The 279,751-nt window shown below is 60.1% G+C and overlaps 4 protein-coding genes and 2 long non-coding RNA genes across 12 annotated transcripts; 3 read left to right on the top strand and 3 right to left on the bottom strand.

Moving 5' to 3' along the window:
- Positions 1-55,765: 55,765 nt before the first annotated feature.
- Positions 55,766-76,575, bottom strand: PDGFA (platelet derived growth factor subunit A). Of its 4 annotated transcripts, none has more exons than XM_019422371.2 (8): positions 76,458-76,575; positions 74,889-75,018; positions 73,345-73,441; positions 68,569-68,673; positions 66,148-66,335; positions 59,667-59,793; positions 59,217-59,285; positions 55,766-57,391 (listed from the first exon to the last, which is right to left on the bottom strand). In XM_019422371.2, the coding sequence occupies exons 2-7, from the start codon at positions 74,949-74,951 to the stop codon at positions 59,230-59,232; spliced, it is 636 nt and encodes a 211-aa protein (XP_019277916.1). In that variant the 5' UTR covers positions 74,952-75,018; positions 76,458-76,575; the 3' UTR covers positions 55,766-57,391; positions 59,217-59,229. The 4 variants fall into 4 exon arrangements, with proteins under 4 accessions (XP_019277916.1, XP_019277920.1, XP_019277919.1 ...); XM_019422375.2 differs by lacking the exon at positions 76,458-76,575 and adding an exon at positions 75,965-76,085; XM_019422374.2 differs by lacking the exon at positions 76,458-76,575 and adding an exon at positions 75,414-75,698.
- A 186-nt stretch (positions 76,576-76,761) lies between these two features.
- LOC109251090 (uncharacterized) lies at positions 76,762-80,519 on the top strand. Of its 2 annotated transcripts, none has more exons than XR_002073346.2 (2): positions 76,762-79,364; positions 80,213-80,519. XR_002073346.2 is itself a non-coding variant. In XM_019422377.2 (2 exons), exons 1-2 carry the CDS (start codon positions 77,522-77,524, stop codon positions 80,486-80,488), a joined length of 1,002 nt encoding a protein of 333 aa, XP_019277922.2. In that variant the 5' UTR covers positions 76,819-77,521; the 3' UTR covers positions 80,489-80,519. The 2 variants fall into 2 exon arrangements, 1 of the variants encoding a protein (XP_019277922.2); XM_019422377.2 differs by having other exon boundaries at positions 76,819-78,247.
- Positions 80,520-96,513: 15,994 nt separating this feature from the next.
- PRKAR1B (protein kinase cAMP-dependent type I regulatory subunit beta) lies at positions 96,514-200,366 on the bottom strand. Of its 2 annotated transcripts, none has more exons than XM_053893839.1 (11): positions 200,239-200,366; positions 198,570-198,770; positions 181,740-181,898; positions 178,925-179,016; positions 130,327-130,388; positions 129,891-129,937; positions 121,531-121,689; positions 115,160-115,220; positions 109,871-109,992; positions 98,273-98,354; positions 96,514-97,929 (listed from the first exon to the last, which is right to left on the bottom strand). In XM_053893839.1, the coding sequence occupies exons 2-11, from the start codon at positions 198,747-198,749 to the stop codon at positions 97,757-97,759; spliced, it is 1,137 nt and encodes a 378-aa protein (XP_053749814.1). In that variant the 5' UTR covers positions 198,750-198,770; positions 200,239-200,366; the 3' UTR covers positions 96,514-97,756. The 2 variants fall into 2 exon arrangements, with proteins under 2 accessions (XP_053749814.1, XP_053749813.1); XM_053893838.1 differs by lacking the exon at positions 200,239-200,366 and adding an exon at positions 199,803-199,929.
- Positions 200,367-202,393: 2,027 nt separating this feature from the next.
- LOC109251101 (uncharacterized) lies at positions 202,394-213,020 on the bottom strand. Its single transcript, XR_002073350.2, has 3 exons — positions 212,775-213,020; positions 206,353-211,234; positions 202,394-205,785 (listed from the first exon to the last, which is right to left on the bottom strand). It is a non-coding gene; the product is annotated as an uncharacterized LOC109251101 (long non-coding RNA).
- DNAAF5 (dynein axonemal assembly factor 5) lies at positions 212,982-261,319 on the top strand. 2 transcript variants are annotated; one of them, XM_053893836.1, is made up of 13 exons: positions 212,982-213,641; positions 216,102-216,286; positions 224,306-224,430; positions 224,813-224,931; positions 236,162-236,394; positions 237,406-237,618; positions 242,661-242,804; positions 244,060-244,228; positions 246,197-246,344; positions 248,819-248,969; positions 250,396-250,552; positions 252,926-253,120; positions 260,311-261,319. In XM_053893836.1, the coding sequence occupies exons 1-13, from the start codon at positions 213,014-213,016 to the stop codon at positions 260,445-260,447; spliced, it is 2,604 nt and encodes an 867-aa protein (XP_053749811.1). In that variant the 5' UTR covers positions 212,982-213,013; the 3' UTR covers positions 260,448-261,319. The 2 variants fall into 2 exon arrangements, with proteins under 2 accessions (XP_053749811.1, XP_053749812.1); XM_053893837.1 differs by lacking the exon at positions 242,661-242,804.
- Positions 261,320-265,937: 4,618 nt separating this feature from the next.
- Positions 265,938-276,002, top strand: LOC109251099 (uncharacterized). The gene is made up of 2 exons (XR_008419101.1): positions 265,938-266,488; positions 274,382-276,002. It is a non-coding gene; the product is annotated as an uncharacterized LOC109251099 (long non-coding RNA).
- The last annotated feature ends 3,749 nt before the right edge of the window (positions 276,003-279,751 follow it).

Here is a 279,751-nt window from a genome sequence, read left to right as displayed (position 1 = left end):
CCGTCCTGAAGCACGGGTGCGGGAGGACAGCTGGAGCTCGCGTGGAGGCCAGCGCAGGCCGGAGGACCTCGGCCGGCGAGGAAGTGCAGGGAGGACATTGTCGCTGCAAAGCTGCCCCCCCCCCAGGGAGCCTGACGAGGTTCCTGCACCAAGAAACCCCCAGAGAGCTAGAGCCACTGGGCTCCCCTTCCACCCTCTACAACCCACGCAAGGTCCCTGTTGGGCCAACTCCATGTAGGGGCCACACGGAGAAGGGGTACAGTCCCAGCTCGGCCAAGTCCACACCCGTGCCCTCAACCTCCACCCCTGGCTCGGCAGGAGGCCGTGCTGGGCTGCTGACTTGCCCTAGGGTGTTGCACCCGTCCATTTCCCTGGTGTAAACCCTCCCTCCTCAGGGCACGTCCGGCAACCAGCAGTCTTAACAGCGGCTTGCAAAATTCCCAAGTATTGGACGGTCGGCCCTGGGAGCACGTGGGTTCAGAAGGACATACCCCCGGGAGGCAGTGCGCCTGGCTTTCCTTCTCTGCCAGGCAGCCCCACAGGCAGGCGGGCAGCTCCAGCCTCCACCAGCCGGTCCCCTGCTCCCCCCCCCCCGCCCCCACGGGCCCCAGCCCACAACGGCTCCACGGCCTCTGCCACGGTGTTGCTTCAACTGGAGACGGGCGCTACGCAGACGTTCGGAATGCTGGTTCCACAAACCCTTCCAGAGAAACTCCCGAGCTCAGTGCTGGGGATGCAGAGGTGGGCCGGGCAGGGAACCCCCAGGATGCCACATCCGTGCCCCGTGAGCACACGCTGTCTGCCAGGCTCAGTGTGCTTCCTTTCACCCGGGTACTTTATTTTAAGCCCAAACGTTAAGGAAATTTGCAAAAACGTAAAACAATGCTATTCTTCGTACTATTTTTGCAGATTATAGTAAATTTTCTTAACAAGTTCACTTATACTCACATCATGCCTTTATTATTGTTCATGATCATTTTCCTGGGAGTCGGGTTTTTATCCCTACCACAGAGATGAGCAAAGAGTGACTCCTTATGCCAAACTTGGTGTGACCTTGGCTGTCGGTCCAGCCTTGATCCTTGACCACAGGCCCACGTATCCTCTCTGCCCGTCGGCCACTCGTGCTCTTGGCAGGGAACCCCTCGCTGGCACCTCGCGCCCCAGCACCACTCCGAGGAGGCCGGGGCGCCGTCCAGCGAAGGTGGCGGGGAAAGCAGGATGTTTTGCTGGAATCCCAGCCCAGTTTGTGCAGAGGACCGTTGGCTCCATCTGCCTGGAATCCTGCCCCTCTCGGCAGCTCATGTCCAGGCTCGGAGGGGCAGCCAGCAGGGACAAGGAGAGCCATTCACCAGGCACACGGCCCAGGAGGCAGCAGAGGCTCTGGAAGCCTGGAGGCCCAGGGCTCTCCCTCTCTGCAAGTACCTCCCGGAGAGTCCCCAGCATCACCAGTCCTCAGACAGGACTGGGGTGTCCAAGCCCCAGGGCCAAAGGCCAGGGTGGGCCCTGGTCCCTGCCCAGGGTGGGCACGCCCTCCCGGGCCTCCCCGGCCATCCGGCTTCCGGCTGCTCCCGTCTGGCTGTTTGCTGTCAAAGCCAGAGGCCAGAGAGAGAGGGACCCACACCTGCACACCCCTGGAGGCCACCCCTGGAGCCTCCGTCTTGGATGAGGCGGGCAATGCCAACCTCGGTCAGTACCCAAGCACCCGCAGGCCCCCATGACCCAGCATGGACAGCACAAACAGACTGCCATGGCTGTCCAGGCCTGTGATTTATTTCCTCCTCGCTATGGGGCTGCCCTGTGTCCTCCCAGTGGCCCATGGCTGGTGGGGGAGGGGGTCACTATCTCAGCAGCTATATCTGAGCATAGGCCGGGCCCCCCCCCCATGTCAAAAACTAGTATTTCCCTGGCTCTCAGCTTTGAAAGGGCTGTCCGCTGTCCCTACAGCCCCGAGACAGAGAAGCCCAGAACACAAAGCCTCCAGCTGGCCTAGAAAGGGTGGAGGTGGAAATACCAGGTAAGACCTGGCACGTCCCCTTACCGTCCTCCCCCCTCACGCCAGTAGGGCCTCCGAACTTCTAAAAGAGAGAATCCACTTGGCCCAGCTCTTCTCCCAGCCCTGATACTGCAGAGAGAGACCCCTAGCCATCCCCACCCTGTGTGCTGTGGCAAGGAGGCCCCTGCCCGAGGCCCCACCCTCTGAACCACGAAGGGGCAGTTCAGGCTGGGGGTCCAGCTTTCCCACTCCTCCTCTGGTCCCTCACTGAGGACTTACAGGCGATGCCCGCAGGACCCAGGGCCACCTCTCCCTCCAGGCGATGCCCGCAGGACCCGGGGCCACCTCTCTCCCCAGACTTGCCCTGTCCTTACGGGCGTCTGTGCACAGCTGGGACAGGGTAGCAGCTGGGGGCACGCGGACAAGGCGGGTGGCAGAAAGGCTTGGAGGTGTGGAGCCATGGGCTGTTAGCCTGAGACACCAGAGAAGGACCCCGTGAGGAAGAGCCCAGGCCAGGCCCCAGGTTCCGGGCTGCGTCCCCTCTCTGGGCCTCCACGTGCCATCTGCCCACCTCTGTGGGCAGCGCTGTCCTATAGACTCTCTCACGGTAGCGGCTGTGTTCTGTGTCTGCACTGTCCAATACGGGGCCACCAGCCACACCGCGGACTGACTGCTTCCGGTCACTTGACTTTAATTACTTTAAGCAGGAACGGCTCCTGGTGGCTCGTGGGTCCACCCTGGAAAGAGCTGTGTGGCTGCTCCATGAGGTCACGTGGTGAGATGCCGGGCACAGAGCAGGGCCCCGAGGTGGAGCTGGTGGCAATCCTTCCTGTTTCTGCTGTCACCTGCCCCCAGAAGCAGGCCGGCTGTGGTGCGGAGGGTCTGACGGAAGGCCACGGAGCCAGGAGGGCTCACCATCCCACTGACCGATCGGGGGCCAGGGGTGGGGGTGTGACTTGCTCTTCCCCTATCGTGAGCCCCCCACCCCGGCCTGGCTGTCTGGAGCCTTGAACCACCGAGGTGTTTGGGGGCGGAGGACCAACCTCACAATTATTCCAGAATAAAACTGCCAATGCCAACAAGTCTGATGTAAACTCTCTGCCCGGCCAACCCCCAGCCAAACCCCACAGGCGCCTGGAGACCCACCCTGCCTGCCTGGCCTCTGCAGATGGGGCCCCGGTGGTCGTTAGGTCGTTCAGCTACGGCTCGAGGCGGGGAAGGAGCCCCGGGTGCCGTGTGTAGGTGCGTTGCTCTGCCTGGGGAGGGCCCAGCCTCCCCCCAGCAAAGCTCAGGGCTCCACGTTCCAGGAGAACAGACCCACAGCCACGAGGCAGGGGCAGTGGGGAGGCCCGTCTGAGCCGTAGGACAGGCACGTGGTCGCAAGGCACACAGGCCCAGGTGGCCTTTCTCCCACTCCTGCGGGACTGTGCTGGAGCCCGGAGAAGGCGGAAGGAGGGGTGAGGGCAGGCAGGCCATCGCGAAGCACTTTTCTAGAAGGCAGTTTTGCTCTGAAATCTCAGCAGCCCGGTGAGCAGAACCGTCTGCCTACGTCTGGAGGCCACGCACTGAGCACCACTGGACTTGGTTAACAAGCAAGGTCCTTCCTCGCGGGGGACCCAAGGTAAGGGTGGGGCGGGCACATCCCTCCGCAGCAGGAACGCCCCCCAGTGGCTGTCCTGCCTGCGGTCGGTGACTGGCTGGGGGGCAAGTGAGAGGCAGCACAGGCCCTGGGGAAGCTTCACAAAGGCCATGACATCCCAGGAGGGCCTGCCTGGGTCCCTGTGTGACAGAACCAGCCCGGAAGGATGGGGAAAGTGAGGCCTGGTGAGCAGCTGCCCTGGGCCCGCGAGGGAGCCAGGCCATCTGGGCCAGGACCAGCCCTGGGCCTCCTCCCTCCACTGCCCGTGACTCAGTGTCCCCCCGGAACAACCCCTCCCCAGGGCTGGGTCCAAAACCCCTTTCAACCCACACCCAGCCCTCAGCCAACAAGGGGCTCATTCAGCCGCCAGGAGAGCAGGGCTGGGAGCCTGGGAGAACAGTTTGTAAAAGTGTAAATTGTGCTTCCCTCCAAGGGCACGGAGAGGCCATCCCGGGGAAAAGAAACAGGGACCACCAACGCACGGGAAGAGGTGGCCAACCTCACTGGCAATCAAGGGCGTCCAAGCCAGACCCCACCAGACGGCAGGGGCCTCCCTGCCACTCCGTGCCCTCCTTCCCCACAGGGGCATATGGGTGCTGCCCCTCGGAGGGGGCCGGGCAGAGGCCACCGGACGTGAGCGCCCATTTCCTCCCGATTCTGGGAAACGCAGACCGGGAACCAGCAGACGGAGGGAGGGACGGCTGGAGGCGTGCGGTGCCCGTGGGCTGCAGACAACAGGCAGAGCTCGCGGATGTGTGTCCACCTGAGTGACCACAGGGTGGCTAGACTGGAAGCAGCACAGTAAGGTGCCAGAAAGCTGCTTTATCAAAGCCTGGTGTGTGTGAGGGTGTGAAAGCGAGAGGGCGTGTGCTGAATGTGTGCACACGCACGTGTGGATTTGTGTACACGCATGAGTGCGCACGTGTGTGTGAGTATGCACATGTGCGTGGGCACGCGTGTGTGAATGTGTGCACACGTGGGGGTGTGCACGTGCGTGTGTGAGCGCATCGTGCGCTCACATATGTGCGTGTGCTCACATGCATGTGTGTGCCACGCGTGTGTGTGGCCGTGCGCGTGCACAAGTGTGAAGAGTTGTGCTCATATGCACACAGACTCCCCTGGGCATCGACCGTGTCACCGACACGGGCCACCCTGGAAAGTGGCTGGAAGGAGGGCGATGCCCCCACTTCTGCGTCACCTTCACAGGGATGAGCTCACACTGGTTTCGGGGGGGAAAGCAGCCCCCCAGACTCGTAGTGAGAGCCGCTCCCACTGCAGAGACTGCTAACGAAGCCCGGGCGCTGGGTGGCCTTGGTTTCCTCGTCTGCAGAATGGGACGGGCAGCCCTTTCCTGCTTGATCCTCATGACGCAGGGGCAGCATGTGGGTCCTGGGTCCCAGGGAGTGGCGCTGTGGGCGGCCAGGCCACTAGCCTTAATGTCCAGACGATTCCCACCCTTGGCCGGGTCCACCCCCAGTAGCTCCCCACCCCCGTCCTGCACACACTCTGGGCTCCATCTGGGCAGGCTCAGAGAGGGGCCATGGGGTCAGAGAGAAGGGCCTGGCCTGGGATTAAGATGGGGACCAAGGGAGAGGCCACGGCACTGCCCTGGGGTCAGTCAGGTCAGGGGAAGACAGGAGCTGTCCTTCTCCAACACCCAGGAGAGACGCCTCACCCTTCCCCCAGGGAGGACCCCTCCTCCCCAGGGAGCACTATAGTGAGCACCCCTCTTCCCCAGGGAGTACTCCTCCCCAGGGAGCACCCCCTCCTTGTCATTGAGCATCCCTCCTCCCCAGAGAGCACCCCTCCTCCATAGGGAGCACGCTTTTTTGCCTGAGAGAACATCCCTCCTCCCCAGAGAGCACCCCCCTCCCCAGGGTGTACTCCTCCTCCCCAGGGAGCATCCCTCCCCCCAGGGAGCACTATAGTGACACCCCTCCTCCCCAGGGAGTACTCCTCCCCAACGAGCACCCCCTTCCTTGCCATTCAGCATTCCTCCTCCCCAGGGAGCACCCTTCTTGCCTGAGGGAACATTCCTCCTCCTCAGAGAGCATCCCCCCTCTCCAGGGTGTACTCCTCCTCCCCAGGGAGCATCCCTCCCCCCAGGGAGCACCCCTCCTCCCCAAGGAGCACCCTTCTTGCCTAAGGGGAATATCCTTCCTCCCCAGGAAATACCACTCCTCCCTGAAGGACTACTCCTCCCCAGGAAGCATCCACACTCAGGGAGTACTTCATAGGGAGCCAACCACCCTGGGAGGGGACAGACAAGCTCAAGGTGCCACAGGGGGCCCAGGGCTGGCATCTCCTGGACAGCAACAGGGCAGGGTGGGTTGTTCTGCAGGAGTCAGAAGGAGCAGGTTCTACCCTAACCGGGTGTCCTGTGACGCCCAAAACAGGCCCAGGCAGGCTTCCCTGGACCAGAAGGCCGTGGCTGTCAGGCAACCCTGAGCAGAGCTCCCCCCCTTCCAGCTCAGGTGAGGGGACGCTGGGGGGCACACCTGTGGCCCCAGAGAGTCAGAAGGGAAGGTGCTGTGGTGTCCAGACCCCCCAGGCTCCAACAAGCACCCTGGAGGCCACCCGGAGGGGATGGGCTGGGGGAGTGCCCCCTGCATCTGGATGCTCACCTCAGGCACCCTGGTCCCCAGGAGGAGACAAACTGTAGAGGGCAGTGACCTGCTTTGCAAATGGCTGTTGCTACAAAGCAGGGTGAGTGACAGTAGAGCAGAGGCCACTCACAGATACCCAAAGCCCTTTGGTGAATGACAGCCGTCCTCGCCCAACGGGGCTCATGCTCAGAAGCACAGATCAGGCCTGGGAAGTACACAGATCGGGCCTTCTGTGGAGGGTGGAGGGTGGGGTAGCCAGAAGAGAAGGGCAGTCGTGTTCTGGGAGTGTTTGGAATGGGGCCCCCCCTCCCCAGACACCGTGAGAGCCTCAGGCCATCCCTCCTCCCTCCCCTCTCCACACATCCTGTCCTGTCCCCGTCACGTCCACAGGCTGTCTGGGCACCGCGCTGCCCCCCGTGGGGCTGGGAGCCCGGCCCCATGGGGCAGGAGTCGGCACAGTCCCTGAGGAGTTCAGGAGACCGCGGGGTCTTCGCACATTTGGGGTTTTCGACATTTATTATGAAACCCTGCCCGCTACCTAGACTCCAGAATCAACCCTGGATGCTTGGCCTCTCCCACGCGTCTGTCTCCTTCCCACCCACCAGGCGCCCATCAGCCCATCGCGTTTTACTGGACGCGAGTAAGTTGCAGACATCAGTGGACGTCAGGCCCCAGGGTTGCACGCCGCACAGCACTAACTCGAGTCCGGTATCCGTCTGGGCTAAAACGTGCCCCCAGTGGGACTCACAAACCCCAAAGACACAGGAGGTGAATTCTGACAGAAGCACAGCGTAGTCCCGGCCCCTCGGGACTATCGTCACCCCCAGTGCCGCAGCTATGAGACACAGGTGGCTACTCTGGTGTGAACTTAAGTTAATTAAGATTAACTAAGATGTAACAGTCCCTCACTTGCCCCGGCCACACCTCAGGAGCTCCGTGGCCAGTGGCCCAGACCCAGGGCCCACCGTCACCACAGAAACTTCTATCAGACCTCGTTCTTAAACCTGTTTTGTCCAACACCTTCTTGGAAGGATCTTGGGGAAAACCGCATATGTTACCACGTGCCACGTGGGGCTGGAGGGGTCGCGGACCGCAGGCCAGACCAGACCCCTGGCTCCCTGTGCCCCTCGAGGGGCACAGACATGGCTCAGACACTTTCCACAAGCCAGGGTCGCTTGCCCCGCTGGCAGCGCGGGCGCTGGGCTGGGCTAGGGCGCGAAGCCCCGGCCGGCCGCGTGTGGAACGGTGCAGGGTGGCGGATGGGCCATCGGCCCACATCGCTATGCGTTTTTCATGGAAGCAAAACGGTTCTTTGCGCGTTTGCCTTCCTGTATTGGGGGCGGTCCTGACACCGCAGCCTTGGGCCTTTGAAGTATTTCAGGTCAATATTAATAAATCACCGGGCACAGACTGCGAGGAGACCATTAGCCGTCGGAAAGCCCGGGCTCGAGAACGGCATTCTGCAGAAATGAGGCTGCTGCCGGGCAGGGAGAGGGGGGACCGGGCTCCTCGGGCACAAGTGGGCCCTGTTCTCCTGCCTCACGCACGTGCTGTGTGGCCTCAGCCAAGCTGTCTGACTTCTCTAAGCACCAACCTTCCCAGACCCCTGGTCAGAGGGAGAGTCCCATCAGCCTCGGGGTGGGCGAGCCCAAACCTAGGAAAGGGCCCACAAAGCCCCACACGCTCTGGGCCGGCTGACCGCTGGGCCCACCCCCACGGCATCCCAGCCCTGGCCTGGACCTCAGGCAGAGAGGCCCAGACCGGCCTCGGCTGGACCAGGCGAGACTCCCTCCAGAACGGCTTTCACTGGTCTGCACCCCATTTTCGGGGCCCAGAGCGGGACTGCAGACGGGGCCTGTGGGCTCTGTGTGGACATTGAGTACAGCACGGCAAGCTGAAACCTGTTTAATAAAGTCGGTTCTGTCCCCCCCGCCCCCACCCCAGTGATCCTCCAAAGTGGCCCTGAACAGCAGATTCGAGGGTGGAACCGTCTGCCCCCTGGGGGCTCCCTGACAAAATGTGACCCAGCTCCCTCCCTTGTCGCGAGTATACCCCTGGGCATTCAGGAGTCTCCCCCCCCCCCCCCCCCCCCCCCCCCCCCCCCGGGCCCTCACACTCTCAGGACAGAGGAAGCAGCCAATCGTGAGCTGGCAATAATCACAGTTGTTACTAACTATCACATTACATTAAAAACAAAAGCGAGGAACTTTCAAAACCCCTCATTTTCCAAGTATCTGGACTGGCTGTGCCACTCTCTGTGCCGAAGGTAATCTACGAGTCTCATAGCCTCAGGGTGGGTGTGCCCCTGCCTGTCTCCTCCCAGAGCTGGTCCCTCGTTTCCGCAGTTTGGAATCAGCCACGTGGGAGGGAGTATTTACCACAGAAACTGGCAGGCCCTCCATCGGGGTTTTCTTCCCCAAAGAGCCAGGAGTCGGTTACCCAGCACGCCACTGAGCCATCCGGGCCTCGGGCCACACCCGTTGGGAGGCTGCCTTTCCGAAAACAGATGTTGTTCGTGAAAGGTAAACCCGAGGCACGGCCAAACCAAAAGTGGGTCGGCAGTCTCCCCTGGAGCCACAGCAGAGCAGGGGAACCACCAGACGGCTGTGGCCCCAGAAGCTGCCTGGCCAGCTGAGATCACTCGTCCTCCGGTTCGAGTGCAGGACCCTGGCTCCACCGGCTGCCTGCGGAGCACCGGGCCTCAGAGCCTCCAGTCTGGCGTCCTGGCTAAGTGACCGTCTCACTGCTCCTCAGGCTGAAGCAGGCTCCAGAGTCGCTCAGCCAGGGGAAGTGAAGCGCTCAGAGTGTTTGACTTCTGAAAGTTCCAACATCTAGGAAAGGCCAGAATCATCCCTTCAACGGCCCCACCGCCTCCAGGCTCCCTGTCCTCTGCCCCTGGGTCCACTCACGCCCAGCAGGAAGGCCACCAACCTGGGAAAAAGCTGGGCCTGACAAGGACCAGCGGGTGGAGGGGTTGGGCGGCCACAGGGACCTTCCTCCCTCTCAAACTGGTCAGCGCTCTGCCCAGCCAGGGCGGGGGGGCCTCCGACAAAAAGACCGGCAGGTGGGGTGGCCGTATCCCCCCTCCCCCACGGCCTCCAGACAGTCTCTGGCCCACAGAGGAGTTCTGTGTGGCCTCTGAGGGGGGGCCAGCGCCCACACCCTCAGAGTGGCAGCCTGACAGGCCCCGTGGTCCTTGGAAAGAGAGGCCGGGGCCAGGACAGAGCAGAGCTGAGGAACTGAAAGGGCACAGGCCGCCGTAGGCGGCGAACAGGGAGGCAGACAAGGGAGCCGGGCTGCTGGACACCGGGAGTCGGGACACAGGGACCTGGGCGCCAGGGCCAGTGGTCCGTGGGCTTGAGAGCCGGGGGCTGGGGCCAAGGACGGGGCCGACTGGAGGTCTGGGGGACACAGAATTAAGACCAAGGGCCACCAGTGGTGTGGTGGCCGGCAGGCCGCAGGAGCACCGGAGGACTGCGGCCAGGAAGCTCAGAGCTGGGGGGCTGCAGACCGAGGGACTGGGGGGCAGGGGGTGCCCGGGCCCAGAGCGGCCACCCACAGGCCGTGTGTGCAGGGTCAGGACGCTCAGCCTCCGAATGGAAGAGGCCAACAGCCCAAACCCTGTAAAGCCCTGCAAAAGCCACGAGCGGCTCACCCCCCAGCTAAGCAGGACCTGAGGGCTCTAGCCGTGCGACCTTGGGCAAATCACCCGACGGCTCACTGCAGAAGCAACCTCGCCGCGTAGACTTTCAGCGTGGAGCCTCACTGGTGTAATAACCCCGCCCGTGAGGCTGCTGAGGCGGCCGGGGAAGTGTGCAGGCCGCCCAGGCCCGGGGGCCCCTCCTGCCCGCTCTCCACGGGGCACTGTGCTCCCTTGGGCCCGTGGGTCAGCTCAGTCTGTCCCAGGCACAGTCTGCTGCCCCCTGCCTTCATGGGAACGACGGCTTGGCGGCCTCTCTTCTTCTGACTCTGTGAAGCCCACTACAGATCACTGGCCCCTGGTCCCCGCCCCTAACCCTGCTGTTTGATACTGAGCCGGGGAGTGAGGGTGAGGAAGGCGGGGAAGGAGGGGAAGGGGGGGCGGGCGGGAGACCCGGCAGGCCGGGAGGGGTCAGGCTCTAGAGCGCCGCAAGGGCAGCAGGTCGGGGCGCCCCTCCTGGGTCCAGCTTGCCGGGGGCAACCTGGGACTGCCACCTCAGCGAAACACTAGGCTCTCCTCCCTCCCCTGGGTCACCTGTACGGGCCCTTAAATATCCACCCCGGCGGCAGGTGGGCCAAAACCACCTGCCCAGGCGCAGCCACGGGTCAGCAGGCTCTGGTCTGGGGGGAGCGAGGGCAGCTGGCCCCTCTGTGGGCATGCCACCCTGAGTCTCGGAATCGGGGATTCTAGGAACTTCGGTGGTCCATCTCCCATATGGGCCGACTGAGTCTCAGAGAGACTAACCTGGGGCCCGACGTGGAGACGCCTGGGGCGCACAGTGGGGCCCGCCCCAAACCCACCTTCTCCACGTGCCCAGGGCCCGGCCTGGCCTGCAGGTCTCCCTGGGCACTTGTGCCACTTCTGCAGGGCCTGGGACAGAGGAGACGCCTGATGGAACTCAGACCTCAAGACGGCCAGAGGCACGGTTCCCCTGTTCTGGGAGTCCAGACCCCCGGACCTGGAGCCCTGAATCCCAGCCAAGTCTCAGGTTGTCGGGCCACAGAGTTGCCAGGTGACAGCCGCCCGCACAGGCCAGCGCAGGTCAGACAGAGCAACCAGACTCCACACTGGGCCGGGGGAGGCCCCTCAGATGCCCCTGGACCGCCCTGGACCCCTGGACCGCCCTCTTCTCCCGGCCCGAGTGTGAGGGGCAGAGAGCGTCCAGAATGCAACACGTTCCTTCCACAAAACCTCCAAGAGCATATGGGCCGTGCCAGGTGTGCAACGTGGGGACAGACAGACGATGGAGTCCCCCAGACCTCCCTGCTCCGTCTGTGAGACGGGGCCAGGTGTGTCTCCCTTGGCCAGTGCCCTCACAACGTTGGCCCAGGGCCCGCCCCCGCTTGCAGCTGGGAGCCCCCCCTCCCCGGTCCCACGGGGAGGCCCTTCTGTATGCTAGAGCAGGTGGGGCGCTGCCCCCAGAGGCCCCACACGAGGCACCCTTCCTCAGATCCAAATCTCCCTCCCACCTCCTCCCCCAAACACACGCCGTCTCTCACAAGCTGGATGAGGGACCAGTTTTCTGAACGGAGGTCGGGGTGGAGGGGAAGGGGCCCGGGCCACTGGCCAGTGGGGTCACCCCGGCAGGCTGCTCTCCTGGGGGACAGTAGCACCCACTTCTCGGGATGGAAAGAACGGAACTCGACAAGTCCGGTAAAATGTTCCATCCAGGGCCCTGACTCAGGAAAAGTCACCCATCACGCTGTCTGGTGACGATGACTCCTTGTCACCGGACCTCACGCCTGCTGCCTCCAGAGCTGGCGGGAACAGGCCGGACGGACGGGGAGCGGCCTTTGGTGTCGACAATAAACAGAGCACTGCTCGCCGGGCCGGGGTCTGAAAGCCGCACCGTGGCACCCTCCGGAAGAAAGCCCGGAGCAGGGCCGCACTCTCGTGGGGGAGCGTCACCCACCAGGGGAGGCGGACAGGCTGCAGGCAGAGACCTGGCGGAGCGGGAGCCGGGCCGGGAGGCTCACAGGCCTGAGGGGCCGATCCCAGGCTCAGCCCCGAGCTCCGGGGACGTGTTATTTATGTAAGCCGCAGTTTTCTAGGCGCATAGTAATTTTCACCTCCCTCCCTGTCAACCAGAAGACAAGTTTTCACCTTAAAGTCGTAGCTGATGAGCAACCGAAATAGTGGGAGAGGTGTCTGAATGAAAGTAATTTCGCAAAGGGGCTTGACTGACATGTGACGACAATAAAGTCGGGATGAGGTCCGGGCTATCAAAGCAGCCCCAGGCGGACCGGCGAGAACGGGCACGTCCCCAGGAAAGACCCGCTCACTCCTCACTTGTCTGTCTCTCAGGGTCCAAAAGCTCGAACCAACAGGCACAGTGCTCGCTGTTTCAGGGTGTTTCTCTGTAAACACTTTCTAAGTCCCAACAGAAGTTTGATTACAGTTTGGGTGAGACGGAAGACGAGAGGAAGAAACCATATTATTCAACAATTAGGGCCACTTTCCTCTCTGCACATGGCATTTCACTGCATTGCTTATGCTCTCCCCCCCGTGGGTCCTGACAAATCCCCTGGCCCACGTCCTGCAGTCCCCAGGCAAGATGCCCCTCCGTGGTGACAGCGTGCTTGCGTGGAAAGCGTGACCTCGGGGGTCGGGCCTGGTTTCAGCAGCTCTGTGGCTCAGTCACTGTGCTGCCTTTAGAGAAAGAGCCGACCTTCTCTGAAGCTCTGCTTCCTCGCCTGTGAGCGAGGGGAGGGAACCTACCTGCAGGGCTTCCGTGTGAATCCAACGAGGGCATTCAGGGCACGGGCACCAAGCGACAGCCGTGGGCGAACGTCGGGCACACACGTGGCGCTGTGTGGAATAGCAAGCAGTGCTCAGAGGCAGCCCCGTGGAGGAGCCGTCTCAGCTCAGAGGCCCCCACTGCCCCACAGACCCGGCCCCTCCGTTCTGGCCTTCAACAGACAAGGGGGCCTCCACCTCGCTCTCTGAATGCATTCCTGAGTCTGGGATCTCAAGGGGAAATCTGGAAGGGGTGGCTCACTGGGTGGCCCACTTGTAAATCTTGAACAATGACATGTGGCTCAGTTTCCCTCCTACAAGATGGACTGAGCCACCTCCCGAAGCCGTGGGAGGCTAATGAGTCAGTGTTTGTAAAACGCTTCGCGGATCAGATGAAAGGGGCTCCGGGAGGGGGAGCTGCCCGTCGGGGGTGATTATCGTGGGCGCACAGGCACGCTCACCCCTGCTCCCTGCGCCCCACACGCAGATCTCAGCACGGGGCCCAGGCGGTGGGAGCCCTCCCACCTCGCACCTGCTCCCGGTGGGGCCATGGGGCCTGGCCCGAGGGTGGCCAGGAGGGCCCTGCGCACAGCTGTGCGGTGGCTGCTGCCCCCAGAGCCGGGGGGTTGCAGGGAGGTTGGCCGCGGGGAGGTTGGCTGCAGGGAAAGAGCGGGAGGTGGCGGCTCCCCTAACCCCCTGTGTTGGGCCACGTAACCCCCCGCCTCGTTCACAAACCAGTGCACAGGGGCTCTCTCTGCACAGATCCGTGGGCAGGACACCCTCTCCACGGGCCGCCGGGGCCGGTGCTATTCCAGAAGCGTGTCTGAGAGCAGATAAAGGAAGCACGTCCCACTGCAGCCAGAGGGCCACCCGCCTTCCCACCAGACACACGCCCTGTGGTCGCGGCAGCAGGAAAGGCCTCAGGAGTGTGGCATGGGGTCACAGCGGTCCTCCAGCCGCCCAGACCTACACCCCCGCTCGGCTCCGAGGGGTCCGCCTGCCGCCCCGGACCTGCACCCCCGCTCGGCTCCGAGGGGTCCACTGGTCGCCCCGGACCTGCACCCCAGCTCAGCAACGAGGGCCCTGGGACAGTCGGACGGGTGGCCTGGGGGGAGGTGAGCGTGAGGGCCAGATACAGGAGCGGTGTCGAGTCTTGACCCTGAGAAGGTAAAAAAAAATACCTTCTGAGAGGGTTTTATTTGGGTCCCAAGCTGAAATGACAGCAGTCTGGATTACTGGGTTGAGGTTCAGGGTAGAAATTACATTTTATTGTTCCTTTTTAGGCGATCGAACGCAGACCCGGGCAATTTTAGAGTTACACCTGCAGTTCCCCTTGGGTCCGTACTGGACGCTCTGACCTCAAGAAACCACCCAGGCTAGTGTCAGGACTGGGCCTTGCCTCCTGGGTTCAGTAGGGAATGAATGAATGAATGAATGAATGAATGAATCCCCTTGGGGAGAACCAAGCTCAGAGAGCAGAGGACCCACGGGGCAGGTCACAGGTACCTGATGCATAAAGATAGCCCTGTCCTTTGGATTTTAAAACTTAAAAACTGCGCTATGGGCACGGACACTGCCCTAAACCAGACCATTTCCTGGAGAGCCGCTCCCGCCCCCTCAGCTCCCGCCCGGCAGAGGCTTGTCGTCCAGCAGGAAGGCCCCGGTGAGGTCAGAGGCTTGGGGCCACTTGCAAAAAGACCACAGAAACGCCAGATGCCTCAGAGAACCCACCTGCCCGGCTGCTTTCCGGAACTCCCTTCTCCAGCCCCGGGGCCGCGTCCTGCTCCTGCGGCCAGAGGGACTCGGGCTCACCACCCACGGCCAGTAACCCAGAACCTCCGGCCCATCCATCACTGTCAGGCCCCGAGACCGGCCTGGCTGCCGCTGCTTCTGTCGCGCACAAGGCGTGAGGAGAGGGGTCGCCTGGGGCCAGCGCTGGCAAGGGTGCCGTGGGTCCCACCGAAGGTGCCTTGCCAAACGCACACTGGCTTGCTCTGGCTGGAAGCCCAGCCTCCTCGGGGTCACACGGCCCGACCGGGCTGAGACAGGGGCTCCTCTCCCTGTGCGGCCCCAGCTGGACAGAAGCCCTGAAGTGGCGGGTGCTGGGACTCAGGCCTGCCTCCGCCTTCACCATGGTGACCAGCTGGCAGCCCGTCTCGGGAGCACTTGCTAAGGGCCAGAACTCCTCGGGGGCCATGAGGCGGGACCCCACTTCTAGACCACTGGAGTCCCTCTGCGAGCTGCCCTGTGGGCCGGCCTGGGGTCGTGGGAGGCCCCTGCCCCAAGGAGTAGTGCAGGATGGCTGTGGTCCCCATCAAAGACGAGGCCTCACTCTGCTTTGGGGCCATGGAGGCAGGAACAGCTTGAGGCCCACCCACCCTAGGTGGGGGAACAGCACAGTCCTCGAACTGCTATGGCTGTGGTCCTGCCCCAGGCAGGGGGACAGCCCTGTCCTCGAGCTGCTAGGACTGTGGTCCTGCCCCAGGCAGGGGGACAGCCCTGTCCTCGAACTGCTATGGCCGTTGTCCTGCCCCAGACAGGGGACAGCCCTGTCCTCGAGCTGCTATGGCCGTGGTCCAGCCCCAGGCTGAGGGACAGCCCTGTCCTCGAACTGCTAGGGCCGTTGTCCTGCCCCAGACAGGGGACAGCCCTGTCCTCGAGCTGCTATGGCCGTGGTCCTGCCCCAGGCAGGGGGACAGCCCTGTCCTCGAGCCGCTATGGCCGTGGTCCTACCCCAGGCAGGGGGACAGCCCTGTCCTCGAGTCGCTATGGCCATGGTCCTGCCCCTGTCCATGGGTGATAAACCCAGACCCTAAAGATCTACACCTACAGTGACCCTGACAATGGTCTGACCCGACTGCTGCCTCCATAGATGGAGAAACCAAGGCCCAAAGAGAGCTGGGCCTCTAGGCTTGCCCTGATTCCTGACCCTAAGCAGAAGCTGAGGGGTACAAGCATTTATCAGACTCCCTGTGGCTGAATTCCACGTCCCTAAGACACAGAAGGGAGATGTCATTCCAGCACAGGTGAGCGTGTTAAGGCCTCCCGCTGGGCTGGCTGGACGTGGGGGGTCCTGAGTCTCTCCCGCACCCGTCGGGCAATGCCCCCTCCCAGGAACAGCAGTCACTCAAGGACAACCCTTATCTGGGGGTCCCAGTATGTCCCCCCATGCCCCAGGAATGGAGAGGACCCAAGCTGCAGCACCCCGACTTGGAGTCCTGAGTGTGTACTGTTGCCCTTGCCAAGACCAAGCCCTCCCCAGCCTGCGCGTGGCCTCAGAGGAGCGGCAGCCAGTGTCAGGCGGGGAGGAGCCTCAGAGGTGATTCAGCACAACATTCCCATCCTGTGGTGGGAAACGGAGGCCCAGGAAACAACAGGGACTTGTCGGAGGTCACACAGGAGCCGGCGGCCCAGGTGGGTCCAGGACACCGAATCCAGGACCTGCCACACGGCTTCCTGTGCTTTCCCCTAATCATCGGCAGGACAGGGAGACGGGGCCATGTCGCCATGGGACTGGGCGAGTAGATGACTCTGCTGGGGCTCCCGTGACGAAACCCTGCAGACGGGGCCACTCAAACCACAATTCTTTTTCCCCCCAGTCCCAGAGGCTGGAGGCCGTGGGGCTGGTTTCTGATGAGACTCTCCTTCTCACAGGCCCTTCTCACTGCTGTGTGTTCACGTGGCCCGACCTCTGTGCACCCACACAGTGCAGTGGGGGTGCTCTGTGGGTCTTCGTCTGATAGGGACACTGGTCCTACTGGGTTGGAGCCCCACTCCATGACTGCATTTAACCTCAGTGACCCCCTAAAAGTCTATCTCCAAAGACAGCCACACTGGGGTCTGGGGTGGACTTAACTCAGTCCAAGGCAGAGCATCAGGTGCTGGAATGACTCCTTCCAGGAAAGATCCAGAGTGTTGGGCCCGCATTGTGAGAGTGGGAGGGCAGGAACAGTCGCCCGGCCTGCCCCCGGGAGCCACCCGTCTGCTTCCTGGATGGTTACGGGACTCGTGGGCACCCAGGAAATGGATGGGATGCCGCACGGGCTGACAGTGTCTCAGCAGAGGAGGAGCCGGGGGGCCCTGCATGGCTGCGGAGGTGAACACGGCGGGGTGGGGCAGGGGGGTGTCCATGCCGCTCGTGTGCGAGCCCTCTGTGCATGGCCTCAGGACGATCCCCATGTGGCCCCCCGCAGCCCGACGTCCAAGCAGGCACTGACACACAGAAAGCCACTGGTCCCCTGCGTCACCACCTCCCTCTGGGCAGGGGTCTGGTCCACAGTGGGGCCTCCCAACCCCGGGTCTACTGCCCCTCCCCAGCTTCACCCCCCCAATCCCAGGAGCAGCGGGTCCCGGGGGGAGGGATGAGCTCCCAGATCCAGCTGGGCGGCCCACCCGGGCTGTTCCTGGGCTGATACTTGAGCTCTGGACTGAGTTGTTTTTCCTCCACCAAGAAATCCTGGCAGAGGCCACAGAAAAGCCGAGACTCACCCCAGCCCAAAGCCAGGAGGCCCCGGGATAACAGGTCATGCTAGGGTGGCTTCCTGCCGTCCCCAGCCAGCTCCTGAATGAAATCAGGCTTGGAGAGACTCTCGGGTGTCCCAGCTGGGCCCTCAGCCACCACCAGCCCGGAGGGGCAGGTCCTCGTTGAGAAATACACACCAGAGACCAGCACCCGGGTTCAGACCAGGTTCTGGTCTTCTCTGCAAGACAGAGCCTCCCGTCCATCTTGAGTGTGGGTGAGTTCACCACCGAGTGAGGGGCACCCAGCAGGTACTCGGTAAAGGTGGTCCCCAGCCTGATGTCTGCCAAAGGCTTGTGGGGCCCTCAGTCAGTTCTGCGGAATGATCCCTGGTGCTGGGCACCCCTGACACCCGCACAGCAGAGAACCCCAAGCCCCCAGCTGGACAGAGCCCCCAAGGCTGAGGCAGGTGGGTGCCGGGCCTCTACTCCCTCATGCCCCTAGGGAGTGAGTGTGAGGGCAGGAGGAGGAGCCAGACAGACTGTCCATCTATCCCCACTCTCCCTGGGAACTAACCCTGCACAGCCACTCAGCCACATCGCAGAGGGGAGCCCCAAGGGCAACAGAGTCTGTGGCTTTTCCACCCGCTATTTGCCACCACGCTCTAAGGTGCTGGAGTGTTAGCTTTATGAGGACAGGACTGTCTTGTCCCTTCATCCCCTCATCCAAGGCCTGACACCGAGAAGGTAGTAACTATTGGGCGGGAGATTGGGGGAGCGGTGGGAAATGGGTGAGTGGTGGATGAACAGCCGCCAGGCACAGCCACGGTGCAGCGTTGTGTTTTGAGCCTCCCTGCCAACTTTTGAGACACATGCCCAAGCATTAAGAATATGCTGAGGACTTTCCAAGTTTCTTTCTTTTTCTTCTTTCAAAATGCGGTCTGCTGGCTTCCACATCAAGCAGCCTTTTCTGAATTACAGGGTATATTCCCCCAGGAAGCTCAGGCTGTGTTTCTTGGCCCTCAGAAATGGGACGTGTCTCAGTGCCTCTTCCCGAGGGCCCCCTGGAATCAAGGGGTGCAGCACCCAGGGTTCTGGCACCCTCCCACTGTGCACACACCCTTGGGGCAGGGAAACAAGGCCCACATGCCTCCTGGGCAGTAGCCACTTGTCGGGGAGAGCAGGGGGGTGCGGAAGGGCCTCCCCTCTCCAGCTGGAGTGCTGTCCCGAGAGCCAGGGTGCTGGACCTACAGGGGGCCGGGATGAGAACCTCCCGCGTACCGAAGAAAGACAAGACCCTACCGTGAGAGGGAGCAAGGCCACTGGAGCTGGCCCTCGCATCACCGGGGATGCCTGACGAGCGCCCCTCAGTGTCCACGCATCCGTGTATACAGGTGAGCTTTCGAATTTGCAAATGACCCCTTTCCACTTGGAAAAGACCTGCCCCGCTCTGCTCTCCACCCTGCTGCAGCCCCGTCCGGGCCCCGGTGCTCCTCACCCTCCAGGTCTCAGCTCAGATGCCCCCCAGGGAGGCTCGCTAATGCCCCTGGGTGAGCATCCCCAGCTGTCACTCCCCACAGCGGTTCATCTTCCTACCACACCCAGCCCGTCACTGCTGTAGCCCAGTGCCCAACAGGCCACATGGCGGGGGCTCAGTCTGTCCATGGGAGCAGCCTGTTTGGCCTGATGGTTTACGAGGTTTTAGAAGAGACCAAGAAGCCATCAAGCTGGTGCAGTCCACTCGGGCAGCCACTAGCCATATGTGGCTATTGGGCATGTGAAACGCAGCTAGGGCAAACGAGGAGCTGAATTTTTAATTGTAACGCATTTTAGTTCATTTTGAATCCAAATGTAAAATGCAAGAAGCCACGATCATCTGTGAACAAGCCCCGTATGAACATATAAAGATTTGTACACAATACTCACCAAAGCTTCATTTGTAATACTACAACCTTGAACCAGTACAAATGCCCACCAGCAGTTGGATGGATGAACAAGCATTGGACACCCATTCTCCAGATCCATCCATCTCCAGATCCATCCATCTCCACATCCATCCACCTCCCAGATCCATCCACCCCCCAGATCCATCCATCTCCACATCCATCCACCCCCCAGATCCATCCACCCCCCCAGATCCATCCATCTCCACATCCATCCAACCCCAGATCCATCCACCCCCCAGATCCATCCATCCCCAGACCCATACATTCTCCACATCCATCCACCCCCCAGATCCATCCATCCCCACATCCATCCACGCCCCAGATCCATCCATCTCCACGTCCATCCATCTCCAGATCCATCCATCTCCACATCCATCTACCCCCAGATCCATCCACCTCCACATCCATCCACCCCCCAGATCCATCCATCTCCACATCCATCCACCCCCCAGATCCATCCATCCCCAGACCCATCCATTCTCCACATCCATCCACCCCCAAATCCATCCATCTCCACATCCATCCACCCCCCAGATCCATCCATCTCCAGATCCACCCACCCCCCAGATCCATCCATCCCCAGACCCATCCATTCTCCACATCCATCCACCCCCAAATCCATCCATCTCCACATCCATCCACCCCCCAGATCCATCCATCTCCAGGTCCATCCATCTCCAGATCCATCCATCTCCACATCCATCCACCCCCCAGATCCATCCATCTCCAGGTCCATCCATCTCCAGATCCATCCATCTCCACATCCATCCACCCCCAGATCCATCCACCCCCCAGATCCATCCATCCCCACATCCATCCACCCCCCAGATCCATCCATCTCCACATCCATCCACCCCCCAGATCCATCCATCTCCAGGTCCATCCATCTCCAGATCCATCCATCTCCACATCCATCCACCCCCAGATCCATCCACCCCCCAGATCCATCCATCCCCACATCCATCCACCCCCCAGATCCATCCATCTCCACATCCATCCACCCCCCAGATCCATCCATCCCCACATCCATCCACCCCCCAGATCCATCCATCTCCACGTCCATCCATCTCCACATCCATCCATCCCCAGACCCATCCATTCTCCACATCCATCCACCCCCAAATCCATCCATCCCCACATCCATCCACCCCCCAGATCCATCCATCTCCACATCCATCCACCCCCAGATCCATCCATCTCCACATCCATCCACCCCCCAGATCCATCCATCTCCACATCCATCCACCCCCCAGATCCATCCATCTCCAGATCCACCCACCCCCCAGATCCATCCATCTCCACATCCATCCACCCCCCAGATCCATCCATCTCCAGATCCACCCACCCCCCAGATCCATCCATCTCCACATCCATCCACCCCCCAGATCCATCCATCTCCAGATCCACCCACCCCCCAGATCCATCCATCTCCAGATCCACCCACCCCCCAGATCCATCCATTCTCCACATCCATCCACCCCCAGATCCATCCATCTCCAGATCCATACATCTCCAGGTCCATCCATCTCCACATCCATCCATCTCCACATCCATCCATCTCCAGATCCATCCATTCTCCACATCCATCCACCCCCAGATCCATCCATCCCCAGATCCATCCATTCTCCACATCCATCCACCCCCCAGATCCATCCATCTCCACATCCATCCATCTCCACATCCATCCACCCCCAGATCCATCCACCCCCCAGATCCATCCATCTCCACATCCATCCACCCCCCAGATCCATCCATCTCCACATCCATCCACCCCCCAGATCCATCCATCCCCACATCCATCCACCCCCCAGATCCATCCATCTCCACGTCCATCCATCTCCAGATCCATCCATCTCCACATCCATCCACCCCCAGATCCATCCATCTCCACATCCATCCACCCCCCAGATCCATCCATCTCCACATCCATCCACCCCCCAGATCCATCCATCTCCAGGTCCATCCATCTCCAGATCCATCCATCTCCACATCCATCCACCCCCAGATCCATCCATCTCCAGATCCATCCATCTCCAGGTCCATCCATCTCCAGGTCCATCCATCTCCAGATCCATCCATCTCCAGATCCATCCATCCCCAGACCCATCCATTCTCCACATCCATCCACCCCCAAATCCATCCATCCCCACATCCATCCACCCCCCAGATCCATCCATCTCCACATCCATCCACCCCCAGATCCATCCATCTCCACATCCATCCACCCCCCAGATCCATCCATCTCCACATCCATCCACCCCCAGATCCATCCATCTCCACATCCATCCACCCCCCAGATCCATCCATCCCCACATCCATCCACCCCCCAGATCCATCCATCTCCACGTCCATCCATCTCCAGATCCATCCATCTCCACATCCATCCACCCCCCAGATCCATCCATCTCCAGATCCACCCACCCCCCAGATCCATCCATCTCCAGATCCACCCACCCCCCAGATCCATCCATCTCCACATCCATCCACCCCCCAGATCCATCCATCTCCAGATCCACCCACCCCCCAGATCCATCCATCTCCACATCCATCCACCCCCCAGATCCATCCATCTCCAGATCCACCCACCCCCCAGATCCATCCATCTCCAGATCCACCCACCCCCCAGATCCATCCATTCTCCACATCCATCCACCCCCAGATCCATCCATCTCCAGATCCATACATCTCCAGGTCCATCCATCTCCACATCCATCCATCTCCACATCCATCCATCTCCAGATCCATCCATTCTCCACATCCATCCACCCCCAGATCCATCCATCCCCAGATCCATCCATTCTCCACATCCATCCACCCCCCAGATCCATCCATCTCCACATCCATCCATCTCCACATCCATCCACCCCCAGATCCATCCACCCCCCAGATCCATCCATCTCCACATCCATCCACCCCCCAGATCCATCCATCTCCACATCCATCCACCCCCCAGATCCATCCATCCCCACATCCATCCACCCCCCAGATCCATCCATCTCCACGTCCATCCATCTCCAGATCCATCCATCTCCACATCCATCCACCCCCAGATCCATCCATCTCCACATCCATCCACCCCCCAGATCCATCCATCTCCACATCCATCCACCCCCCAGATCCATCCATCTCCAGGTCCATCCATCTCCAGATCCATCCATCTCCACATCCATCCACCCCCAGATCCATCCATCTCCAGATCCATCCATCTCCAGGTCCATCCATCTCCAGGTCCATCCATCTCCAGATCCATCCATCTCCAGATCCATCCATCCCCAGACCCATCCATTCTCCACATCCATCCACCCCCAAATCCATCCATCCCCACATCCATCCACCCCCCAGATCCATCCATCTCCACATCCATCCACCCCCAGATCCATCCATCTCCACATCCATCCACCCCCCAGATCCATCCATCTCCACATCCATCCACCCCCAGATCCATCCATCTCCACATCCATCCACCCCCCAGATCCATCCATCCCCACATCCATCCACCCCCCAGATCCATCCATCTCCACGTCCATCCATCTCCAGATCCATCCATCTCCACATCCATCCACCCCCCAGATCCATCCATCTCCAGATCCACCCACCCCCCAGATCCATCCATCTCCAGATCCACCCACCCCCCAGATCCATCCATTCTCCACATCCATCCACCCCCAGATCCATCCATCTCCAGATCCATCCATCTCCAGGTCCATCCATCTCCACATCCATCCATCTCCAGATCCATCCATTCTCCACATCCATCCACCCCCAGATCCATCCATCCCCAGATCCATCCATTCTCCACATCCATCCACCCCCCAGATCCATCCATCTCCAGATCCATCCACCCCCAGATCCATCCATCCCCAGACCCATCCATTCTCCACATCCATCCACCCCCCAGATCCATCCATCTCCACATCCATCCATCTCCACATCCATCCACCCCCAGATCCATCCACCCCCCAGATCCATCCATCTCCACATCCATCCACCCCCCAGATCCATCCATCTCCACATCCATCCACCCCCCAGATCCATCCATCCCCAGACCCATCCATTCTCCACATCCATCCACCCCCAAATCCATCCATCTCCACATCCATCCACCCCCCAGATCCATCCATCTCCAGATCCACCCACCCCCCAGATCCATCCATCCCCAGACCCATCCATTCTCCACATCCATCCACCCCCAAATCCATCCATCTCCACATCCATCCACCCCCCAGATCCATCCATCTCCAGGTCCATCCATCTCCAGATCCATCCATCTCCACATCCATCCACCCCCCAGATCCATCCATCTCCAGGTCCATCCATCTCCAGATCCATCCATCTCCACATCCATCCACCCCCAGATCCATCCACCCCCCAGATCCATCCATCCCCACATCCATCCACCCCCCAGATCCATCCATCTCCACATCCATCCACCCCCCAGATCCATCCATCTCCAGGTCCATCCATCTCCAGGTCCATCCATCTCCAGATCCATCCATCTCCACATCCATCCACCCCCAGATCCATCCACCCCCCAGATCCATCCATCCCCACATCCATCCACCCCCCAGATCCATCCATCTCCACATCCATCCACCCCCCAGATCCATCCATCCCCACATCCATCCACCCCCCAGATCCATCCATCTCCACGTCCATCCATCTCCAGATCCATCCATCTCCACATCCATCCACCCCCCAGATCCATCCATCCCCAGACCCATCCATTCTCCACATCCATCCACCCCCAAATCCATCTATCTCCACATCCATCCACCCCCCAGATCCATCCATCTCCAGGTCCATCCATCTCCAGATCCATCCATCTCCACATCCATCCACCCCCCAGATCCATCCATCTCCAGGTCCATCCATCTCCAGATCCATCCATCTCCACATCCATCCACCCCCAGATCCATCCACCCCCAGATCCATCCATCCCCACATCCATCCACCCCCCAGATCCATCCATCTCCACATCCATCCACCCCCAGATCCATCCATTCCAGATCCATCCATCTCCAGGTCCATCCATCTCCAGATCCATCCATCTCCACATCCATCCATCTCCAGATCCATCCATCTCCACATCCACCCACCCCCCAGATCCATCCATCTCCACATCCATCCACCCCCCAGATCCATCCATCTCCACATCCATCCACCCCCAGATCCATCCATCTCCAGATCCATCCATCTCCAGATCCATCCACCCCCAGATCCATCCATCTCCACGTCCATCCATCTCCAGATCCATCCATCTCCAGATCCATCCACCCCCAGATCCATCCATCTCCACATCCATCCATCTCCACATCCATCCACCCCCAGATCCACCCACCCCCCAGATCCATCCATCCCCAGACCCATCCATTCTCCACATCCATCCACCCCCAAATCCATCTATCTCCACATCCATCCACCCCCCAGATCCATCCATCTCCACATCCATCCACCCCCAGATCCATCCATCTCCACGTCCATCCATCTCCAGATCCATCCATCTCCAGATCCATCCACCCCCAGATCCATCCATCTCCACGTCCATCCATCTCCACGTCCATCCATCTCCACGTCCATCCATCTCCACGTCCATCCATCTCCACGTCCATCCATCTCCAGATCCATCCATCTCCACACCCATCCATCTCCACGTCCATCCATCTCCAGATCCATCCATCTCCAGATCCATCCATTCTCCACATCCATCCACCCCCAGATCCATCCATCTCCAGATCCATCCATCTCCAGGTCCATCCATCTCCAGATCCATCCATTCTCCACATCCATCCACCCCCAGATCCATCCACCTCCAGATCCATCCATCTCCAGGTCCATCCATCTCCAGATCCATCCATCTCCAGGTCCATCCATCTCCAGATCCATCCATCTCCAGATCCATCCATCTCCAGATCCATCCATCTCCACATCCATCCATCCCCAGATCCAACCGTTCTCTAGATCCATCCATCCCCAGAATCATCCACCCCCAGATCCATCCACCCCCGGATCCATCCATCCCGTGGATCCATCCATCCCCCGGATCCATCCATCCCCCGCATCCATCCATCCCAAGATCCATCCATTCTCCAGATCCATCCACCTCCCGGACCCATCCACCCCTGGATCCATGCATCCATCCCACGGATCCATCCACCCCCACATCCCTACTAAGGGCATGAGGAAGCTCTGGGGTGACAGGCTGTTCATTATCTTGATTTTAGTGAGGGTTTCACAGGTCCGTGCTTATGTCAGAATTTATCAGATTGTACACTCTAAATATGTGTAGCTTGTTGCACATCAATTATACCTGCATAAAGCTATTTTTAAAAGGAAAAACATGTGGTTTGGGGATAAAAAGATAGTCATATGAAAAAAGATTAGATTGGACCAATTCCTCGCACTTTACACCAGGGATAAACACCGATGGGTTAGACATGCATGTGAAATAAAACAACACAAAGCCATGATGAGAGAGATCTTGCTGGGGAAGCCTTAGCTCTGTGCCTTGAAGCATTGGTGGTCACGCAAAGCCACACGCGTGATAAAATGCCACTGAACTACACACACACTGTTCTGGCACTGATTTCCTCGCCTTGATACTGTGCTATCGTCGTATAAAATTCAACCACCAGGGGAAAGCGGTGAAAAGCACAAGGAGCCTCTCCAGACCATCTCTGCTGCTCCCTTCGAATCCACAATGTTTCACAGCAAGTATTTGAAATAAACAAATAGACCAACAATCCGTAAAGGCCTAGCAGAAAACATGGATAGGTTTTTCTACGATCTCTATGTTTAAAAATATTTTTGCTTTTTAGAAAATTAGGAACTAGATAAGCAGCAATCAGGGAAAACATCCTCGAACCATCAAAGACAGAGGGTGACTGGCAAACACAGAACGACGCAAACAGAGGACGTGTGGCCCGAAGAAGCGCGTGGGGAGCCCCAGCTCCTGAACTCCGTGAACATGGCAGGCGCAAGGTCAAACAGCTTGTCAGGGAAAATGCAGATGTTAGCGGAAAAGTGAATCTGGGGGGATGTTCTAGTCAAGTACAGTTCAGGCGACCCAGCCACGTAAATCTACTCTTCAACTGTAAATTTTATGAAATCTATACACAGAGCAAGCATTTCCAGTGGAAACGTGGTGTACAGATTGAGACGCACGGTAAGTGTAACACACGCGCCAGATCAATTTTTTAATGGATTACATGTTGAGACAATATTTTGTTAATCCAGATTTGATCACCCTTCTCTGGGTCCAAATACTCGCCCTCCGAGCATGGGGACGGGAGACCCTTCGCTTGCGCTCTTCTGCTGAATGTGGACACGGAGTTGTGCGTCTCGTGCTCCTGCCAGCAGCCTGTGTCCCCAGAGCGCCCCGAGGACGAGGACAGCTGCACGAGGGCGGCTGTGGGTCTCGGACAAGGTGCTGAGCGGCCGACCACCGTGGCCCCGTCCCATCTCCCGCTCCTCACTCCTTAAGTGTTGCCTATTTTGTGTCGGGTCGAGTGCAGGCAAAGCACTCCCCGATGCCCAGCAGCTCTCAAGTTTCGGGAAGGCTCCCACGGGGGTCGAGAGGTAATTTAGGAGGTACAAGGACAGGCTAGAGGAAGCTTGATACCCAGAGGGGGAAGTGCAGTTAGCATTCACGCTTAAAAGAAAGAAAAAGTGAGGTAATTGAAAGAAAAACGTTGGGTCAACACCAATGCAGCATAGGTCGGGGGACCAAAATTCAAGATGGCACTAAGCAAAGGCTGCCCAAGTGGGGCAGAATGCCTTGGTGGTGCAGGTGGGTAAGCTGAGGCCCAGCACACAGCAGCATCCCTCCCAAAGTCACTTGACCCCAACTCCCAGCCCAGGCCTGTCTCAGTCAAGCTCCTGCCTCTCCCTTGCCCCCGTCTCTCCCTTTCCCTCTGTCACTGCCTCTCTCTCTCTCCGTCTGTTTCTGCATCTGCCTCTGTGTCTCCCTCTGTCTGTCTCTGTCTCTCTTCTCTCTGTCTCTGCCTCTGTCTTTCTCTGTCTCTCTCTGTCTCTGTCCCCCTCCCCTCATCCCACTCTCCTCTGTCTTGGGAAGAAAGCTAGGGGACGCTGTGTCCCCTCTCTGTGCCCCCCTGGGCTGGGCTGCCCCCACGGGAGCTGAATGAGAGCCCAGCTGGGACCCCTCAGACCTGGTGCTTTGTTCAGCTTCAGGGAGGGTGTGGGGGTCTGGGGGCACAGCACTGGCAGGACGGGGCTCACTGGACTTCCCCCAGGCTGGCTAAGAGCTTGGATTACACAGGCTCCAGGACGGAACCTGCTAAGAGGCCAGGGCCTCCTGCGTGGTGGCGGCCCCACTCAAGCCCTCCCTTCTGGGCTCGGGCAGGCCGCCCTGGAAATGACAAAGGCCAGTTAGTCACTTCCCTGGAATTGTCACATCCAGCTTCCCGGTCCTAAATAAACAAGCCAGCATTTCACCCAGCGTTTTCAATTTTCCCAGGCACACACCGTACCCCGCGTGGCCATGTGGTCTCTCCGGGAGGGGGCTCTGGGCCTGCCCCCAGGTGGCAAGTCTGGAGTGGCCCGGCAGGAGGCAGTGGAGCGGGCCCCCCAGCAGGTGCCCAGGGTCACCCCCTTTGCCCTCCTCCGGCCCCACCAGCAGAGCCCTTGTAATTTGGGGTGACATCGCACTCATATTGGCCATGTTTGATGAGAATTCTCCATTGGCGGGAGGAGGGTGACATTTGTGGCAATCCCAAAATAGCCCCCAAAGCTGCCCGCCACCCCAGGGATACCCGGAAACCACGCCCAGCTAAGGGCAGAGGTCACCCAGCTCCCAGGCCTTTGATGTTCAAGGGGCCTTGAAGAAACTTCCAGAAGAGGAGCGGGGCCACAGCTCCGCCAGCGCCTGGTTCACAGGAGCCACGGCGAAATATCTACAGAGGGAACAGATGAACGATTGATTGGATGAAGGAACGAAGCTAGAAAAATGGAACGTGAAGAAACGAGTCTCCCTGGGGCCTCTGGCGGGGACGCCGGGCAAATGTGGTCAGAAGTGTGGCCTCCAGAACTGTGGGAGGTGGACCCCTGCTCTCAGCTGGTGCCTGCTCCCTGGTTAGGGCAGCTCCAGGACACTGAATCACAACAGCGCCTGGGCGTGTGATGCCCACCACCAGTGTCACCCTGCTCAGGGAAGGACTGGCGCCGCCCCATCTGAGAGACGGGAGCGGCTGCAGGAGGATGTGCCCAAGGTCACACGAGGTCTCACGCTGCCCTCTCAGCACTGGTCGCGGGGCCCTGGGCGTTACGCCTCAGCACCACATCCGCCACGGGACCATCCTGGGCCCTGCGCCCTCATGGTGGTGTAAGGGCTCCACGCATGTAGCCACGGACACGCGCCACGTGCAGACGTGGGCACAGTGAGCTCCAGGTGGATTGTCGCAGAACTGCAGTCCTCTACCTGGCCGCCGTGTCCCTCCCGGTTCCTTCCCCAGATGTGGATGAGCTTGGGGGCCCCGCATGTGGCCTTGGGGCCCAGGAGGCACGTCCCCACCCTCTCCATCAAGGGGCACAGTGGGGGTCGAGAGTCAGGACCCACCTCACAGCCTGGCGTGGGCGTGTTCTGGGCATGTCTTCCGCTCCCGGAAGACAGCGAGGGGGTGAGGACGACCCCGTCCTCTGGCCTGCCCAGAGGTCACAGCCAGGACCTTGCCCCACCTATGTCCCTTTCATCCAGCGGCCAGCCAGAGCTGTGGGGGCAGGGCCACAGAGGTGCCCAGACCCAGGCAGAGAAAATGCAGGTGCGTGTGGGAAACCCTAGAAACCCAGGAAAAAATGATGTTACGTTCAGCAAACATGTGTGTTGTGTGTTTTGTCCAAGATACATCTGTTTTTCGACTGGCCTGTGAGCCCCCATTTCACAGGCGAAGAAACCGAGGGCAGAGAGGGGTGAGCCACACCCCAAGGTCACACCATGGTCCCAAGGTCACACCATGGTAAGGAAAGACCCCCATGTCAGCCCCCAGTTGCTTAAGTCATACTTTCCTGCTATGGTCAGTGCTGTTTTAAGGGAGTTACTTATGGAAGATGAAGTCCACGTGGGGTCATGTCTCCCCGTGGCGGGCACCTCTGTCCTGCCTGGGGCTGCCTTTCCCCGGACCGCCTGGATGCCAGATGCCTGTCCTGCCAGCAAAGCCCGGTCTCCTCCCAACCCTTCCATGCACGGGGGCCGTGGCCATCCTGAGACTCGGGGAGGGGAGTAGATGACCCAGGTCTGAATTCCCGACCACCGAACCACACTCAGGAGCGTGCCATGCTCTGGGCAATGGGGGGGGGGGGGGATGGGGGGGGGACGGACCGGCAGGACGTCGATCCCCTCTCTGAGCCTCAGTTTCCCTGCCCCTCACTTGGGTTCCCGCTAGAGAGTTCCAAGGCTCCTGGCCCCAGCCGCCCACCCCAGACCAGCACAGCGGGTGCACAGACCCACGACAGGGCTAGATTTCCGTTGCCGGGGTGGGCTGGGGTCTAACGGGCAACCTTCCCTGTGCCTCCCAGGAAGGAGACTGTTCTGTGAGCTTCCTGCCCCTACACCCACAGGGCGGCTGGCGGGAGGGACACTTCCTGGCCGCCTGCCAGCTCCCCGGCATGCCTGCGGGTGACTTCTGGAGCCTGGCCAGATGCCGTCACACGTCCCAGGGGCCCCTCCGCATTCTTGGCTTTTGTTTCCGATGACGCGGGGTCCCCCGGAAGAGGGGAGTCATGGCGGGGAGGAGCCTCGGCGTGATTCCGGATCCTCACCGGGACATCAGGCCCTGAGCCCAGTGGCAGGAAGGGGCCGCACAGGCCCACGTGCAGAGCACAGGCCGGGGGGCTGAGGCCCTGAGGCCCGGGTGCAGGGAGAGCAGGACAGCCCAGGCCTCGGGGCACACGGGGGCCAGGGAACCCAGCTGGGTGGCTGTGGCCCCACAGTCCACTCCCCTGGCTGTGGGCGTCGGCAGGGCCCCTCCGGGTTACAGGCAGCAACAACTGTGCCCTATTTATACCATCGCTTGACTGTCCATGGGCTGCGGCCAGCAGATCCCGACCAGGATTCCACTGCGATCGGTTTACATTTAAAATAAATGTTTCCTTAACTCGAGTCTGATCCCCGGCAATGAATTTCGGGAAGCGGGGAGCCAGGTCCAGCCTGCGAGGGAGGCCTCGCTGCTGGGCACTCGGGGACAGCAGCGACGCGGCCAGCCAGAGTGGTCCCCCGACCCTCCTGTACCCCGGGGGCTCCGTGCACCCTGGAGCCTCACCCGCCAGGTGACCCCGAGGCAGTCCTGCCCAGCCAGCCTCCACGCCAGCCTCCCTTCTCCCCGCCAGAGTCCCGGCTTCCGCACGCCTCAGACACAGTTCCTCACCCGGCCCTGCCCACCTTACAGACGGCTCTGGAGCCTTCCCAAGGTGGGCTGTGAGAGAGACTAGCTTGAGGCACGTGGGGCCTTGTTTTCAGGGACCCCGACGGATGCCAGTGGGTCAGATTGAACTTCATGGCTCTTCCCGCAGACACCCCTGACCTCCTTGCTCTAAATGCAAAGGGACTCTCCGAGTTCGTTTGTGGAACACAAAATGCAGCCCCCTAACCATGATGGCAGCAGCCTGAGCTTGGCTGTGCCCCAGGATCCAGTCCTGTCGGTCCCGGCCCCAGCACGCCCCATGGAAGGCAGACGGGGAAGAGGCCGGGGGCAGATGAGGTGTGCTCACACCCACCTGCTCCTTTGAGCAAAGATCGGGGAGGGGACCACGAAGACGGCCCTGGCTGGGCTCCCAGTGAAGCCACCAAAGCCCCCAGACCGATGAGCAAAGCCTCCAAGGAGGCTCCCCAGTGCCCCTCTCTGTCAACCCAAGCTCTTGGAAAGGCTTCTTCTCGGCCGGATGAGGCCCCTGGGCCCGTGCTCTGAAGAGGGGCCGGGGTCATCAGCCCCTGCCTCAGGGGGTGGCACGCAAGGCCAGAGCTCGGTAAGACAAGGGCGCTTGTCTCGTGTGTGAGGAGCGTCTGAGCCCGACGACCCCAAAGGGGCTGGTCCAGCTCCAGCCGAGGAGCCAAGCCCTGACGCAGGCATCAGGGACCCCGGGAGGTCCAGGGAAGGGGAGGGCGATGGGGACCCCGCCTGCATCCCACCCCAGCCTCCAGCAGCCCTGCCCTGGGGACCCAACTCGCTTCCAGGCCTCACGGTTTTGAGGACACACGACACCCCCAGCCACCTGAGGGAAGCCTCTGACCAGGGGAGACGTGACAAGGTCATGGGCGGGGCTGGCAGGGGAGGCGGGAGGTCTTGGTCGGCCGAGGCAGTCGCTGGGCCAGGCTCCCCTTCCTTTGCAACCCTGTTGGGGCTGCAGTGCTCATTACCTCCCCTCCGCTAGGGCGAGGGACTCCAGCCTTGAAACCCACAACTACTGTGCCCCGCTTGGGGCCCCCTTCTCTCCAGACAAGGGGGTCTTGGCGGGGCGGGGGGGGGGGGGGCGGGTAGTAAAAGCAGCCCATGTGACTGAGCGCCCTCTGGGCACCAGCCTCTGTGCCTAGAGCCTCACCCTCTGAGGTGGGTGTGCAGTGATGCCCATCTGACAGAGGAGGAAACTGAGGCTCGCGGGGCCAGGGTCCAGATGCCGGCATGATGACTTCCGAGGCCCTGTGCTGGATCACGGTGATGTCGGGACGGTGGCGACATTGGGTGAGGACTGTGTCCCGAGAAAGGCAAAGACGTGGTCTGATCCCAAGGCCGCCTCTCAGGCAGCGGGAACCACAAGCGTTTCGTTTCCAAGCCCAGCAAACCCTGGAGGCCACTGTGTGTCCCACCAAGTGCTGCGGTGACCTGGAACTCTCGGCCTAGCGGAGGAGGCAGAGAGTGGGTCGGTGGCCCCGGTGCCTGGGGTCAGGGCTACAGAGCTGCAGGAGAGCAAGGGAGGGCCCAGTGTCTGTGGGCTGGGGTGCTTCGGGGACAGCTCGACCCAGGAAGTGCTACCAAAGCTGGGTTTTGAACGCTGAAGAGGAGGTTTTCTCCGAGGAGAAGCGTTCCAAGTGCAGAAGACAGTATGTGCGAAAGCGTGACGTCTGTGAGAGCCTGCTGAATGCCAAGTGCGTCGAGGGGCTCGTGCATCAGGAGGGGAAGTCGAGGGGGAGCCCCGTGTGTATGGCAGTGGCAGAGACAGGATCCACTGTCCCGGCCCCAGCTCCCCCGCCATCCTGGGGCCCCTCCCGTCTACTTGCAAACATCCCCTAGAGGCCTCTCACTGCGGACCGGAGGTGGTGCAGGACAGGCACCCACTCGGCGGGGGCCAGAACTCCCGAGGCCAAGACAGCAGGCACTTCCTGGCTCTGGGCTCAGATCCCGGGGGAGGCTGGGAGGGGCACCCAGGGTGGCATTCCAACTCCTACTACACAATTTGTCCATTTCCTGCCCTGGCTGCAAATTTCAACCGTTCCCTCACAGGCCATCTCCGGCCTCTGCCCACTGCCTGGCCCTGCATTGACCCTGGAACCGGCCAGGCCCTCAACCAGCATCCTGATGCGGGCACGGGTGCCAAGCCAGAGTGGTAGGGAGCCTGGGGTCTCACGCGGTCTGTGCCTCCCTGGGCCACGTGCCTGGCCACGGCGCCACCTGCTTTGAGGCCCTCTAAGGTAAGAGGCACCGGCCAGAGGAGGGACGTGGGCTCCTGCTACCTGCTGAGGGTGGGCCTCTACCTGTTAACCCTGAAAGCGTGGTCCCTCCTCTCGGGGAGGGGGGCCTTGAGGGGAGCCCAGGCCCGAGGCGTCAGCGTTCCAGGTCCAGCACTCAGATGCCCAGCACCCCACTCCCCGGCAGGCCGACCTAAACAGATCCCGGGAGATCTGGCAGGGATCCTTCTGGAAACTTGAGAGAGCAGACCACTACATCTCTGCGGGGACCCTCTCTAAGCTCAAAGATTGCCCCGCCCTTAAGAGCATTATCCTGGAGACCAGGTGAGGGCGTCCGGCCTCCCTTGCAGCTAGAACGCAGTCCTGCGAGCTGGGCCCTGCACGTCTGGGCCCCGAGCAAGTCTTCTGGGGAAGCTGGGAGCCCCGGGGACCCCCTCCTGAGGGCCTGTGGCCTGCCAGCAGCCCAAGGCCTTTGGGGTGTGTTCAAGTCCTGTCCACAGAGTCTGGGGGCTACCCTTAATGAGTGATCCTTAACAAGTGTCCTTGGGCATAAACTAGCTGAAATGAGGCCTGCTGCCGGCAGCCAAGAATTTAACCCAGGCTGACGCCGGTCGGGAAGCTAGGTGCCGGGGCCGACGGGCACTCTGTGGATGGTGGCAGCCGTGTATGGTGCCCACCCAGCCTGGAGACCCCCCCCCCCACTCAGCTCCCATTTCCTGGCCCCAGCCTGGGCCTGCCAGGAAGGACCCTTCCCCGATTCCCTAGTGGGGTCGATCTCTCTTCATCCCCAGAAGCAGGCACCCAGCTGAGCCCCTAGGGGTGGGAGCGGAAGACCCCTACCTCCCAAACCCCGTGTTGAGAACGGCAGGCTCTGGGAGGCCCCGGCGCCGTGAGAAACCCCAGGAGAACCCTCAGGGGTTCAGGCCCCCAAGCTGGGCCAGACCTCCAGCTCCCAGTTACTGCCCCGGAACATGCTCCCCGGGGCCTGAGGAAAGGCTGTCAGTGGACACGTCCCATCTGGGGACACCCGTGATCCGGCCGGGACGGCAGGGTCCCCGCGGTCACCTCATGCTGGAATTTGCACGGCAGGCCCAAAGGATCCGGCCATGTGTCTAATCGGGGGATATACCATGGCTCTCCGTGTGATGTGAACCCACTGACCACCAACCAGCGACCTCGTCCTGTGGTCTGGCTGTGCCCAAACAGCTCCATCCTGACCGTGGGGGAGGATTCGCTGAGAAGGTGCCCCGAGAGGGAGGGGAGAGTCCCAGCTCACCCAGCTCGCCGCTCCTGCTGCCATACCAGTGACCAGCCATCTGTGCGGCATGGGGGCTTCAGGAAGGGCAGAGAATGCCACACGGATGCAGACCCTGGGGGCCACCCCGCCAAGGGGGAGCCAGGAGAACACAGGGTGTGATGTGGGGCCAAGCTCACATAAAGGGTGTGTTCATCCAGGCCGCGTGGGGCTGGGCGCCCTCCAGCCCAAGCTGTGAACCCAGACAGATTTTCCATGCTGGGGCCCAGGGCCCCCGCCAGCCTGCTGTTAATAAAAAGTCACAAGGCTCAGCCAGAGCAGCTCAGAGAGACGGGACGGCCTTCCAACACATTCTAGCTTAGTGATTTAATGGCAGAGCCGGCGTGCACTATTTATGTAATAAATCCATCCATTTGGGGGTTTTAGTATGTCAGAGGAGGCTCCTCCCCAACCCCACCCCCCCCCCAAACACAGAATCCTGAGAAAATCTCATTTCACAGGTTCCCATGAAGCCAGGTGCAAAGCAGCCGTGGCCGGCGTGGAGCCCGACTCCGGGAACATCGCTGCTGGCAGCCAGAGAGAGAGCACGAAGCAGGGCTTTCTGGGTGTGGCCGCCCTCAGGCAGGCAGGTGGCTCTCTGCTTCCCGGGAGAGGCGCCCCCCCCCCCAACCGCCTGACCCCGCTCTGGGGGGGAGGGGGTCAGCCCCTCCGGGCAGGGGCTACATCCCAGCCGAGAGGGTCCTAATCCGACTTGCTCACCGGTGACTGCACTCCTACAGACTCAGGCACTGAGGCAGATGCTTCAGGCACAGGCTTGAAACCCGCCTCCGAGCTAGACATTCAACTAAGGTTCATGGACCGAATTTCAACTCCAACATCAGAGCAGACCCTGGTAATCTGACGGACGCAACTCAAACAGCCCGACTACACCCCAGTCTGCCCCAGGCAGCGAACCAAAGACCTCTTAGTACTTGGCTTGCAGGTGCAGGCAGAGGGCACGAGGAAACGCCCTCTCGCAAGTCACCAAAGCCCCCGGGGCGGGTTGAGCTCTGGGGCCGGGACTTCCAGGCCCCAGCGGGTGGGGACAGGCGACTGCCCCCGAGTCCGCCAAGCACCCCCCTCCTCCATCGGCCGCCGTGATAGGCGGTCGGTCTGCTGCGAGGCGGGAACCGGGAGTCCATGCACGGTGGCGGGCTGGTCACACACAGGGCCCCCCAGGCCCCACACCCACCCCGAGAGTGAGGTTATGGTTCCCCGGGGCGGACGAGGGCACACGAGAGCCTGGGGGTGTTGAGGGGTTTGCCAAGGCGCCCCAGCCGGAAAGGGAGAGACGGTGCTCAGGGCGGAGCCTCGCACAGCCCACCGCCCACCGGGGGAGCCCGCTGGGCCCTGCGTGCTCTCCTCTGCTCCCGCAGGGCCCTGGGCCCGGGGAGGGCGCGGGGGGCGGGCGCGGGCGTCTCAGCAGGCCCGCCCCGTGACCCCGCTGTGCAGAGGCGACAGGCAGACGTGGGCCCTGCCGATGACCGACGAGGGCCCTGACTTCATGCGTGCCCCGAGAGGCACGACCAAGCGGGCCAGCTCTGCCCCGAGCCCCGAGCCCACCGACCGGCACCCCGTACCTGGGTCAGCGCCGCGATCGGTCATCTGCCTCCCGGGGCCGCCAGCGCCGTCAGTCGGTAGCGAACACAACTCGCCTCTAATAAAACAAATCATCTGAGGCTGGGGAAGCCACAAGAGGAAACAGCTGTGTGCTCTTGGCTGCGAACACGTGTTTCTACGCCCATCTCCCCGCTCCCCGCTCTGCTTCTGCGGAATTCCGGATTCTTGGCCATTTTCTGACGGCAGAGCGTTCTGTGCTGTGGAGAGCGGTTCCGAGGCCTCGCACACATCACCTGGTCACACGCAGGCAGAAGCCGGATCCGCAGGCCACGCTCAGTGCCCGCTGTGTGGGTGCGTAAAAGTGAGCCGTGGACCCTGACCCCGACTGGACCCCCCACAAAGGCCGTCCCAGCCACAGATGCCGACAACGCCCAAGGTGAAATGTCTCCTGTGCACAAAGGCGTCGGCCAGGACATTCAGATCGGCCCTGTCCATAATTGTCACAAATCGGGACACATCAAATATCCACCAGTAGGCGAAAAGAAAAACAATCTGGGTGGGGCGCCTGGGTGGCTCAGTCGGTTGAGCGTCCGACTTCGGCTCAGGTCGTGATCTCGCTGTTTGTGGGCCCGAGCCCCGCGTCGGGCTCTGTGCTGACGGCTCGGAGCCTGGAGCCTGCTTCGGATTCTGTGTCTCCCTCTCTCTCTGACCCTCCCCCGTTCATGCTCTGTCTCTCTCTGTCTCAAAAGTAAATAAACGTTAAAAAAAAATTTTTAAAGACAAACAATCTGGGGAACGCAGCAGGACCCTCATGAGAACGACAGACTGACCTGCTGATAAATTCAACGACACAGGTGACTCTCAGGGAGCGAAAGCTGCGAACCAAAAGCACACGCAGCATCTGCACCCGTTGCTGGGAATTCTGGAGCAGGAGGCACCGGTCTGCGCTCGCTGGGGCCAGAAAAGCAGCTCTCCTGGCGGGGGACTGGTCCCGGGGTGCAAGGAAGTCTCCTGGGTGTCAGGGGATGCCCCGTACTTTGGGAGCTGGGTACCCAGGTGTGTACGTGTAAGAAGTCACGAAGCTACGCACACAGCTTTGTGCATTCCAACGGAGTCCCATGGAAAGACAGGTAAATGCTTGAGGAGCGTCAGTCCTCCCGCACCCTGACCTCCTTCAGCTGAGCTTTACATCCTAAAGGCAGGAGCCAGAGGCGGGGCCTGCAGAGGGAAAGTTGTCTCCACCCTCCCACCTGTGGCAGCAGAGAGGTTGTTAGGGGGCTGTGTCTTCGGACCAGGTGAACACGGGGGCCTACTTCGCCCCAGGACCACCGTGTTGTGGCGGGTCTTAGAAGTGGAGACGCCGAGATCTGAGCCCGCGGGCTCCAGCCTGATGTCCGGGTGGAAGGGTATCGGGCCCACGGCGCCAGGCAGGTTCCCTCGGGATTCGCCGACCCTGGGGAGAAGAGGCAGAGTCCAGAGCCTCCCCGAGGACTGCATCCCATCACCACACGCCTCCACCAACACCGGCACCACGGCTGCCGACCTCACCTCCGCCGTCACCTCGACCTCCACCACCTCCTCCGTCACCACCGTCACCGTCACCGCCATCGTCTCTGTCATCGCCGTAACTGTCGTACCACTACCCCCAACCCCTCATCACCATTACAACCCCTCTGAGCCTATTTCCTTCACCGCTAAGATCTGGGTGAGTATCTGGTATCCGGGCTCCCGAGGCAAGTGACGCGCCCTGCAGTCCAACAGGGGTCTTTGGGCTCTGACTACAGGGCTCTTGCCCCTCTGCCCTCGGTCCCACGGCCCCACCAGCTCCCTCCACAGCCTCGTCCCGAGATGCTGAGATGTGTCCCCTGGAATCCCAGCTAAAAGTCATCCTGAGATCCTGTTTTCAAAGCTCCGTGTAATCCACGCGTAATCTGGACATCCTCCCCTCTTCCTCACGCGCCCGAAAGCGTTAACTCGAAGGCAATCCCGTGAGTTGTGCCAAGTACCAGGGCTCTCCTCAGAACCAACATGGCGGCACCCGGTCTCAGCACCCTGAACTCAAGCCTCCCCCGTTGGAAGTCTGCCGAGGGGAACTGCCCCCCCCCCAAAGAATGGCCACCACCAACGGAACAGCCGTGCCCTCGGCAGGCACAGAGCAGAAACCTCCCCCAGGACTCGACAGCCATGCAGAGCTACTGTCCAACGTGGTAACACTCGTCACACGTGCTACTGACCTGTCAATTAAAGGTGAGTGACGCTTTGGGCACTCAGAACCTCGGTCACACGGGCCACACTTCTGGCGGCCGGTAGCTGACATATTGGACGGAGGCTCGGTCCATGGGATTGAGCACACCTGTCACCTCAGAAAGCCTGTTGGACTTTGTGGAGGTGTGGAGGTGACAAGCCCCAGTCAGGACTGCCTCAGGATCCAGAGCCGAGGGTCCGGAACGCGTGCAAGTGTCCTGGGGGCGGTGGGGCAGAACCAAGCACCCCAGACGGGGTGGCTGTGGACAGCACATATCTGCCCCCCGCGGCTCTGGAGGCTGGAAGTCCCAGAGGAAGGGGTCTGCCGGCCACTCCCTTCCGATGCCGTGCGGGACAGTCTGCTGGATGTCCCTCTCCAGCCTCGACTGGCTGCTGGCCGTCCTTGACGCTCCTTGGCCTGCAGGTGGCGATGCCGATCCCCACCGCCACTGCCACGTGGCCTCCTCCTGCGCGCGTGTCCGTGTCCCCTCTTCTGTGATGACACCAGCCCCTGCTCCAGCGTGGCCTCAACTTAACCATCGCGTCTGCAGAGTCCCTACTTCCAAGTAAAGCCACTTACACAGGTTCCAGGGGGACGTGAGTTCTGGGGGGGGGGGGGCCTGCCTGACCCAGCAGGCCCCCGCCCCTCCACCCTGCAGCTCCTCGTGCCCCCATCACCATCCTCACTCTTTCATGGAGACCCACCTGCTGACCGTCTGTCTCTACTCCTAGGGCACCAGCTCCTGCGTGGGCGCCTGGCCTTATCAACACCGCTCAGCAGGAACCCGGCCCACGGTACACGCTCAACAAACACCTGCTGAATGGACGGGCGAGTAACACAGGGGCCACAGTGGAGATCAGATTCCAGATTCTCTAGAAGGCCTAGGTCGTGTTGTGCACCCCAAACAAAGCATTCCAGATCCGGGCAGAGGATCAGGGAAAGATCAGCCTGGGTCAGAAGCCTGCATCTGCTGAGGGATGGAGTCAGCCGTTCACTGCCCTGAGCCCCCGTTTCCTCATCTGTACAAGCCGGGAGGCTCGCCTCTGCAGGCTGACCTGGGGGTGGGCAAAAGGATGGCCAGGGTCGGGCCTGATGGAGAATCACCCCGGTCTCCAAGATGGCCTTGGGCGAGGAAGGGTCTTGAGGAAGGGGCTGTCTTCGCTCAGAAGCCCGTGAGTGCCGCACCAAGTGATGGTGTGGCCGTGTCGACCAGTCCTGGGGAATCGGTTCCAGGGAGCCACTTGTCCGACGTGGTGGCCGGGAGCCACGGCACAGAGCTGAAGTCTGGGGACCTTGCCACTCCCACCTGCCCCCAGAGTCCCGGGGGGCTGGGGTGGGAGGGAACCGGGGAGAAGGCAGCTGGCGGCCCAGGGAGCTTCTGGAAGGGAGCCACTCCGGAGTGGCACTGGGCCTCTTTACACGGCCCGCCCAGGCCGGGGCGCGTACTCCTCCTCCCCCGGAGAGGAGGAAGGCCAGGGGGCTGGTGGCAAACTGTGTCCTGGCAGCTCCCCAGGGGCTCCTGGACAGGCTCGAGTTTCCAAGGAGCATAAACTGTCTTACAAATTAGATAGCAACTCCGATGACTGAGAACATTAAAAATAGCTCCGCTTGCTCAGCCCCTCCTCAGGGTTCTGTGGGAAAGAGTCCGTCAGCTGGACGGCTGACCCCACGGGCCTCGCGCTAACTGGGGGCCAGCCCAGCTCCTGGAGAAAGCGTGGGAGGAGCTGCAGGCCTGGGTGCCCTGTGAGCGGTGAGCGGCCATGCGGCCCACCCTGCAGCGTCCCTGGTGAGAGGAGGGGACATCGCTCAAAGAGCGTGTTGCCATGCCCCGTGGGACCGGTCACAGCCCCTCTGGCCCCTCTTTGTGTCACTTCCTCTCCTACAGCCGCCTTTTCCCAGCCTGCCGTGCACAAGAAGGAATCCTTTGGCCCCACTCGAACGTTAAGAAGGGACATGTTAATACACAAGTCCCAGCGTGTGCATAGCAAGGACGTAACCAAGTCAGGGTGCCTTTGGCTCAAGTACGGAAGAGCTGACTTGAAATGGCTTTAAAGCGTGCTGTGTCGCGTGACAGGAAGTCTGGGCTGGGGCACTAGCGATTATGTGACATCACAGGGCTTGGGATCCCTCCTCTTCTCTGTTCGGCCGTCCTCACTTGGCCTCAGTTCTCAGAATTGGTCTTCGTGTTTGTAAGATGACTGCCATGGCTCCGGGCATCACACCCCCATCCACCAACCTCCAAAGACGCCCCTGCCTTGTGCCTCTTTGTAAGAGCCAAGAATATATTCTCAGGGACCCTCTAAAGTCTCATTGCCAGAATAATTACAAGAAGTTCGTCTCTTTGTGCTAAAGGGAACATGTATTCCTTTTGTAGTACAAAGAAAGCTTAATAATATACTTTTCTAAAGAAACCCTCTTGTCAGCGGAGTGCAGGATGTGGACTCCAGAGCCGTGGGCTCGGTCCTCCCAGAGCAATCCCAGGCTTTGCCGGAAAGGTCCAGGACAAGGTGGGCCCGGGACAACAGCCAGCACCGCGTACGAGAACCCACCGAACCCCCGGATCCCAAGGATAGGAAGACTTTTCTCTCCTCAGTGCCCACCCCCCCCCCCCCCCCCCCCGGCTGGCGCTCCAGCATGGAGGGTTCCAGAGGGCGAGGCCTTTTCCCCTCACCGGCTGCAGGGTCCTTCCAAGGAACACAAACGGGCATCTTGCCCCACGAGGCCCGGCCCTGTGTCAGCTCACGGGCTCCGCTGTGCCTCGCCACTCTAGCGAATCCGGAACTCAGCGGCCTGACGTGACAGGAGTTTACTACGGATGGCTCACTCGAGGCCCCCGGACGCTCCGCGACCCGGGGATCACTCAGGACCCCAGACTCCAGAGGGAGGAGGGTTCCCCCCGCAGGCGCCTTCCTTCCCCACCCCTCCGTCCTTCGTGGGGTCCGTGACTCCACGCCGTAAAGCCACAAGCCGGCGTGCAGAGCGGCCCTGTCTCCTGATGGACCCTGGCGGTGGGCTTGGATCCGCGGGCCGTGATGGCAGCAGGAAGCATCCAGGCCCCCCTGTGAGGAGCGTCACTCCAGCGGCAAGGGGTTTGTAGGGAGGAGGCCGGCAGGGGGGCCCTGTCCGCGGAGCCCGTCCCGCTCTGTCCAGGCCCCCTGGTCCGGCCCGGCTGGACCAGCTCGCAGGACTGGGACAGAGACCGAAGCAGTGTGGCTGTTTCTGTCACGTTAAAGCACAACATTAATTCAGCCATGTCTCCTGACCTCGAAATGTCTGAGGAGCAGAGCTCTTAGAGATGACTTATTCATATCTGGGGGACCCATTCTCCCAACATGTGGGAAAATACACTGGGTTTTCCTCCTAAAATGGGGCTGTTCCACCTGAGGGGCTTGTGGAGAAAGAGGCTTTCCCGGCAGACCCCCCCCACCCCCCACCATGGTCTCCCCTGCGGGTCACGACCCCCGACGCAGGCCTGGCCCAACGGATGACTGATCGGGTCTGGATCGATCGCAGGCACGCGTGGATGGAAGTCTGCAGGAAGCTGTGCTGGGTCTTGTACCCCGGCCAGAGGCCAGCTGGGGGAGCGGGGACACGGGTGGCGAGGGAGCGCTCACGCCCAGCACCCCCGGGTGTCGGCCTGCTCTGTGGCCTCCTCACCACCCCCCCAACACCCGCATTCATAAGCTGTTTGCTGAGCCAGACGGTGACCAAAGGGCCCTGAGGCTCAGTGCCAATATTCTGTGGCTCGAAACCAGAACATTCCTGGAGATTTGCCTTAAATTCACCAGCACCGGGGCCGGGGTCTCTCTCCCAGGCTGGGAAGTCCCTGCGGCCCCTCGGGCTGCGGGAAGGACCAGGTCCTCCCAGAGCTTTGGTGAGGGAGGGGGGTCTGGGGGGCTTGGCCCCTCGGCGACTTTCTTGTGGTCACTCGTGTTTCCATCTCCCTGAGGGCTGATGGTGGACAACATCTTCCTCCAAGCCTGTTTGCCGGCCGTGGAGCTTCCTCGGTGGCGCGATATTCGCACGGCTGCTGTGTGTCCGTCCCTGGCTCCCAACACCCACCGCAAAGACCGGAGACACCGTCCTGTCCCTTTCCTGAGGGCCGCTGTCCAGTGAGCGAGGCCCGGGCGTGACGCTGTTTGGTAAAGTGAGCACAGGGCTTTGGCCGGGCTGGGCTGGGGGCCCCTCTGGATCCACATGAGGAGTCCCGCCCTGGGCTGCCACCCCCCGGGTTCCAAGACCTGGAGAGACAACCCCCCCCCCCCCCCACCGCCCCAGGTCCTCATCTATTAACCGAGGACAGGAAGTGTCCTGCCCCAGGCCCACCGCTTACTCACAGCACCAGGAGCACAACTTGAGCTTAACCCACACCTGCACATCCTGGCGACCGGCACTGTCTCCACCACTGCTGGGTGGAGAGTCAGGGAGGGCTCCCCGGAGGTGGAGCCAGAGCCAACCCCGGAGAACGAGCAGACAGGTGTGCGTCCCAGGGCTGGGCTCCAGAAGATGTCCTGCGTGAGCATCAGCACCAGGCACCATGTTCCAAAGCTGTCGGGCCCGCTTTGTTTTCCAGAACTCAGGTCCAGGGGAGAGGGCAGGTTGCTCGGCGTCCCGATAAGTGCGGGGAGCGTGACCCGGCCAGCCCCTCCTCCACCCTCCCCTGGCCAGCTGGGGCAGGAAGGCTGCCTGACCTCCCCTCCAGGGCCCAGTCTCAGCATGGCCTTGAAGGGGTGGGTCTGGCCGACCTGGGGGCTTGGCCCGGGGGTGCTGTGGGGTGGGGTCCCCCTACAAGCCTCTGCCCCCTGGCTTTCCCAGGGCCTTTTACTGCCACTGTGTGGGACCCTTTCAGATTCACTGATGGAAGGGCTACCTAGGGCTGGGGGCCGGCAGGAGGTCTGCTCACAGCTCCTACTCAGGTAAAGGTGGGCTGGGGGCCAAGGCCCAGAGGACCAAGTGGGGAAGTGGCCAGGCTGTGGGTCTCTCTATACTTGCAACATGCACCCTCCCTGGACGTGGGTGGGCACCAGGTGTAGATAATCCAGTCTGCGTGCCAGCGGGGCAAAGACATCCTCTCCTTCTAGACCCGGGAAGCAACACTTAGGGGGTGTTATCCAGCAGGCCACCAGAAAGAAGGGCCGGGGGGAGGTAACAGACTGTGTAGAGGGATGCCCCCGGGATGGTGGGACCCAGAAGAGAGGTGAGCAGCGGCAGGAGTCGAGGGCCTGTCCCGTGGCCCTGGTAGGAGCTGACCTCCACTGGGGCCTGGGGGCGGGGGGGGGGGGGCTCCCGACCCTTGTCCCGCAACTGCCCATGGTGACAGGGCACGGAGCCTCGGGGGAAGCCCTGGACCGAACTGCCTGGCTGCCCTCAGACCCCGGTCCGAGCCCCAGGCACTGCTGAGCGTGGACAGGAGGGCAGAGGGGGCACCAGGTGCCCGGCCTCACCCAAGGTCACTGCTTGAGCTCCGAGGAGGCCCGGAGGGCCAGCTGGAGGCCAGGAAGCAGTGAGACCAGCACGGGACCCCAGGACAGGAGGCCGCTGTGGCTTCTCGCAGAAGCCTACCCCAGGCCTCAGTTTCCCATGAGCCCCAGGGGAACGGGCCGAGCCAGAAAGCACGCCGGGGCAGGTCCCACGTCTGCCGGAGCTGGGCCAAGCCGCTCCCGCCCTGGATCAGGAGCGCCCCTGACAGAGGCCAGCCTCCAGTGTGCGCAGGAAGGCTGAGGGGAGGCTGAGTGGCGGCAGGGAGCCAGCACCTGATCCCGCTAATTAATGGCTTCGAACTGCCCCGAGGAGCAGCCCCAGCCCAGGAGCGTCTGGCCTCCAGACAGTGGCGTCTCCTCTGAAGAACCCCTTTGTCTAACTTTGTTTTAATGTTTGGAAACCAGAGGCCAACCTCGCCTAATCTCTCCATCTCGTCCTCACGGGCAGTCCCTCAGCAGAGCTCAGTAACAGGTGGTCCGGGGTGGCCGGCAGTCACCTCCCCCCTCCCGGGGCCCCCCTCCCCTCGCCCCCGCCAGCCCCCCTTCTGTTAGCGGCAGAGGCTTCCCCGAGTTGCCAGAGGGTCGTTCTCAGCCGCCCTTGCGGGAACGCTCTCCACCCCACTGCTTCAGCCTGGGCCCCGCCAGCCCTGGGGTCCCCACTCACACGGGGGTGTCTTCCCTGATCCCAGGAGGGCAGGGCGGGTGCCCTCGGCAGGCCCTCTCAAGCCCCGGAGAGGCCGAAGGCCCGAGGGAGTTGAACCCCAGGCTCAAGTTCCAAGTCTGAGTCCTCTGTGTATGAGACTTGGGGTCCGGTTCCTTTCTGAACCCGCACCCCACTTTTCCTCCTGCGAAACTGAGGTTGCTCATGGCTCCTGTCCCAAGGGGTGGCCGTGAGGGTCAGACACACAACGCGGCACTGGGATCCAAGCCACTCTAGCCATTTTCCTTGAAGCCTGCCTTTTCGTTTATTGTGTGCTGAATGCCTGACTTTCCCCGTCAACCAGTAGCTCCATGGAAGCAAAGAGTCCATGGTGCCAAGCACAGAGACAGACCCGTGGTAGGTGCTTAAGAGACGCTTGTTGGGGGGGCGCCTGGGTGGCTCAGTCGGTTGAGTGACTGACTTCGGCTCAGGTCATGAGCTCCCGGTTGGTGGGTTCGAGCCCCGCCTCGGGCTCTGTGCCGACCGCTCAGAGCCCGGAGCCTGCTTCCGATTCTGTGTCTCCCTCTGTCTCTGCCCCTCCCCTGCTCACACTCTGTCTCTCATTCTCTCAAAAATAAATAAATATTTTAAAAAATATATTAAAAAAAAAAAAGAAATATTTGCTGGATAGATAGACGAATGGCAAATGGATGGAAGGATGTGGGTGGGTAGATGGACGGATGGACGGACGGAAGGGTGGATGGGTGGGTGGGCTGATGGGAAGGTGGATGGGTGGAGGGACCAATGCAAGGGACGCTCCCGAGGCAGTCCCTTTCTGATGTCTAATTGCAGTGCAGTCAGGGGCACCCGGCCTGGCAGGAGGCACGTCTCTTCCCCCCCGACTATGAGTTTAGGTGCCCTGGAGCACAGCTGTGCAGAGAAGGGTGTTCAGCCTGGGTTCCTGAGGGCCGGGACGAACGGAGCTCTGCCACGCCCGGGCCCATCTCCCAGGCAAGGGGGAGGAGATACAGACGCTACTGGGGGCTGACGCTGGCCGAGTCCCCTGGGTGGGGACCGCCCTGCCTTAGGGAGGGGCATTTGCCTCTGCCGAGCCCCGGGTCGGGCCACGTTTGTGGGACTCAGGGTGAGTGCTGGCTGCTCTCTAAAAGCCAGAACGGAGATCACCACAGGGCATCCTCCCTCGGCCTACAACCTGGTGCGCCTTGTGCCCCCCCCACCCCCCGGGCCCTCCCTCCACAGCCCCCCCCCCCCACGATGCCCTTCACGCTGGAGTCACTCTTCACAGTTTTTGTGGAAAATCTGTCTATTGTCTTCACCGCTCCGAGAGCTATCATCTCGAGGCTGGGGCTTCCGAAGGCGTTGCCATGGAGACGAATTTTCTGTCATAAATAAAAGTATTCTGGGGTCAGGAGATCTCAAGCATAACTAGGACAGATTTTGAGGGGGAAAATGCCAGAATTCTTTAAGCACACGAGACGATGATTTGGGCTGCTTTTTTCCGGAGGGTGTTCTTTGGGCTGTTATGAATTGGCACGGGAGCCCAGCCTGCCTCGGAAAGTGGGGTCTGTCCCTCTGCTGTCCCCAGTCGGGCCCTCCCTCTTCCTACTGCTCGTGGACTGGAACCCCCACCCCGCCCCCGACCTGGTGTGAAACCCAGTTTACCTGTTCAGTGAGGCCTGGAGAAGCCAAGAATGGGAGGGTCCCTGGGGTCCCCCGGGCCTCCCTCTCGGGCCCTGAAGCTGTGACCGGCTCACCCTACGTTTCTTGGCACATTCCTCAGCCGCCCTGAGGGGCCGGAGTCTGCTCAGGTGTTTCCCTGTGAGCTTGGGGCCAGAGAAGACGTGAGCGGGCGTGCCTCCCGAGGCCCCACAGACGGGCCCCCAGCCCACCAGCCCCGTGGAAGTTAGCTTTAGGGATTTCCTGTGTTCAGGGTCGCCGAAGGTCGGTGTTTCAGGAGGCGGGGGAGGCGGGAGCAGAGCCTGGGCGGGGGGGAAGGTATGCAGGGCTGAGGGTGGTACAGACGCCACCCAGGCAGACGGACGGACGGTGCAGGCCCGCGGCCAAGGGCTGTTTGCCAACCCCCCCACAGCCCGTATTAGGTAAACAGAGTCTCCGCCCGGGCCCCAGCGCCATCCCTGCACAGGGCCCCCCATAATCTGGGAGCTGCGGCTGCTGCCCGAGGCTCCGGTTCCCAGGGTCTTCCCAAGGTAGCTCCAATCCCTAGGAAGGTGGCTTCCAAATAATGAAGGAGGAGGAAGGGAAAGGGGAGGAGGGTGAGAAGGAGGGAGGAGGGGGGAAAGAGGGAGAAAGAGAGTAGAGGGGAGGGGAGGAGGGAGGAGGGAGAAGAAGGAGAGAGGAAGGAGAGTGAGGAGGGAGAGGGAGAAGGGAGAGGGAGGAGGGAGGGGAGGAGGGAGGGGAGGAGGAAGAAGGGAGGAGGGAGAGGGGAGGAGGGAGGGGGCAGAGGGAGGAGGGGAGAGGGAGGAGGAAGGGGATGAGGGAGAAGGCGGAGAGAGGAGGAGAGAGGAGGAGGAGGGAGGAGAAAGGGGGAGGAGGGAGGAGGAAGAGGGAGAAGGGGGAGAGAGGAGGAAAGGGAAGAGGGAGGGGAGGAGGGAGGGGGCAGAGGGAGGAGGGAGAGGGAGAGGAGAGGGAGGAGGGAGAGGGAGTAGAGAGAGGGAGGAGGGAGGGGGCAGAGGGAGGGGGGAGAGGGAGGAGGAAGGGGATGAGGGAGGAGGCGGAGAGAGGAGGAGGAGGGAGGAGAAAGAGGGAGGAGGGAGGAGGAAGAGGGAGAAGGGGGGAGGGAGGAGGCAGGGGAGGAGGGGAGAGGGAGGAGGGAGGCAGCAGAGGGAGGAGGGAGAGGGAGGAGGGAGAGGGAGGAGGGAAGGGGCAGAGGGAGGAGGCGGAGAGAGGAGGAGGAGGGAGGAGGAAGGGGGAGGAGGGAGGAGGAAGAGGGAGAAGGGGGAGAGAGGAGGAAAGGGAAGAGGGAGGGGAGGAGGGAGGGGGCAGAGGGAGGAGGGAGAGGGAGAGGAGAGGGAGGAGGGAGAGGGAGTAGAGAGAGGGAGGAGGGAGGGGGCAGAGGGAGGGGGGAGAGGGAGGAGGAAGGGGATGAGGGAGGAGGTGGAGAGAGGAGGAGGAGGGAGGAGGAAGGGGGACGAGGGAGCAGGACGTGGGGAAGAGTCCTGTTCTGGTGGGTCATGTCCCCACTCCCCCAGCTGAGAGGGTCCGTGTCACAGGGGGATGCTTGGCTAAGATGTCTGAAGTGAAGTCCTGAAAAAAGTTCTCCTTAACCTGCAAATACTCTGTAAAGCACAGACCCAGATAATCACCAGGACAGTCCTCTCAGGGCCCAGGGGCTGAGATCCAGAGAGGGAGGACCTGCCCAGGGCCACACGGCCAGGCCTGTGCCCTGCACCTGTCCGGTGTCCCCAGACCTGCTTTCAGCCTGGGGTTCTGCCTCCCGATGAAGCGTGACACTTCATGCCTTCAAACGCAGCAGGCTTTCAGGGCCCTGAGCCGTCACAGGCAGGTCTGCTGAGGCTACTCCCTGCCCCTCGGGCCAAGCGGGACCACCCTAACGGCACTGCCCCCTCACTGCCACACGCACATGGCATTTCATTAGTGCGGGCCATGGGTCCTGGCACTTGCTTTCTGGTCAGGAGGGCTGTGCGTCCACGTGCTTGTGCAGGCCACAGTGTCATCCAGAGAAGGATGCCGGGGGGATGTGCTCCCACTCTGGAAAGACCGCGTGCCCAGGAACTCAGCTAGGTCCCACAGCAAATGGGAAACAGGGGGTCACCTACGTGGCCACAGAGGGACACCATCAGGTGGTGGTCGGAGCCCAGTGCCCACCCTGGAAGCCAGCAGAAATCACGGTTTTGAAGCATATTTAATAATCGGGAAGGGACTCTTTTCAGGAGTGGAAAGAAACATGAAGTACATACAAGGAGTACTCAAGGGAAACTAGAAAATTCTTTGAGGTGAATGAAAACTAAAACACACACACCAAAACTCATGGTGAGTGCTACAGCTGTGCGTGGAGAGAGATCCAGAACTTGGAAACTCCTAGTCTGTAAAAAAAAAAAAAAAAAAATCTCAAATCAGTAATTTAATCTTCTATCTTAAGAACCTGGAACTGAAAAAGCAAACTCAACCCAAAACAAGCAGGGAAATGAAATAACAAAAATTAGAGGGGAATAATAACACAGAGATAAGAAAACAGTAGAGAATGTTAACAAAGCCAAAAGTTGAATCTCTGAAAACAGCAACAAAATTGATGAAACTTTAGCTTTACTCATAGAAAGAGAACTCAGACTACTAAAATCAGAAATGTAAAAAGAGAACATCACTACTAACCTTACAGAAATAAAAAGAATTAAAAGGGAGCACTCTCAACAGTTGTAAGCCAAGAAATTACATCACCTAGATGAGATGGATGAACTCTCAAAACCCTACAAATTATGGAAATTGACTCAAAAAGAAATGACTCCAAGAAAAATGAAGATCCATAATGAGCAGAGAGAATAAATTCATTAAAAAACAAACAAACTTCCTACAGAGACAAGGCCAGCCTTCATGGGTGAATTCTACCAGACATTAAAAAAAAAGAAAAAATTAACACCACGGCTTCACAAACTCTTGCAAAAAATAGAAAGGGAAGGAATTCATTCTCTTGGAATCATTATTTTTATGTACTGACACCAAAACCAAGTGGTCACAAGCAAAGAAGACCATGGACAACTACCATTCGTGTATAGACATAAAAGTCTTCAGTCTTCAAGGAATTATTAGCAGACCAAATCCAGCAACACATAAAAAAGTGATGATACTCTATGACCAGCTGGGGTTTATCCCAGGAATGCAAGGTTGGCTTAACATACAAGAGACATATAATATTGTGTGTGTGTGTATATATATATATATATATATACACACACACACATATATATATATAAAACATTAAAAGAATAAAGAAAAAAAAAAACATGATCACCTCAACTGCAGAAAAGAGCATTTTGACCACAACCCAGCACCATTTCATGATAAAAAAACAAACAAAACAAAACAAAACACTCAGCAAAGGAGAAACAGAAGGGACCTTCCTCATTGGATAAAGGGTGTTGACAGAACAACACCATATTTAATAGTGAAAGACTTAACACCTACCCCCCAAGACCAGGATCAATACAACACTGTGTGCTCTTTCCACCTGTACTCAATGCTATACTGGACATTCTGGCGAGTGCAATTAAACACACACACACACACACAAGGAATAATGCATTGGGTTGAGAAGGAAGAAGTAACTACTCCTATCTGAAGGTGATGTGGTCTTGCACATAAAAAATCTTACGAAATCCAAACACACACACTCATACATAGCAGAGCTGATAAACGAGTCAGCAAAGTTGCAGAATACAAGATCAATACATAAAGCCAGTTGTCTGCTGATCAGTAAGCCCTAGCAATAAACAATCTAAAAATTAAAGAAAACAATTCCGTTTACAATAGCATTGAAAAGAGTAAAATAACTTAGGAATAAGTGTAACCAAAGAATTGTGAGACTTGCATGTTAAAAATCACAAAAATATCACTTAAGAAGTTAAAGACGCAGTATTACGGTGGCAAACCCCAAACTGATTGGCAGATTCAGTCCCCATCCAAAATCCCAGCTGCCTTTTTTGAGGAAATTGACAAAGCTGATCCCAAAATTCAAATGGAAGGACAGTAGACCCAAAATAGCCAAAACAACATTGGCCAAGAAGACCAAAGTTGGAGGGAGGACTCACACTTCCCGACGTCACCCTTACTATAAACCGCAGTAATGATGACAGTGTGTGCAGTCACAAGGAGGGACAAGTCAGAGGAACAGAACTGAGAGTCCAGAAATAAACCCTTACATTCATGGTTAATTGATTTTCAAGAAGGGTGTCAAGCCAATTCAATGGGAGAAAAATAGTCTTTCCACGAATGGACAACTGGACGTCCATGGGGAAAAAAAATAAAAGTAGACCCCTACCTCACACCATGTACAAAAATTAACTCAGAATGGGTTAAAGACCTAAATATAAAAGCTAAAACTATAAACTCTTAGGAGAAAACATGGCCATAAATCTTCACCACTGCATCCCCTAAAATCATCCTGTTCATACAATTTGGGGCAACTCTGGCATACTATAATCTCAGGGCACAGGTGAGACAACCAAGGCCCAGAGAGGGGGCAGCCCTGTGTGTAACCTGTGACTTCTTCAAGGAACTCCCTTGGTGTGCACTGTCTCCAAGACAAGGACGGATGCGTGGGTGGATGGATAGATGGATGGACGGATGGATAGATGGATGGACGGATACATGGATGGATAGATGGATGGATGGATGGATAGATAGATGGCTGGACAGATGGATGGATGGATGGCTGGAAGGCTGGATGAAGAACTTCCAGAGATCTGGAGGCCACAGCCACGGCCCTCCAGCTCTCTAGAAGTTAGGGCTGGCCGGCCCTGAGGACGTCTGGGTGGGTGCTGTTCTGGGGGAGGGGGCAGTGGCAGCTGGCACCACCAGGCTGTGCTGGGGGACAGGGTGGAGGGCTCTGGACCAGCGGAGGATTGGAAGGCAGCCCCGGGGTCAGGCGGAGGTCATGGCGGGTGCTACAGTGCTGAGCTAGGAGACCCCGTGTCTTGGCAGCCGCCTCTCCGGGGGCACAGGTTCCAGTAGGTCTACAGCAGCCTCTTTCTCGCCAAAAATGCAGCTGTAGGGAAAGGCTCAGGGCCTCTGTCTGGGGTCCCCGAGGGCGGGCACCAGGGGATGTGGCGGGGACAGCTGCCTGCTCTCCCTGGGCAGGTGGGACTGAGCAGGGACCAGGAAGGACCCTGAGGGCAGCTGGACAGAAAGACCAGGGTCCCTGCGCCTGTCCCCAGCTATCCCAAGTGGAAGGCCCCTTCCAAGCACCTAGAGAAGATGCCTCTGTCCCCCGGGTCCCCTGGAACTGCCACGGGGCAATGCCCACCCAGGCCCATGCACAGCCCAAGAGACCAGCAAGCTTCTCCGGGGCAGCAGGAAAGGCCAGAACGGGCGCCCCACCATCGCCCTCCCTGCGAATGGCATGGCCGGCCCAGAGCCCAGAGCTGCTGATAAGCGCAGGACTGAGCCACTGGCAGAGCTTTGGAGAAACTGTCCAAGGCCGGCCGAGCTCTGGGGTCCTCGTCCCCTGACAGCCAGGATGAGGGGCAGTCTGGGAGCTACTCTTAAGGGCCTCGAGTCCCCCAGGTAAGGTGAGGGGACTCAGCCCATGTTCTGTGGCCAAGGACTGGGGCCGGCCCCCTCGGGGAGGCCGGGAGCCCCTGCCCACACCTGAAGTCTGCAATGGACACCCCACCCGGGGACCGTCCAGGAGGAGCTCAGAGGGGAAGCAGTATTTCTTCTGTCCGTCTGCCTGTCTGCTGTACATCAGAACCACAGAGGGCCTTCTGGGCAGCAAAGCGCCTGGTGGAACCCCCGTGTGGCATGGCTACGCCAGCAAGGGCCACAGGCCGCCAGCTCCAGCCCAGGAGCCAAAAGGGCCGGGCGGGGGTGCCTCAGCCCCCGGGGCTCCGGGCAGGGCCTCACTTGGGCTGCGGGGCGCAGGCCCCAACAGGGACCGCGTCTGCTCCCTGGTCCTCCCAGGAACACTGCCCACTGATCAGCAGGCTGGGGGCCAGATAGCGAATACTCCACATTTTTTGGCGGCTCAAGGGCCTGGTTGGAAACAGTCACTGTTTTATTCTGCAGAAACCACACGCTTTGCGCCCCGTGCCCTGCAGGGAGTGGGGGTGGGCACTGCGGGGCGGCAGGCCAGCTTCTGCACACTGCTGTCACCTCTGAGGCCAGGCTGGGCGCGGGCCCCCAGCCCGGGGGCGAATCCGAGGGCGCCTCCCTTGGTGCTGCGAGGACCATCTGAGACGGGGGCCCTCAGGGGCACGAGGACGCAGGCTCTGCCTGGTGCCCCAGGGGCCACCAGGCCTCCCTTCACGGGCTGCTCAGGAACCTGGAAGGACGGACTCCTGTTCCTGCCTCTGAGAGTCCCCGGCCGGTGAGGAGACAGTCTGGGACCCAGAAGCCACGTCAGCGGAAGAAGGCGTGAGCAGCGTGAGGTGGTCCCGCCTGGGAGGGGCAGGCAGAGAACCTTCCAGGCCCTCACACCTGGAGGCCACCTGGCCCAGCCTTCACCTCCTCCGCACACTCTGTGCCTGCGGCGTGGGAAGGTGGACGGGTGCGTGAGTTTGCACGCTCCGCCCTCCCTGTGTGAGAAGCCGCCTGGGTGGGTGGAAGGCGGGTTGGACAGTTTTGGGGCCTGGGGCCACCCCCAATCATGCTCCCCTGGCCTAAGGGGGCGGCTCCTCCCCTACGCCTCCTTTGTGTTTCGAGGACCCCGTGACTCCACTCCGAGGGGCTGCTGTCGGCCGAGCCCCTTGGGTACGTCGGGGCGACCAGCACAGACGGCCAGCAACGGTTTTCGAGAGCGGGAGGTGACTGGCCGGAGTCATCCGGTGAGGACACCCAGGGTCACACGGCTAGGTCGTCCGAGGTCACGTGGTGAGACACCCAAGGTCTCACTACCTGGTCCCCCCAGTCCAGGGCACGGGGGAGCCCCACAGAGCCACATTCTCAAGCCCCACCCTCGGCTGCCCCCAGCCCGTGGACACGAACGGTCCACAGATGGATAGAGCCGGGGAGGTCGGTGGAGAGCTGGGGGCAGCGGGTCCCCGCCAGGCAGGGCCCCAGGCCCACCCCTGGGTGCAACCTTCATGTTAAGTGGCACGGAGGTGGGCACACTGCGAGGTCCGGGCCGCAGATGGCCGTGGCACGGAGACCCCAGATCAGCCCCGAAGCCGCGGAGACACGGCCCCACTACACTGTGGTTTCCGTGGCCACCCGCAGCTGGGCGCCCACTCCTTCCCCGCCAGCACCCCCACTCGGCCCCACGCAGGCGTCCCCCCGCAGCAGTGGCCTGACAGCACCCTCGGCCCCTGCCGGCCTCCTCTCGTGCCAGGAGGGAGCCCATAGGACTATACGTTCACACGGGCGCCCCCTTTCCCGGGGGAACGGCTCCCAGAGACGTTTGCAAGGCCCCCGGGGTCCCACGGGAAAGAGCAGAGGTGGGTGGCGCCCTGGGCATCTCCCTGCTTCCAGCCCTGTATCTCTTCTCCAAGGAACTACCTGCCCACCAGCCCTCCTCAGGCTCTGCTCTGGGGAGCCCAGGTTAAGGCACCACAGTCTGAGAACACACGGCCGTCCACCATCCCCCGTGAGCGCGGCCTGCCCGGAAGCCGGGCCCGGCCCGGGAGTCCCCTCGGTCCTGCCACTCAGTCCCGCGGGCCAGGGCTCAGCAGCCGGGCACCCCTGCTCCACCCGAACGGTTAACTGACGTCAACAGTCTTTTACAAAACTGAAGTGCACGTCGCTGACAAAAATGAACGGTCGCGGCACCGGGGCCAACTGGATTCCTCGTGCATCGCTGCTCAGTGAGCACAGACCCTTCCGGGCCACGCTGGCACATGCCGAACCCCAGTCTGTGCCTCTACAAAATGGGCCACGGGGCAGGCAGGGTGGACTGAACCCAGAGGGCTTTGGGGGCAGGGCCTGGGGCACCCACCGCAACCTTGCCGGGTCCTGATACCCGGAGCCCCAGGACGAGACCCATCACGGAGCCTCCTGGCGTGCAGCCGGCCGGGGCGGGGCTGGGACAGCAGCGGGCGCCCCAAGGGAACTGCAGCTGGGACCCCAGGCGGACGTGAGCGGGGCGGGGGCCAGCCTCAAATCCCACCTCCAGCTACTGCCTCGGGGGGACGCCTGAGCTTCGGAGCCTCTGTCCCCGTCCGCACAAGGACGCCACACGCCGTGGCAGACCACAGAACCTGACACTCACCAGGGACCAGGCCCGGGGACCAGGCGTCTCTGCTCCATCCCGGGCGAAGCGGGACAGGTGGAGGACAGCCTAACTGGCCTGGAGCTTCAGCTTGGCTGGGAGCAGCTGGGACCAAGGGCCGGCCCTTCCCATGGGACGTGGTGACGGCTGCGGTGACTGTGACGGGGAGGAGGAGATAAAACTCAGCGCTGCTGGGGGTGGGGGGCGGGCGAAACAGGGGAAGGGGACTCGGAGGCACAAACTCCCAGTTGGGACACAAGCAAGTCGCGGGGGGCGGGAAGAACCAGCGGAGGGAACAGTCACCGATGTGATGATGTCGTGCGGGGACAGGCGGGGACACGAGTACCGGAGAGAATGGTGGCACCACTAGCTACACTGTGCGTCACATCGCCGGCCAACCACACGCACTTCGTAAAACGCACTCGGGCTGCACCGGCCGGCGGCACGTGGCAGGAAGGACTCGCCGTGGCGCCAGGTCACGGGTCAGGGCCTCGGGCCCGCCTCCACGGGGATGGGTTGTGGGTGGGGAGAGGACTATGGGAGGCCTTGTCCAAACCCCTGACCCTCTGGGTCTTCTCCTCTTCTTCCTTCTCCTCTGACCCTGGGCACGTTGCACTCGCTGGGGGTCCGGGCGGCCGCCGTCCCCAACCCTGTTCCACAGCACGTGAAGGCCCTCACCCGGGCCCGGCCACGGCCACGGCCACGGCCACGGCACTGCAGAGAGGCTCCCCTGGCTCACGTGTCCCAGGGAGGCCGAGGCCAGGCTGCCTGCTGCGCCCCGCCCCCGGAGAACGTGGCCCCCTCTTCCGAGGCCCAAGGGCATGTCAAGGGCGCAGCGCCCCATCCTTTGTGCCCACCCCCCAGAACGCAGTGGTCTGGGCCCGGCCCAGGCTGGAGAGCAGCGTGTGGAACCCCACCACACACGCCAGGAACACCCACTTCACGGACCAGGGCGGCAAGTGTGGGTGGGGGGCGTGGGCTGCCCAAGCTGGGAGGAGGGGCCCTGGGCAAGGACAGGTGACGGTGGCTCTCCGGGCAGGGCATCCAGTGGAAGGGAAGCCACCCAAAGCTTTGCTCCGCTGCAGCGTTGGGCCCGGGAGCCGAAAGGACAAGCCAGGGGGCGGGGGCGCCGTGCTTCTGCACAGGGAGGTCCCCGCCGGGGTCCCCGTGCGCCTCGTACAGAACCCTTGCTGTATGCCAAGCTGCGGTCCCCACAGTGCAGATGGACACAGATGCCCGTGGCTCAGGGACACAAGGCTTACAAGATTGCAGAGCACCAGCCCTGAGCAGACGCACCCAGGTACGGGCTAGGGTGACAGGCTGGGAGGGGCCCAGGCAGGCGCAGAAATGCCAAGAATTTAGGGCAAAGCCGCAACAAAGCCTGTGGGCCACGTAGGCCTGCGATCCAGAAACAACCCGGCCACAGACCGCGGCCTCCGCCGGGTGTCAGCCCCTTCCTGGCTGGGTGTGGACGCCAGCCTGCCCGCCCCCGCTCCACCCAGCAGCACAGGCCCTCGGCAGGGAGACGGGCGGCCAGGTCTCCCCCCAACCCTCCCCCCGCCGCCCCCGGGCCCTCTTCCCGCCTCACCCCCTCCCCAGGAGGGCACCAGCTTTTCTGCTCCAGCGTTAACGGACAGATCCTTCCGTCCGCCGGCTTTGGGCGAAGGGAAGAAACCGGGTGGTATCATCAGCATCTCACGGAGACATAAACACATAAATCACCATCGTCCATCTCCCGTCAGACCCACTGCCAGCGCACGGGGTCGTGAGCGGCGCGGGCTCGAGATGCCCGGCACGGCGTCAGCTGCACCTGGGGCTGGGCGCGAACAGGGGGCCCGTGGCCACCTGCCCCCTCCGCCCCCCCCCACCCCAGGCTCCCTTCGCTCGTCCTGCCGACCAAAAACTACACCGTGGAGATGTGCTGCTGAAGAAATTCCTTTATAAAAGTCCTCCCACGAACACACAGATACCGGAGACACTCGCTCTCGCGCTGGAGTCCCCGCCCACAGCAAAGGGATCTTGACGGCCACGTAGCGTGTCCACTTTGGGGACACGGACGGCAGGCCACGGGCGACGTGGGGCTGCCTGCCTTCACTGGCTCGCGCACGCGGGGACAATCAAGTCAACTGACTTCCAGATTAAACCCATCGTCTGCTCGGCCGCGCCCCTGGCCCCATGGCTCCGTTGGCCCATCCCCGCGAGGCTCCGGAATCTCGAGAGCTGGCCTCGCTCCGCGGGCTCTTGTGGCGGGGAGGGCGCGGGGCTCCTCCAAATGATCGTCCGCAGCTCCAGAAACCGCTCCGCGGACACGTGATGGGGAGACGGGTCTAGACTCGGTCACGCGACTAGAAAAATGGACCACAAAGCACTTTTCCCGTGTACGGGTTTTGTTGGTGAGTTTTTCTTTTTCCTTTTGGTTCAAAAAAAAAAAAAAAAACATAGCAGGCTCTCAGGTATATAAAAGTGGTAATATTAGATAAAAATACAAACTTCACCTTTACAAAACAAAAACACAACACACACACACATTTCTGTTGAATACATGTAAAGCGTAACATCTTCCCAAAAATAAAGAATTTAGATTCTGTCCAAACACTGGCACAGGGGCGGCCTGGCGGCGGCCAGGGCGGGGAGCCCGGGACCGGCAGGCCGGGACGGACTCGATTGGTTCACGCAACTGTTCTCTCGAAATGGCTTAAATTAAAAAGTAAGATGAAATGGGGCAGGGGAGAAACACGTAAAGCCAGAAACATTTAGGAAATGATGCATAGGTGGGCACACCATGTTTATTTCAATACATCTCGTTTGTTTGCATCCTGCGAGGAGAAATACCGTCCCACTGTCCTGACTTACAGCAGCCTGGTGTTATAGGTGTCAATGCCATCCAAGAGATCATTTAAAAAAAAAAACAAGAACAAAAACAAAAACACTAGCCAAAGAGTAAAAAGGAAAGCTTAATAATCACTTTATGGTGTAAAAAAAAATCCACTTAAGGCTCTCGGGAAGGTTTCTGTATAGACTTAAACACTACGGCAAGGAGATGTGTTTCTAAGTCCCGTGGCGGTTCTGAGACACTCCTGGCTCCCGCGTGCCCCGCAGGGCCCTCGGCGCCCGCCCGGAGTCCTCCGGAAAGCAGGCGCTGTGTTCCCGGCAGAAGCACCTGTGACCACCCTGGACAGAAATCCAGTCCACCGAGGCGCGACACGTCCGGCCCACGGGGCGTCCCTCCATTCCGACAACTGTGTAGATATTTGTGTGAGTCAGTTTTGTTTGTCATGTTTCGTGGTTGTTTGCTCGCTCTCTGTCTTTTTTGTTTGACGACGAGGCTTCCTATTGTTTCACCGAGCGCTACAATACTTGCTTTGATGTCGCACTGAACAAACGTATACTGTCTCTTTGTTCTCCAGAGTGCGCGTGGAGACAGTTTTTCACGGAGGACAAAGACCACACACTGGCAGTAAGCACCGCACATAGTAGGTTCAGGAATGTAACACGCCATGTACATCCGTGTCCCGGAAAAGGGCCGCTGGCTTATTCTCACCTCACATCTGCAGGGAGAGAGGAGACAGGCGGACACTGAGGGGGGACCGAGCGCGCTCGTGGGTGGGGACCGCCGCGGAACGATGAACCTGAGCGAGGGTACGCACTCACGCACGCACCACGACGAGTCTCGGGATTCGAGGGTTTGGTGGAATTTTTCAAATCAGATGTACCTCATTACCCTTTCCGTAACATCCTGACCAGGATTGGGGTTAGACTCTTGGGATCTCACAGAACATTCCTTAGAGCAAGCCCCCATTCTCCCATTGCACAGATGAGGGGAACTGAGGCCCAGAAAGTTGTGTTTTGTTTCGGTGGATTTTGTTCTTTTGTTTTGTTTTTTTTTTTTTGCCTTTTTCCTCCAACGTAGGGCTTGACGTGACTTCTGGAGCTCTGGCAGCCATCCTGGGCCATGAGACAACCCTGAAGATGGACACCACCAGGCAGACAGGCAGGGTCTCTGTGTCCAGGCAGATACTACACTGAGCTCTGAGCTAAGAGCCACTCTTCCCTACCCGTGTTACCTGCTCACCGCTCATCTCAACACCTTTACCGCCCACACGCTAGCAGGGCCTGGGGTGGCAGGGACACCCCTGGCCTCTCACTCGGGGTCCTGTCATCGGCTGGCCCATGGAGGCCAAGCCCAACCAGCAGTGTGCCGACTGGATGCGCAGGGAGGCGTGGAGCCGCACCCCCGGGGAAAGCAAAAGCCTCGGCCAGGCAGTTGTTCTGAGGCTGCTCCAGGAACCCCCTCGTGGACCTCTCCTCCCCAGAGGATTCTACTGAATGGCCCGGACCCTCGGGCCCCAGCACTCCTGACCTGGCAGCTTTCCGCGCTCGCTCCACCAGAGCCCGGGCTCTTGGACACCGCCTCTAAGAATTTCTCCCACAGCCACCTGTTTTGGACGCTACGGGCTCCCCCACGCCAGGGGGGTTCTCCAGAGCAGACAGGCCGCCAACAAGGAGCAGAAAGGCTGGAAACGGCCTCCGTGACGGCTGTGCCTGCTCAAACCCCGTCTTCCTCTGGGAGACAGTACACCTCTCTACAAGACTACACTTCCCGGGCCCCCGGCAGCCGAAGGACAGCCAGGGAATGAGAGCACCAGTCCCCAGGGGGCACTTGTCCGAGAGGGTTTTTCTGCCCCTCTCCCCACCTTACTCTTCCAAGCCTGGGGTGTAGGTGTGATTTCCGGAGCTTCAGCAGCCATACTGAACCACGAAGCAATTCTGAGGACAGACACCACCAGTCCCAAACGGAAAGGGGTCCTTCCCGATGATACCCGGAGAAGGCCACGCCTACTCTTAAATGCCTATCTTATCTCAGCCCTGTTTTCGGTGTGGTTACTAGCAGCCAAACACAATTTCCAACACAGTAGCCAACAGCCCCGTACGTTTATGAAACGGTTTCAGGCAGGATCTACTCGGTCTTTGACTACCCTAACCCACAATCCTGTAAGCCTCAATTTCTCATCTGTCAAATGGGGCGGGTAACCTGCCGGACGTGGTGATCCCAGCTGACGAACGTCGGAGCTACCCCAGGGCTGTTCAGGAACCCAAATCACTCCAGTCACGTGATGCTGGGGCCTCCCCAATCAGCGGAAGAGGCCAAAGCCAGAGCAGGGGCTCCAGAGCAGAAGGGAGCCGTGGATCAGGCTCCGTGTGCGGCAGGAGGGGGAGCCGGGGACGGGAGCGAGCAGACCCACAGCCCAGCCAGGCCCCGGAAGCTTGCAGACGGATCAGGCCCAATCAGGCCGCCGCGGGAGGGATTCGCCGTGTGATCAGCCAGCACACCTCCACCCGCAAGACCACAGTGTATCCACGGGCAGCTCCTACCTGGTTGGCTGCGTTAGGTGGGTTTTAACCTTTTTCTTTTCCGTTTTTTACCTGACTCCCTACGCCTTCCTGTTAACAGAAGGGCAGGGAGGGTGAGCGGGCCTAAGGGAGGGCTGCAAAGCTGCAGCAATAAATACCTCAGGTGTTTGTCTTTCTGGAAGAAAACTCGATTAGCTTTGGCACAGAGACACTTCCTGGTGCCCTGAGCCAGCCCGACACGGCGGGTCCCAACGCCACGCTGCTTCTGGGCAAAGTCTGCCCGGGACGGGGGAGGCCGCCAGGTCCCCCAGCACACCCAGCGCCCACCTCCCGGGGGCAGGGCCTTTCTCGGCCACACGGCCCCCGACCCCCCCCCCCCCCCCCCCCAGTGGTGGGGACTTCGAGCGTCTGCCCCTTCGCACCCCAGCGACGCCTGCGGGCAGCGGTGTCCCCGGCAGCGGCAGCGCCTACCTGTCTCCTCCTCCCGGTGGTCCGGGGTCGGGCCGGTGGCCGTGCACGTGCACTCCAAATGCTCCTCCAGCCGGACCTGCACCTCCTTTAACTTTGGCTTCTTCCTGATGTACTCCACCTTGGCCACCTGCCGGGACAACCCCGCCGTGAGCGCCCCGGCCGCGCCCCACACCAGTCACTGGGGGAGTGGGGAGGTGCCCGGCCCCACCCGGGGCCGGGAGGGCGACCTCTGAACTCCACCCTCCGACCTCCTTCCTGACGGAAGAGGCAGGAGTGTTGGCGGAAAAGGAGCCGTCGGCATTTGCGGTCTGGTCCACTTCACTCGGAACCCGAAGGCTCATTGGTGCCAGCCGGCAGGCGTGCAGGTGCCCCTTGAGGTAAGAGCTCTGAGGGACACAGGGCAGGGAAGGGGTTCGCTCCCGGGTCTTAAGGGCATCCGCGGCAGTGGCCGGTTTCCAGACGCAAGCTTGCTTATTCAAGGGGAAAATCCCACGGCCGAGGAGCTGGCCTGCTGCACGGGGCTTGGGGGGGGGGTCACTCTCCCCTCTGCCCATCCCGCCAAAGCCCCAGGAGGAGCGAGCACAGCCCTCAGGGCCCACAGGAAGGCTGTCAGGTTTGGACGTGGATTCTGGTCTCCTTTGGACAGCAGATCAGGACCCCACGGGCTCCAGGCCACACTGCCCACCCCACGGCCACCCCACAGCCACCCCACGGGCTCAGTCCCAGCCTTGAGGCCTTCTCACGCCCCGGCCGCAGCCGCCCTGGGACTGGAGAAAGCCAGGCTTCCCGGAAACATGGGCAGGGACCCAGGGCCCTCCCGGAAGGGTCTAGAACTGAGCCAGCGCCTGCTCCATCCACAGGCCGTCTCGGCCCAAACCCTCGGCACAGAACTGCAGCGCAGCAGGCCTGACGGTCCAGCCCGTGGGGCACAAGTCCGGGCAGCCAAGTGACCAAGTCCCCACGGGCCCCACGGGCTCCTTCTGTCATGGGAACACAGCTCCGCCCTCCACGTGGACACACACGTGCACTCACAGCACACACACACGCACGAGCCGTGTCCTAGAAACAGAAACTGCTTACACACGCACACACACACACGCATGCACCTGGCATCAGAGGGCACTTCGCACACACAGCGAGCAGGGTCAAGGTGGCCTCGCTTCATCCCAGGGCACGGAGGAAATAGACAACGTGAGAAACAATCCTCCCCGCCCCTCTCTGCAGCCCCAACGGGCTCCCCCCACCAAGTGCCTGAGCTCAATCCCCAGCAGGGGCAGGAGGGCCATCTTCCCGCCAGCCCTGAACCCTGCGGACCCGGGCACAGGACACACGTTCCGTCTGTGCCAACACCGGGGCTGCGGTCTCAGGTCCCGGCAACGGCCCTCAGGGGTATCCGTTCTGTCCCCCTCTCTGTTGGCCTGGGGAAACTGAGGCAGAAAGGGAGCAGGGTGCACCCAGGCATGACTGACAGCAGAAACCCCCAGCCTGGGGACAGTCAGGAGGGGAGGAGGCAGGAGGGACGGGGTGGTGGTGGGGGGCGGGGGGGAGGCGGGAGGGATGGCTCCTTTGCAGAGGCCTGGAGTCCAGAAGCCAGAGGACCCCAGGCAAGTGGGACAGCCCATCCCACAGGTCAGCAGGCCCCTGGCTTGTCCAGACCTGTGGCCGCGGGGCTGCATTAATGGTTAACCCGCAGCGCAAAGGGGGCTGGGTGCCCCGCGAGCGCGGGAAGAGGTGTGCAGCCTCAGGTGTGAATGTGGACGGCCAGGTGTGGGCTCACAGGTGGGGTGGGAGCCAGGCCAGGTCTGGGGCCAGGCCTGGGAAGCCTCCTAAGTAGACAACAGAAAGAGAAAAGGGCTGGGGGCATGACCAACCACAGCCTCAGGGCACGGTTAGCTCCACGGGCTGTTCTGGGAGCCAGGACCACACGGGAGGCAGGGAGGGAGGGAGGGAGGGAGGGAGAGGGAGGGAGGGAGGGAGGGAGGCAGGGAGACGGAGAAATCCTTGGACACGGGGCTCTTGGGCACAAGCGTCACAGCCCCCAGGACTTCGCACGCATAAAAGCACTGGAACTTGCAACGGGCACCTTCCGGAGCGAGGGGCCCCCTGTGCCTTCCCTCAGCGGCCCCCAGCCCTTAGGGCACCGGGAGGGTCCACCTCGCAGGGACCCCAGCCTGGCCCCCCTGCTCGCACAGCCTCTGTTCAGCAAGCGCCTCACCTGTTGTGTCCCCTGGGGGGGCAGATGCGGGAGGGGGTGGGGGGCAGGCTTGTTCTCTGCACACGACAGACCGGCCACCACGGGGAGGGTGGGCACTCCACGAATCCACCCCCCGTGGTCCCCTTGGCAAAGCACTCACAACCCCAGCCACTGCGGTCTGGGAACCCACTTTCTCCTCAGACGGGCCCGTCTTTATCAAAGAAAAACAAACAGTGATTTATGATTGCACCTGCTTCTGGGTATGTGAGGATTCCGGGCCGTTCCGCCACCTCTGTCTGGCCAGGAAATGGCTGCATTTTTCCCCCCAAGAGCACACTGTCAGTATTAAATTCTCAAAAGCGGCCTCCATGCCAGCCAATCCCCAGAACAAGGCAGCTATGTCCTGGGGACCCTCGTGGGGGCTGAGGCCCCCAGACCCATCCAGGAACCCAGACGGGGTGCCGTGCCCCGCCCCTCCCTCCCTTCCCCTTTTGTCTGTCTCCTGGGGGCCTGAGCTGCACCTGATAAACAGGACACTCAGCTTTCCCACTGCAAGTCGGCCCGCCATGAACCGCCCCACACCCGCTCACCCCTGGGGCAAATCCACCCAAACACATCACCCGGTGGTGCCACGACCCCTTCCAGACGAAGGACGCTCACCAATGACCTGAAGCTCCGCGCCCCCGCCCCCAGAGTCCAGGGCGGGGCACCGTCGATGACAAACACCAGCATTTACTGGACCCCCCTGTGCCCCTCGTTGTCACGCTCACAGCTACCCCGTGAGGGCACGGCTAGGGTCCGTTTACAGACAGGGAACCTGGGCGTCTCCTTTCGCTGGAAGGAGGCCTGGACTTGGAAACCGAAGAGGCCCTGAGCTCATCCCTTAACCGAGGGACTTTCTAAGTGGGGGAAACCTGTCCTGCTGGGCATGAGGACTCCAGAGCCCTGCTGTTCCAGACACGGGACTCCTGGTGTCCCTCTGCGTCCTCCACATCCACTCCACGGGACTGAGCCCCAGGGTCACGACACATGCTCTGACCTGGCTCAGCGGGCAGGCGGTGTGGAGCCCTCGTCCCCCCGCCGGCTAGAAAGGCCAGCACAGCCCAGGGGCAGTGGCTTCCTGAGGCCACGTCTAGGGCTCTCCCCAGGCAGGCAGGGGGCGGGAGCCTGGAGCCCTGCTCGCCGTGGGGAGGGGCTCGGAATCCCTTCACGGGAGACCCTCGCCGCTAGAGCCGCTCATCTCTCCCCAAGGCCCCTGAACTGGACCCCCCCCACTCCATCCGAGGTGCAGAGGCCTGTCCGGGGCACCCCAGCGAACACACTCAGACCCCCTTCCAGAAGCCGGAGGTCTAGCAATGCAAAGCCACAGCCAGCTGCCCTGGACGTGGCCACAGAGCTGGGTCCTGGCCTCTGGAGACCTGCGGGCCTGACCGACTTAACTGAGTGACCAACTCAGCTGTAAGCCCGCGGGCTACCTGAAGAACACGGGAACCCCCAACTCCCAGGGCCACCCCATAGCCGGCCCAACCAGCACGACACCACCAGAGTCCGGGGCTGTGCTGTCTACACTACCTTCTCCTGGCCCACGAGGCCTGGGTGTGGGGGACAGGGTCAGATGCCTGCAGGGTCTGGGGTCAGCACTCACTGGGGAGTAGAGGAAGGGCTCGTCCCTCCGGGATACCAGTCAGAGAGCATGCTTGGTGCCCCCAAGAGCAGACCCCAAACACTGACCACGGCAAGCTGATGCAGGGACACGGCCCCCAGGACCACGTGCTCACCTCTTCCTGAGGTCTGATGGCAGCCGTCCCTAGCAAGCCCAGGGGGACCCGCGGGGGGCCATGGGGTCCAGTCCCCCACCAAGGGCAGGTCCCGGAGAACGGACGAGGCCACAGCCCCAGAGAGTGAAGGCCCGCACCTGAAACCACGGTCGAGCTGGGGTCACAAGAACCCTCAGGCCACCCTCTATGGCGGTCACAGAGGAGAGCCACCCTCCAACGTCAGCGAGTCCTGACGCTCAGGGCCTGGGGACCCCTGGCAGCCTTCAGCTGGGCACACTGGACAATTCACCGCCTGGGCTTCAAGGAGGTGGCCACTCCCGGCCTTCCCTTCCCTTCTCCAGTCTGTGACCTTCAACTGTGATCAAAAGGCCGTAAACCAGAAAACCAGGCACGTGCCAGCCCGGGGCAGGACCTCCCACCTGCCCGGCAACACGGTCCCCTGCTGGCCCCCAGCGCCCCTCACGGACGCTCAGCCCGGGACTCTGCAGAGCCCAGGGCCATGAGCTCTGCCTCAAACCCCACGGACCAGGGACAGCTCGCTGGGCAGGCGTGGGGGCCAGGCTGGCCTCCACAATGGACCTCCTGTTCCCACTGACCTTTTGTCCCTTCTCGGCCAAAACCCCAAGTGTCTGGGGCCGGATGTTTCCCTGCCAACCCTGTGATGGGGAGGCAGGGAGAGGGGAAGGAGGAAGGGGTCTGAGAGGAGCAGGACGCGGGACATGGAACCGGGCCACTGAGCTCCAGCTGCAGGACTAGCTCCTCTGTCCCCTTGGGTGGACCGTGACCCCCTCAGAGCAGATGAAGGCCCGTAGGGGGAGCCCTGGCCCAGTGCCACTCTGCCCAGCCCTTTGGGCCTGTGCCCAAGGCAGACATGGGCCGCACCCCCCACCCGCCAACGCACACCGTGCTGGAGGCCCCGCGGGAGCGTCTGGACCCCCACCCACCCACTCAGGTGGGCCAGGGAGAGGGCATCCCTGCCCGTCCCAGGACCAGACGCTCTACAGTCCTTACCCCATGGGAGGCAGGAGCCCACTTCATTCCCGCACCTCTGTATCTGCGAGAGCCCGACTGGACACGAAAGGCAGCCCCAGCGCCCATGCGTGGGGCTGTCCCATCAAGAGCACCGGGCGCCCCGGTGGCTCAGCGGTTGAGCGTCCGACTTCAGTTCGAGCCCCGCGTCGGGCTCTGTGCTGACGGCTCGGAGCCCGGAGCCTGCTTCGGATCCTGTGTCTCCCTCTCTCTCTGCCCCTCCCCTGCTCATGCCCTGTCTCACTCTGTTTCTCAAAACTAAATAAATGTCAAAAAAAAAAAAAAGAGAGCACCACCATCCCCACACCCAGGAAGGAAAGATCTCAGCACCTGGATTCTTGGGGCTCAGGGCCCCCTCACAACATGGCACAGGTGAGGACACCGAGATCTGAGGGAGGCTGCACTGGCCACGGCCCCACAGCAGGTGCAGAATGCTCAGGTCCTGTCCCCTCTGGCCTCTGTGTCCCCCTTTGACAAGGGTGCAGTGCTGGGCTCGGCACCCGGCTGGGGGCCCCGTCAGGGGTCAGGCCCGAGAGCCCCGTGGAGACAAGAGTCAGCATCCCTGGCCAGCGCCCTGCGAGCCCCGCTGCAGGGGAGCGTCCGCCTTGGGGATCACGGTGCAGCAAGCCGTGGAATCTGCTCACTCAAGGCCCCAGGTGCTCGAGGACCACAGCCCCAATTAAGGTCTGACGTGCCTTGCCCGCTGCCCAAGTCCACACTCCAGGGTCACCCGGGACGGTAACCCGCCAGGCCAGAGCCAGCTTCCCAGGAAGGCAGCCCCCTCCCGGAGACAGGGACCACCCGGGACTCGCCTGGGTCCCGCACAGCCCCAGACAGACTCATCTCACAGATGCAGCAAATGAGGCCCGAGGGAAGCAGACCCACGCCCCAGCAGAACCTTCCGGCCACTGGCCCCCCCAAACAGACCCCCATCTGGCAGGCCAGAGTGACCCGAAGAGACACCTCCCCCAGTTCTGCCTCGGAGGTCCCCACGGCCGGCACCCTGCCTGGGACAGTGAGCCCAGCGCCGATCCTGGGGGTCTCCGGGCAGAGCACGGCTTCCGAGAACGAGGGGAAGCGTTGGCCTTGCGGCCCCGGAGAGGGAGGCAACCCCGGGAGGGCCCTTCCGGAGAAGGACTCCACGGACACACACGCACCCCGTGGCACGGGGCTCGGAGCACACACGCAGCAGTGCACGAGCAACACGTGTCCCGAGGCTGCTTTCCTCACGGCCCTTCCCCACGGCGACCTCGCGGGGGAGGCTGTGTGCGGCGGAGGGGGAAGGGAGCCAGACACCCCTCCCCCACTCCCCCCGCCCCCCACCCCCCCCCCCCCCCCCCCCCCCGGCAGCCGACCAAGCCCCAGTCCCGGCTCTGCCCGCCCCCGCTCTGCACCCAGAGCCTGGCAGTGCGGCCAAAGGAACGGGCGTGGCCTCGGGACTCGAGCAGGTCCCCGGCCGCAGGGCGCCCCCGGGGCTCACCTTGACGCTCCGGTGGTGGACGCGGGAAGGCTGGCACTTGACGCTGCTGGTGTTGCAGCAGCCCGCACAGCGCTTCACCTCCACGCACGGGGGCCAGATCAGGAAGTTGGCAGACGTGGGGTCGACCTGACTCCGAGGTATCTCGTAAATGACCGTTCTGGTCTTGCAGACCGCGGGGATGGCTTCCTCTGCAGGGCAAGAGCCACAGTGAATGTAGAGGCCACGCCCGGGCTCCCACCAGCACCCAGGCCACCCCGTGACCCGCGCGGCCCTGGAGGGGCAACCGGGAGCCCAGCTCGGGCTGGTGCGCCCCCACCTGGCCGCGGCCTCTCCCAAGCGGAAAGGCTCCCGAGCCCTGCAAAGGGGGAGAGACACCCCGGACCCGGACAGGTGCATCTGAGCGGGATCAAGGTGAGTGAGCAGCAGCGAGGGCCAGGCGGGGACCCCCCAGGAGAAAGGCCTTGCTGGCAAAGGGGACCACAAGACACAGGGAGCCCAGAGGCCAGGGAAGCCCCAGGTGGCCCGCAGAGGGGGCGGGCGTGGGAACCGATGCTGAAAGGGGAGTGTCTCCATCGACGGTTAGGGCGCTCCCAGGGCCGGTGGAAAATGGGTAGAACAGGGAAGCTGAGGCTGGGACCCCCACAGCGACAGCCCTGCCTGCTGCCACCCCCACAAGGCCAGGCCCTGCCCCAGGAAGGGACACGGCCCTGCCTCCCCACCAGCCACAGTTCTGCTCAGCAAAGGTCACCAAGAGACCACCCCGCCGGCCTCCGAGGAGAAGCTGGTGCTACCTCCTCTGTGCTCCTCAGCACAGGCCAGCCCGTCCACCCCGAAGCCCCGAAGTTCAGGGGGCGCCAGGGCATGCCCGCCAGATGAGGAATCCACCCGGGGACCCCAGGGCACATGCCACCCTCTGGCAGCATCCGGCTGTGGCGCTGGCCCTGGCCCCCCACCGTGTGCCTGGAGGGCCCCCCACCGTGTGCCTGGAGGGCCCCCCACCGTGTGCCTGGAGAGCCCCGCCAGGCTCTGGTGCTGCCCACGGGAGCTGCTGCCTCCAGGGGCAAGCAGGGACCCCTGAGCCCAGAACTGGAGGGAGCCGCTCCTGGGTGCAGAGGGCTCGGCCTGACCCCTGTGGCCAGCTGGCATGAGGCAGGGCCTTGTCTTCTGCAGACAAGCTTGAGATGTGGGTGAAGCCAGGGAGGGGTGCCAGCCTCTCTCCTGCCCATCTGCCACTAGGGTGAGACCTCCCCCCCCCAGAGCCTCAGGAGACTCGGGGTACTCGAATCCCCCAAGGTGCTCAGGGAGCACCTGGAGAGGGGGGCACTGGGCCTCCAAGAACAGCCCCACCTACAGGGAAGGCTGGGTGCTGGGGGTGGGGGGGGCGGGGGGGGGGGGTCTCAGCTCCCAGCCCAGTGCCCACCACCTGGGAGGGGTCTGGGGAACCCATCCAGGTGGGACCGAGGGTGGAGCTGGGGAGAGAGGACTTGAGTCCAGGGCTCCTGGTCTGGAATAGGACAGGCCTCTGGCACTGGTCTGGAGAACCTGAAACCTACAGTCAAACGGTAAACGTCCGCTGCCTTCGCTAGGAATCATCGCCCACACGCTGCGCTCAATGACAGAAGCTAGGAAATCTACCTCCTGGGAGGACATCTAAAGCTCAGAGAAGGCAGGTGCTGCCCAATGGCACACAGCAGAGAGCAGCAGTGTGTCGTCACAACCAGGCAGTAAGGAAAAGTGGCAGGAACGAACCCCCAGGTGGCATCGACTCCAACCCCGGAGCCCGAGTCCCAGCGCAAGAAAGCGCAGGCCGAGGCTGTGTCGCAGCCAACCCAGAGCCCCCAGAGCCCCCGCCCCCCCCCCCCCCCACGACGGCCAGTCCTTCCTCAGGGGCCAGCAGACACGGGGATGCCCTGCTAGGCGACAGGACAGAAACGCCACCCGATCCCAGGCCGGGCAGAGCCCAGGAGCCAAGGCCGAGCGGGGCGGGGGCCGAGGGCAGGGCCCAGCACACACAGCTCGGCCGCATCTCTGGCTCCGCAGCCCGGAGCCTGAGCTCCAGCGCACCGCGCTACAGACTGCAAATGAAACACGACCACGTTTTCCAGCGAGGCCTCCTCCAGAACAGGCCCCAACAAGACCGGGCACTTAAGGAATTTATGATGGCTCTCCTCTCCTGGAAACTCTTGGCCCAGGCCAGGCTGCAGCAGGCAGCAGACGGGCCAGGGCAGGGAGACGCCCCCGGCAGAGGAGGGAGGCCTCCAGAGACGGCGGGCGGCCAGAGCTGAAGTCGCTGGGGCCCCTGCGCAGGCCGGGCCTTTGTTTCACGGAGGAGGGCGGGGGTGGTGGTCCCGAAGGCACGGTGGGGGCGAGCCCCCCCCCAGCCCGGCGCCCCCCCCCCCCCCCGGCAGGCCCGGGGCTCACCAATGCTTCTCTTCCTCCGAATGGGCACGGGCCGCTTCTCGGGCGCATGCTTGGAGGAGTGGCCCCCGTGGGCTCTCAGACTCGCCTCCAGAGCACCCTCGGGCCCTGCAGGGAGAAAGAGGAAATGGTGACCGGCAGCCCCCACCGTCTGCGTGGCGCCCGGGGGCCTGTCCAGCAATGCTTCCTACCTGCCTCCCCCAGACAGACAGGGTCCCCTAGGAGACCCGCCACTCCCACAGGCGCAGAGGATGCGAGTCCTGACTGCCAAAACTCGGCCCCCCAACCTCTGCGAAGCACACACAGAGGGGCCCGGGCTGTGCCCTGGCCGTACCTTGAAGCAAAGCTGTGGACTTGGGGTAAAGGGGCCACGTGTGGTCTCCCCTGGGGCGCCTCCCCAAGTGAGGGCCAGAGCACGGAAGGCCTTCCTTGTCCAAAAGACCCAGGCCCCCTGCTCACAGCCCCCTTTTCCCAGGCCCACCTCCGGGAAAAGGTGCCAGAAGGACCAGCACGCTGTGACTTTCCTGGGGTGTGTGTGTGTGTGTGTCTCCCTCTTTCTCGCCAGACCGACTCTCGATGAAGCACCCTAACCTTTGAGGGGCACGGGAAGCCAGGCCCCACTGGACCGACAGCTGGACCCCGCCTGGCCCACTCTGAGTCCACAGGAAACGCACGCAGAGAAGCAAAGGAGCGGGAATCCCAGTGCGCGGCCGAGAGGCTGGCTGGCAGGAAGGCAAGCGTGCTTGCTGCCCTTGGCCTCAGAGCAGTGGTCCCAGCGCTAAAATCAGAACCGGACCCTCATCCCCCAGGCCCGCGACAGCCCCAGGACACACGCCACCGCCCTCTCCCACCCCAGTGCCCCCGGGCAGCCTAGGGGAGCCCCGGGGGGGGGTAGGAGGGACACACAGTCCTGCCGCCTGCCACTCACACCGACCAGGCCCCATGACACTGCCTGTGCCCGGAGGATGACTGCTGTGGGTCGCACCTGGTCTCCCTGCCTTGACCCCAGACCCAGCCACGGGGGGGAAGGGGGTCTCCTTCCACATCCCCCTCCAGCCTCGTCCTCCCCCTGGAGAGGAGCAGGGGCCCCGGGTCTGAGGAGCTCCAACAGACAGGGGCTCCAGCAGACCCCTTCTTCCGTGGTGTCCCGGCCACCGGCCCAAACCGGAGGCCCCCTCCTGGGCGCCCGGACCACCAAGGCCTCAGGGACTGTCTACAAACCCACAAATCCGAAAGCTCCACTCTTTCAACATGAAAACCGAATACCAGGCGAAAGGTGCAATCAGCACAAGATACGTTCTTTCAGAAAACTGAAGTCTGGGAAAAACCCAACTTTTCACTTAAAATGACTCAATGTTCCACTGCCACTAATTTTTTTGAGACCCGAAATAAGATCAGAACACAACTATTCATGCAGTAAGAATTTCCCATCAACCAACTGTTACAAGAGGCATTTTTTCGCAAAAAAGTGACATTTATGAGTCACGTCCCGGTGGCGGCCATCTTGCCGTCCCCACACCAAAGAGAAGCCGGCCCGCTGTCAGCTTCCAGGGGCAAGCGTCACGGCACGCGGGAGACTTACTAAAGCCAGGGGTCACCTATCGCTTTCCTGGAGACTCGGTCCCGACGTGTCCCCAGGGGGCGCCTCCACTTCCTGACACCTGAGGAAACTGAGGCCCAAGACGCGAGCGCTGGGTAGGGGCATGGCCACAGGAGGACCCGGGAGCCCCGTCCGGGCCTCTCGCCTGAATAAACAGAGGAGACAAGGGCCCTGCCAGCTTATCAACGGCGCTGAAACCTGAACCGGCAGATTGCTTTCAAGACAAGAGGCGGGAGAGAAATAGCTCCTGGTCAAACACGCCCTCCGTTGCCCGCGGATCCCGATGGGTGGCCGTGCACTGCGCGCCCATCCACGCTCACGGGGGAGCGGCCTTCTGATTGATGCCGCTTGAGAAATGGCCCAGCAGCGACTTGGGGGAGAAGGCCCCGCCTGAGCGATGCCCTGAAACTGCTCTCAGGACAGTTAATCAAGTGGGTCTCCCTTTTGTCTCCCGTGCACAAATGTCCGACTGACAGCTCAGGATGGGGACAAGCCCCGTCCAGCCTTCAGTCCTAGAGCAGCATTAATGGCCCAGGACGGGGATGTTTATGCATCAGTCACTCAGTGACCACCCCCCCCCCCAGCCCCGGCTGCTGGGATAACAAAGCACCCCCGCTGTCCTGCTCAGTGGCTCTTTCTCATCCTGAACTCCAGCTACTGGTCACTCAGAGACCACACACTGGTCCCTCCACCCAAACGCCCCACGTGGAGAGTCAGCGACGCCCCAACTCCGTTCGCCCTCCAGCAACGCTCAGACTCAGGGCTGTTGCCATCGCCCCTGGGGTAGGAATCCTACCGGGACAGGCTTCATCTGTAAAATGGGGATACACCCACCCACCCACGGGGAAGAACCCCGGGATCCTACAGGTCCCCCTAAGCCCCGCCCATGCCAGGAGGGAGAAGTCAGCCTGTAAGAAAAAGCCTTTTCTGCCCCTGGGGCCGAATTCCCTTCACACCCCGACCTCCGACCTGGGGGGGGGGGGGGGGCGCCTCACCCTTGAGTTACCAAGAGGGATAAAGACCCACCGGCTGGGTGTCTGGGTTTCTCCACACCCCAGCTCCTTCCTCAGGGATCCCAGACAGGCTCCAGGGCCTGGAGGGCAGCTCAGTGCACAGACAACTGACCCCTCGGCTGTTTACAACCTTCCCCAACAGCAAGATCTGGTTCAACTCATCCCTTTGGGCGGGAACAGGTGTTGCGGGGGAAAGACCCCAAAACAAGCTCTAGAAGCAGCCAGCAGCAACCCCTACGCTGAGGCCAGAGGCCACGCACTGCCGTGGTTCCCAGCTTCCACATCCCCGTGAAAGGGGCCAGACCTGGATGGAGAGCCACCCGAGGCTGTGTCACAAAGGGCCTCCTAGGCCCCTCGCTCCTGGCGAGCACGTAAGATCCCAGAAGCCCGGCTCCATTCTCACCCCGGTATCCCCAGCAAGATGAGTCCTAACCCAGGATCCTAGCCAGACCCCAAACCGTGCGGCAGACAGGGGTGGGGGTGCAGGACGAGGAGGAGGGCCCGGGGCTTTTGGTAAGGGGGCAATTTGAGACCAGCCCAGGGAACTAGCTGGTGCGTCCAGCTTCTTCAGTTTGGACCCTCCCAGAGAATCCCGGGCCCAACAGCCCCCAGGTCAGGAATGCCATCAGCATAACCCACCCAGCTGCAAATGCAAAAAGTGATAATGGGTGGGGGTGGGGGGCGGGGCTGCAGAGACCAGAATAAGAATGGTCCCAACAGAAAGTGAATGGCCCATTTCCCGGTGGCGTCCCAAAGCCGTCCCACAGGGAGGCCCAGCCCTTCACAGGCCTCGTTCCCGAAAGCTGAAAAAAAAGGCCGTGAACCTTCTCAGGGAAGCGGTCTCCCCACTGGTACAAATCCGCCAGGGCCCAGCAGAATGCAGGCTTCTCCTCAGCTAACCGAAGCCAAATCCTTCTCCCCAGGGTTACACATCAAGGAACCAGACCAAAATCCCCCCCTGGCCCAACTCTGATCTCCAAGTGAAATTCTACCCCCTTCCTGATAAGGATCAGCCAGAGGATTTCCTGGGTCACGAAACTACAGAAACCATGGGCCTTGCTAGAAAATGGTCTTGGCATGAAATGAAAATAGTTCGGGCCTCTCCACCACCATAATTAGGTACAAATTTCCAAATGACTAGACCATGTGATTTTACTTAATTCCCCCTCGGCCCCCCTCTTTCAGGGTAGTCTGCAGGGAGAGAGAAATCTTCACTGAATCCTTCCACCGACCTCCACCACTTGCCGTGGCTCTGTCTGACAAGTCCATCTTGGGCCTCTTTTCAAGCAGACACTGACAAATGTCCTCTGACAGATGCATTTCTGTCGCTGACCCTCCACATGCCTCGTTTCCCCCACCAAAGACAAATTTCGAGCAGGACACCGCGAAGATGTGGGTCAGAATCCTGGTCCTCTAGAAAAGGGCCCCCTCAGTGCACACCGCAGTGCAGCCAGCCATCAACAAACACCACCCACTACAACCTGGGTCCCAGGGGACCTGTGCGCGCCAGTCCCCTCCAATTCTGCAGCTGACGCTAAAGATCTTCAAAACTCTCCATTTACAGATAAACCGGAGTGGCTAGGCTCCAGGGCCTGGGGGTGAGCCCCAAAATAGTCCCCAAACAGCGGATGTGTCCAAGACGTGCCTTTTTATTGGCCCGTGAAAAGAGAAAGGCACGGGTCTCCGGAAACCACAAAGGCCCCGCCGCCCCCGCCACAGGAGCGGGGCACCAGTTCCCCGCGAAGACAAGGGGGCAGCTCCCCCAGCACACGCCTGCCCGCGGGGCGCACGGCCAGGGCTCCGCGCCCAGGCCCCGGCCCGCTCGGCCGCTCCTCCGGCCGGAGGGCAGGCCCGGGGCCCGCACACCTGGCCCGGGCGCCGGCGCCCCCTATGCGGCTGAACTTTCAGTGACACACACGGCATTTTCCTTAAATGCAAAAACAATCCCCGGGCAAGCGAGCAAATCGCGGCCGCCTCCGGAGAGAAAGTGGGGATTGGAAGAGAAACTCCTGACTCATCCGCCTGGGCTTTTATGGCCCGGGATTGGATTCTGACCTTTCGGTTCGTTCCTGAGCGGCGCCCGGCCCGGCCCGAGCGCGGGAGGCGGCGCGGGGCTCATACCCCCGCACACCCACCCCGCGCGCCGAGGGAAGGGGCGCGATTTACCTACGGAGTCTATCTCCAGGAGTCGCTGGAGGTCCCGGATGCTGTGGATGTGACTGTGCGCCAGCCTCTCAATCACCTCGTGGGGGATCTCGGCTTCCTGCAAACAGACCCACACGGTCAGCGCCAGCGGCCGGGCCGGCTCGCGCCCTGCGCCCCCCCCCCCCCCGCGCCCGCCCCTCGCCCCCCCGGCCTCCTGCTCGAAGGCTGCCCGGCCCCTACCCGCGGGGCCCTGGAGTCCGAGGCCAGGGGTGGGGCTGGGTGAGACCCCAAATGCTCGGCTCCCGTCCAGGTCCACCTTTGCAGAAAGAAAGCCCTCCCACCTTTAAATTTTCAAACAAAAGCCCGGCACTGCGGACCCTCCGCCCCGGGTGTCAGTTACAGTAGGTCTAGGGGCAGCGAGAGCCCGAGGAGTTTCTGATTTAATAGTGAAATCGACATCCAGAAAGATCAAGTTGAAATGCGTCACGGATCGGCGACGAAAGTCACGGCAGCCTTAACACTTTAATCCTGCCAGCGGCTTAAATTTCACACCCCGGAATCCCCGGCCCAACCTGCGGGGTCGAGGGTCTCCGTCGCAAAAACACGCGCGCGCGCATTCACTCGTTCACACGCGCGCCCCACCCGCTACGGCCCGGCCGGGGCCCTAGCGCCGCCCAAGACGCCCCAAATCCAGCCGCCGGCTGGGAGAGGCTGCACGGCAATGGGAGGGTTAAATCTCCACCTCTCGCAGCTCGCGGTCCCTGCCCAGACCACCCCCGCCTCGCGGGCTCCCCCCTCCTCCAGATTTTTAAAGGGAGTCGGGGGTCGCTGCTGGGGAGGGGGTGGGGAAGGGGTCTCAAGCACCAAGTTCCCACGACGGGGGCTGCAGAAAGTCATTCATCACAGGAGAGCTCCCGGGGATTCGGGATTCGACATTGGGGGGGTGGGGACGCCGGCGGTGGGAGGGCGCGGGCGCCTGGCCCGGCCCCGGCTCGCCTCACTCAGCCACCTGTAAGCAGGCCCCGGGCTGGCGGGACTGCGCCGGCCCAGCCTAGCCAGGGCTAGGCTCAGGGACAGGGACCGGGGGGGTGGGCGGGAGGGAGGGGCTGTGACCCGCCCCCCCCCCCCCCCCCCCCCCGCTGCCCACCCTGCCTGACGGGGACTGCCGCAGCAGCCGCCCCTGTTTATCCGCCGCTGGCTCCGCCAGGTCACACACACCCCCTTCTGCGCTCCCCGCACCCCGATACTGCATTGTCCGCCGCCCTCCGGACTCCCCTTCCGGAGAGGGGCCCGCGCCCCCCGAAGTTTCTCCCCACTCGTCCACCCCGCGCCACTCCGTCCCTCCACGGCAGAGCGACGCAACACGCTGGAAACTCACCAGACACACTTCGGCTTGGCAGAAAATAAAACCCAGTTGGGAAAATCGAAAAAATCGACCACCCTAGCAGAAATCAAAATGCGCTCCGCAAAGCCCCAGAGCCCGAGGCGCCCCGGCCCGCGGGCGGCTGCAGGAGGCGTGCGCCGGGGGAGTCGGAGAGGGGACGGGGCGCGGGGGTGGCACCCACCTCGGCCAGGGCATGGGCGAGGTATCCGCAGCCGAAGAGCAGCAGGCAAGCCCAGGTCCTCATCGCGTCCCGAGGCGCTGGCGGCTCGGCGGGGAGGCGAGGCCGCGGGGCGGGCGCTCCAGCCGGGCTCCTGTGGCGGCGAAATTCAGTACCATCCCTCAGGGAGCGCGGCCCGGAGGAGGGTGGCGCGGAGAGCAGGGAGCCGGCGGAGCGCGCCCGGCGCGAGCAGCGAGTGCGGAGAGGCGGGCAGCGCCAGCGAGGAGGAGGAGCAGGGAGTGCGCGCTCGCCGCGCCCGCCGCGCCGGGAGCCTCCTGGGCCGCCGGGTAGGGGGTGGGGACGGAAGGGGCGGAGGGCGGGGGCTGGGCCTCTTCCTTGGTGCGTTCCCGGTGCTGGCCGCCGCCGCGCTCGCTCCCCGGCGCTGGCTTTAGGAGCGACCCGGCCGGTAATTCTGCATATTTGCGGGCATCAGCCCCGAGAGGGACCCCGGAGCGAGGCTGGAGCCGCCGCCGCCGCACCACCCATCACCTGTCTGGACGCCCGGCCGGGCCCCGGCCGCGGGCTCGCGCTCTCCCTGCGGGCTGCGGGCGGCCCTGCGCGCCCACCGCCGGCCCCGCGCTCGCCTCCGGCCCTCCTCCTGCAGCCGCCGCCCGGCCGGGCACGGCGCGGCCCAGCACGGCGCGGCCCGGAGGCCTGCGTGCGCCCCTCCGCGGCGTGCCCTCGGCTCTGGCGCCGCGCTCCGCCCTCCGCCGGCCCGAGCCGGGCAGCGCCCGCGGCCGCGCCGCCTGGCAGCCGCCGCCCGCCCGGGGCCTCGCCGCGCCGGCCTGAGGAGGGCGGGCGCAGGGCCGAGCTGGAGCAGCCGCCGCCGCCGCCGCCGCCGCCGCCGCCGCCGCCGGGAGAGGAGGAGGACGAGGAGGAGGCGCCGGCAGGCCCGGCTCGCCGGAGTTGTGCGGGCTCCGCAGGGCGCGCGTGTGGAGCCGGCCGGCGGCGGGGAGGGGGGTTATAGCGCCGCCGCCGCCGCGCCCCTCCCCCGCCCCCTCCCCCTCGCCTCCCCCGGATTCCGGGCCCCGGACCCGCACCTCGGAAGCGCGCGGGGGCCGCACGGGCCGGGCAGGGCCCGGCCGCCGCCGCCGCCGCCGCAGTGAGCACACGCCGGCGCTCACGCAGGCAGTAAAATCCATCAAAGCCCCGCGCCCGGCTCCGAGCACAGCCGCCGGGCTCCGCTCGCCCGGCGGGGCTCCCCGCGCGCCCCTCCCCGGAGCTTGCCCACCCTCCAGTGCCAGCTGCAATCCTGCGGCACCGGACGGGGAGGGGAGGAGGCCGCCGCGGAAGAGCCGCCGTCGTCGGCTCTCCTCCCTCGGCCCCAGCGGCGGCGGAGGGCAGCGCCCAGAGCTGCTACGCCGAAAAGGGCAAAAGCGAGCCGGCCCCCGCCTCCGGCCCCCCGCCCCGGCGCTCGGGCCTCTTTCCACCGCTAGGATCCAGGGCCCCTGCCTCCCCGTCTCCATAAAAGGAGGGGGAGTGAGTCTCTGGTGAGAGGTGGGGCGGGCTTAGGGGCGCGTCTGGGGCACTCACCTGGCGGCTGCCACGCGCCCCCGCCCAGAATCCGATGCCTGGGGCGCCTGAATGAGGAACCTCCACCCGCATTCCGAGACGGGAGAGCGCCCAGGTCGGAGGAGGGGGCTGCAGCGTGCCTGGTCCCCACCCTGGGACCCCGCGTCCCCACTCCCTCGTGGAAGGCTGGGCTGCGGCCTGAGCCGGGAACTCGAGGGGGCGGAAGGGAAGGAGGAGAAAGGATCCGCTCGGGGAGGAACCCCCGGAGTCTGAGCCTCCCACGCCGGGATCCGCTGGGCGTACAGAGCGCCACCTCCGGCCGAGGCGCGGCACAGAGCGCGATGCCTGGGACCGGCGCGCGGGAGGCCCAGGCCTGAGCGGGCTGCACCGTTCCCCTGCCGCGGAAGGGCAGGTGCGCCCGAGCTGGGCAGGTTCCGCCCGCCTACACCAGGTGGGATCGGCCCCCCGGCTGGTCTCTCGAGGGGGCATCCGAGCCTGGAACCCGGCCTAGGAGGGAAGGCGGGCCTCGCCACCCCAACGCTAGACGGCGAGGCCCCCTGAGGGTTAGGGGACTCCCCGATGGGTGGGTGGGTGGGTGGGCGGCCGCCTGGAATTCCGCCCGCCCCAGGCCTCCGCCCCCATCTGCCCCATCCTGTGGATTAGGCCCGCGCCCCGCCTCGGCCGCCCTCCCGCCAGACAAAGGCAGTAAAGGCGAAGCCTGCGGGCGGTCTTTCATCGAACGGCGGGCTCCGGCATTTCAAAGCCCAAGTCGGGAAGGCGCTTCGGGGGGCGCTCGCCTTCCCCCCAAATACCTCGGGGTGAGGGTGAGGAGGGTGGAGGCTGGGCCTCTCCTGCCCTTCCCCGAGGGACCGGGTCTACCCGCGCCCTTCCACGTGCCTTCACACACCTGCAGCCTCCCCGATGCCCCTGCCTTCCCCTGGCGGCAGCCCCTCGCAGGGACCCCGCCACCAACCCCGCTCTCCAGGTGGTCAGGATGGAGAAAGCCCGAGGTAGAACCAGGGAAAACTTGGAAACGTTTAGAAGCACATGAGGGCCAGTCCTCGGCCGTCCAGCTGGAACCTTCGATGGCTCCGAGAGGGGCACCACTGGCAGGCTTGGGGAGGGCAGCCGAACAGGCACCCCCAAGGACTCAGGCTGGACCGGGTCTGAGCCATCGCCTACGCGCCTCCCGAATCGACTGCATCACGTCCGCTCGAGCCCGGGATTCCTCTCCGGCAGAGGGGCCCGAGGACAGCCCCTCGGGGCTAAAGGGCTGGGTCCCGTCGTGGGCGCGGGAATGGAGGAGGAACTCCGCCGCCCGTGCGGGGGCTGAGGTGGGTGCCTCCCTCCGCGCCCCTCCCTGGCGGCACTTCAGGGGTGCCCAGCTGGAGTTTGCGGCCAGCACGGCGGCCAAGGGGGCGCTTTGGATAGGAGTTGCAGGCCAGCCCCAGGGCGGAAAGCAAGGGCGAGGCCGGGGTGCATCCCGCCCCCGGACTGGAGAGCTTTTGGGGGCGCGGCGCAGGCGTCCCTATAATCGCCGGCGGCTATTAAAAATAAAAACCTCAGCGAGTCGTCATAGCGACCAGACAACAGCCGCTGCGGGAGGGCGGCAAAAACCGTGCCACCGGCGCCTCTGGGGGAGATTCGGGGGCACGCCGCGCGTTCCAGCCGGGGCGGGGCTACGACCCCAGCCCCACGGGCCCCGCCCTCCCCCACCCCCGAAAAAACTGGCAGAAATAGAGCCAGGGGCCCGGCTTCCAAGAATGCGACGTAGAGATACAACTGACTTGACCAAGAGGTCAGCAACTTGGGTGAGAACCCACGCGACGCGCTCCCTCCTCCCCGGCCTGTGCCGCGCGGCGCCCCGCCCACTCGGGTCCCAAGCGTCTCCCTTTCGGCCCGCGGAGAGGGGGGCACTGGGTGAGCAGGTGGGCTTCGGGGGCTCACCCCGGACGGGGAGCCGAAAGTCCGGAGGCCAGGCGCGTGGGGGGGGGCTGCTGCACCTGCCCGGTGCGCCGGGTCCGCGCTCCTTGCGGATCAGGCGTGGTCACGTGCTTCTTTCTGCCCCGGATCGAGTTTCCCTTCCAGCCGCTATTAGGCGGTTCACACGGTTCATTGCAAATATTTGATAATGAGGCTAAATATACATCGGAATCGGAGGAGGCGTGGGCGGCCGTGCGGAGAGCGTGGGCGCGGCGTTCCCGGCTGGGCGGGCATCCCCACCCAGGCCCTGCTGAGGCGCGGGACCCCGGGACGGGCACCAGGCTGCGTGCTGCAGGGAGACCCGCCCCGCGCGCCGCCCCCGGGGCCATTCCGGCCCCAGGCTGGGGCACTGTCCCCAGAGGCCACCTAGAGGGCCCCTGGCGGAAGGAGGGGGCGCCGCAGGGATCTCCAGGGTGGGGAGGTGCTGGCGGGAGGTGAAGGTGCACCTGGCCGCTGGGATGTCCGGTCGCCCCCGGAGCGGGTGCTTCCGGGCTATCTCGGGCGTCTCCGGCGCGCCCCGACGTGCCTGCAGGCCCATAATTAGAGTGAGTCAGGTGCTCTAAATAGGCGGAGAGAGGGGGTGCCGTGCAGCTGGGGTGACTGGTTGGGCGACAGCCACTGGTGCCTCACCATACTGCCCATGATCCCGCAGCAGGGAGGAGCGGGGAAGGACCTTGGCCGTTCTTCGGAGCAAAGTAGGGGCCAGAGGGGCACCCGCTTCATTAGGCACCCGGTGAGCTGTGCAGCCTGCGTGTCTCCCTAACCCCACCGCACCTCACTCCCTCTCCGCCCGCCGCCAGTGCCTGCCTGGGGCCTGGCACCAGCTGACACGCCACTACTGCTAGGATTGCTGTTACTTCCCGGTGGGAGTCACGACGAACATCCACTGAGCACCTGGGTCCCTGTGTGACTTCGTTTCCCTCACACGGACACAGACGAGAGCAGGTCTGTCCCACCTCTCCCCATTTTACAGATGGGAGCACTGAGGCCCGGAAGCCAGACCCTTGGCCCGCAGGGCCGGAGCTGAGGCGTGGCTCCGCCCCAGGCAGGGGGCTCTGATGCCATGGGCTCGTCGGCGCAAGCCGAGCTGCTCAGGTGGCATTTGTCTGTCCCACGGGTCACAGACAGGACGGTGACAGATGCTGCGGCCGCCAGCAGTATATATAGGCAGTAAGACTGGAGTCCGTGTCCACTTGGCCCCCGCGCACGGGGGCAAGGAGGGGCTGGCTGCCCGCCGCCCCCCGTGCTGGGCCTCGGTGATGTGTCTGTCCTCACGCTGCCGTGTCTCCGCTCTCTCGTGCGGGAAAGGGGGCCGGGAAGCCTTCCCAGGGCCGGGAGTGAGCCTCCGCCCCCGCCCCACCAGAGAGAAGCAGTCTGCGCGCGCACACGTGCGCACAAGCACGCGCAGCACGCGCACCTGCCCGGCGGCGTTGCCCCAGCTCAGGCTGGCGCGGGGGGCCCGCAGAGCGGCCGAGCCCAGGCCTCTGCCAGGAGCCAGACCAGATTTCAGAACAATTTGTAATGACGAGACACGTCTGGCTTTATCTCTGGGCAAGGCTCTCTCGGCTCAGGGCAGCTGATCCAAAGGCCGAGCGGGCACGGGCACGGCTCCTTGAAGATCAAGAGGGCCCGTGCAGGCGTTAATGAGGTTATTACCTCGGCTGCCCCAGGCCTTTCCACGCAGCCTCCCCAGAAAGGGTGATAAACCTGTCGGCAGGCCGGCAGGGCATTCCCAGTGTTGTTTTTTACTCCCTATTAAATGCTTTTATTTCCCTTTTTAAATTCACAAACAGAAACGGAGTTTGAAACAGCTGCGAGCCCGCAGTCATCTTGCGAGTATTCTGTGCGTGAAGACCCACGGCAAGGGACACTCGGCAGCTTGCAGGCTAGACTGTGTGGTACGGGAGCCACCAGCCACCTGTGGCCGCCGGCGTGTGAACCGTGGCTGCTTCGCCCGGCGATACGCCAGACACACAGGGCCTCCGTGGCCGAGAGGGCTTCGTGAGCAGGCAAAGGGTGTGACATTTCTCATTGCCAACGTTTCTATTAGTTCCATGTTGAGACGATAGCGTTTTCTATGTATCGCTTAAATAAATTATATTACTGAAATTAGTTTCACCTGTTTTTCCTTGGTTTGACGCGGCCACTATAGAACATTTGAAATGTCCTAAAACGATACGTCCATTGGGCAAAGCTCGTCTAGACACATGCAGTTCAAACCTGCAGTGCAGAGCCAGCCAGGTGAGTGCTGGCGGGCCGCCTCCAGCCTTGAAGCCAGCAGAGGTCTGGACCCTCAGACACCCCAAGACCAGCGGAGCCAGGGGACGGGGACACCCCCGCTGGCCTCACCGGCTATGTGATCTTGAGCAAAGTGTTGGGCATCTTGGAGCCTCGGTTTTCTCCTCTGGATAATGGCCAGCATAGAGGGTTGCTTTAAGGAATACTCATTCACCCCATTCAACAAATACTCACATACTCCACTCTGTGGAACACTAGGGGCGCAAAGCTAAAACCAAGCTCTCCTGGAACTCGGGGTCTCTGGATAAGCAAGTGACAAATAAGCATGTACTGTTTCAGGTAATGTGTTTCGGGAGTGGTCAGTAAGGTCTGTTGGAGAGGAAGCCAACCGGCCATCTAGAAAGTCTAGATCCAGTATTATAGGCAGAAACAACAATAGCACGTGCAAAGGCCCCGGGGCAGGAACTGGCCTGGCTTGTTCAAGGAACAACAAGGGGCATGGGATGGTGGGAGAAGGTGAGCTGGGGGAGGCAGGCAGTGGGGCAGGTCACACAGACCTTGAGACCAAAGTAAGGCATCTGGACTTTACTCTAGGGGCATGGAAGGCATTAGAGAGTGTGGGCAGGGAACACAAAATGTGGCAGCCTAGACGGGAAGTTTAGCTGCCAGCCTCCCCGGCCAAAGCAGCAACCCCCTGTTCCCCTCGCTTGCCTCCTGGGGTCTTCAGGACTTGTGGCCAAGTTCCTGTGTTCTGGGTGTGAATTCCAAGGAGATGGGGCTGGCCACCGGGTCTGAACCCAGAGCCATCCCCCACCTCTTTCCCCAGGCACTGCCCACGGGCCCTGTCCCTCTCGGGTCTGTGACCGTGGACGGGGCGGGAAAGGCCTGCAGCAGCCCTTGGCCATCAGACAGACAGGACTCACCCCTGCCGGGCAGAGGTCAGAGCTAGCGGCTGGACCCCGGGACGGCTGGGGATATAGTGCAGGGATGGCCTGCCAGGCCTCCCTGAGAGAGGACAGTGAGGTCACACCCTCCAGAGACGTGGGCCCACCAGACGGAAAAGCCTCCCGACGTCAGAGAGGCCTGCACCTCCCTGGATGGGAGCGCAAATCCGACCAGAGCTGTGGGGTCAACTCGGGGGGCCTCCCTCAGCAGGGGGAGAAGGGTGCTCAAGTGGCCCGTAGAAGCCGGGCCAAGGGGCCAAAGGTGCATGCAGGAAGCACAGACACTTCTAGAAGGAAGAGGCAAATGGGTCACGGAGCTACCATAATCAGAACAGGGAGGCTCTCGTGTGACAAACGGACCGGAACCACGGAGCCCAGAAAAGACTCCGTCCCAGAGGAAAAGCCGTGCGAGGTACCGGCCTGTTTATTCCATAGGACGGTCTGGAAGAGTGACCTGGTGAAACCACACTTTACCCCCAGCGCTAAATGCACTTCAGGGGGATCCGGCAACGGTTCGATGAATGTTCTGGAACACGCGTGGGGCGGGTGCGTCTCTGCACGGGGGAAGCTCGCACCGCTGCCTGCCGTGCTCCTGCCAACGTGCGTGCTCTTGGCCAGCCTGGCAGGAGCAAGCAGCCCCCTCCGGGCGGAGAGCGCTCCACAGGCACCTGCTGGTCGTGGTCGGAGAAGCCCCCGAGGCAGGTTGCTCTGGGGACAGCAGACGAGAGCGTCTGGACGGCTCCGCCAAAACCCGGGCAGCCAGGGACGCCACCAGGACCAGGGAGAAAGGGACGGTCGTGGTGATGCCGCGCACCTTGGGACCTGGGGTGAAAGGTCACGATGCCCGCGGCTTGCTTCCAGCGGCCGGGGTCCGGGTGTGAAGGTGACCGGTGGGTCGACAGCGGCCAGCGACACGCAGGTGACTGCGTCTTCGCAGAGCAAGGGGAGCGGGGGACGCGGGAGGCGGGCGAGCCGAGGTTCACTGTCGGTTCTCACGCCTGTTCTGGAAGGCCGACAGCGCTCAAACACAAGGCTGTGGGGGAACGCTGATCGCTGTCTCCCAGTTTTCCCACGGTTTGCCGAAGTTCTAGAAGACAGGGAGCTTTCTCCGGAAGACACAACGGACCACAGATCACTGTGGGCAGCAGGGTCGCCGCTCACAGTGTTTAGGTTCAACAAAGCCCAGCATAGAAATTTGAAACAGAGTAAAAACTTGAAAACCCGAACACAACCGATGTCTGTTACCATCGCGTTCCCGGCCTCCCCGCGTATTGATCCGCGTAGGAAAAGCGTATGGTGGTCACAGCCGTCTACCTGCCGGGTCTCCCTCGCGCGTCCCTCCTCGGGAAAGCACGGGCTGACACACACAGGGCAAGCAAGCCCTGGGGGCGCCTGGCCACAAGGCCGGTGGACGGGCCCACGGGCAGCGCGAGCAGCCCGAGCGGAGGGCGCCGGCAGGAGTGGGGGAGGGGCCGCAGCGACGCTGACAGCAACTTGGCACCTCGAGCCCTGGCCGCGACCCAACCCTGCAGCCCCGCGTCTGGGCACCTGGCCTAAGGAAATGGCCCGACCACAGAGCGGCCGCGCGCGGGGGGGGGGGGGCTCCGGGGGGGCGCGACCGGTCCCACAAACACTGGAAACAACCTAAAATCCCAGGTGTGAGAGGCCTTGTTTTCCTGACCCTCTGGTTGGAAACTGTCCATCCCCGGGACGGCGGCGAAGACAGCTCCCCGAAGTGGAAACCACGGAGACGGGACGCTGTCCACGGCGGGGTCAGAGCATCCGCCGCTGGTCTGGCTTCCTTCCGCCCAGCGTCCAGGTGGCGTGGGGTGCGGGTGTCACTGGTGTGAGAGGTACAGTCCCGTCTGTTTCAGAAGAGACACCCAGGCTCCGAAGAGGGCAGCGCTCCCCCCCGCCCCGCCTCCCCCTCCGTCCACACTGCAGGGATGGTGGCTCTTTTAGAGCGGGGACACTGACCGGTGGGGGGTGGGGACACGATGCCCCGAAGGGCCAGGCTGCATGCGGCCCTCCTTGGGTGGTCCTCAGCCGTCCAGGCGTCCCCCACCCCACCCTGCACCGGGCCGGGCTGGGAGGGGCCACTCTGTCCCGGCCCGCTTGGCCCCCGACCCCTGCCGGCTGGTGCCCCCCCGGGAGGGGGTGCCGGAGCTCAGGGCTCACACCTGTGCTCTGAGTGACCCCGGCAGTGTCCTTCCTCCCTGGGGACAAGGGCTGTGGGCCCAGCAGAGGGAGAGCTTGACACCCCTCCCCGTCCGTGACTGCCGGGGAAGCTATTTTCATCTGTGGCTGTTTTTCTCGACAGGAGAGAGCAAAGTACGGAGGATAATCTTATCCTTGTCCTGCGGTGACCCTCGGGAGACCTGGGGTGGGGGGAGGCCTGGCGACCTCTGCGGCCCAGGCTCCCCTCTGGGGGGACAAGGGGAGCGGTGTGTGGGTCCCCCGGCGTCCTGAGCTCCTACTATGTGCCTGCCGGCGGGACGTCAGAAGGACAGGAGAGAGACCAGGCCCGAGGCCCGGGGGAGCCAGCCCGGGTCTGAGGATGGCTTCACCACCAGCTGGCTGTGCAGCCTGCCACAAGAGGCTTCACCTCTCTGAGCGCCTGTGGTCTCAGGTGACGGGGGTGATGCCTGGGAAGCAGTGAGCACAGAGCCGGCGAGCGTCTCACTGCCGGGGTGCGGAGAAGGCCACGTGCGGTGACGCGGGCACAGACCTTGTGCCCGGCGCTCAGCTCGGGGCGTTTCCGCCTGCAGCTCAGAGCTCCCCGCCCCCCCCCAGCCACGGGAGCCCCGGGTGGGGGAGCACAGGCAGCGTGGCCCCACACGTGCGGGCGAGGGGTCCCTCCGCACCCCACGTCACCAGCTCCGGTCTCCCCGGGACGGCGCCGCGCTCTGCCCTTCGAGCCTTCACGTGCAGCTAAGATCACAGCGTGTGCCCTGTGAACGCAAAACAGAGCCACCCGGCCCCTACGACCCAAACTCTGGTCTACACTAGGGTTATTTCTGGATCCCCTGCTGCGTGCTCTGTCCCTGGGGACAACGTCCTTCTGGCCGCTCAGACCACAGCCTGCGAGCCAACCCTGAAGCCGTCTGCCTATACGTCCGTGTGTCAGGAAATATTGTTGACTCGGCCCTCAGAATGTCTCTGAAACCTGACCAGTGCCTCCCCGAGGTCACCTCCTGGCCCCAGCCCCCACCTTCCCACAGGAAAACTGTCCCAGGCACACCCCCCCCCCCCCCCCCGCCCAGTGCATCTCCACTCTGCTGCTAGAGTGACCCCCTCAGACGCGTCAGCCTGCCCTCGGCCCCAGCCTTGTCCCGGAGGCTCCGGGGGAAATTAAGTGTGCATTGGGCTCTGGCGGGAATGAAGCGCATGGCCCCTACTGCCCGTGCCCACTGCTGCCGCCGAACCCGCCTCGCTGAGCCTTGGGCCCTCCCCTGAGTTACAGAGCCTTGTCCCGACAGATAACAGGTTATAAATAATCCTCTCCTCGCCGTGCAGGCTCCCACTGGCGAAGCTGGTGTGTGGGCAGGAAGCAGCCACCCGGGATCTGCCCACGGCCCCCCACCCCCCACGAGATCCCGCCGTTGGGACCACCCAGCTGTCACCTTTCCAAGTGGCTGGTGCGGCCGGGCCGAGAGGCCCCCAAGTGTCCCTGAGGGTCTCTCGAGGACTATTGAGGACTGTGGGGTCTGGGGTGAGGGCAGCTCAGCACCTGGAAAACCCAGGTCCAAGTCCATGCTCTTTCTAGCATGTTCTGTGGGTAAGTCATGGAGACACTCTGGGCCTCGGCTTCTCAAGAGTCATAACAAGTCCCAAACCAGGAGGTTAGAACCACAAGGACCACGCACCCCACTGTCTCCGTGGGCCGGGCACCCGGGGCTGAGCCAGCTGGACGGCTCTGGGCACTTCGGTCCTTGCTCAGGCTGCATGTGTCCTCACGACCCGGCGCCAGGCTTCCCCCCAACGGGGGGACCCTCCAGAGAAAGCATCCTCAGCACCCCGTCCTCCACAGTACCCTCCGGGTGACCCACGTGGGTGGGGGGACCCCAGGGCGCCCTGGACTTAAGGGTGGTTTCCAGGGCTAGGCAAGCTCCCACCACAGGCGCGTGGGGGACTCTTGGACCACGCACCCCTTGCCTCCCAGGAGAAGTTCGGGGGCCTCTCAACCAACTCAGCCTCCAGAGAACGGCCCCTGGGTCTTCCAGACTCAGCGGGAAGCAGTGAACAGGGCCCAGCCAGGCGGGCGGCTTGGGGCCTTGTTTAGCAAAGGGGGTGCATCCCTTCTGCTGGTGGCTGTGCCTGGGGGCATGGCTTAGCACTTTCCTGAAGGGTCCCCCAAAACATCCACCCACTCAGCTCCCAGGATCCCCCCGGCCCCCCTGGACGCTGCCCGTGTCTGACAGGAGGCTGAATAAAGCCACGCTCCCCAAGGGCACCCCTGGGTCCAGGAGCAGAGGAGGAATCCCAGAAGGCTTCCAGGAGGAGGCACCTGAGCAGAGCCTAGGACAGCAGCCAGCAGCCAGCAGCCAGCAGCAGAGCTGCCCAGGCCAGGGATTCTCCTTCCAGCCGGGGCCCCACCCATCTTATCTCCTCTCCAGGGAGCGATCCCAGGGACCTTCCCGGGAGGGCAGCTGGGCCGCTCCCCTCCCCAGCCCGGCTGCAGGGCTGAGTCAACCGTCTGGAATGCACTTCCAATTCCTCCACCACCCCTCCCCCTCCTCGCTGTCCCCATCCTCCTCCTGCCCGTCCTGAGCCTCCAGTGCCAACCCATCCCTTCCTGACCCAGCCGCACCATTCCGGCCACCAGGCCTCGAGGATGAAGGATGGGCCAGGGACTCCCCAGGGCTCCCTGTCACCCTGGAGGCCAGGGCAGGAAGGAGGAGGTGCCTTCCCAGCCGGGTGGTGGGGGTGGGTGTCTCCTCAGGGACCTGCCCCAGACCCTCTGGCCCAAGGGGGACGTGCCAGCTCTCGGCATCCCGCTCAGCCAGACCCCAGTAGAGATCTGCCCGAACCCACAACGTCCCCACCCTGTCTCCTCTGCACCCCAAGCGTTCATTCTCTCTTCACGGGGCTCCGGCTTCTGGAAGCGGCTGAACAAGGGCCTCGTGCTTTCCTGGTGGCCTCCCTGGAGGAGGGGGCACCTGGAGGACGAGAAGCTCAGCGTGTCTCTCTGTGCCACCAGTGGCGGGGACTCGAAGGGACAGCATCCTGTGGGTCCTTACACCCTCTCGGCTCAGCAGCCCCTCTGAGCCTGTAGCTCGGGCCCGGCCTCTGTGGGCTCCCGTGTCTTGCTGTGGCCCCACAGGGGTTGAGAGCAGGACAGAGTCCAGACGAGGCCTTGCAGCCCTGCCCGGCCTGTGTGCTTCCCAAGGCAACCCCTCTCCTCTCCCAGCTCCCTTTCCTCCCCTTCCTCAGCTCACCTGCTGACCCCGGGAGGTGTCCTGAAGGTGGTCAGAGCCCTGCAAGGTTAATCTCGTGGAAGGGTGGCCGGGTGGGGTCAGCCCCCAGGCCCCGGCGGCGCCCTCCTCACACGTGCTCAGACACCTGAGGGGCTGGTGGGTGCCTGCACCCCTGCGTCTGTGTTTGTGAGCTGGGCTCCTCCCAGCTGGAGGCGGGCACCCGTTTGAGCCCAAGCAGCCATGCCTGAGGGCTCCAAATGTACCTGGGTGCCTGGCCGAACCTCCAGGCGAGGCGTCCACCTTGGTGGCCTGTTGGGGGCTGGCGCTCTGCTCGGTTCTGCACCTGTCCCAGGAGCAGGAGCGGGGTGCTGGGCTTACAGCAGGGCTGACCTGGAGGAGGCTGGGCGGGGGCTCTGTTCCCAACAGTGACTCTGCCCTCGGGCTACATCTGCCTGGAGCCCCCAGCAGGACCTCCCAGACACCCTCTACTACCATTCCCCTGTGCGTCCTGCCCCGCCCCCTCCTCCCCAGCCCCCAGCCCTGTCAAAGTCCTGCCCCTCCTTCCTAGTGCCCCCCCCCCCCGCCCCCCGCCCCGTCAAAGCCCCGCCCCCTCCTCCCCAGCCCTGTCAAAGCCCCGCCCCTCCTTCCTAATGCCCCCCCACGTCAAAGCCCCGCCCCTCCTTCCTTGTGCCCCCCCACCCCGTCAAAGCCCCGCCCCCTCCTCCCCAGCCCCGTCAAAGCCGCGCCCCTCCTTCCTAGCCGCCCCCCTCCTCCCCCCTCCCCCAGCCCTATCAAAGCCGTGACCGGCTACGTCTTCTTCATGGAACACAGGATCTCACTGCCCGCCCATGTAGTGTCTCATGGCCCCACCAGGTCGGGGCTCCGGGGAGGACGTGGCCATTTGTCATGAGACCCCGGTCCTGACAATGTCTGTGGGACGTGCCAGGCCCCTTGCTTGGCCCACGTTCTCCCTGGGTCTCAGCCTAGAAGCTGAGGTGCCTGGGCGGGTGGTCCCAGGGAGAGGCCTCTGCTGTGCCCAGGGCCATGCAGGGGCTGTGGAGGCCCAGACGAGGGGGCTGGCCGTGAACAGTGGGGCCACTGCTCTCCGCACCCCACAGCCTCCCCTCACCAGCCCCGGTGTCGGCCCCGCATGGCGGCAAGGTGACCCCAGAGGAGGAAGCCGGCCGGCTCCCCTGGGGTGGCGGCCTGGCTGTGCACAGAGGGTCTGTGATCAGCGACAGGGTAAGGTGGCAGGGGCAGGCTCAGATCCGGGCTCCAGGGTGGGGGAGACCACACCTGAGTGGGAACGGAGGGGCCCCCAGGTGGCTGCCACAGACGTCAGCCCTTCTCCGAGCTCTGTTTCCTCAGTGGGACAGTGGGTCCCGCAGGCTGCTGGGGGGCTCTGAGGACCAGGGCTGCCCGGGTCTGGGCGTGGGAGCACCAGGAGAGGAAGGGCTCTGTGCTGGTCTCAGTCTGCAGGCTCCCTGGGGCCGGTCTGGGGCCGGAGCCTAAAGCAGGGAAGCAGGGGGCCGGGAGGAGGCTGGTGATGCATGAGAGAGGCCTGGACTGGGGGTGGCCTGGAATGTGTGGGGGTGGCGGGGCATAGCAGCGGGGGCAGCCCCGGCTGGGTGAGGCCCCCCTGCCCGTGGGGCCGCACCTCTCGTCCCCTGGGACCAAGGCTCACGGTCCCCAGGGTGTGGCCACAGTCTCAGGCCCGGGGCCCCCCGGGGGTCACTCCTGCCCCTCCTCCAGGCCCCGGGTTGCTGAGACTGTCCCCCGCCACCCTCACCCCTCCAGAGAGGCCGCTCACAGACGCACACACCACAGACAGCAGCTGATGTGGAGAACTCACACCTGAACTGCCTAAATTCGTCGGGTTTTTCCTGGCAACCTATTTAGTCCTTAGAAAAATGAAACGTGGGTGTTCCTAGGAGTCTCCAGGTATGACCAGGGCTCTGTCCCTCAGAAACACGTACCATTTGCCGGAGCGCATTTGTAAATCAGCCAAAAGCCAAACACCACACGTTTCCGCCTGAGCCGGCAGCTTGGGGGAACCACAGGGGGGTCTGGGGCCCCGGGGGCTCCCGTCCCAGCTCTGGCATCTACTGGGGCTGGTGAAGCGCCCTCTCTCGGCTCAGCCTCCCCGCCCCGTCTGAGGCTCCTCGGGGTCCTCGACTAGGCAGTTCAGTCCATTCGGATCCAGGCGGTCTCTCCAAGGGCTTACGCGTGGGTTCAGTCGATCATGCGTTCGTCCGACAAACGTGTTTGCATGGGGCTATGTGGGGGACAGCTGTGGAGCAGACCGAGAGGGCCCCTGTGTGGGGAGACACCCGGCATCAGTGTAGACTGATGTAGACTGAGGTAGACTGATCGGTGTAGACAGTGTAGACTGATGAGCTGGCCCACAGCCTCGGCCACCCCAAGACTGCCCCAGGAGGGCCCCTCCTGCCTCAGGAGGGCCCCCTCCCGAGGACCTGGAGAGACACGAGGCCCAGCACAACGTGGTCTGCCGACCCCCGGCCAGGGCCCACTGTTCCTAGAACTGGGGGAGAGCGGCAATTCAGAAACATGGCTGCTTGTTCTTCAAAGTCTCCCCCGCCAGGAAGTGGGGCCCGGGTCCCCTCCCTGAGTCCAGGTGGGCTGGACGGCAGAGAATACGCAGAGGTGACACCCCCAAGCCTCACAGCAGGGCCTAAGAGCACCTCCGGCCGGGCGTTCCACCCCGCTCCTGGCCGTGCAGCGCCCACGGAGGGAGGCCGGCTGTGCAGAAGCTCAGGCCACCCCAGGGGCCGTGGGTTCCGTCCTCGGGGCCCGGCAGAGTACCCGGAACAAGGTCAGAGGAACGCTCCAGCAGCTGTCTCCTGCTCGTGAGGTCCCCGAGCCCTGACGTCGGGGAGCAGAGACAAGCCACGCTCACCGGGCTCTGCCCCATGTCTTAACCCGCACAATCTATGGTGGGTGTTCAGGCCCCCGGGCCTCAGAGGGACACTACACGGAGAAGTCGCGTGTACAAGGACACATCTGTCACCTCCACAAAGCTGGGTCCCAGAGCAGCTGCTGGGTGGGCGTTCCTCATCTGGGCATCCTCAGGGGCCAGCCCCAGGGAGACGGGGGGGGGGGGGGGGGCTCAACGAGCAGAGGAAGGGGGAGGAAGGACACGTGTCCAGCTGGCATGTGCAGGACGGGCCCCATAGCCGGGAGCCAGACCCATCGGAGCCACAGGCTCTGGGATTCACACGCCTGGGTAAAGCGGGAGAGCCCGGCATCATCGTGAGTGCGTGCGACATGATCGGACATCCCACGTAGCAGTAACTCCACACTGGGGTGTCTCCAGACCGCCTGCTCAGTGGTGTCCACGCAAGGACCCCATTTCATGGCACATCTAATCCCGCTTCGTACCCCCACTTTGTACACCAAACAGTCGAGGCCCTGAACAGGGCAAGTGAAGAAATCTGCCTGGTGCCCCACGGCTCATAAGAAATGGGACCAGGACTCGAGGCAAATTGGATTATATTCTAACGACCGTGCGTTCGCAGCCCGACATAGGCTCCCCTGTCGCCAGCACGGTGAGGTAGTTCCCCAGAACATTCCCCAAACACACCCGCCTGATTTCTCCAATGTAAAGGGAAAAGGAACGTTTGGCCGGGGAGGCTGAAAGGGAGGTGTCCGGGGGGATGACACAGGGCTCTGTCCTGGAGGCCGACCTGACCCCCAGCTACAGCGGACTCCCACTGGAGCAGCAAATTCAATCCCGCGACCTGGGAGGCCGAGTGTGAGCTCTATGCGTGGACTTCAAAATCCTCTGCACCCGCGCAAGGTCTTTCTCTGTTGAACGAGTCCCTTGGAAAGGTTCTGAGGGCCTTGGGGGCCCCCACGCATGCCGTGGGTCTGAGGTTACTCGGCCCAGATGGAGACTAATTGAAGGTTTCCCTGCCCTTGGAGCTTAAGTTAGAACCAGACTAGCTGACCCCCAGAAGACAGGGGGTGCCCTGCCCAACTGGAGGTGAGGCTGGGGCAGAGAAGTGAGTCATCGACTTCCTAATTTGGTCACATCCCAGGAGGCAAGAGCCGTCCAAGAGGGGAGAGCGAGGTCAGTGCGGTCAGAGGCGTCAGGAAAGTCTTCCTGGAAGGGGGTGGTGTCGAGCCACACTCTGGGGAGGCGAGGCCAGACCCCAGGGACCCCGTCTGGATCTGAGTCTCAGGGACCGGAGCCCCCACGGCCTGCAGCGGCCGCAGGAGCCTTTGAACTGCGGGGCCCAGGACCCCCAAGTCAGCCCAGACGGACAGGCCACCGCCGAGGGCGAGAGCCTCCCAGACGAGGAGTCACCCTCCCCCAGGCACGGCCCGGCAGCCCTGGCCCCGGGAGGGAAGTGCCCGACCTCAAAGTGAGTCACCGCCCGGCTGATTCAGCCGCCGAGCCGGGCGAGGTGAGGCCGGGCGGACCGCAGCCACGGGCGGCACGGAGGGCCCCCGCTGGCCCCAGCAGGCTGTGCAGGGCGGCCGGGACCTGCCAGGCTCCTCTCGCTTGTTGGGCTCTTCTCTTGCCACAGGGCTGTGGGGGTCGTTACCCCCACTTCACAGGTGGGGACGCTGAGGCTCACAAGACCCGCGTCTGGCCCGGAAAAGCCGCCGCAGCCGCTCACGCGCAGCAAGAGGGGCTTCTGGACCCAAGGGGGGTCCCTCCTCTGAACCCTGAGGCCAGACAGCCGGAAAGGGTGTCTGTGGGGGCGCTGAGCCACCCCCACTGCCGGGAACAGTGAAAGGGGTGCAGAAGGAATGAACTCCTGAAGGAACCTGCGTGGTCACTGCAGGGATGGCCTCTAACTCTGGCCCGGCCAGGCTGCCCAGCGATCCCGGAGCCACCTGTCCCCAGCCCCGCCCCCCAAGCCCACCCCAGGTCAGGGAGGGGATTCTGGACCACCGTGGGCGGGGATGCGTTCCCAGGCTACTCTAGAGAGGGGCAGGAAGGCCTGGAGAGGTCCAGGGACTGGCCTGCGGCCACACGGGTAGCTCTGGGGACTTTCCTCTGGGCGTGTGGGCACAGGGGCTGGGGCAGGGTGGGGGTGCCGCTTCGAAGTGAAGACTCAGGGAGCTGACCCCCCCTGGGGCCCATCTCCTGCTCTGCCTGAGGCCTCGGGAGGAGGCTCTCGAGGCCGACCCTCCCCGGGCCCTGTCCTCCCTGCTGTCCCGCCAGACCCCGGGCCCTCCATACCACACGCCGCACTTGGGGCTCCTGGGCTCCACGCTGTCCGGGGGCTTCCGACCGTGACCCAGGGCCCTCGGCAGGGTGTCCGGGGGTGTCTGTGCCCCTTCCCACCCCTGCCCCCACCTCGCCTTCCTCTGTCTTCTCCTTCCTGCCCCTTAGACGCCCAGCCTCCGTCTTTCCCTTTTAATCCAAAAGCCGGGAATCTGCGAACGTGTTACCCGGTTGCCTCCAGGAGTCACGTCTGGCAGAGCGCGAGCGCAGTCCCACGAGCAGGGTCCTGATGTGGGTCCAGCCAATGGGCCCATCACCCCCGCAGCGCCCGGGGGGCCGTTTCTCGAGCGGCTCCCTCCCCGCCCCCCGCCAGTTCCTCGTTTTGTCCTTTCAAGGAGGCCACACACGGCAGGTGAGGGCCGTGCCTCTGCTCAGCACCATCCTCTGGAGACGCGCCTGGGGTCCTGCTGCCGCGTTAGTGCTCAGTCCCTTTCCCTGGCCGAGCGGAGTCCGTGGCTCGGTCCCCTGTGGACGGCCGGGTAGCTGCCCGAGCGGGGCCCCAGAGGGAGGCTGCGGGAGCCTCGGCGTGACGCATCCCGCGAGCACACACCCGCCTCTCTCCGCCGTGTGACGGCGGTGCCACGTGCTGCTTGGTGCTGCGTGTGGTTTGTTCCTTTTTAAAGACGCCACCGTCGGGGCGCCTGGGTGGCTCAGTCGGTTGGGCGTCCGACTTCGGCTCAGGTCACGATCTCGCGGTCCGTGAGTTCGAGCCCCGCATCGGGTTCTGTGCCGACAGCTCGGAGCCTGGAGCTGCTTCGGGTTCTGGGTCTCCCTCTCTCTCTGCCCCTCCCCCATGCATGCTCTGTCTCTGTCTCAAAAAGAAATGAACGTTTAAAAAAAAAAAGACGCCACCGTCTCCCGCACGGCCGCACCGTGGCCCCGCGTGCTGCCGGCACTGGCCGCTGTCGCCACCCTTCGCCCCGGCCGCCCCGACGGGTGTGCAGCGTGGTCCCCGAGGTCTGCACCCCGCTGGCCGTGCGGCTCTCTCCAGGGCGACGCCCCCTCACGCCCTCGCTGGGTGGCTGTGTCTTACCGCTGGGTGTCCGGATTTCTTTCCTTTGTGGGACATGTGGTTGGAAAATTCTCTCCCGTCTGCAGGTTGCCTTTTCGTTTCCTTCACGGAGGCGGCTGGAGGACAAATGTTTTTAATTTTCGGGAATTCCAAGTAATCCAATTTCCCTTTTACGGATTGTGCTTTGGGTATCTGATCTCAGAGCAATTTCCTTGCTCGCTCGAGATCCCAGGATCTTCTCCTGTTTGCGTTTCTGGAAGTTTTAGCCTTCTATGTTTACGTGGAAGTCTGTGAGCTGTGTCGAGCTGATTTTTGCAGAAGGCGTGAGACTCGGGTCGAAGTGTTTTTGGCCCACGGAAGCCAGAGACCGAATCTCCCAGCACCTCCCTCCCTCAGCCAACAGTTGGTGTGCTTTTGTGTATTTATCCCAGTGTTTATCAGGGCCGGGGGTCCACCCAGCTGGGCCCCAGCCACGCCCTGACCGCTTCCGTGCCTCGCGGGGTCCAAGTCAGCCCCCAGAGGAGCAGAGAGGACCGGGGCCACCGGGGACAGAGAGGCCACCATGGCCCCTGTGCCTGGGGTGGGGGGGGGGGCGGTGTGGAGCTCCGTCTGCGTGGCCACAGTCCCCAGGCCACGGAGGGTGGGGGTGACCACACAAGCTCGGACCCCTTCCCGGCAGTGGATGCCGTACGGAGCCCCTGGCACCGCCCTGGGGGCCGCAAGGGGGCAGGAACAATCGCCCAGCTTGTTGTCTCAAGCACACAAAAGTACGCTTTCACGAGCCCACAAGCCCGGGTCTGTGCCCGCCTGGTGCCAGAGGGATCGGGCCCAGGGCCCAGCTGGGGAAGATGCTTCGGGGGCCTTGGCCCCGCGGCAGGCAGCAGGGCCCAGCCTCTGAGGAGGGGCCCGAGTGCCGGGCAGCTCAGGTGGTGGTCGACCCTAGCCTTGGAGATGGGCACAGGGCTCGGCCCCACACCCAGCCGGGCCTCGGTTCGAGTTTCCCGCGGCCGCTGTGACAAAACGCCAGACCTGGAGGCTCAAAGCCCATGCCTTCCTTCGGTGGCTCCGTGTGGCCCCAGGCCCAGGCCAGGAAGCAGTCTCAGAGGACGGAGGGAGGATGCTGCTCGGTGCGGCCTTGCAGACGGGGCGGAGGAGGGCTGGCGGCTACACAGCCACGAGCAGCGGCCGCCGTCCCCGGCCTCCGGCTGCTCATCTGCGCCACGGGGTCTCAGGGTTCTTTGCGCCCCTCTGCCTGCAGTGGTCAGGACACGCCCCGTGCCACGGCGCCCCTGACGCCCGTCACGGCCCCGGCCGCCAGCGGGACCCAGCGGCCAGAGCCCTGACCTCGGGGCTGCGCGCTGGGCAGTGACACCCCACGTCCCCACGAGTGGGAGTCACGTTTCTACTGAACGTGACTTCAGGACGAGGTCCTGACAGGCTCACTCCCTCGGGCCACTCGCGGGGGGAGCCCAGGAGTCCCCGGGAGCGTTCCCGCACCAGAACCGAGGCCTCCCTGCACATGGGGCGTGGGGGGCGGCCCCGGGGAGGCAGACCCAGCCCCCCCCCCCGGCCTCCTCCTCTCGGGGGACCCAGGCCAGAACCACCCAGCTAAACCGCTCCCCGAGGCCCCCGATGTCTGGGGCTGCCAAACTTGGGGAATTCATTCCGCGGCAGGAGGGAACAGAGAGGCTCTGGGACCCAATGCCCACCCTCTGAGGGGGGTCCCTTGACACGCACCTCCGTCCTGCCCAGGGTCCTTCCCCCTGTCTCCCTCGCTGTCTCCCCCCAAACCCAGCCCCCCGGGCCAGGTTCCTGCCAGCGTGGGGCCCCCAGGCCGCCTCCCTTGGGGACACTCTGACATCAAATCAGGGCCTTCACGTGCCGAGCCACAGGACGAGGAGGCATTCTAATGGATTTAGGAAGATAAGAGTTATTTATAGACCTACGTCTCACAGGGTCAGATGTGTGACTTTAACAGAATCGATCGCAGAGAACATTGGGGCACTTCTGACATGGATAAAAGAAGGTCCGGGGATGTGGATGAAGGTCACAGACATCCGGCCAATTCCCACAGGTCGGTTTCGAGTGGCGGGGGCCAGGGCCCAGGAGGAGGCCGTCCCCAGGTCCGTACCAGACCCACAGCCGTGCATACATCAGCACTGCACACGGAGCGTGCCGGGCAGACCGGCAGCCACAGCAGCACGCGGCCGGCGGGCGCCCCACGCGTGCACCCTGAGCCGCGCTGCACGTGTAAATGCACGCCGGGGCCCAAGAACGCATCCCCAGAGGAGCACAGAATCTCTCAGGAGCCTTTTCTGATATTGCGAAGATGCTCAAATGGCAATACTTTGAGTACACACGAGGCCCCGGGTCGTCAGACTCAGGGACACGGGAAGACACGCACTGGGACCCACTCCCACGAGGCCCCGGGTCGTCAGACTCAGGGACACGGGAGGACATGCACTGGGGCCCACTCCCACAAGGTCCTGGGGTTGTCAGACTCACGGACACAGGAGGACACGCACTGGGACCCACTCCCACGAGGTCCCGGGGTCATCAGACTCACGGACACGGGAGGACACGCACTGGGACCCACTCCCACGAGGTCCCGGGGTCGTCGTCAGACTCACGCACACGGGAGGACACGCACTGGGACCCACTCCCACGAGGTCCCGGGGTCGTCGTCAGACTCACGCACACGGGAGGACGCGCACTGGGACCCACTCACTTGAGGTCCCGGGGTCGTCGTCAGACTCACGCACACGGGAGGACACGCACTGGGGCCCACTCCCACGAGGTCCCGGGGTCGTCGTCAGACTCACGGACACGGGAGGACACGCACTGGGACCCACTCCCACGAGGCCCCGGGTCGTCAGACTCACGGACACGGGAGGACACACACTGGGACCCACTCACTCGAGGTCCCGGGGTCGTCAGACTCACGGACACGGAAGGACATGCACCGGGACCCACACACACGGAGGAGACAGTGGGGCCGGGGCTGGGGGAGCAAGTAGGGGTCCGTGTGTAACAGGACCGAGTCTCAGGGTGGGGACATGGAACGTTCCGGAGCCAGACGGTGGGGAGGGCTGCACAGCAGCGTGAATGTGCTCGGTGGCCCTGTATTTTTTAAAATGATGGTAAAGCTCACGTTATGTATATTTTTGCACCATAAAAACAGAAGAAACACCCTCCTCTGTTAAAGATTTCAGACCAAAGCCCAACGTGCGAAGAGGTACTTTGTGGCACATTTAATACACATGCAGCGTTGAAACTTCACGGTACGCGTGGGGGCTCAGGCATCACAGAAAATCCACGGGCAAAGGCAGGGCTGGCCGGGGTCGCCTCACACGGGCGGCTTCCCAGACGTGCGCAGGAAGGGCAAAATCGGGCTAACTGCACGACCTTGTTCTCATGTCTGTCCCCAGGGGCCACCGTGGCTCTCTGTCCTGCCCCCGGGCCTCTCTAGCTCCAGCTGATGCGGACCGAAAGCACATTTAGGTGGGGATTCAATCGATCGTCGACCTGGGCCGGTGTGGGGCCTGTTTGGTTTTTATCTTTCCTGCTCCGGGAGGATGGAGGTTCAGAAAGCACCTGTCTCCCGGGGCAAGGGCTCGTGTCCAGTGGGGCACCGCTGGACAAGTGAGAAGGAGCCCCTGGCCGTCACAAGCATACCCAGAGCGTGTCTGGAAAACCCCTCCTCCCCCTCAGAAGGTCCCCAAGGAGCTGCTCTGCAAAGAAGCGAATATCATGCGGCCCCCAGCCTGACTCTGAGAGAACCGTGCTCCCTGGGTCGTGGAAAGCGTCCAACTCCTGATGTCTCTCTCCTTCCTGTCCCGGGTGTCCGGCCCAGCAAGGGTGACCGTCTGGCACGCTGGCCATCCCAGGGGCGAGTCTCTGGAAAGGTGGGGACGCACACTTGACCACATCTCTCCTCTAGGGGCTCCCGCCAGCCTGGGCCCCGGGGTGGGGGGGGGGGGGCTCGCCTGCAGCCAGATGAGGCCCCCTCCTGTCTGAGGCAGGGGCCGCTTTCGGTCACTCTCCTGCCTGGTGTCTCCGACAGGACCCCCTGGAAACAGAGGATCCCCGTGGGATACCCCCTTTCACGTCACTGCACCCCACTCAGACTGCAGCCCTGGTGGCCTGGCCCCTGGGGCACCGGGGCGAGCGCACGTCCCGACCCGGCCAGCCCAGCACCCCCCTCGCGCCCCGGGCTGGCCCGGATTCACAGCTGACTCCTGCGCCCCCAAGAGTCGGGGAGGACTGAGGCTGGGTCCCACAAGCGGCAGAGGGGAAGGCCTGGGGGGTCTTGAGGGCCGTTTGTTTTTGAAACGCACGAGGTGACCGTTTTTTTCCAAACATGAGTCCGGAGGAAGGGGCGGCCCCGCGGACTTGGGGCGCCCGCCCCCACGGCCCGCGGACAGGGGAACAGGCCAGCACACAGAAGTGGGGCTGCGGGGCCGCGGGGCTCAGACGGTGAGGGAGATGAAGCTGTTGTACCGCTGGATGTTCCTCTTGAGGATCTCGGAGCAGGGGCCCAGCACGCGCTCGAAGCGGGGCCGGTCCAGCTTGACGCACTTGAGGGGCCCCCGGGCCACCACGGTGGCCGCCCGGGGCCGGTTCAGCAGCAGCGCAATCTCCCCTGCGGGCAAGCGGGCGGTCAGGGGCCGGGTCCCCAGGGCTGCTCCAGACGGCTGGCCCCCACTGGCCCCCAGCACGCGCACGTGCACGCACGCGAGGGCACACACACACACACACACACACACACACACACACACTGACACGTCACCCTTGGAGCACAGCTGGGCACCGTCCTGCCTCCCCGCAGGGACTTGGGTCACTCGGGGCTCCAGGTCATGCCCTCCCTGGGGACAGCCATGTCCGTTGAGGGTGTCCCGGCCTGCCCCCCACGGGCGCCCCCGCAACTCTCCACCTCAGGGCCCTTCTGGGGCTCCCCTATGAGAGGGCGGGGAACCCACACTCACCAAAGTAGTCGGAGGGCCCCAGGCGCCCCACCTCCACGTACTCTTCGTTGGGGGACCGGCGCTGGAGGACGGAGGCCGTGCCCTGCAGACGCCAAGGGACAGGTGAGGGTCAGCAGTTGGGGGGTCACAGGCGAGGGGGCGTGCCCAACCCCCCCCTCCAGCTCCCGTCCGCCTGCTCCCCGGCTAAACCGAAGTCAGGCGTTTCCTCCTTGGAGACAGAAGGGTGTGAGGTCAGAGGCCACCGCAGGCCGGGCAGTGGGGAGAGTCTTTGGGGGCACCCCGGGCTGACCTCGGGCTAGCTCCCAAGGACTTGGCGCTCCAGTGGGATGGGCGTGGTCTAAGGTCATGCCCCCAGGGAGCAGCGGGGGCCCCTCCCGAGCGGGGGGTGGGGGGTCTGCAGAGGCTCAATGATTGACAAGGAGCCCACGGAGCCGCCTCACACGCGGGCAGGGATGTCCTGAGGCCGCAGACGGGCTCTGACCCCAGGCCCCCTCGCCTGCCAGGCGCCTCAGGCCAGTCCCCTGTCTGGGGAGCCCCCCGACTCTACACCTGTGAGGATGAGAAGTGAGGCCCGGAGCATCCAGCCGGCGCTCAGCCCTGCTCGGTGGATGTGCATAAACAGCATCACTCCTGCAGCTGAGCCCCGCGCGGCCGGGCTGAACGGCCTCCGGAATAACCGAGCCTCTGGGACAGGCTGCCGGCTCCTTCACTGCTGCCGAGGGGGCTGAGGCCCGGGGTGGACGAGGGCCCCTGTACCCTCTGCTGCCCCGGGGCACCCGGGCCCTCAGCCTGTCAGGCGCAGCCCCGTGCCCTTGCAGCACCGACACACGTGATCCTGATCCAAGGGGGGGCTCGGTTTACCCGGCTCAGGTCGCCGGCCAGGCCGGCTCCTGCCTCACCGCAGGCTGGGGGAGACGCCGTGAGAAGACCCTGCTGGTGCCGCCGTGCCTGGAATCTCCGGGCCCCGATCGGCAGCCGCCCCCCTCCCCCGCCGCCAGCAGCTGGATCCCCGCGCTCACCCCTGCTCCGGCCATGGGGCCGCTCGGCTCATGGGCGTCTGGCGTGTTTATGAAGCCAGCTGATGGATGGAGCCAGACGTCTAAACAGCAGAGCGATGCCGCCACTGCCCGGGAGGCGAGGGTGGCAGGGCCTGGAGCACACGTGCTCCCTGCCCAACCCCAGAAGGCACAGACTCCTGGGCTGGGAGCAAGGCTGAGGGGACTCACGGGCTCCGACATGGTCAGGGAGGCACAGGGAAGGTCACCCCGGCACCACGTGCGGGCCCTCCGTGCCCTGGGCTGCCGAGACGGGCGTGATTTTTCTCAGAGCCCCGTTGTGCCCACCTAATTCTTTGACACTTATGTCCTATAATGATGACGTACGTGACCTACACGCCTTTCATTCCCATTTACATAATTTCCATTTTACAACTGGGATTGTTTTCCTCTTTCAAAACCCCAGCAGTGGAACTGGATGTGTCCTGTGTGTAGAATCAGTGACACTCCAGGCCGAGAGTGTCCGTTCAGATGCAAAGCCAGCTGCAGGGGCCTGAGGGCTCCTGGAGTATCTGTGAGGCAGTGGAACCAGAAGATGGGCAGCCGATTCAGTGGCCCAGACAGGTGTCAGGGCCCGGGGCTCACCCCTGCGTCCTGCTCTGGCGACCTCAGGCCCTCATGGTGGCACAGGAGCTGCCGCGGTTCCGGGAGTCGCCAAGTGTCTCCCCTTGCTATCAGCAGGCATAGAACCCACTGCTTCCTCCTGCAGCTTCTCTCCTCAGCAGGAAAACCTTCCAGAAGCTCCCAGCAACCTTCCCTCACACCACATTGGCCCAAACAGGTCGCATGCTCACCAAGGCCCGGCCGATCGGGTGGTGCTCACAGGAAGGAGTAGGGATGGGTCTGGGTGGGCCAGCACTGGTCGGGAGACCACCATCCACCGAGAGACCAGCAGCATTCCCTTCGGGGCGCACAGAGCAATGGCCACGTGAGACGAGGCAGGCCGTGACCGTGGACGCTGGGGGGCACGTGCACACGGGTATGTCACCGTCCCAGCCAGACGGAAGCAAGGTCGTCACACATGAAGCAGGGAGAGCCCACGGCAAACACACGGCAGGGGAGCACCACTGTCGCCGGCCGCGGCCCCCACCTCCTTTGTGGGTAGACGCGACCACCCTCTCCCGGATGGACAGGTGGACAGGGCATGTGCTGCCCCCCGCGGCTGTGACGTCGACCGCGGGCGCCAAGGCGAGCGGGCCCCAGGGCCACGTGGAGCCACCTCCCGGCCCAGAACGTGCCCACGAGAACACGCTTCCTTGCGCTCTCGGGCGTGTGGTTTCGGGGTCTCCTGATCTGGCGGTGCCGGCAGACGCTGTGGGTGCAGACCCTGCGCCCGCGGGGCCGCGGTTCCCACGACTCGCTGCCCAGGCTGCCGACGGGGCTGCACAGACACCCCCGGGGGACCGCCAGCCGGAATGTTCCGGGCCGGAGAAACACTTGCCAGAAGGCTAGACCGTACTCATCAAATTCCTCTCTCAGTGACTGTAGGCCGGGCCCGAAAATAATCGGGTCTCGCCGAACACGGCCTGGGAGGGCCCAGGAGAAGAGCGTTAGCACCGGCGTCAGGGGCGGGATTCCTAAATGACTCCCTCCTTCGGCGCTGTTTCAGTTTTAAAAAGCGACGAGACTTCTGTGGCTCAGATTTTCTCCCGTGGGCAGGTGCGATGCCCACAGCGAGGGGAACCGGTCAGGGTGGCACACGGGTGGGCACGTGGGGGCGGCTTCTCCTCCAGGACCCCAGCCGCACACCCTTTTACTCATTCGTTCAGGGGCTCAGTGCCTGCAGAGCGACCCCCTGGGCCCCTGGACCCACCACCCCGGGCGGACGACAGGCTCGTGCGGGACCCGCGTCCGTCACACCCTGTACGCGCCCCTGAACAACTGAGCGCCGCCAGGCAGGGGCTGGAAAGCCGTGAGAGACGCACCGGCCCCACCTGAAGCCGCAGTTGGCCGACCTCAGCTCCGCGGAGCGCCGGCCACAGCCGCGGGGGGCCCCCCACTTCCCGGCCTCAGCCTCCTCTCCCACAGAATGGGTACAGGACCGTTCAGCCTCCCGGAGCTGGGGCCCGACCACCTTCACTTCAGAAGTAGCTCCATCCCCGTCAGACGGGACAGGTGGTCGTGAGGGCAGTGGGCGCTTGAATGAGCGGAACAGAAAACACCCGTGGCTGCGGCGTTCACGAGACATCCCCGCCCGTTCCTGCCTGACGCCCGGGGACCCCTGTGGACGCACCGCCGTCCGTGTTTGTGTGCTTATGCACAGGCGGCGTGCTGCACGTCTGCACGCGCACGGCAGTAACTGAGCCCGCGGGTGAGAGCACCTCGCAGACAGCCCCGGGCTCCCCCTGCATCGGCGAGTGGGCGCCCGTCGAGCTCCTCTCTGTTCCTCCCGAGGGGCCGGGCCGACTCTGCCGGAGCCCCGGTCCCTCCTCCCTGCGGCACGGCGGAAAGCCACGGGGCAAGGGCATCACACCCCGCGGCCGCCCACACCCTGGCCGGGGTCGCGCTGGTGTCCAAAGGTCACCTGTGAGGCCGGGGCCCCAGAGCGTGAAGCACCACAAGCCCTGGCTGCTGGCGGTCCTTCCTCCAAACCCACGGTCTGTCTCATGCCCCCCAAGTCAGGCGACGTGTGTCAGGAGCAGGGGGAAGTGGCCGGTGACCGATGCTCCAGCGGGCACACACGATGTCCGGGCTGCACACAGGCGGCCGCACCAAACGTGTCCTGGAGCGTAACGGGAGGGGCCTGCGGGTCCCAGGCCACGGCCCCCTTCCCCCCGGGCTCTGCCCCCAACGTCCAGCCGGTTCCTCCCTGCCACCTGCAGCCTCAGGGGCACCGGGGAGTGGGTCCGAGGCTTCCTGGCCACACACGCCCTGCTTCGTGTGAGGGCAGGAGAGAGGGACCACCACCCAAGGCTCCTTCCAGGTTGGGGGTGGGGGGAGGGCAGCCTGCTGCAGTCCACTCTGGGGTCCAATGGTTCTGGTGCTCAGCCGAGCCCAACGGCCACCAGCCCTGTCCCCAGGAACCACCGTCCGCAGACTCCCTGTGCTGGCTGGCGGCCTCCACCCGGGGCACCGGAGCCACGGGTAGGCTCCTGTCCCAACGCCTCCCCGGTGAGTGGGCGACCCAACCCAGACCACACAGGGCACCGTGGCCAGCAACCACGCTCCAGCCCTGTGCCCGGGGTGAAGGCCTGAGCCAGAAACAGAGTCTGGACGTGCAGACCTTGGGGCGGGGGCACGTTTTCTGTCTGGGAGAAACATCCCCCAGACTTTCACCACATCTCTGATGCTGATAACAGAAGCCAGGAAGAACCCGTCAAGGAGAAGGCACTTAGGGACGCACACGAGCCGCCGGGGGGACGGCGGTGAAGGGGGGGGATGGCGGGTGGGGAGGAGGCAATGTTTTCCTAAAGACGTGTCTGTGTCACCAGACTTGTTCCAGGAAGTGACACTTGGGTGGCACGATTTTGTTAATGTTTTGTTTTTCTAAGGCTCCCATCGGGGTCTAGCCACGGCTTCCAGCAAGCTGACTTGTGTGGTGATCCAGAATGTTCTGGGGCAGACAGAGCCACACGACAGTGCACTTCATCCACGGTGGCACGGAAGGTGACGTGCGTGCCCTCACGCCCGTGTGCCGAGGCCGATCAGAGCCGAGGGCCTGGCCTGCCAGGTCCTGCCTGAGGGGTCGGCCAGGTGTGCAGGCAGGTGAGCTGGCGAGGGCGTCGTCGGGCCCCTGACAAGGAAGGAGACATCACAGCGGCCCGCACGGGACGGGGCCTGGGAGGCCCCGCTGGCGTCGGAGGGAGGCCGTCCAGGCACCGAGCGGGCACCGGGGTGGGTGGACGCAAACCCCTTGCACCCGGCAACCGCGCCCCCGGGCCACACAAAAACCGGCGGCTGGGTGTTCAGGGCGGCTACGCCCACAGCAAGCATGCTGCCCCTGAGCAGGCGAGCGGCCACGCGGGGTCAGGTCCAGACGAGGGGCCGCGATTCTGCGCCACAAAGGCCTGCATGCGATGACCGATGACCTGGACGGCACGCTGTCTGATTCCACCGACAGGACGTCCTGGAAGAGGCAGGGCTGCGCAGACAGAAGACGGGGGCTGCCGGGGCTCAGGGCGGAGGGAGGAGCAGGGGGAGCACAGGGGACTCTTAGGGCGGCAAACAGCGCGAGGGACACGGGACGGTGGACACCCACAGAACGTGCACCCCCCCAGAGGGACCCTCCCGCGAACCGTGGACTCCGGGTGAGAACAGCGTGTCAGTGTGGGGTCACCGACCGCGACAAACCCACCATCTGGGGGACGCCGAGAACAGGGGAGTCCAGGGGGGGAGCGGGGAATTACGGGAAATCTCTGTCCATTCAGCTCAACGTTGCGGTGAATCTAAAACTACCCTAAAAAATGAAGTCTCGGCGCACCTGGGGGCTCAGTCAGGTGAGTGACTCTTGAGCTCAGCTCAAGTCGTCTCGTTTGTGGGATCGAGCTGACAGATCGGAGCCTGCTTGGGATTCTCTCTCCTGCTCTCCTGCCCGCCCCCAGCTTGTGAACACTCACGTGCGCGCGAGCACTCTCTCTCTCTCAAAATAAATAAATAAACTTAAAAAAAAATCAAATCTTAAAAATCAGAGAGAGAGACAGAGAGAACTTCTCTGAAATCCTGCTCCCTCTTATTCTGGGGGTCTGGCCGACGAGCCAGTAAGCACCCGTGACCTCGGGCAGCCCCGCGCCAGGCCAGCAGAACAACGGTCTGGGCCAATCGCTATCCCCGGATGCGGACCGGAGGCCACTTCCCTCTGTTGGTTTCCGTCCGCAGAACGTTTCCTGCACCTCAGGCCCCCGCCCCGACCTGTCCAGCACACCCTCTCTCCGGTGAGACCGTCCCTGCTGCCTCCTGGCCCCAGGGCCCCCAGCTACAGGGCCCTCCTGCCGAGGCCCGGCCCTCCTCCACGCGGACCCAGGGCCAGTCTGTGCCAACGGACTGGGACCACTTCCCTCCTTGGCAAGTAAACACGGAAGCACCCGTAGCTGCTGTCCCCGCCCCGCCTCGGCCTGGCACGCAGCAAGGGCATGGCACCAGCCCAGCCACGAACGGCCCTGGGCACAGAAGGACATGCCCACGGGGGAGGTCTCCTCCCTATCCCCCAAGATCCCGGTGAATCGTGCGTGCCCACCAGCCTGGTCCGTGTGTCTGAGGGGCCAACAGGGCCAGTCCCCGGACAGACCGTGGCCTCGGGAGCAGTGGTTATGCCTTCGCTCCAACACTGTGGACGTTTACAAAATTAACTTACTAAGAGAGCAGATGAACCAAATCTGGAGTTTCCGTGACAGTGCCTCCCCAGCCGCCAGCCGGTGGGCCTCAGGGGGTCCTCCTGGGCATGCAGAGTCAGGCCCGCCCACCTCCTTGCCAGTTCTGGAGACCAGGAGCCGGGAGTCTCAGGGCCTGGAACGGCTGGGGGCCTGGCCAGTTCTGCACCCGCTCGCCCTCTCTCTGCCCGGAGCCCAATCCCTGAGGAGGCCTGGACGTGGTGGGTCCCACCTGGTGCGCCTGCCGGCTCTCTGGGAGGGAAGTGGTCTAGAGAACACGGGGCCACGCCCACCCCACCGGCAGCCACGGGTCAGGCCCTGGGAGGACCCAGGGGCTTTGCACTCTCTGGGTCTGTCGGCCGGTTTACCAGGCTGACCTCGCTCATCCGCTGAGGATGTTTTCAAGAGCTCTGGGGGTCTGCTGTCGTGGGGATTCAGACACAGCAGGTGCGCGCACAGAGCCGGGAGGCCACCTTGCCCAGGAGGGGCACTGCTCCGGCACAGAGACCCTCAGGGCTCAGGCAAGGCCCCCGGTCTTGCAGCCCAGCCCTGCCTTCCCGGCTGGGCTCCCACCGGACGGCAGGCGTTCATCACTCACCAAGGGTCTGTAGGGCCGTTTCCCGCACCTGTGCAGGGCAGGGGGTCTCCACCAGCCTCGGTCACACCTCGGGGACCAGCAGAGAGAAGACGAATAAGCAAACCCCACGACCATCTTCCAAAACGGAGCGGAGACACTCAGCCAGGCAAAGGCATGAGGGCGGGGGCCCGGCCCCACTTACTGACTGGAGGACGCAGAGCCCCCCAGCCAGGGCCCCCCAGCCCATGCTCCTCCCTACGGCGGCCGCGTCTGCAGGCGCCCAGGGCCCTGCACCTGCCCGGCACCCGGGCCTGGGCCTCAGGGGCCCCCCGCCCCCCGCACAGACACCTGTCTATCCCAGAAAAGCCGACAGGCACGTCAGTCGGGGTTCTCCAGGCAGACAGCCAATGGGACGTATATGTGTAGAGAGACGTCAAGCCCAGGAATTGGCTCACAGGACAGTGGGGACCGCGAGTCCAGAATCCATAGGGCCGGCCGGCCGGCAGGGGGTGTCTCCCCCGGGGGGACACGCGGGTCTTTCTTCTCTCAAGAAAAGCCTTCAACTGACTGGCTGAGGCCCACCCCTTCACTCAACATCAGCTCATGTCCGTGCTAGTCCCATCTGAAAAATACCTTCGCAGAAACATCTAGACACCCGGGGACCGCGGCTTGCTCAAGCCGACCCATCAAACTGACCCTGACCGCAGGGAGCCGCGGGGCCCGGGCCCCTTTCCCGCCATCTCCCTGTGCGCAGACCAGCCCCGCTGGGCGGGGGAACTCACAGGCGAACCAGGAACCGGGGGTTAACCCACTCCACTGTGTGCGTGTGCTGTTCGCCAGCTGAAAGAGGACAGCTCAAGCCAGACTGGCCACACGCCCGAAAGCTTCCGCAAGAACATGGGCCACCCGCGCCTCGCCTCGCCCCAGGCCTGGCCTGTGGTGGGGCGGGGGTCTCTTCTCGTAAGGAAACATCGGCCACAGGATGGTCACTGGGGTTTCCAGAAGTATCCAACCAACGGAACAGCCCTCGGAGGGAGAACGGCCGACCCAACAAAATGCACGAGTAACACTACCTTCTCCTGCTTCATCCCACGACAGTCTGGGTCGGCTCGGGTCAGATGGAGGCTGGCTTCCCCACCCGAGGCACCACTCAGACCGGGGAGCCACCAGGCAGCTCGCTGGGTGCTGTGGGGGAGCGAGGCTGGCAGGCTTGCCCCAGGTGTGGCAGCTGTAGCCAGCGGGCCGCCTCTGGCCGTGTAGCAAACACCCAGGAAGCTGCATTTCAGGCTGAGAGCCTCGATTCCCGTGAACCCTGGGATCCCACCAGGACCTACTGGACTTGGTTGATCACAGAGGAAAAGGGGAAAAAAATCCAAGTTGCCAAGGAGACAACTTCAAATACATTTCCAGGAGGGTCGGGTTACATTCCGGAGCGGGTGCACGAGCCCCTGCCCCCATCCACACGGAGGACGTTCCTGCACGGGGCCCCAGGGCAGGGCCCAGTGTCACTGTCACCCCACCGCCCTCCCTCGGCACCTTCTCCTGGAGACCCCGCAGGGAGCCACACAGGCCTGCCCCGGGCACAGCACAAGACCCAGAAAGGTCCCTCTGCATCGTCACCCATCACCCTGTGTGAATCACAGAGGGCCGTGGCATCTCTGGGGCCCTAGACAAGAATGAGGGGTGCCCGGACCCTCTGGTGGGACACACACGTGTGCACCCATCACGCGGGAGCAAGGAGCAGGACCCCGGCCACTGGGATGCAGGGCGGATGCTTGCTGGCTGTGTGGCCTTGGGCAAAGGCCCAGCCCTCCCCTGCCCCAGAAGGGACGCTGGCCCCTGACCAGGCCTCCCTGACAGATGCCTGGGGGCTCACACAACGCCCGGCGCATCCTGGGCTCAGAAAGTCCCAGTTCACGACATCAGGATTAACAAACCAGGTGACCACTCCTCTCCCTGGAGCTGTGTGAGGGCCCCCCACCCCCTCGCCAATCTGTGCCCATCACACGCATTTAATGCTTTTTTTACCCGTGTCCTTGGACCCGGCTGGGAGGTCCAAGCCTTAGTCCACAGCAAATGATGGACAATTGTGTGGGCTGGCCAGAGTTACTCCCTCAGCTCGGAGACCATGACCTCTGAGACCATGAACCTCAAAGCCTGCGAGGCCGGCAGGCCAGACACAAGGGCCGGGTGGGGACTGTGGCTAACAGGGGTCCTTTCCCACCCCTCCAGTCTGCCGATTGTGGCTAGGTGCCACACGTTTACAGAGAAGTTAGATTCCAACTGCGACGAGAAAGACCTTGATTTTTAAACACTGGTAATTAATTCAAATGTTTTAAAAAACCACCACGCAGATGAATACAAACGCACCTCTGAGCCAAAGTGGCCCCGTGAGCACCAGCTTCTTATTACTGAGTTGAAACCTAGGGCAGGAAAGGATTTGTGCCTTCAAGCCGGCACCACACCCCCCCCTTGGTCCCAGGTCATCAGAGGAGGGGCTCCACACGTGCACCCCTCACGGGGACACACAGGCGGTTTCAGGGGTTGGTGACTTAGAGCCACGGTCTGTCCCCCTCTCACCGGCCGCTCTCACCTAGGCACCTGCTAAGCCCGGGGACCACGGCTGCTCTCTGGAGGTGCAGTGGGCTGGACACCCAAGGTGGGGCGTCCTGTGCCCGGAGCTCAGGGCCCCACTGATGAGCTGAGCCGTGTGGGTGTCTCAGCACGGCCGCTGGTGCCAGGAAGGAGGCGCCCCCACGACCAGCCTGGGTGTCCCGGTGAGTCAGACCCCGCTTGTCCAGGAAGCAGTGAGGACCCTACGGTTGGTCACATCCAATGCAGATTTGGGGGTGGGGTCCAACGAAGTGGTGGCTGGAGGGACCCCCCTCCACCCCCTCCTGGACCTCACGTTCTTAACCGGGAAATGCCAGGCCCACACAGACCCAGAGAGGGTGTCACGTCCGAGGCCACAGCAGAGGGGACATCACCCACCAGCCCCTTTGAGGAGCAGGACAGGACCTCAAGGGTCTCCCCCCACCCCCAAGCTCGTCACGGGAGGAAGAAGCCGGCGGGCACTCCCCTGGGACCGGCTCCACTCGCTGTCGACCTAGAATCAGAATTCATTCCGTTTTCTCCTTCCTTCCCTCTCCCTTCAGAAGGACTCGTGACTCACGCAGCCGAGAACTGCTGGGGCTGGGGTCCTTCAGAAAGATTCACACGGCTTCCAGGGAGCCTGGGGCGAAGGAGCCGCACGCGCCCCCCACCCGCAGGCACCATGTGTCCCCGGTGGGCGGGCACGGGGCTGGGACGGGCATGGGGCCTGGGGGGGTGGGGGGGGGGGTTGTGCCTCCGGTGCCCTGGCAGACCCACCTTCCAGAAATTTCAGGCGGGTGGCGGAAAGGGACCCTGACACGCCCTCCCGGGAGTCACAAACCAGATCTGTGTTTCCTGTCCAGGTCTCACCCGTGCTGTTCGTGCTTCGTGTGCCGGCAGAGAGGGCTCCGCATCTCACCGGCACCGACGACCCGGCAAGGTCCCCTCTTGTTTTGTTTTTATTTTTAAAAACGTTTATTTTTGGGCGAGAGCGTGAGAGTGTGCGAGCAGGGGAGGGGCGGGGAGAGAGGGGGAGGGAGGGTCCCAAGCCAACTCCGCACCGTGAGCACGGAGCCTGGCACGGGGCTCGAGCCCACGAACCGCGAGACCGTGACCAGCCCCGGACGGCTGTCGAGAGTCAGACGTGCCGACGGAGCCCCCAGGCGCCCCTCCTTCGCTTGTTTTGGACCCAGAAAGTGGCCACGGGCACCGAGCAGGGCGTACTTTGCTGGCCGTGCAGAAACTGCAGCGTGGACGGCCTGCTCTGGACAGCGCCGGGCCCCGCGCCGCCCTGCCGAGGCCTCCCTCTCTCCGGTGGCAAGATGCACAGCTGAAGAATGTGTTTTAATGAGCATGAACGTGAAATCCTTCCGCCCCTGAGCGCCACGGGAGGAGGAAGCGAGCCCAACAGGCGGCGGCATACTTGTGGCCCCGCGTAATCGGTGCTGCCCCCCGCGAGGCGGGCCCCCCATTCGTTCCGGGCAGCGTCTGGGTGGGGGCTCACCCCGGGGGTCCCAGCCCAGCACAGCCCTGGGGACGGGCAGCCACGGCAGCTGCTGGCCTGTGTCAGTGACAGGCGTGAGTGTGGCCGACACGGATTACGGCCCCAGCGCCAGCTGTCGCCGGGCCTCGTAAGAATGACTCACGCGCCTCCAGCCTGGGAACCGGGGGCCACTTTTAAGAACCAACGTCCTCGTCTGAGGTCCTTGTAGATGGGCGCATAGTCGTGAGAGGCAGCACGGAGAGATGCCACAGACCTCTTTGTCCGCTGGTGACAACGCGCCACAGAACTTGAGGTGCCGCGCCACCCAGGGTCCCGACGCGGGTTCCGACTCTCCACCCCCACTGCGCACACGCTCGTGTTCAGCCCGGCACAACGTCCTCCCGGGGCACCGCACGCCTGGGGACCCGACGCTGTTTTCCAAGAGGAGAGTCTCGCTTCCGACTCTCCAGGGCGAGAAGACACGACGGCACGGCGTGAGGCCGTTAGCGGGGCAGAGGGCGGGGGGGGCTCGGGGTCGGCACACGGGAGCAACGCGGACGGGGCCCCCGTGAGGGCGGCACTCACCTCCGTGATGATGAAGAAATCGTCCCCGGGCTCCCCCTGGACCACGATCTTCTCCCCGTCCTCAAACTGCACGGGCTCCAAGGCGTCAGCCACGGTCAGGCGCTCCCACTTCTCCAGCGACTCTAGAGTGGGCGACAAGGGGACCGTCACTGTGGCCTCGCCCCTGCCCTGCACCCGAGCGCTCGCTCCGCAAGTGTCGCGGATCGGCTGCGAGGCACCCGGGGCGCGTCTGTGCGCTGGGAGGGCCTGGGCGTCGCAGCACTAAGTCGGGCCCGGGGGGGGGGGGGGGGGGGGGACCCGGCCAGCGCGCCCGCCGAGCACCGAGGCCACGACGCGGTTTAACGCGAGCCTGCTGGGAACCACCACCGGCTGGGAAGACGCTTCATCGCCGCTCAGCTGCGAGGCTCGGCACGGCTGGCCTCCCGTTACTTCGGGTCAACACACTTAATTCCAACTCACGCTTCTCGGCACAGCTTGCAAGTCCAGTGTCCCCTGCCGCCCCTCCCCACACCTCCCCTTCCTGGTCACTGTCCATCCCTAGCCCTCGGGAAGGGAAAAAACACCCAATACGCCCCATACGCTCCTTCTGTAAGAAAATAACGACTGCCTGATTAACTATTTCTTCCTCGGCAGAAGAAACCTCCCCGGCCTAGACTCCTCAGATGCTGCTTAAGTGGGTCAGCGGCTAAAAATACAAAGCAAAGCATTTATTTTAGAACTAGGTTAGGAGCGGGATTTCTCCACGTTAAGACGCCTGCCAGTGCTTCTCGTAGCAAAGGACCGGCTTTCGGGGAGCCGTCAGTGCACGCGCCCCACCGGCCCGCCTGGAAAGGTCTGCAAGGCCAGTGGGACTGCTGGGGAGTCAGGGCCCGGGCGTTCCCACGCAGCCTCGCACATCCACCGCCGGGGACCGAACAGAGCAGCGGCCTCAGGAGCGGCACGAGCGGTGCTCGTCGGAGGTGGGTGCGCGCGGGCCGGCCGGCCGGCCAACGCAGAGGTCTTGCCCGTGGGTTCCGAGCGAGAGCCACGAGTCACGCTGCTGGGGAGACATCTGTCCCCGCGTGTCTCTTCAGCCGGTTCCTCGTTACACCTGAAACGTGACGCTCCGAGGCCTGAACGTCGACTCGCGAAGCTGCGTCCCGTCAGAAGACGCCAGGCGGTTTCTGGGCCCCGATTACTGAACGATCTCTTCTCTGAGGCAACTCAGGAAAGAAGCCCCGGGAGTGGTTCTTCTGCTGTGCACAGCCCGACCCTCCAGGCAGCACGGGCCCCTTTCCCGAGTGGGACGGTCAACATCGCACCCGCACAGGATGCAAACGGAGGCAGGCGTCCCTCCGCTGTCACAGACGTCCTGTAGCCGGAGCCCGAGAGCCAGCAGGCGTGTCGCCTGCAAGCAGGACACGGGGAGGCCGGGGTGGCTTCTGCGCTCACACCCCCCGGGGTTCCGCCACGTTCAGTGCCCGCCAGGGGCCGACTCCTATGTCCGTGCGCACAAACCAGAACCCCCGGGCCCCGGGTGCACCGTGGCCGCCCACGCTCCTTCCTGCCGGGGGCAGGCTGCCCAGACCAAGGCTCCCCCACCTTCCAATGCCGGAGGGCTCTGTGCAGCTGGGTAACTGAGGGCCAAGGGGTCAGTCTTGGGGTCGCTCTGCCCGACGGCCACGGAGAAGTGCTAGCTGGCAACAGGTTCATCGGAGGGAACAAAGCTTCCGCGTGCAGCTGAGCAGAGCACTGAGCGCACCTGGCACACAGTAAGAGCAGGAGGGATCGGAAGGCGACCGGGGCGCTTGGGCTCCGAGGGAACGGGAGACGGTGAGGGACCAGGGGGCCCCAGGCCCGGGGATTTCTCGTGGGGCTAAAGCACCCCTCCTCCCAGCCTCCGTGAGACCCCGAGGACCCGCGCACGAGGCTGCCGAGTCTCACGTCGCCGAGTGCGACGCTGACCCATCAGCACAGCACCCCTTCGTATGACGCGCCCAGACCAGGCACCTGCAGAGACGGGCGCAGGGCCTCCCCCGGGGGTGACAAGAAGGTTCTGGAACCAGGGAGTGGGGGTGGGGGCACAACCCTGAGTGCAGACGCCCCGAAGGTAAAAACTCTGGGACAGTGGATGAACTTTTACCACAAGAGCACGAGGAAAACCAGACCCTTCTCTGTTCGTTTCGCGGGACTTCAGAGGGTGTGGGGTCGTGCCGTGGCATGCGCCCCAACCCCGGGGCCAGACGTCCTGCGGCGCCCTCCCTGGCAGGCCTACTTGATTGTTTTTGGTTAAGTTACTCAGATTCGCTACAAATGAGAAACGGAACGAAGCGAAAAGAATGTGAAAAAGTGCAGAATGCCACCCTACGTCACATCGCCTGGCCGAGTGCGTCTCCAGTCGTAGAGCCAGACAGGAGGGTGGACAGAAGACGGTCACAGCTGCTTTTACAAACATGACCACCAGGCGCTTCCAACGTAAAGTCTTAAAGTTTACTCTGCCTGAATTTAACACCAGGCAAAGAAACCAAGAGTCTCTCTCTGTCTCTTTCGAGGTAAGATACCTTCTTTTCCAAAACATTCCCCTAAAAGAGATCACGAAAAACACTGACTCAGTGGTCAGGTTTCACACACATTGATGCAGATGGAACGCCCACTTTTTAGGTCCAAAGGGGTAGAAAACAGGCCATTTCAATTTTTCTTGATGTTTATTCATTTTTGAGACAGAGACAGAGCACAAGCAGGGGAGGGGCAGAGAGAGAGAGGGAGATACAGAATCCGAAGCTGGTTCCAGGCTCCGAGCTGCCAGCACAGAGCCCGACGCCGGGCTCGAACCCACAGACCGTGAGATCATGACCGGAGCTGAAGTCGGACGCTTAACCGACTGAGCCATGCAGGCGCCCCAAAAACGGGCCATTTCATGTGGCTCGACTTGACACCCTGAACTGCAGGCAGGCTCTGTGTCGAGGGAACAGGTGCCCCCGTCTGGCCTCCCTCCCGTGTTGGTTTTCGCTCCCCGGTGTGGGCTGAGAAGGAGCGGACACACCCGTCCCGTCCAGGGTCTTCTGAGCCTGCCTCCGGGGCGCTGGCCCTCCTGCTCTGGGCGCCTGGGGCCTGGCGGGGGCTGCCTTGTGCCCTGCCTCGATCGAATGCCTCCGTGTGGCTCTGCCCCTCCTCTGCCCGCAGCAGCCACACCCCCGGGCGCTCTCCTGGGCTCATCGACCTCCGCGCTCGATCTCGTCCATCCGTCATTTGGAAAAAAAGTTATCGACACAGTAGCGCACATGACGTAACCCAGCAACATCCGTCCTGCGCGAAATCACGTGAAGGTTTTGTCACGATTGCTTCAGATCCATTTGTTAAGGTTTTAAAATTTTTAGTTCGTTATTATTGAAGCGTGGTTGACCGCAGCGTCACTGATAAAACGCCAGTGCCCTGCACAGGGCGCCCAACCTGACTTCCGCCTCCCTCCCCGCGGCTACGACGTCCCAGGACCCGGCGGCTGGTCTTCCGCTTTTGCCGCAAGATGGCTTCGCAGGCCCTGCTGAGCCGGGACCGTCTGCTGCTTTCTGCCCGCCCGCAGCTCTGGTCACTCGCTTGACTGCCCTCCACCCCAGAGGACGCGGCAGGCCTCACACCGTCTCCACCGCCTGGATGCCAAACACCACAGTCTCTCTGCGCCCTTGCGAGAGACTCCCGAAGGCTGTAGGGCGGGGGGGGGCACCGCTGAGCCTGCTCCTCCCGCGACCCTGCGGACCTCCGAGGCTTGGCCGGAACGCGTCTCTCCAGCTCTTCCCTCTTCAGGCCGCTGCTCTCTGGGCGGACGTGTGTCCTAGACGAACCCTGTCCTGGATTTGATTTCTGTTTCTGTGGCCGTGCTCTCTTCCTAACTGGGTTCCTTCCATGTGTGGCTGGCTCTCAGCTTTCCTTGGTACTTCCGGCACCTATCCCAGTCCCAGTCTGTTCGGCCGCGGTGGCCTTTCCCCCCACGCGTCCACGCTTGGTGCAGGGGGTGCGGGTGGGGCTTCCTCCTGACCTGCCCCCCAGTCCTCCGCTGGAAGGGCAGGCGGCGGGCACCCCCCACCCTTGTCTCTGCAGCCTGGACAGTGGGCCCCGGGCAGAGGGGAGCCCAGCTGGGAGCCAGGGCTGCTCCGGTGCCGGCTCAGCCCGGCGTCCCTACAGGCTCACGCCGCGCAAGGAGGGGAGCGCCCCAATCCTGTAACCTCATCCGCGAGCCTCAGCCCCAGTGCCGGACTCACACCCAGTGGGTTTTGTTTGCTTCTTTTCCTTCCTTGCGCCAGCACGCTCTTGGAAAAGGAGAACACCCTTCGCTCCCCATCCTCACCCAGAAGGCCATGGGGACCGCTGCTGGACGGTGGTTTCCAAAGGTTCCCGGAGGCTCAGCACTCCGCTGTCCCTCGCCCTCCCAAGCGGGGCCCCGCCCGTGGGCGAGTGCTGCCCTGCGTACTTGCGTTTCACTTGATTAAAATGGGACAAAATTAAAATTCGGTTCCTCGGGCACAGGTCAGGTGCTCAACGCAGAAAGGACCATCACCACGGCTGAAGGTTCTCCCTGACGGGATTGGCCGGCTACAAACGGTGGCCCCTGTGTATGTCACAGCTACTCCAAAACACTGAAGACTCTTGCTGGTGAGAGTTCTGTTGACAGTGCTGGAAATCGACTGAAATGCAGCCAACGTGTTTATCAGACCACAGGGCAAGAAAGGGCAGTGGGTGCACCAGGAGAAACCCGCTTGGGAAGAGAAAACAAATCAGGCCCGGGAATGCTCGACACCGGGGACCACGTTTACTAGAAGAACACGAGGTGGGTGTCGAAACTGACAGATACAGAGGAAGGGCTGGCGGGGACACCGAAAGCAGAGGGACGGACAGGCAGAGCACGCGGGACGAGGGCACAGACGGCCCAGGAGAGGATGACCGCGCCCAGCGGATCAGACACAGAGCTCTTGGTGCACGTGGATAGACACACGCGTGTGCACGTGAGTGTGGCTGTGTGTGCACACGTGTGTGAACGTGCCTCTGTGAGTATATGCGTATGCACGTGTGCAACTGTACCTCGCGGGTGCATACGCGTGTGAGCGAGTGGCAAGCATGCCCGCGTGGGTGCATACGTGTGAGCCATGCCTGTGTGGGTTCACACGTATGCGTGTCCCAAACCCACACGTCACCCGGAGGGCTGAACCTTCCAGGCACACGGGGAACATGGAAATGGCTGGACCCAGCAGGCAGGACTCAGATGAGACCGGGGGAAGCTACCAGCACAGGCTCGCGCATGGGGTGGGGGCCACTGACCCAGGATGGAGACCTTGCTGAGAAACTCCTCGTACATCTTGCGTTTTCTCAGGGTGCTGCCCTGTTCCAGAGAAAGAAGACAGAAAAGAAGGTGGGTCTTTGTGCCTGAATCATGTTGACATTTCCAAATTTCCCCAAGTGACTCTGAACTCTTAAAAGGAAACCCTTTGACCATTCCATGTCCCGCAAGCCCCTCAAAGACCCCAGCCAGCACCTCCTCCAGGCAGCTGCGCCTCCCCTGGCCGCCGACAGTGACCTCATCCAGCCCGGGCCAGTGACTGGTCCACACGACGAGCACCCAGCCAACCAGAATCCTGCACTGGGGTTTCCACGTGCTCAAGGCAGATGTCCCCAAGGCGGGATTGCAAGGGGTACTGTCTGAGCCGGGCTCACCGCACCCCCACCCTTCCCCCCAACACACACACACACACACACACACACACACACACACACACACACACACACCTGGAGAGGCTCTGGGGCTGGCGGCAGAACTGAGTGTGTGATACGCTAAGGAGGGAGTAGCCGATATGGGTCAAGTCCCCGGGCTGGTTGTGCCTGAACCTGGGGCCTGGTGAGAAGGGCCAATGAGTTGCTTCTTTCCCAACCAAGAGCTGGCTGAATAAGATAAAACCAGCAGACAGGGCCCTGTCAACCTCCACATGAATTAAAAATGAAAATCCACTCCAAAAAGAAGAACCGGAACACGAATTGGAAAAGGGCACCCACTTCCTCAAGTACGCATCCCAGCGAGCTGGTGGCCTAAGTGAAGGAGGAGGAGGCCCAGCCTTCCAGCAGCCAGCACCAGCCCAGCAGGTAGAGAGCAGTCTGGACTTTATCCCCTTGGCCTGCTGCCCAGGGCCTTTGCACAGCGTACACACTCCACAACTGGACATGGCTACGCCACCACCAAGTCCTGTTAAGCACTGCACATTCAGAAAACGGGGACATGCTCTCCACCGGCAGAGCAGCAAGCCTGGTCTGGTTAAATTCAAACGGCCTCATCCATCACCTGGGACGTGGAAAGGATGGGTCGACCACAGACCCGACACCTGGTATGGAGAGAGGAGGGAGGAGGACAGCAACGATGACAATGTGCTCGGGCCAGGGCAGCAGCAGAAACCCAAAACGCTCAGGCCCACCTCAACCTCGCGAGAGGCCCGTGAGACAAGGGCACGGTTACCCTCATCCCCAGATGAGGAAGCAGGCTCGAGGGGCAAGCAAATGCCTAGACTGGGATCACAGGAGCAGGAATGAAACCCAGGCTGGGTCCTACGCATCCCAAAGCTTGGTGACGATGGTGGTGACCGTGGCAGAGGTGATGGTGATGATGATGGTGGTGACGATGGCGGGGGGAGCAGTGATGACCTTTACCAAGTACGGTGGTGGAGGGCTGATGGGGAGGTTCGGGACAGTCCCATTCCACATCCACATCACCCATAACCTCCCATGCTCTCAGACCAGTCTCACCACCTCGGGGCCTCAGTTTCCCCAACAGGAGAGCGGTCGGTCAGCACCACGTTCTCCGCGTCTTCGACCTGGGCTTCTCCCTACCTTCCTCCAAACTGCCCACATCCTTGCCTCAGCCCAGAAGGCTCCTCATCTGCTTCCCACGGAGACGCAGAGGGAGAGCCATCAGCCTCAGAATGACCCCCCCCGCGCCCCACCATCAGAGATGGGGCTGGAACCTCTGCAAACAGGCCCTCGCAGCTGCCCAGACGCCTGATCTGGGAAGAGGTGAGCTCAGCTCAGACGTCCCCAGTGCTGCCAAGACCAGCGCCTCGAAGGATCAGCTCTCTCCGTGACCCTGGGGTCGCCACCAGTCTCCACTCTACAGGGAGGTGTGCAGGTCAGGGAGCGGTCGTAACCTGCTGGTGGCCACTAAGAGGTATGGTCAGGGTCAAAGCAGGATGTCGATGTACAATTGGTGTTCATGCCACAGAGATGGAGACATGCTGGGCATCCTCCCCCTGCAGAGGGCACCCACTGCGTGCGGTCCTGGACCGCGGTACTCTGGGCATCACCCCTCCCTGGAAGGCACCCACTGTGTGCGGTCCTGGACCGTGGTACTCTGGGCATCACTCCTCCCTGGAAGGCACCCACTGTGTGCGGTCCTGGACCGCGGTACTCTGGGCATCACCCCTCCCTGGAAGGCACCCACTGTGTGCGGTCCTGGACCGTGGTACGCTGGGCATCACCCCTCCCTGGAAGGCACCCACTGTGTGCAGTCCTGGACCGTGGTACGCTGGGCATCACCCCTCCCTGGAAGGCACCCATTGTGTGCGGTCCTGGACCACGGTACTCTGGGCATCACCCCTCCCTGGAAGGCACCCACTGTGTGCGGTCCTGGACCACGGTACTCTGGGCATCACTACTCCCTGGAAGGCACCCACTGTGTGTGGTCCTGGACCACGGTACTCTGGGCATCACCCCTCCCTGGAAGGCACCCACTGCGTGCAGTCCTGGACCGTGGTACACTGGGCATCACCCCTCCCTGGAAGGCACCCACTGCGTGCAGTCCTGGACCGCGGTATGCTGGGCATCACCCCTCCCCTGAAGCGCCAGGCCGCCCGGTGGCTGAGCAGAGCCGGGACCATCCAGCCCTCAGCCTCCAAATTCAGGGGGTCACCACTACACCCACAGCCTCCTGAGGCTCAACCCAAAGAAATGCTGAGAATGTTCTAGAGCATAAGGTCGTTTTCGGACAGGCCCTCTTCAGGTAGGGGTGGGGGGTGCTCAATGCTCACAGAAAGGGCTGGAAACTGGGGGACCGGTGGCCCTCCCCCCGCAGGGCCTGACATCTGAAGACAGAGGCAGCCCAGGCTGACACCAGGAGGGCCTGTCCCCAGCGCACGGAGTGCGCTCAGGAGCCGTGGGTAAGTACAGAGCTCTGCCCCTGCCTGGTCGGTGCAGCCGCCCACGGGGCCACTGGAGGCCCGGCCTTACCATTCTGCAGTGAGAACCTCACGGTGCCTGACACAGGGCACAGGGACCGATGGCAGGCGAGGGCAGCGCTGGGAGGCCGCTCCAAGAGGCCAGCACAGGGGGTCCACTGGGGCGGACACCCCTTGTCTCGTGGCCACACAGACACGGGATGCATAGGAGAAGGTGGGAGACTTGGGCGAGCCAGGATGGGAAGGGCGGTGCTGAGCGTGGGAGGCGTTGGGGGCGGGGGGCAGGGCAGGCCCCAGGCAGGCCAACGGAGGCTGCGCTGTGCGCCTTTCCCCAGCTCAGGGTGTCCAGGACTTGGGAGCTGCACGCACACGTGACACAGGAGGGGCGTCCAGACAGCCCTGGGTCTGATCGCCGCCCCCCGACTAGGCATGCGGGCAAACATTCCCACTTCTGGCCTGTTTCCTCGGCTGCACAAGTCCCGCCCCAGAGGGTCCCGTGAAGGTTACGGGAGCCCAGGCCTCCCCAGCACCACAGAGGCTACAAGTCCCGAGTTCAGAATCCACACAGAGGCCCACGGTCATCCCCGGGGCCCTCCATCCGGCGAGGCCCCAACAGGGCCAGGGGACCCAGCCAGCCGTCCACCTCCCTGCCAGACGACACAGCACTGAAGGGGCTTCTGCAGGGCTGCGGCCAAGGTGAGGACGCAGAGCCAGGCGGCCCGTGGCAGAGCCCAGGGCGTTTCCAACACCGTGGCCGCCATTGTGGCCGGTGTGGATGCTCAGCCCGGGCCACCTGACGTCCTCAGCCGGCCTCGCTGCGGAAAACACATTTCTTCTGAAAAACCACCGATGGTTCCCACAGCCCTCCCAGCAAGGATGCCACCCAGTGGAAGACAGGCCCGACTCTGCCCAGGGACCTCGGACACTAAAGGCCAGCGTAGCTCGGTCCAGCCGTCTCCTGCTGCAGGACAGCTCGCGGGAGGAGACTGGCTGCAGCGGCCGACCGAGGCGCCCCCCGCCTTGGGGTGGCTTCCCGCTGTGAGGGAGACTTTGGGTGAGGGTGGGTGGGAGCCCGGGGGCCTGTTCACAGCTGAGTGGGAGGCAGCTCTGAGAGTCTGCAGCGCCCCTCGGTGCAGGAGAGGCTGGCGTGGGACTCTGCTTCCCGGGAGCATGGGGGCCCAAGGAGATTCTCTGCGTCCTCCACGCAGGGGGAGCAGCCGGCAGACCAGGACGCCCCCTCGCTGCAGATGCGGGGACAGAGCCTGGCCCTGCTCAGTGGTGGTGGCCGGGCGGGCTGGCCTCGCCGAGCTCTGTCCGTGCCTCCGCACCGCACGGAGCAGCAGAGGGAAGGGAAGGGACGCTCACGGGAACTTTCCAGATCAGACGTCCCGAACCCCTGGGGACACCACTGGCACCCTCCGCCCCCCCCCCCGCCCGCTCCCCATGGCGTGTCCCAGCTCAGCGCTAAGCGGATGCATGATGGCGGGGCCACGCTGCATGATGGGTGCCTCCAAATCTGTCCAGACCCAGGACGGACGCTAAGACAGACGCGTCCGGCAGGACACTCCCTTCCGAGGCGGCCGGCACTTGCCGTGTTCCTTCCCCAGACTGGGAGGCTCTGCGGACTCGCAGCACAGCTGTGGCTATTCTTAGCACACGGGGCTTCAGAATGAAGACAGAGGAAGCGCCAGCTGCCTGGGTGGTTTGGGAACTTCCCTGAATACAAGGTTCCAGCCACAAAAATCCCACAGCCCAGAAGGACTCAGCACTGACGATGGCGAGAGACAGTGGCTTATGCAACACGGGCCAGGTGTGTGCGGAGGGGCAGAGGCTTCTGGGTCCGCTCCCAAACCTGCCCCGGCCGGGAGGGGGCGGGGTGGGGGTGGGGGGGGGTCAGGGCACCCCCCCTCCCCCACCGGGCAGCCGGCCTCTCCCAGGAAAACAGGCGCCGGCAGGTGGAGGACACGAGCAGAGAGCACGGGCTGGGCTCCAGGACGCAGGGACATGCAGCCTTCTCCCAGCGTATCCGGGGCTCCACATCTCCCGTACGCGGTGGGCGCTCCGTCGATGCTTGCTGAGTGCACGGAGGGCGCTTCCTCACACGCACGGAGCCCGATCAGACCACGACCCCCCAGATGGCACTGAACCCTCCCCGCGTCATGCAGACCCGGTGTTACAGCGGGACCAGGACGGGTCGGGGGCGCGGGTGTTCCCAGGATGAGGGGCAGTCTGGGCCGGGCCCTAACCCCAGGCTCCCATCTGACTGAGGCCTGGGGCTTCTCTAAACTGCCTGTGGACCGAACCCAGGCCTCCCCCAGAGCGTCCCCAGGTCACAGCCCCCACCCCACGCCATCACCGGAAGCTGCACCGTCCCCAGGGACACAGCCTAGCCCTGCAGGGCACGTGGGGGACACCACAGGTCTCCAGGCTGGGGGCTGGTCTCCCTCACCCTCCCAGGGTCAGGATGTTTCCATACCCCCCAGGACGGCCCCCCGTCCATTGTGGAAGCCTCTCTGGGGGCCCCCTGCACACTCGGGTGGGAGCTGAGGGCTCTGTGGGGGTGGTGAGCCCACGGACTGCATCCCCCACGGGACCCCTACGTCCCCATCCACGGTGGTAACCCCGCTGCTCCCTCTGTCCACGCAAGCCCGGACACTCCTCTCCTGGACACGCTGGTTCCTGCTCAGATACCTCTGCTCAAATGCCACCTCATCACGGGAGGGGGGCTTGGGGCCTTTCTAGAAAACAGCAGCCCCTCCGCGCCTCCCAGTCGCCTCCACCCCGTTCTCAGCTTTATCTTTCTCCAAAGAACTGTCATCACCTGAGGTGTGTGTTTGTCCCCTGACTCCCCCACTAGCACGAGGGAAGCTTCCCAAGGCCGGGTGCGGCACCCGTGGTATTCCCAGGTGGGTCTCAGCACCACGAACATGTGTGCAGGACGGGCACTGAGTGGGCACAGGCAGGGCCTCCCCAGCTCCCAGATCACCTCTGGGAGCCCCCTGTGCATCTGCCATGCCCCTGATGGTACAACAGGGGACCTGTGCCCACCCTGCACCAGCCAAGAGTGGATGTGGCTACCCATGAGAGAGAGAGGCAAAAACGCCTGAGGGTTGATGCCTGCGTGAGGATGTCTGGGGCCAATCAGTCTGGTCCCGCTGTGCCGGGGCCACCACAGAGCCAGGCCCCTGGATCTCTTTGCTCTACCCCCTTGGTGAGTGGGTTTCTAGTCTCAGTCACCTCGTGATCCAGGGTCGCAGCGAGAGCTCCAGCCATCACGACCCCATTCCAAACAGCTAAAAAGAGACAGGGAAGGAAGGCAAAGGAGCCCCCCCAGCTACCTGCTTGCCGTTTAAGAAGTTTCCAGAATCTCTCCCACACTTTCCACCCACCCCACTGGCCCTTATCTATCACCCTCCCTTGGATAAAGCTAGGGCTCCCGACAGAGGCTTGGCTGTGGGTGTGCCAGGTGCCGCTCACCATGAGGATGCGCCGGTAGCTGTCCCGGTCAATGCCCCAGAGCTTGAGGTCCGTCTTGGCTTTCACGGTCGCTGCCCTGGGGGTGCCGTAGATGAGCGCCAGCTCCCCAAAGCTGCCCCCTTCGCTGATGCTCGTCACCCACTCTCCATTCACGTATACCTTCAGGGGACAGAGAGAGAAATGTCAGAGGTGTCCCAGGGGACACGTGGGGTCACGCCGGCACGTCCCACACCGGGAGCCCTCCTCCACGCCCACCAGAGGGGACCCGGCAAGGACCTCGCCTGCCCGGGCACGGCCTGGACCTCTGCCAGCTTTGCTGCCCGTCTCACTCCCAGCCCCGCACAGAGCCCTGGCTGGGCGGGGGCGATGGCACCTTCTGAGTCTGGCCCCAGTTGTCGGCGAGACGGGCCGGAGACGAAGGGGGAAGTGCCGCCCAGGGCTCCTGGTCCGAGCAAAGCCCTGCCTGCGTCCCTGGCCGGCCTTCGATTCGATTCCTCATCCGCCTGAGGTGGGCCTTGGGGCCTGTCTCCCCAGCCGCACACTCAGGGCGCCCCTGCGGACGCTCTCCGGGTCTCTGCCCGGCGCCCCCACCTCCAACCAGCGCGCGGGCCCGGCCTGGCCCGGAAGGAGCCATGTTGGCAGGGCCTGCCCTGCCCGGGACAGCGCCAGGCTCCCTGGGCCTGCGGTCAGTGGAGACGCTGCTGGGGCACCGACGAGACGAGGCTGTGCTGAGAAGGGCCCTTTCAGCCCGCGTGCGTACTCGGCACAGTGCTCCCACTATGACCGACCCTGCACGTTCCGGACCGCACAAGAATGGCGAGATTGTCCATTATGTGGTGCCGGTCTGGTTCCTATAAACTGACACAACACGTGCATTATCCCCCAGCGTGTCAATGAGCTTTAAGAACAGCTCCCATTGGCAAAATGGTGTGCGCGTCGGGAAAGAATGGATTGCGGTGAATCACGGGCGTGATTCTTGCCAGAATCAACGACTCATTATCTGCCCTACGACTGACACACAGAAGCGCGTGTCTGCAAGGAGACGCCATGCAGGTGAGAACTCCGCGTTTCCGTGCGGGCGAGGGTCAGGGGAGACCCGGCCGACCAAGAGGGGTGGGCAGGGCTGAGGCACAGTGCGGCCCAGGAGCAGGGGCTCGGCACTCGCTTCCCGCAGGGAAGTCTGGGCAGCGGGGCCCCTGGGGGAAGAGACGCCAGGGTCCACACGACGAGGCCCTCGAGGAACGAGAACAGTGTCCCGTCCTTCCCACGAGGCAGGGAACAGGCCGCCTTGCTCTGCCACGGACGTGCAGGGACATCCCCCAGAACACGCACCCCTGGTTTTCTCAAAGGGGACCCGGGGCCCGTGGAGAGGGGGCAGTGACCACTTATCGGTGTTCCCGGTGACCCAGGCACAGCCGGGCCAGCCCTCCCCGCACTGGGCTTCCTTGCGGTGAAGTCCTGGCCACGGAGGCGTGACTCCCCCAGCAGCCACGTGCATGGACCCCAGTTGCATAGCTCCAGGACGCCCCAGACGTCCCCAGGTCCCCTCCAGCAACCATGGCCCCTCGGGAAGCAATCAGGGGCACGTGCCTCTGCCCTCGCCGTGCGCTGCGGGGCCCAGCTGGCTGCTCGGCACAGCCGTGGAGCGGGCACCCATCCTGCAGGACACAGATGGTTCCTGTGACTCCTCCAGGGGGAATGTCGGGCTCGGGTCGTGGGTCGGAGGGTCGGGAGACTTTGCTGACAGTCTGGGGAGGTGGGTGGGCCTGTCTCTTGTGCCTTAGGGGGCACAGAAGCCACATGCCTCCATCGGCTGACGGCAGGGCCAGCCGCCCAACAGACAAAACAGCACAGGGACCCGGGGGACAGAGAATGGGGCTCAGCAGAGCCATCCAGGCGTCCCTGGACCCCGGTTTCCTGAGGCACATCCCCAAAGGCAGGGCAGGACTAAGGGGACCCCCTTCCCTGCCCAGAGCCCAAGCCTGGGAGAGCTCCCTGCGAGACGTCAGAGAAAACCATTGTGCAGAGCCACAGAGGGCCCAGGACCACACTGCAGGCCGGCCACAGAGCACAAAGAGGCCATCCTTCTCGGGACACTGGCCTCTGTCACGGCGACCGCACAGCGCCGGGCCCCACCCCAGCTGGCACGCAAACGGGCTACTTCTTGCTTTGCTTCACTTTTTGTTTCTTCTTCTTTTAGAAGAAAAATGGTGGGAGGCCCCACTGGGCTGCACGCACGGCCCCACCACTGACAGTGCCTTCTCCAGCTGAACCCGGAGCCCCCACCCGGCCGTTCTGCGTGAGCAGAACCCCCACCCATCCGTGTGTCCACCACCCCGGTGCGGACTGAGCGCCCCTCTGTGCCCTGCGCGTTCTAACTGCTGGCGGTCAGCAGGGGAAGGCAGCGGGTTCCTGTCCACGGGACTCACCCACCGGCCGGGAGAAAGGCTGTAGGCAAATAATCACACAAACACACATTCGTCATGACACACGCTCCGGGCGTGAAGAGAGCGTTCAGAACGGCCACAGCAGTGACTGTCTGCAGAGAGCTCTCTGTGAAGGGGAACTTGAGCCAGGCTGAGCGTCCGGCTCAACGAGCAAAGACGTGGGAGAAGGGCGACTGAAGCCAAGGACAGGACGTGCAAAGTCCCTGGGGCCACAATGGAATGGATACTAGATGCAGCATGACCAAGCAGGGACAGACGCCATGGGGGCAAGAGCAGGGGGTCAGGGAGGGAAGGGCTGCAATGTTGTTCTAGAAGCAAAAGGCAGCCACAGAAGGTTCCGGCACCTCATCTGGTTTACACTGTGGACACTCCCTCTGCTGGGGAGTGGAGAACAGTGTGGGGCTGCCCGAGGGGAGAGGGGGAGGGGTGGGGAGGCCACTCAACAGGTGGCTGTGACGTGGCCCAAGCTGGACAGCCTGCTTCCGCTCCACGCAGAGGTACAGACGGCGATCGGACGGGGCGCGCAGGGGGGGCACAGGGTCCTGCTCACGAGAGCCCGGGGCAGGGGGGCCCGTGCGTGGAGGGGAGTGAGCATCGCCCGCCTGGCGGTGCCCCCCGCCTCGCCCTGCCACCCGCCCTCCCGACCCGGGCATCTCGGTGCAACGCTCTACCGCCCAGAAAGCAGAAACCATCTGGGAGGTGGAGACAGAGCGCGTCCGGCGGGAGGAGTGCCCGCAGCCCCGCCCGCTTTCTCACGCCGCCTGGGGCCGGCCTGGCGCGGCCCGCGTGCCCCGCTGTTGTTTTCCTTCACAGACGGCAAGGACAAGCTAATGGCCCGTCTCCTCCCGCCTCCCAGGCCCTCACGGGAGCGCCCGGAGTCGGCCCCCGCATCCAGGTCGCTCAGCCGGTTGCCCACAGGAGCCCTGGGGGCAGGGGACACCCCGCGGCTCTCCCTACCAGGCCTGGGCCGTCTCTAGCCCGAAGCCGGATGCCCACGGGGCGGCCTGGCTGGCTGCCGTTCACAGCGCGCCCCGAGCACGGGCGTTGACGCTCCCGTCCGCAGCACCCGGGCCACGCGGGTTCAGTTTCCACCCGGGTGGAGAGCCGGCCGGCCCCCTCCAGAGGAGCCCCAAATCTGTCATGGCACGCGGGCCTCCTCCTGCCCCCTCCCCACACAGACCACACTAGGCACCCACAGAGCAGGATTTCGCCAGGACCCCGGAGCGCCCCTCCTAAACGTGGAGCAGGGCATGTGTACAAAGGCCACCACCACACTGGGGCGGGTCGGCTCACCGTCCCCCAGTCCCAGAGGACAGTCATTACCCGCGGAGTCCGAAGCAGCCCCCGACCACAGCGGGCCCCAGATGTGCTCTGCGGACGAAATGGGTCGGAAGGCCGCAAATGCAGCAGAGAAACATCACCGCCAGCTCTAGGCCGTGGCCACAGCACGTAGTAAGTGACTGATTAACAGGGACAACCTGAGAACAGGGACTAGAAGAGACACTCACACCTCGTTCATAGCGGCATGATCCACGACAACCAAGAGGTGTGGGAGCCACCCCGTGTCCACTGACGTGACCAGACACGGCGTGATCCATCCACACAACCCACTATCTATCACTGAGCTTCACGAAGGAAGGAAACTATGACCCTGCCACAACGCGGATAAACCTGAAGGACGTGACGCTGAGTGACGCAAGCCAGACACAGAAGGACACGCACCGGGGACCCACTCCCTCGAGGTCCCGGGGGCGTCAGACTCACGGACACGGGAGGACACGCACCGGGACCCACTCCCTCGAGGTCCCGGGGTCGTCAGTCTCACGGACACAGAGGAGACGGTGGGGCCGGGGCTGGAGGAGCGGGTGGGGGTCGGTCCGTGCGTAACGGGACAGAGTCTCAGTGTGGGGAGATGGGACGTTCTGGAGCCGGACGGTGGGGCGGCCGCACGGCAGCGTGAATGTGCTCGGTGCCCCTGAGCTGTAGGCTTGAAACTGGTTAAGATGGAAAATTTCATGTTGTGTGTATTTTACCAACTTTAAAAAAACAGAGCACCAGGCAAATGCTGAATAACAAGTGACCATGCCCCGGGGTGCCCTGTCTGGGGTGGGGGACACAGCTCAGAGGCCTCCCCTGGACGCTGGGAACCGGAGGGAACTGGGCGGGGCAGGAGCCTGGGGGTGGGGGTGGGGGCGGTCCCAGCACAAAGAGGGTCCGAAAATAACGAAAGCCTCCCAGGATTAGGGAGGAGCCAGGCCTCAGACAGAACTACGTTCCTGAGCCCTAAAATCGGCAGTGGAGTATCCTTTTAAATAGAAATGCTATGTTCCACGAATAAAACAAATTGGGAGATATTTTTAAACTTAGAAAAATGGATTACAGCTCTTGGCAACACATGCTGTGGTGTCTCTCGAAAACCATAATTGAAGCCGAACCTGGTGTTTTGGGCACCGGCCACCTGGCCATCCCCCCAGGGCGCCGCTGGGCCGAGGGCAGCATCCACGCCGCAGAAGGGGAAGGTGTTCAGGGTGCCGAGCCCAGCCAGGAAGAGGGCCCGGAGGGGGCGGGGGTCGTCCTCGGGGCTTCCAGACTTAGTGGGCCCCCCTCCCCTCGTGAGGCCCCACAGCCAGGCTCGGCGACCCCGGGCCGGGTCAGCCAGGCCGCTCCCCTGTGCCCTGGAGGGCGGCTCACAGAAATGGGCACGTTCAGCGTGGGGCCAGGGCCACAGAGAATCTGGTGTGATTCCACACCGGGAGCGTGGTGGCAGTAATCACGATACCCCGTGCCCCATACCGCACCCCGGCCAGCTGACATCCCAGATTCCTGACTGAGCCGTTTTGATTCCCTCACATGTGGCTTTCAACCACACTGCTGTGCTGCCCGGTGGGTCCCACATCACAGGACGGCGCCCGCCCAGCTGGGGACCCGAAGGGCCTGACAGAGGGACCCCTACAAGGCACTGCCTGGCCCAAACCAGAGACTCTGTCGGACGCGGGCATCCACCCACGGTGCCCAGACATCCTGCTCCAGGAGCCTGGGTACGGCGGGCACCTTAAAGACACCTTTGTACCTGAACTTCTGAGGCCGGGGCCGGACCCCGCCCAGACAACATATTTGGGGAACCAGCTTGCAAGAAGGTGACCTCACTTCTTCCCTCCCCAAACCGCCTCCGCGGGTCCCTGGCCTAAACAAAAGCCAGCTATGACCCCTGGCGCGTCATGGGGAGGCTGGGGACTGCCTGTCGGCCCCTACCCCACCCCAAGGGCCCCTGGGGCCGGGCTCCGTGACCTCCCCTGGGGGTGTGGAGGGTCCCTGTCAGGAAGGGCAGGCCAAGCCAGCCGATTCTCAGCTGCCTCTTCCCCGTCACGTCCCACTTACGAAGGGGCCGGGGGCAGTGGAAGGAGACGCCATCCTGTGGGACCTGAGGGCACTCGGACAGATGTAACGGCGGGTGTGAGGAGGGAACGGTCCACGCTAAGACGCTGAGCGTCAGGGGCACCATCATCTGGGGTGGCAGGGCCCACGAGCTGTTCAGGGGACCCTCTGTCAGGGGGCAGGTCCTGGTGGGCACCCGCCTCTCACACCTTCAAGCGCCTCCCGCCAGGTGCACTCTCTGCATCAGAGCTGGGGGTGGGGAGCTGGGCGGGGGGGGGGTTCTTTGTGGTGCAGGTGCGGGCAGGAGGGTTAGGGTCTGCCCAGGAGGGATGGGGTCTGCCCAGGACAGTGGCCGCAGCGGCCCAGAGAGAGCAGATTAGCGGGGTTGGGGGGGGGGGGGTGTAGAAAGAGGGACCACATCCACAGAGCCTCCTCCTGACCCCACAACGGGCTCTGCAAGGCCACATCAGGAGGACTGCTCCCTTTGGTCTGTGAGCTCTGTGTCCTTCGAGGACACGGACACGGTGGTCAGTACAAGGCCTCGGCTCTCAGGCCCAAGCCTGGGGGGTGTCTGACCGTCTGCTGCCTTCCCACACGGGCCAGGGAGGAACATCTCACGAGACCCTGCTGTGGGCCCTCCAGGCTCCCGAAGAGAAATGCAAGAACTCTGGGAGAAGGTCCCCCGCGTCCCACACCCGCTCACCCCAGCAGCACCCCGGGTGTGCCCAGAAGTCCCAGGGTTTGCTCTCGTTGCTGCCTGAGCCCTGGTGGTACGACTTGAGTCAGCCCTTTGAAGACGTCTCCAGATTGAATTAGAAGATTCTCCAGATTGAATTAGAAGATTCACGAACTCCAGTGAACACAGAAGAGGAAGGAACATCCCAGGGGAGGAGAAGCAGGAGCCAAGATCTGGGTCTAGGTCGGGCTCCCTGTGTGGCAGGGAAGGTCCTGGGTCATCAGCACTGCAGCACAAGAGAGGAGCTGGGTGTGGCTCTGCCTGGACTAAGGGGCAGCCGGGCTTGGGTGGGCGGGGTCTTGAGGATGCATAGGAGTTTTCGAGGAACAGCAGAAACAGGAACCGATGGAAAAGAGGAAAGACCCAGAGGTAAGGCACTTGCTCATTGCTGTGCAGACCCTGAGGGCAGGGGCCACGTGCCCCCAAGTGCTTCTCAGCACACAGCAGGGCTCTGGAAACATCTGACCAAAAATGCGAGCAAGGTGAGGACAGGCGGGGGAGGGGGGCTCCTGACGGAGAACAGGGTCGAGGAGGAGGAGCCGGGCGGGGGAGGCGGGGGCCCCTCGCGGGCAGGGAGCGCGGTGCAGGGGGAGGCATGGAGACACCGAGCACCCCAGCCCTGCTGTGTAACGTGGCCATGGGTGTGTAACCACGAGCTGAGCTGAGTCACAGGAAGGAGGCTGCTCGGCCACAGAGAACCATGGGGCCAGGTGCGCGTGCGGAGGAGGGATGTCCCAGGGAGGCCAATGGAGAAGCGGGAGCAAGAGGGGCAGCAGGGGTCCTGGCAGAGGCTGCACAGTGCCAGCAGGCCCCAGGAAGCGAGAGGGCACCGCTCAGGGTTGGGGGGGGGCAGGCCCCAAGAAGCAGGACCCCAGGAAGCAAGAGGGCACCGCTGGTGGGGGGGCAGGCCCCAGGAAGCGGGACCCCAGGAAGCAAGAGGGCACCGCTGGGGGGGCGGAGGCCCCAGGAAGCAGGACCCCAGGAAGTGGGACCCCAGGAACCAAGAGGGCACCGCTGGGGGGGGCAGGCCCCAAGAAGCAGGACCCCAGGAAGCAAGAGGGCACCGCTGGGGGGGCGCAGGCCCCAGGAAGCAGGACCCCAGGAAGCGGGACCCGAGGAAGCGGGACCCCAGGAAGCGAGACCCCAGGAAGCAACAGGGCACCGCTGGGGAGGCCAGGCCCCAAGAAGCGGGACCCCAGGAAGCAAGAGGGCACCGCTGGTGGGGGGGTCAGGCCCCAGGAAGCGGGACCCCAGGAAGCAAGAGGGCACCACTGGTGGGGGGGGGCAGGCCCCAGGAAGCGGGACCCCAGGAAGCAAGACAGAGCCGCTGGGGGGGCACGGGCCCATTGTCTGGTCACATAAGGGACTTGGGCATGAGTGAGAGAGAAGCCCATTCGAAGGCTTTCCTGGAGATGCTGTCCGCCAGACCCCGTGTGGACGGCAGCCTGGGGACCCAGGGAGGGACGGATGCCCTCACCACTTGAGTGGGGGGGGTGGCTGCAGGGGTGTGTCTGTGCCACGCCCAACAGGTCCACAATGGGTGGGGGGGTCCCTAAGCCCCGGACCAGCAAGGTGGACAGAGGAAGGTGAGTGGGAACAGGAGGAAGGCTGTCCAGGGCCTTGGGGTCTGTAAACACTCGGCTTCCTGCCCGCTTTACGAAGCGCTGGGGACCCTGGGGACCACCGTCCGTGGGCGCACACCCTCTTACTCATGCCACGCTCAGGTGCATTACACCGGCCTTCGGATGAAACGCGCTCCTGGGCTGACCGGACCGCGGACGAGGCAGGGAAGAGATACTCACGTCCACTTCTCCTTGGTCGATCACGTAGAAGTTATCTCCTTCGTCCCCTGTAAGGAGAGAAACACGCTGTGCACACCGCAAAGGGCACCGGGGGCCAGGCTTCCGTCCTCCCGGAAGCTGGACCTGCCCCAGCTTCACAGAGGCCAAGGTCCCTGGGTCTCGCCGGCTGTTTCCTGTTAAATAAAACTCGCACGCATGACACGAGGGTTGACCCACAGGGGCACGCTCCCCTCGTGCGGCCCCCCATGCTCCGTGTGTGGTGGGGCCCCCGTGGTCCCCGCCTGGCCCGTCTCAGGGTCCAGCTTCGCTGGTGGAAAGTTACGGAGACGTGGGCTTGGCGTGCAGAGAGCCCTGACTTTTCTCGCGGGCGGGCGGGCCTTGTGCTCACGGGGAGCCGGCGGCCCGGCGCCCTGGCTCAGGGAAGCAGGGAACATACCTTGCTGGATGACAGTCTCCCCGGCGATGTGCGTGACGGGGAACATGGCGTCGAATATGTCGCTGGAAGAGAAAACGCACGGCATGTGGGGGCTGCGGCAGCGCGGGGCACGGACCCCCCCCCCCCCCCCCCCACCTCACGCGGAGCAACGAGCTCCGGTCACCCGGGGGAAACGGAAAAATCCGCCTTCGGAGGAAATCATGACCCTTCGTGGCCCTGCCGTCCGGGCAACAGCTCCCAACCTCCAGACCGTGTCCGTGCCGGGATCCACGGGGTTCTCGGTCTGGGTCTCCACAGAAACGGAATCAGACCGCACGCACTGCGTCAGACACAAAAACAAGCTGACGGCAGACCCTGGCTGTTCCTCGCGTCAGGAAACGTGAGTCCGTCCGGACACGTCCTGTGGGCCTGCTTTCTGCACACTTCCCTCGAGGGGCGTCCCGAGATCCCCGAGGCAGGAACCAGGGCCTCTACGCGGCCTGGCCGGCCACCGGGGCCTGACCCGCGGGCTGTGCCAAAGGGCGGCCTGGCCGTTGAGTTTCCTAAATGTGGCTGTCGGATGGACCGAACGGGCAGGACACAGGCAGTGGGGAGGTGGAGCGTGGGACCCTCATCTCCGCGGGACTGCATCCAGAATGCACTGTCAGAGGTCAGCCTCGCTCCCGAAATGCGATGGCCACGCCCAGGAGACCACGCCCACCCACCCACCCACGGGGTTCCGAAGGAGAATCGGGCAGCTGGGGCCCCTGTGTGGTCAGGGCACACGGCAGGGCTCGGGGGGGGGGCCTGCCTCCTCTCCCCCCGCTGAACAGGAAACCTTCGCCAGACTGGTCAGGTCGAGTGAACCTCAGAGGAACTCGCGGGAGTTGGACACGACCCCCCAGGGGCAAGCGCGAAACCAGAGATCCCAACAGCCTTGTGCTCTGCTGTCTCTAGGGTCCAGGAAACGTTAAAAAGTCACCCTTGAAGTAGTAGCTGTTTCCTCCCTGAGAAAGAGGACAGGAGCCGCGGGGTGGCAGGGGCTTCAGGGTGTTTGCAGGAGCCCCTCCGGCCCTCTCTCCCCGCCCCCCCCCACCCCCCGGGGGAGCCGGTATCTGTGCCCCGGCCTGGGCTGCACTTCTCGGCCAGGGGGGACCGTCTGCAGACGGGTCTGGTCAGTTGTCCAAACTGCATTGCTTCAAAACCACAGCATCAGGGATCTCAAAGTGAGCAGATGTTAAAGAAACGATTTTACAATTCCTGCCTCGTTTTTAAAAAAATTCTCAACGGTAATGGTAAAACATTTTCCCAAATGCCATGAGTAATCAAGCCAACCCCGGGACCCGTCACCACCCAGCCGGGGCAGGTGCTTGGGACAGCGGTCAAGCCCCAGGGCAGGGCCGCAACCCACCGCCGACCCCACACGCGGCCTGCACTTCCATTCCACGCGGACGAGCCCATGGAAAAGTCTGTCTTGATTTGGTGCCTTTGTCATTCACACAGAAGTAACGGCTGTAACTCCAGTTTTTGTCCTGTGCTTCGTGACGTGTGTCCAGATGGAGAACCCCTTAGCGGCCGTCCTGCCGAGGCCAGGCCAGCACCCCGGTGACCACACAGGCGACTCCCCAGGTGCAGAAGCGGCGACGACGCCCGATCTGTGAACAGCGAGGCCGGAGAGCCCAGCCCCACGCACCAAAAAGGGCCGCCCTCCCCCTTTTCCCTCAGAAGAAGCTAACGCCCCCAGAGCCCCCCAGCCCGTCACCAAGGCTGGAACACAGGCCGTGTGCGGGGCGGACGCCGAGAGGCCCCCCTCCTTCCCCACCTCTGCGTCCTCTCAAACAAGACCCGATCCTTCCTGCCTCTTAGCCCTTAATGGCATTAAAAGACTCTGATGAAAAGAGAAACGGTTTTCTATTCTCATCTGTAAGTGACCTCTGGAAACCTTTACTGAAGCTGTCGCCTGCATCTCAGCGTCTGACACCGGGTCCTGCCGCGGCCCCCACCAGGCTCCGGAACTGGGCTTGGCAACTCCTGGGTCGGGGCCTGAGCCAGGCCCGGGGACACAGCCCTCGCGGCCGTGGAGACACAGAAACGTGAAGAGGTTACAGCCCTCACTCCCCAAGGACGCTGGCCGGGTGCCCTCCATCCGCCCGCTTGCTCCGAGGTCAGACCTGCGGCTGTCTCGTCCAGACAAGGAAACCAGAGACACTAAGTAACTCTGCCAAGGTCAGCAGCTGGGAAGAGGTGAGGCCAGGCCGCACCCCTGCCTTCCTGTGCAGGGCTCTGTGGGGCGCCCGGGGCTAAGCGAGGCCTCCCGGTGTGTTCGGGGGCACGGGGCCTTCCCGGTCTCAGGAAGTGCCCTCAGAGAGCAGGTGGTGGAGGGTCCTGGCCGCCAGCCCCGGGGAAGCCACAGGCACACCCTGCCCTCCTCCGATCTTGGCCTGACGGTGGGGTCCTCTGGCTCTTGAGAGGTCCCCGGGCCAGAGTGGTCGCCACTCCCTCAACAGCGGGGAGCAGCTGACGAAGGGGTGCCTGCTGGTCCTAGCCTCGTGTCCATGTGGCCCCGCGGGCACCTCTCGCCAGAAGCAGGTGAACTCACCTCGCTCGAGGGCAGCGAAGGGGCCCTCAGGGTTTGACCAGGAGTGATGGGGGCAGAGGCATTATCTATTCATTTTGTTTTAATTATGATTACTTATTGGTACCGATGGTTTCTGTCAACTTCAGGCCAAGGTTGGTTCTCAGGCCCGCTGCGCCGTGGATGTCTTCGGCTTCTAGCTGTGTTTATGCACGCCTTCCAGAAAAGCAGAATAAATAGAAAAACCAGCGCAGTCAACGATACGGAGACAGGGATCCAAACACTCAGACAAGCGGTCTGCAGCAGACTGGCCCAGGCACTCGCACACCTGCCTGCATCACAGCGAGCAGGGGCCTAGGGAGCACCCGACGGTGAGGGAGCCACGAGCGTGAGCCTCTTTTGAGACAATCTGCAACAGCCAGGATGGGTGCGGAAACACATCCCAGGCACCGCTCAGGTGCACAACGGAGGGAAACGCCAGCCTTAGTGGGCTGGTGATTGTCGGACGGCGGCTTTCCCAACCAAGTCTACAGACCCCTTTATGGCCTCCTACCTCCATCCGTGCCGGGTGCTGGGACCCAGAGCAGAGCACCGCTGACAGGGAGCTAGGGCAGGATGGTGGTCAGGGAATGGGCAGACTTGGACCCCAGCCACAGCCGGGCCTGGCCCCTGATGCTCAGGGCCTGCGGAGTGCTGGGTCCCAGGTCCCGCGGGGTTTACGGCTCAGAGACCAGAGCCCATGGAAGTTCCCACCTGACTTACTCCTTGTCCTGGTGCCCCTCCTTCCCTGGGCTGCTCAGCTCTCACCCTCCTCCCCCTGCTGTTGATGGTTTCCTGACCCCATATCCCCCAGCTGACTGTGACTTCTGAGAATGAAGACCATCTCACTGCTGTCTGACACACATTGGCCCGCCCAGGTCTGACTCAGAGCAGGTCTTCGGTATGGATGGAAGGACAGAGGTTGGCTGGTGGATGGTGAGTGGGTAGATGGGTGGGTGGGTGGTGAATGGGGGGGGTAGATGGGTAGGTGGGTGGATGGGTGGGTGGTGGGTGGATGGGTAGGTGGGTGGATGGATGGCAGATGGATAGATGGATGGCAGATGGATAGATGGACAGATGGGTGGATGGGTGGATGGATGGATGGATGGATGGGTGGTGAATGGGGGGGGTAGATGGGTCGGTGGGTGGATGGATGGCAGATGGATAGATGGATGGGTGGGTGGGTGGTGGGTGGATGGGTGGGTGGATAGATGGATGGGTGGGGGGGTGGTGAAGGGGGGGGTGGATGGATGGATGGAAGGAAGGAAGGAAGGAAGGAAAGATAGATGGAGAACGAGCTGTCTGTTAAGGCAGCTCCAAGACAGGAGATCAACTAGAACATGGTGTGGGTCTTGTAACAAAAGTCCCTGCTTCCTGAAGCCATTCACTGAAAATGGTGGCTATCGATCTAGATTCCTCAGGCGGAGCCCAGTACCCTCGACCCAAAACAAAGCCTCACTAACCTTCTCCCATTTGAACCTCACAAGCATGGAAAGACATTGGCTCCCATCGCTGTCCCCACTCTACCGACAGGAATATCAAGGTTCAGAAAGGCTAAGTGACTCACCCACAGTCACGCAGCTGGTTTGGGATGCAGTAAGGCTGACCACCCCGTCAAGGTCCCACTCGCTCATGCTGCAGAGGACGCACAGAAGAACAACCAGGGCGGGGGAGTCTGCTCTCTCTGGCCACGCGCCAGGCCCCGACTCGTGGGGTGGGTCCATACCGAGGTCTGGCCTCCTGGAGATGTTCCCAGGGCAGGAAGGCTGGATGCCAGCCAGGACCCTGCACGGACCACAGGGCATCACCCCCCCCCCCCCCGCCTACGGTCACACTTGCACTTCCAGTCACACCCGGCTGCCCCCTGGATCCCACCAGGTGCCCAGTTCCCAGGCGGGAAAACTGAGTCCCGGAGAGAGCCACATCCTGAGAGCTGCACTCTCCCTGGTTCCAGCGACAAGGCCACAGGCATCAGCGGGCATCAACTTCAAAGCCTAGACCGCCTGTCATGCCTGACGCCCTGGGGGGTGGGGTGACCCTCCCCCCGACGCCTGACTCCCTGGGGGGGTGACCCTCCCCCCGACGCCTGACACCCTGGGGGGGTGACCCTCCCCCTCACTCCTGACTCCCTTGCAGGGGGGTGACCCTATGGGGGGGGTGACCCTCCCCCTCACTCCTGACTCCCTTGCAGGGGGGTGACCCTATGGGGGGGGTGACCCTCCCTCTCACTCCTGACTCCCTTGCAGGGGGGTGACCCTATGGGGGGGGGTGACCCTCCCTCTCACTCCTGACTCCCTTGCAGGGGGGTGACCCTACCCCCAAGCCTGACTCTCTTGCGGGGGAAGGGGGTTCACGTGAAGTCATGTTTTCAAAGACAAGTTCAAAATGAGGTCCCAGCCTTGAGGTCAGAATGCCACCGATGAACCCCGACTTAAGGTATTTCAGGGAAGAGCTCCTGGCCCATCTCGGGAGCTCATCCCCACCAAATAAAGCGGTGTAAACGTGCCACAGCTAAGCCCCACGACATAGAAAACCTTGGGTTTTTGTCTGTTTTCAGTCGAAACCCCATACACAGTCCAAACAGTCCAAACGCAAGTCAGTATGTAGAACATGACCTCCGGCTGAGTTACTTATCTCGACCCTGAAAATAAGACTTTGCAGGATGAAACCAAGCCGGCTGGGGGCCACCAGACACTTCCCGGGTGTGAGGAGTCCCTTTGTCACGTCACTGTCACCTCAGGCCGGCCCCCATCTCCTCCTCTATCCGAGCAGAAAACAACCCCTGGGCGCTGACCCCTGGGGGCGTGGACAGGAACCCCTTCTGTCTCTGTACCCCCTCGGTCTCTCCCAGGAGGAAGAGGGCGCACTCACCCTGCTGGGGTGAAATCTCGGCTCAGGCACTTCTCACTACAACCTTGTGGCATTTATCACCGTCATCCCCGTTGTGGTGAGAGGAGGACTGAGGCACAGAGAGGGTAAGGAACTTGCTTGGGGTCACACAGCCAGAAAGTGGGAGTGCAAGACTGCAAACCAGGTGATCCTGCACATAAGCAAAGTCCCTTCACGTCAGGATGCTTGTCTGCGATGGGCACGTGTGACCTTTACTAAATTAAAACATTTTCCTCCTGGGACTAGTTTGCTAAGAATTTTTATAATAGGTGCTGCGCCGTATGAAATTCTTTTCCCACACCTACGTCATCTACCGCACAGATCTTTTTCCTGGGACCTATCAACGTGGCAACACATGGACAGTGTTCTGAGCTCAAACCGCTTTTGAAAACCAGATAAACCCTACCTGATCTGGACGTGTGGTTTTCAAAAATCAAGTTGGATCTGTTTGGCTATTTAGGGTTTTTGCATCCACGTTCACAGAGCATATACTACACCTGTAATTTTGTTTTAATGTTTATTTATTTTTTAGAGAGAGACAGAGCACGAGTGGGGGAGGGGCAGAGAGAGGGAGACACAGAATCCGAAGCAGCTCCAGGCTCGGAGCGGTCAGCAGAGCCCGACGCGGGGCTCGAACTCATGACCCATGAGATCATGACCTGAGCTGAACTTGGACGCTTAACCGACTGAGCCACCCAGGTGCCCCTACACCTATAGTTTTTATACGACTTCTTATTCGTTTTCTCATACTGCCCGTACCACGTGCTGGGATCCAGATTATACCGTCCTCGTACAATGAGCTGGGCGGCTCTCCTGATTTTCCGTTCTCTGCAGCCACTGGTAAAAGGAGAACGATCTGTTGACGTTGGACAGGATTCTCCCGTAAAGCCGTCGGGGCCTGGCCTCTCCGGAGGGGGCAGGCCCTTGGTTACCATTTAACCTCCTTAGTGTTTATTGATCGTTCCACACTTAACTGTTTCTTCACGTGCCAATGTTAGCTGCACGGTCAAAGTTAGCTCCCAACATTTAAAAATTGACAGAGTTATAAAAACCGAAGTTTTTGGCTTTTCTTGAAAGTCAGCTCTAGCTACACGGGGTCTGTGTTCTCACAAAGCAAGAGCTCAGGCCATTTCCACCCTGGTCAGACCACATGCTCTCCGTTTGGCCACCATCCCCGGAAGGCCACGGATTCCTGCCCCTGCAACCGTCCGCGTGCACCAGCCCGCCCCTGCACCCACTGTGGGGAGCCGCACACGTGGGACTTCATCACGGCGGGGGGAGGGGTCGTCCTGTGACAACCGCTTCTCTGATGGCAACCCAGGAACCCAGTGCCACTCCTCAACTTGCCTGGAGAGACCCCAGGGGCGGCCTCTCCGAGGACTTAACCCGTCCGGAGAACGGGCAGGCGGCATGCTCACAGGCCACGGGGCGTGTCACCACTCGTGAAGCACTTAGCAGAATGAGCCCCGCCATCAGGAGCTCCCGTGACCGTTTCTGCCGGCTCCAGATCCCCCCCCCCACGGCCCTGCTAAGATGCCCACGCGTGTCTCAGGGTCCCCTGGGGATGAAGCCAGCCGGGGCACGTCGCACCCCCGTCTTCGCCAGCCTCACGACCCAGCACGGCCTCTGTACCCCCACGTCGCACCCCCGTCTTCGCCAGCCTCACGACCCAGCACGGCCTCTGTACCCCTTGTTGCCGGCTCATATTTGCAACATACTTGGAGCTGCGCAGCCCAGGCGGCCTGCCCCCACCCGTGCGAAGCTGCAGAAGCAAACAGGCCGCTCCAGTTCTCAGAGCGAGGCCTCCCTGAGCAGCACGGGCCTGGGAGGGGGCACCCAGCAGCCAGACCTGCATGTGGCCCCACGCACCCGGCCTCCTTCCAGTGCTGGGACGCGGCGGGGTGGGACTGACAGGGTCCCACACGGACCCCCCCCTCCCCAGCTCCAGCAACCCGCGGTGCTGCATCTCGGAAACCCTGGCGGGTGGAGGGCATTCCCAGGATTCACGCAGGAAGCCCCAGGACACGGGCCACAGGGTCGCCTCCAGTAAGAAGGAAAGCAGACCGCATCAGTGCTTTCAACATTTCTGGATCTCTGCTTCTTTAAACGACTTACTCGGACAAACGTCAAACTTTCAGAAGCACAGAGGGGACGCGGATGTGGGAGGGGGATGTGCTACACCTCCGGCTGGCAACGTCCGAAGAGCAGAAGGCAGCCCCTCGGCCGTGCACCGGCCGCGGGCGTGCACAGAAGCGCACGTCCGTGTACCATGAAGAACACAAGGGAGGCGCGAGTGATGTGAACAGAACGCAAGAACAAAGACCGCCCAGGCTGCAGAAAGCGCGTCCCGGTGCACACGAGCGTGTTTTCCTGGCTCCAAAGTGATGCCAGAGACGGGATGTCTGGTCCGCCCCCTTCAGAAGTGGTTCAGAAGGACCCAAGCCTGCCGCCTCGGCCACGGGAGAACTTCTCTCCGGCTGTTTGGACTCGGTCAATGTCACCCAGGGAAGCAAGCGCCCGGGACCCGCAGGCCAAGCTCTGGTGCCCACATCCTGCTTTATGCTGCCTGTCACAGCCCGAGTGACAGTGGCCCCGGGCTGCGTTGAGGCCTCTCCACTGTTTGGGTGAGAGCTCACTATGTTTCTCCATCCACTGCAAGTTTCCAAACAATCCTCTGTAAACAGCGATAACTCAGGCGTGGCCGTGTCCTCTGCAGACACGGCGCTGGAGCACCAGGAGCTCGGGAGCCTCTGCCCCGGGGGCCTGGTGCCACCTCGTCTGCAGCGGTCCCCCACGCACAGACGCCGCGCCCTGGAGAGGGGCGCACGAACACGCGCCCGGGACTGCGGTGGGGAGCGTGTCCGCAGCACCCGGGCTGGGGGCCAGGATCGCCAGCCCAGAACCTCCAGCGCACAGCCCCAGCCCCGCCGTCCGTCGCGCCCCCAGAGGCCCCGGCCAAGCGGCGCTGCCGCGTCAGAAGGCACCTTGGATGGAGACCGGCGCCCGCAGGTGTAGGCTGAGGCCGGGGAGCTTTTCTCTTAAGAATGTGCCCTCTGACCCCGCAGGGCGGCTGAGGCTCCATTCCCTCCCGCGCTCGCTCTGGAGGCACAGGTAAACACACGAGGTGCGGTGCGCCCGCTGGGCCGCCGGGGACCGCGCTGTCTGCAGTCACGGCAATCTGTAACACCTGACGGCTGGGGACCGGTTAAATAAATTACTAATTACGGACCAGGCGAGGGCATTGCAGACGCACCTCTGCGCGGAACACGGGCGTCCGTTACAGGTCTGCTAAATAGAAAACATCTCGCAAAACGAGTCTGACGGAACTGCAAGGAGGAACAAACAAACCCAAATTAGACTGGAGCGTTTCCACACCCCTTTGTGAGTTCCCGGCAGCCCCACAGGCAGAAAACCAGCCAGGACGCAGCTGAGCTGAAAAGCACCATCGGCTAAGCAGACGCGGCTCACGTTGACAGGGCTCCTTCTCCAACACAGCAGAACACACATCCTTCTCAAGTTGGCAGGAGTTTACCAAGATGGACCACATCCTGGACCGTAGAATACACCTGAACACATTTAAAAGACTATGGTGCACAGTGTCTCCTCCTGGACCACAGCGGAATTAAACCAGAAATTAGTAACAAAAAGAGAGCTTGAAAGTCCTAATATGTGCGGGTTGAAAAACACACTGAATTAACACATAGGTCAAAGAAGAAGGCTCAAGAGAAACCGGGAGTGTTTCTAACTAAACACAAATGAAAATGCAGCTTATTAAAATCTGTGGAGGGGCGCCTGGGGGGGCTCAGTTGGTTGAGTGTCCCACTTCGGCTCAGGTCACGATCTCACGGTTCGTGGGTTCGAGCCCTGCGTCCGGCTCTGTGCTGACGGCTCGGAGCCTGGAGCCTGCTTCCGATTCTGTGTCTCCCTCCCTCTCTGCCCCTCCCCGCTCATGCTCTGTCTCTCTCTCTCTCTCTCAAAAATAAACATTAAAAATTTTTTTTTAATGAAATGAAAATAAAAATAAAATAGGAAGTGAACAGAGAAAATCGACAAAACCAAGCCAGGTTCTTTGCAAAGATGAATAAAGTGTCTTTGCAGAGACACTAAGAGTCTGATAAAGGAATGCTACGAACACCACAGTGTGAAAACCTAGGTGAAAGAGACCAGTTTTTTTGAAAGACATTACCCACCAAAATCTGACAAGAAGAAATAGGTAATATATGCAAGAAACTGAATCAATAATTATTAATTTTCCATAACAGAGAGCCCGCAGGCCCGGAGGGCTCATTAGTGAATTCTGTCAAATATTTAAGGAAGAAATTATACCAATTCCCAACCATGTCTTCCAGAAAACCGAAGCAGAGGGAAGTTTCTCACTCATTCTACGAGGGCAGCATTAGCCTAACACCAAAACCAGACAAAGGCCTTACAAAAAAAGTGAAACTACAGACCAGTATCTCAAGATATGGTTGCAAGATACAAGCTTAATATACAAAAGCCGGTCACTTTCTTACATACCAGCAATGACACAGTGAAATGTGAGATTAAAAACACAACACCATTTACAGTAGCACCCCTCAAGATGAAATACTCAGGCATAAACCTAACAAAATATGCATGAGATCGATGTGAGGAAAACTACAAAACTCGGGCGAAAGAAAATTAAGTAACATGTACAAATTGTCAACTGGATCCCAACTTGATCTACAGATTCAATGCCAATAAAGATCCCAACAAGTCATTTTGTAGAGATCAACACACCGACCCTACGGCTCACGCATAGAAGCAAACGACGCCGAACAGCCTGCACAGTATTGAAGTCTGAGCGCGGACTGCCGGACGTCAGGACCCGCCAGAGGGCTGCTATAATAATTGAGACAGTGTGGTGTTGGCAAGAGTACAGGCAAATAATAGATCCTGGGAACGGAATGGAGAGCCCAGAAATAGAACGCCCCGAATACACTCAACCGACCTTTGATAAAGGAGCAAAGACAGTCAGTCTCCCCAACACTGAGCTGGAACAAGAGGATGTCCACACGCTGAGTCTAGAACCAGACTTTACTTCCTTTACAAGAACTAACTCAAGATGGATCATAGATCTAATCATAAAACACAGGGGCGCCTGGGTGGCTCATTCGGTTGAGCGTCCGACTTTGGCTCGGTCAGGATCTCACCGTTCACGGGTTTGAGCCCCAGGTCGGGCTCTGTGCTGGCAGCTCGGAACCTGGAGCCTGCTTCGGACTCTGTGTCTCCCTCTCTCTCTCTGCCACTCCCCTGCTCACACTCTGTCTCTCTCAAAAATAAATACACATTAAAAAAATGTTTTTAGGGGCACCTGGGTGGCTCAGTCAGTTAAGCGGTCTGACTTCGGCTCAGGTCATAGTCTCACGGTTTGTGAGTTCGAGCCCCACGTTGGTCTCTGTGCTGACAGCTCAGAGCCTGGAAACAGCTTTGGATTCTGTGTCTCCCCGTCTCTCTGCCCCTCCCCCACTTGTGCTCTGTCTCTCAAAAATAAATAAACGTAAAAAAAAAATTTTTTTTTTAATTTTTTTAACACTTTTAGAAGAAAACAGAAAACAATCTAGGGACCTTGGGTTTGACAATGACTTTTCAGATGCAGCACCCGCAGCCCCCCGGATGGAAGCCTGGCTGCACCACAGAGGACACGTGCAGCCATCCGTCCTCGGAGGGCACCAAGAACCCCCAGGGGGTAGCGGAGGCTCCAGGGGCCACCCGACTGAGAGCCCCATCAACCCCGGCTCCTGCGGGGCACCTCTGGGCGAGGGTGAGCAGCCCCAGGGAGGTTCGAGCACCACACCCAGTCTGACTCGCCCACCGGGAGACCGTGGAGAACAAGGCAGGCGCAGTCCCTGCCTCGAGAGGTGGCAGCAACACGGGGTGGGTGCCGAACAGCTGGGGCCTTCCGGCTGTTGCTTTTCAACAAACACACAGAGGCTCAATGCCAGGTCAGCCCCCTGCCGGCCTCAGGCTGTGGTCGGAGCGCAGGTAAGAAAGCCAATCCCTTGCTTGCCACTGGGCAAAGACCATGCGAGAGGAGAGGCACCAATGCCCCGTGTGGACAGACATCGGCAGTGCCCTGGTCTGCTCGGCCTGGGGGCCCAGTAGTGGGGAGGACACCCCAGAAGCAGCTGCCGGTACTTACGGCAGATCGACCAGAGACAGAGAACGGGCACAGAAGGCTCCGGGTCAGGACCCGTCCCGCATGGTAACCAAGCCTGGGCTGGAAACCTCATCACCACCTCTGCACGACGGGCTCAGAAACAGGGCCTGGGAGCCAAGGGGAGTCACCTCCAAGAGCCTGTCTCCTGAGACTCAGGTTCTAGATCTTTCTTCAAGGATTTCATGCCAGCAGCCAGGGCTGGGCATCCGGCTCCGGGGCAGGCTGGGGGGTGGCGGGGGGGGAGCTGTGGCGGGCGGCAGGGTTGAGGGGATGCGCAGAGAAGCCAGCCGGCAGGAGTCCGTCTGAGGTTCGGCCTGGGTCAGTGCAGCCTCCCTGCCAGACGGCCAGGCAGTGGGCAAGCAAGTCTGCCCTCTGGCCCCGACTACTCAGGAGTAACGTGGGGCATCCTCGCCCAACCACCTGAGGCTTGCGGAGCTCCACGGCCTCATCTGTCTCCCACCTGAACACTACCGTCCTCACCTCCTCCAAGCAGTCCCCTGGGATTCCTCCCCCCCCCACACCAGTCAGGGCTCCTTGGTTCTCAGGCCCGTTTGTAGAGCAGGTGGCTTGAGCCCCTGAGGAACAAGATTCGGCGTGCTGCAGCCCATGGCAGTGCTAATCCTGGAGGGACGTGGGTCTCAGAAGCCCTGAGCGGCCCTGCGCTATCCTCACAGGGCCGGGTGACCCCGGTGTGAAAGTTTACAGTGAAGAGGGCCCCCCCTTCCCAGCTGCCCTTCTGCAGGCCACGTCCACAGCCAGGGACACGACCCAGGAACTCTGCTGCCCTCCCCCTCCCCATCACCTCGCAAGGCGGGCGTGTTCTCCAGGGTCAAAGGCATCTCGCTTATTTTACACCAGAGGGCCCACGGACCGGTCACAAGATCCAGGCAGCCGGTGTCGTCATAACCGCAGACCCCGCTCCAAGCACGTGGGAGGGGAGAACGCAGCGGCCTGTCTGTAGACACCGCCACCGGGGCTCCGTGGGCTGGGGACACGTGTGCTTTCTTTCCACGGCTGCTAAACCAATCAGCTGCTCCACGGGCCACTTCCCAGGGTGGGCACAGAGGCACCCAGGGCCAGGGAGGCGGGGTGGAAGGGTGCTTCGGAGGCTGAGGTGGAAGGGTGGGTCACGAGCCGGCCGGCCAGGGGGCAGGACCCAGGCCCCAACAGGTGGGCAGCCGGGAAGCACCAGCACTCGGGGCCAGGGACCGGCGGTCCTCCCGGGAAAAGCCGGAGCTGCCCAAAGGAGAAACAAACTGCCCCGGGTGTGGGGGTCCTGCCAGGGGGTGCCAGGGGGGGTCCCTCCAGGAGGTGCCAGGGGGGTTCCGCCAGGGGGTGTGGGGGTCCTGCCAAGGGGTACCGGGGGGGGGTCCCACCAGGAGGTGCCGGGGGGGCACCGAGAAGGGGTGCCGTAGGGGTCCCACCAGGGGGTGGGAGGGTCCCGCCAGGGGGTTCCCGCCAGGAGGTGCCAGGGGGGGTCCCACCAGGGGGTGTGGGGGTCCCGCCAGGGGGTGCCATGGGGGGTCCCACCAAGGGATGCCGTGGGGGTCCCGCCAGGGGGTGCCGTGGGGGTCCCACCAAGGGATGCCGTGGGGGGTCCCACCAGGGGGTGCCATGGGGGTCCCACGAGGGGGCGTGGGGGTCCCTCCAGGGGGTGCCATGGGGGTCGCACCAAGGGATGCCGTGGGGGTCCCACCAGGGGGTGCCATGGGAGTCCCACCAGGGGGCGTGGGGGTCCCGCCAGGGGGTGCCCAGTTAGCACACAGCTAAGGTGCGTGGACACCGGGTGGATGGTCTCTAGTGATGCCATTAGAGTCCCGAGGCCCCTGTTCAGAGAGGAAATGGGGCCAACTCAGAGTCATTTAACTTTGCTATTATTACTCTGAACCTGAGTGAAAACACACAGCTTTTACAAGGCTGGCCCTGAGTCAGACCCTCCTATGTCAAAGGCCCCCGAGGGACATACCCCAGGCCACCAGGCATGGGCACGCCAGCAAGGGGGTTACTGCTCTCAGAGCCGGAGGGGGCCACCGGGACTGTGGAGACAGCCAGGGCTCACGGAGTCAGCCCCCTGTGGGCCCAGGCAGGCCCAGGGGCCAGGAGCGCACTCCCCCATCTGCAGAGAGCCCATGACCGGAGTGCAGTGAGGGCCCAGAATGAGTAACACTCCTGTGTCCCACACGACGGTGAGGGCGGACTCTCCCTTTAAGAGCACCTGTTGGTCAAAAAGAGCATGGCTGTGGCCAGATGCAGACGGCACCCCACTTCTGCCATCCCACCAAGGCCAGCGCAGAGAACAAGAACGGGTGAAGCCTGTCACTGGCCAGACCAGGTCCAGGGCCAGGAGGAGCTCTGCCTGAAGCCGGCCGCGTGGCCCCAGGGTCCCCGCGCCTCATACCCGCACCCGGCACGGGGAAGGGAGAAAACAAGGCCAGCCGAGGCACCAAGGATGCCCGTCGGAAAGCCACCGGCAAAAGCCACAGAACCACCGGCGCGCCTGTCACCAGGGGCAGCTTGCTGGGCAGTCACTCGAGGACGGGGAGGCCTCCGTGCTGATCCGGAACGGTCACCGGGGCGACCCCAGAGGGGCAGAGCGTGTGACAAGACAGCTCGTCATATCGGAAGACGCGCGCACGTGTGCAAGGCAGCCACCCCGGAGCGACGCGTGTCCCACAGGGCAGCGGGGGGCATCTCCAGGCCGTGGGCAGGTGCCGGGACGCGGTCTGTTTGTCCTCGCCTACCCGGTCAGGGTGTTTCGTGTTTATCTGTTACCTGATTACGAATCATCAGTCTTAAACAATCTTGAGAGGTGCAGCGCCTCTGTTTCTGGTTGGTTCTGGGCTAAGGCTCTCTCCCTGCTGCAAGAGCCCCACGATGCTGGCCTGCACTTGCTTCTCCACGCCGCTCCCCCCACCCAGCGAGCCAAAGCAAAGGGCATGGCCGGGTGCACCCCGGGTCATTCTCGCGCTCACCCGCTGGGCTGGACTCTGCCCGGGTTCCCTGTGCACAGCCGGCCACACCTGGACACACGCGAACCTGTGCCCGCTCCGGGACAATCGGCGGGGCTCCGGGGCCATGCCCCCAGGCCAGGTGCAGGCAGACCGCACCCCCCCCCCACCCCGGGACTGGCCGGGTGCTGGCATGATCACCGAGCCGGGAAGGCAGGTTGTGCCAGGATGCAGGGTTATGTGAGAAAAGCAAGGTGGGGGTCCACGTGGAGGGGCAGGGGCACTGTCTGCAAGGAAGGCGGGGACAGACACGGACGTGGGTGCGTTTTTGCTCATTGAAACCAGAGACAAACCGTGAGGGTAGAAGGTGCGGAGGGGAGACACCTTGTCTGCGGGCACGGCCTCGGAAACACGTCACTGCTCCGCACGATTATAAAAACAAAGCTGGGATCGGAAAGGCAATACTTACAAAAAGTAAACGGCAACAAATGATAGCGTAACTGCCCCCAAATGGTACCTGGGGACAAAGTGAGTGTCACGGACCCTTGCTGGTGGCAGGTGGGGCTAATGGTGCCGTCATCCCAAGACGGGGGCTGCGAGCGTGTGCTGGAATAAAACAGAGCAATCTTCAGCGGGTGTCGTTTAGATCTGGCACTTACGGGAGGAGAGACACATGCATGGCACCCATCGAGCTGTGCTACAGGGAAGATAAGAGCCCAAGCCTGTAGCCCTGAGGAGGAACTGAAGAGCCCATGTGAACACACGAAGTATTTTATCCTGAAAAAATTCCTGGTTCCGTCCACAGAAAAGCCTGGAAGGGGGTGGCTGGGTGGCTCCGTCGGTGGAGCGTCCGACTTCGGCTCAGGTCATGATCTCACAGCTCGTGAGTTGGGGCCCTGCGTTGGGCTCTGTGCTCATGCCTCAGAGCCCGGAGCCTGCTTTGGATTCTGTGTCTCCCTCTCTCTCTGCCCCTAACCCACTCACATTCTGTCTCTGTCTCTCTCAAAAATAAATAAACTTTAAAAAAAAAAAAAAAAAAGCCTGGAAGAATGACAACTCAGAGTGGGCAGTTTTTTCTTTGGAGAAAGAGTGACTTCAGGTCTGGGGCAGAAAACACAAGCCAAGCCTACAATGTCCTAAAATACCAGAAAGCAAGGAAAATGGCAAAAACGAAGGGGCTCACAGCAGAGACGGAGGAGCCTTCACGGAGGCTCTGTGGGCCGCAGGCGGGGCAGTCCCAGCACCCCTCGGTGGTAGGGGCCCGAGGGCACGCCGAGGTCGGGGGCCGGCAGAGGAAGGGGCCACCAGGAAAGAGCCGGACTCGGGAAGCCCCACGCTAACCTGGAGGGCGGAGGAGCGGGGAGGCAGCTCGGTGATGTCCACCGGGCACGCCCCTCGCCTGTCCGCCCTGCGCAGGCCTCTCCCGTCGGGGCCACTGGGCCCGCACCCGCTCCACGCGCTGGGCGTGAGGCCGCAGGGCGGGCTGGGCTCTAGCGCTCGGGGGCCGTTCTCCTACGTGGGCTCCGGCCAGGGAATGAGCAGGGAGCCCGGGCAGGTGCCCCACAGACACGGACAGGACGCCGAGCCGGTGCAGAAGCTAGCCCCGGCCACCCCCGGGAACCGTCAGCCTGGCCCAGTCAAGGCGACGTGCCCCCCACACCTGGCCTCCCCTACCTGTGCCGGGTGAGCCGCTCAGAACCACACGGTGGGCTCGGGCTTCTCTGCCAGGTAAGAGGCTACGCTGTTCCACCCCCCACCCCCGCAAGGGCAGAAACGAAAGGCAGGCCGTCCCCCGCCGTGTGACGGCCAGGACAAGCGTGAGCCCCGGGCCCCAGCAGTCCGAGAGAGGCAGGGGGACCCGGAGGCGGGCTTGCAGGCACAGCCGGGCGTCTGAGGCAGCGGGGACACTGCTCAGGGGTCTTCGCGCTGTCTCACTCGGCCCAGCCCTCGACACGAGGCGTGTGCTGAGTGCTAGGGCTCTGGCCACCCGGGGTGGGAAACGGGGTCTCAAGGCGTGCAGAGGCCACAGCCGGGTTGCCCCAGCAGGGCGGTGGGGCCAGCCTGAGAGCCCCCTCCATCAAACAGAGGGGGCAACTGAGGCTCAGAGGCACCACCGTGGGTCACAGGTCACACAGACACAATGCGACTGCCAAGCCACGCCAGATCCAAGGGCCACCGAAACTCCCTGGGGGTACCACACCCTAAAATCCGAAAGAGGAAGATTTCCCTGTGGGCTCATCCTACTCTCTGGGACAAGGAGGAGCATGCAGGGGGCTGATGTGTCTCAGACCTCTCGTCTCCTGGCTCTGCTCAGGCTTCCAGACCCGGCACAGACGCCTCCTCCCCCAGGAAGCCCTCCGTGTACCACTCCTGTTGGTGCTGGATGACACCCTCTACCCCACACCTCCCGTCCACCCCTATACAACCCTGAACAACTCCAGTCAGTGGAAACAGTCTGTGACTCCTACCCTCAGGACAGGCTGGGCATGGGGGACTGGATGGTCTGTGTGGAAGGAAAGAGGAAGGAGGGAGGGAGGAATGGGGGAAGGGGGGAGGGAGGAAGGGGGCAGGGCGGGAGGGAGGGGGGCAGGAAGGAAGGGGAGCAGGGAGGAAGTGGAGAAGGGAGAATAGGGGGAAGGGAGGAAGGGGAGAAGGGAGGAAGGGGGGGAAAGGAGGAAGGGGGAAGGGAGGGAGGAATGAAAGAGGGAGGGAAGGAGGAAGGAATGAAGAGGGAGAAGGGAAAAAGGAAGGAGGGAGGAGGGAGAGAGGAAGGGGGGAGGGAGGAAGGGAGAAAGGGGGGAGGGATGAAGGGGGGGCAGGGAGGGAGGGAGGAAGGGGGAGAAGGGAGGAAGGGGTGCAGGGAGGAAGGGGGAAGGGAGGAAGAGGCGAAGGGAGGACGGGGGGAAGGGAGGAAGAGGGGAAGGGAGGAAGGGGGGCAGGGAGGGAGGGGGGAAGGGAGAAAGGGGGGCAGGGAGGGAGGGAGGAAGGGAGGAAAGGAGGAAGGGGGAAGGGAGGGAGGAATGAAGGAGGGAGGGAGGGAGGGAGGAAGGAATGAAGGGGGAGAAGGGAGGAAGGAAGGAGGGAGGAGGGAGAGAGGAAGGGGGAGGGAGGAAAGGAGAAAGGGAGGGAGGAGGGGGGAGGGAGGAAGGGAGAAGGGAGGGAGAAAGGAAGGAGGAAGGAAGGAGGGAGGGAGGGAGGAATGAAGGGGGAGGAGGGGGGAAGGGAGGAAGGAAGGAGGGAGGAGAGAGAGGAAGGAAGGAGGAGGGAGAGAGGAAGGAGGAAGGGAGGAAGAAAGGAGGGAGGAGGGAGGGAGGAAGGGGGGAGGGAGGGAGGGGGGAGGGAGGAGGCAGGGAGGAAGGGAGGAGGGAGGGAGGAAGGAGGAGGGAGGGAGGGAGGGAGGGAGGAAGGGGGAAGGGAGGAAGAAGGGAGGAGGGAGGGAGGAAGGAGGGAGGGAGGAAGGGGGCAGGGAGGAAGGGAGGAGGGAGGAAGGGAGGAGGGAGGGAGGAAGAGAGGAGGGAGGGAGGAAGGAAGGAGGAGCGAGGGAGGGAAGAAGGGGGAAGGCAGGAAGGGAGGAAGGAGGGAGGAGGGAGGGAGGTGAAGGAAGGAGCGAGCGAGTGGCAGGGTGGCCTCCCTGGATGCTGGAGCCGGGCGTCCGTGCCCCGTGGGCCCCACCATTCTAGGGGAGATGACATTTGGCTTGACTGAGAAACTGCATCTGGCCAAGGTTCCCCAGCCAGGCCATGGTGGAGCTGGGCTCCAACCCCAATCCGGAAGATTCTAGAGCTCAAGAGCCTCCTCTGCAAGTCAGACGGGAAACCGGGTCGCGGTCCCGGCCTACCCTCCACACACACCTGCCTAAGTCAGCTGCCCCCCTCCTGAATGGGTCAGGGATGTGACGCGGTGGCTTTCCCGCCAGAAGCGAATAACCCGAACCTAGTCATGAGCGGACTCAGCCGGGCCAGAAACCGTAAGGCCGCTCAGGGCACTTGAGAGACCGGGCAGGTGCCAGGCCCGGACCGGGTTAGTGAGGAACCCGCAGCCGTGATAGTGTCCCGACTGCGGTCATCACCCTCTGAGGGGCCCCATTCGCGGGGGACGTGCCGAGGTCACTCAGTCTCAAGCGGCACGGGGGTAACTAAGAGGCATAGGCACGTGGACGGCGTCAGCTGGCAGGTCCAGGGGAGGCACACGCTCCTTGTAAACCTTTCTGTTTGAGACGCTTTCAAAAAAATTAGAAAATAAAAAATAATAATAAGTAAACAAAAGAAATTTTTAAAAATTTACTAAATAAAAAACTTTTTTTTTTAAGTCAAAAGGGAAAAAACGAGTACACAAAAACCTTGACTTTGAGCTTCTCTGGACAGATCTGAGATCTGGCCGATGGGGCACAGAGACCAGGGCGCAGGCTGGCGAGCCGGGGCCCTGCTGGCGGGAACTTCGCCACTCTGGACTGGCCCCAGCGTCCTCTGTGGGCGGGGACCAAGGGGCCCGGGCTCGGCGAGGCCTCGGCGGATGCTGAGCGCACGGAGGTCAAGCACCCGCACACCGGAGCCCCGAGAGTCTGGCCAGGCCCGGGGGCTCTGGAACGCTGCCTCCAAGGCCCCCGGGACTCCACCGTTCGGCCACCAGGACGCAGCAGGCGTGCGTGGAGCAGCAGGGTGGAGAGACGCGCAGAGAGGCGTGAGGCTGCCGGGCTCTGGAGTCAGGAAGAGAATCTCAACCTGTCTCGATCTGTGGCAAGCAGGGTGGCCGCTGGGCGCGGCTGAGTCTCGGCTTCCCCGTGCGGGAAACGACACCACAGAGGGAAGCGAGCCCCACGGGGTGCTGTAGAGGCACCTGTCCCCTGCCACCAAGGCCGCCTTCCTCCCGGGGGACGCCCAGGCTCCTCCAGCAGGGATGGGGGTCAGCTCCATTCCCGCCCTCTCCAACAGCTGGAGCACAGTGACCCCAGGTGGCCGGCACCTCCCCACCGATGGCTTCACAAGACGGAAAGCAGACGCCGAGCTTCTCCTGTCACACGGGACCCTGAGCAGCACTGCTCGGTGTGGGTGGGTCTCTCCACCCGGCACAGGGCGGGCGCCACCTTGCCTCACCCCCTCGTCCGGAGAAGCTCCCGCCAACGGCCGAGACCACCAAGTGGGCACGGCACAGGGGACAGGAAGGTGGGTCACCCTCCCCGGGCCCTGAGGCCGTCAATGGCAGGCCCCCCTTCCCAAAGCTGGTGGGGGTGGGGAGCCGGCCTGCAGGGTGGGGTGGGCCAGTGGGTCAGGCCGCAGGAGTCAGAGTAACAGGGAAGGCTGGGGATCCCGGATCCGTGATGGGCTGGGCAGCCCGGGCCGAGCTGCCCACCTCCCTGCTCTGGTCCGTCTGGCAAAAGAGCCCACAAGGACACGGCCTCCCGAAATACCTGTGGAAGCGTATCAGACACACGCTGGAGGGCCAGGACTGTCCTCATTTGCTGCTGAAAGCCCAGCCTTGGAGCTGCACCCAGCACCCAGCACCCAGGCCCTGGAGCTGCACCCAGCACCCAGCACCATGTCCCTGGAGCTGCACCCAGCACCCAGTTCCTGGAACTGCACCAGTACCCAGCACCCAGCCCCTGGAGGAGAACCCAGCACCCAGCCCTTGAAGTGGTACTCAGCATCCAGCACCCAGCCTCTGAAGCTGTACCCAGCACCCAACACCATGTCCCTGGAACTGCACCCAGCACCCAGCTCCTGAAGTTGTACTCAGCACCCAGCACCCAGCCCCTGAAGTTGTCCTCAGCACCCAGCACCCAGCCCCTGAAGCTGTACCCAGCATCCAGCCCCTAGAGCTGCACCCAGCACCCAGCCCCTGGAGCTGTACCCAGCATCCAGCACCAAGCCCCTGGACCTGTACTCAACTCAGCACCTTGCCCCCAGACCCTGGAGCTGCACCAGCACCCAGCACCCAGCCCCTGGAGCTGTACTCAGCACCCAGCACCCAGTGAGTGTCAAGGGGCAGCTGTTGAGTTATTCAGTAAAGAGCACGTAGATGGCACGTCACAAATGAGGATCATATATGACGACTGACCATCATCACTGTCCCTGCTGCTGTCATGTGACTCACGGCAAATAAGATGCCAGGGCAGGCAGGGACATCCCTCCAGGCCCTCTGCCCGCCCCCCACTCCCCCCCGCTTCAGGAGCTGGACTCAACCCGAGCCTTGGAGCCAGGAGCTAAGTTCAGGCTGGTCAGTTACCAGCATCATGATGCCTGCTTCCTAGAGGCTCCATAACAAGGACTCTTACTTTTCTGAGCCATCCGGCTCCTCTGAGACCCCAGAGGAGCCACACCACTCTCCCAGCAGAATGCACATCCGTGCACTTTGCCTCAAACTCACAGGGTTCAGGCACCCCCGTACGCCCCCACCCGAGGCCAGGTCACAGGGCACCGTGCTTGGAGGAGGCCGAAACGGCCTCTCGGCCAACGATGCACACGCAACTGGTCCTGGGAGAGTCAGATCCCACTCTCACTGAGCACAGCCCAAGCGGTCCTGTGTGAAGGAAGCGATGTGCCAAAGCCACCCAGAGAGGAGTCCACTGTGCATGTAGGAGCCCTGACATCTGCACTCTGGGCCCCATCCTCGCTCCCACCCCACTCCCCCGTGCCCCCAAAGCCACTCTTCCTGCCGGTCAGAAGGTGCACCCCAGCCCTCCAGAGCCCCATCCCACCCCATAGGCTCAGCTGGGCAGGGCCATCCCCTGGGAAGGCCCTGTCAGCGGTTGTGGCCTCTGGAGTCCTTAGAACAGGACGTAAGCTGGCTCTGTGCTGTCACGGCTGTGTGCCCTGAGCAAGCCACCTCACACTCTGGGACTCAGTGTCCTTACCTGTAGCGTGGGGTCGACTACCACCAGCCTTCTGTGGTTTCTGTGAGGTTAAACGGTCCTAGCAAACTGCCTGGCATGCAATCCTCATTATACACATGCCTCAGATGCTTCTCAGTGACCCACCCACATGCACAGGTGCACACCGCCCTGCTCGTCAGAACCACGAAGTCAAGTGCAAGAATACCAGCCGTTGGTAATGCAAGCTGGTGCAGCCACTCCGGAAAACAGTCTGGAGGTTCCTCAAAAAAGTAAAAACAGAACTACCCTACGGCCCAGCAACTGCACTACCAGGAATTTATCCACGGGATACAGGGGTGCTGTTTCGAAGGGACACATGCACCCCCATGTTTATAGCAGCACTATCGACAACAGCCGAACTATGGAAAGAGCCCAAATGTCCATCGATGGATGAATGGATAAAGAAAACGTGGCATGCATACATACACACACACACACACACACACACACACACGCACACACAACGGAATATTACTCGGCAATCAAAGAGAATCAAATCTTGCCATTTGCAACTACGTGGATAGAACTGGAGGGTGTAATGCTAAGTGAAATTAGTCAGAAAGACAAAAGTCATATGACTTCACTCATATGAGGACTTTAAGAGACAAAACAGATGAACATAACAGAAAGGAAACGAAAATAATATAAAAAACAGGGAGGGGGACAAAACAGACGAGACTCACAAATATGGAGAACAAACTGACAGTTATTGAAGGGGGTGTTGGAGGGGGGATGGGCTAAATGGGTCAGGGGCACTAAGGAATCTACTCCTGAAATCACTGTTGCACTATATGCTAACTACTTTGGATGTAAATTTTAAAAAATGAAAAATTAAAAAAAAAGAACACCAGGCATTAGGGGATCAGCTGGTTACGCGTTCGACTCTTGACTTCGGCTCAGGTTATGATACCACAGTCATGACATCGAATCCCGCGTCGGGCTCTGTGCTGTCAGCAAAGCTTGGGATTCTCTCCCTCTCTCTCTCTGCCCCTCCCTCACTCAGACTCAGGCACGTGCGCGCGCTCTCTCTCTCTCTCTTTAAAAAAAAAAAAAAGGAAAGCGGTACTCCGTACTGGACAAACGCATCAATATATAAAAATCCAATCTAACAAGAAAATGGAACAGCAACCATATTTTGCTCCAGCCAGAAGGTGAGTTGACAAGAGCATCGGCTCCCACAGAACGAGCCACCGGGTAGGAGAGTGGACATCCTCACTAACTACAAAGAAACACAAAGAAAATACCACTGCGGACTCCTTGTGCAGGTTTAAATCTGCAGAAACAGTAGAAAGAAATAGAGAGAGAGCTCATGTGCCCGCGACACCCTCTCCCCAAAGGTAACGATCTACAAGACGGTGGCAGCGTCCAGGGTGCCCACGGTGATACACCCAGATTCGGGTCATCAGGGGCCACCAGGATGGCTCACTCTGTCCTTTAAAAGCCGCACCCACCCCGTCTTCCCGATCCCTCCCTCCTCTGCCCCAGCTTCCAACCCCTGGTAGCCACCAACCTCTTCCCCATTTCTCCAATTTTGTCACTTTGAGGGCGGACTTCAACGGAAGCACTGGGATGTAACCCCCAGGGACTGGCTGGTCTCCTTCAGCACAGCCCCCAAGATACTCTCCAGCTGCTGCCCTATCCAAGGTCCCCTCCCTGTTCGGGCCGAGGCCTCATCCACAGTGCGTGTGCACCCGCTTTACTCCACCCTGCACCCACTGAAGGGCGTCGGGGTCGTTTCCAGGTTGGGGCTATCACAAATAGAGCTGCCGTGAGCAAAACTAACGCACAGGTGTTCGCGGGGACGTAAGCCACCGCTGCTCCGGGACAGGCAACTGAGTGCTGGTCACTCGGCAGAATCAATTTTAGGTCTTTAAAAAGCTGCCAAAGTGCCCTGCAGGCTGTGGCATCTGTGCCCCGCCCCCTACCCGGGCTGAGCAACCCGTGTCTCCACACCCTCCACGGCTCAGGAGGGGTCCCTGCCGTTTATTTCAGACCAGACAGGCGCGGCTCCCGGGACTGGAGGCGGGACTCCCGGGGCTGGAGGCGGGGCTCCCGGGGCTGGAGGCGGGGCTCCCGGGGCTGGAGGCGGGCTCCCGGGGCTGGAGGCGGGACTCCTGGGGCTGGAGGTGGGGCTCCCGGGACTGGAGGCGGGACTCCTGGGGCTGGAGGCGGGGCTCCCGGGACTGGAGGCGGGACTCCTGGGGCTGGAGGCGGGGCTCCAGGGGTCAGGGTTCCTGGAGGCTGACGGTCTGGACATCTGTCCCTGCGTCTGTTCCACCTGCGTTTCCTTTTCCGGGAAGGGTCTCTCCGTGTCTCCTGCCCAATATCTAAGCAGTTTGGCTTTGTGTAGCGGATTCCGGAGGTCTTTCTATATTCTAGACACTAGGCCTCGTTCAGGCATGTGGCTGGGGACGTGTGCTCTCACCTTAGGCCCGTCCCCTACCCTCTGCACATGACCCTTCAAGGACCAAACACCTTAAATTTGAGAAGTCAGTTTGTCTATCTTCCTTTCATATATCACAGTCTTGCCATCAAAGTGCTCTGTCCCAGCCAGTCATGGGGCCTGAAGACCTTCCCTAGAAGTTTCACAGCCGTGCTAGGTCTGAGATCCATCTCGAGTTCCGTTTTGAGTAAGATGCAGGATTGAGGTCGAGGCCGCTTTCCGGCCCCTACGTGGAAAGCCTATCCCCCTCCGCTGCCTCACCATCCCGGTCCCCTCAGAAGTCGGCTGGGCACAGCTGTGTGGTTCCTGTTCTGAGCCTCATCCTGGCTGCCGCAGGGACACAGCGAGCCTCCTGCCTTATTAACTCGTTGTTCCTTTGCAATGTTGTTTCTGCTGCCCTGGGTTCTGTCCACTCCCATGCAGACTTTAACTAAACACCTGCTGAGATACTGGTAGCAAATGCATTAAACCCAGGGATCAGTCTGAGGACAAGTGACATCTTTCCAAGGTGGAGCCTCCTCATCCATGGACATGGTATGTTTCTCTGCATATTCAGGGTTCTTGGACTTCTTTCCTCAGCATTTTGTAATTTGAAGCACGCATATCCTGCACGTGTTAAGTGTGTACCGAAGGAGGTCACTTTATTTACAGTGGCCGTAACGATACTGCATCTTTAATTTCTGTTCACACGGCACATTGCTCGTATGTGGAAATGCAGGTGGTGTTTGCAAGCTGACCTTGCATTCTGCGGTCGTGCCGAACTCATGCATTAGTTCTGGGAATTTCTGTAGATTCCTCGGGTTTAGCCCACAGTTGATTTAACGTGGGAAACCACTGAATGTAAACCCATCCTGGTGACAGATTACAGGGGGAAATCATACGAAGGGTCTGCAGATAAATTGTGAGTGCTAATTGTAGTCTCTGTGGACTCCAGACCATTTTATCAAAACCCACTGCATTAGCATATAACCTAACAGGCTATCAAAAACTGAAATGTTTTAAAGATACCATTTATAAAAACATGAAAATGTGAATCACTTGGGAACAAACTGAACAGAAGATTTTATGACCTTCATGGAGAAAACTGTTGGAAAATTCTTTAAAGTCCTAGATAAGAGAGACACCGTGTTCATGGGTTACATAGGAAAGGTGTCGATTCCCACCGAATAAATGCAGAACTCAGTGCAATACGGGTCAAAACCCCAAGTGGTGACTCTGGAGAACCGGACAAGCTGATTACAAACTATGAGGAAAACACAAAGGCCTATTCAGTGATGAAAATGAAGGGAACAGTGACTTCCAGCACCAGTAAAAGCTCACCAAGTCGGACAGGGATCCAAGACACAAAAACATACACATTCACTCCATTCATATGAAGTTCCAAACCGGGTAGCAGCAGAGAAAGCAACACTGCCCTGTTAGGGCTGCGTGCACGCCAGAGGACTAAAAGGAAACGCAGGAGAGTAATGACCGCAGAAGTCATGCAGCGTGGTCGGGAGAGGCACACTGGAAGCCCCGAGGCGTAGCCACTTACAAACGGATCCTGGCTACACGGGGGCTCATTTTATATGTGCTCTCTAAGCCCTGTGAGTGCATGTGTGCACACACGTGTAAACGTTCTGTGCGCTCTTCTGTGTATACGATGTAGCTTGCAACTTAAAGAGAAGACAGAGATGGAGAACAAAAGAGGCAGAAAAAGAATTATTTTAAGTAGGACAAACGAAAAAGAAAGAGGGAGCATCCTCCTGATCACAAATCAAGACTCCTGTTACAGCTACGGTGATTGACAGGGTGGTGCTGGGTCAGGGAGAGGTAGGCAGTCCAATGCACTTGATACACAATAGGGGCGGTATTCCAGGTCAGTGCAAGGAAGGCAGAATTTTAGCAGGTGCTTCTGGGACACCTGGTTGTCCCTGTGGAAAGGCCAAACTGTACCCCTCCTTCATACCATAGAAAACACCAATTCCAGGGACACCTGAGACCTAACTACAAAAGAAAACACTGTAAGGTTCCTAACATAACTTAGGAGACCATCCTCATGGTCTCAGGAAAGGACAGGATTTCTTTATCCTTCATCAAGTCATAAAAACACTAACCTTAACAGGAAAAAGTAGTACATTCAACTACCTTGGACAAGCCACAAACTGGGGGATGAATGTGCAAGTACAAAGAGACGGTGGTTTAAAATCTACAACATTTTACAACCCATAAAAAGAACTAGAAAAAGACAGGCATGCCTGGGTGGCTCAGTCAGCTGGGTGTCTGACTTCATCTCAGGTCACGATCTCAAAGTTCGTGAGTTTGTGAGTTCGAGCCCCGCGACAGGCTCTGTGCTGACAGCTTGGAGCCTGGAGCCTGCTTTGGTTTCCGTGTCTCCCTCTCTCTCTGCCCCTCCCCTACTCATGTTCTGTTTCTTTCTCTCTCAGAAAATAGGTGAACATTTAAAAACAATTTTTTTAATAACCAAAAAAAAAAAAGGATTAGAAAAAGACATACAACCCAATACCGAAATGGGTAAAAGACTCGCACAGGGAATGAACATATGAAAAGATGCTTCATCGAATCAGTCATCAGGGAAATGTAAATTGAAACCACAACGAGGCAGCATCACACAGCCACCGAAATAACCAAGAAGCCCACCACCAGCCAGCAATACCCAGTGTTGGTGAAGGTGTGGGGAAGTGGGGCCCGCACACGCAGCTTTCCCCAGTGAACGGAAGACACACCCGGATGACAACCCAGCAGGTCCACACCTGAGTACGTACCGTGGACAATGCCTGCCCATGTGCAAAGGAGGCACAAACGCTCACAGCCACCAAAAAGCAGGGTCTAGCCAAACAACCGTCAACTATGGAACGGGTCAGCCATGGAATATTCAGACAATCAAACACTGTACCCAACAAAAACGGGACAGCTCCTCAAAGGTCACACACAGAGCTGCCACAGACCCTGGTAGGTAGGTGCCCAAGAGGACTGAAAGCGTGCTCATGTGAATACATGCGTGTAGATGTTCACGGCAATGCTATTCACAAGAACCCAACTGTGGGAACAGCCTGACGTCCACCAACAGACGAATGGGCAAACCAAACGTGGTCTAGCCATACCGTGGGCCGCCACTCAACCACAAAGAGGAAGGGAGCTCTCGTCTATGTTGCAGCGACAATGAACCTGGAAGGCATTATGTTAAATGACAGAAGCCAGACTTGTCGAGACCACATGTTGAGTGATTCCGTGTTCATGAAGCAGCCAGAACGGGACATGCACAGAGGCGGCTGGTGGTTGCAGGGGTGGGGCGGGGAGATGGGGAGCAATGACCAGTGGGCACGGGGTACCCTGTGGGGTGGTGTAAAGGTTCCAGAACAAGATGGTGGGGCGGATGCATGGTGCTGTGACTAGAGTGCTGTGTTCACTCTAAAAATGGTTAGTTTTATGTTACATGAATTTCACCCCAATTAAAAAAAAAGAATAAATGACAGCTGCTTTCTTCAATGAATGAATCTTAAAACATTGAACAGAAAATAAGACAGAAAAGAAAATAACAAAGAGAATGATTCCATTTATACAAAACTTAAAATACGCAGAACAAGAATGCATGCTTCGGGCAAGTACACATAGGTGGTAAAATTATCAAGTGTTAGAGGGAAGGAGTCCCCAGAACGGACGCTAACTCTTCTGGTTCTTAACCCTCACAGTTTGGTCCATTAGAATTACTTCACTAAAATGCATTATACAGGGGCGCCTGGGTGGCTCAGTCGGTTAAGCGTCCGACTTCAGCTCAGGTCATGATCTCGCGGTCCGCGAGTTCAAGCCCCGCGTCGGGCTCTGGGCTGACGGCTCAGAGCCTGGAGCCTGCTTCCGATTCTGTGTCTCCCTCTCTCTCTGCCCCTCCCCCATTCATGCTGTGTCTCTCTCTGTCTCAAAAATAAATAAACGTTAAAAAAAATTTTTTTTTAAATAAATAAAATAAAATAAAATGCATTATACATTCTTTAAGGCATTCCTGGGGGGGCTCAGTCGGTTAAATGTCCGACTCTTGATTTCGGCTCAGGTCATGATCCCAGGATCATGGGATCGAGCCCTGCATCAGGCTCCGTGATGACTAGAGAGCATGCTTGGGATTCTCTCTCACTCTCTGCCCCTTCCCTGCTAGCATACGCACTCTGTCCCTCTCTCTCTCCAAAATTGGGAAAATTTTAAACTAAGGAAAAAGAAAATGGCATTCTTCCTGATGTATGTAAATCTAAAACACACTTTAAAGGAGTAAAGAAAGAACAAATATTGTTAAAATGTCGATACTACCCACAGCAATCTACATATTCAATGCAATCCCTATCAAAATAACACCAGCATTCTTCACAGAGCTAGAACAAATAATCCTAAAATTTGTATGGAACCAGAAAAGACCCTGAATAGCCAAAGCAATCTTGAAAAAGAAAACCAAAGTAGGAGGCATCACAATCACGGACTTCAAGCTGTATTACAAAGCTGTAATCATCAAGACAGTATGGTACTGGCACAAGAACAGACAGATCAATGGAATAGAATAGAGAACCCAGAAATAGACCCACAAATGTATGGCCAACTAACCTTTGACAAAGCAGGAAAGAATATCCAATGGAATAAAGACAGTCTCTTCAGCAAGTGGTGCTGGGAGAACTGGACAGCGACATGCAGAAAAGAATGAACCTGGACCACTTTCTTACACCAGACACAAAAATAAACTCAAAATGGATGGAAGACCTCAATGTAAGACAGGAAGCCATCAAAATCCTCGAGGAGAAAGCAGGCAAAAACCTCCTCAATGTTGGCCGCAGCAACTTCTTATTCAACACATCTCCGGAGGCAAGGGAAACAAAAGCAAAATCAAAATAAAAAGCTTCTTTCTGCACAGCAAAGGAAAACAGTCAGCAAAACTAAAAGGCAACTGACAGAATGGGAGAAGATATTTGAAAATGACATATCAGATAAAAGGTCAGTGTCCAAAATCTATAAAGAACTTATCAAACTCAACACCCAAATAACAAATAATCCAGTGAAGAAATGGGCAAAAGACATGAATAGACACTTCTCCAAAGAAGACATCCAGATGGCCAACAGGCACATGAAAAGATGCTCAACATCACTCATGATCAGGGAAATACAAATCAAAACCACACTGAGATACCACCTGGTGCCTGTCAGAATGGCTAAAATTAACAACTCAGGCAACAACGGATGTTGGCGAGGATGCGGAGAAAAAGAGGATCTCTTTTGCACTGCTGGTGGGAATGCACACTGGTGCAGACACTCTGGAAAACAGTATGGAGGTTCCTCAAAAAACTAAAAATAGAACTACCCTTCGACCCAGCAATTGCACTACTAGGCATTTATCCATGGGATACCGGTGTGCTGCTTCGAAGGGGCACATGCACCCCCATGTTTATAGCAGCACTATCGACAACAGCCAAAGGATGGAAAGACCCCAAATGTCCACCGACGGATGAATGGATAAAGAAGATGTGATATATATATACAATGGAGTATTACTCGGCCATCAAAAAGAATGAAATCTTGCCATTTGCAACTATGTGGATGGAACTGGAGGATGTTATGCTAAGTGAAATTAGTCAGAGAAAGACAAATATCATATGACTTCACTCATATGAGGACTTTAAGACACAAAACACATGAACATAACGGAAAGGAAACAAAAATAATATAAAAAGCAGGGAGGGGGACAAAACAGAAGAGACTCACAAATATGGAGAACAAACTGAGGGTTACTGGAGGGGGTGTGGGAGGGGGGATGGGCTAAATGGGTCAGGGGCACTAAGGAATCTACTCCTGAAATCAGTGTTGCACTATATGCTAACTAATTTGGATGTAAATTTTAAAAAATAAAAAATTAAATTAAAAAAAAAAAACCTTTTATACAGGACTGTAAATTCCTAAATAAAGACTTTCAACAATGTTATAGGGACAAAAAATAAAATAAAGGAGTAAAGAAGAAAACAATGAGAATCGGGAAAGCTAGAACCAGGCATACATACCTCATGCTGGAGGGGGCACAGCCCAGTGCTGGGAACCCCGGACATCCCCCCCAGCTCGTGAAGGGGGAGAGCCCCATGCTGGGGTCCCCAGACATCCCCCCCAGCTCGTGAAGGGGGAGAGCCCCATGCTGGGGTCCCCAGGCATCCCCCTGCAGCTCCTGAAGGGGGAGAGCCCCATGCTGGGAACCCCGGACATCCCCCCCAGCTCGTGAAGGGGGAGAGCCCCATGCTGGGGTCCCCAGGCATCCCCCCCCAGCTCGTGAAGGGGCAGAGCCCCATGCTGGGGTCCCTGGATGCCGGCAGCTGGTTCTTGCAGTCTCTTCAGCTCAGGGCAAGGAAGAGCCCGTTCTGTTCATGCTGTGCTCTGTTCCAAGGCCTCGTCCTGCCCAGAAAAGGCCTGGGGGGGCCCTGGCAGCTGCCAGCCTCGCAATCACTGATAATATCTGAGTGCCACAGGCCAGCGAAGGCACACAGCAGGCACATAATAAATGCCCGGCCAGCGAGGGTACACAGCAGGCATTTAATAAATGCCCTGGAATGAACCTGTGGAACAAAGGCCTAGAATATCTTCAGAATGTCTGTGAGTCGCTGGGACTTGGCACATTTTAACTTAAATGCCAGCCTATGCCCAGAGCAGAGCAGCGAATGTTGAGCGGGGGAACAGCTTCTCCCCCTAACTGGTCCCAGAGGCAACTTGCAAAGGCACACTTCCCATAACTAAACCCCATCTGGAGACCTCACCCAGCTCCACCTGGTGGGGACTGAGCAGCTGTCCCTGGGCCCAGCAGAGATGAGGCAAAGCCACAGACAAAGTCCCCCGGCAGCCCGCTGCGGTGGACCGGCCTGCCACACGCCTGCCCACCAGAGGCCCCACAGCGGCCTCCAGGCCAAAGCCGGCCCACCCTGCCGAGGACAAGGTCTGTCTCACAGTAGCGTCGAAAAGAACAGAACATCTACCAAGAGAAATGCAAGACTGAAACTGAAAACTAGAGAACGTTGTGAAGAGAAACGAAGAGTCTGAATACACAGAGGGAGGTCTCACTTCTGGGACTCCGAAGCCGTGATACTGACGAGATACCAGTTCGGTAAGCAACCGATCTCCAGGGTGCCTGGGTGGGTGGCTCAGTTGGTTGTGCATCCGGCTTCGGCTCAGGTATGATCTCGCGGTCCGTGATTTCGAGCCCCGCATCAGGCTCTGTGCTGACAGCTCAGAGCCTGGAGCCTGCTTCGGATTCTGTGTCTCCCTCTCTCTCTGACCCTCCCCTGTTCATGCTCTGTCCCTCTCTGTCTCAAAAATAAATAAATGTAAAAAAAATAATAATAATAAAGAAAAGCAAAGGCCCCATAGCAACCAGGACGGTTTTGAGAAAGAACAAAATGAAAGGCTCGCACAACTTGGTTTCAGAACTTACGACAGAGCCCCCCTGCCTCACACGGCCTTCGGTGCCACGACGAGCACACAGAGCAACGGACAGACTGAGAGTCTAGAAATAAGCCTTCACACTTCCAGCCGCAGGTTCCCGTCCAACACGGAGAGCAGTGTTTCAACAGAAGGCGCTGGGACAACGGGAATCCACAGGAAAGAAATACTCCTGGACCCTGACCTCCAGCCACACACAAGAAGTAACTCAAAATGGGTCGTAGACCGGGGCGCCTGGGTGGCTCAGTGGGTTAAGCGTCTGACATCAGCTCAGGTCGGTCATGATCTCACGGTCCGTGAGTTTAATCCCCATGTTGGGCTCTGTGCTGACAGCTCGGAACCTGGAGCCTGCTTCACATTCTGTCTTCCTCTCTGCCCCTCCCCAGCTTTCTCTCTTTCTCTCTCTCTCAAAAATAAACATTACACAAGTTTAAAAAAAAAAAAAAAAAGAAATGCCAAACCAAGTGGGAAGAAAAGATTTGCAAACATACATCTGATAAAGAATCCACGTCCAGAATATATAAAGAGTGCTCCAAAGTCAACAATAAGACCAAGAACTCTATTGAAAAATGAGCAAAAAATTTAACTAAGGACTTTGCCAAAGACTTCGTACAAATGGCTAAGAAGCACCTGGAAAGCCGTCCAGTCTCATTAGTCACTAGGCAAATGCAAAGCGAAGCCACGTGTGATACCCGCGAGGCTGACGGCAATCCAAGCACAGGCGAGCCAACGTCGTTCTACGTAAAAGAAGCCAGAAACACAGGGCCACGCAGGGTCTGCTTCCATCATTTCAAGCGTCCAGAAAAGGTGTGCAGAGTCGTGGTGAGGTAGGGCGGTGGAGAGGACGGATGGCAAATAGGCACCGGGGACGTACGTCGGCAGGAGTCTTGGAGTCGGACGCTTACTCTGGGCGAGCGGTACGGTACGTGTGCGATACCCCGACCGAGCGGCTCCGGAAAGAGAGAGAAGGAGAGGCAGGAAAACACCTGTCTTCCAAGGACCCGGGTCGGCCCCTGGTTCCTAAACGCCAGACGGCTGGCGTCACGACGGGACACCCAGGGGAGACGGCGAGGTCCCGGTCCTGCCGGCCGTTCCGAGCCTGCTTCCACCCTAGGAAAAGGCAGGCCACACCCCTACCGCCCAGACGGCGAGCGGTGACACGCGTGGAGCCCCCAGCATGGGGCAGGTGCCGAGCGGTCTGGCTCTGAGCAGAGTGCTGTTCAGCGGGAACGTAACCGAACTTTTCTGGTGCAAAACAGGAAGAAGAAAATGAGGCTTTACCTCAAACTTCCGGACACATGGTCACTCTTTCAGGCGGCTTCCAGCGGCGTGGCTCGAGAGTGCACGATCCTGGGCCAAAACGCAGTCCCGTCTCTTCCCGCGCTGGTGCCCAATGGCCTCCAGGCGCACACTTGACTGGGACCCCAGGAGGAGCAAGACTGGTGACCGAAAACCTTGCAAAGGACACTGTGGGGCAGCTCGGTCGTAACTGGTCACTCGGCTTCCTTCCACCTCGTTCTGCGGGAGTCCCGATCCGTCACAAGGGAGTCCGAGGGCCGAGGCCACCACGCTCCAGGCACCAGCCCGGCCCAGACCTCAAGTCGGCCGAGCCCGGCACCAGACTTGGGGTGCAGACCCCGCATCTGGCACCCGTCTTGGGGTGCTGAGCCCTCATTAACCCCTTGTTTCTGTGTTTTCCTGGCTGTGGTCCCCGGCCTCGTGGGGCTCGGAAGCCGTCCCCACCGGGCCCCACCAGCATGACAGATGGCCACTGCTCAGGCCACAACGTCTGGGGGGCCGCTGCGCCTCGGTCTGCAGCATGTGGGCGAGCAGGGGGCAGAGGTGCCCCCGCCCGTCTGCAGAAAAGTGGGTTCGCGTGCAGACACTTACCCGCACCGAGAGCGAGCCCTGGGCTAACAGAGCAGCTCCCTTGTCCAAAGCATCTCAAGATGTCAAAGATCTCTTAAAATGCTGTTCAAATCACCCACTTCTGAGCTCCGGAAGCCCACGCGGTCAGGGGGAGGTGGTCCACGCACTAGAGACAGAATTCACTCCTCGGGGGCCCAGACCAGGCTCCCTGGAGCCGAGGGTCCCCGCAGGGGCACGGCCGGGCCCCACGTGGAGGGCCCCCTGGATACCTGGGCGGTCCTCTCTCGAGACGTCTAAGAGCCGTGACCCCGTGAGGGTGAGTGAGGACAGGCGTCTTCTGCACACTGAGCCTCTCAGCCTCTGTAAACGAGGTGCAGCTTGTCCTGTGACCCGTGACTCACTCGAGACCCTTAACTGAGAGACACAGATGAGAAAGGAGCAGACGTGTCTCTGGAGCCCCTCCCTTCCCGCACCGTCCCCGCTCGTCGTGGGGGCCAGAGGAAGCAGTGCCTGCCCAAGGTCGCTCAGCGTCCCCAGGCCCACGTGCCCTCCCCTCCGAGAACACAGAGGCTGCAGAGAGAACCCGCAGGAAGAGAACGCAGGTGGAATTCGGGTGCACGTCCTCGGCCAGACCTACGTCCACACGTGGCTTTAGCATCGGGCTGGCTCAGAACCCTTGAAAGAAACACCAGTCAAGTCTAGTGCAACATGGGGGCCCCGGCTCACCCTAGGAAACCCAGTCAGTTACTTCCAGTAAGGCCTCCCTCGGGCCGGGGGGCAAGGGCAGGGCCACCCGTGCGTCTCGTATCCCACCGCAGCGCCCCAGCATGCTGTAGCTGAACACAGCAGTGAGTTCACGGGCACCTGATGGCAAGGTGATAGGACACACTGCGGTGACCCGATGGCGGGAAACGCTGGTCGCAGCTTCTGCGTGTGGAGGGCACCGCGCACCGGACGTGAGCGGGCTTATGTCCGCCGTCTCCTTCACACCCGATGCTGGACGCCGTGACGTCACCACACGGCCCCGTACGGCAGGCGGGGGCAAGATCAGACATCCATCTGGGAAAGGCTGGACACGGGGCGGCCACGCTCAGGTTCACACTGGACCCAGGGAGGCAGGGGCCTGAGAACCTGGCTCTGAGGAGCTGCACCCCACCCCAAATCTCAACCTCGTGCTCCCCCTTCAGGAGAAGACTCAATGTTTCTGGCCAGGTGGCGCACAGATTCCAAAACATGGGAAGTCTGATGTTCGTGAACTTTTCCGGTTCTGCAAATCCGAGTGCTGAAGGCCACGGAGCCCAGAGGACACGAGAACACCGTGTTCTTCCGCCAGCACCCCGGCTAACCACAGCTGCGACGTGGCTGAAAGGAGCGAAATGCTCCAGGAACACAGCTGCTTGCAGAATCATCATCATTTCCACACAATTAAACCTTGTTCGCCACGAAAGCATCGCTAGGAAGTGGCTCTGTTCTCGGCCCGGACCCGGGAACTCACAAGGAGCCACGTAAAATTGATTACGAGTTAATTGCTCTGAGAGACGCTTAGCTTTGAACTACGAGCCGTCACGGCAGGGGTAATTAAGAACAAGCCATGTTCAACAAACTCAACGAAAACCAAGACTTAAATGCTGAAATTGGCCGCTGGCCTGAATATAACAGGAAGGCGGTTCCAATCCGAAAGGCCATCGGCTGAGCACACGCCGTGCAGGAACGGGGCAGCGGGGGCAGCGGTGAGGGCACCCAGGGCACATGACACCTCCCTCCAGTGCCCAGCGGGCTGCTCCAGCCAGGCTCTCCGGATCTAAGGCCACTGGCAGCCTCCCTGCACCCAGGCTACATCCACAGTCCCTCCCTTCCTGTGACTACGCCCGTGGTCGCGATGCCTGCACATGAGTACCCTTAAACCACATCCCTTCGGGTGTTTCTAAGCCGACAACGAAAATGCTGCACTGTGTGTTCACATACTTGGACAGGGAGTGACTTCTGGCCGCTGCAGACAACAGCCTGCCACCCGTCCTTCTGTCCTTCTGCAAATACGGTCAACGTAAACCCTTGGTGCGAAGGAGACTTCGTGTGCCCACCGCCCAGGCCACGGGATGCCCCGAAGATGCCCAGACGGAGAAGTGTTACTTCCAGGTGCGTGTGGGCGTTTCTGGAGGAGGTGGGCACCTGGACCGGAGGATGGAATGGAGATGACCGTCCCCGTGGTGAGTGGGCGCCATCCCACCCACGGAGGGCCTGGGGGGGGGGGGCGGGGGGTGGAGGATAGCAGGAGAGTCGGCTCTCTGTGCAAGCTGGGACATCACATCCTCCTGCCTCCAGACAGCAGGGCTCCTGGGTCCCGGGCACTCAGACTCAGCCCAGAGCACACAGCGGGCTCTGCTGGGTCAGCCCCCACAATCACACGACCCGACTCCGGTACCAAATGCCTCAGGTATGTCTGCACCCCACTGGCCTCGTCTCCCCAGAGAATCCTCCCCAGTATGGCGAGGGTGACCGGCCCCTCGCCAGCTACTTAAAACGGGACGTTACTGAGCGCTGGATGTTCACATGGCTCCTTGTCTCCAGAACTTTCCGCACAGAACATACCCGAACATAAGAACATTTATGCATCACCCTACCACACCTCTCTGTATGAGATACACTGAATTTCTGGAGCTTTTATCGTAATTTTTTTAAGATACAGAAGTTTTTTTTTTTTATATTGGCTGACTAAATGTACATACGTCAACATTTTTGATAAATAATTATTAAATTGAAAGATTATGACTGTTCTGGAAATACACCACTTGGAGTTTTTGTATTTATACTGATTTATAGTGCCTTATTTAAAATGAGGCCTCGTTCCAACGTTTCGTGGCCCTGAGGCTTCTGCACCTTGGGGCAATCCACCCAGGTAAGACCGCCCCTCTGACAGTGGAGGAGGTCAACTTTTTTTTTTTTTTAACGTTTTTTTTTATTTATTTATTTTTGGGACAGAGAGAGACAGAGCATGAACTGGGGAGGGGCAGAGAGAGAGGGAGACACAGAACCGGAAGCAGGCTCCAGGCTCTGAGCCATTGGCCCAGAGCCCGACGCGGGGCTCGAACTCATGGACCGCGAGATCGTGACCTGAGCTGAAGTCGGACGCTTAACCGACTGAGCCACCCAGGCACCCCAGAGGTCAACTTTTTAAGAGTAAGGGCTAGGAACGGTCAGGAAAGGTCGGGGAAAAGTCGGGGAAAGGTGACTTCGACTGCTCGGTCCCAAGTGTGAATCTGGACTCTGAAACCCAGGACTCTGGCCCCGCTGAGTGGCCCGTGGAGGGCTTGCACACCAGGGTCCGTGTGTCACGCTGGAGGATCTCGGCCCTCAGAAGGGCAGGGTCTGGGTCACCCTCTCCGCCTTGACAGGATCCCTCCTGGTCACCTCCGACCACCCAGGCTGCCCCTGGCCCTCAGACCAGAAACAAGCTTCCCGATCCCCACGCTTTCCGGTCTTGGCTGAAACGTTCCTCGGCCCGCGAAAGGCCGTCCCTAGCTGCGTGTCCAGCACAGACCCTCCCCCCGCCCACTCCCGGTGCGTTTCCCACAAAGCCCCCGCCCTCCCTAGAAAGCACAGAATCACATGCCGACGAGCCAGTGAGCGGGAGAGAGCTCCTGCCTCCGAGGTCACACAGCCAGCCCTCAGCAAGGCCAGGCCGGCGCCCAGGGTCATCCTCTGGCTCCCCTGTCTGACACAGCCTCCTCTTGATAGCAAAACAGTGTTGGGGCTCCCGGAGGGGGGATCTTGGGGGGCTCAGTCGGTTGAGCGTCTGAGTGTCGATTCCAGCTCAGGTCACGATCTCAGGTTTCGTGGGATCAAGCCCCGCGTTGGGCTCTGTGCTGACAGTGCAGATGAGAGCCTGCTTGGGATGCTCTCTCTGCCCCTTTCCCTCCCCTCCCCAGCACGCGTGCTCTCTCTCTCTCTCTCTGTGTCTCTCTCTCTCTCTCTCAAAATAAATAAATAAACTTAAAAAAAAAACGGTCTCTAGCACAGCCACCACTCTAAGGGTCCTCCAGGCCCTCCGCCTTCTGGAAGCTTCCCTAGGCTCCTCCCTTTTCAGTGCTGAAACTCTCCCAGGCCCAGAATTTGAGCACTTCTCAAGGCCAGGGCCAGAGCTCCGCTGCCCTGCCCAGACTCCCCACCGCACCCAGCCCAGGACAGCGCACATAGCCAAGCTTAGTGGGGCCGACGGCCCTGAAGTCGGCAGAGGGGACCTCGTGCCCACACAGGCCAGGCTGGATGCTGGCCTGGCCTCTCTGGGACCACACACAAGCCCTTTCACCTATGAGCCCACTTTCCTCACCTAAACATCAGACAGAGACAACACACACACATACACACACACACACACACACACACACACACACGGCTGCTGGGAGAGATTAATGAGGTCACAAGTGCCCGGTGCTCAGCAGGTACACAGCACAGATGAAGCCAACACTGACGACTGGGAGCCACTGGGCAAAACCAACACCTGAGGCAGGGGTAACCCCTGCCAAGCACTGGAACAAACCTTTAGAAAACGGTCTTTTCTGAAAGGCCAGAGAAAGGTCAGGAAAAGCCACAGGAACCTGAATGGTCAAGGAGTGATTGAGGATGGATCCATGGGGACGATCTCACGGAGTGAATGAGTGAGTGGGAATAGGTAAGGAGTGGGAGAATGAGGCCAGATCACGTGGCATGAACGAGTGAATGAATGAATGACAGAAATGAATGAATGAATGAGGCCGGATCACGTGGCATGAACGAGTGAATGAATGAATGACAGGAATGAATGAATGAATGAGGCCGGATCACGGGAGTGAACGAGTGAATGAATGAATGACAGGAATGAATGAATGAATGAATGAGGACGGATCACATCGCATGAACGAGTGAATGAGGACAGATACTGGAGGAAGAAGTGAAGGAGAATGAACAAATGAATGAACGAATGAATGAGAAATGGCCTCCGGTCCCCCAACAGCCCCGGTCTAGCCTCCACCAAAAGAGGGCTCTGTGCCAATGGCCAGAGGCCTGATCTCAGTGTGGGACACAAGTGGGGGGCAGGCAGGGCGGGAGGAGGTGTCAGTGGCCCCGAGGGGTGAAAGGGCCCCGCTGCAGGCAGGTCTGAGGCCTGCCGTGTCCCCCCCACCCCCATAGCTGCCCCTGAGGTCAAAGCACATCTGTGCAGCCGCCTTGCTCTCTGAAGGAGGCGGCGGGACCAGCTGTCGCCCCCGGGTCGCAGCGCGGGGAGCCGGCCCTTCAGGAGCCACGCTGACGGGACATCCCCCCCCCCCCCCCCCGACTGTCGGAGTTCCAGAGGGTCCTCGCTGCGTTCCGTTCCTGGCCGCCCACACGCTTAGGGTGCGCCACCGGCCCCTGGACCGTCTGGGGGCCCTGATCCCACGCGGGAAGGGGCGCTCCCATCCGGACACGCGAGGCGACACGCGCCAGCTCCGGGAGCCACCTCCCAGCGAATGCCACCCTGTCCCAACTGCGCACCAAACGTGGAGGACGGGAGCGGGTGACACGTTCGCCTCACGAAGTATCAACAGCGAGGCCGAGTGACGGCTGAGGGTCCGTGGGCAGGGGGAGGAAGGGTGGGACCGCGGCGGCCAGGGCTCCTTGGCACGGCCCCCTCCCTGCCGCCCACGCCTGCCATTCTCTGCGACAGAACTTGTAACAGAGGGTCCCGCAGCGTTTCCAGCAACAGTCACCCAAACGCACTCCCCCACACCAGCGGCAGAAGTCACACTCGCCACGTGCACACACAACACGCTCGTCGGGGACATCCGTCCGCACCCCACCTCAGCAGAGCCAACCTGAACCCCCGGCCTGCGCTCCCCTAACCGGCCAGAGAGCTCCGCACAACGGAAACCTGAGCACGCCTTCCTGGACCCCCCAACGCCCTCACGGCGCCCCACAGCCACCCGGGGGCTGCTGAGCCCCGGGCCAGCACCTCCCACCCCCACCCAGAGAGGGGCCGCAGCCTGCTGGGGTCTCCAGGCCCGCACGCCCCTGCGGGGAGGCCTTCAGAACATGCGGGCCCGGGCCAGCACCCCCCCCCCAGGTGCTCAGTGAACGCGCAGACCTGGCAGAGACCCCCACACGTACAGGGACGAGGTTTCTGTCGGATCAGTAGGCACAGAGACACTTCCGCTCAGTGGCCGTGTCAGCACGCATGGCTGTTGGAAAATCCGATGTGCTTATGTCCCTAAACCAAAATAAAATTCCTGGTGGATCAAGCCTCCCATCACTGAAAGAGAAACAAGCAACAGGCAATCTGGGAAGGTTCTAGAAAAGATCACGAGTGTGTTTGCTTATGGTCTTGAAGTCTGGAAGGCGTTCTGAGAAGAACATCAGAAGCCATCGAGGAAGGAGAGGAAATCTGCCAACGTAAAACCTACAGCCTCCCATCGACGGGCGAACAAAGCCCGGTCCGTCCAGTAGAATATTAATATTTCAGCCTTGAAGACAGAGGGGAGACTCCAACATGCACCGGGACCCACTCCCACAAGGTCCCACGCACCGAGGACCCACTGCCACGAGTTTGCGGGAAACGAAAGGCAGAAACCAGGCGGAGGCAGCGCAATCCCTTCCCCTGGAGGGTCCCCTGCACGCGGGCCGTGTGGGCCCCTGGCGGAGACGAGGCGCGGGGACGGCGGGTCACGAAAGGGCGAGCAGGCGCCTCCGGAGCGGCAGCCGCAGCGACCAGAGGTGCCATTTCCCGGTGGACGTGCCAGGCGGGAAGCCACAGGCGTGGGCGCCGCACGCAGAGCTGGGCCACTGGAAGGCGGGTGCCTCCTCCCACTCCTTCCAAACGCGAAGCCGGCTCCATTTGACCCAAGGGCACAGACACCTGACGGGAATCAGGCGGGGCTGTGGGGGCAGCAAAGACCGTGTCCCAGGGGGGCGCCAGCACGGGCCTCCCTGCTTCCTTCTGTCCCTCTCTGCGTCGGAGAAGACGTCTTCCCACTGAGCCGTGGCCCCAGCTGCACTCAGCATCTGTTCCGGCACCCCCTTCCTCCACCCCCGCTGCTGCCTCCGCCTGTCCACACTGTTCCCAACACTCGAATGCCCTCCCCACTCTCTTCTGCCCATCCTCGAAGACCGGGCTCAAAGGTCGCTGGTTCTGGTAAGTGAGCGCCCCGAAAGTACAGGGAGAATGGGGTCCTTTCCTCCTCTGTGAGCCCACAGCGTTGAGGCGCAGGGCAGCCTCCTCCCAGAAAGGTCCCCACTGGGATGAGCCCTCAGCAGGAGGGAGGCACAGCTGCGGGCAGGGTCCTGACGGCGCACGGCCACGCACCACACAGCGCCTCGACCGGGGCTCACCACGGTTGGTCGCGGGTTGTGGGACCCAGGGCAAGCGACTTCGCCCTCAGCTGGAGCACAGGTGACCCCATCACTGACTCTCACGGGGCAGCTGTGCGGGTCGGGACAGACCCAAGGCCCTGATGCAGAGCACAGCATCACCTAAAGTTACACTGAGATACCCGAGGCTTTCTCACTGCGGAAGCCGGGACACGTGCACGACTGTCTCGGGAAGACTGGTGCTCCCCAAGGAACCCACGTGACCTTCAGTCACCCGCCTCCTCCGGGCCTCAATGTTCCCGCCTGACAAACGGGAGCGGGGAAGCCGGCCAGGCCCCCACGGAGTCCCCCTGGAGATGAGGACAAGTGTGGGTGACCACAGTCCTCTCGGCCACCTGCCCTTCACCCCGGCCTCTCCCTACAACCCCCACTCTGACCCCAGCCAGCTGGTGAATTCCTCACACCCCACCAGGCAGGCAATTCACCTACGTTTAGTGACCACGGCTCAAGAATGGAGCGGAGCCAGGACCCGAGGCGCCCACTGGGTCTCAAAGCCAGCCCCTGCCCCCTTCCTGGGGCCGCGTCGCCCCCTGGGGGTGGGGGGCAGAGGTGCAGTGGGCCCGCTCACCGCCAGGGGGCATCTTGAGGAGCGGCCCTCGGGGACTCGGTGCTGAAGGAATGGCCCCAGTCCCTGCCCCTGGGCAACAGGCTGTCCCACCCCTCTCTGGCCCCCAGGCCCTCGCCCATGGAAAGGGTACTGGCGACAGAAGACATCGGGCAGCTCAAACCCATCGTCCACGGGGCCTCGTCAGGTGGCATCAGCAGGAGAGCCAGTTGGGTGGGGAGAAGGGGAACAGGAGGGTCTGTGGCATTCTGGGAACGGCACACGGCCAAATGCTAGAAGATTCAAAGCGTTGTGGCACCCAACCACCAAGACCACAGACAGACCGCCACATGTCCACAGCTGGGCGACAGACGGGACGGGCTCTAACCACTCTGCTTACAAGCCTGGGCAGCTCTTCTCACCAAAGACTCCGCAGAGACTCCAAAGCTGTGCCTTGTTCTCCTTCTGGAACCACACGACTCCCCATCAGCTGGACTAATTCTGGGCACGAGGGAAAGAACTCTTCCCTTTCCCTGGGGGGGTTACTGAGCTGGGGGGTACCATCACACGGAGGCAGGCCGGCCCAGCGCAGCCCTGTCCTGGCGGGGTGCAAGCCCAGCTTCTCCCAGTCCTAGCTGGGGGCTCTGAGCAGCCTGCCTAACCTCTCTGTGCCTCTATGCCTCATCAGAGGCCCCAGCAGTGAAGCCGGCCAGCGCTGTTCTAACGAGACGGTGCCCGTGAGGCCCGAGGTCCAGGGACTAGCTCGGAACAGGTCACGTGAAGCAAGCTCCAGTCCTCACGGTCTCCTCTGCCCGGAGCTGGAGGCTTTATGCAAGACGAAAACCAAATTCGTTGCATGTTCAAGCCATTAATCTCCTCCTGAGATGAGGCCCTGCGTTCTCCAAAATGCTAATTTTGGTTTTTTTTTGTGTTGCCTGAAAGGGAAGCAGCACGCCCTGAAGCCAGAGCCAGGGCAGACGGGAGAGAAGGGCCAGGCAGAGGCCATGCCTCGGCCGCAGCGTGTTTTTCTCATCACCTGGGAACCTGAGCCAATCTGTGGAAAAACAGACTGCAGAGATGCGCGGGCGGGAGGCAGAGGGACAGCGGCAGGTAGCAGGAGACAGCTGCTCAGGCCAGCGGTGCAGCGCTCCAGCCAGAGGCCCGTTCTAATTAGAGCTGCAGAGAGCAGGGCCAGCCAGGAAGACCGCCCCAGGGTGAGATCGCTCGTGGGGCGGGCGCTCCAGCAATGAGGCCCCGCCGAGGCCCGAAGCACCACACACACACACACACACACACACACACACACACACACACACGGGGCCTCCTCATTGCCACGCTTCCCGACTCCCAGGGGCACGGCGGTGCTCGACTGAACCCGGGGGCTCCCACCTCCCTCCCTCAGGCCTGGGATGCACCCTCGGGGCCAGGCCGCGGTTCATGGCCCTTCCCAGGGCTGTGGAGCGCCCCGCAGGCTGCCCTCTGAGGCCGCCTGTGTCCCTGAGCAGAGTACGTGCCCCCAGCACCCCCAGGAAGGACAAAGGATCTGACTTTGCTCACCGTACCTGATACCAAGCAAGGAGCCTGCACCTGCCCCCTGCCCCCAGGACCCTCACCCGGAGTAACTCAGTTTAGCAGAGAGGCTGTGGAGGGGCGTGAAGACACCAGCTCCAGCCCCCGCTCGGACACCTACCGTGACCTGGAGCGAAGGACAAAGGCCCTCCCCTCACTGGGCCTCGAAACCGTCGTCTGTACACTGAGGTTGGGAGATGAGCTGGTCACCCACAGCCCTTCCTGCTGCATCCGGAGGCCCAGAGCAGCCAGCTGACCCACCTCAGGCCCAGGATGGAGCAGAGCATGACCTTGTGGAGTGGCCACGGACTGAGCACTGGGAGGGAGTGAGGCCGGGCTGTGGGGCTCGCGTGGGCGTCTGCGCCAGCATCAGAGCAGCAAGGCCGTGGGCAGGGAGAAGCCCAGTGATGCAGTCTGCCCTCCACACAGCCAAAGGGCTGCCGGAAAGAGGATGACGACGGTGACTAGGATGGGGACGGGGAGGGGGAGGAGGGTGGGGGTGATGGTGGCGGTGTGGGTGACGATGACAGGGACGATGACAATGGGGATGACGACACAACACGGGAGGACAGTCCCATGGACATTACTACAATCCACCGTCACTGCAACCCTCGAAGTTGGTTTTATTCCTCCCATTTGACGCTTTTGACACGTTTGAGGGGACGGAGTCCCCGAGAAGGTCATTACGCAACTTAAAGACATGATTCAACGGTCTCCTTCCAAAAGACATTTTAACACACGTGGGATTCTCCAGCGTGAACGTGTGCATGTGTGAGTATGCCTGTGTCTGTACACGTGTGTGTGTGAGTCGGGGTGTGTATGTGCTTAAGAAATCACTGAGCTGCCACCGTGTTCAGGGGTCTTCTGGTCCTCCCTCTGGCTCCCCAGATCCCCCACTGCCAGTTCACCCCAGGATACCTGCAGACCCCCCCAATGACCACGTCTGGATCACCCACCCTCCAGTGTTCCTTCCTCCTGCAGGTGTATGTGACCTGTCGTCAGAGGAGTGAGGGAGGGGGAGCATGGCCTCGGAGCCCCCAAGACTCAGGAGTCCTGGCTCTGCTGTGACAAGTGTGGGGCCTTGGTCAAAAGACACCCCCTTTTTATGCACGGAGGGGGTACCCGAGGCAGGGGCCCAGAGAGAGCCTTCGACGGACGCTCCCTCCTAGGAGGCAGGCGGCGGTTTGGGGGTTAGGACCCTTCCCCCATGGCTATGTTGCATCACCTTCTTTTCAAGAAAAGATTTTGAACAAAGTGCTCACCTCTTCGCAGACACAAGTATCTGCACACAGACTGAAGGACAGATGCCGTCGTTAACCGACAAGGGCAAAACCACCCAGCCCGTGACCACAGGGTTACTGGTCTCACACCTGAGCTGGGGGCGGGTATTTCAGCACAAAGGTGCGCTCGCCCCCAGCGGATTCACTCCTGGGGATTCACGCGGGAGGCAGCCTCTGAGTCGAGACGTGCATCTGGAAAGAATGGGCCCCAAACCCCAGCCCAAGCTGCTGAGCCCGCCTTCTCCTGAACTGGAAAAAGCAAAGTATTTGTATGTCACACAGGGGACATCAAGGGAAAGGTCAAGAGACGAGTCTCTGGCCGCCAGCTCCCCCGGAGGCCACTTCCTGAACCGTCAGCCTGCTCCTTCAGAGGCCAGAAAGAGGAGCCCCCCCCAGGGTTTCAATATGGAAAGTGAGTTTTCCTGAGGGCAAAACAAAGATCTGAACCACAGACACACCCCCTGACAGAAAGCTCTCTTCCTAAGCCAGCCTCGCAAAGAGGAATTTTCATTCCAACCATCTGCTTCCTGCACTTTTGTCCACCTGGCTCCCAGATCTGGAAAAGTCCGAGGCGGGTAGGAGCTGCACGAGTCTGGAAAGTCAGGGCCAAGGGCACAGGACCCCGGCACAGACACTTCCTGGACGCACGTGGCCAGAGACACCACTTGGATCAACGTGTCCTCGGGCCACACCGGCCCCTGGCCAGCCAGTGCCTGGGAGCTGGGAAGGGGCCACCAAAGGGTGTGGAGGGCGTGGCTCGAACACGACTGCCCCCCAAGGGGCACCCGGGCTCCACAGAAGGGGGGACCTGAAGCTCCGTGGGGCCAGAAGGGAAGCTGAGTGTGGGGTTCCTCACAAAGCTACACGGGGAAGGACTATCTGCCCCGCGAGCCACCTCTGGGTTTGCAACCAAAAGACCCAGACGCCCGTGTTCACGGGAGCATTTTGCTCAACGACCAAGAGGTGGGAGCAGCCCCAACGTCTGTCAGCGGAGAAGCGGATAAACACATGGTGGCCCCCCTGCAACGGGGAGACCCCCCACCCTCAGAAAGAAATGAGGACTGAGCCGGGGCACCCCGAGGGTGCGAGCCGACACAAGAGGACAGACGCGGTGTGACTGTTCCGGGGGTCTGTCTGTGAACCCGCACTGGGGGGAGGTCGGGTGGGTGCCGTTGACGAGACCACGCCTCGGCCTCCCGGGAGCCCGTCTGCAGCCTCCCTGCCTCAGGCGGCGTCCCCGCGGCCAGGCCAGGCCAGGCGAATGTTCTGGGAGGATCCCTGGGAGGGGACGATCCCGTGAGTCCTGGGACAGTCCCGAGATTCCGGCCACACGCCAAGCACCCCTCTGTGCCCTGTGACACCAGCACGGCAGTGTCCGGAGCACAGGGGGGGCCGGCCGGTCTGGGCCGCCACAACCGAGCTTTCCTGCCCCCAACCTCCACCCGGCTGCGCCCTACCTGGGGACAGTCACCCCATGCTACACGTTGGGGCCTCCCCGGACGACCGTCCCAGCACAGCCTCCAAACTTGCGGGCGTCTGCGTTCCCTTGATGGACACTTCCGGGGAGGCCAGCCCCGCGAGGCAGGACCTCGTCCTCTGCTCCGCCGCCCCCAGCACCTGCGCGCAGCCCAGCACACGCTCTGCAATGGCGCCCTGACCTCCGTGGAGCCGGACACACAAACTCGGGGTGACCTCCGTCTGTTCGCCGCTTTCACCGTCAACTTTATCAGATCAGGGGCCGAACGACGGGTGACAGCTTGGTGCCCCCCGCTCAGATGAAGTCAGCCAGGGCCCGCTCACACGGTTACCTCCTGCTGTCACCCTCACGCGGCCCGGGGATGCCACGCCCTCAGCCCCACCCACCACCCTCAGCCCCACCCACCACCCCTCAGGCGCGGACCTGTGAGAACCCAAAGCTCACGCATGCCACGCCCCCAGCCCCACCCACCACCCTCAGCCCCACCCACCACCCCTCAGGCGCGGACCTGTGAGAACCCAAAGCTCACGCATGCCACGCCCCCAGCCCCACCCACCACCGCTCACGCAGGCGCCAGGCCTGCGCTGCTCTTGCGTCCGGAAACACACGAGCAAGGAGAAGCTCCTGGGGGTGACCGTCACCGCCACCGCGGCCGTTCCCACAGGGGCTTCACGCGGACCAGACCGGGACACCGAGGCCCAGAGAACAAAACCAACCTTCCGTGTGAGCTGGGTTTTGGGGGACAGCCCAAATCACGGCGCCCCGGAACTCCCGCCCCACACTCGGGGACGGGCCCGACCCGGTGACGACGGGGCCAGCGGCTGCAGCACACAGGTCAGGTGCACAACGCCGGCCGGGCTCCGGCATCGAGGTCCGCCCCGCACCGCCCGGCAGCTGCGTGCCCACAGCGTCTCCTCTACCCAGAGCAGCGCCTCCTCCCCCCGAGTTGGCCGCAGAGTGCCAGGACCCCGATGGAGCCAGGCACGGTCCATCCCTTCCCTAAGGACTGAAACCGGGTAAAGAATGGACGGTGGGGGCACCTGGGTGTCTCAGTCGGTTAAGCGTCCGACTTCGGCTCAGGTCACCATCTCCCGGTCCGTGAGTTCGAGCCCCGCATCGGGCTCTGGGCTGACGGCTCAGAGCCTGGAGCCCGTTTCAGATTCTGTGTTTCCCTCTCTCTCTGCCCCTCCCCCGTTCATGCTCTGTCTCTGTCTCAAAAATAAATAAACGTTAAAAAAAATTTTTTTTTTTTAAAAAAGAATGGACGGTGGTCTGTGTGGCCGCTGTGGGGAGCATCTGACCTCCTGCCTGAGGGTGCGGAGTCTGTCCACAGAGACGAGCCAGGGTCCTGGGGCCATCTCCAGACGGCTCACCTTTCACTCTGGACCCCTGGCACCTTCTGAATTTCGACCCGTGTGAACGCACCATCCAGTCAGAGCCCGGGTTTAAATCTGGACTGAGTTTTTGATGTTTACATTCAAGTTAATAAAGCTACAACTCCGAGTCATCTGGTCCCACCTGGTGACCGAGGACCTACCTGCCAGGTGGACACCTCCACGAAGGCTGAGAACGGGGGACTGTCTCCAGTTCTGGAGGCCAGGAGCCCAGAAGCAGCAGCAGCAGCAGCAGTCACAGGGCTTCTCTTCGGAGCAATCCCCCCCATGCTCCCCTCTTGCAAGGACACAAGCCTGCATTTAGGGCCTGTGGAGGGTGAATCCCGGACCACCTCTCCGTGTCAAAACCCTCCTGGGGCGTGAGCCCAGCTGGGGGGCCCACGTGGAGAACTGGCCTCCCGCCCTGCCCGTCACGCCCCCATGTGCTTCTGACGGGTGGACATCTCAAATGCCCCCGAGACACTCCCGGAACACGGCGCCAGCCAGGCCTCGCCTCGGAGACTCCGGGAGCGCCCAAGGTGTGGGCAGGCCTTCCCTGCGGCCTTCCTGGGTGAGCAGCCTGTGCCGTGTTGCCAAAAGCCCTGGAAAACGCACCGGCACCTACGGAGACCCTACGCCCCGTCTCTCTGGCCCAGCTCCTCTGTGGGGGGCCCATCCTGCGTAAACACCGCTCCTTCCTGTCCGCCGGGGCACGATGGCATCCAAGAACCGCAAGCCTCCCAAAGACCCTCTCTCTCCCCGCACGGGGCGGCGCTCAGCAGATGTTAACCGTCCCAGACGCTCACGCGGAAGGACCCATGAGCGTCACAGAATGAGGCTGCGAGAAGACTTTCTCTTATTTTGTGGGTTTGCGTGTTGTTTAGATTCTGTATAGGACTGTCATCAGAACACTAGGTTATCGAACCAAGAAACATAATTCACCAAAAATGGAAAAAAAAGAGAATTAAAACACTGCACAGCCTTTCATCCACCCTGAGGAGCTTAGCTCGAAGGAAGAAACAGACACAGAGAAGTAAGGAAGTTATAGCAACTCCACAGAAATCCATACAGTGAGCCCCGAAAAAGTCTTTACTGACAAAGAGGGATGTCCGTGACCTCGTAAGCATGACAAACTCGTAGAATGTGATCCCATTTTGTGACAACATGGAATTAGAGCGCACACTTCAAGTAAACCCCCAAGGATCACCCCAAAACGCTCCCAGTCCGATTTTCCCAACTATGTGCAGGACCTTCATTCCCAAGCATGGCACCCAGCCCGTCACAGCTGCCGGGTGCCCGTCCCTGGACAGATCCCACCCACGGCCATTCCTGCGGCCCTTCTAGACCATGTGACTGACATCAGCACCTGGTCAGTCACCTTCCTGGACCCCCGAGCCCTGCCTGCCAGTCCCATCTCCCCACCAGGCAGTGAGCTCAGCCCAACAAGGCAGATCCTTGTAGAAGTTGCTGGAAGACTAGGCCCCCAGTGGTCAGAGCGAGGAGACCCACAGTGTCTCTTGACGACAAAGTCACATGGAACCCGCAGATGCTAACCTGGTATGCAGAAGGACAGCAGGTGCACAGAGCACATTATTGCTGGAAGCCGCCCGTGTTCTGTGAGCACATGCTTCCAAAAGTGTGCCCTGTGACCAGGTCCCCGGGGTTCAGGGCTGGTGGTGACCGGCAAGGCCTCCCTGGAGGGGTGTCAATCCCAGCCCTGCCCCTCCCAGGTTCCTACCTTCTCTCATTGTCATCCAGGTGAGCAAACAGCACGTTCTTGGAGATGGCCTTGGCGAGTGCCGTCATGGTCTTGTAGTCCTTGGGAATAACCTGCAGGGGAAGCCAGCGGAAGTCAGACTTCCGGGCACCCCTGAGGGTCAGGGCTCGGGGCCCGGCCCCTCCCAGCACCTGCGGGACCCTGAGAAACCATGACGTGGCTGGACACAGAACCGTCCGACCTTCGGCGTGTTACTGCTGGAGGACCGCAAAGACAGCCCGGAGTGTGATCCCGGAATGGGATGTGTATGTCACCATCGCTGTAAGCAGCTGGAACCAACATGACGAAAGAAAGGGAAGACGAGAAAGCACGGTGCTCTGAGAGGTGGCCTAAGAACCTGGGGGACTTGGGGCCTTGGTGGACTGGCCCTGGCGGGCCTTAGGGACCCCTAGAGGATGCTACAAGACCTCCAGTCCCCTGGATTATCAGTTCTTCTGTTTTATTTCAGTGGCTTTGTTTTTAAGGTAATAAAACACTTGCGTAAATATTTGAAGACTGAAAAAAAAAAACACAGCTTGAGCCAAGTTTGGAGCCACACCCAAGGCTGACCTTCACCCTCCGAGGCGGTGATGGGCGGGCCTTGTAAGGGAGGCTCTGCCGATAACTGAGCCCGATGATGGGCGGGCCTTATAAGGGCTGGGGGCTCAGGACCCTGCTGATAACTGGGTGTGGTGATGGGGGGGTGCCTAGTAAGGGGGGGGCTCAGGACCCTCGGCATGGCTATGGGGGCCTAGTAAGGGGGGCTCAGCCCCTGCCAGTAACCGGGCGCGGGGAAGCGTCCGCCACAGCAGACCTGCCTGCTCAGAGCTCCCAGTAAGCACGTGCCCAAGAGCTCCATCACCCACCGAACAGCACAAAGTGCCTGCATCTCACATTAGAAGCATCTCAAACGCCAAGATTTCTCCCTCAAAATAAAAGACACCGGTGGGAGGGCTCTTTGGGCCGTAACGTGACCCCCTCTTGGAGCTCAGCTGCCAGAAAGCTCTGCCAGGCTGGGGGGTGGCATTAGGCCCCAGCACATGTGCGCATTACATTTAATACCATGGGTCTTCACCCAGGGACTTTGAGAGACGGGACTCAAGCCCTAGAGATTTACTCTTTAAAAATAAGCCTTTTATTTCAGAATAGTTCAGACTTGGGGCGCCTGGGTGGCTCGGTCGGTTAAGCGTCCGACTTCGGCTCAGGTCGTGATCTCGGGGTCTGTGCATTCGAGCCCCGCGTCGGGCTGTGGGCTGACAGCTCAGAGCCTGGAGCCTGCTTCGGATCTTATGTCTCCCTCTCTCTCTGCCCCTCCCCTGCTCATGCTCTGTCTCTCTCTGTCTCAAAAATAAATAAAACATTAAAAAAAAAAAATTTAGAATAGTTCAGACTTATGGAAAAGTTGCCAAAGGCAGTGCCCGTACCCTGCAGCCACTTGGCCCCACTGCTGGCACCTGACCTTACTCGGGAACACACCACAGCCACGGAACCAGCCATGGAACCAGCCACGGCGCGTGCTGGCAACACGTCCTCAGTTTCACCCCAGCCGCTCACCCTGTCCCTGGGCCTCACCCAGGTCACATTCAGTGACTGCACCCCGAGCCCCCCGCTCTGGACAGTTGCTTAGGGCGCCCTTGGTTTGATGACCTGGACGGGTCTGAGGGGTGCTGGCCAGTTACTTTGCAGAATGTCCATCCACCTGGGTTTGTCTGGGATCTTCTCGAGGTGGTAGGGGGTTCTGGGGGTGGGGGGGAAGACCACAGAAGTGAAGTGCCCTGGGGGTTTTAAACGACACTTTCGGTGGTTTCTCATCCCTGATGGTGAAAGCACTAAGTGCTGAGGTCAGCATGTAACGGGGCCAGAGTCTCAGTGCAGGGGGACGGAACGTTCTGGAGGCAGATGGTGGGGATGGCCGCTCGGCAGCGTGAAGGTGCTCAGAGGGCCCGGGACCCAGCTGCCCCCCAAAACCCGTGTGTTGAAGCCCAGGCACCAGTGCGTGCTGTCTGGAGGTGGCCCGGAGAGATCAGCGCCCTCCTGGCAAGAGACCCCGAGAGCCCACTCCCCCTTCCCCAGATGCCCGAGGACGCAGGAGGCCGAGCGGCTCCCACCAAGAGCCAGCCAGCACCTGCTCCCGGACGTCCAGCCTCCAGACCGTGAGCGAGCGTCTTTGCCCCAGCTACGCAGGCTCACAGAGACAATAAGCTGCGTTGTGTGTGTTTGCCTGATTAGATTTTCTAAAAGGTCCGAAACTAAAAATACCAAGAAAAGAAAGTAAAACTGAGGCTAGAAACACACAAGATGGAAACGACAGAGCCCACGTCTAAGGGCAGGCGGGGGGTGGGCAGGGGGCGCCGGGCAGGGGGCCGGGCACACCGACAGGCACAGGGACACCACGTGTCCTCGCGCTCCAGAGCACGTCCTGACTCAGGCACACCTGCTGGCCGCCGTCCCCAAGGGAGGGACACTAAGGAACAGCAACATGGAGGAGGGAATTCCCACCCGGCAGCTCCGAGGCCAGGCGCCAGCCTCCAGGGCAGAAGGAAGTCTAGGAGGACAGGGACCACGGGATCGGGATTCGGGCCCCTCCGCCCACACCCCGTGAGCTGCTGTCCCGTCCCTCCCTGGAACACGTGGGTCAGGAAACCCCACAGGAGAGCCCACGGGCATGCCCGTGACCCTGACCATGACGTTGCCATCACACCGGCCCCTCCCCGACCAGAAGGGAGCGTGGCCAGAAGCCGGGACCCTGAGGGCCTGGGCCGGGGGGGGGGGGGGGGGGGGGGGGGGGCGGGCCCACCTTCCTCACGTAGGACACGGCGTCCTCCTCCGTATACACCTCGGCACTCACACCCCCTCGGCGACGGCGGGCTTTCACCACCGGGTTCGGCGGGGTCGGGGAGACCTCCTCGTCGTGGGAGTCTGACTTCTGCTGCGTCAGAATCTGTCTGGTTTCCTCCTGTGGGGAAGACAGCGGGCGGGCTCACACTTGGGCCTGTCCCCCCTCCCGAGCCTGCTCCTTCAGCACCTTCCAGGGCTCCCCTCTGACGGCCTCTCCAGGCCGGGAAGAGCCCCCCGCTCCCAGGCCACCTCCAAGTCCCCCTCCCCCACCCACACGGCCCTGATGGCCGGGCCCCGGGGGCGGGGGGCACGTCCGCTCCGTTCACCCCTGTACCCCCGCCTCCCACGCGGGCAGACACGCAAGAAATGGTGGGCGGACACGTAAAAGGAAAGGAAATCTGTTTTGTTTTCTTCCCTCCCTTCATTATTTAAATGGTTTACAAATCGTGAGTGCGTGCAGAGGGCACAGAATTCCAAAAGTGTACAGGAACACGCACCGCACACTGCCAAGCAGCCACCACATCCCCACATCCCAAAATCAGTGTCAAGACCGGTGGGGCAGCACAGAGTGAGGTGGGGATCCAAGGCAAGCAGGCCCTCACCTGTCTCCCCACCTACCTAGGACAAGGCCCCCGTCCCCTCATCGGCGAGGGCCACCTTCCCCAGAACACCCACACCCAGCAACCTCCTGGGTCAACCCAGCACAACAATTAATCCGACTTTACCAGGCAGCGACCCAGCAAAAACATGAAGTTAGGAAGGAAACTGAGTCCCACCCACGGTTCCTCAGGGGTTCCCGCTGCCCCACGTTCCAAAGCACCCCTCCCTGCTTCCCAGGCAGCCCGTGAACCCCGAGGGAACCCTGAAACTATCCTAATTCATACTACAGTGTAAATGACTTCTGGAGGCGTTCTTCCCCCAGAGGGCTTGTACTTTCTAAAGACGACGTTTTAAAAGACCCCAGACGGGACTCTGAAGTTCAAACGGGAGGTGTGGTATTCCGACTGGGAACCCACAGAGAAAAGAAAGTCAAGAAGCTATCGTCCTCCCAAAACCAACACAGTTCTGCCATTATTCCTCGTAGGAGGGCCGCCTGTCGCATGCCAGGTGCTGTTGTCGGGGTTTTGCTTTTCCCTCAAACAAGTTTATTTCTTCCACTAAAAACAAGCAAAGAATACAGAGCCAAGCGAAAGTTCGACACGGCGCACGTCAGCTTTGTGGGACGTTACGTGGCACTTGTGCCCCGGGTGGGGGACGCTGGTGGCGTGGACCACAGGACACGCCCGCCTGCGGCCACCGCCTGGGCCCAAGACCAGTGTTCGCGGGCCCGCGGCTGCTCCCTTATTTCCCCTCCGGTGAGGCCCACAAACCAGGCTCCTTGCGGGAAATTTCAAGGCCTTTAAAGGCACCGTAGCTCTCCACGCACGAGCTGCCCCCTGTGCCCCATGACCTGCTGCAGCCTGAGCTCAGAGCAGAAGCAGAGGCCCCGGCTCCCCCCAGGTGCGATCCTGCCCCTTGCAGGGAGGAGGGAACGAGACAGAGAGAAGACGAACGGGCGGGCAGAGCACCAGCAGTCAGGAGAGCCTGGAAGGTACGTGTGCCCAGTGGGCAGGACAGTGAGCTGGGAAGGCTCCTTCCGGAGTGCACTGTGCGATCCTGAGTGAATCCCCTCACCTCTCTGGGCCTCCATCAAGGACTGTTGAAAGCGACCTCACGCAGCTATTTAAAAGTATCTTTAGGGGCGCCTGGGTGGCTCAGTCGGTTAAGCGGCCGACTTCGGCTCAGGTCATGATCCCACGGTCCGTGAGTTCGAGCCCCGCGTCGGGCTCTGTGCTGACAGCTCAGAGCCTGGAGCCTGTTTCAGATTCTGTGTCTCCCTCTCTCTCTGACCCTCCCCCGTTCATGCTCTGTCTCTGTCTCAAAAATAAACGTTAAAAACAAAAATAAAAATAAAATAAAAAATAAAGTATCTTTATAGAACTTCCAAAAGAAAGGGTTGGCAGATGGGTGATACGCATCCTCCCTCCCCCCTCCCCTAAATGATGGTAAAATTAAAGCCTGAGGGGAGGCGAGTCCGCACGGTGAGGACCACAGGGCATATGCCTCCACGGGTCTCTGGAAAACAGGACAGCAAGCTGCCTGGCACTCAGCCAGAGCAAGCCACACGGAGGGTGTGCAGGGAACAGGCCCCCGGATCCAAGGAGGGAGCCTCCAGGCAGACAGGGGGGCCCAACGGGTTCGTGGGGAGCCACACCCTGGGGAGCAAGGGCCACCGGGTCCGTAGGGAGCCACACCCTGGGGCGCGGCACCCCACCTCCCAACTCAGAAAGGTGTGCAGAGGTGAGCTCCTCCCTTCCTACCACCGCCCCTTTTCACGTCCCAGTGTGGAAACCCTCAAGTCCGTAGGGTAGCAGAGGGAGTGACAGACGATCACCAAAACCCCATCACACATCTTCAACAATCATCAAAACAGGGCACACCTACTTCAGCTCACCTCCACGCACTCCACACGCACGCACGCACACATGTAACACGAACACGTGTCCATGCGTGCAACACACACGTATACATGCGTGCACACGTGACACCCGATGATGTGTGCACATCATACACATGATATATACACAATACATAGAACACGCATACGGCAGACACATACAACATGCACACGTATAATACACACAGGCACACGTAACACACGTATACAGTACATTCCGATACGTAGCACATGTATAGTGCACGTGTGCCTAGGACAACATGTATACGGTGCGCACACACCTATAACACGTGTATACAAGGTACGCGCACCTACGATAACACACGCATACAATGTACACGCACACAACACGCACAGACACGCATACACGACATATACACACACATACGTACACAGTTCTGCACATGTAACACATACGTGTATACAAGACACACACAAGACTCCTCTGACACACAGGAAATCGAAGCAAATCCCAGATGTTATGAATTTCATTGAAAAGTTTTCTTTTTTGGGGGGCGCCTGGGCGGCTCCGTCGGTCGAGCGGCCGACTTCGGCTCAGGTCGTGATCTCACAGTCCGTGAGTTCGAGCCCCGCGTCGGGCTCCGTGCTGACGGCTCAGAGCCTGGAGCCTGCTTCGGATTCTGTGTCTCCCTCTCTCCCTGACCTTCCCCCATTCATGCTCTCTCTCCCTGTCTCAAAAATAAATACTAAAAATTAAAAAAAAAAAATTAAAAAAAATCTTTGACATTTATTTTTGAGAAACAGAGTGAGACAGAGCGTGAGGGGGGAGGGGCAGAGAGAGAGGGAGACACAGAATCCCAAGCAGGCTCCAGGCTCTGAGCCGTCAGCACGGAGCCCGACGCGGGGCTCGAACTCACGGACCGCAAGATCATGACCTGAGCCGAAGTCGGCCGCTCAACCGATGGAGCCACCCAGGCGCCCCATGAATTTCGTTTTAGACCTTTTAGTATGTACCTCCTAAAAGATGACCTTTAAAAAACATAGAGCCCCATGTCCTCAAGCTACATGAGCCGTCGGGACCACAAAGCACCACTCGGCCACCCCAGCCCCTGGCCACAGAGCTCAGGGGCTGACGTGGGGCCGGGTCCAGCGACGCGCCCTTCAGGGCCCAGGCTCCGGGTGCGTCTCGGCGGCCCCGCGGCCCCCTTGAGAGGCTCGGGTGCGGCGAGGGGGGTCCAAGCGGAGAGGGCAGGGTTGCACGCAAGAGACCGGCCAGAGGCCACCTTCTCAAGGGAAGCACTGTCGGGGCCCCCCCTTCCATGGGGCCGTGGGCATTGCTGTCCTGGCACCAGCCGCTTTCCATGGATCCGGGGGCTTCCAAATGCAAGGCACTCGGGGAGGTGCTGGGCGGAAACGGGGCCGTTATTTCTGGACGGCACCCCTTCCCCTCCTCCTCGGGATTCCAGGAAAGCCTCTGGTTTTCCAGAGCCCCCTTCCTGTCTCCTGCTCTCACGCAGATGAACTGTCTGGGTTGCAGGATGGTCAAGGGCAGGAGGTCAGAGGAATCTTCACAACAGTGTGGGAACGGCGATTCCAGAAAGCTCTGCTGCCAGAACCTTCCCCAGAAATGCCTAATGCCACCCCAGGGACCGTCCTTGCTCTGCCCCGGGGCCACGTTCTCCCCAGACCGCATATGACGTTCACTGTCTTCTGACCACGATTTTCCGGCACGAGGGGCAAAATGCGGCCTTGCGGCCTCAGAAGAGGACATTCTCTTCTGAATGTCGGGAGGCGGGATGTCGGGAGACTTTCTGGAACTCAGTATACGCTGCTGAGAAGCCCACGTGCCTGGGACCCGGCACAGATGGAGTCGTCCCCTCCACCCCATGCTCCCCCTCTCTGGCTGAGGACACAGCCTGCCGGTCCTTTTGAGAGGCCTTCTGGGGCAGCGGTCCACGCCAGCCTGATTGCCCACGCTGGTCCTGAACACCCCGCAGGAGGAGGGGCCGCTTCCCCAGCGGTGGCCAAGTTGGCGTTTCTGGACCTCCCCCCAGGGGGACTGTCCCTTGCCTCCCTGTCCCCTCCGACCGAGGGAGAGCCGTGCTACTTGGGGACCTGCGGCGTCCAGGACAGGGGTCCATGGTGCCACCCCTGGACCAACCACAAGCCCCCTCCCAGGGCTGCAGCATCTCAGAGCACGAGGCAAGCCCCGAGGCCAGCCATCCCCACCTACAAGGCAAGGAAACCGAGGCCCGGAGAGTGCAAGGGGCATGTCCAGGGGCGCTCGACCTTCAGTGGCAAAGAGAGGAGAGAAAGGTGCAGTTTCAACCATTTATTGAGCACTTTCTGAATACCAGCCCTCATACAGAGAAAAAGGCACGGTTTGTCACGGAAGGTTTCGATCTAATAGGAAAGACGGGTCCAAGTCTGACAGAGAAACCGGCTGAGCCATGAAGGACTAGACACAAGGGCTGTGCAGGCAAGGGGGCTCCTAGGCCACCCCTGGGAAGGAAGAGGCCGGGAGGGCTTCCTGGAGGAGGGGCCTTCTGAGCCGGCCCGGATGAGACAGGCCGAACCCAGGGGACACCGTGGGTCGTTGGGAGCTCAGCCCCCCACCTCCCCAGGTGCCCTCTCCGGACCTGTGGCATATTCCCGTTTACATGGTCCCTTCTTTGTGCAGCCACCTTCCCAGCTGTCCATTTTATTCATCCCCAGAGTCACCTCCTTTACCATCTGCCGTCACCTCCTCCATTTCCGTTTCGTTAACTTCTGCTTTATCCTTGTCATTTCCACCGTGTGGCTCTGTCACTCACCCTCTTTCCAACCTCCCAGGCCGCACACCGTAGCGGCTTCCATAGGCTCCCTCGAAAATTCAGAGGGCAGCTCTATTTGGAAACAGGACCTTTGCAGACACAGGTGAAAATGAGGCCTTGGTGTCCTCGTAACAGGAGGAGGATTTGGACACACGGCTCAGGGCAGATCTCACCGTGAAGACAGAGGCAGAGGCCGGGTGACGTGTCTGCACATCAGGGGCTGAGAGCAACGTGAGGCCGGGACGGACCCGTGTCGGGACCACCAGGAGGAAGTGCCCGCTGCAGCTCTGAGCTTGGGCTCCTGGCCTCCCAGCCGTGGGGCAGAAAATTCCTGCTGCTCGCGGCCCCCCAGTCTGTGAGGATTTACTCTGGTGCTGTAGGAGTCGGAGACACATGGTTCAGTAATTCCTAATCTTAGTGTCCAGTGAAGCAATAATTTTCCCTCTAAAGACCAACTAGGGGGCGCCTGGGTGGCTCAGTCGGTTAAGCGTCCGACTTCAGCTCAGGCAGGTCATGATCTCACCGTCCGTGAGTTCGAGCCCCGCGTCGGGCTCTGTGCTGACAGCTCGGAGCCTGAAGCCTGCTTCCGGTTCTGTGTCTCCCTCTCTCTCTGCCCCTCCCCCGTTCATGCTCCGTCTCTCTCTGTCTCAAAAATAAACAAACGTTAAAAAAAAAAAAAGACCAACTGGGATGCTTTAAATGTCACTTAATTCTAAATATCTTGTAATTTTTTACTATGACAATCTTCTTTCACAAATTACACAAACGCTCATTACTGGTTTCCAAGCGTATGCGGAGGCTGGCTTCCTCCGTTTTCTCCTGGTTAGCACTTTATTAATGACCGTAAAACAACTTTATTGGGTTATGGTCAAAGAATATGGTTTTTGAGTAAGAAAAAGATTTAACCTCATCGGGGGATGTACTTGATTGTAAAATTCTGATTTACACACCCCTTTCCAGGATCTCGTCAGTTGCCTGAGCACACACTGAAGCATCCCAGAAAGAACGTAAGTCAGTAAGGACGCAGAGCCGACCTGGGGCCCTGACCAGCCGTGGCCCTGCTGCCTCGTGCAGTTGGGTGAAGGGCAGCGCGCACGCCCAGGGCGGCACAGCGGGGAAGTCCTGGACTTCCTGATGTGCTCCCAGATCCGGCCCGGTACCTAGAACGACACCTGCCACGTAGCTGGTGTTCAAAAAACATCTGTCAACTAAGTGAGTAAGTGAATAAAACCTTTTTGGAGAACTGTCACCAGAAATCGATGGACACTTCTAGGCCCCATGAATATATCTCTTAAAATATATCCAAAGGAAGCAATGAGAGGTGTCAGAGATACCTGTACTAGAATGTTCTCTGCAGTGTTTCAACAAATTTTTAATCCAGCTAGCAGCAAGAAATTGCTTGAATCAATTTAGAAATATCTACATAAGGGGCGCCTGGGTGGCTCAGTCGGTTGGGCGGCTGACGTCGGCTCAGGTCATGATCTCGCGGTCCGTGAGTTCTAGCCCCGCGTCGGGCTCTGTGCTGACAGCTCAGAGCCTGGAGCCTGCTTCATATTCTGTGTCTCCCTCTCTCTGACCCTCCCCTGTTCATGCTCTGTCTCTCCCTGTCTCAAAAATAAATAAACGTTAAAAAAAAATTAAAAAAAAATAATTTAGAAATATCTACGTAATAGAATACTCTGGCTTGTTATGTCACGTTTTTAGTAACATTTAACGGTCACAGAGATGATCATAGGGGCGCCTGGGTGGCTCAGTCGGGTAAGCATCCAACTTCGGCTCAGGTCATGATCTTGCAGTTTGTGGGGTCAAACCCCGCGTCAGGCTCTGTGCTGACAGCTCAGGGCCTGGAGCCTGCTTCACATTCTGTATCTCCCTCTCTCTCTGCCTCCTCCCTCGCATGCGCGCGCTCTCTCTCTCTCTCAAAAATAAATATTAAAAAAAAAAAAAAGGAGTCAAAATTACATACAGTTAAGGGAATGAAAACACAAGCCACAGACTAGGAGAAAATACTCAAAAACACACATCCGCTAAGGACTCGTGTCCAAAATGCTCGAGAAACCTCATAAGGTCAACAAGAAAGCAAACAACCCAGTTAAACACCAGGCAGGAGATCGGAGCAGAAGCCGGGGGAGAACGCGTGTGGGAGGGCAGGCGCGCACGGGAACGTGCTCCACGTCGTGTGCCGTCAGGGAAACGGGGAGCAAGACAGCAAGGAGAGGCCACCGCCGCCTGTCAGAAGGGCCACGGCCCACAGCACGTCACCGCCGGGTGCTGGCGGGACGGGGAGCAGAGGGGACGCAGGATGCCGCGGCCGCTCCGAGAGGGACCCTGGTGTCTTACAAAACCGAGCACGGTCTCGCCGTGCGGTCCTGCAGTCACGTTCCAAGATGTGAGAACGTGCGTGCTCACAGACCTGCACGCGGATGTTTGCAGCGGCTTTATCCGTGATTACCGAACCCGGGCAGCAACCGGACGCCCTTCGGTGGCTGATGGACGACCGGGCTCCATCCGGGCGGTGGGGTTTTACTCAGCCCCGGAAAGAAGGGAGCCGCGAAGCCAAGAACGACGCAGAGGCACCTTCGATCCAGGTTACTGCGTGAAGGAAGCCAGTCTGGAGAGGCCGCCCCCTGGGTCATCCCAGCCGAGTGGCCTTCTGGGAAAGGCAGGGGCAGGGAGCCGGTAAAAGATCAAGGGTTCAGAGGGAAAGCGGGAGGCATGAACAGGTAGAGCTCGGGGTTCTTCGGGCAGCAGCACTAATCAAAATGATACTTTAACGACAGATATGTGACATCAGGGATCTGTCAGAAGCCACAGGACTGTGGGGCACAAGGAGTGACCCTGACATAAATTCCAGGCTTCAGTCGAGGGCGGCGGCTCTCGCCAGCTGTAACACACTCCACTGACACAGCGGGACTAGTGGGGAGCCGCACGGAGCGGGGCACGCGGGAGCCCTGCGGCCCTAAAACTGCTCCCACAAGATAACACCTGTCCGTTAAAAAGGAGTACCACTGGGGCGCCTGGGTGGCGCAGTCGGTTAAGCGTCCGACTTCAGCCAGGTCACGATCTCGCGGTCCGTGAGTTCGAGCCCCGCGTCAGGCTCCGGGCTGATGGCTCGGAGCCTGGAGCCTGTTTCCGATTCTGTGTCTCCCTCTCTCTCTGCCCCTCCCCCGTTCATGCTCTGTCTCTCTCTGTCCCAAAAATAAATAAAAAACGTTGAAAAAAAAAAATAAAATAAAAAGGAGTACCACTTAAATAACAATAAAAAACGAAACAGGAGTAAATCTAACCAAACACATGAAGGAGCTGTGTATTAAAAATCTAAAGGGGCGTCTGGTGGCTCAGTCAGTTGAGCGTCCAACTCTTGATTTCAGCTCAGGCCATGATCCCAGGGCCATGAGATCGAGCCCCACGTCAGGCTCTGCACTGAGTGTGGAGCTTGCTTGGGATTCTCTCTTTGCCCCTCTCCCCACTTGCACATACCCACTCTCTCTCTAAAATAAAAATAAATAAATAAAAATTAAATAAATACAAGTTTTTCTTTCATCCACATTAGAAATCAAAGACCTAGATAAACGGAGAGCTATTCTGGAAAGTTAGCTGCAGGTCAACTAGAAGATTCTAGATTGTGGTCTATTCTCCTTAAAAATCAATAAATAAAAATTAAATAAATACAAGTTTTTCTTTCATTGACATTAGAAATCAAAGACCTAGATAAACAAAGAGCTATCCTGGAAAGTTAGCTGCAGGATAACTAGAATATTCTAGATTGTTGTCTATTCTCCTTAAACTGATTTATGTATCAACGTGAACCCACTCAAAATCCCAAGAGGATTTTTTGGTCCATGTCACCAAGATCACGCTAAAACACGCCTAAAAAGGCAGAGGAACCGGGGTGGACAAAACAATTTTGAAAAAGAACAATGCAGGGGCGCCTGGTGGCTCAGTCGGTTGAGAATCTGACTCTTGAGTTTGGCTCAGGTCATGTCACAGTCGTGACACCGAGGCCCACGTCTAGCTCTGTGCTAAGCAATGAGCACGGAGCCTGCTTGGGATTTGCTCTCTCCACCTCCCTCTGCCCCTTCCCCAAATCGTTCTCTCTCTCTCTCTCTCTCTCTCCCTCTCTCTCAAAATAAATAAATGAACGTTTAAAAAAAAGAAGAAGAAGAAAAGAGAAAGAATAATGCAGGGAGGCTCATACTACCCGACTTCGATCTTCACATAATGGCAGAATGATCCAGGGGCGCCAGGGGGCTCAGTCGGTTGAGTGTCCGACTTCGGCTCAGGTCATGAGTTCAGGGTTTGTGAGTTTGTGCCCCACGTTGGGCCCTGTGCTGACAGCTCGGAGCCTGAGCCTGCCTCAGATTCTGTCTCTCTCTCTCTCTCTCTCTCTCTCTGCCCCTTCCCTCTCTCTCTTTCAAAAATGAATAAAACATTAAAAAAAAAAAAAAAGATCCAGAGACATGCCCCCAGTGTACGGCCAGCTGATGAAGTCAAAGGTCTGCCCAAATTCAGTGCAGAGTTCTTCACACAAAGCTAAACACAAAAGCACAATCCACTAAAACAAATACCTTGAAAAACCAGACTTCAGAAGCCAGAACTTCCACTCTGTGAAACACACTAGTGAGAAAACAGGCAGACAGGCTGAGGACGGACTGGAAGGAGGTGTCTGCAAACCAGAACCTGACGCAGGACTTGCATCCATGCACATAAGGGCACGAGTTGAACGCACGGAGTTTCCAAGCCCAACAGTAAGAGAAGGACCTGGTAAGAAAATGGACAAGGGAAAAAAAAAAAAAATGGACAAGAGCCATGAACAGGCACTTCAGCGGGGAGACAGGCCAAGGGCAAGTAAGGGCATAGGAAGAGCACGGGAAGATGCTCAGTGACACTGGTCATTAGGAAATGCAATAGGGGCCTGAAGGGCCACCCCATGCCCATTAGAATGGCTAAACTTTGAAACCTGGTAACACCAAGTGGTGGCCACGTGAGGGCCAGGAGCCACTGCTGGTGGGAATGCAACCCGCCAAAGGATGAACACACTGTGCTCCGTCTACACAGCGGAGTGCAGTTCAGCAAAATAACTCAAACTCAGGACACTCACAAAACCTCGAGGAACCTCAGAGGCGCTTCGTTAAGTTAAAGAACCCAAACTCCTCGAAAGGCCACATGCCACGCAGGACTCCACTGACGGAACATTCTTGAAAATGCAGAGCTTCGGACACTCCAGTGGTGCCAGGGGTTACAGGTGGGGGACGGTCTGACCAGCACGGGCAGAAAGAAATGGGCGGCGGGGGGGGGGGGGGATGCAGACGAGAGAACAGCGGCACCTCAGGTCTGGGCCTCGGTTACGACGGCAGGAACACTACGGTCAGAGCTCATGTGGTTGCAAAGCACACAGCACGAGCTTCAGGGCATTTAAATTCAAGGAGAATTATGGGGCGCCTGGGTGGCGCAGTCGGTTAAGCGTCCGACTTCAGCCAGGTCACGATCTCGCGGTCCGTGAGTTTGAGCCCCGCGTCGGGCTCTGGGCTGATGGCTTGGAGCCTGGAGCCTGTTTCCGATTCTGTGTCTCCCTCTCTCTCTGCCCCTCCCCCATTCATGCTCTGTCTCTCTCTGTCCCAAAAATAAATAAAAAAACGTTGAAAAAAAAAAATTAAAAAAAAATAATAATAAAAAAAAATAAATTCAAGGAGAATTTTAACAGGCGAGCGGAGCGGGCTTACCCGTCCTGCCGTGGAGCGTCCCCTCGAGTGACCCGTCAGCGGGGACAGGCCAGGCTCAGGGCAGCGTGCCCACGTGCAGGTCAGCCCAGAAATCGCACCCACGTTGCCCAAAATGCGTAACATCCTCCCGAGAAATCTCAGACAACGGAGCCAACAGAGGTGGGCTCTGGGCGGCAGGGGCGGTGGGGGTGAGAGACTTTCAGCTTTCACACCTTTGACTCTGGGCCATACGCACACATCACTTTTCTGGGCTGCCTCCCTGGCACGTGCATCCAGTAGGGCGTCCTGCTCTGAGAAGCTGTCTTGTCCCCCGCCCGACGCGGGGCCTTAACTGACGGTACGGGTGCTGTCGCGGCCGCTCTCGTCCCCGGGCACAGCAGCAGTCACCTCGGAGCCCGGAAGGCCTGGCGGCTCTAAGTGCCAGGGAGCAAGCAGGTGGTGATTCCATGCGACTCTGCCCCTCTGCGTCCCCCGGGTGTGCAATGAAGCAGTCCGTCCGTCTAGGCCTCTGGGCGCCACCAGAATGGCGCCGGTCACCGGGAAGCACGTGCTGAGCTTCCAAACTGAGCGACCAGAGACCCGTCCCGTAGCCCAGCGTCCACCCACCGCCCTCAGGAGCGGTTTTCTGGGTGGGACGCCACTTACTGCCACGGATGTCTCCCAGGAGAGCTGCCCCTTCTGAGCTGTGTCCGCTCCTTCCAAAAGCAAGACACGTGACTTGTTACTTTTTACTAAAGACATAGCAGTGAGCCTGGCCGCTCGGACTGTGTCACCACCGCTGAACCGATATCCGGCACGGGGGGGTGGGGGGGGGGGGCCAGGCACGGCAGTGAGGTATCGATGTCCACAGATGAGCACAAAACAACGGTCAAAGAAGCCAATGTTGGTGAGGATCTGGGAATTCGGCACGAGCCACGCGTGTTAGGGGAACCACAAACTCATCTAATTCTGTGGAGTAAACCAGAAACGTGGCTCTAGAGCTGTAAAAACACGCAGACACGCAGACCCCAGAGCACAGGCCCTGACTGCAGCACAAAGGCACAAAGGTGTTTTCTGAAGGAAAAAAAGAAAAAAGAAAAAGAAAGAAAGAAACTGAAAACCATCAAACACGAAACAATGCAAACAAAGGCCACGACATCCACGTGATCTTATGGCCACAGATGCCATAACGGTGCTACTGAGACGAGCACGGAACATCAACGCATTTGACACCACTAGAATGGACACTTTAAAACGTTCAAGGGGGCGCCTTGGGGCCTCAGTCAGTTGAGCGTCCGACTTCAGCTCAGGTCACGATCTCGTGACTCACGGGATCAAGCCCCGCGTCAGGCTCTGTGCTGACAGCTCGGAGCCTGGAGGCTGCTTCCGATTCTGTGTCTCCCTCTCTCTCTGTCCCTCCCCCACTCATGCTCTGTGTCCCTCTCTCTCTCTTTCTCTCTCAAAATTAAACATTAAAAAATGTTTAATACATTTTAAAAAATAATAAATAAAAATAAAATGGTCAACAGAGTGAACTTGACGTCCCATACATTTTACTACAATAAAAGAACACTAACAAAAAGTCAAACCGAAAGTGCGCGTACGAGACAATGACTCAGGTCTGCACGTGCACGTGTCTGCCGCACAGTGGGAACAGTCCTCGTGAAAACGCAGGGTTGGTACGTACGTGAACGGTAACAGGTGTATCTTTATGGAGGGAACTCTTGCTTACAGCGTCTAAACTCCATTCTGGAAAGGACAAACGACTTCATCGCCCATGATCTTTTGAAAGACCACGTCTTGGAGAAGCTTCGGGGCCGTGTCATCAGTGCATAATGATGCACTGGACCGTCTGGCCCCCTCAAGTCTGGACCTTAGAAGAACCACCTGCTTAAATGGCCCGCGATGAAGTCACTCATGGAGGCCTGAGGCCCGGCCAGGGCAGCGCCCCGAGAGCTGGGCCATCCCCGCCGCTCTGTGCCGGGCCTTTATCTGGGCCGCGCACACACGTTTCCCGCTTGTCACACGAGAAAACTCCCCCTCCCCGGGCGTCTGCCTGCTGTCCACTCACGGTGGCCTCTGCAGGGAGCAGGTGGCCCGGGACTCCGCCCCTCCCCCAGCCACGGGCAAAGAGCCTTCCTGCTCCCATATTAACGAACGCTGGCTGAGCAAGTGAGACTCCCGTGGGAGCTCAGGACGCCCTCAGGCAGGGGTCTCAGATCTGGCACCAGGGACGGACTCCCTAGTAGAGTCACCCACACGTGAAAGCATGCACGTGGTGTCAGAGAACCCGCAAAATCCCCCCAGCGCCCGAGCGCGTCAGCCGTGGCGGAGAAGTGACAACAGGCCGCAGCCGGGCCCTGAGGCACCGGCTTCTGTCCGCACCGCCTGTCACACACCTCGGAGCTCGTCTGGCGCTGCCTTTGACAAAGACGTGAAGGCTGGTCACCCGCTCTTCCCGTTACCAGTGGCTCGCGGTCGCCCGCAGCCTAAGCAAAGCAGCCCTTTGCAGCCGGACTACAACCCCCCAGGGCACAGTTGTTGGGTTCCCAACCCCAGGACCTTAGACCGTAAGCTCATCTGCAGACAGGGTCTTTGCGGATGTGATCATTAAAATGACGTCACGGGGTGGGCCCTCAGGCAAGGTGACGTGTCCCCACGGAAAGAGAGAAGGCCGTGTGAGGGTGGATGCAGGTCGGGATGGGAGCACCGCAGGCTGACCCTGGGGGAGGCGTCTGGGGCAGGCCGGGCCCGCGCCCGCAGCCTCCAGGACCGAGTGTGGCTTCCTGGTCTGCGGGGCTTTGACCCGGCGGCCCCGGCAGGCTGACGTGGTAGCTACGGTGACCATGACTTGGCGAGGATACGAATCCCTCGTTGTCAAGTAGTAGGAAACTGCTCAGTCTCCTCCCCCGACTGTGACAGGCCACCCTCCTCTTCCAGAGCCCGGTCCTCACCTGTCACCTCCTAGGGCAAGTATGATCAGAGAACCTTCCCGCCCCCTGCCCTTTGCCGGCCACCCCCTGCCCCCAACGCGAGCTCACAGCCTCCTGAAGACTCGCGCTGTCGCCGCTCTCCCGCCCTGCCCGTCTGCTCTCACTTGTCCCCTTCTTGCCAGGTGGCACTGCCATTCACTCAGGTCCACACCAAAGCCTCTTGCCCCGCTCCTACGTCCGCTCCACCGGCCAGCCCTGAGCACTGAGCCACAACTGACAGCCGTGTTGCCTCCCCTCCGCACCCCCGCTGGATGCTCAACCGTCTCTGGCCATCGCCGTGTGTCCCCTGGGGGCCAACCGTCCCCGGTGGAGAACCTCCTCTCCATCTCGCACTGATGCCCGTCAGCCACACCTCCGAGACACGTCGCCTAGCGGGTGCCACTTGGGAGCAACCCCAGCAAATGACTGCAGCCCTGACAGTGAGGGTCTGAGGGAAGGGAGGAGGCCACAGGGACAGGCACGTCACCTGTGGGTGGGCCTGGTGGCCAACACTCACACCCACGGCACCGCTCCACAACCATGACCTCAAGAGTAAGCAAAGTGGATGAGGGCCACGGGACTGTTGCACATCAACTGGGAACGACAGCCTTTCAAATGAAAACTGCCCAAGCCGGCTACGATGGGCAGACCCACAGCCAAACTCTGTCGGCGGCGGGCACGTGAGCTGCCACGACAAGGCGACAGCCACCCAACGGGGGCCTCCTCCACCCACCGGGACCTCCGCCACCCAACGAAGCCATAGCCACTCAACAATGCCATCTGGAATTTCCATAATCCCATTTCCAAAAACTGTACTAAACAAACAATGCCACACACAGGGGAAAAAGACCACGTACAAATGCGTTGGTGTGGCATTATTTTCAACTTTGAAGAAAACCATAAACAACTCAGTTGTCTCGTCATGAGGGAGAGTGTTGAGAAAACTTCAACGTAGGGTCACACACCCAGCCGAGTGAGGTCTGTGAAAAGCACAAGTATGCGATATAAAATGGCATCTATGACACGATTGTGTGGGGAGAGGGGGCAACTGGGTGGAGGGGGGCCACGTACGACTGTTACTCCTTCTTTCTGCTTCTGAACCTTTCAAACTTTCTTTAAAAGGTAGGCATTACTTGGGGCACCTGGGTGGCTCAGTCAATCGAGCTTCGGCTCAGGTCATGATCTCACAGTCCGTGAGTTTGAGCCTCGAGTCTGGCTCTGTGCTGACGGCTCAGAGCCTGAAGCCTTGCTTCCGACTGATTCCGTGTCTCCCTCCGCCGCTCGCACTGTGTCTCTCTCTCAAAAATAAACATTAAAAAAAATTTTTTTAAAGGTAGGCCTTACTCGAAAATGTTGTTTAACAGGTTGTTTTAACTTTCTTAAGTTTGTTTATTTTGAGAGAGAGAAGAGAGAGGACAAGAGTGGGACAGGAGCAGACGGGAGGAGAGAGAGTCCCAAGCAGGCTCCACGCTCTCAGCACAGAACCTGATGAGGGGCCAGAACCCACGAACGGTGAGATCATGACCTGAGCTGAGATCGAGAGTCAGATGACTGAGCCACCAGGTGCCCCTAACAGACTGTTTTAAAGGAAAGAAAGGAATTCCTTTGGGTCGGGGCTAAGGGTCACAGGAGGCCCCTGGGGGGGAGGGGGGACTCAGAGAGGCTTAAGAGCAAACCTGAGCTTCCTCAGGTCATGATGTCACCGTTCATGAGTTCGAGCCCCGCATGGGGCTCTGCACAGACAGCGTGGAGCCTGCTTGGGATTCATCTCTCCTTCTCTCTCTACCCCTGCCTGGTTTGCTCACTCTCTCTCTCCCCCTCTCCCAAAAAATAAACATTTTAAAAAATGTTTAAAAAAAGAACAGACCTGAGTCTGACCCCAGGGTTCTATCCACCCTGTGAGACTAGGGCAGGGACAGTTAAGTTAGGTTGTGAGCAAGGGGCCCAGAGGAGGACCCTCAGGTGCCCCCCGGAGAGGGTTCAGGGTGGGAAGCCAGAGGAAGGAGCCCGCCACGGAAGGGCAGGTCGCCAAGGGGCTCGGGAACCCCCTCCCGCTCCGAGCCCGTCCTCCCACCGATGGACCAGAAGAGGTGAGGGAGACCGTTCACGGAGGAATGAGCCAGGGGGTGGCAGGGTCGCTCCTCAGAAGAGAGGCGTGGGTCGTGTGCACTTCCCCACGCTGCATGCCTCTAAGGGGCGTTTCCCTCTGCGGGCGCCCACCTCCTCCCAGAGGCAGACTGCTGCGGAATCGAGCGTCACATGCACTTCAGACCTGCGTCCTTTCGTCCCAAATGTCAACGCACCCATAACGACACCCGGTCCCCGTCTCTGTCCCCCTAGTTGAAAACTCAGCGGGCCCCGAAGGGGCGCCTGGGGGCTCCATCGGTTGAGCGTCCGACTTCCGCTCAGGTCGTGATCTCACAGCTCGTGAGATGGGGCCCTGCGTCGGGCTCTGTGCCGACAGCTCGGAGCCTGGAGCCCGCTTCGGATCCTGCGTCTCCCTCTCTCTCTGCCCCTCTCCCACTTGGGCTCCCGCGCGCTCTCTCTCTCTCTCTCCCCCTCAAAAATAAATAAACGTGAAAAGAGAAAACTGTCAGCGGGCCCCGTAGGCCGTCTTCCCAGTCAGTTCTCCCTAAGGCGCTGTGCCTGGCAGACCCCGAACCGCTGGGAGGGCAGGGGGGCAGGGAGGTGGTGGCTGGGACCTCGGAGCAGGAGAATGAATCAGGTGAGGTCAGCCTCCCGGGCTGGGCCCTGGAAGAGCCGCGGGGCACTCTCCTGAGCTCGAGCTCCAGCAGGTGGGCCCAGCACCCCTGTGCAGGGAGGGGGACACCGGGCGGCACTGACCTTCTCCAGCTTCTCGAAGTGCTCCCGCAGGAACTTCATGGGCCTGTCCGGCTTGGACACACACAGGTGCACGATGCAGTCCTTCAGGACCTGCTGAACACCATGCTTCTGCACATACAGCTCGCACCCCTTCAGGCTCTCGTCCTCCTCCGCCGCCGGGCAAGAGGACGGGGACGCCATGGTGGCCCCACTTCTGGCCTCCTGGGGAAGAAAACGCAGGCCGCTGTACACATGCATCTGAAAGGCACCTGGGATGTGTGGATGTCAAATCCAACAACCCCACGACGGGCGGACGTGCCTCCCCCCCGCCTGTCACAGGTCTTCCTTTTCAGGGGCTGGATGAGTCGTCAACACAAAGCCTTACCGCGAAGATCTTTGTGGGCATGGGGGAGGATCAACCAGATTTTGTAGATGAGCAAACCCCTGGTCCCCGAGAAACCTGAAGGCGGAAAGTGGGGGCCCTGGGAACCTGAGTGGCGACCATCCCTCCCCCCTTTGTAGGGACAGCTGTGTGAACCGGGGAAATGAAGGGGTGCTGCTATGGGGTCGCGAAGCCTGCTTTGCAGGAACAGAAAGAAAACAAGGAAAACGGTTGAAAGCCAGCTGAGGGGCCTTCTGGAAGGATGGAACATGGGGAACAATGGCAGGGCCGCGCAGTTCTCAGCCCGGCGGTGGGGGCTAAGTCACAATGACAGGTCAGGAACTGGGGCTGCACAGCTCCCGCCAGCCGCCCCCCCCCCGCCCCCCCCCCCGCCTCGCGGGGACCCCAGGAAGGTGCCAAGGCTGCGCACCCCCCCACAGGCCCCTCGCGCCCCCTCCCCCGCCTCTGCGCCCCCGGCCCTCCTCCAAGCCCTGCGCGCCCCCGGTCCCTGCGCCCCTTCCCCAGGCCCCACCTCCTCGGGCCCCTGCATCCCCTCCCCAGACCCCGTGCCCCTCCCCCACCTCTGCGCCCCCTGCCCCTTCTCCAAGCCCTGCGCTCCCCCACCCCGTCCCTGTGCCCCTTCCCCGGGCCCCACCTCCTCGGGCCCCCGCACCCCTTCCCCAGGCCCGGCGCCCCCGCCCCGAGCCCCCAGCCCGCGCGCCCCTCACGACTGCGCGACGGGGCCAGGTGCGGCCAAGGGGGCGGGGGCTCCCCGGGCCCACATTTCCCCGGGCCTCGCGGCCGGCCCAGCCCACCCCTCAGCCCGCGCAGGCCGGGGGGCCCTACGCAGACCCCGTCGCAGCCCCGCGTACCTGCAGGCGCGGCGCCCGAAGCCCCAGGCGGCTGCGCGCGGACGCGGGGACGGCGGGCGAGCGGGTCCCCGCACTGCAGCGGCGCCGCCCTCCGCCCGCCCCCGCGCCGCGCCGACCCGCCCCCGGCTCCCGGCCGGCCCCCTCCCCCCCGCCCGCCCCCCACCTCGTCTACTTCCGGCGCCGCGGCGGGCCTCCCTCTGCCCGACCGCAGACCTCTCCGCGCGGATGTCCCCTCGCCCCTGGCTTACCTCTGCGCTCCCCCCTCCCCGCCTTGGCCAAGCCCGGGCGGGCCTCGAGTTGCACAAACCCACGGCCGGCCGGGACCACCGCCCTCCGCCGCCCACCGCCCACACCTCCTCCCCCCCCTCCCCTGCACCCTGGTTGGCTGCAGCTGAGGCGGCATCAGGGTCACGGCCGGGCCCCCCACTGCTCACACCTGGCGTGTTCCATCTACACAGGCTGCAGCGTACTGGTTCCAGCAGGTGCACCCATTCTCGGGGTCGAGGGCCCCAAGTCAGGGCCAGAAGAGGGGGCCAGATGGGCCCAGACCTAGAGGTGAGCCGATTTCCTTCAGATGTCCCAGTGGGAAATCAGGGGGTCATCCGAGTTTCTTCCCACCACCCTCCGGTGTCCACGAGGTTACCGAGGCCTGCAGAGCCCCCCCCCCCCCCAGTGACTTCCTAATCTGTAAGCCCAGACCTGCAGAAAACGGAACTGTCCTTATTTTCCTGTTGCCCAAACCAGGCTTTGCCCCCATTCTGGCAGGGTGGGGGCAGAAACTCATCTCAGTCTGCTGGGGGACCCCACCCTTGCCACAGAGTGGTCCAGATACCAGGAGAAGGGACAGGGAACCCAGGCCTTGAAGGGACAGAAGATATTTGTGCACCTCTCCCACACTCTCCTGTGCACAGTCACCTGTCCTCCGCTCCCCTGTCCTCCCTGCTCACCTGTCCTCAGCACATCACAGCAAGGCCGGCCTCACCCGGTGGGCTCCCCCACGAGGGCTGACGCTGGCCCCACTTTCTCTTGCCTACGTAAAGATAAAGGAACAGGTCACACTCAGGTGGAGAAGCTAGGAGCTCCTTTCCGCTTCCCCAGCGCCTGCCCTCAATGTGGGGGGAGGTCAGGGGTCAGCTGGGCAGCCAACTGGACAATCAGTAGCCAATGCGCTTACGTGAGGACAGCGGGAGTGTCCCTCGCAGAGCTGGGGTGTGAAACCATGAGCACCCACAATGCTGACAGTCACGGGTAGGTCCCCTCCCCCCGGGCAGTGATAAATCCTGGCTTCTTGTAGGGTGTCCAAGAGCCCCCGCCTTCCACTGGGAACAAACGGCTGGTATCAGGTCGCCCATTCACAAGCCCCGTAAATAGTGCTCGTCTGAGAACGTCCCCTCCACCCACAGGGAGGCCCCCCACTACATGCTCAGCCCTACTGCGTTCCCCAGCAGAGGTTATCGACAATCCGAGCTCTGGGGGGGGGGGGGGTATTTACCCCTAGAACCTGGGTGACCAAGCCTTGCAAAGACCCGACTTCAGAGCCACGTCCTTTCCCGAGCACCACCCCTGGGTCTGTCAGCTCCATTCTCCCACCAAGATTCAACCACCGGAGTGTTTCTCCTGCAGGAACACTTCCCTGTGGCGCTGCCCCTGCACGGAGGTGGGCACCTGTGGGGGCAACGTGGACTCCCCTCGTGGGACTATGTGAATCTGCTTGCTTAATGCTGAGAGCTCAAATAGGCGCGGTGCTGTTTTTCCCCTCCTTTATTCAGTCTGCGGGGCAGAGACACAAACATTCTCTGGGTGCAGAAGGGAAAATGACTCGTTCGACCCTGGCCTCTGGAGACGTGGTGGGGCACCGTGGTCTGACTTCCCCACAGGCACCGTGTCCTGGGCAGCGTGCAGAAGCCTTGAGGGCAGAGGATGTGGCTGACTGCTACTGACCTGCTCGCTGGGGGACAGCCGGGTGCCAGAACCTTCCTGGAGAGGCCCTTGGGGGGACGGCCGGGTGCCAGAGCCTTCCTGGAGAGGCCCTTGGGGGACAGCCGGGTGCCAGAGCCTTCCTGGAGAGGCCCTTGGGGGACAGCCGGGTGCCAGAGCCTTCCTGGAGAGGCCCTTGGGGGACAGCCGGGTGCCAGAGCCTTCCTGGAGAGGCCCTTGGGGGACAGCCGGGTGCCAGAGCCTTCCTGGAGGGGCCCTTGGGGGACAGCCGGGTGCCAGAGCCTTCCTGGAGAGGCCCTTGGGGGACAGCCGGGTGCCAGAGCCTTCCTGGACAGGCCCTTACACCTCAAACGGGTGGATGGTACTCGAGTGCAGCTTTTAGGTGAGGAGCTGGGACGGAGGCCGGGCGTGTAGGGAGCAGCAGGCAGCAGGGGCCAGTGACCGTGACCCCCAGTGGTTATTATTCTTAGGGCCACAGCAGTTCCTCGGGGAGGGCTCTAAGTCCCACCCTGAGCACACACAGGCAGGGGCCCTGTAGGGATGCAGAAGACGGGCCACAGGGGGAGAGGAGGCGGGAAGCATCCCCCAAACCCTGTACTTCTGAAGAAGCTGCATTCGGTGAGAGAGATTCCTTGGGAAGGAGGCAGCAGGAGAACGTTGCAAGAACAATGTTATCCAGTTTTCAGCTTTTATTTCTTTTCATGTTTATTTAGTTTTGAGAGACTCCGAGCACGAGCCAGGGAGGGACAGAGAGAGAGGGAGACACAGAATGCGAAGCAGGCTCCAGGCTCTGAGCTGTCAGCACAGAGTTCGATGTGGGGCTCAAACCCGTGAATTGTGAGATCGTGACCTGAGCCGAAGTTGGACGCTCAACCAACTGAGCCACCCAGGCGCTCCTTGATTTTTCAGCTTTTAAATGGCTCGTGAGGTGGGTCTGGGATGCACAACTTCCTACCAGTTTTGTCACATGTCTGTGAAGTCTGATCACCCACACTCCCTGGGGTGGCCCTGCTGTGTGACAGCCCACGCTTGGAAGCAGACACCCCGTGGGGCCTCCGGTGAGAACACAGACCCCAGGCCCACAGAGCCACGGGATAATCGGGTGTGTTGTTCAGTCAGTGCGTTTGCGGGGACTCTTTCCGTGGACAGCTGAGTCCCGGGCAGAGGGTGGGGGCCAGGGAGAAGCCCAGCCTCACGTCCGGGTGGGTGCTGGACGAGAACGCAGCTACAGAAATGCCACAGACAGAACGTTTGCGGCCCCCCAAACTCCTGTTCAAGTCCTGACCCCCAGCGTGGGGTGCTAGGTCCTGGGCGGGACCCTCACGGCGAGCTCAGTGCCCTCACGAAAGAGACCCGGGGCGCGCCCTCGCCCCCACAGCCCGGCGAGGATGCGGTGACCAGACGGCCAGCAGCGGCCTGGCCGGAACCACAGGGGGTTCTTCCTCTCCACGTCCAGCCTCCGGGGCCGTGAGGAATCAGTGTCTGCTGTTCACAAGCTGCCCGGCCTGTGGTAATTTTGTCATAGCAGCCCGAGCAGACTCAGGAGGCGGGAATATCCAGCAGAGCCACATAGGAAGATACATTAAAAGATTATGAACAGGGTACAGGAAAGAACAGACGTTCGAGAATCAGAACAAGGAATCCAGAAATAAACCCAAACCAATATTTACAGGGACTCTGCACGTGATGAAGGTGGCATTGCATATTTGTGGGGATGACGATAACTTAATAGTTTGGGAAGAAGTAAAGTCAATTGGAAAAAAGTTGGGTTGGATCCCAGTGTCTCTCTTTGTATCAACTTGAGACGGGTCAGATGATACACAAGCAACAAAAGTAACGTTTGGGAAATATCATCTCCAGACACAGGAAGCCTTGTTTTTTTTAACATTTATTTTTTATTTTTGAGAGAGAGAGAGCATGAGTAGGGGACAGGCAGAGAGAGAGGAGGAGAGAGAGAGCAGGGCGTGGGGGGTTGCTGAGAGTGGGAGACACAGAATCCGAAGGACGATCCAGGCTCTGAGCTGTCAGCACAGAGCCTGACGTGGAGCTCGAACCCACAAACCGTGAGATCATGACCTGAGCCAAAGTTGGACGCTCAACCGACTGAGCCACCCAGACACCCTGTCACAGGAGGCCTTTGTAATCATACATCCAGGAGCCATAAATATGAAAACTGATAAACTCAACTCCGTAAAAATGAAAACCTGTGCATAAAAAAACCCTCGCACATTCAAAATAAAAACAAAACAGGCGATAAATTCACGATACCCGTCACAAAGGGCCGATTTCCTCTGCATGAAGACACCCAGTGCAGATTAACCTGTCGGGCTCACACAGGCCCTGCGGTCTGGCAATTGCAGGTGGTGGGGGCATGGGAAACGGGCCCCCCCCCCGCGCTTCTGGTGGGGGTGTGCACAGAGGGGCCTCTTCGCACACTTGTGGAAAATCGTTAAATACCCAGATCCCAGCAATCCTACCTCGCTAGGTTTATCAATCATTTGATAACAAATCAATACCGTAGTGACTATCCCGATGGGTGCGTTTTTCTGCACGTGGGTCAACGTATACCTTTCCGGGCGCACAGAAACTCCTGAGAAGCAGAGTGGCAGGAAAAACCAAGTGTCCATCGACAGGGTCTGACGAAATACTCTGCGGCCCACGGGACCACGGGGCGCCACACGACCGTTTAAAGAGCATGTGGTGGCCCTGAGTGCGCTAACGCTAACCCATCCCCACGGTGTGTTCCTGAGCAGAAACCAAAACCACGGTGTGAAACTTGGCACGTGCGCTGCCAGCTGAGGGGTGGCCGTACGTGTGGGCGCGTGCGGATTCAGGCATGGCGCCTCCAGAGGGACACTGAAGGACACAGGCGGCCTCTGAGGCGAGCGGGGGCAGGAGCCCTTCTGTGTTCCGTGTCCTCGAGTGCCATTCGAGCTGTGCACCAAATGCGTGTCTTAACCGTTCAAAAGTAATCGGTTTTCTTTACATTAAATTTTTAAAATCTTCCTGGAAAGAGGGAATTCAAAACACCTGTTATTTTCGCTTCCTCCACAAACCACACTAAAATCACAATAAAGGCATTTTTTTTTTTAATATTCATTTTTGAGAGAGAGCACAAGCGGGTGAGGGGCACAGGGGGGCGGGCGGGCAGAAGATCTGAAGCGGCTTCTGCACAGAGCCTGACAATGGGCTCAAGGTCACGAACTGCGAGATAATGACCTGACCAAGTCAGACGCCCAACTGGCTGAGCCACCCAGGTGCTCCAAGGGACTTTGTTGTAAAGGCGCAAAGCCCCGAGGACGGGGAGAACCCAGGGGAGACCCTCACAAGAGTCTGGGAGCCCAAACGAGGACGGGAGAGCCGTCGTCGACTTACTGAACTGTGAACTGGCAGAAAGAGCCTGTCGAAGAGCCCAGTTCACACCACAGGCCTCCCCACCCCCACCCCCACCCCCGCAGCCTCAGAGGTGGTCTCACCGGATCCCCTGGGAGGGAGAGCTGCTGGAGCTGGGGGAGAGTCGGCCCTGCGGCCCCGGAGGAGGAGGACGGTCTCTAGACTGGGGGTCCAGGACGGCAGAGACCCAAACCAGGGCGGACCCCTGCCCCTCACCGGAACGCCGGGGGCCCCATCTTCGCCCTCCCCCGGCGCTGGTGGGTCTTCTGCGGAGAGCCTGACACCAAGACACTGACACCAGCAGTTCCCCAGCGCCCGGCCTGAGCAGCAGGGCCTAAAAGCAGCGGCCCTCCCGCCACCACATGCACCCAACGTCCGATAGCCGCCGAGCTTCCCTGAGGGCCTGTGTCGCTCGAGGGGTGAAGCCACACATCGGATGCTAGAAACTGCCCACCATCACACCAGTTAGGAAGCCGGAGTTGGCCAGGAGGAGAGCTGCCCCGCAGCGGGGCCCCGGCCTTCGAGGGGGCCCTTGCATCACGGGCTGGAGACCACTCCCAGCCTACGGACTTCCTAACTCATGCGAGCCGTTCGGACGGAGGCTACACCACGTTGACTTACTGGATCCTGGAGGTCTCAGCCGTCTGTGACCCTGTCCAAGCCAGGAATCGGAACGCCCTGGTCACCCCCCTGCCCCTCAGCCCCGAATCTGCTTCTGCAAAGTAACCCTGCCCCTACCCATGTGCCCCACCGTCTCCCGTCAGGCCGGTCCAGGGGCAAAGCCAGTGACGCCTTCAAGCCAGCCAAGGTCCCCATCCCCCTCCCTCCCTCTGCCCCCCGGCCCTCGGACCAGCATTCCCTTCCTCTGTGCCTGAGTTCCTCCACCTCGGACCCCACCTCCAGAGTCTCTCCTGGGGGCGTCTGCACCTCCGCCCTGCCCCCCACTGCACGTGGCACCTCCCCTCCCGGCTGTCGGCTCCGTGAGAAGTGACAGCGTCTGCTTTGACTGCCTGCTGTATCCTGGTGCCCAGCAGGATGCCCAGAAACGTCAAACAGCCCACGTGTGTTGGATGAGATCACGAATGAATCAACCAAGCAGGAATTATTTGCTGAAGTCAGTTTGTTATACTGGCTTAAATGACACGCTTTAAAACACGTGGCACAGGACACTGAACAAGCGAGACTCCGGGAATAGACTTGGAAATCACGTTTTCCTTACCTCTTCCTGACTCTTTAACTATTCAGTGGAGGCAGTCCTGTCTCTGCCCCGAGAGGCACGTGTGGACAGTGGCATCTCGTTCTGGCTCAAACATAGAGTTTCAAAGTTCTAAGGTTACGCTAAGATATGAACCCAGCGTCAGTCAGCTCAGTCGTCGTAATCGTCCAGGACCAGGAAGTGATGAAAACGCGAAACCAGAGATTAGGAGCACGGCCTCCTCCAACGAGGTGCCCTGCTGCGAGCAGTGGGGAAGGAGAGGGGTCCCTTAGCTCTGCCCCTCTCTCGCTCTCCCACCGCCCTCCCCAGACTCTGTAACGGGGCCTGCCCCCTCCCGCGTCGGAACAGCCTCTGGCATCTAGAATTCCCAGAAGAGGGCACACCACCGGCCACTGCGTCAGCCTCAGGGACCTCCCAGGAGGGGACTCTACGCTGCGTGGCCTTCCGTGTCGGGCTCTCACCGAGCATCGTGTTTTCAGGGTTCAGCCACACGGTGGCCGGCGTCCGCACTTCATTCCTTCTGCAGCTCAACAGTACCCCACGCTTTATCCGTCACCCGTGATGGACACCCGGGCCGCTTCCGCCGCTCGGCTGCTGGGAGCACGGGCGTGCAGGGACCTGCCTGACCTGTGTCCACCTCTATAGGCTGTGTAACAGGACACAGACGTGGTGGAGCTTACGGGAGTCCCAGGTTTCGTTTTTTGAGGAGCCGCCAGACCATCTTCCCCAGCGGCCCTCCACCAGCAGCGCCCCAGGTTCCGGTTTCTCGTGTCCTTGCCAATACGTGTTGTTTTCTGTTGTTGTTGTTTTAGTAACCGCCTCCCCCAGGCGTGGAGACAGCTCGGCACGCTTCCTGCCACGTTCCAGGGACCAGGCGAGCTCGCAGGCCAGCTCAGATTCAACAGGAGGCTGGATCCGTGTGCAGGCATGGGAGGAATGTCAGCAGCTGTCTTTGGAACCAGTCCTCTGCATCTCATGTGACATGTGCTAAGTGGGTATTTGTGGGTGTGCCTTCTACCCCTCATCTGCCAAGTTGTTGTCACGAACAGGTGTCATGTTTCATCACGTGCTTTTTCTGCACCCACCAAGATGATCCCATGATTTTTTTTTTCTTCAGCTTGTTTTAATGTGGTAAATTACATTCATTTCTATGTTAAATTAACTTGCATTCCTGGAATAAATTCAATCTGGTCACAATGTATTATTCTTTTTAAATTCTTGATTTCCAGACTGAGTTGGTTAATATTTTATTTAGGATTTTTACACCTGTATTCAATGAGAGAGACTGATCTATAATATTCCTTTTGTGTAATGTCCCTGTCACCATGTGGGATCAAGGTTATGATGCTGGCCTCATAAAATGGGTTTAGAGATGCTCCCTCTTCCTGGTGTCAAAGAGTCTAGACCCAGAGTTATTTCCTAGTTAAATGTTTTGAAGTTAATAAAGACCTGTGCTTACAGCCATTATCGTGGGAAGCTTTTTATTTATTTTTTTAATGTTTATTTTTGAGAGAGAGAGAGACAGAGTGTGAGCTGGGAAGGGGCAGAGAGGGAGACACAGAATCCGAAACAGGCTCCAGGCTCTGAGCTGTCAGCACAGAGCCTGACACGAGGCTTGAACCCACCGACTGCGAGGTCATGACCTGAGCCGAAGTCACTCGCTTAACCGACTGAGCCACCCAGGCGCCCCAATGCTTTTAAACCACAAAGCCAATTTCTTTACTAGGTACCACACTCTCCTGCCTTCCTATTTCTTCTTGCATAAGTTTTAGTAAACCACATTTTCCTAGGAATCCACCAATTCATCTGCTTTGGGAGGAATAAAGTGATTCATATGATCCTTGCAGTGTCTCTTTATTGCTTAGGACCTGTAGTGATAACCCCTTTCCACTCCATGTTGGTTTTGTGCTTTTGCATTTTCTCCCCTTGTCAGTCTTAACAGAGGTTTAGCAATTTTCGTAGCCTTGTAAAAGAACAAACTCTTGGTTTTATTGATACTCTCCATTGTATGTTTTTCTGTTTCATTACTTTCTGTTCTAACCTTTATTATTCCTTTTTTTTTTTTTTTTTTTTTTTTTTTTTTACCAGGTTCAGGTTTATCTACGTATTTTGCTACTGGGGGGAAAAATCAACCTTTCGTACTCTACGCAGGCAAGAAGCGTAACGGAGATAGCGGTGGAGTAACAACATCTGATCTCAGTCTGATTCCTGTTCCTTTGAAAGCAATCTGTTTTTTCTCTGGCAGTCCTCTCCACGTTTGTCTTTGACATTCTTGGATTCCATAGCCTGTCAATATGTGCGCCTCCTTGGTACTCTGCAGATCTAAGCTGACGGTCCTTTCTCTTCCACTCTGGAAAATTTGTCTCCGTTGTCCCTTCAAATATTGGCTACTCCCCGTATTTATGACCCCTTTCTCTAGGGCATCCATCAACCAGATATCAGCATTTTTGCTTCCATCCCCCTCTTTTAGGCACCTTCTTCTTGTTCCCGGTGTCACACCGCCAAGATAAAGACCTTCACCTCTTTTATGGGCATGTCGTACTTATTTTGATGCACTGGCCCTTCCGTTGGGCTGCTCCTGGGATCACCGGTTTACTTCCTTCCCTTCGGTCTGGCTGTGTGTCTTCGGGAAGGAGACAGGGCAGATGCCGTCTGTGTATCCGAGTGGCCGCCACCACCACCATCACAATGCTTAAGTACCGTCACCACACACGACTGCCCCATCGGTGCGTCAGGGCCACTCCCAGCTCCATCCCTAACCCCGGAGACCAGGAAGACCTGGACTTGTCACTTCACGAATGTCACGTAAGTGGGATCTCGCTGCACTCACCCTTTAATGACTGCCCTTTGGACTCACGACATCTTCCCTAGAGTCACCAGCTCCTTGTGTAGAGCAGCCATTCATTCCTTTGTATCTCTGAGGACACCTGTGCTGAATTCCCACGTTTGAAGATTTTCTTATTGTCTGCTACTGATTTTCAGTTTGATTCAGAGAACATAGTCTCCGTATGGTTTCAGTTCTTTTAAATTGATTTTGTTTTATGGCCCAAGATATGGTCTCTCTTGGAATATGTTCCACGGTCACTGGAAAAGAATGTGTCCTCTGCTGTTGTTGGGTGGAGTGTTCCACAAGTGTCCCTTAATCTTGTCGGTTGAGGGCGGTGCTCTTGTATATCTTTGCTGAATGTCTGTCTAGTAATTCTACAACTGCTGAGAGTGGGTAAGAAGTCCTCATATAAAGTCCTTCATATGCTCTGAAGCTGTCATTTGGTGCCTGTGCACTTGGGATTGGTCATTTTATCATTAGGTAACGTCCCTGTTTTTTTCTGAGAAAGTTTCTTCACTCTGAAGATTATTTTGGCTGGCATTAATAGAGTCTATCTGCTTATTAAAAATTAATGTTTACTTGATATATCCTCTTCCATGCTTTTACTTTCAATCTACCCATGTCCCTGTGGCCAAAATGAGCTTCAGCATATAGTAGACAACGCAGAGTCGGGTCTCGGTTTTTTTATTCACTCTGCCAACCTCTGTCTTCTAACTGGTACATTTAGACCATTTACGTTAAAGTAATCATTGACACATTAGGGCTTCCGTCTGCCATTTCATTAATCGTGTTGGTTTCCTCTCTTGTGCCCTGTGAGATCCTGAAACATTTGTTAGAATTCCATTTAATGTTTCTGCCTCTACCGCCATGTTGAGCTTTCTCAGCGGCTGCCCCAGACATCACCACACACACACACGGCACTTAGAGGTCCCCTGGTATCGATGTTGTGCCACGTCGAGTGCAGTGTAGAAACCTTACTGCCACTACGTCCCTTCATCCTTCCCGCTTTTCAAATATAATTATAAATATTTCCTCTGCATACACCGAGCCCCACATCAGCGTTATTTTCTGCTTCAAGCATCAACCCTGATTGAAGAAACTTACGAAGTGAAAGACGGTCAGTCGTGTGTCCTTCCACTCTTACCCATTCTATTCTTAATTTTCTGAAGGGCCCTGCCTTCCTGTCACAATTTTCCTCTTCTTGGACAGCTCCTTTTAATCATTCACCAAGGGCAAGTCTGCTAGCAACAAATTCTATCAGTCTGCCTCTGTCTGAGAATATTTTCATTCCTCCTTCACTCCTGAGGACGGTTCTGTTGGTAGAGAATTCACTTCCCTTTCAATCTCTTTCGATGCTTGAACAACATGCCGCTTCCTCCCAGCCTCTGTGATGTAGGATAAGACACCTGCTGTCACTCATGCTGCTGTTCCCCTACAGGCCACGCATCGTTTCTATGTATAACATTTTTTCTCCTCTCTTCGGTTTTCAGAAGTTTAACTATGATGTGTTTCCCAGTCCTGTGGCCAGGAAGCGGTGGTTCGTCCTGCAATTTTCTTGCCCGTGCTGTGACTGTTAAATTAACATTTGACAGGCAGAACACAAGGACTGGGAGGGAAAGTACAAGAGAGGTGCTTATGACTCACAGGTCCTGGGGGTGCACAGCACAGCATGTGGGGAGGTCGAGGCAGGGCACAGGCAGAGAAAGGGTCCGTGGAGTGCTTTGGGGGTTCTGGGCTAGGGCCGGATCGGTCAATTTGAGTCAAAAAGAGCAGGGCTTTGGTCAGCTTTGCAGGGGCTCCCTGGGCGTCAGGGGAACGTGCTTATCACAAGGGTTGCAGGAGAGTTATACCAAAACTTTCACTGACTGTGACTCTGCAGGAATTGTAGGACACGTGTGCGTGGGAGGGGCTGGTGCTGGTCCAAAGCCCCTGCAGGCTGCCTGGCTACACTCCACGGACACAGAGGCAGCAACATTATAGACAAGTTTAGTCAAACTCAACAGCCTGCAGGCAGTTCTGGGTTGGGCTGCAGGCCTCTCTGGCACCTATTCTGGGAACCTGTGAGAGAGAAGAGGAAAACCCAGGGAACCCACTGTGCGGCCGCCACCCAGTGCTGAGGACCCTGGCCTGTCCTTTCCCATCACTGTGGAATTACTGGTAAGGTATTCCACAGGAAGGAGCAAGGAACAGTGAGTCTGCACCACGCTTTCTGGAGCAGGAGGCCGCAACACCCTAAGTCGACTGCCTGCTGTTTCCCATCTGGGGCAGAGCTCACCTTCAAACAGCCACAACTGCCCCCCACTCCCCCCACAGCAGCAAAGCACGCTCAGAAAAGTACAAGCCTGCCGGTGCCGACTCTCCCACCCCTACAGCCTTCCTTGTGTCCCCATCACTCTAAGATAAAGGCCCTGGTGGTCTGACCCCCTCCCCCTCTTCCTGCTCTCCCTGGGTCCCTGGGCTGCAGCCACAAGGAGCTTCCAGAACAGCCTCGGGGCCTCCCTGATGGGCTCCCTTGGCAGACCGGGTGCCTTCCACGACAGTCTGGAGGCCAGAAGTCAGGGCTGGTTCCTCCCCAGGCTGCTGGGGCAGGTCTGTCCCGGGCCACTGTCCCTAGGCTGCCAGGCCAGCCTGTCCCAGGCCGCTGTCCCCAGGCTGCCGGGCCTCTCTGTCCCAGGCCGCTGTCCCCAGGCTGCTGGGCCTCTCTGTCCTGGGCCGCTGTCCCAAGGCTGCTGGGCCACCCAGTCCGGAGGCTGCAGGGCGGCTCTGTCCCGGCCGCTGTCCCTGGCCTGCACACGTTGTGTTCTCCGTGTGTGCTGCATCCACCTCCAAAATCCGCCCTTCATAGTGTAAGGGTTAAACTGTAGTGTAGGGCTAACGCTTAGCTTGAAAAATAACAGCTTTGGGTTGACACTGAAGGTTAAGAGATAACAGCCTTGCTTTGCTCTTGTAAACTACCCCTCATACTCTTGTAAATTAGGCTTCACCAATTAAGGAAACAAAAGTTCAAAGAAAAGAGCATCAGAGGCAGAGCCAAGGAGATCCACTGGTTGCAACTTAGAGGCAGAAAGTCTAAAATGAACACCTCATTAGGCAACTGTTTCTAACTCATCTGGCAACTGTTTCTTTGTTCTGTTCCCAGGTGATGATAAAACGATGTGATCGGTTATAAAAACTCTCTACCTCGGGTGTTCCAGGCTGCACTCTTATCAAGAGTGTTGGACCCGGTCGGTCGGCCTTGCCTCTCATTGTAATAAACTTTGTTGTGACTGTCACTGGTGCCCATAGCATTCTGTTTCAGGAATCGTGTGGATGCAACAATAGAGGCAGTCGCATGGGACCGTGGCCCCCGTGACGTATTTTTACTCTGATGGCCGCTGTAAGGTCCCTATCGCTAAATAAGGTCACGTTCTGAGGTTCTCGGGACTAGGACTCCAATACACAAACTTGGGGGAGACAATTCAAACCACAGCACCCCCACCCGGGGCCTCTGCCCCCGCCGTTTCCCTCCCGCTCCGGCTCTCGCGCCAGCGCCTCCGCGGAGTTCCTCTCACTGACCCTGCCCTGTCACCGGTGCTGTCACTTCACGGGCAGGACTTACCTGTCCACATCAAGTCCCCTCGCCATTCATTCCCCCGACCAGTTTCGCCTCCTATCGCTACGCTGAGACCCGAGCGCGCAGGAACCCGCGGCGTTTCCGGCCCCTCCCGGCAGTGTCCCGTCCGCGCCCAGAGCTGCCAATAAAGTTGTATTCGCGACCAACCGGAAGGGGAGCCGTAATCCGCGCCGCGGCCGTCGTGAAAGCGCCGGTCTCCCCTAGCGACGGGCAACGCGGGCAAGATGGCGGCACTGGTGGCGGCGGAGGCCGCGGCGCCTCTGGGCCCGGCCGAGGCGGCCGAGGCGGCCGAGACGGCCGAGGCGGCGGAGCTGAGCCGCGCCCTGAGCCGCCTGCTGCCCGGGCTTGAGGCCGACAGCAAGCTGAGCCGGCGGCGCGCGCTCGAGGCGCTGCAGCGCGCAATCGAGGCGGCGTGGCCCGAGGAGCCCGCCGCCGAGTCCGCCGCCGCGGCCGCAGGCTTCCAGGGCCCGTGGGCGCGCCTGCTGCTGCCGCGCCTGCTGCTCTGCCTGGCTGACCCGGCGGAGGGCTGCCGCGCGCTGGCGGCGCACCTGCTGGGCCTGGGCCTGCGGCGCGCCGCGCGGCCCCGCGACGCCCTGCCGCGCCTGCTGCCGGCGCTGGTCGCGCGCCTGGCCGGCCCCGAGTCCGAGCGCGGCCGGCCGCCCGAGACCTGCGAGGAGCTGCGCCTGGCGCTCGTGCAGCTGCTCGGCCTGGCCGTGCGCCTGGGCGGCGCCGCGCTCGCGCCCCACCTGGACGACGCCGTGAGGGTGCTGCGCTGCACGCTGCTCGACCCCTTCGCCGCCGTGCGCCGCGAGAGCTGCCAGTGCGCCGCCAGCCTGGCGCGCGCCACGCCAGGTGCCCGTCTCGCGCGGGGGTCGGGGTGGGGGCGCGGGCAGGCACGGGCGCCGTCCCCGACGCCCGAAGCTGCGGCCGCTCCTCGCCGTTCGGTGGTTCGCAAAATGCAGAGTCGCGGAAACCCCGCGGAAATCGCCCAGAGGGTCTGGGACGCGGCGCGTTCCGGTGGCTGCTTCTCACCCGCGTGACGAACCCGGGCGCTGGTGGGAGCGCGCCCCGAGAATCACCGCTGCGGTCTCCCAGGCCTCGTCCCCATCGCTAAGCCTATCGGTCTTCCCTCTTTGGGTCGGAGCGCTGTCCTCCTGAATGGAGAGAGGCCACTTCTCACGTGTTTTCCTTTAATTCGTTCTCCATTATTTTAAGAATTCTAATCTGATCAGGACATTCCCTTTTTCTAAGTAGCTGTTTCTGCAGGATCTTGCCCCAGTTAACTTCTCCTTACTGCCTCAGACTGGGATGTGGAATGGTTGGAGGCCTCTACTTAGTCCCGTTGGGAAGGCTTCCTGTAGGAGGAAATATAGAGGTTGAAGATCTGTGATCTGTGGTCTGGAGGAAACCAGCTTTGAGGAATAAACAACTTGGTAGATGTGAGGAGCAGAAAGGAGGTCAAGATTGCTGGAGGGAAGAAAGGGGGGAAGCTGCTGCAGGTTTGAATTTAGTGTTAAATGCAATGAGGAGCCAGCGGGGGGTGTGGAGAAAGGGCGGGAGAGGCTCAGATTCTGATTTGTTTTTAACGTGTATTTATTTTAGAGACAGAGAAACAGAGCACAAGTGGGGGAGGGGCAGAGAGAGAAGGAGACACAGAATCCCAAGCAGGCTCCAGGCTCTGAGCTGTCAGCACAGAGCCCGACGCGGGGCTTGAACCCACAAACTGGGAGATCATGACCTGAGCTGAAGTCGGATCCTTAACCGACTGAGCCACCCAGGCACCCCAGTTCTGATGTTTAAAAGATGACTGTGGTGCTCAGAGAATTGATCACCAAAGGTGGCAAGGGGAAATGAGAAAGTCAGTTGGGGCGAGAGTTAATCCATACTTAGATGATGGTTGGCTTGGACTTGTGGGGGTGAGCGGTCGGCTAACAGACATGGAAGAAAGTGGATGGGTGGATGGATGTCGGGCACGGAGCGGGCAGGGTGTCCTGTTGAACTGGGTGGGGGATGAGGGAGAAGGAGGTTTGGGTGGACAGGAGACAAAGAAGAATGAATGAGGCTTCTTTTCACCCCTTGCCATTAGGGACCGTCAAGATTTCCGTTGTGAGTGACAAGTTTGGATTCAAATAGTACAGAATTTCTAAGAGAGCTGGGTTTGAGGCTCGGGCTGGAGACAGCCTTTGGGAATTACAAGCTTTTGTTTATTTTTTTTTTTTAATTTTTTTTAATGTTTATTTTTGAGACGGAGAGAGACAGAACATGAGCGGGGGAGGGGCAGAGAGAGAGAGGGAGACACAATCCGAAGCAGGCTCCAGGCTCTGAGCTGTCAGCACAGAGCCCGACGTAGGGCTCGAACTCACAAACTGTGAGATCATGACCTGAGCCGAAGTCGGACGCTGAACCGACTGAGCCACCCAGGCGCCCCAAGGGAATTACAAGCTTTTAACACATTTCTCACTGACCCCCAACCACTTCGCTCCCTGGTCTGTGGGTCAGCCAGGGTGACGGCTTCTGCCTTGCAGCCTTTGTGTGTTCCCTCACTGGATTGTAAGTTCTGGAAGGGTGGGGCAGTGCCTGCCTGCATCCTAGGTGCCACTCATTTCCGAGCGAGGGACGGTTCCTTGTGCTTGAAGGACGTCCCTCCTCCAGACCCTCTACTCTGCCGGCTCCCCGTGAGGACCCTCTCCTGGATCCACACCACACTGGGCAGCGCTAGGTCAACATCCCGCCTTGATCTGAGGCCCTCAGGGCGAAAGAACTCAGCTACAGCATCACCGAAGTAGCCGTCTGTGGTTGTGTCTCCGGCAGCGGCAGAACTGAAGTCAGAACTCCAACACCAGCGGGCCGGCCTACCTGCCAGAGCCATCCCAGTTCTGATTTTGTGCGAGGCCCGAACAAGTAGGCAGTGGAGTGGCTTCACCCCAAGTGATGTCGGCCCTGTTCCCTGTGTAGCGCCAGCCATCTGGCTTCGAGGCACAGCCAGTGTGGGGACTTGGGCAGCGTCCTCCAGCTCCGTTTCTCTCCTTTGGTTGGCATCCCTCTCGGGCACCCAGTGCCACTGCTGACAGCCTCACGCTCTCCTCGTAGCTCCTGCCTTCGGCCGAGAGGGAGTCAAGCCCCTGGCCTTTTCCTTTCGTGCCGTCTGGGTCACACGCCAGTCCTGTGCCTCTCCCGGCGCCAGGGGGCACACACCTGTGCTCGGCAGGCCGGCAGCAGGGACCTGGGTGGGGAGAGGGCGTTCCGGGACGCGGGGGGGCCTGTCCTCCCAGGAGCCCGTGGAGGTAAGTGGGTTCCTCCCCTGTCTCACAGACCACTTCCACATGCAGTCGGAGTCCTTGATCGGCCCCCTGATGCAGAGCATCTCACACCAGCACTGGAAGGTGCGGGTGGCTGTCATCGAGGCCACCGGCTCTGTGATCCAGTTTGGCAGCGGGAAGTCGGTGGACGACGTCCTCCCTCACTTTGCTCAGAGGCTCTTCGATGACGTCCCCCAGGTAACGAGTTTCTCCTCTAGGTGGTCCCCCCCCCCTTCACCGGGAACGCGCTATTTGTAACTTCTTTTTTTCTGTAAAACTCTTACCTGTTGCCCCGGACATCTTGCATCATTTGCCGTCACTGGGTGGTCTTGGTTCACGCCTCTGGGAAAACGGGGAGAGTTGAATTGTTTTAATATGTTCGTTGTTCTTCACTTGGGGGAACGTGGGACGGGAGTATTTCCTCCTTGGAAAACAGTCGAACTGAGTGTAGCGCGTGGTTTCAGAGGCGTCTGTGAGACGCACGTCCATCGAGGCGGATTGAGGAACCCCAGCGGTTGGTGAACCAGACCTGCGAGGAGGAGGAGGAGGGTCAGAATTGGTGTGTCGGGGTCATGTTTCTGTTGGGCCTTGGGACCCACCGAGAGAGACAGACCGAGACCAGAATGCTGGCTTTTCTGTTGGCAGAAGTCAGGTTGGAGGCTGGGTCATGGATGTGAGGCCACAGTTTGCTTATAGAACCTGAAGACCCCCGGCAACAACAAGGGGAAGAGAGCCACCCGCCCCCCAGAGGGAGGAGACGGGGAGGGGATCACTTAGGGGAGGGAGGAGACGGACGAGGGGGTCGCCCGGGGAGGGAGGGGCAGTGGTTGCTGGCAGAAGTCCCCCGAGTGGTTAGAAAGTGCCCCTGCCTGTGGCCGTGGGGGCATGAGGTGGCCCAAGGTGGCCAAGGACTGAGAAGCTGGTGCTATGGCCGCCTGGCCCCTGCTGTCCCGATGGGGGAGCACTTGTGTGCCGGCCCCTCCCCCATTGTCCACACACTGTCTCCTTTAACCCTTCACACCAGCTGCTCGCATGTCCCCTGCGGTCTAGAAATGGTGCTGCACGCTCAGGGTGGCCCCGCCGGAGCTGGCCCCCGGGGCCAAGTGTGGTGACACTAGAGTGTTGCCCGGCACCATCCGGCCGCCTGGCCGCAGGCACGCTTCAGTTTCCTTCCAAGTTGCTTTGTTTGGTTTTATTTTTTTACGCAGCTTTATGGAGCAACAACTCACATAGTGTGCAAATCACTCATTTAAACGTTCAGCGTGTTTGGTATGTCATCTTTAGAGCGTTTGGTAAAATACGCGTAACGTAAAGTGGGCCATTTCTACCACTTTTGAGAGGGAGTTCGGACGCGTGAAGCGCATTCACGACGCGGTGGGACCGCCGCCGTTAACCACAACTTCTTCCCATCGCGCCCTCCCCCCTCCTCCCCGCCCCCACTCCCTGCCGCCCGTGAGCAGGACAGCGAGTGGTCTTGGTGGCTCTTCCACCGGGCGACGTGTTGCAGCGGGGGTCACGCTGTGTTCCTCCGTGAGGCTGAGGGATCGCCGTTGTGCGGCGGGCTGTATTCTGTCCCTTCACCCGTCGCCGGGCGCTTGTGCCAACGTGGGGACGCAGGTGTCTGAGCCCGCCTTCGCTTCTCTGGGGCCCGAGGCGTAGACCCAGGAGTGGGGGTGCCGGGTCGTACGGTAACTGTCCGTTTAGCCTATGGAAGAGCCATCGGGCCACTCTCCGCGGTGGCCGCGCGCCTGGCATTCCCGGCGGCGGTGCGCGAGGGGTCCGCCCCCTGCACGTCCCCACGGCGCTTCTCCGGGGTCTGTGTGTGTCTGTCGCCGTCCTGCCGGGTGCGAAGCGGCGTCTCAGTGTGGCCGTGACTCTGTTTCCCTGATGGTGAGTGACGTCGAGCATATTTTCGCGTGCTTGTTGCCGGATTGTCTCGCCTGACAGGCGAGAACGTTCAGCTCGGGGCCCCTGACAGTGTGGCCCGTAGGCACGTGTGCACACGTGCCCAGAAGGGGCCCCGATGCCTGTTGGGGTTGTGTGGACGGCTTAGAGCTTCTTACCACTTGCTGTTGGATGCCTGAGGAGGCAGAGGGGCTGGGGGTGGCCCCGGCACCCCTTGGGGACTGGAGGTGCCTCTCGGCAGGATGAGTCTCCCTCAGGGCTCTAGGGGCCAGGACAGAAGCCCCCCTCAGTTGCCCGCCTGTGACGTCCCGCACCGGGGTCCGGGTGTGACGTGCCAGCCGCCCAGGATGTCGCTTCAGGCCGTGTCCCTACACCCCAGGGTCAGAGAGCCCCTCCCTGCTCCCAACAACCTGCGGGCCGCTGAACTGGGGTGACTGGGGACGCGGCCCCCCCCCCCCCCCCCCCCCGTGAGCTGGATGGGGTCGGCACCGGGCAGCATGGGAGGTGGGGACCGAGAGCAGAAGCGGGCTCTGCCCCGGGAGGGGGCGGGGCGCTGGGTCGGCTGCAGCCTGGACTGGAGACCTGGTGCAGGAGGCAGGGGCCCGAGGTGGATCCCGGTGGCAGACGGTGGTGCCGCCACCCCCGGGACGGCCTCCCTCCCGGCTTGTGCCAGGCGGACCCGGGGCGCGAGGGCAGGTGGAACAGCTTTCCTCGAGGGAGCGTGGTGACCGCGTACGACAGCTTTCTGTCAACAGTGCTACTGAGTGTCAGTCGGGAGCTTCCCGTAAACAGCCTGGTTGTGTCGCAGGCCCCGTGAGCGTGGACCTGTGAGGATGGGTGTCGACAGGTCCCTGTGAACCCTGTGGCTGCGTGTCAACGGACAGGTCCCTGAGAACGGCACGGCCGTTGCTGCCGTCAGGGGCAACATTCCGCCTCCTTGGTGACGGAGTTTTCCAGACTTGGGGCTGCAACTCTTTCTTGTGATTTAGTGTTCCAGAAACACTGTCCGTTATTAAAGCTGTCTTTATTTTCGTTTCTTCCCGGTGGGATTTGATCTGCTCTGCACAATTTCCAGGGCCGATCGAGGTAGGATTTCCAATCCACCCTGGAGCTGGCCACCAGCTTTCTCGCCGATGAGGGGTCCTGTCAGCGGGGTGCCCAGCAAGTTCCTCGCAGTGAGGTGGTAGGGAAGTCACTGGCTACCCCTTATGCGTCTGCACGGGGTCTCAGGCCCTCGTGGTCCCGGGCTCCGCGGGTGTTTCTGCGGTTTCAGGGGCCGGGCCTCTTGCGGACCCGCGGTCCCGTGGACAGCCCGGGGCTGTGTCCGGATCTCACCACGCTCCACGCGGAAGGTGAGCATCTCCCTGCTCCGTAACTTGTGGAAAACATCCCGCAGCTACTGTCCTACGGCTTTTGCCGGACCGTATCCTGGGTCACCCCACTGCAGGGCAGGTGGCTGCCAGAAGTAACTTACTAGAGGTGTTTCGCCCAAATTGACCCTTTCGGTCTGTGTGGCCCTCCCGTGCGGAGGAGACCGTGAGGACCCCCCGTCTCACAGGTGGGGAAGCGGGGCACAGAGGGGCACGGAGCTTGCCCCGGGGGCAAGGGGGCTCAGAACGTGGGCGGTAGGTCCCGGAATTCCTGCTCTGGAGGTCCGTCACCTCAGGTCTCCGGGACATGTCTGAGCATGTGGGAAGAGGGTGTCCCAGCGCGGCAGGGCTGAGGTGGCTTCCTCTGAAACCCGTCCTCCGCACGCGCCAACCGCGAGGGGAGGCACGGCCGGGGTTCTGCCCCTGGCCATAGTCCTCCGTGTCCTTACAGCCCTCGGGTACCCCTGGGGTCAGCCTCATCTTCACGCACCCCTGCGTGTTGCAGGTGATGACGTCTCAGCCAGAAGCTGGGATTGTGTGTGCTCTCCGCGGTCTGGGTAAGACGCGCCGACCCCGTTACGGAAGCTCCTGGGACCTGGGACCTGCCTGGGTGCCGCGCGGGGCCCTGCCTGGGAATGCCTGGCTAGGCAGGCTGGAGCTCGGCCGCCCCGCCTGCACCCCTGCTGCCGGCCCAGCGGGCGTCCAGGCCCAGCCTCGGGGCGTCCCCAGGCCCCGCCTTCTGCCAGCTCCCCGGTGGAGCAGAGAAATGGGCGGGCCCTGCCCCTGCCCTGCGAGGACCTCACTGGTGCTGAGGGGTGATGGGTGTGGGGACGGAGCGGTGCCTGAGGAGAGGACGGTGCGCCCCCAGCGGTTCTGGGGACTTTCGAGGCTGTGGGAGGGGATGTGATGAGCTGCAGACCCCGGGTGGAGTCCTGCCGCGGGGCACCGAGCGGGTGTCGGAGTCCTGCGTTCGGTCAGAACAGCCTGAGACTGGGAGCCTGTCGCTCTTGTGGAGCAGGGTACTCTCTGGTGGCAGGTCTCGATTTCACCGCAGGAGCGAGAAGATCTGGGACCTGTGCGCAGGGGAAATGGGGTCCCCGTGTGCTCTGCCGTTATGGTGACCTTCCCGCCTTCCCCCTCCGCCTCCCGCCTCCTGACCTTCCCGCCTTCCCCTTCCTGCCTCCTGACCTTCCCGCTTGGTGACCTTCCCACCTTCCCCCTCCCGCCTCATGACCTTCCCGCCTTCCCCTCCTTCTCTCGCCTGGTGACTTTCCCGCCTCGTGACCTCCCCGCCTTCTCCCTCCGCCTCCCGCCTTGTGACCTTCCTGCCTTCCCCCTCCCGCCTCATGACCTTCCGGCCTTCCCCCTCCGCCTCCCGCCTTGTGACCTTCCCTCCTTCCCCCTCCTGCCTCCTGACCTTCCCGCCTGGTGACCTTCCTGCCTTCTCCCTCTGCCTCCCACCTCATGACCTTCCTGCCTTCCCCCTCCGCCTCCCACCTTGTAACCTTCCCTCCTTCCCCCTCCCGCCTCCTGACCTTCCCGCCTTGTTACCTTCCCGCCTTCCTCCTCCACCTCCCACTTTGTGACCTTCCCTCCTTCCCCCTCCCGCTTCATGACCTTCCTGCGTTCCCCTCCTTCTCTCGCCTGGTGACTTTCCCGCCTCATGACCTCCCCGCCTTCCCCCTCCGCCTCCCGCCTCGTGACCTTCCTGCCTTCCCCCTCCCATCTCGTGACCTTCCCGCCTTCCCCCTCTGCTTCCCGCCTTCCCCCTCTGCTTCCCGCCTCGTGACCTTCCGCTTCCCACCTCGTAATCTTCCCGCCTTCCCCGTCTGCTTCCCGCCTCCTGCCCCTGACGTTAAAATGAAGGAAAACTGGCAACAGATACAGCGGCTGTTCAGGTCCAATGCATACCTAGGAAATATTATGTTGAACCTTTTTCAGGATTAAGAACTAAAAATGTTACAGGTTGAGTTGAAACCCTTTCTGCTAATTTTTTTAACTGAATTTAAATATTGTATACTTGAAACAGAATTTGCTGTGTTATTAAAATATTGTGTTGAGGGGCGCCTGGGTGGCTCGGTTGGTTAAGCATCTGACTCTGGATCTCAGCTCAGGTCTTGACCTCAGGGTCGTGAATTTGAGCCCCTTGTTGGGCTCTGTGCTAGGTGTGGAGCCTACTGAAAAATTTTTTAAATAAAATAGCAAAATATATCATTGTGTTGATACTATTAAAAAAGTTTTTTATTGGGGCACCTGGGTGGCTCAGTCGGTTAAACGTCCGACTTCGGCTCAGGTCATGATCTCGTGGTCCGTGAGTTAGAGCCCCGTGTCGGGCTCTGTGCTGACAGCCTGGAGCCTGCTTCAGATTGTGTCTCCCTCTCTCTGACTCTCCCCTGTTCATGCTCTGTCTCTCCCTGTCTCAAAAATAAATAAAAACGTTAAAAATTTTTTTTTTTTATTTAAAAATAAATAAATAACTAAAAGTTTTTTATTATAAAGATGGGGTTTACTTGAAATGATGTAAGATGCGTAAAATTCAAGGCATTTGGTGAGCACGGGCCGTGATGTGCTGCGGAACGATTTCGCGTGAGACGGTTAATTACACTCAGGCCCTGGACAGAAAGACCCCCAGCCCCCAAGCGTGAACTGCTCAAGCTCCAGGGAAAGGTGACTTCCTCCAACTGCTTTCGAGTCTGGTGGGATGACGAGTGCCAGTCTGCTGAGGAGTTGGCCTTACTAGCCTCTGCTGAGAGCAGGGTACGGAAATAAATGGGCTCCTTGCAAGAGCCGGGCGGTTCACTGGGTCCCTGAGACGCTCCAGTTAAAGGAGAGTGGGACGTTCTCTTCTGTGTTCACGTGCTGTGTTAAGTACACGGCTCTTCCCCCTTGGCTGTCGGTGCCCGGTCTCTCTGGCCCAGCCCCCCCGGTCCGCAGGCTGACTCGGAGAGGAAGAACTCTCGGTTCATTCTGCTTTTTCTCCTTTAGTTGAAAGATTTCCTGCTTAGTCAAACTGTTACTTGGCAACTCTGCTCAGTGCTGTTTTCCTGAGCCGAAAGGGGTAATTTGTCTCGTGATGACGGGGATCAGCAGGTTTCTGGCGACACCAGCTTGAGGCTGGGGGAGGCCGGCCCTCCGGCTCTCCCAGCTCACGAGGGGAGACACCTGAAGTCTCCAACCTGCAAAATGCCTGGATCTTGGGGGACATTGCAGTGACTGTCGGGAGAGCGCAGCCGGACGGTCTGGAGGGTCCGGCAGGTCCCTGACCCCCAGCGGCCGGGACACGCCTTCGCTGCAGGGGCCGGCCCCCTGGAGTCTGGTGGTCCCGAGCGCCTGCCATCCTGCAGAGGCCCCAGTCGTTCCCCGTGTTCGGGCACCCAGCAGGGTGGCAGGTAGGCCCTCGTCAGACAGGCTCTCGGGCGCCACCAGCTCAAGGTGTTGGCTGAGCTTCGAGGGTCTCGCCTGCTGCTTGTACTTTTGCCCTGAGGCACGTTGATTCCTCAGGAGTCCCTCGGGGCCCCGGGGTCACGCAGGAGGACCTCACGGAGAGATTGCTCTATGCTACTCTGTCCTCGGCGGCACAGTCGGCGTGGGGCGGCTGTGGGTGTCCATTTGTAGGTACCGGGGCCTCTGATCGCTGGGAGCACGTCTCAGATTCTCCGGGATCCTTAGCTGCAGTTTTGATTGTTAATAATTTCACGAGAAGTTCAACAGTAGCGCGGAGCCCCAGCCGCCCCTCCCTTGGTCGGCCCTGTTTACACGCACGGGCCGCTGGGATTAGTGAGCCAGGCGCCTGGCCCTCCTGTGCGTCAAGCCCCGCCCCAGGTGCCTTCCTCCCTGGCCGGGAGCCAGCGTCCTGTTCTCCCATTTTGGAGAAGGGAGAGTGAGCTTCAGGGAGGTCGGCGGCCGCATGGCCCATTCCCGGTGCAGGTGCCTGAACATGAGCGTGGGCTCCCCGCACTGGTCCCCCGACCTGTGAGCGGCGGGGGCGTCACTGCTACGGCACACCCGCCAGGGGGCCCCTGCAAGCGCAGCCCCAGCCAGCGGTGGGCACGTACCCCGGCCGCCTGCCCAGGGTAACACAGCCCTCGGAGGGGGGCGGTGGCGCTCCCGCGCTCCCCAGGATCGGGCGCAGGCTGGGGCTCAGCCCATTCTGCTCTCCTCCCACGACGCCAGGCTGGCTGAGTCCCCGCCCCGGGCTCTGTTCTGAGGGAGCTGGGCCTCAGGCACCTCGTTTCTTCCCTGTGGCGGGCAAAGTGGGCAGAGGCCTGCAGGCCGCCTTGGCACACGGCCAGAACCAGGGGCCCCCTGTTGGCCTCCTCAGGAGGCCCTCGCGCGGTGTGGCCTCTGCAGGCTGACGTTTCGTGGGGGCTCGCCCATGGCCCATTTGAATACCCGCGGTGAGGGGCGCCTGGGTGGCGCAGTCGGTTAAGCGTCCGACTTCAGCCAGGTCACGATCTCGCGGTCTGTGAGTTCGAGCCCCGCGTCAGGCTCTGGGCTGATGGCTCGGAGACTGGAGCCTGTTTCCGATTCTGTGTCTCCCTCTCTCTCTGCCCCTCCCCCGTTCATGCTCTGTCTCTCTCTGTCCCAAAAATAAATTAAAAAAAAAAAAAAAAAAAGTTGAATACCCGCGGTGAGACAGCGCCCAGCCCGGGGGGTTCCCACACCGAAGGCCCTGCCGGCGAGACCCGTGGGACCTGCTGCAGCCAGCAGAGGACCAGGCCAGAGCCCGGGAGACGCGGGCTCACGCCCACGAGATGGGGCAGTCCTGGCGTTTCCTCCGCCAGCCCGCGGTGTGGACGGCAGAGACGCTCTGGGACCCCAGGCGGGCGTCGGGCCAGGATGGCAGCGCCTGAGCTCGCTGCAGGGTCTGCGCGGCGGGTGCCCCCTGCACGTCCTGTGCCCGGTTGAAGCCCTTCCCCCCCCACACTTCCTTCGCGTGCAGGTGCGGCAGGCGGTGACTTGTGTGGTGGGGGGCTGGCTGCTGGACCTGCGGGACCGCTACTCCTTCTTCCACAAGCTGATCCCACTGTTGCTTAGCAGCCTCGAGGACGACATCCCCGAGATCGCGTAAGTACGGAGCTCATGCTGGTGGCCGCCGCTCTGGGCGAGGCCCGGGCCGGCCGGGTGCAGGTCCCCGTGTTTCCGGGACCGTCAGGGGCCCCTCCGAAGTTGTCACTTACAGCAGCGGTGCTGTGTCTGCTGTGGAGTCCCTCCTGGAGCCCGCCTCGTCCCCTCTGTCCTGTTTGCTGTGGGATCGTGTGTCCCACGGGACGCGTCTGCGGCTTTTAAATAGTCGAGAGTTCCCGGTGCTTCGGGCACATCAAGGAGTCCATCTGGGTTTAGCGCCGTGAGCAGAGCCGTCAGAAGCCCTCAGAGTTCCCAGCGCCCTCGGGGGCAGACGTGGCTCCGGCCTTCCGCATGCCCGCCTGACACGCGTGTTGTGCCGCAGGCTCACGGCCGCCAGCCTCTGGGAGAAGGTGGGCCTGCAGTGGCAGAGGGAGAACGAAGACGACCTCAAAGATAAGCTGGACTTCGCCTCGCCCCCTCCAGCCCACCACCCCTCGCCAGGTGAGTGTGGGCCGCCCGGGCGGGTGAGGGGTTCTGTGCCGGGGCTGGGGCGCGGGCCCGCAGAGTAGAGCGTGCTGGAGACCCGGCCCAGGACACCTCCCTGGGGCCTTCCCCTCTGGGCCCGCTGCGGGTGTCGGGGATACGTCAGGCCGCGAAGCCGTGGGCGGCGGCTGCTGGCCGTGGCAGGAATTGTGGAAGCAGGCGGTGCTGTCACTTTACAAGAGAACCTGTGAACTGCACCCAAAATGCAGTTTCAGGGGAAGAGCAGGGCCCGGGCCAGGGGCGCGCTCAGAACAGAGGCGCCCCCACAGCCTCCCTGTGGGTCCCTGCCACACCGCGAGCACACACGTGTCGTCGTCGGCGCGTCCCGGGCACGCGAGCCAGGCCGGGCGGAGCCACCCCCCGGAGCCGTCCCTCCTCCCTGCCCCACGGACCCACGTGCCGAGCAGCACTTTCCGCCGGGGACGCAGCGTTTCCTGCTGCGGTCTGTCTGCAGCGCGTCTCCTTCAAACACAACGCTGGCGAGGGCCACGGTGGTGAAGATGCGCGGTCGGACCATAGCGGCCACGAGGAGCCCGCCGCGTGAGGGCCGCGCGGACACCTGCCACGACAGGGGCTCCGAGGCCGGCTTGGGAGCGGCCCCCCCAGGCTCCCAGCCCCGTGACCCCTTCCGGTGTGTGCTCAGCTGGTACAGGGGGGATCACACAGGTTGTAGAAAGGGCCAACTTCAGCGGCTAGCGGGGTTTTGCTGCCTTAGTAAAGTTTGACGGCGCGGCGTCTTTTTAAAGCGTGGACCTTCGATGTAGAGCTCGCTGTGATTTTATTTTTAAACGCGCCCTCATCGCCTGTGAAGGAAGCCGAGCTCCGAAGGCGCCTTCCTGCCCTCCGCTGCCTGGAGGCAATATCTCGCCACTTGGCCCGGCGGGAGACCACACTCCGCTTGCCGACGGGCCGTCCTGGCCGGCTTCTCACCGCGGACGGGAAATGACGACTGCCCTGGGACGTGAGGTCGGGACGCCTCCCTCCCTGGTCCTGGACAAACCTGAGGTTCTCGGCCGACAGCTCCCCACGTGTCACATGGGTCTCCGCCCAGGAGTGGTCAGCCTGTCACCCTGCCCCCCCTCCCCCGGCTACCCGCGTGCACGCGGGGCCGTCCTCCCGCTGCAGGGACATTTTGTCCGGTGTGGGCGCGGTGCTGGGTCATCTCCCGGGTCACGCAGGGCTCAGGGGCACGCAGGCTGGTGGCTCTCAGGCTCCGAGACAGCCACCTCCCAGAGGCTTGTTTCAGTCCCACCGGAACGAGTTTGGAACAAATTCCAATCATGGTTAGCGGCATGAGCACTAGATTTTGTTAGATTGTTAGCATTTTTCTCCTAAAATTACTTCTTTGTAATTAGACTTTCAAATCTAAGTTTTAAGATTTTTTTTTTTTTTACACCATTTCATACATCAGATTTCACGAGCCACCCCAGGCCCTGCCGCCTGCCTCCCCTCGACTCGTGACACGGCCGTGAGATCATTTCTGTTTGCACGTTCACCCTTCCCACAGAAGGCTCCCTAGGGTGGGGGCCTACCTTCCTGCCTCGGGGAGCATCTCCTTCTGTGGACATGCCTCAGTTTACCTACTGCTGGAGCCAGGATGTCTAGGTCATTTCTGGGTTTGGGTGATTTCGATTAAGGCCTGTCTGAGCACCTGCGTCCGGGTCTCTGCATGAACTATGTGCTCTCTCGGTTAAGCCCCAGGGAGTGGGTGCTGCCATTCTCTCTGTCTCTCTGTCTCTCGCTCTCTTTCTGTCTCTCAGTCTGTGTCTGTGTGTCTCTTTCTGTGTCTCTATCTTTCTGTGTCTCTCTCAGTCTCTCTCTGTCTCTGTGTCTCTTTGTCTTCTCTGTCTCTGTTTCTCTGTGTGTCTCTCTCAATCTCTCTGTGTCTTTCTCTTTCAGTCTCTTTCTCTGTCTCTGTCTCCATGTCTCTCTGTATCTCTCTCTCTCAGTCTGTCTCTCTCTCTCTCTCTCTCTGTTTCTCTCAGTCTCTTTTTCTCTCTCTGTCTCTGTGTCTCTCTGTCTCTGGGTGTCTCTCTGTGTCCTCTCTCTCAGTCTCTGTTTCTCTGTGTCTCTCTGTCTGTCAGCTGCGTGTCTGCGTCCCACCTGCAGGGGGCAGGTCACTGTTGGTCCTGGTCAGCACACGCCGTGGCATTGGGTCTGCTGTTCGGCTGTCCTCACGGGCGTGTCGTGGCTCTAATCTGACTTCAGCATCTGTCGTGCACTCACGCCCCGTGCTCATCCACGCGTCGTCTGGGGTCGAGTGCCCAGATCTGTCGTCCGGGTTAAATTGGGTTGTTTGTTGTCTAACCGTCGAGTCGTGAGGATTCCTCACGCGTTCTGGGCACGGGCCTCTGTCGGCTGTGTCCTGCGCCCCTTCTCTCTGGCCGGACTGCCTTTGGAGTCCCCAGCTTGCCCGCGGCAGGTGGCCCTGGCGGGGCCTGCTCCGCTCACTCTGACTCGCGGAAGGAGACCCCCTCCTGCTCACGGGCCTCTCGCTGTCCCTGACCCCGTGCTTCCGTGAGCGGACGGACGGATTTGAGGAGGTGCGCAGCTCACTGCCGAGGGACCTTCGTCCTGTCACATCGGGGTTCGGACCAGGCGCGCGTAGCACGGGCCGTCATCGTCACCACACGGTTTGCCATTAGCTTGACAAACCAAGTGTCCTGTTGCAGCACAGAAATCAATCTCCACTTTTAGAACCAGCTACGTCCCCGAGTCAGCCGCTCGCTGAACCAAGAAGTGCAGGTTCGTGCTTGCAGAGGACGTGCCCATCCGTCGCGCCCTCGAACCGTGGGTTCCGGAGTCCCTTCTCCCGGAAATTTTTCTCCTGTGAACACTGTTGTCCTTGGTGCCGCTTGAGCGAAGAGGAAAGCATTTCCTCGTGACAGTGACCGGCTTGCCAGACCTTTTGACGCAAGAGAGAACAGAGTTGGTTTTTCCCCAGCTTAGAAATAAGTAGAGTTCCGTTTGAATAAACACCGTTGTCACGTGAGCGCTTTCACGGTGATGCCCTTCAGGGTTTTTGTGTTCTTTGCAGAGCTCAGACCTGCTCTGCTTGCCTGTTTCGTCCAGGTATCTGGAGAGGTGGCAGTGGTCAGGAGAGTCACATTGTGCGGAGGAGAGATGGGCGGGCATGGGGGGGCGGGGGGCGGGTTTGCACCGTGTGCAACCAAGCAAGGGTCCGTGGCGCACAGCACAGCCACTCGGAGCCTTGGGTGCTGGGGAGCAGGGGCTCCGGGACACGGGTGGGGTCCCACTGCTCAGAAGGCTGGGCGAACCTGGTTTTCTCCTTATCGGAGGTGAGGCGCCCAGGCCCAAAGCAGGGAGCGGCTGGTCCACAGGCAGGGAGTCAGGACCGGCACCCGCCTGAGCCACGTTGGGGCTTAGGACACGCATGTGTGTCCTTGGTGACCCTCCCCAGCCTTCCCGCTGACCGCCGCCCCCTGCACTTCTTGAGGAGGGGCGGTCTCTGGTCAACTCTGAGCCGCGTCCACGGGAACCTCGTGCAGAAGCCCGAGTGTCACCCTGCCTGTTTGTGGTGCCTCATAAACCCAGACGCGTTCAGGGCAGACCTGGTGGCACTTAGATACGTGCGTTAAAAAGCCGCCGAGCTGTTTTTCTGCCCACAATTAAGTTGCGCTTTGCCTGATGGAGCAAAAACTAAGCCAACGTAACGTTCTGCGTGCTTCTGGCCCAGCTTAGTCAAGGCTTTGCGTCGACCCCTCCTTGAGTTAAAACTCCAGCACGGTGGGGGGCGCTCTGCCCATTTGCAGACCGCGCCCCTCCCTCCCCCAGGATGGGTCTCGGCCACTGCGTCTGCACCAGGGGCGTCACCCACAGGCCTGGCAGCCCCCGGGCACCCACCCAGCCCGATGATAAAGCCCCAGGTCAGCTGGTGGGAAAAACGACCTCGGGATGAATCAAGGACACCTACAGGGAAGACAGAACACCTGCGCTTTGAGCCAGGATTTGAACTTTGACCTCAGACCCAGAGGTCACCACTCCCAGAGCCTGTCTGCCTCCAGTGCGCACAGACTTGACACCCAGCTGGCTCTGACCCTCCTTCGCAGCCCACCTTTACAGTGTCACCCCCAGAGGCGACACGAGGTTGCCGTGTTACTCCTGACCTTCACTTTGGTTTCTAGCGAGGTGAAGCAATTGTCTGTGGCCGTCGGTTAATTTTGTTTCAATTATGAAAACAAATTGGCTGTACGAGCGTCTGTCTGGCCTGCTTGCTGCAAGGTTGAGCAAGGCTGGTAACGGCGGCTGGTTCTGTGGGGCCGAGCCAGCACGCCGGCCGCCCTCTGTCCGCTTGAGCTGCCTCTGCATGCCCGGGACTTTTCAGGGACAAGATGAGAAGATAGCGGCTGAGCTGCAGTCTGGACTCTGGACATGAGTCGATCACTCGGGCCTCGGGGCGCTTCCCCGGATTCCAGGACAAACAGGAACGCTGACCTTGCGTGGTTTCCTAAGTCAACAGTAATCGCGACGTGGGGAAAGAGAAGCCTCACGCGGTGCCGGTGCGAAGGTAAAAAATGGTGCCGCTGCTTTGGAAAAGTTTGGGAGCGTCTTCAAGTGTTAAACACGCAGTTACCATGTGACCCCGCTGTCCCAACCCAGATGAACCTGCACTTCCCACGCGATCACGTGACCCCACCGTCCCAGCCCGGAAGAATGCTCGACAAGACACGGACGTGCGTGCTCACAGCAGCATCGTTTATAACAGCCCCAAAGTGGGAACACCCAGGGTCCACCAGCTGGTTGGACCACAAGTCGTGTCTGCTGCCACCGTGGAGCAGCACCTGGCCACGAAGAGGAGTGTTCTGACGTGTGCCCCGACATGAATGACTCAGAAACATCGTGTTTAGTGAACGGGCTCGGTCACGTGAGCCCTCTAGAAGAGGTGGAAGGGTAGGCGGGGAAAGCTGACTCGGGGCAGGGGAGGGGCTGGCGGCCAGCAGCACGGGGCTCTGTGGGCTGGGGTACCACTGGGGGGAGCGCCTCCATGCACAGGGCCGCGGGTAGCTTCGGCAGCGCCGCGAAGCCCGCAAGGCGTGTCAGGGTTAGCAGGCTGTTGGTGGGTCCAGTGAGCATGTACCGGGGGCTCCCGCCCCACGGTGCAGAATATGGTGGCTCGACGGCCTCTTGCCCCGCTCAGGGCTCGGTCTCCGGGGACGGCCCTCGCGTGATGGGACTCTGGAGCCGCGGCACCCGAGGGGCGCAGGTGCCGGGGAGGCCCAGCACCCTGACGGCGGACTGCTGGAGGGGCTGTAGTTTGGGGTCAGGTCTGAGTTGAACACCTGGGACGTGGGTGCTCTGAGGGTAGAGCCAGGTCCGGGGCCGCCCCGGCCACAGGCTGCCACTCGCCCAGGCCCGTTTCTCCCTCACATCCTGTTTACTTCGTTTATATATTCTCCAGGAGGCCACACGGGGATGCACACACCCAGAGGGAGTGGGAGGGTTTACTTCCGCCAAAGTGATCGTTTTGGAGATAACAGCTATGGAAACTTCTAGGTGCCAGCTGTTTGAATGTGCCTCAGTGTATCCCTGTCTCTGTCTAAGCACAGCCTGGACCTAAATGTAAGGAAAGGACACACCACCTGTGCCCCCAGACCCAGAGGCTCTCCCGGGATTAGAATGCCTGCACCCACAGGTGCTTGCAGAGCCACCGGACGGGAGCCGCCCATGGCCCTGGGGCTGGAGAGCACACGGCACACCACGAAGGGCTGCGTGTCCAGAGCGGCCCTGCATGTGCCGTGGGGAGAGCGTGTGCCCCAGAGCGCCGGGAACAGCCAGGCACAGAGGCGTGTGCCCGGGTTTCTGGGGCCAGGGGTAGCAGGTGCATTTCGTGTCCCCCCGGGCCACCTAGTTCATCCTCCCCAGCTACTCGATTGGCTGTTTCGCTTTGCAAATCGAGGACACCAAGGATCAGTCCGTAGATGACGGTGCTCTGTACCATCTGCTGCTTGAGACCACAGCCTGGGTTCTCCTCGCGTCCTCCAGTGCAGCACTGAGCACGAGGACTGTACTGAGACGGGGTGTCCTCTGCCGTCCGGGACAGCAGCCGCCAGCTGTGGGCGGCTGCTGAGCACTTGAAATGTTCTTCGGGGACCGAGAAACCGGATTTTAATTCATTTAAGCCTAACAAACTTCAAACAGCCACGTTGGTTAGCAGCTACCAGGCTGGAAATTGCAATTCTAGAGTCTAGAGTGGGATTCAGCCAACTCCTTCTGTGAAAGACCATACGGTCGGTATATCAGGCTTGGGAGGCCACGTGTGTGCCACAGCTGGTCCACTTGCTGTGGTGATGTCACAGCGGCCCTAGACAATAGTAAATGAGCAGGGGCAGCCGCATCCCCGCTATCACTCAATTTACAGAAAGAGGCAGCACGCCACGTGTGGCTCCTGGACCCCTGGTCCGGAAGAGTATGGTCACCTCTGCTCCATTAACCAGCACAGGAAGGTAGGCTTCAGAACCCAGATGTAGTGAAGCCCCGTGTTTCTGCGAAAATGCCTCGTGGCCCCTTGTCACCTGCCACCCTGCTTCATGTCCCCTCATCTGACAGGCTTCCCACACTGGATGCATCATTAGGAAGAAAGGTATTTCTTGTTTATTTGTTGTTGGCGAAATTACAGCAGGCTCACTTCAGCAGCCAACAAGGAATCGCTTGGAACTAATTCCCTAATACAGCACGAGAACAGAAAAGTAACCGGGAAGACGTGGAAATGGGGCCTCCTGGTGCATACTGTTGCTTTTCCGAAAACACAGCCTTTGAACTTTGATCTCAGTTTCCCTTCTGCCTTTACAGTTTTGAATTTTCATGAAGTTTTCGTTTGAATTCCGGTTAGTTACCGTGCAGTGTAACGTTTTCAGGCGTACAGAGTAGTGATCACACTGTGCATACCACCTGCTGCCCATCACAGGTGCGTCCTTTATCCCCATCGCCTGTTCCCCATCCCCCCTCCCCCCCCCCCCCCAGTGACAAGCCGTGTGTGTTCTCTAGTTAGGAGTCTGTTTCGTAGTTTGCCCCCCTTTCTCTCTCTCTCTCTCTCTCTCTCTCCCTCTCTCTCCCTCTCTCTCCCTCTCTCCCTCTCTCCCCCTCTCTCCCCCTCTCTCCCCCTCTCTCCCCCCTCTCCCCCTCTCTCCCCCTCTCTCCCCCTCTCTCCCCCTCTCTCCCTCTCTCTCCCTCTCTCTCCCTCTCTCTCCCCCTCTCCCTCTCTCCCTCTCTCCCTCTCTCCCTCTCTCTCCCTCTCCCCCCCCCTCTTTTTGCCTTTGTTCATTTTTTTGTTTTGTTTTCTTAAATTCCACATGAGTGAAGTCATCTGGTATTTGTCTTTTTCTGACCGACTCACCTTCTTAGCATAATACTCCCTAGATCTATCCGTGTGGTTGCAAAGGGCAAGATCTCATTCTTTTTTATGGCTGAATAATACTCCATTGCACAGACGCCACGTCTTCTGTGTCTGTTCATCTGTCGGTGGACACTGGGGCTGCTTTACAGCTTGGCCGTTGTTGATTGCGCTGCTATAACGTGGGGACCATGTGCCCCTTTGAATTAGTGTTCTTGTGCAATTACTGAATCGTAGAGTAAGTTCTGTTTTTAATTTTTGAGGAACCTCCGTAGTGTTTTCCAGAGTGGCTGCCCCAGTTTGCATTCCCACCAACAATGCCTGAGAGTTCCCCCTTCTCTATCCTCGCCAACACTGGCTGTTTCTTGTGTTCTTGATTTTAGCTATTCTGTGAGGTGGTACCTCGTTGTAGTTTTGATGTGTAATTTCCCTGATGATTGGTGATGACGAGCACTTTCTCACGTGTCTGTTGGCATCTGGATGTCGTCCTTGGAGAAGTGCCTGTTCATGTCTTCTGCCCCTTTTTTAATTGGATTGTTTGGTTTTTAGGTGTTGAGTTGTATATGGGTTTTTTTTTTATATGTTTTGGATATTAACCCTTTATCAGATATGTCATTTGCAAATATCTTCTCCCATTCCATAGGCTGCCTTTTAGTTTTGTTGATTGTTTCCTTCACCGTTTAGAAGCCTTTTATTTTGATAGAGTCCCAGTAGTTTATTTATTTCCATGGACTCAGGAGACATATCTAGAAAAAAGTTGCTACGGACAGCCAATGTCAAAGAAGTTACTGCCTGTGTGCCTGTGTTCTACTGTAGGATTTTTAGGTCTTTAATCCATTTTGAGTTTATTTTTATGCATAGTGTAAGAAAGTGGTCCAGTTTCCCCAGCACCATTTGTTGAAGTGTCTTTTTCACACTGGATATTTTCTTCTGCTTCGTCGAGGACTAATTGACCATATAATCATGGGTTCATTTCTGGGTTCTCTCTTCTGTTCTATTGATCTGCGTGTCTGTTTTTGTGCCAATCCCATACTGCTGTGATCACTATAGCTTCGTAATATAGCTTGAGGTCCAGAATTGTGATGCCTCCAGCTTTGTTTTGGTTTTTCAAGATGGCTTTGGTTATTCGCGGTCTGTTGTGGTTCCGTACAAATTTTAGGATTGTTTCTTCTAGCTCTGTGAAAAATACTGTTGGTATCTCGATAGGATTGCATTAACTGTGTAGATTGCTGGAGCCCCTGGCTGGCTCGGTCAGTGGAGTGTGCGACTCTTGATCTCGGGGTTGTGAGTTTGAGCCCTTTGTTGGGTCTCAAGAATACTTAATAAAATCTTCAATCTGTAGGTTGGTTTGGGTAGTATGGACATTTCAACAATATTTGTTCTTTCAATCCATGAGCATGGAATGTCTTTGCATTTCTTTGTGTCCTTTTCAGTTTTTTTCGTTAATGTTTTACAGTTTTCAGATACAGGTCTTTTACCTTCTTGGTTAGGTTTATTCCTGGGTGTCTTAGTGTTTTGGTGCAATTGTAAATGGGATTGTTTTCTTAATTTTTCTTTCTGCTGTTTCATTATTGGTGTATAGAAATGCAACACATTCCTGTACATTGAGTTTGTATCCTGCAACTTTACTGAATTCATGTATCAGTTCCAGCAGGGTTTTTTTTTTGGTGGTGTCTTTCCAGTTTCCCGTATATAGTATCACGTCATCCGCAAATAGTGAAAATTTTACTTCTTCTTTACTAATCTGGATAGTCCTTTGTGTTGTCTGATTGCTGAGGCTAGGACTTCCGGTACCGTGTTGAACAACAGTGGTGAGGGTGGACGTCCTTGTCTAGTTCCTGACCTTAGGGAAAAGCTCTCGGTTTTTTCCCCATGGAGTATGATGTTCCCTGGGGTTTTCATATATGGCCTTTATTATGTTGCGGTTTGTTCCTTCCATTTCCACTTTGTTGAGGGTTTTTATCACGAATGGATGTTGTACTTTGTCAAAAGTTTTTTCTGCATCTATTGAAATGATCATGTGGTTCTTATCTGTCCTTTTATTAATGGAATGTATCACGTTGATTGATTTTTGAACATTGAACCATGCTTGCAGCCCGGGAATCCTTCCTACTTGATTGTGGTGAGTGAGTTTTTTAATGTACTGTTAGATTCGGTTTGCTAATATTCTGTTGAGGACTTTTGCACCTGTGTTCATGAGGGATACTGGCCTCTAGTTCTCTTTTTTTGTGGTGTCTTTGTCTGGTTTTGGTATCAGGGCGGTTCTGGCTTCACAGAATGAATTTGGAAGTTTTCCTTCCTCTTCTACTTTTGGAGTAGTTTGAGAACAGAGTTTAAAATTTTTAAGATCAGACTTCTAATCAGAATCTTTGAACCTGTTTTTGTGGAAATTAACAAAGTTACTCTAAGATCACATGGAAATACGGAGGACCTAGGGCAGCCAGAACGTTGACAACGGAGAGCAAAGTTGAAAGGCTAACGCTTCCTTTTCCAGAACAATCTGCAGAGTGAGAGCACAGAACTCCAGACTGCATGGGGCCAACCCACAGGTGGGGGGCGCGGGAGGGGGGGGGTGGGGGGAAACGGGGCAGGGGTCACGTGTCCACGACACCCACGCATGTGGACGGCTCATCTTTGACAGGTTCCGCGACAATTTGGCGGAGAAAGGGTGGTCTTCCAGCATTGGTGCTGGAAGAATTGGATTTGCACATAATTGGGTATGAATTTGGGTCCATTCCTCATATGATTTACAAAAATTAACCCGAATTGCATCCTGCGCCTAAATGTAACACCTAAGCCTGTAAACCTCTGTGAGCGGGGGCTGGGGCGTTCTCTCGCACGTCGTGGGGAGCGTCGTGCGCGGAAGGGGAGCCGATGAGGTGGGCTTCACCAGACCCACGACCTGTGCTCCGTGGAAGACGTTGTTGACAGAGCGAAGCAACAGCCACAGACGGAAAAGATTTGCAAATTACAGATTGAAGGGCTGCATTCAGAATACAGAAACAACGCTCAGAACTCGATGATACGAGAACAGTCAGATTTTTCAGCGGGCAGATTTTGTAGAGCGCCTCACCACGGAAGATACAAACAACCTCGCGAGAAGCTGCTCCGCGTCCTTAGGGAGCAACGGGGAACCACGGCAGGCTCCACGCACGCTCCAAGTGGCTGTCGTCGTTGAGCACTGGCCCCCCACACACATCCGCCCGGGGGGCAGGATGCGAAGCGCCGCAGCCACTTTGGAAGGGGTGAGGCCGCTGCCGCTTTGCGCTTGGCTTCGGTGGAGTATTGCCGTCGCCGCCCCCGGGGAGCGGCCGCTGCGTCCACGCAACCTTCTTGGCCACAGCCAGCCCGGGAGGCAGCCCGAGGTCCCGGCAGGTGACGGACAGGCAGAGGGATGAAGCCACACGCATGGCGGAAGGGGGCGGGGAGCCGGTGTGAGCCGCACGGTCCCGCTTAGAGACGGCCCGTGTGCAGCGACGGGAAGCGGAGTGGGGAGCCCGGGAGCACCACCCACAGGGGTGCTGGAAGCTCTGGGGCCACGGGTAGCTGCATCCTGCTTGCAGCGCCGGTGCGGAGGTGTATCCGCGTGTCAGGACACAGCGCGTCAGGCACGCGGTGCGCTGGGTTGTGTGTCAGCCCTCGGCCGCCATGCAAAACTTTCGAGCCAAGTGAGGACACGCGGCTCCATCTGCGTCCTCAGAGTCAGTCTGCGCTTTTAAGATCTCGAAACGAAACGGGACTTGCAGGCCCACCTCGAGTAAGGGCTGCGTGACCCATGACCTTCCCTGGGGTCGTGGGACGTGCTTTGTGAATTGCAGTTTGTGTTTTCACCCGCAGACCACCGCCCCGGGTTGGGCTGTCGGGAGCTCGTCTTCAGAAACCTCTCCAAGATCCTTCCCGCCATCTGCCACGATGTCACTGACTGGGTGGCGGGGACCAGGGTGAAGGCCGCGCAGCTGCTGGCGGTGCTGCTGCTGCACGCCGAGGACCACGTCACGCAGCACCTGGAGGTCGTCCTGCGAACCCTGCACCTGGCCTGCGCCGACGACGACCGGGCCGTGGTCCGCAGCGTGAGTTGCCTCCTCCGGTCACGGAAGCTGTGGCTACGGGTTGTGGCCTTCGCCCTGGTCAGGCCGCGCGGGTCTGCGGGTTTTACCAAACGGGAGGGCCAGGATAACGTTCGCGTCGCCTGAGATCCCCTGGGGTCTCGGCAGCCGCGCCCTCGCTCACAGCCCCTGCACAACCCACGTCTGGTTTCGGGTCCCGCGGAGGGGGACACGTAGGGTCCCTCTTCAGCAGGCTCCAGCCCCCCCTCCCCACAGCTGCGCTCCCAGCACGTGCGGGCGACGGCTCTGGACGCGTCGATCCCACCAGCGAGCCGGGGACACCGCCCACGGGCTTGTTCCTGAGAGTCTAGCTTGGGGAGGAGAGCGCCTCCCTGGCCCTGGTGGCCGTCACGCCCACGGGCTCTGCAGGGAAAGCCAGGCAGGGGTGCGGCCCGGCGTGTGACGGCTGGCGGTTAGCGCCACCCCCGTGTGCCGCGAGTCGAGCCTCAGGTTTACTTCCCTTGTCCTGATTGGCCCGCCTTGCCAAGCCACAGCCCACCTGGGCCTCACTTCGGACGTATGTGGGCCTGCAACAGTGACCTGACAGTCTGGTGGTCGTCCCATTGCGTCACCAGGGGATATCGTGTAGATGGGACCGTGCGGTGTGCCCTTTAGAGGTCGGCTTTTTTTCGCTCCTCCCGATGCCCTAGGGCCCGCTGTCCCGACTGCCCAGTGGCACCCATGGCACGGTGGTGCCGGCGTGTGGCTGTTTGTTCGAAGCAAGCTTGGGTCACCGGCAGCAGCCAAGGGGTGTGGGACCCGGTGGGCACTAACTGTGGCACACACGCCGGGCACAGACCTCGCTGTCTGTGAGGGGCCTGGAGGCCTGCAGGGAGCCGCGGGAGGGCCGGGAGGCCTGCAGGGAGCCGCGGGACGGCCGGGAGGCCTGCAGGGAGCCGCGGGAGGGCCGGGAGGCCTGCAGGGAGCCGTGGGAGGGCCGGGAGCAGCCCGCCAGCGGCTCTTCTCCTCGCACAGGGCACCCGATCTGCCGAGCTGGTCGGGGCGTTCGTCAGCCCGGAGGTGTTTCTGAAGCTGGTCCTGCCCGCGCTGAAGAAGTCGCCCTCCCCCTCCGGCCTCCTGATCCTTGCGTCCATCGTCAGAGGCTGCCCTAGGGAGGCCCTCCGGCCGCACCTGACGCTCATCGCTACGGAGCTGGCCCGGCCCCACATCTGTCAAGGCTCTGAAAATGTAAGTTGTAGGAAGGGAGGCGGGTGGAGCGCGTCGTGAGGGGGTGGACAGCGCCCCCTGCCGACACTGTCCACGCATCGCCGCGGACGGCTATTAGAACCGGTCCCGGAAGCAGTGCCGCGGCTGGTTATAACGTCACGGCCGGGATGCATCCCCGCAGATGGTTATGACGTCAGGTTCCTGGACGCACCGCCATGGGGGGGGTTATTGTGTCAGGTGCCAGGACGCACCGCCGCGGATGGTTTCTGCGTCAGGTTCCGGATGTACTGCCGCGGATGGTTATGATGTCAGGTTCCAGACGCAGTGCTGCGCATGGTTATGACCTCATGGGTCGGATATACTGCCGCGGATGGTTATTGCGTCAGGTCTTAGAATACACCGCCCAGATTATTACGTCGGGGCCGGACGCATCGCTGCGGAGGGTTATCACATGAGGTTACTGCCGCGGATGGTTAGTGCCTTAGTGCCGGGCGCATCCCCGCGGATGGTTCCCGCGTCAGGTCCCGGATGTACTGCCGCGGATGGTTATCACCTTAGTGCCGGGCGCATCCCTGCGGATGGTTCCTGCGTCAAGCCCGAGATGCAGCGCCTCAGGTGGTTATTGCGTCAAATCCCAGCACGGACCGCCGCGGCTAGTTATTACGTCAGGTCTCGGGCGCACTGCCGCGGATGGTTATTACGTCAGGGCCCGGATGTACTGCCGCGGATGGTTATTGCGTCAGGTCTTAGAACACACCGCCCAGATTATTACATCGGGGCCGGACGCAACGCTGCGGAGGGTTATCACGTGAGGCGCCGGCACGCACTGCCGCGGATGGTTATGACCTTACGGCCGAGCGCATCCCCCGCGGTTGGTTATCAGACGAGGTCCCAGCACGCACCGCCCCGGATGGTTCCCGCGTCAGGTCCCGGATGCACTGCTGCGGATGGTTATGATGTCAGGTCCGAGATGTAGCGCCTCAGGTGGTTATTGCGTCAAGTCCCAGCACGGACCGCCGCGGCTAGTTATTACGTCAGGTCTCGGGCGCACTGCCGCGGATGGTTATTACGTCAGGGGCCGGATGTGCTGTCGCGGATGGTTGTTGCGTCAGGTCTCAGCACACACCGTCGCAGATGATTATTACGTCAGGGCCGGACGCACCGCTGTGGGTGGTTATCATGTGAGGTCCCGGCACGCACGCCGCGGATGGTTATGACGTCAGGGTCGGACGCATCCCCGCGGATGGTTACCAGATAGGTTCCTGCATGCATCGCCGCGGCGCGTTAGAACGTCAGGTCCCGGATGTACTGCCACGAATGGGTATAGCTGGGCTGGACGCACCGCCGCGGATGGTTATCAGATGAGGGCCCCCCCCCCCCCCCCCCCAGCACGCATCACCGCGGATGGATATGATGTCAGGTCCCGGATGTACTGCCACGAATGGTTCTAGCCGGGCCGGACGCACCGCCGCAGATCGTTATCAGATGAGGTCCCGGCACGCACTGCCGCGGATGGTTATGACGTCAGGTCCCAGCCGTCAGACGCTTCCGCCTGACAGTGGCAGCCGGGGTCTGGGGACTCTTGTGCCCACTGCCACGTTCTGTTCTGGCCAGTCGGTAGCCTGTTACGGTAAAACTAAACACGTTGGGGGGTACGTGGGTGGCTCGGTTGGTCGGAGCGGCTGACTTCGGCCCAGGTCACGATCTCAAGGTTCGTGGGTTCAGGCCCCACGTCAGGCTGTGTGCTGACGGCTCGGAGCCTGGATCCTGCCGTGGATTCTGCGTCTCCCTCTCTTTCCCGCCTCCCCCATTCGCACTCTTTCTCCTTTTCTCGAAAATAAGCGTTTTTTAAAAAGACATGTTGAAAGTGCACGCTGGCCTCCTCCCACCTGCCCAGCAGCCTCTGTGGGGGGCAGCACGGAGCGGGACACGTCCACGCCGGGGACGGCCGCGGGGCCGGGCCCGTCCCCAGGAGCCGGGGCGTCGCTCGCGTCCCTGGGTGTTTTACTAACGCGCTGGGAAGCGGTGATGGCGTCCGCCCCCTCTGCCCCCGACGCCGTCTGGGCGCTTGGGCCTAGCCGTGTGGACTGATTCGTAATCGTTTCCCGTTGAGAAAAAATGAGGACTTTGTGCGCGGCGGCGACAGGCTTCAGCCCTGTGTCCCCAGCCCTGGGCGCTGCCCTCCCTCTCCTCTGTGTGGACAAGGGCCCGCCCCCCGCTGGCCGGCCAGGGACCCCGCTCGGGGGGGCTGGGGCCCGGCCACGCCTTCCGCACGGCCACCAGGGTGCTCTGCGCGGGCTCATCTGGTCCTCGCGGCCCCTTCCCCGCCTCGCTCCCAGGCGACAAGGTGGTCTGGGCTCGGTCACACATCCACGTGCAAGGCCGTCTAAACGGAAGGAGTGGGGCTGTGGCGGCGGGAGGTGGCCGTGAGCCGCTCCACCTGCTTTTGGTGCTTCTAGGACGATTCGCCTCTTCCCAAACCTGGTTTTCACAGAGTCAGCGAATCCACGTGAATTGCGCACGTGTACGCAGGCGAGTCTGGAAACGGTTCTGACTTCTCTATAGATGTGTGAGCCAGAAGCTTTTCTCCTCCCAGAAAATTAACTTTGAGAAGGAGCGTAGATGTTTATGTTTCTGTTTTTCGTTAGTGTTTTACTTAGGTATCTGTTTTGAGAACGAGAAAGAGGGCGTGCGTGAGCGAGGGGCGGAGAGAGGGTGCAGAGCCCAGAGCGGGGCTTGGGGTCACCGACCGCGAGACCGGAGCCGAAGTCGGACCCTCAAACCGACCGAGCCCCCCAGGCGCCCCCGCACAGGTGTTCGAACACAGATCTTCCACGTTTTACGGCAGAGAAGATACGATCTTCACGCCTCAGTGTCGTCCATGGGAAAACCGGTCCCTTAACCCACGCGGTTCGGATTAAGCGTCCAGCTTTTTCGAAGAGTCGTTTCTGCAACGACGTTTGTACACAGACGCCTCGCCGAGGAAGCGCCGTGTCGCCGAGTGTCCCTCTGGACGCGCTCCAGCCGCCTCCCTCCCCTTCGCTCGCAGACGCAGCCCTGTCACCCCCGGCCCCAGCCCCAGGCGGGGAGGGTCTCGTGCTCCTGTGGTGACCCAGGACACACGGCACGTGCTTCCCGCAGACGTCCCCAGGCGGCCGTTTCCCGAGAGCCAGCCGAGGGGTGGACACAATCGTGTCTGTCCAGCAGTGCGGCCTGGGGGCGGGGGGGTGAGTCGGGGGACCCGCGGCAGGTGCGTGCGTCTGGCCGGGGCCGGGCCCAGGGATCGGATCCTTCCCTTTGAAATGTTTGCTTTGTGACAGGAGCTCGAGGTGAGGAAACTGTCTGATGGCATAAGGAGAAGTCACTCGGTCCCGTTGAACCAGCGGAGACCCGGGGTGCGGGGGTGCCGGCGCCGTTACCGAAACGTCAGCCCCGGGCACTTTCTCGCACTAAAGTCAGCGGCCTCGGGTGACACCTTCAGGAGCAGAGGCTAAAACATGACTTTGGGTGCCCGTGTGCGGCCTGCGCCCTTTCCGCCTCTGGGGGGCAGGTAGGTGGGGACCGTTCTCCGCGGACGGCGCCGCTGGGAACGTGACTCCTTACTGGCACAGGAGTCGCAGCCTCGGGACCACCCAGAATTGAACAGCTCACGCCTCCAGAAGGGAGCTTCCTCCTCCCAGAATCGCTCCCGAAGCATCTGGTCCAGGTCACTTCAGAAGTTACTGAGGGCGGCCTGCGGGGCTCGGTCGGGTAGACGCCTGAGTCTTGATTTCGGCTCAGGTTTGCGGGGTCGAGCCCCGAGTCAGGCTTTGCGCAACAGCACAGAACCTGCTTGGGATTGTCACTCGCTCGGTCTCTTGCTCTCTCTGCCCCTCCCTCGTCTCGCACGCGCTGTGTCTCGCTGTCTCCCTTGGTAAATATTTACAACGAAAAAGAAATTCGCTGAACTCACGTCCTCAGAAACTCATTTGCTCTCAGTCCAGGACCAGAAGGAATTGGGCTGTAGGGCACGTGAGGCTTTGAGCAAAGTCACCAGCCTGGCTCCTTGGGGTAGCTGGACACCCAGCCCTCAAGGCCTCGTTCTGTCCTGCTCCCGAGCCGCGTGCACAGACCACACTCCTCTGTGATCCCGTGTGAGTTCTGTTTAAACTTTGGTGGCTTACGTCCCTTGTGCACGAGCCCCAGGGCCCGAGAAGGGACTCTGGACCCAGCCCCGCCAGCGGCACGGTGAGCACGCCTCCCGTGTTCTGTGCGCTGCTCCGTGACCGCGACCCCATCCTTCCTGCCCCTCGTGAAACGCGTGAAGCAGACGTGTGGAGGGACGCACTAGAAGCACACGTGGACGCTCGCTCCTGGCCCACAGATGACGAGGCTGGGAGGCCAGGAGGGGAGTGGCTGGACGGACCAGCCGAGCATCCCCTTGTCTCCCCGGCCACCAGGAAGCACTTCCCAAGCCACGGAATTTCTTTCTTTTTGTTAAAACGGTAGCGTGGGAAGACTCGGAAACTCACAGCAGCAGAAGAGCAGAATGAACCCCGTGCGCCCCCACACAGCCTCGGCGGCCGTGGGCTCGGACTCTGCTGTGTGTCCACCTCCCGCCGCTGTTTCTCTTACCTTTGGGGGCAGGTTGGTGGGGGCTGGGTGTTTGCAAGCAGATCCGTTTCCCTTGTGAATTCTAGGGGATGTGTTGCTGACGCATGAGAACTTCTTTAAGTGTAACTCAGAGACGTTAAGCATTTCTTTCCGGGGCTGTGTTCGGTTTCCCCTGGAAAAGAACGCCATAAAGTTTTCCCGTCGAAGAATGCCCTTCTTATGGTCCGTGTGTTCTAATCTGCGGCCAGAGTGTGCCGTGTCCTGTGGGTGGGTGCTGGGCAGGGGGAGACAGGAGCGGGAGGGGGCAGAAGGGGAGGGGGCTGGGACGGTGGGCTGGGGCTGGGGGGCAGAAGGGCAGCGGGGAGGGAGCTGGGGCGGGGGTGCAGGGGGGCCCTGGGGGCGCGGCAGGGGGGCAGGAGCACACAGGCTGGGGGAGAGCTGGCTCAGGTGCTCCCTTGCTCTCCCGGCAGCACCTTTACGGGGAGCACCTGCTGCTGTGCGTGCGGACTCTGGTCTCCGTGTGCCGCGAAGACTGCAGACGGTGCAGCTTATGGCTCTTGGAGGTGCTGGTGACCACAGAGGCGCTCTGGGGTGCCGCAGGCCTCGGCGACAAGGTGAGGCTGCGCGGGGGACGGAGCCTGTGCTGAGGAGGGTGCTCGGCCCTGAGCAGGCGGAACCACCATCCAGAGATCCTGCTGTGGAATCGGAAGCCTCGGGCTTGCCTGGCTCGGCTGGCCGGAAGCGTGGAAGGGCGTGTGGGACGGGTTGCTCGTGAGGCAGCCTCGGGGACGCAGGGAATTTCAGATTCCCTCCACCTGCCGCCTGTCATCGTGTCTCGGGTGACAGCTGCAGACAGACAGACGGACACGTGTAACCTCGCCTCCCGTCTGTGGTAAACACGTAGGTGACTGACCGTCTAGAGAGAAAATAGCATCGTGTCCCCTGTTTAGTCACAGGCCAGCTTTACAGGACTACTTCTGTTCTCTCAGCTCTGGATCTAGGCTTTAAATGCTCTACTGACGTCCAGTTCCCCTTGGGCTCCAGGGACCTTTTGGAGGGGGGTGTCTTCCTCCTACAGCCGTGCACAGAGCTCTGGGGCTCACCTATGGAGGAGGCGTGCCGGGAGCCTCACAGAGCCACAGGCCCGGTGTCCAGGAAGCCCCCCCTCCCCCTCCTTTCCTTGGGCATCTGAATTGTGTTTTCTTTGTTTAAAGACAACCTTTCCACTTTTCCAAAGGGCACATACCTCAGCAGGCGGCTTGTCACCGTAAAGCCACACACACTAGCAAGAGCCGAATCCACGTGCCTGGGACCCACAGGAAGGAAACCGAGCAGCCGCCAGGTTGTAGGCACAGGCTGCTGGGAGGTGGCTGCCGGCCCATCTCCTGTCCCCTGGCCCGCTGTCACCTCTGTCACCACTGTCACCACCGGAAGGCCCGGTCACAGGGTGGCCTCGGGCAAGCATAGTTTATGTCCCTCAGTTCAGTGCCCTGCAGCCACCAGCCGCCCTTGTTCCTCACAGATGGAGCTCTCCCGCCGCAGGGGGCCTGAGGACCCCAGGAGAAGCCTTGTGCAGCCTGGGGCACGGCGGCTGAATCTCTCATAAATGCAAGTCTGTTCTTTGTCATCCAGATGGCGCAGACCCAGCGTGAACAGTAGCCGTCAGACGGGCCCCTGGAGTCCTAGCCCCCGCGGGCGCTCCAGGGGCTCTGTCGTGTCGCGCGTCCTCAGCGGTGGAGCGCTCCCGGTTGGCCGGGTCATCCTAGCCCGTCGTGTGACAGAGCGCTCTCTGATGATGACGATTGGTCTCCCCTGGGCTTTTGAGCCTTAGGAGTGGGGTTTCCCCAGCCACTGACTTCGCATTTCCAGGTCCAGGAGACCATGGACGCGCTGGCCGCGGCACAGGACATCGACGGCCGCCAGGATCTGTACCGGGAGCACGCGGGCCCCCTCGTGGAGTGGCTGGCCGCGTCGCACCACGACTGGACTGTCCACTCAGCAGAGCTTCTGCAGTTCATCGTGGTGGTCAACCACGCAGGTGAGCTCCCGAAACTGTGTAATGTGGCCCTTGAAAGTCTGCCCGGCAGGGGCACCTGGGTGGCTCAGGTCATGATCTCACGGTTTGTGAGTTCGAGCCCCACATCGGGCTCTGTGCTGACAGCTCAGAGCCTGGAGCTGCTTCGGCTTGTGTGTGTGTGTGTGTGTATCTCTCTCTCTCTGCCTCTCTCCCCCGAGGTAAACACAAACGTAAAGAAAAGAAAGTCTGCCAGGCACACGGTGTTTACGTTAAGCCACGGAGGTGTGCTTATTGTGGCCTTGGGCGTAGTGTGTTCTTCGCACAGTCCGCAGTGTCCCTGCAGAGCCTCACTCATGGCGTGGGCCTCTGTGGTCCAGCGTCTCCAGGCCCTTCCCCGCCGGGCCGCGGGGTGGGTGAAAGAACGTTCCTTAGGCAGAGCTTATGCTCAGACCCGTGCCTTCTCCCTGCCTTGGACGTCCGTAGGGGTCTCACCGGACAGATTTCATTTTAAAAGATGAGTCTTAAAAAAAAAAGAAAAGATCTTAGACTCTGAACAGCAGCTCCCTCCCCACCTTAGAAAACGGCCAGAGGCCGCGTCCCAAGGCTCCGGAACCCGAAAACCTGTGCACCCTTGAGGCCGGCCAATCAGGAAGAGGGGACGCGGCCTCGGTGCGCTTTTCCAAGTGCTTTCTCAGAGTGTCGATGGCGTGTTTCTCCGTCCTGTGTCTGGAAGCGTCCTGCCTCACACGCGCTGTGCTCGGGCGGCGTTCATCGCCAGGTGCCCGCACCCCACGCGGCATCGTCCCGCTGAGAGCGCACCGCTGCACCCCCGGGTCTGTTCGGTGTCGGCATTCTCCCATAGGACGCTCCTGTTTGCGTGTCTCGTTACGCCGTCAGCCGTGACAGACGCCCTGCTGTCTGGAGGAGACTTTGTTTTTATAGAGCGCGTTCAACAGACTGGACTTGTTCAAAACGGCGTTTGGTGCCTGGTTAGCAATGAGGGGACAGTGACGCACGTGAGCGGAAAGTGTCTTTATAGGAGGGGCCGGAAGATGCTCCCTGAAACCCCTCTCTCCTCTTGCTCGTGCGCTCTGTCTTCCGCGAAAACGCGGCCTCGGGAGATCGGGTCTCTTCCCGGAAGATCGCTCCCTCCTCCTGCAGTGAGAGGTCCGGAGCTCCGTCTTCCGTGCGATCTCCAAGGAAAACAAACCCCAGAGGGTGTGAGCAGACCCGGTGCCCACCGGTGCTGGCAGTGTCCTGCCCCTGGGCCACGTCCTCCTTCTGCCTTTGTTTCTCTTTCTCCCCCAGACCCACACCTGCCCTCAGATTAACGCGCGGCCTTGCGTTTCCGTCTTGCAGCTTTGACGCCGAGTGTGAGACAACGCATCTGGGCCTTGCCGTGGGACGAGCAGGCGCGTCGTGAGCAGGGTGGCTGGGAGAGGGCCCGCCTGGAGGGGAGGGCGCTCCGTGACCCGGGTCCGTGCAACCCGAGCGCGTGTCTGCACCCCGGGGACTCTTTATTCCGATCACGACTCGATGCGCTTCCAGATACTAAGGCTCGTTGCCCGTGTGTGAGGCCCACGGTCCCGGGGAAGCCGCGCAGGCGCCTGTCCAGCAGCAGCTTGGGAAGGGCGGTGGCTGCCGAGTGTAGAGGCAAATATTAAACACCGTACGTGTTCTGAATAATTTATCTTGGTTGATCTTTAAAGTGTTGCTTGACTGTAACGTTTTTTTTTTTTTTAAGATTCTGAGAAAACGTGAGGAGATGGAAAGTCACCGTATTGAACAATTAGCACGATTTGGGGGTTAAGTGTTTGCTTTTACAGGGACACCCTCGATCCAGAAAGGAGAGGAAGGTGGTGGACGGGCCGTAACCGCCCCTGTGCCCACGGCCCCTCCCCGGCACCCGGCGCCGACCCGGCGGCGGGGTGGGGGCTGCATCGTCCCACGAGCAGGAGCCGTGGGAACCGTGAGCTGTGTGTTTTCCAGGCCCGGCGCTGGGAGAAGTGCTCCCCCACCTGGTGCCCGTCCTCAGGAGCTGCCTCCAGCCCTCCCGGGACCCGCAGATGCGCCTGCGGCTCTTCTCCTCCCTGTCGCGGGTGCTGCTGAGCGCAAAGCAGACGGTCGACTCCCAGGGGTAGGTGTGCCCGGCCTCCAGCCTCTGCGGGTGTTCTCAGGTGGGAGCTGGGGTCACCCCGGGCTCTGGCGCTGGCCGCGGGAGCGAGCACCCGCCCGGACAGACAAGAAGTCCACGTTGTTTCCACGTGGCCATTAAAATTCCATCGAACGAAGAGGGTGTAGGGAACATTAACTGTTAATGGTTTATACGTTAGCTATTCTCAGTTTTAAATGCCTTTGGTACCTTTGAAACCTAACAGAGAATGGGCTGAATCGCCATTAGTGGTTAAAGCGTGAGGAAAACCCTGTTGCCAGCAAGGACTTAGGGCAGCAAACCCGTGACGGGCCGGCGGCAGACCCTGGCTGGTCGGGCGCCGCGTGGGTGCACCTCGCCCCCAGGCCCCCAGCGGCTGGGTGTGCGGTAAGGCGTGTGGGGACCCCGTCCCCTGCCATGTCACGAGTGTGCTGGGAACTTTCCCTGGGGCTCCTCCTCTCCCCAGGCCCTGCCGGCCCGTCCGCGGGCAGGGAATCCTGTCTGCTGCTCGTCTGCCCGAGCTTCCAGCTTACAAGGGCCATAAAGAGACGATGTTGGCCCGCAGGCCTCCCAGCAGGGGAGCTTCCTGTGGATAAGCCGCAAGGGCGCGGGCCAGCTGGCGCCTCACAGCCTGTGCTCCCCCACAACCTCGCGAGGGGCCTCAACAAGCCCCCGGGCACGGGGAGCCCTGGGGATGCACTGCCGACCCTCTTCTGCCAGAACGTGTTCGCCGGCCGCCTGCGGGTCCCGACCTGAGGCCGAGGTGGCGGAACACAGGCGCTGATCGGCTGCCCTGGGTCCTTGGCCTCACAATGTCCTACTGAAGCGCCAAGTCGGGTTCCTCAGTGTGAGGAGGTGCTGTTTTGGGGACCCTCCATGGACGGGTTGCTCCCTCCACAGAGCGCCCCCAGCGTGGGCCCTTGGTGCCGGCCCCCCGCCTGTCCTGGGTTCGGTCATTGCTCTTGGTGGTCCCTGCACCCCCAATCCCGTGGCCTCTGCTCTCCGGGGCGTCTGTGGAGACGCGACAGACCTTGCTGGCCACCACCTGGGCTCTGCCCGCTCCTCGAGGTCGACTGGGGCCTGGGGGAGGGGCGCCAGCAGCGGTAGGAGGTCTGTCTTCAGAGCGCTGCCCGCAAAGGTGGCCCCGCGGTTCCTTGGACGGCATCGGTCCGGGGGAGGCCTGTGGGCGACCTGCCGACGTGCGTCCTCATTCCAGCGGGGACCTTCCTTTGCGCAATGGAGCTGCTCCGCAAAGTCAGGTGCTAGGTCTTAGCGCAGCGCTGATGGGCCCTGGGTCGCTGCCCATCTCCCGCGGCAGAGCGGCAGCCTGGCCAGCACGTGGTCCTCGCTTTTCCAGCCACTTCACCTGACGCCTCAGAGGACAGGACCGTTGGGTCTTTCCACAGAGCCCTCTTGTAAATCGTTTTGCGGGAAATAGCAGCCCTTTGTGTAAAAATTAAAGCACGTTAAAAACCTAATTGCGTGAATGTGTGTGTGTGAGCGTGTGTGTGAGCGTGTGTGTGTGTGTGTGTGTGTGCGCGCGCGCGTGTGAGCGAGCATGTGTGTGCGTGTGTGTGCAAGTCCAGAACCAGATTTGCCGCTTACCTACATCTCTGGTTCTTGGGTGCCCCCTGCTGGAAGCAAGGAGGTGGCGCCTTCCCCAGAAGGGACGGTCCCTGAGTGAGGGTCCAGGCAGCGGAGAGGGACAGAAGCAGAGGCCGGAGGGCAGGGTGCAGGGAGAGCCTCGGTGCCACGCAGCTCTGGCCTCGCCTTGGAAGCTACTACACCTTCTCGGTATTCCAGAACAGCTGGTATTTGAGACGTGAGCCACCTTTGAAATATACTTTGGAATGAGGTTCAGAAATAAGTTGATGAATTACTCGTTCAAGCAAACGTGTTTCGGTCTAATGGTGGCAGCACAGTGGGATTCGTGAGGACGTTCAGGCTTTTCTCTGGGTGCCTCTCAACGGGGTGCTCAGAGTGGCTCCGCAGCACGAGCCGCCCGGCACAGCGGGATGTGTGAGTTTACATCCAGACCAAGTGCCCAGACTGCTGGCAGGAACGTCCACGTCTCTGTGACCGTGGCGCTCGGGCCTTGGGTGCGGAGGGGAGCATGCTCACGGGGGGGTGTCGGGTGTGCGTGCGTAGGATGGCCACACGTGCAAATGACTTTGCTGGCCTGGTCGATGTGCCCGGTGACCTCACGTCTCCTCTTTTAGAGCCCAGCAGAGATGGGTGGGGCCCCCACAGCCTCACCCCTGCAGAGGGGGGGTGGGGTGCTCTGGGGGCTGCAGGCCCAGCAGAGGCCAGCAGGAGCTGGGAAGGCCGCTGGCTCTCCCCCGGGCACCCACTCCCCTGCAGGGAGGGCGCCCGCCCCAGGGAGGCAGCCGTCCTCTTATTCCGGCTCCCCTCTGCCCCGCGCGCTCCCCTTCACCTGCTGTCTCGTGTCTCCACCCCAGGCACTTTCACCACTACCTCGACACTGTGACGAAGGACATCTTGGTCCCCAATCTGCAGTGGCACGCAGGGAAGACGGCTGCAGCCATCCGCACGGCAGCCGTGTCCTGCCTCTGGGCGCTCATCAGCAGTGAGGTCCTGTCGGACGAGCAGGTGGGGCTCCCAGGGACACCTGCCGGGGAGCGGGGGGTGGGGACACACACGTGTAGCCGCCAAACACTGCTTTCCGAAACCGACAGGGGAGGGAGCCTGGGGGCCGCGGGCGAGGGCAGGGCACCACCGGCCATCGTGACCCGTAGCATTTTGTTTTGATCAGCTGGGGCTGCCGTTAGGGGTACGTATTGATATGTATTGAATGTGGCTCTTTACGGAGCAGAGAACGCAGAGAACGTATGCACAGAACTCTGCCTGAGCTTGGCCGATCTCGGGGTTTCTGCGCTACTGTTACTCCTACCTGCGCAACGGGATCGGGGAAACGGGGGGCGAGGGGCAGCTGTCGGAAGGCCTTGCTGTTGCTCTGCGCTCGGCCCCAGGTCTGCAGGCATCCGGCCAGGTGTTCGTCTGGTGTGTGAGCTCCACCTCCTGGTCCACTGAACTGCTGTGAGTTTTTTTTAAGTAGGTTTCATTTTATTGATTTATTCAAACTTAAATCCAAGTTAGGTAACATGTAGCGTAGGAGTGATTTCAGGAATAGAACTTAGCGATTTATCGCTGACGTATCGCACCCGGTGTTCTTCCCAACAAGTGCCCTCCTTAACGTCCCCTCGCCCATTTAGCCCATCCCCCCACCCAACACCCCGCCAGCAACCCTCAGTTTGTTCTTCGTATTTAAGAGTCTCTTACAGTTTGCCTCCCTCTCTGTTTTTATCTTATTTTTCCTTCCCTTCTTCTATGTTCATTTGTTTTTTAAATTCCACACGAGTGAAATCGTGTGATACTTGTCTTTCTCTGACTGCCTTATTTCGCTTAGCATGATACGTCTAGTTCCATCCACGTTGTTGCAAATGTGAACCACCATGATTTGAGTTAAAACGTCCCCCAAGTTGTATGGACACAACATGCAGCCACGCTAGCAAGGAGCAGGCTGTAGGCTTGTCTCCACGGCTTTGTGAGCGATGGGCTTGTCCACTGACCAGGTTAAACAAAACTGTTCAACTGTTCATCTAGATTTTGTTTCTTTTTTAGCGTTTATTTATTTTTGAGAGAGAGAGACAGAATGCGAGCAGGGGAGGGGCAGAGAGGGGGACACAGCATCAGAAGTAGGCTCCAGGCTCTGAGCTGTCAGCACAGAGCCCAACATGGGGCTTGCACTTGAAAACCACGAGATCATGACACGAACTGAAGTCGAAGTCGGACGCTTAACCGACTGAGCCCCCCCAGGCGCCCTAAGTCATCTAGATTTTAAAATCAAGGTTTGAGTTCTCATATAAAAATTTTTTAAACATTCCAGACTCCTTTATATCTGTACGAGAGCCAAGCTCCTTCCATCATGGGCAGCGTGTGCACAGGGAGGGACCAGCGCTGTCACCTCCGGGATAGAGCCCATCAGGACCTGTCTTCCTCTGTCTTCCGATTACAGATCCGGAAAGTTCAGGAGACGCTGATGCCGCAGATTCTAACCTCCCTGGAAGAAGATTCCCAGATGACTCGATTAATTTCGTGCCAAATCATCAACACGTTTCTAAAGACCTCCGGTGGTGTGGCTGATGCCGATAAGCTCATCAAGGTTTATCCTGGTACGATGCTTTTCTTTCCCGATTCGTGTGGGTCTGTTTCTTCTGGAGGGAAATGGAAACTGGTACTTGGACTTCCGGTCGGCCTGGTGCCAGGAGTCCAGACGCAGCCGTGACAGGTGAGCCGTCACTGAAGAGAGAGCGAGGCAGGCAGCCCGTGCCCAGGCAGTGGGGCCCCGCACCCCCACCCCAGAGCAGGTGCTGCAGCCAGGCCGGGGTGCGAGGACGGGCGCGGCAAGAGCTTGTGCGGCGGCCGTGCCTTCCGTCCCGCGTCTCCGCCTCTTTGGAGCCCCAGCACCGGGCGAGTCTCAGATCGGAAGCAGAGGAACAACCCCCACCCCGGCCCCGAGCAGAGTGGCAAACGCAGAGGATTCCTAAGAACACAGAGAAAACCACGTTGAGGAGGAGAACTGGGATCCCAACGCTGCAGGGATCGATGTTCTAGAGCCCAGCTCAGAGCTCAGACAAAAACGCAAACAGGACGAAGCTGCAGATAAGAAGGAGCCCAGCAGACGCCCTAGGCTTGTGCACGCCAACTGGAGGGAGGGTCCTGTGGAGGAGGAAGAGGAGGAGGAAGAGGTAGGGGAGGTGGAGGAGGAGGAGGAGGGGGGCGGTCAGCCTCAGGTGGGGCGTGCAGCGTCTGCGGGCGCACCTGTGGCTGGTCTCCACGGCCCGTCATAGCCGCACTGGGCTGTCCTCCGTGCCGCAGCATTTAGCTGACGTAGTGATTCCTAAAAGGTGGTTTTCAGAAGTCCCAGAAATGAAAAGTCCCTGAAGTTCAGAGCTGGAGCCACTGGGTGCACAAGACGGCGCGTGGTGGGGATGGGATTCGTGAGCTGAGTCCACTCGGGACGCCGTGAGAGGAAGACACGCGTCTGCGGGGAGAGGGGCTCCGGCGCTCCCAGCCCCGGGGGGAGGGATGGACGGCTGATACCGGCAGAGGTGGCGGCTCAGAATATTCCGGAACTGCAGGTGGTGCATCTTGATGCTGAGCAGGAAGCCGCCTGCTGAAATCCAGAGTTGAAGTCCCCTTTCTCACGCGTTCTTGCAAGTTTCTTTTCGCTTTTTGTGTTTACTTTTGTGACAACAAACACCGTGTTCCTCCCGGCGACCCTTACAGTTCTGTTTGCGCCGAGTCAGTTGGTGACTGTCAGAGTCCGTTGGGATTTTGCTCACGTCTAAGAAGAGCCAGCGAAAAGATCGCACATATCTGGGCTTTGGGGGTTGTTTTCATGCAAAAGGATTTCCTCGCGGGCTCCTTTCTCGGGACCGGTTCAGGGCTCTGGGTGGCGATGTGGTTGCAGAGGGCAGGACGCCCCGAGGTCTGTCGTATGGAGGATGCATGTGCACCCAGCACGGGCCCCAAGAGAGCCACCCTTTGTTCCCAGCCCACAGTTGCACGTGACGGCTGACCCCAATCACAAAAGTGAATTTCCGGGCCACTTCTTAAAACTCGGGAATTACCGTCAGAGGAAAACACGCCACGCCAGAGTCGGCCTGAGCCGGAGGGACTGAGGGCGTGGGAGGAGTCCCTGCGGGACTCGGGTGGTGGTGTGCCCGCCAGGCCGCCGTCCCAGGACTGGGTGAGGCCCAGACCCTTAGGAAAGCCCTCCTGCCATGAGCTAGTGCCCGGCAGGAGGCCGCAGTGCCACAAGTCCACAGCCCTGCCTGCTCACTTCCAGGGGCAGCACCTCCCACCACCTGGGGCCGCAGCCCTGCTCCCTACCCCCTACCCCCGGCTACCTCTTGCCCTGCTCACGGAGTGCCCGAGCGACTGCTGAGCCTCCAGAGACACCCGGCCACAGGGCCAGGGATTTCTCGCAGTTTGGGGGAGAAAAGTATACATTTGATAAAAACCTCGCCGGTGAACGGTGAGTTTCTGCTAACTGGAGAGGTGGTTCCTGTTTTCAGCAGCCGAGTGGTCTGGCCCCAGAGCTCAGCAGAAACAACACTGATACGGGTGGTGGCGGTCATGTCACTGGGGCCCGAGCTGTGTCCCCAGAGCCCAGTTGGGAGGGCGGTGTGTACATCCAGGGGACGGGCAGCCGGGGTGTGATGCCCATGGTGACGGAGCATCTTGGAGCCACAGAGAGCCCGGGGCACCTGGCAGGTGAGACAGGGAGAGCAGCTCAGGCCTGCCCACCCCTCCTCCCACCCTGCCCAGCGTCCACCCTGTGGCCAGTGCGGTCAAGGGGCCCGGCACACCGGGAGCCGCCCCCAGCCCCTGGCACGCGAGCACCAGTCTCCCCACAGGATGGGTTTACCATGGCCCGAGGGCGAGTGCCCCAGGGGCGGGGTCAGGTCCCCACCCTGGAAGCTCCAGTGCTCCGTCTGTGCTGGCCTCTGTCTCACTGTCCCATCCGGCCCTCCCTCCAGAGCTCCTGAAGCGTCTGGACGACGTCTCCCACGAAGTGAGGCTCGCGGCCACCTCCACCTTGGTCACGTGGCTGGCGTGTGTCAGAAGCGACGACGACGCGAAGTCCTGCTACCAGAGCCACATTCAGTTCCTGTACAGAGAGCTCCTCGTGTACCTCGATGACCCGGACGGCACTGTCCAGGATGCGGTTTTAGGTAGGAGTCCCCACCATGCGTGCTGCATCGTGAAGGCTGTCCCCAGAGCCTGGACGCGGCTCCTTACAGCCGAGTCACGGGCTGGCCACGTGCGGGCGGGGGGCAGGGCCACGGCCTCAGGGCGTCTGTGGACTGGCCTCCTGGGTGGGTTACAGCCCTCAAAACTTACCGCGGTAGAAGTTACAGTGGAGAAAAATCTTACGTGTTTATTAATTTGTTTAGAATAACTATAAATCTATCATATGTTAACATAATTAACGTGTGGTTTTGAAACGTAGGTTTTTTTCTTTTTTCTTTTTAAAACTTTTTTAGTGTCTATTTCTCTTTGAGAAAGAGAGCTGGCACGGGGGAGGGAGTAGAGAGAGAGGGAGACCCCGAATCCAAAGCAGGTTCCGGGTTCTGAGTTGTCAGCACAGAGCCCAACACAGGACTTGAACCCACGAACCGTGAGAGCATGACCTGAGCCGAAGTCGGAAGCCGAACCGACAGAGCCCCAGGTGCCCCTGGAAGACGTATTTTCTAAAACAATAACACGCAGACAGAGGAGCATCGCTTTACCTTTCTGCGCGTCTCGGTAGAAGCAGCTGGGCGTTTGCGGCTTCCGCGTTCTTGGCTGTGGTGCGTGTTGTCCAGGGAAGCGTGTGAAGGAACCTGGCCCCGGACAGGTACGCTGTCGCAGGCGGGGGGTACCCGTTGTGTGTAACCACAGAGATGCCTTCATACCGCCCCGACCTGCCCAGGCGGTCGTTCCAGGGTCCTGTGGGGTTGACTCCGGCTACGTTCTCGCCTGTTGGTCGGTCCTGCACGTTGATGTTTTGTCAGGCCGTGTCCAGAAGTCACATTTGTCGGCATCGAGCTCAGAAAAGTCTCGGGAAGAAAAGTTGCAGGAAGCCGTTCAGCTGGCGGTGTTGGAAACAAGTTACCATGATTGCGGTTTCCGCTTGAAAGCTTAAATCTTCTCATTGGCCACAAGTACCGTCACTCTATTCGTTTTTGAGACGGTGTCCTGCCTGGTCCCCAAGTGTGAGGAACCTGAGTCTTCGTGCTGTCGTGGAAGCGGCGTCCTGGGGACCCAGGCACACCCCGCCGTGCCCCCGCCCCACCACACAGGACACTCCGACGGCAGATGCCGCAGAGCAGGGACATCAGGTGTCGTCCCCAGAGCAGCACGAACAGTGTTGTGCCAAGAAGTGCCAGTAAAATGCCAAGAAGTAGATTTGAATGGAATTCCAAACGATATTCCAATAACCCAAAGGAAATCAAGAAAGGAGGCCAGGGAGAACACAGAGACAGGGCCAACCGGAGACAGACCGGGTGCAGCCTCCCCTCCTGAGGACTGGCCTTCCCCCCTCCCGGCCTCCCCTACAGAGGACTGGCCTTCCCCCCTGCTGGCCTCCCCTCCTGAGGACTGGCCTTCCCCCCTCCCGGCCTCCCCTACAGAGGACTGGCCTTCCCTCCTCCCGGCCTCCCCTCCTGAGGACTGGCCTTCCCCCCTGCCAGCCTCCCCTCTGGAGGACTGGTCTTCCCCCCTCCCGGCCTCCCCTCCTGAGGACTGGCCTTCCCTCCTCCCGGCCTCCCCTCCTGAGGACTGGACTTCCCCCCTCCCAGCCTCCCCTCCAGAGGACTGGTCTTCCCCCCTGCCGGCCTCCCCTCCGGAGGACTGGCTCCCCCTGCCGGCCTCCCCTCAGCACCTCACACCTGGGGACCTCTTGACCAATGACGGTGCTTCTGTCCCACTGACAAGGCGAAGTTCCTCCATGTCCACTCCCACGGCTGGTCCCGCGTGTCCCCAACCCCCCCCCCAGACCCATTCTTGTCCTGGTGCCCGAGAGCCTGCTGCCCGAGCCTCCTGCTCGGGACTCTTCTGCACCTGCATATACTCGACGGGACCACTGGTCACCACCCCCATGGCTCCTGGGTTGCCTTCCGTCCCTCTGGCCACTGCTTCTTTCCGCACATGGCATCTTGGTGACCTTGTCTCCTCTCCTGGCTTCAGATGCTACCCATGTGCCGGGGTCCCCCAAACCGAAATCCAGGCCAGACGTCTGCCCCAGATTCTAGACACGCACATACCCAGGTGCTCAGAGGACACGAGCGTCTGCCGGGCAGAACAGCTGTAACGTTCGGGCCACCCCCGGGGCCACTGCCCCCGCTTGGCCACCCTGCTCCCCCACCACGTCCCTATTACCACCAGCAACGTTCCGTCCTCCTCGTGATTGACGGCAGAAACCTCGGAGCCAAATCCAATGACCTCCTAAGTCGGCTTGTCTCTGTCCACCCCTGCCTGCATCCGCCAGGGCACTCCTGCAAGATGGCTTGGATGACTCCAGTGCTCGGCCCACGGCACCTGCCACCTCCCTTCCCACCCAGAGTCCAGCCCCCACCAGCCCCCCACCGTGCCCATTGTAGTGGTGACCAGGAACACTGTGCTTTCTTCCTCCTTCTGACTCTTGTGTGCTGCTCCCAGCCTTCCTCTTCCTTCTGACTTGCGTGTGCTTGTCCCTGCTCCTTCTGACTCTCGTGTGTGCTCCCTCCTCCTTCTGACTCTCACGTGCTGCACACACCTTTCGTCCTCCTTCTGACTCTCATGTACCGCTTTCTCCTCTTTCTGACTCTCGTGTGCTGCTCCCAGCTTTCCCTCCTCCTTCAGACTCTCGTGAGCTGCTTCCAGCTTTCCCTCCTCCTTCTGACTCTCATGTGCTGCTCCTGGCTTTCCCTCTTCCTTCTGACTCTCGTGTGCTGCTCCCGGCTTTCCCTCCTCCTTCTGACTCTCGTGTGCTGCTCCTGGCTTTCCCCCCTCCTTCTGACTCTCGTGTGCTGCTCCCGGCTTTCCCTCCTCCTTCTAACTCTCATGTACCGCTTTCTCCTCTTTCTGACTCTCATGTGCTGCTCCTGGCTTTCCCTCCTCCTTCAGACTCTCATGAGCTGCTTCCAGCTTTCCCTTCTCCTTCTGACTCTCATGTGCTGCTCCCGGCTTCCTTCCTCCTTCTGACTCTCATGTGCTGCTCCCAGCTTTCCCTCCTCCTTCTGACTCTCATGTACTGCTTTCTCCTCTTTCTGACTCTTGTGTGCTGCTCCCAGCTTTCCCTCCTCCTTCTGACTCTCGTGTGCTGCTCCCAGCTTTCCCTCCTCCTTCTGACTCTCGTGTGCTGCTCCCAGCCTTCCCTCCTCCTCCTGACTCTTGCAAGCTGTTCTGAGCCTTCCTCCTCCTCCTGACTCTCGTGTGCTGGTCCCTCCTCCTTTGGACTGTTGCGCGCTGGTCCCCCCTCCTTCTGACTCTTCATGTGCTCCCAGCTTTGCCTCTTCCTTCTGACTCTCGCGTGCTGCTCCCGGCTTCCCTCCTCCTCCTGACTCTCAGAGGCTGCTCTCAGACTACAGTGCGAAGGGTCCCTAGACACACGTTTGTTGCCTGCCGTATCCACGGAGCCCAGCACACAGCGGGCCTGCAGGAGGTGTTTGTTGAATGAATCAGTGTCAGTGTGATGACAGGGTTGACCATATCTCTGGGCCAGTTTATCTACTAACGTAAGAGCTGTTTCTAAGGCCAAAATGGCACACATAAATCACCCTTGGGGATTTTGGAGGACTTTATGGTCCACCAACAACTCCAAGATTTTTTTTTTTTTAAGTGTATTTATTTTGAGAGAGAGAGTGCAAGCTCGGGAGGGCTAGAGAGAGAGAGAACCTCAGGCAGGACCTGCCTGCCAGCACAGAGCCCGACACGGGGCTCGAACCTACTAGGCCGTGAGACCGTGACCTGGGCCGAAATCAAGATCCAGACGCTCAACCGACTGAGCCACCCAGGCGCCCCTCCAAAATTATTTTTAAGTTCTGTTTGTCTACACTGGGACCATTGTATGCTGACCCAGCAACATCCGATGGATTTAAATGCTGTAACAACTTTCTATTTAAAACTTTGTTTTTTTCAGAGTGGTTTTAGGGTCACAGCTAAATTGAGAGGAAGGTACAGAACTCTCCCACTTACCAGCTGCCCCCCACACGCATCACCCTCCCCCCTGGCGGTGCACCTGTCCCTCACGGCTGTTGACCCACACTGACAGGCCAGCACCGCCAAGAGTCCAGGTTCCGTGAGGCTCTCTCTAGGCGGCCGCGCACGGACGTGTGACCCGGGCCCACCATTCCAGAGCCACACAGAATAGTCCCACTGCCGTGTGTGCTCTGCCTGAAGCCTCCCACCCCGACAGCCGCTGGTCTGTTACCGTCTCCATAGTTGGGCCTTTTCCAGGGTGTCACAGAGTCAGAGTGCTACAGTATGAAGCCTTCCCAGACTGGCTCGTTCACTTGCTAACGCCTTTAAGGTGCTTCCGCGTCTTTTCGTGGCTTCGCAGCTCACTTCTTCTCAGCACTGAATAATCCACCGTCTAGACAGACCACCCGTTATTCGCCCGTCCGGCTGCTGAAGGACAGTTACGGACAAAGCTGCTGTAAATATATGTGTGCACATAAGGCTTCAGCTCCTTCGGGTAGATAGCAAGAGGCACGATTGCGGGGTCGCGTGGTGAGAACGTACTAGTCCTGTCACGAGTCTCGCCGACCTGTCTTGCGAGGCGGCTGCCCCATTCCGCGTTCCCGCCGGCAGGGCCTGGGATTCCTGCTGCTCCGCGTCCTCGCCAGCGCCCGCCGTGACGTGTTGTGGGCCGTGGCCCTTGTGACAGGCGCGTGGTGGCGTCCCCTTGCTGTTTTGTTCCACGTTTCCCGGAGGACACGCGACGTGGAGCCTCGTGTCCGGTGCCTGTCTGCGCTCTGTGTCTCTCCCCTGCTGGGGTGTCGTCAGGTCTTCGGCTCGTTTCTTGCTTGGATTGTTCTCACGTTGGTGAGCGTTTGGAGTTCTTCGTGCATCTGAGTAACAGTCCTTTATCAAATGTGCCTTCTGTGAACTGTCTCCCGGCCCAAGGCTTTGCCTTCTCGGTCTCTCGACGCTGCCTTTTGTGGAGCACGAGTGTTGAAGGTAATGACGTCCAGCCCATCAGTTCCTTCTTCCGTGGGTCTTACCTTCGGTGTTGTGTCCAAAAGTCATCGCCACACCCAGGGTCCCCCGGGTTCTCTTCTGCGTTCTCTTCCAGGAGTCCTGTGCTTTTTCATTCTTTGCCCAGTTTCACGTTTCGGTCTGTGACCCGTCTTGAGTTAGCTTTTGTGAAGGACGTAAAGTCTGTGTCTAGATTCTTTTCTCCCCCGGCACGTGGACGCCCACTCGTCCCAGTTCCGTTTATTGGAACGGAGCCTCTGTGCCCTGTTGGGTGACCAGGTCTGCGTCTGGGTCTCTGTCCTGGCCCATCAATCTATCTGTTCCTTCAACAGGACCGCACTGTCTTCGTTACTCTGGCTTTATAGAAACTCTTAAAGTCAGAATGTGTCAGTTCTCCAACTTCGTTCTCCTTCAGTGTTGCGTTGGCTCTTCTGGGACTTTACATTCATTTAGTCAGTATCTGAAACGTGACCTGCTGGCATTTTTATTGTGATTGCCTTAAGTCTATAGATCAAGTTGGGGAGAACTGACATCTTAACAATGTTGAGCTTTCCTGTCCTTGAACACGAAATTCACATAATGGCTGTCCCATTTATTTTATTGTGTTCTTTTTTCTTTCATTTATATACCACCTTTGGTTTAGTTTTTACTTCTTTTTCTTATTGCACTCAATAGGACTTCCGGTACAATGTTGAAAAGGAGTGGCAATTTGGGATCTTAGTGGAAAAGCTTTGAGTTTCTCGCCATTAAGTATGACTTTAGCTCTGAGGTTTTTTACAGATTTTCTTTATTGTGTTGAGGAGGTGCCCCTCTATTCCTAGTTTGCTGAGAATTTTTACCATGAATGGGTACCAGCGTTCGTCAAAATGCTATTTATGTGACCATATGATTTTCTTTTTCAGCCTATTGATGCTATGGATTACATTAACTGATTTTGGAATATTGAACCATCTTGCATTTGGGCTTCATGCGTAATTCTTTTTAAACACTATTGGATTCGATTTGCTACTATTTTGTTGAGGATTTTTGCATCTCTGTCCATGAGAGGTAACCATCCGTGGCTTCCTTTTCTTGTGATGTCTTTGGTTTTGTATCCGGGTCATGCTGGCCTCATAGAGTGAGTTAGGAAGCTTCTATTCTTCCTAAGAGGTGGTAGACAGTTGGTGGAATTTCTTCCTGAAAGTTTGGTGAACCAGTGAACCCATCTGGGGCTGGTGCTTTCTGTTTGGGGAGGTTATTAATTATTGATAGTTTCTTGGATCCATGTAGGTCTGTGGAGATCGTCTATTCCTGTGTGAGTGTCTTTCAGGGAAGGGGTCCGTCCACCCCGTCGGGGTCACATCACATCTGCGGTCCAGGACTTGGTCAGAGGACGCCAGCTTTTGGTTTTGTTGATTTTCTTCATTGGTTTCTGCTTTTAGAATTCTTACTTCCTTTCTTCTGCTTACTTTGGATTTGCCTTTCTTTTTCTAGTTTCCTAAGGTGGTAAAGGAGAGTTTCGACTTGTAGATCTTTCTGCGCGTCTCACACAGGCACTCGATGCTGTGAGTCCCCTCCAGGCACTGCTTTCGCCACATCCTACGAATTTGGGTTAAGTTGTGTTTTCATTCTCGTTTAGTTCAGATAGTCTTTCGTTTCTTTTGAGATTTCTTCAACTATCGTGTTATTTAGAAATGTTTTGTTTAATCTCCACGTATTTGGGGATTTTTCCAGCTTACGTCTCTTTCATTGATTTCTGGTTTAACTCTATTGTGTTCTGAGAGCAGACATCGTAGGACTGGTGTTTTTTTAATTTGTTGCGGTGTTTTTCATGGCCCGGAACGTGGTCTGTCCTGGTGAGTGTGCCACAAGAGCTTGAGAAGGACTTGTATTCGGATGCCGTTGGACAGAGTCGTCTGCACATATCCGTCGTAGCCAGTGATGGGTGGTGCCGTTGTTAATCCGCATCCTCACTGGTTCTCTGCTGGCCGGGTCCGTCCATCTCTGACAGAGAGTGTGGAAGTCTCTAGACACAGTGTGGATTGACCTGCCTCACGTGGTTTGGCGCTCTGCTATTAGGCACGTACGTGCACAGGCTCGTTGGTTGCGTGGAGATCTGACCCTCTGTCATTAGGTAGCGTGTGGCCGCTCACTCCCTTTTCATAAACAGGGATTGGTTTCGTGTTTCTTTCTGGCGTGTTAATGGTGTTTTGCTGTTTTACAGAGGTCCTCAAAGCAGGCAGTGTCCTGTTCCCTGAGCTCCTGGCTAGAGAGACAGAGGCTGTCGTCCACAAGCACCGCTCTCCTGCCCTCTGCCAGCAGCTGCTACAGCACCTGCAGGCCCAGCCGCCTGCCCAGTGAGCAGCAGCCAGCGCAGAGCGAGCCCCGAGCTCCCATGCTCCCCTGGGCCGGGGCCTCTCCACCTCACAACACGGCACCTTTGTGCCAACGACCTAGGACACTCACAGGCAAGACTTTGATAGCGAGAGTATTGCAGGAAACGTGTGCAAGATTCTCCCAAGACACTTCTCGGGCCCGGCAGTTTCCGAAGTAACATTCGCCGAGCGGCTTGTGTACTGTCATGTCTCATTTATTACAGTTCATTGACAGATCTCCCCAAAACCTGCGGGTAATTTGAAAGTAGAACGAGATGGCACTGCTCACCCCGGCAGCCGAAGCATCCTGTTTGTTTCAAAGCTACATGCACCTGCTACGCTCGTGGGTCAATATCTCTGTCTTGCGTAAATGCCCGCCTCACCGAGAAGGTTCTTGACTCTTTTTCTTTCAAGCAAAAGTTATTAAAAAGAAATTTTGTTCTTTCTTTGTGTTGTGTCTACTAAAACTTAGCATCACAGTGAACAGTCTAAAAGGAATTTGAAATCTTTATCAGTTACAGTTTTCCGTGTAAGATATCCTGGAACTCGGAGTGTTAGTGGATACATTCGGTCATGATATTTTTTTCTTATGCAAACAGTGTTGAAAATACAATGTTTTATCAGATGTAATTTTGGTAGCTCTCCCATATAAGCAGCAGTAAAGTAAAATGGGTTTTATTCTCTAGCACTTTCTACACCCAAGTGCCTAAAAAATTTTATTTTAAATGGATATTATTTCTGTAAGCCAAATATTTATGTTACCAGGGAAAAAAATACTATGTGTATTTTCTAACAATCAAATATGAACATTTATGCTTAGGTGTTTGAAAATTTAATTAAAAATATTTATTACAGTTATTTTGTATGCCTGTGTTAATGTGCTTTAGGAGTTAATCAACATTTTTAGAAATCGCTTATTTTTCTCTTAGATCTCATCCCCCGGCGACCCCGCCCCGAGATCTGGGTGGCGGGCCCCAGGCTCTCCCACTGCTGGGTGCAGTGTCCTCTCTGGACACCAGGTGGCAGGAGCTCCAAACCCCATCACGCCGGCCGCCAAGCTCCTGGGGCCCTCGGCGGGCGCGCCTGAGTGTGCAGCGCAGGCAGGGAAAGCGGGCCTGGAGAGGCAGCGAGATCCAAACCACGCCGGCCGCCAGGGAGAGGCAGGACGTTGTTTCTGCACATCTTCCAGGGGAAGTGTGCAGAGGCAGCAGGACAGTGAGTCAGTACCACTCGGTGTGACGTGAGCAGGTGTGTGTCCAGAGAAAGACACAAAGGCTCAGCTGACGGGGTTAGCGATCTAAGTGCCTGAGAACCGACGTGTCCTTGGCAAGTGTTATGCACTCTTCGCTCAACTCCTCGAATGTTCATGGAGCCCTACCCTCCCTGTGCTGGTGGCCGAGGACAGGGACACGTAGAATTTGGTCCCTGAGGGGTGTCTGGGGGTCTCAGCCAGTTAAGCGTCCAACTCTTGATTTCGGTTCGGGTCATGATCTCATAGTTTGTGGGATCAAGCCCCGCATTGGGCTCAGTGCTGACAGTGTAGAGCCTGCTTGGGATCCTCTGTCTTTCTCTCTCTGCCCCTCCCCTTTTAGCACTCTCCCTCTCTCTCTCAAAATAAATGAAAAATAAACATTAAAAAAAAAAAACTGGTCCCTGAAAGTTTACAGCATTATTGAGATGTAATTTACGGAGCTGTGTGCCAACCGCCGTGGCTGGTTCAGCACTGTATCATGCGAGGGCCCCCACCCACCCAAACCCGTGTGCAGCCGATCCCTGCCCACATTCCCAGCCCCAGCAAGCACCGAGCTGCTCTGTGTCTAAGGCGGTGTGTGTTCCGGATGCTTCATATACGTGGGACCATATGATAGGTTTTTCACTTAGCATAGTTTTTGAGGTTGTCTATTCACACACTGGTTCGGGGATCGGCACCTCTTTCTGGAAAGGGCCAGAGGGTAAATATTTTAGGCTTTGTGGGCCCAATAGTCCCAACTCTACTGTTTTCCACTCACCTGTTGATGGGCATTTAGGTTTGAGGCCATTATGAATAAAACCACTCTGAGCTCTGTGGTACGCATAGATGATTCATGGCCATCGCTCTTGGGCGGGTACCTCTGAGTAGAATTACTAGGTCATATTTGATACGTGTTTGTAGCCCCGGTTGATTGATTTATTGCTATTTTTCACTGCTTCACTGAGGGATGCCTGACCTACAATTCACTGCACATACTTAAGTGGGCACTTTGAGAAATCCCGACACACGCATACACGCACAGAACCACCACCACAGGCCAGACGGCCAACCTCCCCGCCACCCGCAGGCATTCTCTCCCGCCCTCTGCCCACCTCCAGGCAACTCTGATCTGCCGTGGTCACTGCCCCGCAGTCTGCACTCCGTGGGACTGTACGTAAGCGGACACAGTGTTTCTGGTCTCCTTTCCTCGTCCGCGTTCCCAAGGCATGACCAAGATGCACCCACGTTGTAGCGCCGGTGGGTGGCGGCTCGTTCCTTCCGTTGCTGAGCAGTAGTGTTCCGCCCTGTGTCTAGGCCACACCTGGTGGCCGTCACAGAGATGGCTTCTTGGGACACTGTGTGCACGTCGTCGAATGGACACGCCTTTCATCTCTCTGGGGCGGACGCCCAGGAGGGGGGAACGTCCAGCCGGAGCGGCGGGACCACCTCGTCCGCCCACCAGCACCACTGTCCTGCCGACACGTGACACGGCAGCGTCTTTAACCGGAGCCACTCTAACGGGCACGGAGGGGGACTTCGGGATGGCTTCAGTCTGCATTTCCCTAACGTCTAACAATGCAGAGCCCCTCCCACGTGCTTGTCTGTCTGCCTGTACGTCTTCACTGGTGAAATGTCTTAAAATCTCTTGCCCATTTTTTCAAAATGAGGTCTTCATATTGAATATGAGATATTGTGGATACGAGAGCTTCGTCACGTACGGCTTGCAAATATTACCACTCGTTCTGGAGCTTATTTTCATCTTCCTCTTTGGGCTTTTGTTTTTGAGTAACCTCCACATCCAGCGCAGGACCCAGACTCACAACCCGAGATGGACAGTCGTGCGCTCCACCAGCTGGGCCAGCCGGGCGCCCATTTTCACTCTCCAACAACGTCTCTCAAAGAACAGAAACTAGTTTCGAAAGAGCATATCAATGTTACTTTATTGTGTTTTTTGTGTTCTAAGAAATCTTCACTGAAATGCAAGTTTCACTTCTAAACTTTAAGAAGCTCAGAAAGTTCTTTACACAAAGATGATTCCTCTGCCTGCCCCTACCTACAGCACCAATCAAAGGCAAGCTTCACTTGCTCTGAAAATCTCCTTTCTGTGGCCTCTATGAACACATGGCATGTCTCTAGGGGCAGTTGGTTCAAGATGAAACACGTAGCCCCAGACATGCCCGCATAAAGTGCAGTAGTGACTAAACCACGCTGTATAGAATGAACCGTATGTAAGAGGAGAGAGCTAGCCTGTTTGCTCTCATGCGCATAAACTAGTTCTGGAAGGGCACAGAAGAAACTCGTGAGGGTGGTGGCCTCCGGGGAGGGCGCCTGTGTGGCAGCTGCAGTGAGAGTTCTATCTGTGCCCTTTGGTGTCTCTGAATTTACTTTCTTATAAAAATGTTTGTTGGGGTGCTTGGGTGGCTCAGTCGATTAAGCGTCCGACTTCAGCTCAGGTCATGATCTCGCAGTTGGGGAGGTTGAGCCCCTATCGGGCTCTGCGCTGACAGCTCAGAGCCTGGAGCCTGCTTCGGATTCTGTCTCTCCCTCTCTGCCCTGCCCCTGCTTGCACTGTCTCTCTGTCTCTCAAGAATAAATAAATATTTTTTTTAATATTTGTTCATCTTGAGAGAGTGAGCTGCGGAGGGGCAGAGAGAGGGAGAATCCCAAGCAAGCTCCTTGCTGTCAGCACAGAGCCCAACGCAGGGCGTGATCTCCGGAACCATGAGGTCATGATCTGAGCAGAAATCAGGAGTCAAGACGCTTAACTGACTGAGCCACCCAGGCGCCCCCCCCCCCCAGTTGTTTTTCAACCACTGAATCAACATGGTCATTTCAGGGACCGTTACCCTCTTTTCTCTACTTGCACATGTGCAAACTTTGTGTGAACATTTCCATAATTGAAAGTGTTACAACCCTGAAAAACAATCATGGGACGATCTGGAAGGCACAGGCTCAGACTGGTGCTGAGGCCACCACTCCCCAGGGCGGGGGGTGGGGCGTCCCCTTTACTAGACTCACCTTTCCAGTCGCCTTACAATCAGGGTGGAAAATTAAGTTTTCTCTAAAGAAAAAGCTTTCTTCCTGACTTTTCTCCATCTTCCGGACTGTCTAAACAGCCAGGGTCATCGGACATCCAGTCACTGCCTGTGTGATGTCAGACGCGAGGGAAAAATTACTACGTGTGACTTAGGGTGGGCTACGGCTTTTCAGAGGCCACGGGCAGTGCGGTCGTGGATGAGAACGGCTGTCCCGGAAGGGAGGCTGCAGCCTGGACTCTATTCCCCCAGCCCCTCCTTTGACCTGGGAGTGTCCTTGGCCTTGTCCTCGGGGTCCGAGCCTCCTTCCTGTGACTCCTCCTGGCGGGGGCAGGGAGGCCTGGGACCTGCAGCGAGGACAGCAGCACTGCTGATTTGTCCCCAGGCATCTGCGCGGGGTTTTCCGGTTTGGGACAGTGTAACTTGGAGACACGGCAGTGCCTGTCGCTGGCGGACGAGAAAGAGAACCATAGACGGAAGAACCTACGAAGAAGCCTAAGTGTTCTCTCCCGGGCCTAACTGCCGGGCGCCTCTATCCTCTAGGACTTTGTTAGTTTACATTTTTGTCCTTCAGAATGTGAGTTGGCCGTTTTGGCTAAGATTGAGCGCAAAGAGGTGCAGCGACCACGGCAAATGTAAAACCGGGAAACACTGCCTTTTACATGAACGCAGGCGAACTGGCTTTGGTGTGCAACATTGGCAATGTTTCGGTCGACAAGCGACAAGATCAACTGTTCTGGGCTGTGTGCGCGCGCAGGGGCGTCCTGGTTCTAGTGCGAGCACACCCACCAGTCCTGCCGCTTGCACAGCGGCAGGTGACCGAGGCTGGGCAGGTCAACAACCTGCTGGAGACGGTCCTCCTGGGGAGGCTTCACTCGTCCTTGAGAAGGGGCCCTGGGCCTCCTGGCGGGATGACGGCCCTTGCCACTAACCCTCTCATCAAAGGGCTTTAACCTGCACATCTTCCCCTTATTCACGACGTGAAATTTATTCTTGAGAAACCACTGTGAACATTTCACACACGACTTGAAACCCCTGATAAAACACGTAGTGGCAAAACCACGATTAGGCACTACCAACTTGTCTAGGACTCGCTCTAGGACAAAACCCTATCTTCCCCCAGCTGCGTGGCCCGGGATGCCTCGGATCGGAGCCCAAGAGCCCACCGCCAGACATGGCGGAGGCGCCAGCGTCACCTAGCAGCCGGTGCCCACGCCCAACATGCAGGGCTGGGGGCAGCTGGGGGCAGCCGGCGTTCCCTGCGCCCGGGGTTGCTGGGAGGGTCCCCGGCGCCCTCCCGCCCCGGCCCCCAGCTCCCCTAGCGCTCGCGCCCCTAGCACCCCCGGCACGCCCGGCGCCCGCCCCCACAGCCCCCAGGGCCCTGTCGCCTCCGAGTAGCCTGACAGGTGCCCCTGCTGTCGCTTGGGGCACGTGACCACCAGCCGACGACCCGGCGAGCGCCGCCCAGCGCCTTCGGCAGGCGACGCTCCGGAAGACGACGGCGCGGGCGCCTCTGCGCCGTCGCCCCCGATTGGCCGCATCCGGGTCACGTGGCCGCGCCCCTCCTCTGGAGGGTGGAGGTCCCGGGTCCGAGCGCCGCCTCGGCGGTGGCTGGTGCGAGGGTGGCGTTGCCCCCTCCCCCTCCCAGAAATGCACCTGCAGTCCCCCGGGTGTTCGCAGCCTGCGCTGCTGGCGCCGGTTCGAGCCGAGCGTTCTTCCCTCGAAACAGCGGCCAACCGCGGTCAGAACGACCCGTTCGAGGTCAGAGTGTCCGTCTCCCGAGCGTCGGTCTGACCCAGAGGAGGTGCTTGGGCCACTGGGCTTCGAGCCCATCCTCACCGGGCTCACTCCCCCCCCCCCCCCGGCCGTCCCTACTCGGGGAGGGGCCCAGGGGGCGAGGGGAGGTGGTGTCGACCGACTGCAGCCCCGAACGCGGCAATTAGCCCTTCTTCCGGGGGGGGGGGGGGGCCGGGAGCCGAGGCCACACCCTGCACCTCCAAGTGCGGCCCGGACCGCGGGCACTTAGCCCCTCCTCCTCCGGGGTGCCCCGCCCGTCGAGGCCTCGCCCCGCACCTCCGACTGCAGTCGCCTGCCCCAGACGCCGCCCTCAGAAGAGCCGCAGGGCCCCCTCCCCCACACCCCCTCCGCGCTCCGCTGCGGGGAGTCCACCTGCTGCCCGCCGCAGCCTCCCGGGTGGGAAGCACACCCCTCGGGGGCCTGGGGTGGGAGGAGGAGGCCGGGAGTGCCCTTCCTTCCCTCTTCACCACACCCCGCTGCTGCTTCCGAAAGAGCCTAACGAACGGGCGGGTTCCAGGGCCGGCACCATCGGGAGAGCACAGGATGAGCCCGATGCGTCCTGTGTCGCTAGAAGGGAAGGAGGCGCTCACCAACCGATATGGGGTGTGCAAGGGCCTCAGGAGCCAGCCCGGAGGAGCTCCCGGCGGCCCAGGCTGGAGCAGTAATGAGCACAGAGGTAGTGCTGTTGGGTGATAACTGTTTTCGTAGCTGAACACCCACGAGTCCATAGCGCTGTAAAGAAACAGCAGCCAAGTCGGCGAGGGGGAAGGGACGGCCCTTTCCTGTAGAAATATCACAAGAGATGTAGTAGGGGTGGGGGAAGCCGGGGAGCCACTCGAGGCAGACGCCACCGTGGTGCCTCCGCCGTGGCGGTCACCGCGAGATCGGACGGTGCTAAGATCAGCGAGCAGAAGCGGTGATGAAGCGACGGCATAGTCCCTGATGCAGTAACGCGTTGAGAAAGGCCCAACATCACTTCTGTGGTTTTCTCGCCAGGATCCTGGGAACAGGTCAGAGAAATACAGCAAGACATTGTTCAGCGGAACAGAGTGCTGTCCCAAAGGGCCACGCTCCCGGCAGATAAGGCAGTCCTCAGGAGCTGTCCCAGATTGGAGCTGTGTGAGGCGCGTGACAGCCGAACGCGACGTGGGGCTCTGGACTGGCCCAGACCGGGAAGAGTACGTTAGTGGAAAACATGAAATCTGAATCAAGTCCAAAGTCAGTTGACAGTGTGCGCCCCGGACTGAATATATTCGCGTTTTCCCCGAACTTGGCCTTTGAAACCTAATCCCCAGTGTGATGGTGTCTGGAGGCGGGACCTGCGGGAGGTGCTGAGGTCCTAAGAATGGAGCCCTCCTGAATGTGACCCGCGCCCTCATGGAAGAGCCTAGAGAACCAGCGTGTCCCTTCTGCCACGCGAGGACGCCGAGAGAAGACAGCTGTCTCTGAACCAAGAGGCGGGCTTTCGCCAGGCACCAACCTGCCGAAGCCTTGACTTTGGACTCCAGCCTCCGGGACCGTGGGAAGTACACGCTTGTCGTTCTGGCTCCCCAGCCTGTGTTATTTTGTTCCGGCAGGCCCCACCAGACCGAGACACTATTGCACCAGAATTAGCTACCTGGCTTTGATATTTATGCCATAGAGCTGTAAGGCGTTAACGGTGGGAAAAGCTGGGCAAAGCATTTGCGAATTGTCTGTGCTTTGTTTTGCTTTGTTTTGTTTGCCAGATTCAGGTGGGCCAGGGTGAATTCATCCTTCTCCTGGGCTGGGGGAGCAAGGGGAGTCCACGTCCGGGCTGCCCTCGTGTCCCGGAATGGGGCGAGCTGATGGGAAGCTCGGGTGGATGCCCTTCATGGGCTCTCGGGTGCCCAACCTGCCCTTACCGGCTTGGCGAGTACGGATGTGTCCGGCAGGGACAAGCTCGGCAGATTGGAGGAGGCGAGGAGCCCAGGTTGGGGGGCTTACGGATGAGCAGGAGGAAGGTGGCAGGAGGCGAGCTTGGACAGATGGCCAGCGTGTCATGGGGGCCACATCAGGTGAGGTTAGAGAAGGAATCCTCACCCACCCCTTCGCATCTCCCACCTCCATTTAATACGGTTTGAGTATCCTTTTGGGTTTTTCTCAATTACCTGTGTAGCATTATGTCCTATTTCTTACTTAAAGCTCTGTGTCTGGTCCAGCAGCTTGGATGGTTTCTGCGTCCTCTCCCACCACAGAAGAGAGGGATCCCACCCTCCCCTCGGCCTCCCGTGCCTCCACCGCCTCCTGGCTCACGTCACCTTTGCTTTTGCCTGGACATTGTCCAGGCTGCTGCTTATCATTAGAAGAGATTGTGTTGCTTGTAGGCTGATGCCAAAGTCTAGAAGTCAATCAGCAATATTTTCCCTTTATGGCTGCTATGTGAGTTTTATTTCTTGAACAACCTTTTGAACTAGCATTTCTCTCTTAATGCCCGATGGCCTTAAGGAAAATGATTACATTCCATGAATAGCCCAAGATGTTGCCATAGTTTTCTTTGGGCCATATTTCCACAGTTCATGGTTACAGCTTTTCATTTTATTTACTGAGTTGCTGATTGCCTTTATTTTTTCTCGTTTTCTAAAGAGCGTGCCTTCACCGTATCGTCAGTTGACACGGCCTCTCGTGCTAGATCTTGCCCCAGATGCCTGCCTTTTCCCCCGGAGTGGTCAGTCCCAGAGCTCTCCAGCCTCTTTGCTGTCCAGGCCTGCTGCCCGGCCGTCACTGTGGACATCACCCCACGAGCCTCCGGACTGGCCCACTGCTCAGCTGGTCCCATGCTTCCCCTGTTCTCGGTGTCCTTGGTTCTCTGACATACGTTACAAGCAGGTCCTCAGAAAGGGGAGTCTTTGCGCGCTAAGAAGGCCTTTAATTTGCCGTCCTAGCGGACGTAGACTTGTGGATCCCAAGTCTCCCCTCAAATTGTGAAGGCACAGCTCTGTTAGTGTCTTGCTGTTGACAGTCTGATGACGCTTCCTTTGTAAGAGTCATGAGTTCAATTTCTGGATGCTTTTAACATCCTTCTTTATCCCTAATGTTCCGAAATTCCACAAGAGCAAGTCTAGACGGAATCTTTTCTTCATTTATTCTGCTCCATGCAAGTGGGGCCCTTTTCTTAGTCTTCTCTGTCGTCTGGTTACAAGCATCTGTGTGCATGATGTTGCACGCGCTGAATGTGTCCCCCTCTCCCGGCATCTCACCTGTTTTCTTTCCTCTTCTAACTCCTTTTCTTTTTGGATCATTTGATGATCTATGTCCTGAGATAGATATTTGACTTTATCCTCTAACCTTCCTATTAACCATTTTATTTCTACCACTTACTTTTTAGGATTCCCTTTTATTTTTAATGAACTTTATTGATGTTTGATTTACATACAATGAAATGGTCCCATTTTAAGTGTATGTTCTGATGAGTTTTTATGCCACTGTGTGAGTATCACCACCATCAAAATACGGTTACCTTGGGCCCCTTCCCAGTCACACCCCACCCCACACCCAGGCTCTGGGCACCCACCGTCAGATTCGCAGATTGGAGTTGTGTTTTCTAGACTGTCGTGGTCAGCATAATGAGACCCACGCCCTTGCATCTATCAGCACCTCACTGCATTTTGACTGCTAAGTAGCTCTCTGTTGTGTGGACATAACACAGTTTTTAGACTGTTCGTTGGGTGAGGGGCGTTGGGGTTTTTCCAGCTCACTTTTGAACACTGCTCCTACGAACGTACAAGTGTACAAGCGTTTGTGTGGACAGGTTTTCATTTCGCCTGAGCAAATACCCAAGAGTAGAACAGCCACGCTGCATGGAAAACACGCGTCGAACTAGATAATAAACCGCTGAGCTGTTCTCCGAAGCAGTCGCCCGTCTGGTATTCCCAGCAGGAGTGTGTGAGTTCCATTTTCCCTGCATTTTTTCCATCTCTTGGTGTGGTCAGAACTTTCTTGATCATTCCAGGTAACTCAGTTTCCTTGACGGGCCTCCCTGCTAAATAGAAAGGATGACGGGGCTTCATGTCCGAGGGTTCACCAGATGTCGGGCTTTTTCTGTGAGGTTCGGAAAGGAAGGAGCCGCTCGAGACCTTACCAGATGCCAGACTGAGGAAGGAATGACTTGGGAAGACCAGATCCCGAGCGCTCCCGAGTGCTTTGGGAGAAGAGCTAGCTGGCGTTTTGACCCATTGCTGTGTGGCGGGCTTATGGAAGGAGGACTCATTCCAGCTTCAGGCCATCCCTTGGTGCCAGCCCCACCTGCACCCTGCCCCAACCCCCCATACCTCTTCTGGGGGGGGAGCCTCCTCCTCCCACACCTCTGCCTGCCCCCTCCCACTGCACTAGTCTGTGAGTCACCTCTGTGAGGCCAGAGGTGACAGCGGAGGACATTGCCCCGCTCCCCTCTCCCTCTCGCACTGAGGCCTGGATTTCCATCCGCAGACTGGCCGGACGTCCACACGCGTGGCTCAGTAAAGAAGGCCAATTATGGAACAGCGTATATGGCATCCACTTATATAAAAATCTACGTGTACATAGACAAGTGACAGGATAGGCCTTAAAACATTTACAGTAGTTACTTCTGGGTGGTGGGGTTAAAGTTGCCTATACATTTTTTTTAAGTTTTAACACCCTTTCACATACTTTCTAGAAACTTTGGTTATGAGGACAGAAGTTGTATGGTGGCTAAAGGCGCGGGCTGCGGGGTCACTTGAGTCTGGATTTTCAAGTGTTACATCTGCCGCTTACTAGCAGCGAACCCTCGGCCTCAGTGTCCTCACTGGCCATTAGAGCTGCTCCAAGGACCCCGTGAGGCTGCACGCGCAGAGCCCAGCAGAGTGCCGGGCCCACAGTGGGCAGGCTCCATCCAGGGTGGCTCTTATCCTACTATTATGTTAAGGTAAAAAAACAAACGGGGCCTGGGTGGCTCAGTCGGTTGGGCGTCCGACTTGGGCTCAGGTCATGATCTCACGGTTCGTGGGTTCAACCCCTGCGTCGGGCTCTGTGCTGACAGCTCGGAGCCTGGAGCCCGCTTCGGATTCTGTGTCTCCCTCTCTCTGCCCCTCCCCTGCCTGCGCTCTCTCAAAAATAAACATTACAAAATATTTCCTGGCATAATTTTTCCAAGGGTGTGTGTCCATGCAAACAAATAGGCCCAGGGTCCATTTGTTGTACAGAATCCATCCGCCTCATGTGGGTCAGTCCGCCCCCCCACCGCCTCCCAGAACCCAGAGTCAGATACATCGTGTCCAGCAGAAGCATCATGTAACACGTATGCATCTAAATTTTTCTAATGGCTGCGAGAGGGGAAAAAAAGAAATGGAGGAAATTCATTTGGATAACATACTTTATTTCACCCAGACCCAGTATATAAAAAAATTATCTCACTAGTCAACCTAAAGTAGAATGAGTTATTTTACATTCTTTTCTTCATACTGAGTCTTTTCAAATCTGACGTGTGTTTACACACACAGCACATCTCCGTGACGACCGATAGGACTTTCAACCATCGTGGTTCACCCGGAACCACCAGGGTTCTGGCTCTGAGCGTCCTACACCCCAGGAAGGCCAGCCGGGGGTACAAAGAGCGCCAGTTTTCCTCAAAGGGTGTGGAAGGTTGGGGGGAAAGTACAAAAGCTTGAGCATGTGGTGGGCGTGAGCAGCTCATCTTTGACTTTGGCCGTGGGTTGCTGCAGGGATGTCTTAAGGTGGTCCTTAGGTTGTCCTCCCATGATGGGTTTTTCCTCCCGTTTTCGCTACAACACAGCTTGCCTGCGAAATGGAAAAATAATAAAAGCTGAAAAGCGGCTGCCACCTGCAGCGGGTGTGGCCCCACTGCGGCCTGAGCGACGCCCTCACGCCCCATCAGAGGCAAGCCTCGCTTCTCTCCCGTCTGGCTCCCGGGTCGCGGTATGCAGGCCGCCCTCTCTCCTCTGGACCGGTTCAAGTCCCCAAGCAGGTGGTGTTACAATCTGTGGGGGAATTTCATCCACAGGCAGAATCTGGGGAAGGCTGCTTTCCAGATGGTTCGTGATGGTTCACATGCAGTCTACCCCCTTCACCGTTTGTTTTTTTTTAATTTTTTTTTTAATGTTTATTTATTTTTGAGACAGAGAGAGACAGAGCATGAACGGGGGAGGGTCAGAGAGAGGGAGACACAGAATCTGAAGCAGGCTCCAGGCTCTGAGCTGTCAGCACAGAGCCCGACGCGGGGCTCGAACTCACAGACCGCGAGATCATGACCTGAGCCGAAGTCGGCCGCTTAACCGACCGAGCCCCCCAGGCGCCCCCCCTTCACCGTTTGTAAGTGGGTCGTTCAGTGGTATTGTGCCGCCGCTCCCACCGTCCGTGTCCAAAGCGCTTTCGCTCTTTGCAGAACGAACCCTGTCCCCGTTAAACGCACCTGCCCCCAGCCCCTGCCCCCACCGCCTACTCTGTCTTTGTGAGTCTGAAGACCCCGGGACCCCACGGAAGCACAATATACTACAGCGTCTGTCTTACCTCACCGAGCACCACCCATGTCGTGGCAGGTTTCCTCTCTAAGGCTGACATTCTGTGTGCACGGACCACATTTTGTTCATCCGCTCGCTTGTCAGTGGATACTTGGGTGGCTCCCACGTCCTGGCCGTTGGGAACCACGCTGCTGTGAACGTGGGGCGAAAGCATTTCTTTGAGTGCTTCGTTCCGTTCCTCTGGTCACGTACCCGGCCGTGGAATTGCTGGCTCACCCGGGAATCCATTTAAGTTTCTGAGGAGCTGCCAGACTGTTTCACAGCGATGGCACCATTTTGCCTTCTCATAAACTGGTTAATTTTACATTATGTGAATTTCACCTCGATTAAAAGAAAAGTTAAAAGGGGGGAGTTGCTCAAGGCCAGGATACGGACTCGGGCTTTTCCTCTGAGTGACCTGAGAGCCACGGGTGGTTGTGAGATGGTTCCCATCTGGAGACACGAATCTTGGCACCCTCAGCCGACGACGTGTTGAAAGGAATGCGCGTTGGACAGAAATACGACGTCCAGGCATGGGCATCGAGGGGTTGGAGGGATGAGGAGGCTCGAAGAAGCCGAGGAGGAGCCGGAGAGCCAGGGGACGCGTGGAGCGGGGTTGGGGCGGAGCACGAGCCGGATGAGGCTGCCGCCAAGCACTGGCTTCCGTGAGGCAGAGGTCGGCGGTGGCCTCGGCAGAAGCAAGGAGGGCTCCGGAGAGAGCAAGAGGAGGCTGGGGGAGCGGATCGTCCCTCCAAGGAGAGGAACGAGGAGGCAGGCAGAGGAGGGCCTGGGAGGTTTTTTGAGTTTTGTGGTTCGGTTTTTCGGATGCGAGCGATTTTGCTTAGCAAAGGACGGGGGAGGGGTACAAGGTGTCCCTCAGCAGGTTTATGAAACACACGTGGTGGGGTGATCAGTGTGCCCACCAGAACCCCGAACATGACTTCATTTGGAATAAGGGTCTTTTCAGATCTAATTGCAGTAAGAGTCTCGTGATGGGGTCACCCTGGGTTAGGGCAGGCCCTAAGCCCACTGACGGGTGACCTTACAGGAGGAGAAAGGCAGAAAAGGACACCCACACGGGGAAAGAGCCGGAAGCAGGAGGCCACAGCAAGGACGGCAGGAGCCTCCGGAAGCTGGAGAGACACGGAGGGACCCTCCCCACTTACGCACAGCAGCCTGGAAGAGCCTCCCTCACGAGGCTCCTTGCAGCCCTTGGCTGGTGCTGTTAGGGACACAGGGTGAATAAAACAGAGAGAACCCCTTGTCGACAGTGAGCGTATCCCTACGCGGATGTTGGAATTCTGGAATTTGGGAAAGCTGGCCGGAGCTGGACGGCCACAGCTGTCTGTCTCGTTCCTTCTAGGCATCCCTACGTTGTTCGCGTGTGAAACCACACCAGAGCCTGGGAGCCACCGTTGCCGCCCGCAGGGCACAGTTACAGACAGCAGAGGCCAGCAGGTCCTTTGTGGATGACACCCCCCAGCCCAAGGAGGACCCAGAAGCAGCAGGGGCAGGAACCAGCGCAAGAGGGGAAATTGTCCCCCCTCTCCGGGCGGGCGCTGCCCCTGGTAACTTTCCTAACCCGGCTCCCGGCCAGCCCCGCCCCCTGATCTCATGTTGGCCCTCGGAGCCGGGCTTGGGTTTCTGACCCCGGCTTTCCTCCTCCTCTCTCGGGAGTCAGGTTCTGTTTACAAGGCTTTCCTCCTCCTCTCCCTGGAGTCAGGTTCTGTTTACAACTGAAAGCAACCGTGCCAAACTGGAGGCAGGAGCTCCCGGAGGAAAGAGAACCGTTCCCTCCGCGGTCGTTGCCCTCCGTCTACTTCCCTGGCCTCGAGCTGAGACCGTGAGCAGCCGTGTCACCGCCCTGTTTCCACTCCGGCCGGGCTGTGACCAGCAGCAGCGGGGAGGCGGGCATCGCAGGCACCGGCAGTTTGGGAGTGTGGTGGATGGGCTGGCAGCCCACCAGGCTGTTTGCTTCCCGGCAGAGAAGCAGACCCTGGCTGCCCTTTGTGGGGAGGCCCCCCAGACCCTCCCGCCTGCCTCTCCTGGTCCCTCCCTTACTCAGAGGCCTCCAGCACCCCCAGGGGCAAGGTCCTCTCCGGTGTGGAGACCAGGCCGTGGGCTCTGGGTGCAGAGGCCACTTGAGTCATGCTCCTGAAAGCCCTTGTCTTCACGCACGTGATACGTGACAACCAGGAGCGTCCCTTGGCCTGGTGAGCCGGGGTGTGAGGTGACGCCTCGGGCCTGCAGAACGATGGGGTTTCGGAGGTGAGCGACCCACCTGCCCGCACGCCCACGACGTGGGTCCTGAGGCCGTCCCCAGACTCCAGCCTGTATGCTCCAGAGCTGACCCTAGGTTCCATCCCATGTACTTCCTGCTGTCACTGCTGTGTAGCAGTGGACATCCCTTACCGGTCACCTCCAGAGGGCCGGCCACTGCAAACACTTTACCTCCATTCTCGCACAGACCCTGCAGGTACACATTATGAATCCTGTTGATAGGGGAGGCCCCTGGGGCTCAGAGAGGCCGAGGACTTTGGCCCGGGCCACACAGCTCCAGCTGGCTGACTCAGGGTGGGTGTGAGGCCAGAGCCGCCGGTCCCCCCAACCCACACTCCCCCCGCTTAGCCCTTGGGGGAGAATAACAACCTACAACCTTCCACTCTTCCCACCTATCGCGACTTTATTCCGCACCTGTGGGTTAAGGCAAAATGGGTTTTTGAGTGGCGTGAAATTATTTTGAAAAAATCACGTTTAGTTCCAAAAAATGGGAAAGTATCAGAGAAATTTGGATTCTGTTGCTTCTCTACCTTGACTGAAATCTGGCGGGTTTTTCTTCATTAACTCTTTGGAATTTATGTGGTTGTAAATAAATAAATTATACTTGTATACACTCATAGGATACACAAACATACTGAACTCATTTGTTTCTATAATACATGTAGATATTTACGTGATATATAAATGTACTGTTTGTTAACATAGTCTGTATTTAGTCATTGTTAATAACTTCTCTAAATGCAATATAACTTTTTTTTTAAGTAGGGTTCACACCCAGTGCAGGGTCCAACATGGGGCTTGAACCCAGGGCTCTGAGATCAAGCCCTGCGTGAGCTGAGACCAAGAGTCAGACGCTGAACCAGCTGAGTCACCCAGACGCCCCTTGAAATAATGACTCTTTTTTTTAAATGTTTATTTTTGAGAGAGAGAGAGAGAGAGAGAGAGAGAGAATGTGAGCAGGGCAGGGGCAGAGAGAGAGGGAGACAGAATTCAAGGGCTCCAGGCTCCAAGCTGTCAGCACAGAGCCCGATGCGGGGCTGGAACTCATGAACCGTGAGATCATGACCTGAGCTGAAGTCGGACGCTTAACCGACTGAGCCCCCCAGGCACCCTGAAATAATAATTCTTAATAGAACACATAACCACATTGAGTCGAACATTTATTATGAAGATAGCTGTGTCTAAAATTGGTAACGTGTCGTCTCTGCACCGAGAGGCCCCACTTGTGGGTAACGCGCTAGCGAAGCTTCTGCACAAGACACACCCTGGGAGGGGACCGAACACCCACCACTACGAGAACGTCGGGTCAGATTTATTCTGTCCTCAGTGTGGAATACGACACATCCGGCATCAGGGATGGAGTCGAGCCCTCGAAATCACGGGGTTCCAACTCAAATCCTAACGTGGGGGGCTCGCGGAGCAGAGCGGGGCACGCACTGGTGCTCCAGGTGCACTGATACCCAGGGCTGTGCGTCCTTACAGGTACCTGCTCGTGTGCGGGACGAACAGCCACTGCTGATCTGTCCGCCAGCCTCCTAGCTGAGGGAAGACATCGAGGGCTGAGAAGGGGACGGGGGAGCATTAGCCCTATGAATCATCTATCATCTATCCATCCATCCATCCATCCATCCATCCGTCTTCTCCTTACCTAGTTATTTATCTACCATCAATCTGTGTAACGTCCCCCACCTCCCCATCAAGTGTGGAAGGAGGCGGCAATTAAACCCTCCTCCATGGCCATCATCCTTGAACCCTTCTCATTTTACCCATTTATTCTCCGTATCCTTCCCTACTCCATTGCCACCCCTGTCCCCAAAGGCATCTGTACCGTATGCTTGGTGTCTTTCTTGTTCCCATGTCCTCATTAGACATACAGCACTGTTTGGGTGTGTTTTCACTTACCTAAATGCTGTCCTGCTGCGGGAGGGAGTCAGTATGTGTTAGTCTGGGTTCTCCAGAGAAACGGAACCAGTGGGAGACACGTCATGTACGCGAGGTACGCACCCACAGGACATCTGGATGTATGTATCATATATAACAAGTTTATGTGTGTGTATAAATATATGAAATTGTCACATGATTATGGAGGCTCAGACATCCGGTGGCTGGAGACCCAGGGGGCCGTTGCTGTGAGCTCCAGTCTGAGTCTGATCCAAAGGCAGGAGAAGACCGATGTCCCAGCTCAAGGACAGGCAGGCAGAGAGAGACAATCCTTTCTCCCTCTGCCTCGTGCTCTATCCCGGCCACAGTGGATTGGACGAGGCCCACCCACACTGAAGGGGGCCATCTGCCCTATCAGTCTGCTGAATCAAATGTTTATCTCATCTGGAAACACTCTCACAGACATGCCCGGAATAATCTGTGAGCAAATATCTGGGCCCCCGGTGGCCAGTCCAGCTGACACATAAAATTAACCAGCACACCATCTTCCCAGTTCGCCTAGGCCGATCCAGGTTGTCGCCCCACTGGGCCAGGGCCCCCCTGTCTGCCAGGGTGTCGGGGTCTGCACGACCGGAGGTGTCCTCACTGCCCCGCTCGACACGGCCAGTGCCCGTCTACCCACTGCCGAGTACAGCTTTTCGTTCCTCCCTGGGGTGTCAGGATGGGTGTCCCAGAAGGGAGGGCCTGCTCAGGTCCCCTTCCCACGGGTCTGGGGCGGGGTGTGAGGTCACGGGGCGCGAGCATCCCTGTGTCCCCGACCTGTGCACCAGCTCTTGGTGGCACCCACCCTCTGCTGCCCGCTGGACGGAGGTGCAGAGGGAAGAAGTTACTTACTTCCATTTGCATTCTTTGGATCACAAGCGAACTCAAGCATCTTATCTTTTTTTTTTTTAATGTTTCATTTATTTTTAAGACAGACAGAGCATGAGTGGGGAGGGGCAGAGAGAGAGGGAGACACAGAATCCGCAGCAGGCTCCAGGCTCTGAGCTGTCAGTACAAAACCCAACGTGGGGCTCGAACTCACATACTGCGAGATCATGACCTGAGCTGAAGTCAGGCACCTAACCAATTGAGCCACCCAGGCACCCAGACACTTTTAAAATTTCTAAAACTTTTGAGTTAATTGTGCAAAATACAGATAACATCAAGTAGGAAGAGAAGAGCAATCTCAGACGCCCCTACTTGGACAGAATTACAGCTGTCGCTTTTCTGTGCCGTGTGTGCGTGAGCCACGGAGTCCTACGGCCCATGCGTGTTGCGGCGAACTGCTCGTCGCTTCCTAAGTGCGTTTCAAGTCCTGGCCTCTGCATTTACGTGACACCTTAAGGTGTCTGTCTCTTTTTCAAGAACTAGCTTTGTTCCTGGACTTGTGTCTTCCTCCCATGATTTAAGGCTACGACGTCACGTTCCAGTCAAGTTCTCTCATTGTGATCTCACACTGACTATCACTTGAAGAATTCTTTCCACCTGGAAGCCAGTGTCCACACGTACTCCGCTTCCTTGAACAGTGAGCGAAGGCGTCTCTGTCTTTAACTCCCACCTCAGGGCGCTGGCACCTGCACTCTTCTCTGCCCAGAATGTTCTCTCCCAAGCTCTCTGCTCGTTCCCTCCCTTTGGGTCTCAAGTGTCACCGCCACATTTAAATTTGCAGGCCCCCCACATCCTAGCCCTGAGTCTGCTTTGTTTTCTTCCAAGGTGCTCACCACATTCCCAGACCACAGAAACACACGGTGCTGTTCCCGCATAGCTCTGCCCCCTGGAACACGGGGACAGAGAATTTGCACCTCCGCACCTGCTACAGTACCTGGCACCCAGCAGACATGCGTTCAATCAGTGCAATCCCAGTAAGGAGGACACAGAGGACCGAGGAACTGTCCAGGAGAGAGTGTGCTGGGTTTGGGGTAAAGGGATCACCAGCCGGCCGGGCGAGGGGGGAAGGTCTAGTGGAGTAGGCGGCCAACAGCGAGAGGGAAGGGGGGCAAACAAGGCAAGCAATGCAAGGGCCCCCATCGCCCCGACGGTGCTCATAGAGAAATCTCTCCCTTCTCAGGCCTTGTCTCGAGAGGCTGGACTAGCGTCCTCCAGGGTATTCGTCATGGTGCTGACCCGCCTCGCACAGCTATGGTAACGGATGGATTCTTTCAAACCGGTTCACTGGTACATTCCGGTCGCAGCCAGTTCAGTCCAGACGCAGCAACACAGGCTAGATGGAAGCCCGTAAGGGTGGTGAGGGTCGCAGCAAGGGCTCCAGGTGTGGAAGCTGTTCCCCAGCTCAGGTGCTCACCTGAGTCGGCACCACTGGGTTCCTCCCTGATTTCTGCCTCTTTCCCCATCACTGATACTCCCCGGGTGGCAGAGACAAGATACAGGGGAGGGGGGCTGTGGGTTTCCTCCCATCACTGTGTGTGCGCGCGGGCGGTGGGCTTCGCGAAGAGGCCGCTGTCATCTCTGCTTCGACCGCATCCCATCCTGCTCGGTTTCCCCTTTGCACGTGACTCTAGTAAGTGCCTCT

Source organism: Panthera pardus, unplaced genomic scaffold (assembly GCF_024362965.1).
Source record: "Panthera pardus isolate Hobbes unplaced genomic scaffold, ASM2436296v1 HiC_scaffold_4, whole genome shotgun sequence".
Taxonomy (NCBI): Eukaryota; Metazoa; Chordata; class Mammalia; order Carnivora; family Felidae; genus Panthera; species Panthera pardus.
The sequence above is the reverse complement of the archived record's forward strand: the minus strand, read 5'-3'. Positions and strand labels throughout refer to the sequence as shown.

Excerpts from the sequence above, each read along its gene's own strand:
- LOC109251090 (XM_019422377.2), top strand. The coding sequence starts at position 77,522 with ATGGCTCCGAGAGGGGCACCACTGGCAGGCTTGGGGAGGGCAGCCGAA. Across the intron at positions 78,248-80,212 it reads CCAAGAGGTCAGCAACTTGG|AAACGGAGTTTGAAACAGCT; the intron begins GTGAGAACCCAC and ends ATTCACAAACAG.
- PDGFA (XM_019422371.2), bottom strand. The coding sequence starts at position 74,951 with ATGAGGACCTGGGCTTGCCTGCTGCTCTTCGGCTGCGGATACCTCGCC. Across the intron at positions 68,674-73,344 it reads CCTGGAGATAGACTCCGTAG|GGCCCGAGGGTGCTCTGGAG; the intron begins GTAAATCGCGCC and ends TTCTCCCTGCAG. Across the intron at positions 59,286-59,666 it reads CCACCGGGAGGAGGAGACAG|GAAGGCGTAGGGAGTCAGGT; the intron begins GTAGGCGCTGCC and ends TTCTGTTAACAG.
- DNAAF5 (XM_053893836.1), top strand. The coding sequence starts at position 213,014 with ATGGCGGCACTGGTGGCGGCGGAGGCCGCGGCGCCTCTGGGCCCGGCC. Across the intron at positions 248,970-250,395 it reads AGGTCCTGTCGGACGAGCAG|ATCCGGAAAGTTCAGGAGAC; the intron begins GTGGGGCTCCCA and ends TTCCGATTACAG. Across the intron at positions 250,553-252,925 it reads GCTCATCAAGGTTTATCCTG|AGCTCCTGAAGCGTCTGGAC; the intron begins GTACGATGCTTT and ends CCCTCCCTCCAG.
- PRKAR1B (XM_053893839.1), bottom strand. The coding sequence starts at position 198,749 with ATGGCGTCCCCGTCCTCTTGCCCGGCGGCGGAGGAGGACGAGAGCCTG. Across the intron at positions 130,389-178,924 it reads CTGGATGACAATGAGAGAAG|CGACATATTCGACGCCATGT; the intron begins GTAGGAACCTGG and ends TTTCTCTTCCAG. Across the intron at positions 98,355-109,870 it reads ATTTCTTCATCATCACGGAG|GGCACGGCCTCCGTCCTCCA; the intron begins GTGAGTGCCGCC and ends TGGCGTCTGCAG.